The sequence below is a fragment of the Bos indicus x Bos taurus genome, chromosome 9 (genome assembly GCF_003369695.1).
Source record: "Bos indicus x Bos taurus breed Angus x Brahman F1 hybrid chromosome 9, Bos_hybrid_MaternalHap_v2.0, whole genome shotgun sequence".
NCBI classification, from domain to species: domain Eukaryota; kingdom Metazoa; phylum Chordata; class Mammalia; order Artiodactyla; family Bovidae; genus Bos; species Bos indicus x Bos taurus.
Window position 1 is genome coordinate 29,926,640 of NC_040084.1, and position 288,358 is coordinate 30,214,997.

The following is a 288,358-nucleotide window of genomic DNA, read 5'->3' on the forward strand; positions in this document are numbered from 1 at the left end:
TGGGCACCCTTGTCTTGTTCCTGACTTTAGAGGAAATGCTTTCAATTTTTCACCATTGAGGATAATGTTTGCTGTGGGTTTGTCATATATAGCTTTTATTATGTTGAGGTATGTTCCTAAAAATATGGAATGCTTCACGAATTTGCATGTCATCCTTGAACGGGGGCCATGCTAATCTTCTCTGTATCGTTCCAATTTTAGTATATGTGCTGCCAAAGCGAGCACACACCTGTGTTTTTTATAAGAGTTTTGTGGTTTCAGTTTTTATGTTTAAGTCCTGGACTTTTCAGTTAGTTTTTGTGAGTGGTGTAAGATAGACATCAGTGTTATCATTTTGCATGTATTTATATATTTCCCAACACTATTTATTGAAGAGATCTCTTGTTAAATATTAGTTGACTGTATTGTGAGGACTTATTTCTGGGCTCTTAGATTCTCTTCCATTGGTCTATACTGTTTATTTTTATGTCAGTACCATATTGTTTTGATTTCTATAGTTTTATAGTATGATTTTGAATCAGGAGTCTGATACCTCCAGCTTTGTTCCTCTTTCTCAGGACTGCTTTGGCTATTTGGGGTCTTTTATGGTTCCATATAATTTTTAGAACTGCTTTTTCTATTTCTGTGAAAATGTATTAGAATTTTGATAGATACTGTATTGAATCTATAGATGACTTTGGAGAGTATAAACATTTAACAATATTAATTCTTGACCCATAAACCATGGGATATCTTTCCATTTGGTTGTGTTTTTCAGTTTCTTTCTTTGAAGTCTTATTGTTTTAGTGTATAGATCTTTTACTTCCTTGGTTAAATTTATTCCTAAGTATTTTATTGTTTTTTGATGCTACTGTGAATAAGAATTTTTTAAAAATTTACTTTTTTGAAATATTGCAGTTAGAGTATAGAAAAACAACTATTATAATTTCTATATGTTGATTTTGTATCCTACAAGTTCACAATATTTGTTTATTAGTTCCAACAGTCTTTTGGTGGAGGCTTCAGGATTTTCTGTATTTAAGATTATATTACCTGCAAACAAAGACAATTTTACTTTGTTCATTTCCAAATAAGACACCTTTTATTTCTTTTTCTTGCCCGATTTCTCTGGTTAGGATTTCCAGTACTTTGTTGAATAGTAGTGGTGAGAGTAGGCCCTGGAGCACAATTTTGCAGACCAGTGACAGAAGAGAAAACCTGATCCAGGTCCCAAAGCAGCTGTGGGGCCCTGGCTATTGGCATGCTCTCCCATGTCTGCAGATATGTGCACTGCAGTGGATGTTAATGATAAATATCAGGTTGGCAGTGTGCAAGTGCACAGCTGGGGGAGGTAACCCCAGGTGTGCATATAGTGGTAGGAGTCAGCTGCAGGGATCCAGTCTGTCATCCTGAGTAGAGCATCACTGCTGGGAGGTTTGCCACAGCTGTGCTGTCTGGTTTTTTTTTGTTGTTGTTGTTGTTGTTGTTTTATTTTTTAAGTAGTAAAATCTTCATTTGTCTGCAACATGGGTCACTATATACCACAGTCTCTCTCACTGCATGACTGCAATTGGTAACCTGTGGTTTTCTTCCATGTCCCTAGCCATCTCTGTAGTCTCTATATATGTCTCAGCTTTGCTGAATCTAGGTGGGGTAAAATCAAAAAGGGAATTTCATGTGGTGCCCTAAAGGCTGGGGAAGCTTACTTTTCCTTTCCTGGTAAGAAGAACTCTTCTTATCTGGGAAGTTCCCTCTTGGTGCTGAGTAATGGATGATGCAGACAAAATGAAGCTGTCTTCCTTCTCTTGATGTGCAGTGATTCTCAGGTTTTCTTCTTTGTTTCACTGTGTTGCTAAAGTTGGACTCCAGAGCTCTTTTTGTGTGGGGATAGCTGGAGTCTCACTCCACTCTATCAGGTCTGCCATTCTGACATTTGTCTTTGCCATCATCCAGATCATTTCCTGACTTCTCTTCTATGTTCATTTATTCATCCATCCATTCAACAAATACTCTAGAAAGCTATATACCAGGCAGAATTATGGATACTAGAGTTGTTCAGATGCTAAGTCATGTCTGACTCTTGTGACCCCAAAGACTGCAGCATGACCAATTTCCCTGTCCTTCACTATCTCCCAGAGTTTGCTCAAACTCATGTCCATTGAGTCAGTGATGCCATCCAACCATCTCATCCTCTGTTGCCCCCTTCCCCTCCTGCCCTCAGTTTTTTCCAGCATCAGGGTCTTTTCAAATGAGTCAGTTCTTCACATCAGGCAGCCAAAATATTGGAGCTTCAGCTTCAGCATAAGTCCTTCCAAATTTGGAAGGGTTGATTTCCTTTCGGGTTGACTGGTTTGATTTCCTTTCTGTCCAAGGGATTGTCAAGAGTCTTCTCCAGCACCACAGTTTGAGAGCATAAATTCTTCAGTACTCAGCCTTATTTATGGGCCAACCCTCACATTTTTAAATGACTACTGAAAAAAACCTTAGCTTTGACTAGATGGATCTTTGTCAGCAAAGTGATGTCTCTGTTTTTTAATATGCTGTCTAGGTTGATCATAACTTTTCTTCCAAGGAGTAAGTGTCTTTTAATTTCATGACTGCAGTCACCATCCACAATGATTTTTGAGCCCAAGAAAATAAAATTTGCCACTGTTTCCACTTTTTCCCCTTCTATTTGCCATGAAGTGATGGGACCAGATGCCATGATCTTAGTTTTATGAATACTGAGTTTTAGGCCAGCTTTTTCACTCTCCTCTTTCATCCTCATCAAGAGGTTCTTTGGTTACTCTTTGCTTTCTGGCATTAGAGTGGTATCATCTGCATATCTGAGGTTGTTAATATTTCTCCTGGCAATCTTAATTTTAGCTTGTGCTTCATCCAGCCTTGCATTTCGCATGGTGTACTTTGTATAGAAGTTAAATAAGGAGGGTGACAATATAGAGCTATGTTGTACTCCTTTCCCAATTTTGAACCAGTCCACTGTTTCATATCCAGTTCTAACTGTTGTTTCTTGAACTGTATACAGGTTTCTTAGGAGGCAGGTAAGAATTCTGGTGTTCCCATGTCTTGAAGAATTTTCCACAGTTTGTTGTGATCCACACAGTCAAAGGCTTCAGCATAGACAATGAAGCAGATGTTTTTCTGGAATTCCCTTGCTTTCTCTATGATCTAACAGATGTTGGCAATTTGATCTCTGGTTCCTGTGCCTTTTCTAAATCTATCTTGTACATCTGGAGATACATGGAATGCTGAAGCCTAGCTTGAATGATTTGGAGCAATTACTTTTGCACCAACCTAATAGAAAAACAATAACTCAGATTTTATGGAAAACCTCAAGTTACCAAATTCTATTAAACTGATTACTTATTGCAATTCAATATTATTTTAGTTCCTTTCTATCTTTAAAATGCATTATCCTAATGAAAGGATATGCAACTACAAATGTTAACTATTATAGAACACAAAGGCTATTTTAAATCTCTATATGAAAGAAAACTGGCCTAGAAAATAATTTCAAAAATAATAAGGGGATAAACACAGGCAACTGAAGATTTTCAATTAAACTATTACAGCTTCACTTAGGTAATGCAAGTATTGCAAGCCAAGGTTAAGGAAAATCAATAAAACTACTACGGACAACTAATTGATAAACTGAACAGACTCTCCAAACACAGATGCTTAGAACTGGAGGGAATCATTCAAGATGATACACAGCATCTTGTCTAATTATTTGTAAATAAGTCTCCCTTACATGTAACATGTCTATCAGACTGTGAGCTATTGAGGACAGCAGACTTGTCTTACATATCTTATTCACTGATGCAAGCATAGCATATAGCAAAGTACCTAGCACATGGAAGATAAATGTGTTTGAGTAAGAGATAGGCTGTGAGTAATTTTATAGAGATGATCAGTGACTCTGGGAAAAGAAACAGAGTACGTCTGCTGAATTCTTTCTTTCTTTCTTTTTTTCTTAGTCTCAGGTTATGTGCAGAGATCAAATTGCCAATATCCACTGGATCATGGAAAAAGCAAGAGAGTTCCAGAAAAACATCTATTTCTGCTTTATTGACTATGCCAAAGCCTTTGACTGTGTGGATCACAATAAACTGTGGACAATTCTGAAAGAGATGGGAATACCAGACCACCTGACCTGCCTCTTGAGAAACCTATATGCAGGTCAGGAAGCAACAGAACTGGACATGGAACAACAGACTGGTTCCAAATAGGAAAAGGAGTACGTCAAGGCTGTATATGGTCAGCCCGCTATTTAACTTATATGCAGAGTACATCATGGGAAACGCTGGGCTGGAAGAAGCACAAGCTGGACTCAAGATTGTCGGGAGAATTATCAATAACCTCAGATATGCAGATGACACCACCCTTATGGCAGAAAGTGAAGAGGAACTAAAAAGCCTCTTGATGAAAATGAAAGAGGAGAGTGAAAAAGTTGGCTTAAAGCTGAACATTCAGAAAACGAAGATCATGGCATCTGGTCCCATCACTTCATGGGAAATAGATGGGGAAACTGGAAACAGTGTCAGACTTTTTTTTTGGACTCCAAAATCACTGCAGATGGTGACTGCAGCCATGAAATTAAAAGACGCTTACTCCTTGGAAGGAAAGTTATGACCAACCTAGATAGCATATTCAAAAGCAGAGACACACACACACACAAAAAGAAAAGCAGAGACACTACTTTGCCAACAAAGGTCTGTCTAGTCAAGGTTATGGTTTTTCCAGTGGTCATGTATGGATGTGAGAGTTGGGTTGTGAAGACAGCTAAGTGCCAAAGAATTGATGCTTTTGAACTGTGGTGTTGGAGAAGACTCTTGAGAGTCCCATGGACTGCAAGGAGATCCAACCAGTCCATTCTAAAGGAGATCAATCCTGAGTGTTCTTTGGAAAGAATGATGCTAAAGCTGAAACTCCAGTACTTTGGCCACCTCATGCGAAGATTTGACCCATTGGCAAAGACTCTGATGCTGGGAGGGATTGTGGGCAGGAGGAGAAGGGGACGACAGAGGATGAGATGGCTGGATGGCATCACCAACTCGATGGACATGAGTTTGAGTGAACTCCAGGAGATGGTGATGGACAGGGAGGCCTGGCGTGCTGCAATTTATAGGGTCGCAAAGAGTTGGACATGACTGAGCGACTGAACTGAACTGATGTGCAGGTTACAGGCAGTGTTTTCTGCTTTCCATCTGCCTCAGTAGGGGTGGCCTATTATTTTATAGTTATACATGTGGCTGGGTGGGTAAATGCTAATTTAGTGGTGAAACATCAGCAAGCCTGTTGTGCCACATACATCAGTCACATTTTTGAATTAAACTTGTAATGTTATTTTATCTCCAGCTGTTGGCGTCTTATGTTTGCCTATCAGTTCTTACCTTGGTTGGGAAAGAATAGTGCCATTTATCGTATCTCCATGTACTACCAACTCTAAAAGGGCATTCTGTTTTTAAAATGGAAGTAAAAATATGCATTAATAAAAGTCAGTGTAGCAGGACTTATAACAAAAAGCAAGTGCCTCTGCCTCATTGCTGCCCCAACTCCATTGCTGTTCCAACCTCTCAGAGGCAACCATACTCAAATGTTTGTTTTTATTAATACTTGTCTTGATAATTTTCTCATTAATTCAATAGAATTCAACTATGCCTTTATTTAGCAATTTACCGACTTTAGACTTAATCTATAAAGAAAGCTGAACACCAAAGAATTGATGCTTTTGAACTGTGGTGTTGGAGAAGATTCCTGAGAGTCCCTTGGACAGCAAGGAGATCCAACCAATCCATCCTAAAGGAGATCAGTCCTGAGTGTTCATTGGAAGGACTGATGCTGAAACTGAAACTCCAGTACTTTGGCGACCTGATGTGAAGAGCTGACTCATTTGAAAAGATCCTCATGCTGGGAAAGATTGAAGGTGGGAGGAGAAGAGGATGACAGAGAATGAGATGGCTGGATGGCATCACCGACTCAATGGACATGAGTTTCAGTAAACTCTGGGAGTTTATGATGGACAGGGAGGTCTGGCATGCTGTAGTCCATGGGGTCACAGAGTCAGACACGACTAAGTGACTGAACTGAACTGAACTGAATTGACTTTCTTCCACAGTGGAGGAGAATTTAGTGCATTTATTCTATCCTTGGACTAAGAATTTGTTAGGCATAGCATTATATATACTAATATCACAATTATGGCAAAGATGTTTTCATCCGAGATTGTAAGGTGTGTGTGTGTGTGTGTGTGTTCAAGTCTGACTCTTTGCGACCCTTTGGACTATAGCCTACCAGTCTCCTCTATCCATGGAATTTTCTAGGCCAGAATACTGGAGTGGTTGCCATGTCCTCCTCCAGGGGATCTTCCTGAAGCAGGGGTTGAATCGCAACTCTGTCTCCTGGGTCTCTTGCAATGGCAGGAGGATTCTTTACCACTGAGCCACCAGGAAGCCCAAGATATGTGTATTGCCTAGTATATAATCATGCATTGCACATTACAGACACTCAGTAAATAGAGGAATGTATACAATTTTAGGTTCAAACTTTTCCACTTAAAATGTGAATAATTCCTTCTTATTAAACATTCATAGGAAACGTTTTTTTAGAATGACTGATACTAACAGCATATGCCTATGCCATAATTTATTTAACCTTCAACATATTCTGAAATACTTAGGAGGTTTTCCAGTTTTTTTAAAGTTACAAATAACCTATTAGTAAACATTCTCATAATAAACTATATCTCTGATCCTTGGAGTAGATTCTTAGAAATAAAATTACTGAGTCAAAAGTTCTCAATATACATTTCCAGGTTCATTTCCAAGATTTCGCCTATGTATACTCATAATAACACAATAAAGGAGTAATTATTTCACTTCATACTGTTCAACCCTAAATGTATATATGCTCTAATACCGCTAATTTTGTAAATTTAAAATGGCTACCTTGCTTTAGCTTTTTAAAAACTTGTTTTGCAAACTTTTTATTTTGTATTAAGATATAGCCAATTAACAATATTGTGGTAGTTTCAGGTGAACAGCGTAGGACTCAGCCATACATATACATGTATCCATTCCCCCCAGACCAATCCCCTCTCCCATCCAGGTTGGCACATAACACTGAGCACAGTGCCATATGCTATACAATAGGTCATGTCGGACTCTTAGAAGAAAATCAATTCAGTTCAGTTCAGTTCAGTCACTCAGTCGAGTCTGACTCTTTGCGACCCCATGGACTGCAGTATGCCAGACCTCCCTGTCCATCACCAACTCCCGGAGCCTACTCAAACTCATGTCAATCGAGTTGGTGATGCCACCCAACCATCTTATCATCTGTTGTCCTCTTCCCCTCCCGCCTTCAATCTTTCCAAGGATCAGGCTCGTTCCCAATGAGTCAGTTCTTCTCATCAGGTGGCCCAACTATTGGAGCTTCAGCGTCAGCATCAGTCCTTCCTTTGTCTATTCAGGACTGATTTCCTTTAGGATGGACTCGTTGGATCTCCAATCCCTTGAATGTGCCAAATATGACCCTTTCTTATGTGGCCCTTTTACTTCTATAGACTTCTCACCTCCTCTTTCTAATTCTACAAATTCCAGTACTGGAATAGGCTACACTTCCTCAGGCCCCTACCCTCTGCACGTCCAGTTTATGTTCTCTTTAGTTCTTTCCTTAACTCTTCTTTGGGTTAATAGGTGATTTGGGTTTTTTTTCCGGCACCTACCTGGTGCATTTCTCTAGCGTAACACTTAATTACACTGTGTTGCAGTCGCTGACTCCTTATCTGTTAAGACTGTGAAGTGTCCTCTTCTCCATAGTTCCTAGCAAGATGATTGGTAAGGAGTCAACGGATGTTAGCTGTTTGAAGGAGAAAGCATTGCAACACTTCAATACCATTCACTCGATTAAAACTTTTCAAGCTGCTTTCAGTTTCACTTCAATTACTTTCTTTTATTGACCCCTTTCTCTTCGCACTCTCTTTTCCCGCCCACCTACAACCTTTTCAAGGAGCGCACCTAAAACTTCCTGTAGGTGCCGGGGCAGGTTGTCAAGCCTCACTCACTCCCGTAGGGATTCGTCACGGCAACGCGATGACGTCACGCGTAGCGCTGACGTGCCGCCGTCAGGTCCACCCGCAGAGATTTTGGAATCTCTTTTTTGCCGTTAATCGGGGCAGCTTGAATTCTGTTGGTAAAAAAAGCGACGAGTGCCAAAGGTGGGACGTCAAGGATTCTTGTTTCCCCAACGCAAGGTAATTTGCTTTCCTGAACGACGCTCCGGCAGCTGAGGGCCCGCCCCTGAGCGCCGGCCGCGGTCTCCCGGGGAACGGCGCTGTACGCCGGCTGCTGGGTGGGAACGCGCGTGCGCGGGGCGCGGCGTTCGCCGGGACCCTCGGTAACGGGCGTGGACGTTGATTTTGACAGAGAATGGCTCACTTCTCTGGTGAGGACGAAGCGATGCTGCAGGCGATGTTGAGGCAGTTGTTCCAGAGCGTGAAGGAGAAAATCACGGGTGCTCCCTCCCTGGAGTGCGCCGAGGAGATCCTCTTACATCTGGAGGAAACGGATGAAAATTTTCACAAGTAAAATTCCTTTTGATGTCTTAAGCAAACAAATCAGCTGATCCAAAATGCAGTTGGATAAAGACGGTTATATGATTGTTGTCAAAACAGCATCCAAGTTGGAGGTTTACGTTTTCTTTTATTTATTTAGATACCGAATTTATTTTTTATTTCTTATTTAACAAACTTTCTGCTTCCCCTGTGTTTTTAATGACGTGACCGACATATTCTAATTATATATTTTTTTCTCCTGGGCAACATAGTAAATTATTGTAAATTATTCTTGTTCGCTTAAGAATAGTTCTATTACAAGTGATTTCTGTCACTATACCTCTAAAGCTTTGAGTTCACAAGATCCTTGTTTCATTGCTGATCTGATATTTCAGTGGCTGCACCAATTTTGACTTCTGAGCACTGCAGGAATACAGGAGAGATTAATTTCTTGTGGAATAGCTTTGTTGTTGTTTGTTTACTCTTTGTGACCCCATACAGTGTAGCCCACAAGGCTCTCCTGTCCATGGTTTCCCAGGCAAGACTACTGGAGTTGGTTGCCATTTCCTTCTCCACGGGATCTTCCCAACCAGGGAAGTTCATGGGATATTGAAAGTGCCTACCAAGGGAGAAGGCGCCTACTCAGAAGTCTGTGATACATGTCAGGGATATGCGGGATTTAGATAAGGTACAGCGTGCTCTAGGTTGGAAGCAGTAGGTAGGAAGTTTAATGAGAGAGAGGTCATTTGAGATAAATCTTGACAGGTGTATTTCTTTAGAGATAAGTATTTTTTCTTTTGATTTGATTCATATGTATCATTTAAGCCTCTCCAATGAAAATTTACCTCCAGGTGCCTCAATTTATTATTAGTAGTGATATTTTTAATTCAATTTGCTCTCAAAGGATGGCGTTTAACATTTTTCTTGTTATGTTAGCTTTACTGACTTTTGGGTGCTCTGAAATTCTTATCTGGAATTCCTACCTGCTTTTATGTGGGCATCAGGGGATCCTTGAGCCCTTTTAATATTCTGTGCAAAAGTTTGTGTTTATTTGCAGTTTTTTGGAGGAGAACATTACAGTTTTCTCCCGATTCTCAGGAAAGTTTTAAGAAGTGTGGGAGGAGTTTTTTCTTAATTAGTATTTCTGGTTATACATATGGTTTCTTTTGTATTTCCATGATTTTTTATTTTTTCATTAAATCCACTACTGATAGTTGATATTGCATGATAATATTCTTTATTTTGGAGATACCAGCTACTGCTGCTACTAAGTTGCTTCAGTCATGTCCGACTCTGTGCGACCCCATAGACTGCAGCCCACTAGGCTGTGCCATCCCTGGGATTTTCCAGGCAAGAGTACTGGAGTGGGTTGCTATTGCCCTCTCCGGGAGATACCAGAGACCAGCTTTTATTGTTTAGCTATTGATTCATTACTTAAACAGACAAATATAAGAAAATTTCAACTTTCTCAAATTCAGATTTGAGAAATGTCTTTTATGTCATTAATGTCTTTTATAATCATGTAATACTAATTTGCCTCAAACAGAGCCACATCAAGCATTAAATTTGGGGTTAAATTCTGTTTTTTAGTTCACATGCAAATACTTCTTTAAAATATTTTGAAATTATTGAGTTTTTGTTAGGATCATATTCTGGGAATTTGTCTATTTAATCTATATTTTCAAACTTATCTGTATAAAAGTTTTTGTTACTATTCTAATGTTGTTGTTTAGTTGCTAAGTCATGTCTGACTCTTCTGCGACCCCATGTACTGTAGCCCACCAGACTCCTTTGTCTGTGGAATTTCCTAGGCAAGAATACTGGAGTGGATTGCCATTTCCTTTTCCAGGGGATCTTCCCAACCAGGGATGGAACCCATGTCTCCTGCATTGCAGGTGAATTCTTTACCATTGAGCCACCAGGGAAGCCCTTAATATCCTATTACTTTTTTGAAACATAGTTGTCCCATTTTTTATTCTTTTTTAAAAATTTGTGTCTTTCCTCCTTTGTTCTTCATCTATTCTGCTAGAGGTTTATCAACTTTATCAGTCTTTTCAAAGAACTGGCTGTTAGCTTTGATTTTCCTTTCTATTATGTATTTATTTTATAGTTCGTAAAATTTCTGCTCTGTTTTCCCTTCCTGGGAAACTTTAAAATTTGTGATGAATGCTTATTTATCTCTTTTATTTGCAGCTTTTCTTCTTCTTCTTTTTTTAATATAAGTATTTAAGGCTACACATTTGTCTGTAAGTATTGCTTTAGCTGTGTCAGTTTTTAAATGCTTTTCAAGTTAAAATTGAATCATTATGGTTCTTGTCAGCAGTGCAGTTACTATTGTAATAATGTCAAATCATCTTCAGCAGTTTATTAGATAGATTAAATGCCTGCTGATTAACTTGCATCATTGCTGCTAAGTCACTTCAGTCGTGTCTGACTCTATGCGACCCTGTAGACGGCAGGCTCCCCTGTCCCTGGGACTCTCCAGGCAAGAACACTGGAGTGGGTTGCCATTTCCTTCTCTGAACTTGCATCATTAAGGTTTACTATTTGATTGGAAAAACCCAGACACAATCAAATTATAATAAGTTCGTAGTCTTAAAAGTACAATTTATAATTCTAAAAGTAGTTTGAGTCATTTGTAGTCTTAAAAGTACAGATAACAAAATTCATGTGTTAGCTGCACTAGCCTAAGATCTTTGTCTTAGGAGGAAGGAAGTCCTTATGAAGAAGCAAAGAGGAGATGCTTGTGTTTGGTGTTTTCATAGCATCTTACAATCTTAGAGTTTGATGAGATCCTGTCAGTCCAGGTACTCATATCTTGATTTGTCTTTCTACTCACTAAAAAACTCTCCTCGAACTTTAAATGTCCTTGAGTCACTTAGGTATATGTTGCCACCCAAAGTGTTTCATATTATATATCAGAATTATGTCATCCCATCTCCACTATCAGAACAGTAGTTCCTTATATCTGCCTGATGTTGTCCTGATGTATTAGCAAGAAAAATGATTAACAGGGAAAAGCAGTATCTCTAGGCTATTGGCATTTTTGTAAGATGATGATTGTTTAGAGAATTGAGTCCATGGATGATGGAATTTCAGGTAGTATAATAAAGTGACAAGGGGAAAATGCAGTCATTTGAGAAGTCATTGTATAGGCAGAACAGCCTTACTGAGGATTTGTTCCACATGCAGCTGCCCTAATCTATGCTTTCCATAGCCTTTAAAAAACTTTTCTTTTACCCTAAACTGTACATGTCCTCTAAAAGACCCAGGCTTTCTTTCTTTTCTTTGAAACTGGCAGCTAGGATTTGAGCCTTGCAGGAGAGGAGAATGGTAGGGAAGAAGGCATTGCTTTCATTATGCGTGTATGTATTATATAAATTTTTACACTCAGATTGACCTCCTATTAAAAAAAAAATTCCCTGGTTTTCGGTCTTGACTATAGTAGGATTGATTGGAGTTCATTTAAAAAAGCACTGATGATGAACCTTAACCTTAAATGTATCAAAATTTCCGGGGAGTTTGGTAGAGGGGGAATGGCAGAGGCCTGGACTAGGTATTTTTGATAAAAGCTCTCTCAGTTCATTTCAGTTGCTCAGTCATGTCAGACTCTTTGTGACCCCATGGAGTGCAGCATGCCAGGCCTCCCTATCCATCATCAACTCCCAGAGTTCACTCAAACTCATGTCCATTGAGTCGGTGATGCCATCCAACCATCTCACCCTCTGTCATCCCCTTCTCTTCCCCACTTCAGTCTTTCCCAGCATCAGGGTCTTTTCAAATGAGTTCAGTTCAGTTCAGTCGCTTAGTCGTGTCCGACTCTTTGCAACTCCATGAACCGTAGCATGCCAGGCCTCCCTGTCCATCACCAACTCCCGGAGTTCACCCAGACCCACGTCCATTGAGTTGGTGATGCCATCCAACCATCTCGTCCTCTGTCGTCCCCTTCTCCTCCTGCCCTCAATCTTTCCCAGCATCAGGGTCTTTTCAAATGAGTCTGCTCTTTGCATCAGGTGGCCAAAGTATTGGAGTTTCAGCTTCAACATCAATCCCTCTAATGAACACCCAGGACTGATCTCCTTTAGGATGGACTGGTTGGATCGCCTTGCTGTCCAAGGGACTCTCAAGAGTCTTCTCCAACACCACAGTTCAAAAGCATCAATTCTTTGGTGCTCAGCTTTCTTTATAGTCCTTCTCACATCCATACATGACCACTGGAAAAACCATAGCCTTGACTAGACGGACCTTTGTTGGCAAAGTGATGTCTCTGCTTTTTAATATACTGTCTGCTGCTGCTGCTAAGTCACTTCAGTCGTGTCCGACTCTGTGCGACTCCATAGTCAGCAGCCCACCAGGCTCCTCCATCTCTGGGATTCTCCAGGCAAGGATACTGGAGTGGGTTGCCATTGCCTTCTCCGAATATGCTGTCTAGGTTGGTCATAACTTTCCTTCCAAGGAGTACGTGCTTTTAATTTCATGGCTGCAGTCACCATCTGCAGTGATTTTGGAGCCCAAAAAAATAAAGTCTGACACTGTTTCCACTGTTTCCCCATCTGTTTCCCATGAAGTGATGGGACTGGATGCCATGATCTTAGTTTTCTGAATGTTGAGCTTTAAGCCAACTTTTTCACTCTCCTCTTTCACTTTCATCAAGAGGTTCTTTAGTTCTTCTTCACCTTCTGCCGTAAGGGTGGTGTCATCTACATATCTGAGGTTATTGATATTTCTCCCAGCAGTCTTGATTCCAGCTTGTGCTTTATGAAACCCAGCATTTATCATGATGTACTCTGCATATATGTTAAATAAGCAGGGTGATAATATACAGCCTTGACGTACTCTTTACTGATGTGGAACCAGTCTGTTGTTCCATGTCCAGTTCTAACTGTTGTTTCCTGACCTGCATACAGATTTCTCAGGAGGCAGGTCATGTGGCCTAGTATTCCCATCTCTTTAAAAACTCTCTAGGTGATTCTAATATACAGCCAGGGTTGGGAACCTCAGAGTTAGAGCATGCATGTATATTGAGTTGCTTTGGCTGTGTCCAACTCTTTGCGACCCTCTGGGCTATAAGCCCATCAGGCTCCAATGTCCATGGGATTCTCCATGCAAGAATACTTGAGTGGGTTTCCATGCCCTCCTCCAGAGGATCTTCCCAACCCAGAGATCGAACCCACACCTCTTATGTCTCCTGCATTGGCAAGTGGATTATTTACTCCTAGTGCCACCTGGGAAGCCTGAGTTAGAGCTTACTTACTTGGATTTCAGTGAGAATTGCTCATTAGTTAGCTCTCTATAAAATACTTGGCAACCCTAATGATTGTAGCAGTCTCTAATGTAGGTGTTCATCTTTGTGGTCCTCTAATCCGGTATATTTTTAGTGTGATAGAGAAGGAACACAATATTTATTGAATTGACTTTATTTTTGGTTTTACAGAAGAATCTACCAATGACTTTCTAAATTAGTGAACTCTAGTGTGTTTAAGTGCTTACTTCAGGAAAACATCCATTGTGTAGAGTGTTATCCCTGCATAGAGAAATCATTAAGAATTATATGTGTGCTTCAGTAATTAATTATGCATTTAGTAACGTTCATCATGATTCAGGCAAAGCCCAGGTAGCCCAGTGTTAAAGAATCAGCTTGCTAATGAAGGAGATGCAGGAGTTTGATGCCTGGGTTGGGAAGATCCCCTGGAGGAGAAAATAGCAGCCCACTCCAGTATTCTTGCCTGAAAAATCCCACTGACAGAGGAGACTGGTGCGCTACAGTCCATGGTGTTGCAAAGAGTTGGACACGACTGAGTGAGCACTCACATCATGATTCAGAGGCTTATTCTTTGGCCTAAAAGGTTGTAGGTAGTGTAAAATATTCATTCTTTTTTTCAGCATATAATCTTTTATATACTAATATGTAAGGTTGTTTATCATATAATAAATCCTATAATTCTGGAATATAACCTGTTTTAAGAATTTCACATATCAGTATTATAATTCATAACTTATCTTTTTAAAATAAATCATTACTGATACTTTTTCTAATCTGATCAAAAAATTTCTTGTTTATAATAGCTAAGAGGATGATTTCCTGGAACAAACTTGGTACTACATGTTTTATGTATTTTTTTCCTTATAGTAATACAATTGTGTATATTTTGAAATAGAAATTTGAACATGTCAGAAATTCGCTTCACTGTACTAAAGGGGTGAGTTCCCAGGTGGCACTAGTGGTAAAGAACCCGCCTACCATTGCAGGAGAAACAAGAGACATGGGTTCGATCCCTGGGTGGGGAAGATCCCCTGGAGAAGGGCATGGCAACCCACTCCAGTATTCTTGCCTGGAGAATCCCATGGACAGAGGAACCTAGCAGGCTACAGTCCCTGGGGTCACAAAGAGTCGGACATAATTTAAGCGACTTAGCATGCAGCAGGTACACCAGAAACAACACAACATTGTAGGAATTTGCTGATAGAAGCTCCCAGAAATTTATGCTAGTTTAAAAGTCACCTGAGCACAGAATCTGTCTAGATCAGTGATTCTCAAATATCGGTCCTAGGACCAGCAGCTTTGGCATCTGCATCAGACTCACCTGGGAACTCGTTAGAAATGTGAAATCCTGTGCCCACATTGGACCTGAATTGAGGCTCTGAGAGTGGGCCCCAACAATTTGTAGTTTAATAAGCCCTTCAGGTGATTCTTATTCATGTTATACTTTAAGAACCACTGATTTATAGGATGACTTACTAGAGGGCCATTGCTAGAGGGTATTTGTTTAGCTACAGTTACAAAAATATGCACATTAATCTGGTGGCAGTGGGAAAGGAAAGTTATAGAGGAAGAATTTACATAATTATAGCATTTGCTAACTAGTTAGATCTGAGATGTAATGGAGAAGATTGTTTGAGGCTATACACAGGTATCCGATTGAAGAATGGTACCATTAACAAAGATATGTCAGAGGAGAACATGGCTTGCAGTCGGTGGATAGGATGAAAGATTTGGTATAGGTTGTGCTGATTGGTGGACAAGGCAATGGCACCCAACTCCAGTACTCTTGCCTGGAAAATCCCATGGATGGAGGAGCCTGGTGGGCTGAAGTCCATGGAGTCGCTGGGAGTCCGACACGACTGAGCGACTTCACTTTCACTTTCACTTTCATGCATTGGAGAAGGAAATGGCAACCCACTCCAGTGTTATTGCCTGGAGAATCCCAGGGACGGGGGAGCCTGGTGGGCTGCCATCCATGGGGTTGCACAGAGTTGGATACGACTAAAGCAACTAGGCAGCAGCAGCAGCAGCAGCAGCAGTGCTGATTCATATGGTGATAAAACAAAGTAGCCTTGTCCAATGGGCAGTTAATATATTGGTTTACCTTAAAGATACTGTATGTTTTGTTCCAGACCACTGAAATGAAGCAAGTATTATAGTAAAGCGAGTCATATGGTTTTTTGGGGTGTTTCCTTTTTTCACATAAAAGTTATGTTTACACCTCACTGTAGCCTATTAACTGTGCAGTAAAGTTGTGTAAAAAAAGTAGATCAGATCAGATCAGATCAGTCGATCAGTCGTGTCCGACTCTTTGCGACCTCATGAATCACAGCACGCCAGACCTCCCTGTTCATTGCCAACTCCCGGAGTTCACCCAGACTCACGTCCATCGAGTCAGTGATGCCATCCAGCCATCTCATCCTCTGTCGTCCCCTTCTCCTCCTGCCCCCAATCCCTCCCAGCATCAGAGTCTTTTCCAGTGAGTCAACTCTTTGCATGAGGTGGCCAAAGTACTGGAGTTTCAGCTTTAGCATCATTCCTTCCAAAGAAATCCCAGGGCTGATCTCCTTCAGAATGGACTGGTTGGATCTCCTTGCAGTCCAAGGGACTCTCAAGAGTCTTCTCCAACACCACAGTTCAAAAGCATCAATTCTTCGGCGCTCAGCTTTCTTCACAGTCCAACTCTAATATCCATACATGACCACAGGAAAAACCATAGCCTTGACTAGATGAACCTTTGTTGGCAAAGTAATGTCTCTGCTTTTGAATATGCTATCTAGGTTGGTCATAACTTTCCTTCCAAGGAGTAAGTGTCTTTTAATTTCATGGCTGCAGTCACCATCTGCAGTGATTTTGGAGCCCCAAAAAATAAAGTCTGACACTGTTTCCACTGTTTCCCCATCTATTTCCCATGAAGTGATGGGACCGGATGCTGTGATCTTCGTTTTCTGAATGTTGAGCTTTAGGCCAACTTTTTCACTCTCCACTTTCACTTTCATCAAGAGGATTTTTAGTTCCTCTTCACTTTCTGTCATAAGGGTGGTGTCATCTGCATATCTGAAGTTATTGATATTTCTCCCTGCAATCTTGATTCCAGCTGTGTTTCTTCCAGTCCAGCGTTTCTCATGATGTACTCTGCATATAAATACATACCTTAATTTAAAAATATGTTATTGCTAGAAGTACTGTCATCTGAGCCTTTAGCAAGTTGTAGTAGTAAAATCAAAGGTCACTGTTGAAAGATTGCCGTAACAAATATAATAATAATGAAAAAGTTTGAAATACTGTGAGAGTTACCAAAATGTGACAGACACACAAAGTGAATAAATGCTCTTGCTGCTGATAGACTTGCTCTGACACAGGGTTGCCACAGAACTTCAGTCTGTTGAAAACTCAAATATCTGTGAGGTGCAATAAGGTGCAATAAAATGGGGTGTACTTGTATAGTAACAAGTGTGCCTTTATTCTGGGAGACATTTTGGCTGAAGGAAGAGCTTAAGAAATCACTTGTTTGCGTTGAATCTGAAATTGAAGCTACGGGAGTGAAGAATATCCTTTTTATTTCTTGTCTAGGAATGAAGTAGACATTGTTTCCAAATTTCAGATGGGAAAACAGATTTCTTCCAGGCCACTCCAGCTAGAGTTTATTAGCTGGAGCTGGCATTCAGGCTGTTTTGACTCTGAGCTTGTACTTTTGCTGTAATACTACATGTTTCATAATAAATATCTCTACTTGGCTTTTGGGGCCTGAAATGTCTATGGCAGACTTGGAGATTCCAGGAAGCAGTAGTGTGTTCAGAGCTGAGGGAAAATGGGCAGGGCAGGAAATCTCAGTTAAAATTGAGAATGAGATCCCTTGGCTACCTGGGTAAGATGGCTGTTCCTTAGTGGACATACAATCCCTTTATAAATATTAAACTGAAGACTGTATGCTGGATAGTATGATGGACTTATGTTGAAGAAAATTATTCAGGCTCTCCTTGAGCTTCTGTGCTACATATTATATGCAAGGCTCTTAGTACAGGTATATATACAAGCTATAAGTCTTGAACATAGTGGCATTTACAAAGATGACCTGTCCTAAATTATCTTTGTCATTTAAAAGACCAAAAAAACTTATTAAATCATTTAAAATCATAATATTAATTAACAACTATTGCTCTTTACTTTTACTAAATGTGTTTCATAAAGAATTACCCACTTTTGGAACTCTTGCCCTCTCATGTTTGCTGTATTGTTGTGCGTTAGCAAATGGGTTTTAATTTTGGCATCAACCTAAGAGTATGAAGGAAAATGTCCAATGTGTTGGATTTTCTGAGATACTTCTTTTTGTGAACATAATCAGGCAAAAGCTGATTAGGTGAAATTTAGGGCAGTTCAAAATGTACACAGTTTCCAAATGTACAAAAAACTTCTGATGATTGGAGCTTAACCTTTTCCTATTTAATTCTTTTATAATTACTGTTGTTCTAATGTGGTTTTCTTCATCAACTTGAACAATTATAAAAGTCTTTAACAACTGCTTTCCCTATGCTTAAGCATCACATGCAAACCATAACAAAGTATAGAAAGGTCCTAACCCGTTAAAGTTTGTGTTGGTCCCGAAGTTTGCTATCCACTACTGTCATTTTTAAATGTGAATTTTGCCAATTTTCTCAGGAAAAAAAAAAAAAAAACAAACAACAAAATTTTAGATTAGCTGAATGATTTGGGATGAATAACTCATTTAATCCTAGAGTAAGGTAAGAAATCTAATTATGTTACAGGTCTTTTCTGTGCTAACATTTTTTTGGGTACAGTTGATAGATGAATTCATGATATTTACTGCATTTTTCAAATATTTGTTTCAGCTATGAATTTGTGAAGTACCTTAGACAGTATATATGCAACACTTTGGGGTCTATGATTGAAGAAGAAATGGAAAAATGGACATCTGAGCAGAATCAGGGTGAGGAATTTGGCTATGACACAGTTGTACAGCATGTTACTAAAAGAACTCAGGAATCTAAAGAGTGAGTATGCCCCCAATAATATTTTAAAGTAGTTTTTCTTTCAATAGGGTTCCTTGAAAGTACCCTTAACCCATGTCTCCTGCAGTCTCTTTTTCTCTTAAGAGCCAGAATGAGTCTTTAAACCAATGAGTCAGATCATGCCACTCTTCCACTCAGCTTTAAGTAAAATAAGGATGACTTGACCAGTCGATCTGATAGGCTAAATGGCTACTAAGTGGCTACCAGGCAGGGCTGGATAAAGGGATGGTTCACATGCTGGGCAGGACTGAGAGATTTCATCGCCTATTCAGAGTGCACACAATTTGAAACTCACTGTTTATTTCTGGCATGTTCCATTTAATAACTGAAACTGTGGAAAGTGAAACCACAGGTAAGGGAAACCCTCTTCATTATAATTCCTAATAGTCTATTTCTGGCAATATCATTAAATATTCTAAAAGGAGGACTAAAGGTCTTAGTCAGAAAATGAAAACTTTTTAATGCTAAAAGCAAAGTTTTACATGAGATATTTAGGCTATCTAAATATTACTAAAATGTATTTAGTGATTACTTTTTATCTCTGGTTAAGACATTTAATTTTCTTGCATTTTAGTTCACTCATGTGTAAAATTAATATAATAATAATTACCTCACAAAGATTTTAAATGTCTTAATGGATGTGTTCTTTGTGAACCATGGATGAAAGATTTTATGTTGAACAGAATATTTTTCTTTTTGTGTGTGTGTGTGTGTGTGTTTCTTCAGAAACTACTTAGGGCTAATGTAATAGTATAGTTATTAAAAACATTTTTACTGTAATAATTCAAATTGCTTTCTTAATTAAACATTTTGATGTCTATTTTTTAAATAGAGGTATTTGCACATGAAACAATTCATTTGTAAGATCTATCATGTTAATATAATCTTGTATATATAAGTGGAAGTACTCACAGTGTTTATTTTCATTGTTAATTGATTTGGTTTTTTCACTACCTCTTAGAGCATTTTCTTTTTTAACTTCTTGGACTATGAAGGAATCTTCTCAGTGGTGTCCATATTCTGTCCTAGGCTTTTTCAAACCTACAGTTGCTACTGAGTTCCAGTTTGTTTAGCTGTTGATATTGAGGGTCTTATTCTCTAGTTTTGTTTTTTGTTTTATTCTGTCTTCCTTTGGTTAGTTTGCTGATATGTCTTGTAGAAGAATTCATGTTTGTGTGTTTTCAAGAAATTTATATTTTCTGGAGAAAATATGTCTAAAATGAAACTCTATGGGTTTTAATTACCCTTACCCTGTAAGTTATTGAGATTTACTTTATTTTCCTTTATTAAATCAGTATGTTGTAGGCTTTTTAAAAAAACACTTTAATTTATTTTTGACTACATAGGATCTTTGCTGCACTCAAGCTTTCTAGTTGCAGGAAGCCAGGGCTGCTCTTTGTTGTGGTGCATGGACTTCTCCTTGCAGTGGCTTCTCTTGTTGCAAATAGACTTCGGTAGTTGCAGCACGTGGGCTCAGTCGTTGCTGCTCGTGGACTCTACAGCACAGGCTTAGTAATTGTGGCACACAGGCTTAGTTGCTCTGTGGCATCTTCCTGAACCAGGGATTGAACCCATGTTCCCTGCATTAGCAAGCAGACCTTATCAACTGTGCCACCAGGAAAGTCCCACTCTATTGTTAGTTTTAAGGAGACAGGAGTTTATGTTGGTCACATGGCTATACCTAACTGGAATGGAGTCTGGGGAGTGTAGTTCACTCCTACGCTCAGCTATACAGTCCAGTTACTGTGGAAAGGGAGCGCAGCTGTGGTGGATAGCTATTGATTGCTACCGGGACATTGTTATACTTCCCTGTTTCCTGGTGCTTGGAATGTGTTAAAGAGGAAGCTGGGGCCTCCTAACTCAGTTCCTATATGTACTTCACCAGTTAGTCTAAAGAGTGTCTTAGAATTCAATTTCTTCTTGCCTTTTTTTAAAAAAATAATTTTATATTGGATTATAGTTGATTAACGGTGTTGTGTTATCCTTCTTACTCTTTATAAACTTCTAAACTTGAATTTTCCCTGGGCTGCTTCTCACTTCTATAGTAGTTCTTTTCTGTATGTGTTTTCCCTCTGTATTGTTCCTAATCTGTTCTTATTTTCTTACAGTATTTTTGTATTTTCTCATAATTTATGAGACTGTAAAAATATACACATTTATAGCTATATGTATATTCTATTTATAGTTATATAATATGTAAATTATACATTATTAAATAACATGATTAAGTATATAATGTATAAGTTATATATAGAAATAATGTATTTGGTGCTGTATAATGTATATAATATATAATTTAAAATATATTTTAAAATTTCTTTAAACTTTAAAATCTCAGTCTACTATTTTTATCCAAATCCCCCCGCATGATTTTATTACTTTTATGGGAGAGTACCTTACCTATCCTTTCTTAGATTTATGTAGTTAAAATGATCCACTAACCAGGATATAAAAAAGGGAAGTTTCTGTGTTTATTTTCTAATGTATTTCCATTATTATAATGATAAGCAATGGACATATGTTTTATCATGCTTTATATTTACAAGGAACTTTCAGATATATACTCTTATTTATTTCTTGCTATGACCATGCGAACTAGATCAGCTTGATTGTGTGTTGTTTTTTTTTAATTTAAAGCTCTAAGTGCCTTTATTCAATGATTCATGAATTGGACAGCATCCCATCTAGTAAATAGAAGAGTGCTCCTAGATTGTATTTTTTATTTTTATTTTTTGCTTGCATCGAGTCTTTGTTGCTGCACCTGGGCTTTCTTTAGTTGCGGTGAGTGGGGGCTCCTCTTTGTTGCAGTGTGCAGGCTTCCCATTGAGGTTGCTTCTGTTGTTGTGGAGTACAGGCTGTAGGCTCCTGGGCTTCAGTAGTTGGTGGCTTGGGGCCTTAGAACGTGCAGCCTCCAGTAGTACATGGGTTCAGTAGTTGCAGCTTGCAGGCTCGAAGTTGTGGTGCATGGTCTTAGTTGCTCCGCAGCATTTGGAAGCCTCCGGGACCGGTGATTGAACCCGTGTCTCCTGCATTGGGAGGAGGATTCCTATCCACTCTGCCACTAGGGAAGTCCTAGATTGTTTTCTTTTTCTCATGTATAGTTAAGAAAAAAGAGACTTATTTATAATGATAGAGCTTGTAGGTAAAGTAGTGAGGACTCCAATCCAAGTTTTCTGATTTCAAATTTAGTATTTTATTTACTTTAACATCTGAGCCACCAGGGAAGCCCATTTTATTCATTATCTTTATTTAAATCTTTATACCTTGTTGCTTTTAATTTTTGCCTTTTTAAGTATAGAAATTTCAGTAGTACACATCTCATATTCCTCATTTGTAAAATAAAGGGTAGACTAGATTATTTTTATATTTCCATCTAGCTCTAAAATTCTACCTGTAGGGTTTTGGAGGATCTTAGTTTAATGTTAGTATGGGTGCTTGAGAGTTTGCACTTAATAAATGGATAAATTTATTACAAGTTTTTAAAAAATAGATAGATAGACCCAGAGAGCTAAAATGGACCTTAGAAATTATCCATTTCAAAATTTTACTAATTTCAGGAATCCTTTTCCTAACATCTCTGATAGTGGTTTCTCTATTTGAAAGGATCCACTGATATTTTAATTCCTATTTGGTTCTCAGTTGTAGTGATGGATGCCTATAGATACAAATTATAGGCAGGTGAGAAGGGAAGGAAAAAATAGAGGAAGGGAGAATAGAGAAAGAGAAATTTTAAAAAGGAGTGAAAGTGTCCTGTAATATAGGCTGGGTTTTGGTAGTTGTATATTAGCAGTTGACTTTGTTGCTAATTACTGGAGTCTGCCTTTGGAACATCTTGCCTTGAGTTCTGTTAATTTTACTGCCTTGGTTCATGTAACCAGATGCAAAAACTTGGGAAATAACATATTTTAGATTTCCTATTAATTATTTTCCTGTTGTGTGAATTCTGTTGTGTCATTTGGTGTTTCAGAAAAACTAACTTTTGTCTTTAGGATTATATTCTTAGAGGGACTTTACAGAAAAAAATAATAAGTTTAATTTAGTTGAATGTTTTAATTTGTGCTAATAGTCTTTCTCTTACAAAGCTTGCTTTGAATTTAAAGGTATAAAGAGATGATTCATTCTCTGAAGAACATCATGAAGATAGTGGTGGAATCTATGATTAACAAGTTTGAAGAAGATGAAATACGAAGTCAAGAGAGGCAGAAAAAAATCCAAAAGGAGAAAAGCAGTAGTTATTGCACAGACAATTGCTCTGATAGTGATTCGTCCTTCAATCAGGTGTGTTGTTTAATTCTGCCTTTATGTCTTGAAATGGTGTTTAATAATCATTAGCTTCAATTCAGTCTTTATTAGCCAGATTTTTTTGTCTACTTTCTAGTTTTAAGATTCAGAAGAATAAGCAATAACATAATCTGATATTAAACATTTAGTTCATGAAATAATATCTTCTAGAATTATATGTACAGCAAATTATATCTGAACAATTGTTAATGAGATTAGGAAATAAACTGGTAGATTTTGGATAAAGAAAAAATGAAGCAATCTGCTTAGTCTTTAGTTAAACAAAAGATCTTATTCCCAGTTAATCCTTATTAATCAAATATTAACTACACTGTAGATGAGACATGGAGATAAAATATTTCCTTTATCTTCTGGAGATGAAAGTTGCTATGAATTGTTAGTTTTAAAAGATAAGCTTTTTTTTAATGTTCAAAGATTTGAAGCTTTATATTTTATCCTTCCCATTTATTGGAATCCTTGTCATTTAGCTACAACAGAGCTAAGAGTCCAGTGTCTAGATTAGTCCTAACAGAAAACAAAGGAAACTAGTTGGAGTAGAGCCCATGAATGCACCATAAATTTCCATACAGAAACTTTCAGGCCATTTGGAGTCTGTTTGACCTTCATATGAATCCCACCTGATATTTTTAGTGAAACATTTTCACCTAATTAGTTCTAACATAGGGACATAACTGTAACATAGATCCTAAATGCATACCAAAAAGGAATATGGAAAGTTTGGGTGAGACATGAAATATATATGTATATTAATCGACTACACTTTTGAAGGGAAAATGGCTTTGGAATTAGTCAAGGCAGAATATAAAAGTTATCACTGCATTATTTACCAGGAGATAACTGTGCTGAGTTTTAATTTTTATAAGTCCAGTTAATTATCTGATGTGATGGAGGAAGTGACAAAGGTTGTGAATTTTCTTCATGTTGTGGCTATAAATCATCCCTTGTTGATGTACTCTTTGGAAGAAGAGTAGGCTATAGAGATTTTAGTTCAGTTTAATGTAATCAGATGGCTTATTCAATAGGTTTACTGAAATGCTACTTTTCAAGGACATTCTGGAAAGGAAAGGCACAGAAACACCTAACTTTAGAACTCTGAGGACTCATAAGATTATACTTTCTTAGTTATCCAGTTCAGTTCAGTCGCTCAGTCTTGTCCAACTCTGTGACCCCATGAACCGCAGCACACCCAGGGCTTCCTGTCCATCACCAACTCCTGGAGTTCACCCAAACTCATGTCCATTGAGTAGGTGATGCCATCCAACCATCTCACCCTCTGTCATCCCCTTCTCCTCCTGCCCTCAATCTTTCCCAGCATCAGGGTCTTTTCAAATGAGTCAGTTCTTTGCATCAGGGGGCAAAAGTATTGGAGTTTCAGCTTCAACATCAGTGCTTCCAATGAACACCCACGACTGATCTCCTTTAGGATGGACTGGTTGGATCTCCTTGCAGTCCAAGGGACTCGCAAGAGTCTTCTCCAACACCACAGTTCAAAAGCATCAATTCTTCAGTGCTCAGCTTTCTTTATAGTCCAACTCTCACATCCATGCATGACCACTGGAAAAACCATAGCCTTGGCTAGACGGACCTTTGTTGACAAAGTAATGTCTCTGCTTTTTAATATGCTGTCTAGGTTGGTCATAACATTCCTTCCAAGGAGTAAGCATCTTTTAATTTCATGGCTGCAACCACCATCTGCAGTGATTTTGGACCCCCCAAAAATAGTCAGCCTCTGTTTCCACTGTTTGCCCATCTATTTGCCATGAAGTGATGGGACCGGATGCCATGATCTTAGTTTTCTGAATGTTGAGCTTTAAGCCAACTTTTTCACTCTCCTCTTTTACTTTCATCAAGAGGCTCTTTAGTTCTTCTTCACTTTCTGCCAGAAGGGTGGTGTCATCTGCATATCTGAGGTTATTGATATTTCTCCCGGCAATCTTGATTCCAGCTTGTGCTTCTTCCAGCCCAGTGTTTCTCATGATGTACTCTGCATGAAAGTTATATAAACAGGGTGACAATATACAGCCTTGATGTACTCCTTTTCCTATTTGGGACCAGTCTGTTGTTCCATGTCCCCTTCGAACTGTTGCTTCCTGACTGCATACAGGTTTCTCAAGATGCAGGTCAGGTGGTCTTGTATTCCCATCTCTTGCAGAATTTTCCACAGTTTGTGGTGATCCACAGAGTCAAAGGCTTTGGCATAGTCAATAAAGCAGAAATAGATGTTTTTCTGGAACTCTCTTGCTTTTTCCATGATCCAGTGGATGTTGGCTATTTGATCTCTGGTTCCTCTGCCTTTTCTAAAACCAGCTTGAACATCTGGCAGTTCCCAGTTCACATACTGCTGAAGCCTGGCTTGGAGAGTTTTATGTATTACTTTACTAGAGTGTGAGATAAGTGCAATTGTGTGGTAGTTTGAGCATTTTGGCATTGCCTTTTTTTGGGATTGCAGTGAAAACTGACCTTTTCCAGTCCTGTGGCCACTTCTGAGTTTTCCAAATTTGCTGACATATTGAGTGCAGCACTTTCACAGCATAATCTTTTAGGATTTGAAATAGCTCAACTGGAATTCCATCACCTTTGCTAGCTTTGTTGGTAGTGATTTTTCCTAAGGCCCACTTGACTTCTCATTCCAGGATGTCTGGCTCTAGGTGAGTGATCACACCATCGTGATTATCTTGGTCATAAAGATTTTTTTGTACAGTTCTTCTGTGTATTCTTGCCACCTCTTCTTAATATCTTGTGCTTCTGTTAGGTCCATACCATTTCTGTCCTTAATTGTGTCCATCTTTGCATGAAATGTTCCTTTGGTATCTCTAATTTTCTTTTTTATTATTATTATTATATTTTAAATATAAATTTGTTTATTTTAATTGGAGGCTAATTACTTTACAATATTGTTTTGGTTTTGCCATACATCAACATGAATCCGCCACGAGTGTACACGTGCTCCCCATCCCAAAACCCCCTCTCTCCTCCCTCCCCATACCATCCCTTTGGGTCATCCCAGTGCACCAGCCCGAAGGATCCTATATCCTGCATCGAACCTGAACTGGCGACTCATTTCATATATGATATTATACATGTTTCAGTGCCATTCTCCCAAATCATCCCACCCTCTCCTTCTCGCACAGAGTCCAAAAGACTGTTCTATACATCTGTGTCTCTCTTGCTGTCTCGCGTACAGGGTTATCGTTACCATCTTTCTAAATTCCATATATATGTGTTAGTATACTGTATTGGTGTTTTTCTTTCTGGCTTACTTCACTCTGTATAATAGGCTCCAGTTTCATCTACCTCATTAGACTTGATTCAATTATGTATTCTTTTTAATGGCTGAGTAATACTCTATTGTGTATATGTACCACAGCTTTCTTATCCATTCATCTGCTGATGGACATCTAGGTTGCTTCCATGTCCTGGCTATTATAAACAGTGCTGCGATGAACTCTCTAATTTTCTTGAAGAGATCTCTAGTCTTTACCATTCTATTGTTTTCCTCTATTTCTTTACATTGATCTTTGCATTCTTAGTTATTAGATAAACCATATGTCTACACTGAAATTGTTTTCCAGGTTGGGCAGTGGTAAAGAATCCACCTGCAATGCAGGAGACGCATGAGTCCGTTTCGATCCCTGGGTTGGGAAGATCTCTTGAGGGAGGAAATGGCAATCCACTCCAGGATTCTTGCCTTGAAACTTGCATGGATAGAGGAGCCTGGTGGGCTATGGTCTATGGGGTCACAGAGTCAGTCGTGACTGAGCACATATACACTGAAATTAAACCAGAAGAGAGAAAAATGGAGCATGTTATTTTGTTGTAAGAAGTACAAATATTTAGATCTAAATAGGATTGATTAACTGGCAGTTAAGCGTGTTAATCTCAAATGCCAAGTTATTTCCCATCATAGAATCATAGATTTTTGAAGAAATTCAAAGCTTTGGTAGAAATGGAATCATACTTTCAGAAGATATTTTTGTTTTTTGTTTTGATTCTTGAGAAGGGTCTTGCTTTAAGTATATGGCTTCCTTTGGAATGTCCACAGAGTATATCTGCATGTTAAAGTGCCTGCCTTATGAATATGACTTTGTTTTAGAAGGGACTAATTGAATTGAATTTGAACTGGGCCCACCACCACCAAGGCCTTTGGATCCTTGGACCTTTGGGGAAAAAAATCACATAAATGCCAGAACTGTCCTGAAAGGTCTGTTAGTGTGGCTGAGATGTTTGGGTATGTTTTTGTTTAGTGAAAAAAAGATTCTTTTGCTTTAACTGACCAAAGAGAGGCTGAATTAATATGCTCAGAAGTGAAAGAGTCTCTGAAGATATATCAATCATTCATTCCATTAAATATTGATGTTATTATTGATGCCTTCAAAATTGATGTTACTTGCACTGGGCTTTAAAAAAACTGAATTATTCTGTGAATAATATTTAGTCAACAATTTTGATGCTGCTGTTTTGATATTAGTAGAACATTTGTATTTTATGAATAGAGTAGGCTTTATTTCCTTGTTATTTTAAATATTGAATCCTGATTGTATATTTATCCATTATTAAAAAACTTTGAACATGACTTCCTTGGAGACTATTTGTGTACGTTTGAGCATATTAAAGAATAAAGTTGGCTGATTTTTACTATAGTTGTGAGCAGAGAATTCTCAAAGGATTGATACTGTGATTAAACATGGAAGAGTCTGCAAAATAATGCTGAAAAGATAAATGTACACTTTGTATGGAGAAGGTGAGTTTAGTATAACAGTCCACTGCTGTTCTTTTGTAATGTGAACCTATATAAGGCATTTCTTTGCTTTCATGGCTACCTCTCCTTGAAGCCCATCCTTTGGTCTCTATGGCAGGCAGAATAATAGCCCTTTCAAAAACATCCATGTCTTAATTCCCAGAATTTGTAACCTGTTACCTTACATAGCCCAAGGGACTTGTAAATATGATTAAATTAAGATGGGGAGATTATTCTGGATTATTCAGGTAAGCCAAATGTAATCACAGGCGTCCATATGAGAGAGACTCAGGAAGGTCAGAGGCAGAGAAAGTGCTGGGCAGGCTGAAGTAGATGTCCGAGTGGTTGTTGGCTTTGAAGAGGGAAGGTGGCCCATGATCCCAGGATGCAGGCAGTCCCTAGAAGCTAGAAAAGGCAAGGAAATATATTCTCCCCAGAAGGCAGAAGGAACAGAGCTCTGTGGATGTATTCTGGACTCTAGAACTGTAAATTGGTGTTGAGAACTTCCCTGGTGGTCCAGTAGTTAAGAATCCGCCTGCCAAGGCAGGGGACACGGGTTCAGTCACTGGTCCAGGAAGATTCTACATACAGTAGGGCAGCTAAACTCTTGTGCTACAGCTGCTGAAGCTCACTAGCTCTAGGGTCTGTGCTCTGCAGCAAGAGAAGCCATTGCACCCCACCGAAACTAGAGTAAGCCCACGTGTAGGAGTGAAGACCCAGCATAGTCAAAATATAAATAAATAAAAATCTGTGGCTATAGAAGGGGAAAAATGGGTCACTGGGAACAACTAACAGTTAAAAAAATAAATAAATTGATGTTTTTTTATGTCATGAAGTTTATGGTAACTTGTTACAGTAGCAATGCTGAAACTAGTATCTTCCCATTGTTACTTGTTCACCTAAAGGCCAGGTTTGTTGTTTCTGCTTTTTACTTCCTGGAAAAGAAGCTATTCCTTGGACTTTGTGTTTGAACTGCCTCCTGGAAACAATTTCAACTCCATCTTGTTACTAGGTTTTGAATCTTTCAATAAGACTTTTCTTAAGTAGCTCTTTTCTTTTATTGGATGTGATGCCTTTGCCCTGAGTATGTGCTATGCTTTGCAACCCTGTGGACTGTAGCCTGCCAGGCTCCTCTGTCCATGGGATTTTCCAGGCAAAAACACAGGAGTGGGTTGCCATTTCCAGGATCCTTTCAGGGAATCTTCCTGACCTAAGGATCGAACCCGCATCTCTTATGTCTCCTGCATTGGCAGGCAGGTTCTTTACGGCTGAGCTACTGGGGAAGCCCTTGTGCTATGCACTGGATCACTCTAATTTGTGTTTTTCCCTAACTTCTCAAATCTTAGAGTATCTTGAGTTCAACCCCATTTTTGGCCTCTGTTAAAATCTCAGATATGCAGATGACACCACCCTTATGGCAGAAAGTGAAGAGGAACTCAAAAGCCTCTTGATGAAAGTGAAAGAGGAGAGTGAAAAAGTTTGCTTAAAGTTCAACATTCAGAAAACTAAGATCATGGCATCTGGTCCCATCAGTTCATGGCATCTGGTCCCATCAGTTCATGGGAAATAGATGGGGAAACAGTGGAAACAGTGTCAGACTTTATATTTTTGGGCTCCAAAATCACTGCAGATGGTGACTGCAGCCATGAAATTAAAAGACGTTTACTCCTTGAAAGAAAAGTTATGAGCAACCTAGATAGCATATTCAAAAGCAGAGACATTACTTTGCCAACAAAGGTCCATCTAGTCAAGGCTATGGTTTTTCCTGTGGTCATGTATGGATGTGAGAGTTGGACTGTGAAGAAAGCTGAGCGCCGAAGAATTGATGCTTTTGAACTGTGGTGTTGGAGAAGACTCTTGAGAGTCCCTTGGACTGCAAGGAGATCCAACCAGTCCATTCTGAAGGAGATCAGCTCTGGGATTTCTTTGGAAGGAATGATGCTAAAGCTGAAACTCTAGTACTTTGGCCACCTCATGCGAAGAGTTGACTCATTGGAAAAGACTGATGCTGGGAGGGATTGGGGGCAGGAGGAGAAGGGGACGACAGAGGATGAGATGGCTGGATGGCATCACTGACTCGATGGATGTGAGTCTGGGTGAACTCAGGGAGTTGGTGATGGACAGGGAGGCCTGGCGTGCTGCGATTCATGGGGTCACAAAGAGTCGGACACGATTGAGCAACTGAACTGAACTGAACTGAAAATCTTTAGAGTTTTACAGTGCTCTTTTTGGTGAGGAACTTTGCTTTTGAGGATGTCATAGAACTGCCGAAGAATCATAGGATTCTCTTGTTCAGTAGCATTGGCTAGAGCAATAGGATAACCGCAGCCCAAACTGTTGTTCAGAAGTTCCTCCATCTCTTTTAGTAGTAGTGTAGTCGCTCAGTCGTTTCCGATTCTTTGCGACCCGGTGAACTATAGCCCACCAGGCTCCTGTGTCCATGGGATTCTCTAGGCAAGAATACTTGAGTGGATTGCCATTTCCTTCTCCAGGGGATCTTCCCAACCCAGGGATTGAACCTGGGTCTCCCGCATCACAGGCAGATGCTTTACCCTCTGAGCCACCATTGATCAGACTTTTATTATTATTTTTTGCCTTATAAACAGAAAAAGATAAAAACCTAAAATCCTAAAAATGTAGAAAAAGAAAGTCATCTGAGACTAGAAAAAAAGAACATACTAGTATCAATAGTGCATCTGCCTAGAGTTAAGCTTGAGACAGGTGGATTGGGAGGAGAATTGGTTAGGTGCAGGTGTGAGCTTCCTTGCTTGCTTGTTTAATAGTAATGTCTTGAGACAATTTGATACCAGAAAAGCTAATTTCTTTAATTAACAGTGCTAATACCTTCATGAATATGTGTTCCTTTATACTTTTAAATATTAATAGGTTTTTGTTTTTATTTCTCAATGGTAGCACTTTTCACATAAGTATCTAGGAAATTAAGAACTTTATCATTTGAAAATATTTTAAAAATTTGTTTTTGTTTTGAATTAATAACTTTTTCTGTATTTAAGACTTAATGAACAGTGCATAGTTTTAAGAAGTTTTAGATGCACTACAGTTTTGAAAAGCTATTTTACATGAAGCTAATTCCTTCTGAATCTTGAAAACAAGTCAGACTCTGGCTCTGCCATTTATGAACTGTGGGCTTTGGCTTCTTACTCTCTTTCTGTGTTCAATTTTCTTAACTGTTATAGAAGAGACAGTAATAACATTTACCTTATAAGATTGCTTTGCAGGTTTAACGTACATAAAGCATTCTACACACATTAAAGATCCTCATATTAAGCTCTTATGTAAGTGTTTGCTGTTATTGTCCTCATCCCTGGTTGGTGCTTTTTTTTTTTCTTTTCCTTTTGTGAGAATACAGAAGAAGTCATTGTGCAGTTAGACATTTTAAGCCTGAGGAATAACTAGGTTTCAGTTCAGTTCAGTTCAATTCAGTCGCTCAGTCGTGTCTGACTCTTTGTGACCCCATGAATCGCCACACGCCAGGCCTCCCTGTCCATCACCAACTCCTGGAATTTACCTAAATTCATGTCCATCGAGTCCATGATGCCATCCAGCCATCTCATCCTCTGTCGTCCCCTTCTCCTCCTGCCCCTAATCCCTCCCAGCATCAGAGTCTTTTCCAATGAGTCAACTCTTCGCAGGAGGTGGCCAAAGTACTGGAGTTTCAGCTTCAGCATCAGTCCTTCCAATGAACTAGGTTTAATATTTATATATTTTATTTCCCATAGCCATTTATTTCAACAACAGAACAGTTGTCTTTCTTTCACTAGTTGTATTTCAATGGTTTATATAGTTTACAAACCAAAGATTTAAAAAGAGGTTTCTAGGGTAATTAATTTTAATGGTGGTATGAATTTTGAACTTAGTACAGTTATTGACTAATGTCAATAATCTTCAGTTTGTGTTGAATAAAGTGAGTACATCTCTGTAAAACAACAAAAGTTACAGAATGCATCTTGTGTTCACTATCTCTAGGTATACCTTGTTTGACAGAAATGTATACCAATCTTACTGTGGCATTTAAAGACCTTTAATTAGTATCTGCATGATCATGCTGCTGCTGCTGCTGCTAAGTTGCTTCAGTCATGTCCAACTCTATGCGACCCCATAGACAGCAGCCCACAAGGCTCCCCCGTCCCTGGGATTCTCCAGGCAAGAACACTGGAGTGGGTTGCCATTTCCTTCTCCAACGCATGAAAGGGAAAAGTGAAAGTGAAGTCGCTCAGTCGTGTCTGACTCTTAGCGACCCCATGGACTGCAGCCTACCAGGCTCCTCTGTCCATGGGATTTTCCAGGCAAGAGTACTGGAGTGAGGTGCCATTGCCTTCTGCATGATCATGCAGTAGGACCAAAATTCATCTTAGATTATCAACCTATTCTACTTCTTGCCCTTTTCCCTGTAGAGTTTGCTCAGAAATTGTTTGCTTGGATTACAATTTCATTCACATAAATATGTTTAAAAAATATTTTTCCTTTTGGAGTTATCTACCTATATTGATATCACCAACAGATCTATTTTGTGTTGCTTTAGCAATGAAGTTAGCAGATCCGCTCCCTCAGGAATTTATCTTTTTATTTATTTCTTGACTGTGCTGTATGGTATGTGGGATGTTAGTTTTTGGACCAGGAATCAAATCCTTGGTCCCTGCATTGGAAGCATGGAGTCTTAGCCACCGGATCACTCTTTTCTGGTGGGGGAGAGGAGCAGGAATTTTTAATATAACTCTTTCAGCTGTTCTAAATACTTCTAGCAAATCTGTATTCAATGGAACACATTACCTGCATGCTCTAGTTAAATCAGTTATTGCAGTTAGTTGCAATGGAAATTTGCCCATCTACTGATACACAACACCCCTAGAGGAAATGTTAAATACAGAAAACCTTTAAGGTAGGTATTCCCGCTTTCCACACTTTTAGACTTACTCTGATCTCTAGTGTAATAAGTTATTTCATTGCTTATGTAATGTTTTAGGAATAATTTATACTGTGTTTAAGATGACAAAGGAATCTTGTATAGTAATGCATGTGTGCTCAATTGTGTCCGACTTGTTGCAACCCCACGGATTGTAGCCCAGCAGGCCCCTCTGTCTGTGGGATTCCACAGTGGGTTGCCATTTCCTACTTCAGGGAATCTTCCCAACCCAGGGATCGAACCTGAGTCTCTTGCATCTCCTGCATTGGCAGGTGGATTCTTTACCACTGTACCGCCTGGGAACCCAATATCTTATATAGGTTAGTAAGTATATTAATGAGGCTACTCCATAATGATGGCAGCTTTTATTTTTAAGTGGTTATTTTAGGTATTATTTAAATTGCTTTGGCAAGAGAAAGTTTCTTTCCTTTTCCAAAACAGCTTATGGTCTACTATAAACTTTTTCTAGATGAAAGTTTTTACTTCAGAAATTCTTCACTTAAGAGGAGGCATTAAGAAAGGTTACAGAGAAGTACAGAAAAGAAAAGGAACAAAAAAGTTCAATCAGCATTATAGTTATGGTTTGGGTACCTTTAGTACCTTCATATTTATGTTGTTTTATCTTTGTTTCATAGATCTGAGATTCCTGGGTGTAAAATACTTTTTACTTTTACATGTCTTTTGAGTGTTACAATGTTCTGCATGTTGCAATTGCTCAGCAAATGATAACCTTCACATATAGGAAGGTACACTGTCCTAGTGCAACATTAAGTTCTCACTTAAATGCCTTGGGATACAAAAAAAAATCTAAGCTTGCTGCCAAACCAAACTAGTTCACTCCCTTCTCTTGTTCAGAATGCATTTTGTGCTTGGAATTATATTAAAATCATTTATAATAATACCTCTAAAAGTCTACTAAATGAGTGAAGGAATGAATGTCCTGTTAATTGTGTTACAGAGTTACAAATTTTGTCAAGGAAAATTACAATTGATTTTAGACCAGTTGGATCCTGGGCAACCTAAAGAGGTAAGTTTAAAGGACAGCTGTTAAGTTCACTCAGATATACTTATTATATATTATAATCAATAGCAGCTGGATTATTTCTCTTCAAGATAATCCTTTAATATCATGACAGTTCTAGGGTTACATCCCTGCTAGACCTTCTAGTCTTGAAATGAAGAGTCACAGAATAAGAGATGTTCTCTTTAGAAAATTGTCACAGTTTATAAGAGGAAATTTTTATTTCTAGTTTCAGTTTTCAAGGAGATGAAGTTATGAGCAGTTTCCCCCCAAACTGTTCCTTCACTGTCGCTTTGTATGTGATAATTTAGTGATTTCTTTGAAGGAAAAAAACTTCATTTAATGCTCTTTCTACTTTGGAAAGTATGAGCAACTTTGACACATATATTTGTTTACTTGAAAAGATTTTTTAAAAGCAGCTTTACTGAATGTATTTCTTTATATTGTAATAACTATATAAATTAATTTTTATGAAGTTTTCTTTCATTTGACAGTGTCTGTTTCTCTTGACATAGAAAATTATAGGGTTTTTGAAGTACCTGACATCTCGTACATCTTACCATTTGGTCTCAATTTTGAAATACGTTGTTTTTCTTCAACTTTTTATTTTAAACCAAATGAATAGCTATGATTTACTCTCACTGATCTTTTTTTTTTCTCTCAGCATTTCACATTTTGATTTATTTTCTAGATTTTTAGTAAATGTTTCAACAGATCAGCAATCGGACCTGACTTTATATGATAACAATATTATTGTTTTTAAGTGGATTGTTTGGAAATCTGTACATGATCAGAAACTTTTGTTCTGAACAAGTAGTAAATTGTTAATGGAGTTTTGTCCTAAAAATTAACTGAAAAGGAGAAATTTACTATGTTTTTAAATTTTTTCTCTAGTCCTGCTTAACCTTATCCCAAATAAAATTGTATTTAGAAGTCTTTCATATGAATATATAGACATTTAAAAACACATGTGTATTGTGTTTTTCACCTAAAACTTAACATCCTGATTTGGAGTGCCTGGTGTCCTAAGGTCTTAGCTTTTTGACTCATTTTTTTTTTTTTTTTTCCTCTCACTAGGCTTCAGTCAGCCGAAAAACAACCAAATTTTGAGGAACTCACTAGTTGGAGAGTGAGAGGCAGAGAAGCTTTATTCCACTTCTGATTGGAATAGAGCTTTTTGCCACTGCTGTCTCTTGGGCCATACTGTCCTAAGTGAATTCTGTTTGGATTTTGAGAATTCTGATTGGATTTCTTCTCAGAAAGATGTATATGAAAATTCAGAAATTCAGTTTTGCATCACATTGCTGAACGACCCCCACCCTCCGCAGTGGTTACTAGGTCAGAAAATATGATGTAGAAGCAAAAGCAAGTTAAAATCAATTGTTTTGTGAGAATTGTTCGTATGTCTTGGAGTGGGAATGCCTTACCAGGAACATATGCGCAGGGTTTTAGAATTTGAGTCATCAAACTGTAGGACTGAAATTGGGTGGCCTTGGCCTGCAATGGCTTAGAGTAGGGCTTGGTTCCCAACCAGAGATTGGGCTGGGTCATGGCGGTGAGAGCACCAGATCCTAGCCACTAGACCAGTGGTCAGTGACAAGGGCCCTGGCCCTTCCACTTTGCAGAAAAGAATTTGCACAAAGACATAAAATAGTGAAGCAAGTGAAGTATTTATTAGGAAAAAGAGTACAGTACATATGGATAGACATTTTGGCAGACTCAGAGGGAGAGTCCCTGAGTTGTGCCCACATGGCAATTTGAATCACTTATATGGAGCATTTCTTTCAGGTTTCCTTTGACCAATCATTATGATTTGCCTGGTTTGCAGTCCATATTTGGTATATCTCAGGATTCATGTGCATCTCTTAGCCAAGATGGATCCTACTGAAAAGGCTTCTGGGTAGAACATCCCTTGATTTGACTCCAGTTTGGTTTCCAAGGAGCCTTTTCTGCACATGTGTGGTCGGGGAGGTCTGACTGCGGGAATGAGAAATATGTGTTTTCTGCAGGGTCCAGCCTCCTCCCTTAATTGCCGTCTATTCTTATCTTGGAGTTTCCATCAATAGAGAATGAATCTCCAGTTGCTTTACCCTGGCGGGACCCATCTGCCTCCTGCCTCAGGACCATGTGTGGGGGATTGTTCTAGTGAGGAAAGTCTATGGGAGGAGACACTGGGACACTTTATTCTGGCTTTTCAGATTTGACCACCATACCTTCTCCTGTTCCCCTCAGACATGTGACCTAGAATCTCCCAGTACATTGGATGGGCCAAAAAATTTGTTTTTCTGCAACATCTTGTGGAAAAATCCTAATGAACTTTTAGTGTTTTTTTAGTTTTTGCATTATATGAAATAACCTATTTTGTTTCTCTGCTAAGTAGTCTAAAAAAATCAGTTATCAAGAATTGTTTCATGAAAGGGCATCTGAGTCTCAATTGGCTCTTTAAAGCAATTATCCAAACTCAGCCTTTCAATGTTTGTTAAATATTTTGAGAATTGCTGTTATTTTGGTGGCTGATTATTAATAAAAATTCTTCTAAAAATTATAGGTGAGATATGAAGCCTTGCAAACATTGTGTTCAGCTCCTCCATCTGATGTCCTGAACTGTGAAAATTGGACCACTCTCTGTGAGAAGCTGACAGTGTATCTTTCAGATCCTGATCCTGTATTTAGTGTAAGGAAATGCTTACAGAAGTATAAACATTTTCTGTTTTTTTTCCCCTACCATTCTAGAAGCAAATGGAATATAATTTTCTTTAATAGTAGCTCAAATATTTATGGAAATTCACCTCCAGCTTTTGAATTGTCAAGTTTTTTTTTTTTTTTTTTAGGGAATTAGCTTACTACATCATGATTAAATTCAGGGTCTGGTTAGAATCACACTTCATTGCCAAGACAGACTTTATTAGCATATGCGTTTTGTTTTTATCTTCTAAAGGGACATCCAAGTATCTGTGTCATTGTTTTTCAATTAAGAAAAATATTTTAGCCCTGGTGTGATTCCGTCCTGCGCGGCTGCTGGTTCCAATAGTAGTCGTTTAATTCCGTCTGGCTTCTCTCCCACATAAGTGCGTGCAGCCAACCCATGGAGGATTCAATGGACATGGACATGAGCCCCTTGAGGCCCCAGAACTATCTTTTCGGTTGTGAACTAAAGGCTGACAGAGATTATCACTTCAAGGTGGATAATGATGAAAATGAGCACCAGTTATCTTTAAGAACGGTCAGTTTAGGGGCTGGAGCAAAGGATGAGTTACATGTTGTTGAAGCAGAGGCGATGAATTATGAAGGCAGTCCAATTAAAGTAACACTGGCAACTTTGAAAATGTCTGTACAGCCAACGGTTTCTCTTGGGGGCTTTGAAATTACACCACCTGTGGTCTTACGGTTGAAGTGTGGTTCAGGGCCTGTGCATATCAGTGGACAGCACTTAGTAGCCGTGGAGGAAGATGCAGAGTCAGAAGAGGAGGAGGAGGAGGAGGTGAAACTCCTGAGTATATCTGGAAAGCGTTCTGCCCCTGGAAGTGGTAGCAAGGTTCCCCAGAAAAAAGTGAAGCTTGCTGCTGATGAAGATGAAGATGATGATGACGATGACGATGATGATGATGATGAAGATGATGATGATGACGATTTTGATGAGGAAGTTGAAGAAAAAGCTCCAGTAAAGAAATCTGTACGAGATACTCCAGCCAAAAATGCACAAAAATCGAACCAAAATGGAAAAGACTCAAAACCGTCAACACCAAGATCAAAAGGTCAAGAATCCTTCAAAAAACAGGAAAAAACACCGAAAACACCTAAAGGACCTAGCTCTGTAGAAGACATTAAAGCAAAAATGCAAGCAAGTATAGAAAAAGGTGGTTCCCTTCCCAAAGTGGAAGCCAAGTTTATCAATTATGTGAAGAATTGTTTCCGGATGACTGACCAGGAAGCTATTCAAGATCTCTGGCAGTGGAGGAAGTCTCTTTAAGAAAATAGTTTAAACAGTTTGTTAAAAATTTTCCGTCTTATTTCATTTCTGTAACAGTTGATATCTGGCTGTCCTTTTTATAATGCAGAGTGAGAACTTTCGCTACCGTGTCTGATAAATGTTGTCCACGTTCCATTGCCAAGAATGTGTTGTCCAAAATGCCTGTTTAGTTTTTAAAGATGGAACTCCACCCTTTGCTTGGTTTTAAGTATGTATGGAATGTTATGATAGGAATAGTAGTAGTGGTGGTCAGACAGATGGAAATGGTGGGGAGACAAAAATATACATGTGAAATAAACTCAGTATTTTAATAAAGTAAAAAAAAAAAAAAAAGAAAAATATTTTAAAAGAAAGAGTGTGTTTTTGAAAGAATTCATATGTGAAAACTTGAACTTGGAATGATTAAAATTTACTCTGAAAGATTTAAATAAGCATTTTCCTTGTGTATTTAAGTGTTAGAGACTACTTAAGTGCTTAGAAGGGTTTCCCTCCTAACTCAGTTGGTAAAGAATCTGCCTGCAATGCAAGCGACCCAGGTTCGGTTCCTGGGTCTCAAAGATCCCCTGGAAATGGAAATAACAGCCCACTCTAGTATTCTTGCCTGGAGAATCCCATGGACAGAGGAGCCTGGCAGGCTACAGTTCATGATCGCAAGAGTCGGACATGACTTAGCAACTAAACCACTAACACCAACTGCCTAGAAAGAGAAGTTAGAAAACTGTAAAGCTAAGACATTAGAAGATAATAGAGATGAATTATACAGCAAATATAGACAATTGCAAAAACTAAGGTTGCTTAGTAGTAGAGGTAGTTATGTAAAAAATGATTCACATATGACTTCTCAGAAACACCATGTGATGAAAAGCAAGGTTATGTTAAAAAGTGCAGTAATTATATGGGATTAAAAAAACTAGTCTGTATTCCAGCATCACATTTAACTACAAAAAAGTTTTTTAAATGCCTTTTTCTTCATAAATGATATATCAATGAAGGAAAAAAGTGTCCTTAAAATATATAAGGTTTTTCTTTATATATAATTTTTTAAGGTATAAGTAAAAGATAAATTTACCTGCAATACACATCATTCTAGATCAGATTCTGGGAACACACTGAGCAAGACAGAAGCCTTTGCCTGCGTAGAACTTACATTCTAGAAGATGAGACAGTAAACAGTTCATAAAAATAAATCTCAATACCTTTTTACTACTTAAAAATACCCTTTCATCATTGAAAGTATAATTGTACTGGTAAACAGAAGGGATTTGGAAACAAATGATTTGTTCATATTTTTGTAAGAGGGAAAATGGTGTTTACTCAGTCCTGGATGCAGTTCAACAATACTAACACCAGAGGGTGATGCAGACTTCTCAAAAATTCTGAAGGATTTAAGGGGGAAAGATATTTCACTGTTACCTTTTCACTTCAACGCATTCTAACTGGAAATACAATTGTTTAAGTTTCCCTCCTAAAGATAGAATAGTGCTCTAATAGGTTTTCTTTATTCCTTTTATAAACATTGTAAAGATCATGCTGGGTCAATTTAAGTGCTTTGGTTTGGCCATTATATGCAGCAAGAGTTTGTGTTAGTACTTAAGGCAATAGCATTGGAAGAAGCAGTCACCTGAGGAGCGATGACAACAGAACCAATCATTTGAGTAGGAAACAAGGCATGATATTCTTTTTGTCTAAAACTTATGCTTTATCCAAATTCTTGAGTTCAATTCTGTTTCTTCATTTTCTACTCTGAAGGATACTTACATGTAACTGAGTGAAGTATATAGTGTTTGAAAGTGTGACAAATATTAATGCTTACCAATTGCTGCAACTATGAAAACATGCTTCCCAAATTAATTAATACCCTATGTTCGGTAAGAATCTCTTGGGTTTTTTCAGTATATTTTTAGTCATTTGTGTGTGTGTGTGTGTTAGTCATTCAACTGTATGCGACTCTTTGCAACTCCATGGACTATATCCCACCAGGCTCCTCTGCCCATGGAATTCTCCAGGCAAGAATATTGGAGTGAGTTGCCATTCCCTTCTCCAGGGTGTCTTCCCAACCCAGGGATTGAACCCAGGTCTCCCGCATTGTGGGCAGATTCTTTACCATCTGACTTCTTCTTGGGTAACCATTTTCTTAAATGTATTAATCTAATATTTGATATGAAAAGTGAAAGTGAAGTTGCTCAGTCGTGTCCGACTCTCTGCAACCCGGTGGACTGTAGCCCACCAGGCTTCTCCATCCATGGAATTTTCCAGGCATGAGTACTGGAGTGGGTTGCCATTTCCTTCTCCAGGGGATCGTCCTGATCCAGGTCTCCTGCATTGTAGGCAGATGCTTTGCCATCTGAGCCACCGGGGAATCTCCCATATTTGATATAGGCAAGGTTATTAGTTTTTTCCTCAAAGTAGAACATTTGAGGGAATATTATTTTTTTAATGAAAAATTGAATTTCACTATTAAGATTAATCCCATCAAAGTTGGTATAATTAAAATGATAAGCTGTCATTTCTAAGTACCTGTTAGTGTCACGTACTGACTACTTCTATGATCTCATTTAATTTTTTTACATTGTGATAGTTCCTACTTTATGTTTTAATAATGTAAAATTTTATAATATAATATTTTTCTTGGGAGTAGGTAAAATTATTGAAGTCCTAAAAGTCTAAACTTTCCTGTAAGCGATTAAAACAAAAACAGATACTGGATTTGGAAAGGAGTGGATTGTTTTTTACATGTAGTACTCCTACTGTTTCCTTGTCTGACACCTTTACATTGTGTCAGATTATAACAAATTATATTATTTCCTTCCTTTAGTGAACCTCACTCTGCCTCCTCATGTCTGTATCCCCACTATCACCAAATTTTACAATGTTCTGCTGCATTAGATTGACTCTTAGTTTTGGTTGACTTTACTTTTTGCCAACCAACACAAGAATGTGCCATTTTAGTTACATTTCTATTGAAGTTTTTGAATGGTCGTGTGTTTATTAAGGTTTTCGCTCTGTGAAAAAATGATTCTTACAAAAATAGATGATGAAAGAATCTTGGATACAAATTTTGTTTCATTTCCATAGGACCGGATTTTAAAATTCTATGCACAGACGTTTACACTTTCACCATTACATATGACCAAGGAAATTTATACAAGCTTAGGTATGTTCATTATATCATTTTCAAAACTTTTGAAAATTTGTGCTTAAGAAAAATGGACAGGAAATAACTTTTTAGAAAGCACTATAACTGAATGGCATAATAACCTTATTTTTACTTTTCCTTTTAGCTAAATATTTGGAGTTATACTTTCTTTCTAGAGAAAATAATATTCCTACTCTTTCAACTGGCATAGACATAAGTAATCCTAATGTGACCCATTTACTTAAAAAGGTATTTACTTTCTGTAATATGCTTTTATTTCTCTTGATGTAATTCTGTATTTAAGAATTCTAAACTTTTGAGAATGGTTATATACTGTTTTATAGATTCGTCTTCTAAACGAATATCAGAAAGAGGCTCCATCTTTTTGGATTCGACACCCAGAAAAGTAAGCCCCCTAATTTATACCAGTAATGAGATTAGGAATCTTACTGGCCACATAAATTTCAAAAAGTAGATAGTCAACTGATTTTATGCGGTTTGTTTTTAGCTTTTCATGTTTTGTACTTAGCTATGTGAATGGCTCTAAACCAGTATATATAATACAGTTTAATTATCACAATGTGTTTCTCAAGTGGCTCAGCTGTGAAAAATCTACCTGCCAATGCAGGAGATTGTGGGTTTGATGCCTGGGTCTGAAAGATCCCCTGGAGAAGTACATGTAACCCACTTCGGTATTCTTGCCTGGTTAATCCCATGAAGAGAGGCACCTGGTAGGCTACAGTCCATGGGGTTGCAAAAAGAGTCAGGCACAACTTAGTGACTAAACAGCAGCAAAATTATCACAGCAAGGTAAAAAGAGGGTGCTGTAGCCTCAGGTTCTTTCATTACTGCTCTTTGAGTCTTTGATACTTGGGTGAAGTTCCTTCAATGTTCTTTAAACTTTTCCCTTTTTAATTCTAAGATTTTTAATGAGGTTGTAAGGGTAACTGTGGTCTAAAAAGGAAAGTTAAATTTGAACAGCCAGTGTTGAAGTAGAACATAAGTTTTTAGAGCAGAGGAAATTGGGGGTGAATCTCATCTCTGCCATTTACTGAAATATTAAAAATGATGTTTCTAAATAGTACCCATTACTTTGTCATTCCATAAATAAAAAATGTCACTGTTATATATATAACATTTTTTTTCTAAAAATCACTTATTTCCCAAACTATCAGGTATATGGAAGAAATTGTGGAGAGTACCTTGTCTTTGTTATCAGTTAAACATGATCAAAGCCATCTTGTCTCACAAAAAATTTTGGATCCGATATATTTTCTTGCATTGGTGGATACCAAAGCTGTGTGGTTCAAAAAGTGGATGGTAAGGAAATACGGAATGTTTTTCTACCTTTCTTTGCATTGCTATATTGTTTTAAAAAAATAGCTGCCGTTTGTTTACAGCGTCAAGAATTCTAATCACGTTTACATGTGTTAACTCAATTCTTATAACAGTTTATGATATAGGCAGTATTATTATCCTATTTTACAGATGCAGCACCTGAGGCATAGAGAAGTAACTTGCTCAGTATTCTTTACCTAGTAGGTGACAGATTCAGAATAGGATTTTAATGGTAATTCATTTGAATCTACTAAACTGAATGACCTATTCCAAATCATGTCTTATTTTATTTTATTTTTTAATTTTTAAAAGCTTTTGGCCTTGCCACTCCATGTATGAGATCTTAGTCCCCTGTCCAGGGATGAAACCTGTGCCCCCTGCATTGGAAGTGCAGAGTTAACTGTTGGACTGCCAGAGAAGTCTCATATCTTAGTTGTAAAGCTATGAATTTTTAAAGAAGATGTGGTAAACTATAAGGGTTCAGTTTCACTTTTCTCTGGCTTATAGATGTCTGGAAACATCTCTTCATTTGCCACTTCCTGAATCTGCAGTTTAGAAAATGTGTTTAATGCCTGAATGCTGGTGACTTCCTGTGGAACTGACCACTGCCTTTGAACTATACTAATATTAAAAGATTGTTAAACACTGTTAGCTCCCTCTTCTGCTGTTGAGTAAGAGTAGTCTGCGTCTGACAGTAGTCAGAGTTATATTGGATTGTGTTCTTATGTCTTTGTCCCTCTCAACATGTATTTGTTGCAGAGGAAAGGATGGGAATGGGCCATATCTTGCCATGCAAACCATGCAAAGCAGCAGCATGCTTCATTATTACTTAGCATGGTTTGGATGTTATCTAGCTGATGCTTTATTTTTTTTAAATTTTTATCTCAGCTGTATCAGTTCAGTTCAGTTGCTCAGTCATCTCCGACTCTTTGCGACCCCATGGATGGCAGCACGCGAGGCTTCCCTGTCCATCACCAACTCCCAGAGTTTACTCAAACTCATGTCCATTGAGTTGGTGATGCCATCCAACCATCTCATCCTCTGTCAGCCCCTTCTCTTCCCGCCTTTAATGTTTTCCAGAATCAGGGTCTTTTAAAATGCATCAGTGCTTGGCATCAGGTGGCCAAAGAATTGGAATTTCAGTTTCAGCATCAGTCCTTCCAATGAATATTCAGGACTGATTTCCTTTAAGATTGACTGGTTGGATCTCCTTGCAGTCCAAGGGACTCTCAAGTGTCTTCTCCAACACCACAGTTCAAAAGCATCAATTCTTCAGCACTCAGCTTTCTTTATAGTCCAACTCTCACATCCATACATGACTACTATAAAAACCATAGCTTTGACTAGACAGATCTTTGTCAGCAAACTAGTGTCTCTGCTTTTTAATATACTGTCTAGGTTGGTCATAACTTTTCTTCCAAGGAGCAAGTGTCTTTTACTTTCCTGGCTGCAGTCACCATCTGCAGTGATTTTGGAGGCGCCCCACATAAAGTCTGTTGCTGTTTCCATTGTCTCCCCATCTGTTTGCCATGAAGTGATGGAACCAAATGCCATGATCTTAGTTTTCTGAATGCTGAGTTTTAAACCAACTTTTTCACTCTCCTCTTTCACTTTCAGCAAGAGGCTCTTTAGTTCTTCTTCACTTTCTGCCATAAGGGTGGTGTCATTTGCATACCAGGTTATTGATATTTCTCCCGGCAATCTTCATTCCAGCTTGTGCTTCTTCCAGCCTGCCATTTCTCATGATGTACTCTGTATATAAGTTAAATAAGCAGAGTGACAATACACAGCCTTGATGTACTCCTTTCCGGATTTGGAACCAGTCTGTTGTTCCATGTCCAGTTCTAACTGTTGCTTGACCTGCATACAGATTTCTCAGGAAGCAGGTCAGGTGGTCTGGTATTCACATCTTTTTAAGAATTTTCCACAGCTTGTTGTGATCCACAAAGTCAAAGACTTTGGCGTAATCAATAAAGCAGAAGTAGATGTTTTTCTGGAACTCTCTTGCTTTTTTGATGATCCAGTGGATGTTGGCAATTTGATCTCTGCTTCCTCTGCCTTTTCTAAATCCAACTTGAACATCTGAAGTTCATGATTCATGTACTGTTGAAACCTGGCTTGGAGAATTTTGAGTATTACTTTGCTAGCCTGTGACATGAGTGCAGTTGTGTGGTAGTTTGAACATTCTTTGGCATTACCTTTCCTTGGAATTGGAATGAGAACTGACCTTTTCCAGTCCTGTGGCCACTGTTGAGTTTTCCATATTTGCTGGCATACTGAGTGCAGCACTTTAACAGCATCATCTTTTAGGATTTGAAAGAGCTCAACTGGAATTCCACAACTTACACTAGCTTTGTAGTGATGCTTTCTAAGGCCCACTTGACTTCACATTCCAGGAGGTCTGGCTCCAGATGAGTGATCACACCATTGTGATTATCTGGGTCATGAAGATCTTTTCTGTGTATTCTTGCCACCTCTTCTTAATATCTTTTGCTTCTGTTAGGTCCATAGCATTTCTGTCCTTAATTGTGCCCATCTTTGCATGAAATGTTCCCTTGGTATCTCTAATTTTCTTGAAGAGTTCTCTAGTCTTTCCCATTCTATTCTTTTCCTCTATTTCTTTGCACTGATCACTGAAGAAGGCTTTCTTATCTCTCTTTACTATTCTTTGGAACTCTGCATTCAAATGGACCTATCTTTCCTTTTCTCCTTTCCCTTTCACCTCTTTTCTTTTCTCAGTTACTTGCAAGGCCTCCTCAGACAACCATTTTTCCTTTTTTCATTTCTTTTTTTTGGGGATGGTCTTGATCAGTATCTCCTGTACAGTGTCACGAACCTCCATCCATAGTTCTTCAGCCACTCTATCATATCTAATTCCTTGAATGTCTTTGTCACTTCCAGTATATAATCTTAAGAAATTTGATTTATGTCCTACCTGAATGGTCAGTGGCTTTCCCTACTTTCTTCAGTTTAAGTCTGAATTTGGCAATAAGGAGTTCATGATCTGAGCCACAGTCAGCTCCTGGTCTTATTTTTGCTGACTGTATAGAGCTTCTCCATCTTTAGCTGCAAAGAATATAATCATTCTGATTTCAGTGTTGGCCATCTGATGTTGTCCATGTGTAGAGTCTTCTCCTGTGTTGTTGGAAGATGGCGTTTGCTATGACCAGTGTGTTCTCTTGGCAAAACTCTATTAGCCTTTGCCCTGCTTCATTCTGTACTCCAAGGCCAAATTTGCCTGTTACTCTAGGTATCTCTTAGCTTACTACTTTTGCATTCCAGTCCCCTATAATGAAAAGAACCTCATTTTTGGATGTTAGTTCTAGAAGGTTTTGTAGGTCTTCATAGAACCCTTCAATTTAAGCTTCTTCAGCATTACTGTTCGGGGCATAGACTTGGATTACTGTGAAATTGAATGGTTTGCATTATCATATCAACTGTATGATAATGCCCGGTTAACCAAAGCATCTGTTTGGTGCTTAACATTTACCTGACCTCTATATAGTATATGTTTGGTAAATTCTTGCTCAACTTAATTTAGTCTTAACTCTTTGTTCCTCATGGCAAAAAGATGGGGAGACAATGAAAACAGTGACAGTATTGTTTTGGCCTCCAAAAATCACTGCAGATTGTGACTGCAGCATGAAATTAAAAGGTGCTTGCTCCTTGGAAGAAAAGTTATGACCAACCTAGATAGCATATTAAAAAGCAGAGATATTACTTTGCTAACAAAGGTCCTTCTAGTGAAAGCTGTGGTTTTTCCAGTAGTCATGTATGAATGTGAGAGGTGGAGTTAAAGAAAGTTGAGCGCCATAGAATTGATGCTTTTGAGCTGTGGTGTTGAAGAAGACTTTTGAGAGTCCCTCAAATAGCAGGGAGATCCAAGCAGTCCATCCTAAAGGAAATCAGTCCTGAATATTCATTGGAAGGACTGATGCTGAAGCTGAAGCTCCAATATTTTGGCCACCTGATGTGAAGAATTGACTCATTAGAAAAAGACCCTGATGCTGGAAAAGATTGAAAGCAGGAGGAGAAGGGGACGACAAAGGATGAGATTGTTGGGTGGTATCACTGACTCGATGGACAGGAGTTTGAGTAGGCTCCAGGAGTTGGTGATGGATAGGGAAGCCTGGCCTGCTGCAGTCCATAGGGTTGCAAAGAGTTGGACATGACCGAGCAACTGAACTGAACTGAACCGAAACTGAAACTTTGTTCCTCAATATGATATTTGACCTTTTTCTTTTTTTGATTATCAAATTATACCACTATTATAGAACATATGCAAAATATGTAAAAACACAAATAAAATTAAATATCTCTAATTCTATACATGGGCCTAACAACTATTGAGATTATATTTTATGTAGTTGTATGCTTTAAAAAAGACCTAAACAGATTAATTTTAACACATCATATTCTAAGTGCTTATAATTAACTTTTTTCACTTAACATTTTTATTGTCAGCACTTAATTCTAAAGAGAATGAGACACATCACAGGAAAACCAACCAACAGAAAATTATTAAATAGCTCCCATTAGAAATAGTTCTAGTATTACTAAAATTTATCACATTCTTCACTCCTCTAAGGCAGAAGTTGTCATACTTTATGTTAAGAGCCAGGCAGTAAATATTTCTGGCTTTGTAGACTGGCCTGTCTCTGATGCAACTAATCAGTTCTCTGCCATAGCCCAGAAGCGTCTATAGATAAAACATTGTTCACCAAATATCAGGAGGCAGCTAACTTTGACCTGAGGGTTGTGGTATGTGAACTATGGTCTAAGGGATGTACTATGAGCCTTTCTTTTCAGAACATGGTCAATAGTTTAATGGTAAGGCAGCATATTTCTCTTACTAAACCTGAAAAATGGATTAATGATTTTTTTTAAACATTTTAAGCTACAAGGGTTAAAACACAGAAAGTGAGAGTGAAAGTCACTCAGTCGCGTACAACTCTTTGCGACCCCATGATCTATACAGTCCATGGAATTCTCCAGGCAGGAATACTGGAGTGGGTAGCCTTTCCCTTCTCCAGGGAATCTTCCCAATCCAGGGGCTGAATCCAGGTCTCCTTCATTGCAAGTGGATTCTTTACCAACTGAGCCACAAGGGAAGCCCCCAAAAAACCAAGGGTTTTGATTAGCTCTCAATTAATGCAAACCTCATTTGATTAAATTCTATTCCCCAGAAGTTCTGATAGCTTTTACAGAATATTATTTTTTAAAGTAAAATGAAAAACTACATTAAAGGCTAATGATATTGAACCTAAGTAGTATTTATGTAAAATTTCCCTTTTGTACAGTGCATAAAAAACATATTTTAATCTCATTTTTGTTTAGTTCTAAGGAGAGTTTTTTTTGGCACTTTGAATTGGTTTTAAAATATGGTTGGCAGGGAATGATTAAGATACTGTCCCTTGAGAGCATTTCAACCTAGGCATACTTCTGTGTATGTAAACATTACAGCTCCCTCCTTGTTGTGAGAGTTGCGAATTCTCCCCTCATTTCTTAATCTTCCCTTTAGGCTCTGTCATAAACTGGTAGTCGGGCATATTTTTTGGTTTTAAAATAACTTAGTATGGTAACTGGACACAACTGAAGAATAGAATCTGTGCCTGGATAGATCAGGGATACTGGTCTATTAGTAAATGCTCCAGTTTTTAATATGATTTGCATTCTTGTGATTGCTATGCTTATAAATCATTGTACTTAGAAAAACCTGTTTTGCTTTGATTACAATAATTTAAACTAAGTTATTCTGTAATTTATGTTATTAGAAAGAAATGGTGCAGGAAATATAGATTTTGAATGGTATAGCGTGAATATTAAATGTCATTTTCCTCCTGATTTTAGCATGCATATTATAGCAGAACTGCAGTACTAAGACTTCTCGAAAAGAAATATAAATCTCTGGTAAGTCTATGTTTTGTTCTTATCTTGAGAAATAATATCACAAGAAGATATATGATGTAATAACTTGAATGTGCAAAGTTGAGTGATAATTAATGTTGGATAATGAAGTAATCCCCATTTTATGTGACTTTTAAACTACCATTCTGTGAAACATAAAAGGATAAAAGTAGAGACTTAAAATGCAGTCAAGATAAGAGTTAGGAAGTATATAACTTCGTAGTATTAATAAATTGAGCTGCTAACAAGCTACTTTGGGATAAGCCATTAAGTATTATCATATGGTTTAATTCAGAGCAGGTGTTTGTAGCGTTCCCCCCCCAATTTCATTCTACGAAATTTACCCGTGCTTTTGACTGAAAGTTGCATTAAAAAACTCAGAATGGTAAGTGCTTTTGTATTCACACATATTGATTCAAGTTGTACTAAATACAAACTGCTGCTGCTGCTAAGTCGCTTCAGTCGTGTCCGACTCTATGCGACCCCAGAGACGGCAGCCCACCGGGCTCCCCCGTCCCTGGGATTCTCCAGGCAAGAACTCTGGAGTGGGTAAATTCAAACTAATACTGTAAAATATATTAGTAAAATTCTCAGCTTTTATTGCTATTGGTAGAACAACGTGTTAGAGCACTGAAAGGAATGAATTCAGCAAGTCTAGCAAATAATTGACAAATATGAAAATTATGAAATTAAGATTATATGACTTTCAGATAATAAATATGGTTTATGGACTTAAGTAAAATCTTGAGAAGAGAAGTGAAGAGAAAGATTCCTAGGATTGTGAATTTTAAGAATACTGTAATAGGACATAAATTGAAGAAAGGAGAACAATAATTGTTTTCTGTTTGAGAATTAAAAGAATTGGGATTCAGAAAGGAGAAGATGGAGATATTGACTATTAGAATGGGAATTTATTTGCAGAGGTAATAGGTATTTAAAAATCCTTAGAGAAACTGAAAGTCTTTCTGTATTTCTCTCTCATTCCCATTTTTAATGGAAATTTGTTGCTGCCACGTGAGCATAAAGTGATCTTGCTAGAATAGAGAAAGAAGAAAAAACAGGAATGAATTTTTTCCTTGCATGATTTGACATACAGATATCTCACTCTTGCTGTCAGAAAGGCCTTGGTGGAAGTATTTCAAATGTTTCTTTTAGGTTAACTCTTAAAATATGTTCCTTATTTGAAAAGTGAATTGTACTATAGTCAGTTCTTAGCCCACAAATATTACCAGCTTCAATATTCTACCAACATGTTCAGATATTTTATCTCACATACATAATGAGCCAAACTTGCATCTTGCATGAGATTTCATCCTAAATCTAATTTTCTCTTAAAGTTTTCCTAAATTTACCAAAATACTAAAAGATTTTTTTTTTATGGTTGTATTTATGGGTGTATGTACATGTGTGTACACACACACACACACACACACACACACACACACGTTTCCCAGGTGTCTCAGTGGTAAAGAATCCACCTGCCAATGAAGGAGACACAAGCTAGATCCCTGGGTTGGGAAGATCCCCTGGAGAAGGAAATGGCAACTCGCCCCAGCATTCTTGCCTGGGGAATACCATGGACAGAGGATCCTGGTGGACTACAGTCCATGGGGATGCAAAGAGCTGGACACAGCTTAAGAGACTAAACAGCAGTAGTAGTGGAGAAATTTGAATCACTCATGGATTTGTCTTTTGTTTTATAAGAGATCCTTGTGAAAGGACTTCAGGCATAGCAGCGTGATATGAGTATCTGCTAAAGCATGGCCTCTAGCTTCTTATAGGTGCTGTCTGATGATATTTTGTACAACAGTGAAACAGTGGCATTGTCCAGGGAGGCAGCTATTAGCTATATATATCCACTGAAAACTTAATGTGATTAGGGAAACTAAGAGACTAAATTTTTGATATTTTAATTAAATTTTAAACTAATATGTGTTAGTAGCTACTCTGTGCAGTTTGTTTGTGAAATGTGTGACATTTTCAATAGATAATGTGCCTGCATGCTCAGTCACTTCTGTAGTTTCTGACTCTTTGCGACACTATGGACTGTAGCCCGCCAGTCTCCTCTGTCCATGGGATTCTCCTGGCAAGAATACTGGAGTAGGTTGCTGTGCCCTCCTCCAGGGGATCTTCCCCACCAGGGGTTGAACATGCATCGCCTGTGTCTCCTGCATTGCAGGTGGATTCTCTATGGCTGAGCCATAGGGGAAGATTCAATAGGTAGCACTGGGCGACAAATCATTCATGCCATATCTGAGGAAGTTAAGAACTTTGTTTTTATGAACTAGCTGAAAAGCATTTTGGCTATCAGCACAGATATTTAATCTTTTAACAATTGGAATCTTTTGTCCAGTTTACCCTTAAGAGAATGGCTTCTGAGATGGCCTTATGTAGTACATTTCCTATTTTCCTTGCCCTCTTCAGGTTGCTAAAAAAAATATTGACAGCTAGGTTATTCAAAATTTTGTCTGGTTTTTTCTGCCTTCCTGTTTTCATACCACCACCACTCCACTCCTCCTCTGTGCCCCCACCCACCCTGCCCCAATCTTAGGGATTAATAGTTAAGTGAACTGGCTAGTACATATTTCCTACTGCAGGAGAATAAGTATGAAATAAAATCCTGAATTTTACAGCAAATATATCTTTCGTAAGGTTTAGAATTTCTGCTTTATCAACTACGCCAAAGCCTTTGACTGTGTGGATCACAATAAACTCTGGAAAATTCTGAAAGAGAGGGGAATACCAGACCGCCTGACCTGCCTCTTGAGAAACCTGTTTGCAGGTCAGGAAGCAACAGTTAGAACTCGACATGGAACAATGGACTGGTTCCAAATCGGGAAAGGAGTATGTCAAGGCTGTATATTGTCACCCTGCTCATTTAACTTATGCAGAATATATCATGAGACACGCTGAGGTGGGTGAAGCATAAGCTGGAATGAAGACTGCTGGGAGAAAGATCAATAACCTCAGATATGAGATGACACCACCCTTATGGCAAAAAGTGAAGAAGAACTAAAGGGCCTCTTGATGAAAGTGAAACAGGAAAGTGAAAAAGTTGGCTTAAAGCTCAACATTCAGAAAACTAAGATCATGGCATCTGGTCCCATCACTTCATGGGAAATAGATGGGGAAAAACAGTGGTAACAGTAGCAGACTTTATTTTTTGGGGCTCCAAGATCACTGTAGATGGTGACTGCAGCCATGAAATTAAAAGATGCTTGCTCCTTGGAAGAAAAGTTATGACCAACCTAGACAGCATATTAAAAAGCAGAGACATTACTTTGCCAACAAAGGTCCATCTAATCAAGGCTATGGTTTTTCCATTGGTCATGTATGGTTGTGAGAGTTGGACCGTGAAGAAGGCTGAGCGCCGAAGAATTGATGCTTTTGAACTGTGGTGTTAGAGAAGACTCTTGAGAGTCCCTTGCACTGCAAGGAGATCCAAGCAGTCCATCCTAAAGGAAATCAGTCCTGAATGTTCATTGGAAGAACTGATGCTGCGGCTGAAACTCCAGTACTTTGGCCACTTGATGTGAAGAACTGATTCATTAGAAAAGACACTGATGTTGGAAACATTGAAGGCAGGAGGAGAAAGGGACAACAGAGGATGAGATGGCTGGATGGCATCACCGACTCAATGGACATGAGTTTGAGTGAACTCTGGGAGTTGGTGACGGACAGGGAGACCTGGTGTGCTGCAATCCATGGGATTGCAAAGAGTGGGACATGACCGAGCGACTGAACTGAACTGAAAGTTTAGAATACTCATTTTTTAAACCCTCAACTTGACTCTTTAGTATTTAAATTTACCTACTATATATTTGGTTTCTGCTCCTGCAATTTAAAGGGCATATTATGTCTTGCAGTTGTTCGTCTTCTGAGATGTGCCTTTTTCAGTGATTGTTACTCTTCTCAAACCAAAGATAAAACATGTAAGAAGTGAGGGAAAGAGGTAGAAGGAACAGAAGTAAGTTTAAGTGGGTAGTGAAAATAAAGATGAGTAGAAATGAGTGCAAGGAAGAATGAGTTTTTGAAGATTTGAGTGGAAGTGAGCTAAAGAGTATCTGAGAGAGATTATTTGGAGATAGTGCTTTGAGTTCACAGAGAAGCTGTTTGTTCATTTGTCTTCTAATTCTTTAGAGCCTGTTTTAACTATGTTTGTCATATCAAAATTTCCCCGTAATGGCAGTTTTTGAAGAATTAGGATTTTAATATAATTTCCTCTCAGAAGTATTTCTATCAAGTGGAGGCTGCATCCTAGACAAATTCCTGATAAACATGAAACAAATCACTATACTTTTGGGCAAAAGTGTGTGCTTATGAATGGTGTTTCAGGTTCTGACTATGCAGAAGTGAGGGAGGGGCTGTGTGATTGGTGACAGAATAATCATTGATTCCCTTTTTTTCAAGAATTGACAAGTCAGGGAGTGTAGCCATGAAATTTTTGTAGACGTCCCAAGGCAATATGACCAGTTTCCTTTAAATGAGTTTATTGCTGGTAGCCACTCATCTCAGGGCTGGTTTGGATTGAATTGACTGGATTAGAGACTTCTTGGACTATGCCTTCTTCTGAGCATTCTTTTATATATTCAGTAGATGCAAGCTAACCCAAAACAAAACAGGAGTTCAGAGTCTGTGCAAATAACAACAAAAGCAAAATGAGCACAAAAGAATAGGCATGTTAATAATAGAACAATAATAGAACTAATGACCCAGTGGTGCTCCTCCAAAACAAAAGGCTTCTTTGTACAAAGAGCTGTTTCATAATAAATCCAAGGATAATAAAATCTAGCAATGAGAACTCAATAAAGCAAGATGAATCTTAGATCATCGTTGACACAGACCCGAGTGGTGGCAAATCTGAAGGATTATCAAAGCTTGGGATTTATGGCCCCAGTAGACGCTTTTCTTTGACGACCCCATGGAAATGATGCCAATTGAGAGTCCTCAAGGTAATCTCCATGGAAGCTCCAGAAATGTTGAAGTTTAAGAGCACTGTTCAGTATCTGAAACAATGCATCAAACTGTATTTGTTGCTTACTTAATTAGGCAAGGCAGATGTTAATACAGGATTTGGGGGAAAACTTGGAACTGGTCTGATGGGCTTTTAGAGGTGATAACTGAGTTCAAGCCAACAGTAAATTTCCCAGAGCGTGTCTGTTGTTGGCTGACTTTTAGAAGAAAGGGGCTACTGATTGGTTGGTTTTCAGAAGTTAAGTTCATTGAGATCTGTTGACATACAATGATTTACAAGATTTTAAATTTGTTCTAGATACCTGTTAACCATGGTTATATAAAAGTATGGTTGTTCTGGCTTTTATCCATAGAACAATCACTCATTTCCAAGGATTGTGGGGAATTTTTAAAATTAATGAATAGGTGTTATTCCGGAAAGGAGGGAAGATGGTTAGTGTAGTGGTGGGAAAATATTTCAGGGCCATGGAATAGCATGTTTTAAAGGTTTTAGGGATTGGAAAATACATAGTACACTTGGAAACTGCGCGTACTTAATATGGCTGAACATAGATTGCTAAGAGATGTGTGAGTTAGTATTAGAGAAATTTCCCGAAAACCAGTTCCCTTAAAACTAGTATTAAGTGGATGATGTTTTTTGAAAAAATTTTAGGTACTTTAGATTGGGTCTGTGTCAGTTGACCTTAGCTTGTTTCATCATGTATGAGGCAGGATAAGGTCTCATAATTTCATGAAGAATAAATAAGACCTACTTGAAGGGAATCTTCAGCCTTTTCCTTTTTGCAGATAAAAATGATTTTGTTGTACATTTCAGCTTTGAATGTGTTTCAGAATTAATTGATGTGTACTGATAGATGAGATTTTGGTGGATTTGCTTTTAATGAATTGGTTATTTGACTAGTCAGATAACTGTTGAATTGGCTTTTGGTGACTGACTTTTTACACAGGTAGATGTATTTCTCTGTGTATGTGTGTGTGTCTTGGGAGAGGGTCATCTGGAGGGTAATAGGAATAAAACTAATGTTAGGTCATTAGAAAGTTCTTATTGCCAAATTTAGGTGATTGACCTTTATTCTGGAGATTTAGTAATACACTGATAGATTTTCATGTACTGAAGTAACATTATATTAGGGCTTTGGAAAATTTGGAAAATGGGCTGAAGATGTAGGTGGAGATAGTTTTTACTTCAATACATCTCTCCTAAGAGGGAAAAGATGGTAGAAACATGAATTAAGGCTATGACAGTGAATTGGGATAAATGGATGGACTTAGGAGTACTATATTTTGAATATAAGTTTTAGAGGACTTGACTTTTTGAATGGGGTTTGGTAAGGACTTGAGTTTCCCTGGTGGCTCAGTGGTAAAGAATCCACCTGCAAGCAGGAGACTCAGGTTCGATCCATGGGTCAAGAAGTTCCCCTGGAGAAGGAAATGGCTACCCTCTCCAGTATTCTTGCCTGGAGAATTCTCTGGATAGAGGAGCCTGGTGAGCTACAGTCTATGGGGGTCACAAAGAGTCAGACATGACTTAGTGACTCATATTTTGGGTCAGGACTTACTCATTTGAATATTTGTCATTCACTGATACAAGTAACACAATAGGAAGAAAACAGGATTTTGGAAAAGATTATGACTTTAGATTTGGTAGATTTGGTCGTTTCAAGTTTGAGATCCAGATTTCCTGGTGGGAAGATTTCATTTGATTAATCTAGATCCTAAAGGTTGATTTAGACATAGATATGGAAGGGGGTTCCCAAAGCCTATCCCTAGATTTGATGATTTGCTGGGAGAAATTCTAGCACTCAGCATGTAGTTGTACTCCCAGCTATGGTTTCTTACCAAAAAAAAAGATGCAAAACAGAACTGGTTTAAGGATAAGGCACACTGGAGAAGATACCAGGCATGAACTTCTAAGAGTCTTTTTTCCCAGCAGAGTCACACAGGACTCATCTTAATTTCTCCAGTGTCAAATTATGACAGCTCATGTGACATGTTGTCTACCAGAGAAATTTATTAGAGATTTAGTGCCCATTTTCAAGTCAGGGATTAATCGTGTTCGCACCTTCTGCCTACTACATACCAGGGATTCCACACACCCAGAAGGAACACAGACGTTCAGCATAAAAACCACGTTGTTTGTTGAGGTACCGTTTTTAGAATGGTAGGAAAAGTCCTGAAATCCAAGTTTCCAGATGATGGTCAAGGTCCAGTCTTGTAGGCGGGCCATTCTTAATGATGGTAATTCTGCCATGCTAATTCTTCTACATGAAATAAGGCCATAAGAATGAATGAGACTAGGAAATCTATCAATTCCTTGATTCCATCATTATGAACTCATCTCTGTCCACACAGCTGCCTTCATTTTCCCATCTGAAGCTTAACCTTTCCTTTCCCTTAGGTCCTAGCTGCTCCTGCTCTTAGACACTATTCTATCAATTATCCTTTCTCTTCTATATACTCTTAACTTCCTTTCTACTTAAGCAAGACCATATCCTTTCAACCTGAAGAATTCATTCTTGACCTAAGACCTCACCCCTATGTTTGACCCTTTTTTTCTTTCATGGCCAACCTTCTTGAAAATGAAAATTATACTATCTGCCTTTAATTTTTCAGTTCCTATTCCCTTTCCTTATAGTTAGTTCTATTCCCCAAGCTCCCTTGAAATTGATCTTTTGAAGATCAACAAAACCCTCTTTATTACTACATCTAGCAATTATTGCTCCTTAACTCACTGGTGACCTCTGTTTGAGAGCAGAATGAGACGGTATCTACAGGAAGTATGTAGGTATAGAGGAAAGGAAAAAGATTTGAAATCTTTGCTTGAGGAGAGTGGGAAAAGGAGGTAGAATCAAGACTATCAGAGAATCGCTGGGTACAGAAATTGGAGATCATTTTTTTTATGACTGTTCTTTGTATTGAGAATTTTCTTTATCAGCTTTTAGCAATTCTGGTATCTAAGATGGAAATGAAAGCTAGATATAGGTCACGTTTTACTGGCTAAGTAGGAAGAAAAGACTCTTAAGGCAAGGAAATTGGGGATATTGACAAGAGAATTTTTAAAGTCATGACCAGAATTTTTTCATCTTTCACTATAAAATCTAAAATACATTTGTATTTTTGTCTTAATACTAACATTATAACAATAGTATATTTACTGGTCTACAAATATTTTCCATGTTTCCTGGAATGAAGCCGTAGTTAAAATGTAACTGCAGAGACTGAGCTTCAGTGGAAAGGTGCTATTCTAAATTTTCTGAATATTTTTCTTAGATATTTTCCCAACATATTTTACAGCCTTGACTAACTTCTTTAATACATGGACTTGTGTGCTTAAAATTTTAGGATTAATAAGCTGTTATTTTATTAGATAACTACAGCAGTTCAGCAGTGTGTTCAGTACTTTGAGTTGTGTGAAACCATGAAAGGTGATGAAGTTTTGGGACATTCAAAGTCTTGTGGTAAGTATTATATTTTGTTACATTTAAAAAAATGGTAAATTTTATTAATAAATAGCTTTGTAATTTATTTTTTAATATCATAATAAATTAGATTGCTTTTGCTAATACAAGATACTTTCCACAGATTTAAGATACAGCATAATATGACCTTTTGTAGCAGATCTACATTTGAAGTTATAGCGATTCATACAGTCTGCAGTTTTTCAGCTCATAACACGGTGTATGTCTTCGTGAGTTACACTGCAGTAGTACACTAGAGGAAGAAAGAATGAAAGTGTATCAGGTGCATTTTAGTGGGAGGAAAATTTCTATGGAATACTGTTTTATTATTGAACACTTTGCCCCATTTTATGATTCTTCTCTGCTTATCCTCAGTCTGAACTAAAATATTCTAAATGTTTCATAGTCTGGCCCTTATATATCTATCTAATCTCATATCTAGTTATTGATAGAAGTGAAACTTCTCTTAGAAGGCATACCAGTGCCTACACTTTGGTTATTCCTACTCCTGCTGCCACTATCCATAATCCCTACACTGATACAAATCTTATTGTGAAAGAGTAAACTTTGAGTTTTTCAAGAAGGCACCTTTGCCTTAGGTGAATTTTTATTATTCTTGCTGACTTCATACAGCTTTGTATGTGAATTTGATATCTTATCATTCTACGTCACTTCTTTAGGGAAATATTAAGTTCTTTGAGAATATGAAGATATCTTATAATTTTATTTATCCCTGAATAAATTCTTTACTCAAGAAAAATGACCAAAGACCAATTATTAACAGGTTTCAAAATATAAGTGTTTTGTAGTGAAGGAGAAAGTACAGAAAGAAGCCAGAACTTTGAGAGAAGACAAAGATAAATAAGTTTATATGCATATGAGAGTAAAAGTGTTAGTCACTAGGTCATGTCTGACTCTTTGCGACCGCATGGACTGTAGCCCACCAGGCTCCTGCTGCTGCTAAGTCACTTTAGTCGTGTCCGACTCTGTGCGACCCCAGAGATGGCAGCCCACCAGGCTCCCCCCCTGGGATTCTCCAGGCAAGAACACTGGAGTGGGTTGCCATTTCCTCCTCCAATGCATGAAAGTGAAAAGTGAAAGTGAAGCTGCTCAGTCGTGTGCAACTCCTAGCGACCCCATGGACTGCAGCCTACCAGGCTCCTCCGTCCATGGGATTTTCCAGGCAAGAGTACTGGAGTGGGGTGCCATTGCACCAGGCTCCTCTGTCCATGGAATTCTCCAGGCAAGAATACTGGAGTGGGTAGCCATTCCCTTCTCCAGGAGGTATTACCAACCCAGGGATCAAACCCAGGTCTCCTGGTATGAGACAGCAAAAGAGACACTGATGTATAGATCAGTCTTATGGACTCTGTTGGAGAGGGAGAGGGTGGGAAGATTTGGGATAATGGCATTGAAACATGTATAATATCATGTATGAAACGAGTTGCCAGTCCAGGTTTGATGCACAATACTGGATGCTTGGGGCTTGTGCACTGGGACGACCCAGAGGGATGGTATGGGGAGGGAGAAGGGTGGAGGGTGCAGGCATATTCTTTAATGTCTGAGCTGCCAGTGAAGCCTGTGTGTGTGTGTGTGTATATAATCTGTAAATTCATAAATTTTTCTAATTAATATTAAAATGTTGTATCTAGCTTTTTTTCCCTACCCATCTCCCAGCCCTTCACTACCTTGGTTTTTTCCCTGTCTAGTGAAGACTTCAGGGTGCTTCATTGCAGTCTTTCAACATTTCTTTCAAAATTTTTGCCTTCTTCTCTTTCAGAGTTTCCTGCCTACAGTTCTTCTACTCTAGGTCACCTCTGCATTTATGCATGCAGATGCATATTTATGTGCCCTTATCAATGTTCCTTTTCTCCCAGTTAGAATGAAGAGGTAATCCTTCTGTTCTAGATTGAACTACTTGTCTGCTCTTGATTCTGTTCCTATCTGGTGTTTTTTGTTTTTTTTTTTAAGAACCATTGCTTCATTTGTTGTCTTCCTTTCTGTTGGTACCTTTCCTTGCATTCTCTAAACCTGCTCATATTTTTCATATAAAAAACTGAGCAATTTCATATGTACCTTACTTCTCTTTGCTTTCCTTAAGAGTAAAGGCCTTCTAACTATTGAATATATACCCAGGCCCCATCTCTTTATCTCCTATTCACTTCTCAACCATGGAAATGATACTTTTATTTCTGCTGCTCCTTGGTCTTCCCATTAACTTTCTCTTCTTTCTTGCCCTCATTTCACAGCATTTGCCTCTCTTGACTCTTTCCTTCATCTTCCTGATACCATTCTTTCTTAGATTTCTTCATTCTCATCTAACATGTTTTTCTTAGTCACTTGAAAGGTTCTTTTTATGTCTGTACTTAAAAAAGTTTTGCTCTTTGCTTTTTTTTTTTTCAGCTTAGTCTATCTGTTGTCTCTTGAGGGAGCCTGTTCACTCTCATGGTTTCAAGTATTACATATTTTTATATATAAATGATCACCCTTAAATGTTTAAGTCTGTATTCCTTTCCTGAGTCCCAGACCAATGCACTCATACTTAGTATTCTATTTGGAAGATCCTTGGGAACGTCAATATTAAAATATCAAGGACTGAAATCATTATTATCTTTCTAAACATTTTTTCTTCAGAATTAAATAGAAGAAGAATTTACTATGTACTCAGAAACTTGAGAATTTTTTAAAATCTTTTCATGGTATGCATGTAATTCTAGCTAAGGCACATTGATTTTATTTCCTTCAACATTTATTTTTTGTCTCATCTTCTCCATTCTTTTTCTAATGGATGCTTTTGTTCGTGATTTTCCTAATGAGTGTTACTTTAAGCCTTGACCTTCTTCCATTCACCTTTCCATGTTGCCATCAGTCAGTTTTGCACAAGCATATTTGATTACTTTTCTGCTTGAAACCCTTTAGTATCATCACAGTTGCCTCTATAATAAAGCCCATACTCTTTCGCAGCTAAGTCCTGATATGTTGCTGCTATCCGCTAGCCATTTGTTTCTCCTACTTATCCTCCCCGTGCTCTGTTCAATCAGGCTGTTTGCCACTGGAAGCCTGGTTTCACTCTTCTTGGTTTTTGACACCAGCAAATAGTTCAAGGTGTTATATAAAACAGGTACTCAGTAGATCTCGAATGTATGGATGAATGAGTGAATAAATGATATATGTTAGAAGGTGCCTTTATTTTAGCAATTCTAATTTCATCTGCAAACATGGTTACAAATATGATTGTGCTACTGGCCTTTAATTGGTAGAATTATGCAGTAATAATGTTTTATATTGAGTTCCTTCCTTCCTTAATTCAGTCTCTTTATAATGACAGATAACTAACAATCTTATGGTATTTGTTTTAGAATGGTCACTGTATGCCTATTATACTTTTCTGAGGTTTGATAAATTTTATAATGAATGCTTTTCTTCAGATTTAAGTGTATTAAAGTATCTTGGGAAACAGTAAGGGATTTTTAAAGAAATTTATACCAAGTGTCTCCATTATAGACTGCAACCTTGTTTAATGTTCAGAGAGAAATAAAAACAGGTACTATGAAATATAATAGCATTAAAACAAATGTAATTGTTTTTCTTTTAAGGGATTAAGCAGAAAACTTTCTACTACTCAGGACAAGAATTACAATACATTTATTTCATTCACTCACTGAGCCTTTTGGGAAGATTACTGATCTATACACAAGGCCGAAAGCTATTTCCTGTAAAGTTAAAGACTAGAAAAGGTAAGTGCAATTAGGAGATATGAATATATTCAGGTATGATAAAATTTGTGCTATGATTTTTTAGTTTAGAGATTTGGCTTGGTCTCTCCTAGGATACTGAGCAAGATACCTTTCAGTCTGCTGACAGGCTTATGTAAAGTGTTGTTATTTTTTTTTTTCTCCCAGTATGTACTTCTTCCTACTTGTATAATTCTATTTCCCCTGTCTTTAATGTTTCCTTATTTTTTTTTCTCTGCCTTTTAAAATCCTAGATATATTGGATGATTCAAGTCTGGATTCAGAACTAGCAGTCCTTGTTCTGATTCGGCTAAAAATTAGCTGTGATCTTTAGGCAACTATGTCTAGTTTATTCTTCTGGATATAATCTTGTATTATAGACCCTTTTTTCCTAATTGTACCATAGTCTCTATGAAAACTCAGATTAGGAGGATGGATGATTAGTTTAAAATTTTCTAACTTGTAAACATATGCTAGAAAATGATGTTCTTTTTCTTCCTTTTTGAAGATTCGGTATCCCTTACAGATCTTCTGGTTCTGTTTACCCAACTTATCTATCATTCACCAACTTGTCCAAAGATGACATCACCTGGTCATTTAGGTAATCTGCTTCTATTATAAATAGAGAAATAGAAACCATGGAAAAATATTCTATTTTCTGGATGTTTTCACAGACCTCATTTGGTAAAGAGATTTCATTAAGAAAGCATTATTCATAATAAATTACATTGGTCCTGTCAAGTATTTGCTTAGTGAATTTATGGAGTATGGAATATTAGAGTATAAATTAAGAACTTTAGTGTTTTTATGTTGTATATTACCAGGAAAACCTTACATTACTAACTTTTGGTTCCCTAATTTCTTCATGTAAAACACTGTTTTGTTTAGTATATTAGGAGGCAAATGTCTGCAAATGTTAATTTATGAAACTAAAAATACCACATTAATTTTGGGACTGTTCTCTATATTATATTTATTTATATCTGTGTCTTGCTGAATATATATATATTTTTAAAAGTCTTAAAAATGTTCGTTTATTTCATTGGTTTTATGCTAACACAAGAAATATGCTAGTTTCCATTACAGTTTCTCCTCTGCTTTCTTTTTGGCTGTGTTTTATATTTTTTAATGATTCTAGTTTACTCCCAGGCTTGACACCTGAATATACTTTCTTCTTTTTTTAAGAAAAAGGAGAAAAGTGAATGCAATCAGAAAGGTGTTTGCCAGGAGGGGAGAAGTTGTGAATTTGCTTCAAACCACATCCTCACTATCAAGCAGAGCTTTAATGTCAAACAGCAAATGATCTAATGATGTCTTTTGGTGTTTATAATGTCATTTGCTTTCATTAACTTGAAGATACATTAAGCAAATATTCTCAAGTTTCAGGTCATAATTTGGTAATAAATCATCCTCTGAGCATTGAATTGTATGATTTTTAAACTCTTTAATTAACCTTGATGAGCTTTTTGAAACAAGCAATAGCTAGCACAGAAACAAAAGATGTAAGTAATGTCTTATTAAATTTTCAAAAAATACTTCTTCTTTATCAGAGGATTATTCTCCTGCAAGTATGGCAACTGAAGTTCTGTGTATACTCTGTGATCAGAAAGAATGTGCAATTGAATGCTTATATAACAACACTGTGATTGAGGCTCTTCTTCAGCCTATTCGTAACTTAATGAAAGGAACTAAGGTTGGTAATAAAGAGTCTCTTACTTGGGTATTAATGAATATTCAATGGGACTTCTAAATTTGATCATTTGAAGTATTATACCATTTTCCATATAAATGTATTTTAAATCTTACTTCATACAGTTAGTTGATTTTAGTTATGACAGTGTCAGGGAAAAGTCCATATAACATCTTAATCTTTTTTTCTGGTCAGGCAAGAACTGAAGTTATCTATTAAGATATTTGTTTTATAAATCTTTTAAGTCATATGAGTACTTTGTTGTTTGTTTTAATGACAACTGTGTAGCCTTTGGAAATATTTTCCTGGAGTCAGCTTTTTTTAAATATGAAGAACAAGTATTGTTTTAGATAAACTTATAAGCATCCCAGTTCTGAACATATGTATATCTCTGCAGTTTGTGCAGTATATTACCTTACATTATATACTGTATCCATCACACCCGAGGCTGAAAGAAACTGCTTAATGTCAGACATTTAGTAGGTGGAAGAGTTGATACCATTACCACTAGTGCAGTCTGTGTTATGTATCTCTCCACTCCTGTGACTAAATTTCTGGGAAATGACTAAAAGCCTTAGCAATAGACTAAAGGTTTTTGATTTTCCGTGTCTGTGTTTTGTAGTGTTTTCATTGATTTCTTCTCTCTTTGCCCACCTCTCAGTGGGATGGGCAACTGTTCACCCACTCACATATTCATCATTTATTGCTCATTCAGAAAGCATTAAACATTTATGTGACTGTGGTATACAGTGTGGAATTCTGGGAAAGTAAGTGGTCATAATGAAAATATTTTGATCTTCGTCAGCCTCAGGAAAACAGGATGACCAGAGAAGAAATAAATAGATCATAATATACAATTTAATATTACAGAATGCCATAACATAAATTTTGAAATCTAAACATAACCATAACATAAATTTCAAAATGTAAACCACATACCAGAGCTAAGAAATGTACTCCTGGATTTTGAACCATAGCTATTGCTTCTTCAGTTCAGTTCAGTTCAGTCGCTCAGTCATGTCCGACTCTTTGCGACCCCACGAATTGCAGCATGCCAGGCCTCCCTGTCCATCACCGACTCCCAGAGTTTACTCAAACTCACATGCATGGAGTCGGTGATGCCATCCAGCCATCTCATCCTCTGTCGTCCCCTCCTCCTCCTGCCCCCAATCCCTCCCAGCATCAGGGTCTTTTCCAGTGAGTCAGATCTTTGCATGAGGTGGCCAAAGTATTGGAGTTTCAGCTTTAGCATCAGTCCTTCCAATGAACACCCGGGACTTGATCTCCTTTAGGATGGACTGGTTGGACCTCCTTGCTGTCCAAGGGACTGTCAAAAGTCTCCAACACCACAGTTCAAAAGCATCAATTCTTTGGTGCTCAGCTTTCTTCACAGTCCAACTTTCACATCCATATATGACTACTGGAAAAACCATAGCCTTGAGTAGACAGATCTTTGTTGGCAAAGTAATGTCTCTGCTTTTCAATATGCTATCTAGGTTGATCATAACTTTCCTTCCAAGGAGTAAGCTTTTAATTTCATGGCTGCAGTCACCATCTGCAGTGATTTTGGAGCCCCCCAAAATAAAGTCTGACAGTGTTTCTACTGTTTCCCCATCTATTTCCCATATTGATTCTTAACTTTCATCTATCTATCTTTAACTTTCTGTTTTATTTTGGCATCTTTCTTTTACCTGTAAATGTGTTGGGATGGGGGAAACTCTTGATTACCCAGTGCACAATTTTAACTACCACCTTATATCTGATCTTTTTAACAATAAGCTTTTAATTATGGCAGGTTACCATTCTTGTCTTGGCTCCTTCTCTTCCCATTGTTTCTCACCTCATTGTATTATAATCTTGCCTTCATCATGTCACTGATGGAGCTTTGATTGCAGTTGCCTGTAATTTTAAAACGTAGCTTTTCAGATTTGATCGTTAACACAGTAGATCACTTCTGAAATTATGTTTCCTTAGCTTTCCTACAATCTTTCTGTTTTTTCTGTCCCTTTCTAAATATTCTTTGTTACCTCTGTGGTTTCCCTTCCAAGTCCCTGCTGTCTTCAGTGATTCAGGACCTGGTTCACTTTTCTTTCTCTTAGTATGCTTTTCCTGGATGATTAGATCACTTCAGCTCCAGACTTCTTTAGCTGCCTACTAACTTCAGGTGCCTACTGAACACCTTTTTTTGTTATTTATTCCATGAGCCAAACTCAGCATTTTCTTTTTTAAAAAATTTAATTTATTTATTTTAATTGGAGGTTAATTACTTTACAATATTGTATTGGTTTTGCCATACATCAACATGAATCCACCACGGGTATACACATGTTCCCCATCCTGAACCCCTCTCCCACCTCCCTCCCCATACCATCCCTCTGTGTCATCCCAGTGCACCAGCCCCAAGCGTCCTGTATCCTGCATTGAACCTGAACTGGTGATTCATTTCTTATATGATATTATACATGTTTCAATGCCATTCTCCCAAATCAACCCATCCTCTCCCTCTCCCACAGAGTCCAAAAGACTGTTCTATACATCTGTGTCTCTTTTGCTGTCTCACATACAGGGTTATCGTTACCATCTTTTAAATTCCATATATATGTGTTAGTATACTGTATTGGTGTTTTTCTTTCTGGCTTACTTCACTCTGTATAATAGGCTCCAGTTTCATCCACCTCATTAGAACTGATTCAAATGTATTCTTTTTAATGGCTGAGTAATACTCCATTGTGTATATGTACCACAGCTGTCTTATCCATTCATCTGCTGATGGACATCTAGGTTGCTTCCATGTCCTGGCTATTATAAACAGTGCTGCGATGAACATTGGGGTACACGTGTCTCTTTCAATTCTGGTTTCCTCGGTGTGTATGCAAAACAGTATTTTTTTTTCTGCCCTTTTCTGTAAATGGGAACTCCTTCATTCTCTACATTCAATTTATATTTAAGACCTAGAGATTTTTTCCCCCCTGCATATGTCTAAAATCCAGGTATTTCTCTTAATCCCCACTGTTTTTGCTTTTGTTTGTGTGTGTGCATGCATGCTCAGTCAGTTCTGACTCTTTTGTGACCCCAGGGACTGTTGCCCACTGGCTAGACTCCTCTGTCCATAGGATTTTCCCAGCGAGATTACAGGAGTGGGTTGCCATTTCCTCCTCCGTGGGATTTTCCCAACCCAGAGATCAAATGTGCATCTCCAGAATCTGTATTGCAGGTGGATTCTTTACTGCTGAGCCACAAGTGTAGGTATTATTTTTGTTTAAGCCCTGATAATTTCTTGCTTGGAATATACACATTTTTTCTTGTTCAGTTTTTCCTTTTTCCAGCCTATTCCTATTTTGCCACTAAGGCTACTTGTTGCTTGCTGGATAAACCAGACTTTTCAACTAGACATTATATCGAGTTTTCTGTTTTCTTATATTGTACCTGTTTCTTTCCTGTATATTCCAGTATAAGAGATCATTTGCATTTTCTAAGTCAGGTTATAGTGTTTCCCTATGTTCAAACACTTATTCCTTGCCATGGAAAGTCTCTAACTTGGTCTGTTTGTTCTTCAGACTGTAGTTTATTGTATCTTGAAATTTTCTCTCAATTCTCCCTGACAGATTTAGGTGTTTGTCTATATTCTCACATTATGTACTTCTGTAATTGTACCTAAGTTGCAGTGATTCTTGAGAATTAAAAAAAAAAACTGTCTGGCACATAATAGACATTCATTATTTCACTTAAGGCATTGAACACTACCCACTGAGTCAATGCTGCATCACTGGCTTTATGCTGGGTAGTTGAAATATAGAAGTGACTAACACGTAGTCATTGTTTTTTAAGGAACCCACTCTAATAGGAAAGACAGAATATCAAACAAATAAACTATTGAAAATGAGGAAAAAGAAAGTTTAAAAAATGTGTGTATGAATGAAGGAAAGTAGAGAATTTCTTTTAAGAAAGATTTAGTGTGAAAGTAACAAACATTAGATCATCTAGTTAAGAATTCTTCAGGTGAATATACCTGACCCCTCATTAGTTAAACTAACCCACTGAATTTATTAGAATGTATTGGTTGCAATGTGTTTTTTGTTCAGTCACTAAGTCATGTCCGACTCTTTGCAACCCCGTGGCTACAGCATGCCAGGCTCCTCTGTCCTCTTCTCTGTCCCAGAGTTTGCTCAAATTCATGTCCACTGAGTCAGTGATGCCATCCAACCATCTCATCCTCTGTCACCCCTTTCTCCTTTTGCCTTCAGTTTTTTTCCCAACATCAGTGTCTTTTCTAGTGAGTAGGCTCTTCACAATCAGGTGGCCAAATTATTGGAGCTTCAGCTTCAGATCAGTCCTTCAAATGAATATTCAGGGTTGATTTCCTTTAGGATTGACTGGTTTGATCTCCTTTGCTGTCCAAGGGACTCTCAAGAGTCTTCTCTAGGACTACAGTTCAAAAGCAGCAATTCTGTGGCACTCAGCCTGTGATCCAACTCTCTCATCTGTACATGACTACTGGAAAATCATACCTTTGACTATATGGACCTTTGTTGGCTAAGTGATAGCTCTGCTTATTAATACGCTGTCTAGGTTTGTCATAGCTTTCCTTTGAAGGAGCAAGCGTCTTTTAATTTCATGGCTGCAGTCACTGTATAGATATATTCAAAATTATCGAGGAGAATAGGTGCATTGCATCCATGTAGGTATAGGTGCATAAGTAGGTCCCAGAAAGAATGGAAACTTTAGTAGACTTAGACTTGTAGATAGTCTCTAGCATTGACACAACTCTCTAGTTTTTAGTATTTCCTATGTACTAATTTTCTATATACTGGTAAAACTAGTTTTACTACTTTTAACAATAAAAAATGGGGAAATATGATCAGTTCCACTTAGGTTTTCTCATTAGTTGACATCATTAGCTATTGGCCAACTCATGAATTGATAGTCCTTAGTCACACCTATGGAGAAGACAATGGCAACCCACTCCAGTACTCTTGCCTGGAGAATCCCATGGACTGAGGAGCCTGGTAGGCTGCAGTCCATGGGGTCGCTAAGAGTTGGGCACGACTGAGCGACTTCACTTTCACTTTTCACTTTCACACATTGGAGAAGGAAATGGCAACCCACTCCAGTGTTCTTGCCTGGAGAATCCCCGGGACGGGGGAGCCTGGTGGGCTGCCGTCTATGGGGTCGCACAGAGTCAGACACGACTGAAGTGACTTAGCAGCAGTAGCAGCAGCAGTCACACCTATAACTCATGACCCAGTCAGTTATAGGAAAAGATGATGTCCCTTAGAAAGTATGTTAGATAGCATGTACAATGAAATTAGATCAGATATAGCCCAGTGAGTGAAAAGTAAAGGGCAAAGAAGAAGAGCTACTGCATTTGTCATCTAGAATTATATGCATATAAAATTATAATAGCAACAATTGTTTCAGCTGTCTTAATAAACAGTAATAGCTTTGGGTAAAAAGTATGTATGTTTTTGCCTTATCAACTGTGCTAGTACGAGAATATAATCTAATGATGCATTTAATTCAGACATATTTCACAGCCTAACAATCATTAACTTTCTTTTTTTGTTGTGATAATATAACTTTATTAGATTACAGTACCATCCTTGAATGTTAGTCTGTGATATGTTAGCATGTCATAAAATTATATGATATCTTTAACATACAGGCTGCTCCAAATTGCTCTGAAACAGCTTTAATTCATATAGCTCATATTTTGGCAAGAATTGCATCTGTGGAAGAAGGACTTACCCTACTACTTTATGGAGAAAATATGAACTCTTCTGAAGAAAAAAGGTATGTTTCTGTTTTGAATAATTTGTGGAATTTTTTAGTGTGTTTTCACAAATCTGATTTAAAGTTTGCAAAAATCTTGTCATATATTAATGAAAATTGGGATAATTATTCTAGATAGTTATCTAGTTAGGTTTCTTGATCAACTACTAACATATTAGATCATCAGAAATTTGAAGGAATAACCAGGATTATGAATTCTACAGGCAGAGTAGGTCATGATGTCTGTAATACATAGGATCTTTTTTACTCCCTTGGACTGTACTCTTGGAACTTCTAAAGCCACAAATGACTGACTTTAAGTTAAACCGTAGAAAGGAAAGCTAACTACTTCCCCATCTTCCTTCTCTAACCCTTATTCAGTTCTATCACCTGGGTCAGCCAGTGATAACATTATGTTTATGCTTGTAGACTTTCTCTGCACCTGTAATGATGCATCAAATATATATGTTCATAGTCATAGAATTATTTCTTTTCAAAAATGGTATATACATTACTTGGTTTTTTGTGTGTAACCGTAACCTCTTCCTAGGTGAATATAGAACGAAACATTTTTTAATAGCTCTATGATACATTTTTGTATGACTTTACCATAATTTATTCAGATTTCTCTACATTATTGGATATTAGGTTGTGTCTATGATTTTGCCTCCACAAATAACACCACAATGAGTGTCCTTTTATTCTATTGCTGTTGTAGATTACATTAATTGATTTTTTTTAATATTGAACCACCTTGCATACCTAGAATATTTCTTTTTATACATTGTTAGATTTGATTTACTAATATTTAAGGATTTTTGTCTGTGTTTATGAGAGAGACTAGTCTGTGGTTTTCGTGATTCTTGTCTGGTCTTACTGTAACACTGATCTCATAATTTAGGAAATAGTCTACTTCTAGATTTTGAAAGAGATTTGGCATAATTTGTTGAATGTTTGATAGAGTTCACCAGTGTACCTATTTGGGCAAAGTGTTTTCTATTTAGGAAGTTTATTATTTATTCTATTTCTTTAATAGGTAGGTTTATTCAGATTGTTTGTGTTTTGGCAGGTTGTGTCTTTCAAGGAACTGGTCCACTTATATAAGTTTTCTAATGTGTGGGCATAGACTTTTTATTGATATATATATATATATTTTACAGTATTCCTTTATTACCTGTTTAAAATCAATGGAATTAGTAGAGATAGCCTCTCATATTATTAATTTGTGTCTTTTTTCCTCTCTAACCTCATTAAGTCTTTTCACTTTTACTGATCTTTTAAAAGACTAGCTTTCCACCCCCCACTCATTTCCTGTTTTAATTTCATTGATTTCTGTTCTAATCTTTATTTTCTGCTTTGTTTTGGATTTAATTTCATTTTCTATGGTGAAAATTTAGATTATTGAATTTTAGATCATCTTTCTATTGTATGCATTCAGTGCTGTAAACTTCCCCCTCTAAGCACTGCTTTTGCTGCATCCAACAAATGAGTTGTGTTTTCATTTTCATTAGTTCAAGATAGTTTTAGACTTCTCTGGAGACTTCTTTGACCTATGAGTTATTTATGGTTCTGATAGCATATTTTGTATGATTGATATTTTTAATTTGTTAAAATGTGTTTTATGGCCCAGAATGTGATCGCTCAGTGAATGTTTTATATGAGCTTGAGAAAAGTGTATATTCTGCTACTGGAAGTATTCTGTAGGTACCAATTGTATGCTGTTGGTAGTTTGTGGTGTTCAGTTCAGCTATGTCCTCATGCTGGATCTATCAATTACTGACAGAGAAGTGCTGAAATTTCAGGGTGCATCAGTGAATTCATCTTTTTCTTCTTGCAGTTCTGTCAATTTTTCCTTCATGCATTTTGACACTGTCAGGGACACATTAAGGATTGTTACATCTCTTTGCAAAATTGACCCCCTTTATTACATAATATGCCTTTTGGGTAATTTTCCTTGCTGTGATGTCTGAAATTAATATAGCTAGTATAGCTTTCTCTTGATCATCAGCATGATGTCTTTATCTGTTTACTTTTAATCTGTCTTTATCATTATATTTAATAGGCTTCTATAGATAGCACATAACTGGATCTTGTTTTTTTTTATCTACTCTGATAGTCTTTCTTTTAATTGATCCTTGTCATTTAGAGTATGATATGATTGGATTCATGTTTACTATCTTTGTTACTGTTTTCTATTTTGGCTTTGTTCTTCCTTTTTTGTGTGTGTGCCAAACTTTTCCTGCCATCTGTTGTTATTTTTTTCTATCATGTGTTTTAATATGTTTACATCTGGGAACATATTGTCTTGCTCATAGGATCAAAGTCTTTGGGTGAGGTTGGTGGGGGGTGGTAACCATTTAATCCTCACAGTGACTAAGGAAGAGGCCTCTATGGTTATCTCTGTTACATGGATGGAAACAGTGAGGCTTGGATTTCTATAACTTTGATTCAGTATTAATAAAAGTGTAATTCTTGTTTCTAATTGTTTTATTTTTGATTATTCAATTTTTCTGGATCCTAAATTACTCATTTTTTCCCACATTCCTAAACTTGTTACTTATCATACCCTTTTTTTTTTTGCTCCTTGTCCTTGATGGCTACAAGAGCATTCTGAAAATTTTGTTTACCATTGCATTTTAATATTTCAGAAGGGAGTAGATGTGAATGTAATGTGTTCAATCTGACATATTTAACCTGGAAGCCTTTTTCCAGCCATATATCTGGAAAGCCTTTTTCATATCCATATATCCATATATAATAAGCCTTTTTCTTATCCATATATCCACATATAGTAATTATCCATATATAATATGGAAATATTCTTATCCATTATCCATATATAATAATTCTTTTAAAATTAGGAAGACTAACTTCTTGCCATGAGTAAAGAAGTTCTTTTTATTGTTCATCACTTCCCTATTTTTTTTCTTTTATATAGACATCATTTAATTGTATGTAGTTAATTTTCTCCCATTATTATCATTATGATTTCTAGGTTTCTCTTTTTAGGTGTCTCCCTCACATTGAAATTGAACAGAAAAGACATAAAATGTTAGAATTTCTTCTGAATCCTCATTGTGCAGTGGTTTAGAGTTTCTAACTTTATTAGGGAAAGATTAGAAACATCCCAGGTGTTCAATCACAAGAGACTAATAGATTGAATTATATTTATACAAAGGAGTGCTTAGCAGTAGTGAAAAGGGGATGAGAAATTTTTTTTTATGTACGGCTATAGAGTTGTCATCAGGATATATAAAGTGAAAAAACAAAACAGAAGAAAGTTTATAGAATGTTACCCTTTGTATAGTAGAAGGGAATATGAATAAATAAAATTATACTTGTTTTATTTTTTATTTATTTTATTTTTTAATATAAATCTATTTTAATTGGAGGTTAATTACTTTACATTATTATATTAGTTTTGCCATACATCAACATGAATCTGCCACAGGTGTACACGTGTTCCCCATCCCTAACCCCCCTCCCTCCTCCCTCCCCGTACCATCCCTCTGGGTCATCCCAGTGCACCAGCCCCAAGCATCCAGTATCATGCATCGAACTTGGACTCGTGATTCGTTTCATATATGATATTATACATGTTTCATTGCCATTCTCCCAAATCATCCCACCTTATTTTCAAAAGGAAATGATACAAGAGTAGTAATAGCTTTAAAGGAGAGAAAAGCAATAGTTTAGAGGAAAGGAAAAAAAATATTTGGGTTAAGAGGCATAGATAAAAGATATCTGGGATTATTCCTTGATTGTACTTAGATTTGACTTTAGAATCATGAATATGTTTTATATACTAAATGTTAAAGTTAAAAAGTAGAATTTAAGAAGAAGTAAAACAAATGGAAATAAGTGAGCTTTACTACCAAACAGTCAAGTTAGTGACATACCTGTGCAGAGAAAGCAATTCAATCAAATTAGGTCACTTAAAGTACATTGTTTTGGTATCATCTTTTAGTCCTACAGGTGCTCATCTAATTGCCCAGTTTTCGAAAAAACTTCTTGATGAAGATATTTCTATTTTTTCTGGATCAGAAATGTTTCCTGTGGTTAAAGGAGCTTTTAGTTCTGTGTGTCGTCAAATATATGGTACATGTGAAGGCTTGCAGGTGTTAATTCCTTATAGTTTGCATGAATCTATAGCAAAGGCTTGGAAGAAGGTAAGTATTTTCAATCTTTTTTCTTCCCTGAAAATCTTTATTTCAGATATGTTTAGTGTTATAATATTATACTACAGTTAAAATATTTTACTGGACTTCTTTAGCATCACAGTACTCCAAAGCACATAATGATTTCTAACTTGTCAAAAGATGACTTCAGTACATCCTATCCCTGTAGGATAGAGCTCTACAACTTAACTGGGTGCTACAGTCTTTTCTTCTGGTTATTGTTGTTGTTGTTCAGTTGCTCAGTTGTGTCCGACTCTTTGAGACCTCATAGACTATAGCATGCCAGGCTTCCCTGACCTTCACCATCTCTGGAGTTTGTTCAAGTCATGTCCATTGAGTCGGTGATGTCATCCAACCATCTCATCCTCTGTCATCCCCTTCTCCTCCCGCCTTCAATCTTTCCCAGCATCAGTGTCTTTTCTAATGATTCATCTCTTCTCATTAGAAGTATCAAGTGGCCAAAGTATTGGAGCTTCAGCTTCAGCATCTGTCCTTCCAATGAATATTCAGGATTGATTTCCTTTCAGATTGGCTGGTTTGATCTCTTTGCTGTCCAAAGGACTTTCAAGAGTCTTCTCCAACACCATAGCTCAAAAGCATCGATTCTTTGGCGCTCAACTTTCTTTATGGTCCAGTCTCACATCCGTTCTTGCCTACTGGAAAAACCATAGCTTTGACTAGTCGGGCCTTTGTTGGTAAAGTAATGTCTCTGCTTTTTAATATGCTGTCTGGGTTTGTCATAGCTTTTCTTCCAAGGAATAAGCATCTTTTATTTCATAGCTGCAGTCACCATCTACACCTAATTTTGGAGGCCCCGCCCCCAAAATAAAAGTCTGTCACTGTTTCCGTTGTTTCCCATCTATTTGTTATGAAGTGATGGGATCGGATGCCGTTATCTTCATTTTTTGAATGTTGAGCTTTAAGCCAGCTGTTTTCACCCCCTCTTTCACTTTCATCAAGAGGCTTTTTAGTTCCTCTTCACTTTCTTCCATAAGAGTGGTGTTATCTGCATATTTGACATTATTGGTATTTCTCCCAGCAATTTTTATTCCAGCTTGTGCTTCATCCAGCCCGGCATTTCTCATGATGTATTTTGCATATAAGTTAAATAAACAGGGTGACAGGATACAGCCTTAACCTTTCTGAATTTGCAAACAGTCCATTGTTCCATGTCCAGTTCTAACTGTTGCTTCTTGACCTGCATACAGGTTTCGCAGGAGGCAGATAAGGTGGTTGGGTATTCCCATCTCTCGAGGAATTTTCCACAGTTTGTCCTGATTCACACAGTCAAAGGCTTTAGTATAGTCAATGAAGCAGAAGTAGATGTTATTCTGGAACTCTCATGCTTTTTCTTTGATCCAACAGACATTGACAATTTGATCTCTGGTTCCTCTGCCTTTTCTAAATCCAGCTTGAACATCTGGAAGTTCATGGTTCACGTATTGTTGAAGCCTCGCTTGGAGAATTTTGAGCATTACTTGCTAGAGTTGAGATGAGTGCACTGTGTGGTAGTTTGAGCATTCTTTGGCATTGCCTTTCTTTGGGATTGAAATGAAAACTGACCTTTTCCAGTCCTGTGGGCACTGCTGAGTTTTCCAAATTTGCTGGCATATTGAGTGCAGCACCTCACAGCATCATCTTTTAAGATTTGAAATAGCTCAGCTGAAATTCCATTACCTCCAGTAGCTTTGTTTGTAGTGATGCTTCCTAAGGCCCACTTGACTTTGGACACCAGGATGTCTGGCTGTAAATGAGTACTCACACCATTGTGGTTATGTGGGTCATAAAGATCTTTTTTTTATCGTTCTTCTGTGTATTCTTGCCACCTCTTAATATCTTCTGCTTCTGTCATGTCCATACCATTTCTGACCTTTATTGTGCCTATCTTTGCATGAAATGTTCCCTTGGTATCTCTAATTTTCTTGAAGAGATCTCTAGTCTTTCCCATTCTATTTTTCCCTCTTTCTTTGCATTGACCACTTGGGAAGGCTTTCTTATTTCTCCTTGCTCTTCTTTGTAACTCTGCATTCAGATGGATAAATCTTTCCTTTTCTCCTTTGCCTTTCACTCCTCTTCTTTTCTCAGTTGTTTGTAAGGCCTCCTCAGACAACCATTTGCCTTTTTTTTTTTTTTTGCACTTCTTTTTCTTGGATATGGTTTTGATCACTGCTTCCTGTAAAGTGTTAATGAACCTTATTCCATAGTTCTTTAGGCAGTCTGTCAGATCTAATCCCTTAAGTCAATTCTACTGTATAATCATAAGGGATTTGATTTAGGTCATACCTGAATGGTCTATGGTTTTCCCTTCTTTCTTCAACATAAGTCTGGGTTTGGCAATAAGGAGTTCATGGTCTAAGCCACAGTAAGCTCCCAGTCTTGTTTTTGCTGACTGTTTAGAGCTTTTCTGTCTTCAGCTGCAAAGAATATAATCAATCAATCTAATTTCGTATTGACTCTGATGATGTTCATGTGTAGAGTCCTCTCTTGTGTGGTTGGAAGCATCGTTTGCTATGACCAGTGCATTGTCTTGGTAAAACTCTGTTAGCCTTGGCCTTGCTTTCATTACTTCAGGTAAAAGGGACTTAAAATAGACTGTCTCTATATAGATTTACTCTTTGAAAGTTATTTCTGAGCAATTTTTACAGATAGCTGGGTTTTTGTATGGACACTGGCGATCATAATGGAGCAGTATTCAAATGTAGTATATATCAGTATCTTCTTCCTACATTATCTATGTGCCTTATTTATGAATTACTTTGCATGATATTTAAGAATCACATAATTTAAAATTTGCAAGTAATTTAATCTTTAATTACAGTAAGAGTCAAATATAAAGATGTAGCATGACAGCTTATGAGTAATGCTATAAGTAAGAAAAATGTATATTTCTTATATTTTAGACAAGTCTGCTATCAGAAAGAATTCCTACTCCAGTAGAGGGTTCTGATTCTGTTTCTTTGGTTAGCCAGGAATCCCAGAACATGTAAGTATGATTGACTTAAGCTCATCTCTTTTTTCACATTTGCTGAAATAGTTTTAAAATGAGAAATGTATAGATACTGTGGCAAAAAAGAAAGAAAAGTTCATCTAGGGGAAACTTTAGAGATCATATATACTTGTATTTTTTATAAGAGGAAAAAAATAGCAGTATTTATTATATTTCAGCCTGTATTTACATTTGGAGTTAGGAAATGTGACGTAATACTTTCAGAAAACTTGGAAAATTACCAAATACTAAAATTGGAAATTCAGTAGAACTTTTCAAATGGCCAATGAAGTCTGTTTACTATAACTTCAACATGTGTGGGAGTACCGTTTAATTAGATTTTGGTATTGGAGAATTCTTTAAATCATTATTTATGGACAGAGGAGCCTGGTAGGCTGCAGTCCATGGGGTTGCTAAGAGTCGGACACGACTGAGCGACTTCACTTTCACTTTACACTTTCATGCATTGGAGGAGGAAATGGCAACCCACTCCAGTGTTCTTGCCTGGAGAATCCCAGGGACGGCGGAGCCTGGTGGGCTGCCGTCTGTGGGGTCACACAGAGTCTGACACGACTGAAGCGACTTAGCTTAGCATACTTATTTTTTTTTAATTTTTATTTGTTTATTTTTGGCTGTGCTGGGTTTTTGTTGCCGTGCACAAAGGCTGGTTGCCGTGATCAGGAGCTGCTCTCTAGTTGCAGTGCACAGGCTTCCCTTTCTGGTGACTTCTCTTGTTGTGGAGCACTGGCTCTAGGGCACAGGGGCTCAGTAACTGTGGCCCACGTCCTTAGTTGCCCCGCTGCATGTGGGATCTTGCCAGAGCAGGGATAGAACCCTTGCATTGGCAGGTGGATTCTCAACCACAGGACCACCAGGGAAGTCTCTATACTAATTTTTTAATTTAGATGTTTTCATATGTTTTTCCACAGTTATCAATAGGATATGGAGTCAGATTAATGGGAACTATATATACATATATTTTTTTTTAAATTAAGATCATATATTCATGGAGTCTCTTTCTAATTGAGTATTGGCATAATCTGAAAAGATAATTAGAGTTTTAAGTGGTAGTCTAGAGAAATTGAAAAAAAAAATTGTCTTTAGATAGGTATTGTTTAACTAAAAAAAAGCCAGTCAAACAAACAAAATCTTTTTCATTGCTTTAATGGTATAATGCTTAACAAATAGTTAATTTTCTAAATGTCAGCTATAATTTTTTTTTATATAGTTGTGAAACCTAAATCAACTATTTTTTCTTGCATGAAGGGGTGAGTAAAAATGTCGCTGCAATTAATTTTTCTGGTAATTTTTATGTCTGTTTTCTTTGATTTATGATTTATTGTCTTCATTCATGCATTCATTTTCTACTCATGTATTTAGGTATTTATTGGACTGAGTGCTTTGCCGAGTTCTATGGATGCCTACATACCTTAGAGAACTTACTATATAGTATAAAATACAAATAAATAAATACAATATGGCAATATAGTATGCTAAATTTATGATACAAATCATAGAGGGTTCGTACAGGCTAACTTGGGGAAATATTTCCAGAAGAAGTTATAATTAAAGTAAGTTAAAGTGAATACATGGATATTAATTGTCTAGAAAGGGTAGAACATTATTTCTGGTGGAAGACACAGTGTGGTCAGTGGGCTGTAAGTAAAAGGGAGCATGAAAGTGTTGTGAGTCTCTCAGTCATGTCTGACTCTTTGTGGTCCATAGACTGTAGCCCACCATGCTTCTCTGTGCATAGAATTTTCCAGGCAAGGATCCTGGAGTGGGTAGCCATTCCTTACTCCAGGGGATCTTCCTGACCCTGGGAACAAACCAGGTCTCCTGCATGGCAAACAGATTCTTTACAGTCTGAGCCACCATAATCCATGCATTTACCAGAAGATATTAAGGAAAGGTGGCAAGAATACACAGAAGAACTATACAAAAAAGGTCTTCCTGACCCAGATAACCACAGTGGTGTGATCACTCACCTAGAGCCAGACATACTGGAATGCGAAATCAAGTGGGTCTTAGGAAGCATCACTCTAAGCAAAGCTAGTGGAGGTAATGGAATTCCAGATGAGCTATTTCAAATCCTAAAAGATGATGCTGTGAAAGTGCTGCACTCAATATGCCAGCAAATTTGGAAAACTCAGCAGTGGCCACAGGACTGGAAAAGGTCAGTTTTCATTCCAATCCCAAAGACGGGCAACGCCAAAGAATGTTCAAAATACTGCACAATTGCACTTATCTCACACAACAGCAAATGCTCAAAATTCTCCAAGCCTGGCTACAACAGTACATGAACAGAGAACTTCCATGTGTTCAAGCTGGATTTAGAAAAGGCAGAGGAGAGATCAAATTGCCAACATCTGTTGGAACATTGAAAAAAAGCAAGAAAGTTCCAGAAAAACATCTGCTTTATTGACTACTCCAAAGACTTTGACTGTGTGGATCACAGCAAACTGAAAACTTCTTCAAGAGGTAGGAATACTAGACCACCTTACATGCCTCCTAAGAAACCTGTATGCAGGTCAAGAAGCAACAGTTAGAACAGGACATGGAACAACAAGTTGTTTCCAAGTTGGGAAAGGAGTACATCAAGGCTGTATATTGTCACCGTGCTTATTTACCTTATATGCAGAGTATATCATGTGAACTTCCAAGCTGGTTGAATCACAAGCTGGAATGAAGATTGCCAGGAGAAATATCAATAACCTCAGATATGCAGATGACACCACCCTTATGGCAGAAAGTGAAGAGGAACTGAAAAGTCTCTTGATGAAAGTGAAAGAGGAGAGTGAAAAAGCTGATTTAAAACTCAGCATTCGAAAAATTGAAGATCATGGCATCCAGTCCCATCACTTCATGACATATAGATGGAGAAACAATGGAAACAGTGACAGACTTTATTTTCTTGGGCTCCAAAATCACTGCAGATGGTGACTGCAGCCATGAAATTAAAAGACACTTGCTCCATGGGAGAAGAGCCATGACCAACCTAGACAGCATCTTAAAAAGCAGAGACATTACTTTGCCAACAGAGGTCCATCTAGTCAAAGCTATGGTTTTTCCAGTAGTCATGTATGGATATAAGAGTTTGACTATAAAGGAAGCTGAGTGCCAAAGAATCGGTGCTTTTGAAATGTGGTGTTGGAGAAGACTGAGAGTCCCTTGGACTGCAAGGAGATCTAACCAGCCAAACCTGAAGGAAATCAATCCTGAATATTCATCGGAAGGACTGATGCTGAAGCTAAAACTCTTAAACTTTAGCCACCTGATGTGGAGAATGGACTCATTGGAAAAGACCCTGATGCTGGGAAAGATTGAAGGTGGGAGGAGAAGGTGATGACGGAGGATGAGATGGTTGGATGGCATCACCGACTCAATGGACATGAGTTTGAGTAAACTCTGGGAGTTAGTGATGGACAGGGAGGCCTGGAGTGCTGCAGTCCATGGGGTCACAAAGAGTTGGACACGACTGAGTGACTGAACTGAACGTTTCTGTCCCAATCAACTGTCAGACTTTCCTCACCCTCAGAAGCAGAGCTTACAAAGATCAACCATAACTGCATAGTAGAACAGAGCAGACTGTGTGCTTCCTACAGGTACCTGGGTTGCAAAGAAGTGCTGGATTTGGGGAGAGGCATCGCCTAGCTTAGCATTCTTAGTCCTCCTCCAAGTTTCCTGAGTCCCTTCTTCAAGGGGAAGAGTGAGTGATTAGGTGAAGTGCGGCAAGCAGTATTAAACTGGGGAATGTGCTCCACGTGTTAACTTGATGCTAGAGGAAAAGGAGTTTCCTTCAACATCTGATATTACTCTTAGAAACAAAGGTTTAATGGTTTTTGATATAATAGAACTGTTTTCATTTTTGTCATCAAAATACCTCATGGAGTTGAGTATCTTTTGTATTATTTGAAACATTGGTATGTGTGGGCATTATTTTTCCTTTGTAGTTTGGTAACACTTGCGTGTAGAACCATTTTGGTCGGTTAACTAGTCTAGCCTTTCTCTGACATGTAGCAGGTGCTTGATAGCTTGGTTGAATGGGTAAAGGAATGAATAACTCTTCTTCTGCCACCAGGCACTAGTTTCTAAATAATGACATGGACCATAACATTTACTCAGTCTTACTGAAAAAGGTAAAATGAAGAGCTGCTAAAATCTATATTTTTGAGCCTGTGACAGACTAATGTGCGGTAGTTTGACCTTATTTCCTCACAGTGTATGTTGGAGATTTCCTCTCCATCGTTTCATTTATTGGTGCTTACAGTACTATAGGGAAGGTAGAAGCTACTGTGTAGTCATCATAGGTGATGTCTCTAAATCTGGACGTTGAAATGCAGCCCCAAATAAGATTTCTCAAGGCTAGTTTGATATCAGTGATTGCAGTGACTTCAGACTATATGGGACTTACCTAGTGGCTCAGATGGTAAAGAATCTGCCTGCAGCGCAGAGTCACAGCTTCGATCCCTGGATTGGGAAGATCCCCTGGAGAAGGGAATGGCAACCCACTCCAGTATTCTTGCCTGGAAAATCTCATGAACAGAGAAGCTTGGCAGGCTACAGTCTTTGGGGTCTTGAAATATTGGACAGGCTGAGGGAGTAACACTTTCACTTTTCACTTTCACAGACTACTTAGGGGCCATCTGTAGGGTGACTGTAGACAAGAACATAGTCAGAGAAAAACCAAAGATGCTCACCCTGCCCCAACCAGTTAACACGGGGCCTTTGGTAAATCTCTACAGGGAAGTAACAGTTATCTTTGGACTGCAAAAACAGCCTATGAATAAACACCTAAAACTTAAGTGCCATGAGAGTGTCTAACCCTCTATTAATATCTGACCACTCAAAAACTGGAGTTCGCATAGGCTAAAGCAATGGAGTAAGCAAGGCAATGAGATTGTTACCTGTTGTCCTCCGGGAAGGGTTCTCTAAAGACAAGAGGCAAATTCTATAGCTTAGATTTTCCTTCTGTTTTGAAATATTGAGTCTTTTCATCATAATTTGAAGGAAGAGCTAAATGCTAAGTTATTAGAAACAGTAAATTAAAACATATTAACTCTTTCTTAGGATTGTGTGATACAACCTGCAAGTTTTTGCCTGTGTTTTACGTTTTGGAGAGTCAGAGTAGACTTTTTAAAAACACAATTTCTTTAATGGCTAAATGGTTCATTCTATATTTTTTATTTCTGCATGAGTAATTTTTAACTATATTTTTTAATCTGAATATTTACATATTGGTGTTAATTTGTTCAAAGTATTTTTGTGATATTAAAAAATTCTTTGGCTGTAATTATTTCTCATTTTTTTATTCTTAGTATTTTTTGCAGCCATGGCTTTTTATTTGCATTAGAACAGGTTTATGCAAAGACCAGGCTTTGATTTTGCTGATGTTCTCTTTCCTTCTCTATCTTCACTCCTCTCACTTTAGTAGGATAGGAGAGCAAGTGAAAAGACAATTGAGAATGGATATCAGTAGAAGAAATCTACATCAGACATTCTAACTTTAATGCATTTTAATATGTAACACTTTCATTATTAAGCTCTTAAAAATATTATCTTGATTTTTTCCCTTTAAATCCATGAAATATTTGGAATATATTTAGCTTTCAAAATATAGTTTTTTCTTTACCTACTGTATTATACTGTTGACTTGTAATTCATTTCTGTTCTTTTCAGAAAACATGGATTGTATGATATGTATACTTCCAGGTGGGTTGAGATTTTGTGTTGTAGTACAGGATCAGTTAAAAATCTGTCTTTATTTGAAAATACTATTTTATGTTCTTCATTGGAAGTAGATAGAGATAGTCCAAATTTCTTAATATCACCACCAATATTTTGTCTGCTTATGTATAATCATTCACTTTGAAAGTTGACATGTCCATTTTTCTCTGTACTTCTGGGGTTTTGTTTTACATACTTGCATTTTATGCTGTTAGGAACATAAAAATTCACTGTTTCTTGGGAACTTTTACTGTAGTATCTCATTTCTTCTTTCCATTAAGTTTTATATTATATAATACTACTATTGTATATATACTTTGCTTTCGTTAGTATTTGCAGAGTACATTAGTTAAGGATATATCTATTTGCAGATAGCTCAGTAAGGCTTTCTTTTTTTCATAAAGCAAAAAGTCTCATGAAATATTATCAGGCATTGACTTAGTGATGCAGTTTGAGATCCAGTCTTCTTTTCTTAGGAGAAAACATCACTAATGTTTTCTTTTTGCACTCAAGGTTGCACAATGGCTAACCTCTAGAGCTCACAGCCTTCAAAGAGGAAAAAGATTGTAGAGACAAATGGCTTCTTTTCATTCTTTATCTTTTATCTAGGAAAGAAATCTCTTCTTATTAACATTTTTGTGAACATCTTGCTGGATGTGCCCTATGGCCATTTCTTGCTGTATGGGAATGGATGAAAAGGAGCTTAGATGGAGATTGGGTCAGACTATTAAAGTATTTTTTTTTTCATCTCTTATTTTCTGTCACTCAGAGTAGTAAATTTTGAATTTTTTATCCAATCTGACAATTTCTGTTTTTTATTAGATGAGTTTTAAGTTTTTTACATTTTTGCAATGCTGATGTTTGGGTCTTATTTTTCTTTTTGTGTTTTCTATTTCTATTCTGTTTTACTTTTCTCCTTTACTCCTTATCTTAGATCAGTACATTTTATCCTATTTTCCCCTTGCTTTTGACTTTATAAATCACTGTTACGTTTAAGTGGTTGTTCCTAAATTCTCAATATATATTTAACCATATATTTTTCTAAGAAAGTATAAAGTAATTGGGTATTTATATCATGTTTTGAAAAGCAGTATGGAGTTTAACGTACTTTGACCAGTTACTGCTCCTCTAAATATGCTATAGTTCTGTCTTCTTATAGTTATCTAGAATTTTGGTTTAATATTTTTAATCACCTGGTTTATGTCTTCACACAGAAATTAAATTTGTATTTATTATTTTACACCATTTGTTGAAGCTTGTAGGCCATTCTTTCTGATAGGCTCCTTTTTTTCCCTTACTGAAAGATGTTTTTAAGTTTCTAATTATAGGTCTTAAGGTAATAGAAGTAAACTGTTCAATTGTTCTTAAGGCTTTGAGGAAAGCAAACTAATCTTTCTGTGTCTGAAAATAGTTATTCTCCTTCCAGGCCACACAAACCACCCCCACCTCCTGTTCAGAGCTTTTGAGGTCTCATATTTTCTCTCCTCTAAATGGTAGTTTGTCTGGGTATAAAAGTTTTGATAGACCATTCTTTCTTAGTACTATTTGAGGTTTTACTCCACTGTCTTCTGGAGTAAGTAGTAACTAATAAATCTGTTAGTATAACCACTTTTATAGGTCATATCTTTTCTCTCATAGCTTTTAATTTCTTTCTTTGGATATTTGCTACTTCTGTGTGATTTAAGTTTATCCTGCTTGGTACTTTAAAACATTTTTTTTTTAATTTTATAGTTTATTGAGATATAGTTAACTATATATATATATCCCAATTTATTGGGATATAGTTAACTCTTGCTTAGTACTTTGAATTTTTTTTTTTTAATCAATAAACTGGACTGATACCTTTTTTTTGATCTAGAACATTCTTAGTATTTTTCAAATATTTCTTCTGTTCTCTTGGACTCTTGATTAGATGTATTTGAAAGCTTTTAGTATGTTCTGTCGGAGAAGGCAATGGCACCCCACTCCAATACTCTTGCCTGGAAAATCCCATGGATGGAGGAGCCTGGTAGGCTGCAGTCCATGGGGTTGCTAAGAGTCGGACATGGCTGAGCGACTTCACTTTCACTTTTCACTTTCCTGCATTGGAGAAGGAAATGGCAACCCACTCCAGTGTTCTTGCCTGGAGAATCCCAGGGACAGGGGAGCGTGGTGGGCTGCCGTCTGTGGGGTCCCACAGAGTCAGACAGGACTGAAGCAGCTTAGCAGCAGCAGCAGCAGCATGTTCTGTCTCATCTGTTTCCTCAAACATTTATTTCTTATCTAGCTACCTTTCAGTTCAGTAATTCTTTGTGGCTGATATTTTTTCCATTTGCTTTTTAAGTGGTTTTTAAAAAATATTCACAAGATTTCTTATAGTTATTTTTTTTAATATTCACTTATTTTTATTTCATTTCTGCTTTTCTGTTTCAGTTCTAATGGAAGAGTAAAAAATTTTGAGAATCATAAAGGTAGTCATTATTTTTGAATTATTTCAGCTGGAATGGATTAATTTAATGAATGTTGATTCTGCTGGCACTTAGCTTTAGATGTCTTTTGACGTTTAATTACAAGTTCATTTTAAAATGAGTTTTTTTCCTTCTCTACTTTCTTTCTCCCCTATTTTTCCTAGTTTCTTTTCTATATTCATTCTTCTCTGTCAAGCAGTTTCCTGGTTTTTTTCCTTTTCCCCCATGTTTTAAATACTGTATTGGCATCTTGAGACTCCTGTCAGTGATGATGAGGGTATTGCTGCTGGTGCTACTGCTGCTAAGTTGCTTCAGTCATGTCTGACTCTGTGCGAACCCAGAGACGGCACCCCATCAGGCTCCCCGTCCCTGGGATTCTCCAGGCAAGAACACTGGAGTGGGTTGCCATTTCCTTCTCTGGAGGGTATTGCATATACCGTTAAAAGTTAGACAGTGAATTGATTATCTGTACATTTCTAGAAATGAGGCTTTTTCTGTATCCTCCTGTCTCCCTAGGGTTATGGCTTGTCAAAAGTCCCAATTTTTGTCAGTTATATTTAAGTATTTTGTTTATATATTTTAAGTATATAAATTTTATATTTTAATTTTAGCTACTGCTAAATCGCTTCAGTCGTTTCCGACTCTGTGCGACCCCATAGACGTCAGCCCATCAGGCTCCCCCGTCCCTGGGATTCTCCAGGCAAGAACACTGGAGTGGGTTGCCATTTCCTTCTCCAATGCATGAAAGTGAAAAATGAAAGTGAAGTCACTCAGTTGTGTCCAACTCTTAGCGACCCCGTGGACTGCAGCCTACCAGGCTCCTCCGTCCATGGGATTTTCCAGGCAAGAGTACTGCAGTGGGGTGCCATTGCCTTTAGCTAATCATATGCAATTTTTAGTAGTATTACTCCATCATGAATCTTAAGCAGTGAGCCTTCCATTGGTCATACATCTCATATGTAACCCTGAGTCTTTTATATCCTATTTGGGCCAAATTTAGTTTCCATTGCCTGTATTTACCTCAAAACTAGTCCTACTTCTTTGTCCTTCTTTATCCAAGAGATATTCATTTTGTGTTTGAACATGGTTGTATCTTTGACCATTGCTTTGTGATCACCACTGATGGATATCAGTCAACATGTACTGATTGTTTCTTATTTAATCAGAAAAGTTCTAGATTTCAAATCTCTTACCAGTTTCAAAACATACTTCTGAAACTTTCTTGGGCAACAAAAGGGCACACATTTCCACACTCTGTTTCATTGTACATATAGACATTTGATTTTGACCTATTTTAAAATCCAACTTTTTTGTTTTTACAAGCAAGTAGGAATAGGATGGGTAGAAAATTTTCTCTTACTTTGATACTTCAGATGAAATGCTGATATCCCTTCCTGTGTTTTCAGATTTCTAGCTCTGAGTCTCCTGTTTACTGTATGACTTCTCAAAGTTTTGAGTTGTTTTCCTTTTCTTTTTTGTTTTTCTCTGGAGAATGCTACTGGCCTTTTAGAAGTATTCTGAGGGAAAAAATGTCATTCTCCAAAAGTAAAACTAATAACCAGTGAAAATAGAGTACCTGGTATGCTTTAGAAAGTCAAAAGACAAATACTCCTTAATGAAAAGGATGTATAGAAATAATGGAGAGCTGGGGCTTGGGGAATTTAGGCACAACAGAATTTTAATAGGAGACGTGGAATGAGATTAAGACCTGGTTGAGAGAATTTTGGTATAATGAAAATGCTGATATGTGCAGTTAATATTTGATTCATTTAGTGAAGGAAAATTATTAGATAGTAGAAAAAAGAATAACAGCGCACTGTTTAGGAAGCCATGCTGTTTATCTTATTTTTAAACAGTTAAATACTTTGCAGCCACTGTGTTCTCTGTAAGTTTAATTGCTGGTAGAATTAAGCTGAGATGTGTTTTTTTTTTTTCCAGTTTTGAGAAAAATAAAGACATTTATACCTTTCTTTTTACCTCTTTCAGTATGGCTTGGGAAGAGAATTTGTTAGATGATTTACTAAATTTTGCTGCCACTCCCAAAGGACTACTGCTTCTTCAAAGAACAGGTGCCATCAACGAATGTGTGACATTCATGTTCAACCAATATGCAAAGAAATTACAGGTGCGAATTACCATCTGCCACAGGCAAAAGGAACTTTTGTTTCTGTAAAAGCCATTAAGAACATCATTCTGGTTTCTTTTTGTGAAGAGATTATTAAACTTCAATTAAAAACTCATATAGCATTGTAATATTTAACTTGATATTTTTTCAAGAAGACATTAGAGTTGATATTGGTATCTGTGACTATTTTACAGGATGACACAACTGAATGAAATTGAAAAACTCATTCATCCAGATGTTTTATAAATATATCAGACATCTGGATATATTAAAACTCAATGGAATTCCATTTTTGGGTCTAAATGTGTCAATGAGAGTTTAGGGTTCACATTTTGAAAGAAATATATATATTTGTAGAGGGCTTTTATTATTGCTACTGTTTAAATTTAAAATCTAGGCCTTTCTCACAGAGATCACTGAAGTATGTTCATTTTTTTGCTAGTACAGTGAATATCCCTAGACTTCAGAGCTTCTTAGGATCATAGGTATACTTTTTGTTGTTGTTGCTGTTGTTTTTGTTTGCTTTGTTGTGTTTTTTTTTTTTTTTAATTGGGGTATAGTTGCTTTACAATGTTGGGTCGATTTCCACTGTACAGGGAAGTGAATCAGCATAGGTATGCTTTTAAAAGTGTTTCCTTTTATCTCTGGAAGTTGCTGTTTCTTGATGTTCTTATTGTAGCCTAGAAGAAAGGGCTAGGGCCTCTTGGGGATCTTTTATGTATTTATTTTTATAGAAGAGCACTAATCCCTTTCATGATCACTCTCTACCTTCACAAATAGCCTCCCAAAGGCCCCACTTCCTACCATCACCTCTGGGGCTTAGGAGTTCAACATAGGAATTTTGGCAGAACACAGACATTCATAATATAGCAAATGTAGAAGTTTTCAGGCTTTTAATGTTTATATAAATTGTGTTTTGATCTGTTGGTAAGTTTTAATTTCTCCTTGTATACTAGTTAACCATTTGGGTTTTCATTTTTATTCCATTTCTGAAAATATTCGAGCAATTCAAAGACATTTTTCTTTCTCATTCAGATGCTTGAGACCATTCAGACACAACTTTTTACTATTGTAATAATATACCTAGGATTAGATGTCATTTTTTTTATATTCATAAAATTTAAAGCAATCTGACCTTCCTTTGTATTGTGCTGTTAGTTGTAATAGAAGACGTTCCCTGGACCTCAGTAAATTACGACCATATAATTTAGTATAATACTTTAATATCAATTTATACCATTCAAGACGTTTTTTGAAAATTTAGACTCTGAGTTATCTTGTAAGAAAGCAGCTAGAGTTTCTTTAATTTTGCTGAAGATAATGTTGAGATTCAAGCTGGTATAAATGACCTGCCTGTGTTCACACATGTAGTTATTGATGGCAGTAATTCTAGAACTGAGATTCTAGTCTTAGATTTTAACAGTGTCCATGAAATCTAAGTCTTGTTTAATGAAGCCCCTGTAACTTCTCTGAAGGTTTTCTTTGCCTCTTCTTTTTTAGTATTTAGTCTTGATTGGGAGACCCCTATGGCTACCAGTTTCTGAATCATAGGGTCATTTGGGATGATTGATGAGTAAGGTGTTTTTCTTCCTGTCATGGAAAAAGCCATGTGGGAAAAGATAAACACTTACTTTGTTGTACTTCTATGTTATCTAATTGCCGAATTAATGGATACTAAAGTAAGGAACATGGAGAATGAGATTTGGAAGGCAAATTTATAGAGATGTGAGCAGCAAAAAATTGAAGAAATAAGCCTAATGTTTTTCCCACAGTCTTTTAGTCCCTCCCCCTTTTTTGCCCTTAAAACAGAATGTATAGTTTATATTTTAAGTATTTGATGAAAACATATGCTTATCCTTTCAATAAAATGTTGAAAAATACAAATTCTAAATGGTTAGCTCTATTTAGAAGTCAAACACTTTGGCTAAGATCAGGCTAACCTATGAAGTCTGAGGAAGGAGGAACATTTTATAGTGCCTTTGTTATTTCCTTATTGTGATTTTTGCTAAGAGATACTTCTGAACTTTACCATGAATATATGTATAATATTCTCTGTGAAGTAGCAATTATTTCCGGTTTTCTACAGTGTATATTAAATGAGGATTATGTGTACGTGCATGTGTGTATAACTTCCTCCTTTGGGGGAAAAAAATCATATTGCCTCTAAAAGGATGATTTTTAAGACAATACCATTGTTCTTTTTAAAGCTGTTTATTTGAAAGCCCAGTGTAAAAACTGGCAGTCAATACAGATTAATCAATGATAATTTATTATTTAAGAACCAATTAAAGAATAAAATAGTAAGATAACACAAATAAGAGTTAGAAGGAATCTCTTTTCATTTAGTCCAATGTCCCTTATTTTATATATAAAGAGACTTAGAGACATAGTGACTTGTTTAAGGTCATGAAGCTTCTTAGTTTTAGGGCTGGTACCAGAGCCTAGTTCTGAAATAAGATTGTCAAAAATATTTGTTAGTATTAAGTCACTAATCGTTATAGTTTTTTTTTTTTCTGCTCTTGTTATCTTTACTTGAAAGACTGTCTAGCATTTTAATAAAGAAATCAGTAAGTCTGCATATAAAATGTAAATAAAATATTAACATGCTATGTTTTCCTGCTTCTCATGTTTTCTTGTTTACATTAGATCAGCAGGCATAAAAAGTTTGGTTATGGAGTTTTGGTTACACAAGTGGCATCAACAGCAGCAGGTGCGATAGCCCTACGAAATTCAGGTAAGTTCTTTAAAAGTGTAATTTAAATAAAATGAGCCAGTCCAGACAAAATTCAGCTGCCATGAACAAGTGTCAACTATTTCACTCTGAAGTTCTTCTTCACAAGTTAGGCCGTAGGTAAAAGAGTGTTAATGGTATTTCCTTCTTTTCTCTTCCATGAAATCCCACTGGGAATTTTTTTCTGTAAAATATATACAATTTTTTCTTTCCTCAGAACAGTGGTACATAATGAACCTAGACTAAGATATACCTAATGGCTTTAAGAACCCTTCACTTTATAAATCAAAAGTGTGTCATCTTTTCTTGATATAGTTCCATCTGATAGGCTTAATGCTCAGTTTCAGTGATTTATATATGAATCAAGATTTATAGTCATAATAGTTGTTGCATATACATATCATTTTCTTATTCCCTTTTCTCTTCCTTTCTTGAAAGATTCTCACCCACTTAATTTTCACCACTATTTCTGGAGTTTATAGTCAGCATGTATTATCTACTACAGATTGGATTTTTAAGATGTTCAAACGTTGAAGATTTAATGTATTGTAAAGTTAACTGAACCCTGCACCAGAGACCAAATGTAATCTCTGATAGAGATGCTGTGATTATATTTAAACCTTAGAAGTGAAGAATCATAACCTCAGTGGTCACTATTGAGTCTATCCTCAAATGAAAATATTTTTCTATGATATATCTAAATCTTAAGTATTTTTTGGCTGAACTTTGGACTGCTTATATTATGAAACATATTTCTTGGCAGAAGCTGTCCTAAGCGAACCACTTACTGCTTTACTTAGAATAAAATCCAATTTATTTATAGTACTCAGGGGCATGTTAATGGAAACATTTGAAGACTAGATTCAATCCCAGATTTCCCTGTTGGTCGAGTTATTAAGCTTTAAACCTTATAGTATCCAGCTTTCCTTGAAAGGATTAAATGCAATTTTTCATAGGACAAAGGAAGGAAGACTGACACTGCCTGAGTCCCTGTGATGTCTTAGGTACTGCATTAACTCTCTGTATATTGTTTCATTTATACTTTACGGCAACCTTCGAATGTAGCACTTTTTCAGTTTTCACATTGAGAACTGATGCTGTTAGAATTCAAAAGATTCAAAGATATATAACTTAATAAGCTGGCAGATTAGTAATTTGAACCCTGATGGTCTTGATTTCAGGGCCTATATATTTTGTTACACTAGAAACCCATTCTGCTCTAATGTGTTGTTGCTGCTGCTGCTGCTAAGTCGCTTCAGTCGTGTCCAACTCTGTGCGACCCCATAGACAGCAGCCCACCAGGTTTCCCTGTCCCTGGGATTCTCTAGGCAAGAACACTGGAGTGGGTTGCCATTTCCTTCTCCAATGCATGAAAGTGAAAAGTGAAAGTGAAGTCGCTCAGTCGTGTCCGACTCTAGCAATCCCATGGACTGCAGCCTACCAGGCTCCTCCGTCCATGGGATTTTCTAGGCAAAAGTACTGGAGTGGGGTGCCATTGCCTTCTCCTAAATTACTGATTTTATGATTAGGTGTTTTGTTTTACACTTTCCATATGCTTTGATTCCTCATAAAGGAATTTGATAATCAAACTCAATAGTCACTTTCATTTAGATATATAGTATCTGACTCTGGAAAATTTGAAGACGGTATAGAACCAAAAGTTGTATGAAATAGAGAACTGTTCTAAGCATATGGAAATACAAAAGGATAGTTCCATTAGAGAAAGAGAACACAAGTACACTCTTTGGTTGCTTATGGTGTCTCCTGATACCTCCTTCCAGGCTGCATTTCACTGTTAACTCATTTGCAGAGTAACGTGTAAACTTTTTTGCTTTTTTTCAGGAAAACATGATGACAGAGATTATTGACTAAAGGATTAAAAACTGGGACTCAAAATTCAGTCCCCTAGGGGAATGGTTTTGAGAGTTTAGTCATTACATGGTTTCATAATAATGAGAGTTTAGTCATTACATAATTTAGTCATTACATAGTTTTATCATAAGCATATATTAACAATATCAGCACTAATTTCTACCAAGGTTAGAGATTATTTCTTATACAGGATTCAAGTATGTCTTTTGTCATTGTGGAACGGTCTCGTCAGAAGGATAAGTATGTCTTTCCACCACAATTCAAAGAAGTAATATACTATAAATATGATGTAAAATTCTTCTTAGGGTTTATTAATGCACTTATAACTGAATTATGGGCCAATCTGGAATGTGGAAGAGATGATGTTAGAGTAACCCATCCCAGATCTACTCCAGTGGACCCTATTGACCAAAGCTGTCAAAAGGTAAGAAATGATTTATCTAATAATGTATAGATTTTAAGTATCTCTCAAATTGCTTCATCCAGACTTTAATCTATATTCAGTTACAACCAGCAGCCTTTCCTAAGTTTGTCCTAACCCTCCTTTCTTTCATTTCTAACTTTGTGTTTCTAAAATAAACTTATAAAAGACAGAAATACCAGTGTTCCTTGGGAATTGTCTTGCAAGAACATTCTTTTTTTATGAATTCCTACTATATTTTATACTGTAATTTTTCTCAGTTAATAAATATATAGACATCAGACAAAATAATAAACATGGACTTAAAGGAACTAGAAAAAGAACAAACAAATGCAAATTTAATAGAAGGAAAGAAATAATAAAAATCAAAATAGAAATAGAGAGTAAAAGTGAAAGTAGAAAAACAACAAGCAAACCCAGATGTAACAGAAGAAAAGAAATAATAAAAATTGAAACAGAAATACAGACTAAAAAACCAATAGAAAAGATCAGTAAAACTAACAGCTGATTTTTTGAAAAGATAAGCAAAATTAATAAACCTTTAGCTAGACTTCTCAAAAAAAGAGAGGACCCAAATAGGTTGGAAATGAAAAAGAACTTATAACCAGTATCACAGAAATCATGATATTACTATGGACAGTTATATGCCAATTAAATGGATAACCTAGAATAAATTGTATACTTCTTGGATTTTACCCATCTTTCAAGATTGAATCAGGAATACAAAATATAAACAGTCAGATGACCAGTAATGAAATTGAATCAGTAATTTTTAAAAGACTCCCAACAGACAAAAGGCCAGGATCAGATGGCTTCACAGGTGAATTATATCAGACATTTAAACAATTAATCCTTCTCCTTCTCAAACTATTCCATGTTTGAGATGAAGGAATATTTCAGAATTCAGTCTGTGAGGCCTACATCACCCTGATTCAGAAACAAGACTATGAAAAAAATATATAGGCCAGTATCACTGAAGGTAGTTGCAAAAATCCTCAATAAAATGCTGGCAAATCAAATTCAACCATATATTAAAAGGGTCATACACCATGATCATGTGGATTTATCCCAAGGTTAAAATGATGGTTCAGTATCTGCAAATTAGTTGGTGTGATAGACTACATTAATAATTGAAGGATAAAACTCATATCATCTCAGTAGGTACAGAAAGAGCTTTTGACAAAATTCAACATTCATTTATGAAACTCAACATTCACTGATGTATGAATGGATAAAGAAAATGTGGTGTAGGTATAGAATGAAATATTACTCAGCTATAGAATAAAATGAAATCTTGCCATTTGTGACATGAATGGACCCAGAAAGTATTATACTAAGTGAGAAAAGTCAGATGGAGAAAGACAAATACCATATGATTTCATGTCTATGTGGATTCTATTTTTGGGGGGGATTTAATTTTATTGTTATTTAAATTTTAGGAAACAATGATGTGGCTTCCATATACAAAGAGGTTCATTTAAAAGTTTTAGTCCAGTTTCTCCTTCCTTCTCTCTATAGCTTTGCTTTTGCTGTATGCTAGACAATAGCCCTTGGAGAAGGCACTGGTGACCCACTCCAGTACTCTTGCCTGGAAAATCCCATGGACGGAGGAGCCTGGTAGGCTGCAGTCCATGGGGTCGCTAAGAGTCGGACACGACTGAGCGACTTCACTTTCACTTTTCACGCATTGGAGAAGGAAATGGCAACCCACTCCAGTGTTCTTGCCTGGAGAATCCCAGGGATGGCGGAGCCTGGTGGGCTGCGGTCTATGGGGTTGCACAGAGTCAGACACAACTGACGTGACATAGCAGCAGACAATAGCCCTACATAGTTATGTAAATTTAAATTAAAACTAAAAGTAAAAATTCAGTCTCAATTACGTTAATCATATCTTAAGTGCTTATCTGTAGTCACATGTAGCTAGTGACTATCATACTGTACAGTTTAGAACATAAAATTTCCATTTTATGTTCAGAAATATTTATTTTAAATATTTAAATAAAATAGTTAATTTTATTTAAATATTTAATAAATAAATAAATAAATATTTTATTTATTTAAAATATTTTATGTTCAGAAATATTTTATTTATCACAGAAAATTTTATTGAACAGCCAGGACCATGGAGCTAGGGTAATACTGTTAAATAGTGTCTGAAGATGACTTATTTTGTAGTGAGTAATCTTAGCCTGTAAATAAGAAAATGCTATTCGTTCTGCTATCAATTTTTTGATTATATGTCTTTGACCAAGACACTTCACTTCTCTGGTCCTCAAGTTTTCTCATCTATTAAATGAGAAATTGAATTAAAATATTCTTTCCATTATCTCAGTGTTCTGATTTTTGTGAAAATTCTTTTTTTCCTTTCCTTTTTTAAAATTTATTGATTTTTAAATTGAAGGATAATTATTTTACAGAATTGTGCTGGTTTCTGCCAAACATCAAAATGAATCAGCCATAGGTATACATATGCCCCTTCCCTTTGAAACTTCCCCCCACTTCACTCCCCATCCCACCCCTTTAGGTTGTTACAGAGCCCTAGTTTGAGTTCCCTGAGTCATACAGCAAATTCCCATTGGCTGTCTATTTTACATATATTAATGTAAGTTTCCATGTTAACTCTCTCCATAGATCCCGCCCTCTCCTTACTCACTGCCCCCCACCCCTGTACCCATAAGTCTGTGTTCTATGTCTGGGACTCCATTGCTGCCCTACAAACAATTGCATCAGTACCATATTTCTATATTCTGTATATATATTAGTATATGATATTTGTTTTCTCTTTCTGACGTACTTCACTCTGTTTAAGAGGCTCTAGGTTCATCCACCTCATTTGAACTGACCCAGATAGATTCCTTTTTATGGCTGAGTAACATTCCATTGTATATATGTATCACAGCTTCTTCACTCACTGATTTGTCAATGGACATCTAGGTTGCTCCCATGTACTAACTATTGTAAATAGTGCCACAGTGAACCTTGGGATACATGTGTCTTTTTCAATTTTGGTTTCCTCAGAGTATATGCTTAGTAGTGGGATTGCTGGGTCCTGTAATAGCTTTATTCTTAGTTTTTTTAAGGAATCTCCATACTGAGTTCCTTAGTGACTGTATCAATTTACATTCCCACCAACAGTGCAAGACTGTTCCCTTTTCTCCACACCCTCTCCAGCATTTATTGTTTGTAAACTTTTTGACGATGGCCATTCTGACCAGTATCAGATGATATCTCCTCTTAGTTTGATTTGCATTGCTCTAATAATGAGCAATGTTGAGCATCTTTTCATGTGTTTGTTATCCATCTGTGTATTTTCTTTGGAGAAATGTCTATTTAGGTCTTTTTCCCGCTTTTTGATTGGGTGTTTTTCTGATAATGACTTGTATGAGTGGTTTCTATATTTTGGAAATTAATCCTTTGTCTATTGTGTCATTTGCCATTATTTTCCCCCATTCCGAGGGTTGTCTTTTCACCTTGCTTATAGTTTCCTTTGCTGTGCAAAAGCTTTTAAGTTTAGCTAGGTCCCACTGTTTATTTTTGCTTTTATTTCTATTACTCTAGGAAGTAGATCATAGAGGATCTTGGTGTGATTTATGTCTCAGAGTGTTCTGCCGATGTTTTCCTCTAAGAGTTTTATAGTTTGTGATCTTACATTTAGGTCTTTAATCCATTTTGAATTTATATTTGTGTATGGTGTTAGGAAGTGTTCTAATTTCATTCTTTTATACATAGCTGTCCAGTTTTCCCAGCAACACTTATTGAAGAGGCTATCTTTGCCCCATTGTATATTCTTGCCTCCTTTGTCAAAAATAAGGTAACCTTAGGTGTGTGGATTTATCTCTGGGGGTTCTGTCTCGTTGCATTGGTCTGTATTTCTGTTTTTGTGCCAGACCATACTGTCTTGATGACTGTAGCTTTGTAGTATAGTCTGAAGTCAGGAAGGTTGATTCCTCCAGCTCCATTCTACTTTTCAGGATTACCTTGGCTTGGGGTCTTTTGTGTTTCCATATGAACTGTGAAATTTTTTGTCCTATTTTTGTGAAAAATGCCATTGGATTGGTAATTTGATAGGGATCTCATTGAATCTGTAGATTGCATTTGGTAGTATAATCATTTTATATTTTAGTGAAAATTCTTTATGTGTATGATCTTCAAAATTTCTGAGACTAGTCAACTAGTGAACTGCCAAGAGGAAAACTTAATAGTTACAAATAAATGCAATTAATACAATAAAAACTAAATATACAAGTATTAACAGAATATAGGGCTTCTAGATGTGAATGGACTTAATAAGAAAGCCTTCTATAAAAATGTGGCAAACTTTTGAAAGCTTATAAAGTAACATAATAGGTCAATGGGAGGACTAAAGGGAGCTCCTTAGTAGGAAAAGAAAAGTTTGTATATGTGGCAGTCACTTGAAGGAGACTGCAGGCAGATTGATTGACTGCAGTGATGACTTCAGGCTGAGGAAACTTAATGGCAACTGAGGCTTTTGCAACTGAAGAGAAGAAAAGTGTCAATAAAGTGCCTTGAAAGTCATGCTAAGGACTTTAGATCTAATGTTTAGTACTGGACAACCACCGCATACTTTTGCACAGGGCATCCAAGGAATCAACTGTGCCTGAGAAAAATATTCGGATTCTTGTCAATGAGAGAAGAACAGGAGCTTAAAGTTTTCATGGAGAGATTAACTTGGTAAAATTGCATGAGAAAATGAGCTGATTTTGATAGGAAAAGCCACAGCTTTTTCTAATTAACTGTAATTATTAATAGATTACTTGAATTTCCAGTGAATGTATCATCAGGTAAAGGCTGAAGATAGCCTTGTGACCTGAGTGCTGTAATATATAGAATTCTTTATCTTGCTCCAGAGCCCTGAAGTATTATATTTTCTTACACATCAGATATAAAAATGCAAAGAATGAGAAAAATGTATCATTTCATTATTTTCAGAACCAAACTGTCAGAGATACATGATATTTTAAAACATTTTCCAACTCTCAGGTACATTTTCTTATAGTTTTTATTCATTGTCAGTACATAGATTATTGTTGATGTTAACTATTTTGTACTTATCATAGAAGCATATATTTCAGTTTTATGGGTTGATTAGACTTATTTTAAAAACTCCCATTTGCATTAATGACTCTTCAGTGGATGTGATTGAGAAAAAAAATGAACCATTTGAACAGTTTTTTTTCTTCCCACCTAGTCTTTTCTAGCACTGGTGAACCTGTTATCTTATCCTGCTGTTTTTGAGCTGGTTGGCAATCAAAGCCTTCCTAATAAAGCAGAATATTCTCTTCGTGAAGTCCCAACAAGTGTTATTGTAAGTTATTTTCTTTTAATCTTTCACTTTTATAGTGCTTCTTTTTAAGATGTGTAGTAAAAATGCAATGTAACAGAAAAAAATGGTACAATAAATCACATTTGAAAACCTATTTGATTTATTTACCTATAAGTGAAAGTGAAGTCTCTCAGTTGTGTCCAACTCTTTGCAACCCCATAGACTGTAGCCTACCAGGCTCCTCAGTCCATGGAATTTTCCAGGCAAGAGTACTGGAGCGAGTTGCCATTTCCTTCTCCAGTGTAGAATATTCGCTTCCAAATTATCTGTAAATGGAATCTTTGATCCTGGATGTCTAAAAATGGCAGCACCTATTGAAATAACAACGTTAACGTGAGTTTGAGTAAGCTCCAGGAGTTGGTGATGGGCAGGGAAGCCTGGCGTGCTGCAGTCCATGGGGTCTCAAAGAGTTGGACATGACTGAGCGATTGAACTAAAAGGTTTCCCAAATAAGGAAGAGATCCAGCATATATAAAAGTTAGTGTATTAATTATTTTTAGATGACTCATGTTATTAGTCACATGATTATTTCTCCTTCATTGACTAAGATAATTAGGGATAAATTGTATCTAAGGAGTCCAATATGTTTTCTGCTTATGTTTTAAATGATCTGTGTATTACTGCCCTATGAGGGCAGTATATTCATATTTATTTAATTTGAAACTTATTTTATATTCATATTTCAAAATGGGTAACTTATTTTAATCATTCAAGTGTATTTAGTTACTCATCTTTTGTTAAATTTATGAATTAAACCCCCATTTGTATTTAAATACAAATTAAATATGTGTATATATGCATTACTAAGGAATCATTTAATTCTGAAATCCCAATCATTGAATTTATCTTTTGGTCACTTTGTCCAGTGTGTTGTTTTTCTTATATCATTTTGACCTTTTGAATTCTTTTAATTCTTGTTTACCCTAAACATTTTATTTTCAAGAATTTGCTCTACTTTGGAAATTTTTTGATAATTTATATGAATGAAATACAAATAAAATATTTTTCTCTTTGAACTTTTATATTCTTGAGGTGTCCCAATTTTAGCTTATACTTACTTGTATCTTGGCACTTCTTAAGTAGTTTTATAATTAACCATTTATCTACCTGTCTTCCCTGCTACACTGTGAGGACCTGAAAGCGAGTAGAATATCTTGGTCATATTTACATCTAGTAATAACTGGATCCAGTGAATGGTTTTTGAAAGTATTTCTAATATTATTGCCTTTATTGAAATCTGTTATGGAACACAAGTATTATATTAATACAAATGTGCTGTTATTTAATCTAGAGCAATGGCTTGAGTGTTTGTTCTCAAGTTTTTGTGGATATGCTACAGTGCCTAGTCAAAAATACCTGTCCACTTAAGTAAAGGATTTGTCCTTAATATAATTTTAAAATGATTAACTGCATATAGTTTTGATAGTCCATCTTCTTAATGACACTACATTTTAACCCTGTAAATGAATCACTGCTTCCAATCATCATTTAAACAAGTATAAACACTTATTAAAAAAAAAATTCCCAATCTATGTTGTCTTTTAGCTATCACCCTATAGTTTTCTTTGTCAGAAAGTATCTTGAAAAAATTGCCTATATTTCAATTCTCAACTTCTTTCTCTTGTATCAACTCTAGAAGTCACTGTAATCTGGAGTCTTGTTCTGCCAAAAGTCACTGATAAATACGTAATTCCCTAATCTAATGGAACCTTCCCCTCAGTTCAGTTCAGTTCAGGCGCTCAGTTGTGTCCGACTCTTTGCAATCCCATGAATTGCAGCACGCCAGGCCTCCCTGTCCATCACCAACTCCCGGAGTTCACTCAAACTCACGTCCATCGAGTCGGTGATGCCATCCAGCCATCTCATCCTCTGTCGTCCCCTTCTCCTCTTGCCCCCAATCCCTCCCAGCATCAGGGTCTTTTCCAATGAGTCAACTCTTCGCATGAGGTGGCCAAAGTACTGGAGTTTCAGCTTTAGCATCAGTCCTTCCAAAGAATACCCAGGGCTGATCTTCTTCAGAATGGACTGGTTGGATCTCCTTGCAGTCCAAGGGACTCTCAAGAGTCTTCTCCAACACCACAGTTCAAAAGCACCAATTCTTTGGCACTCAGCTTTCTTCACAGTCCAACTCTCACTCCATACATGACCACTGGAAAAACCATAGCCTTGACTAGACGGACCTTTGTTGGCAAAGTAATGTCTCTGCTTTTGAATATGCTATCTAGGTTGGTCATAACTTTCCTTCCAAGGAGTAAGCGTCTTTTAGTTTCATGGCTGCAGTCACCATCTGCAGTGATTTTGGAGCCCAAAAAATAAAGTCTGATACTGTTTCCACTGTTTCTCCATCTATTTCCCATGAAGTGGTGGGACCGGATGCCATGATCTTAGTTTTCTGAATGTTGAGCTTTAAGCCAACTTTTTCACTCTCCTCTTTCACTTTCATCAAGAGGCTTTTTAGTTCCTGTTCACTTTCTGCCATAAGGGTGGTGTCATCTGTATATCTGAGGTTATTGATATTTCTCCTGGCAATCTTGATTCCAGCTTGTGCTTCTTCCAGCCCAGCATTTCTCATGATGTACTCTGCATATAAGTTAAATAACCTTCCCCTGTATTTAACTTAATTTACCACATTGTGGCATTTAATGGAGTTGATTCATTCCTCCTCATTGTCATTGTCTTCTGTGGCTATGGCACTAGTTCTAGTTCTCTTACAGCTTCTGTGGTCTCTTTTGTGGACTTCTCTTCTGCTGTCTTATGTCCTTTAGGTTCAATCAGTTCAGTCACTCAGTTGTGTCTGACTCTTTGTGACCCCATGTACTGCAGCACATCAGGCTTCCCTGTCCATCACCAACTCGTCAAGCTTGTTCAAAGTCTTGTCCATCATGCCATCTAACTATCTCATCCTCTGTTATCCCCTTCTCCTGACTTCAATTCTTCGCAGCATCAGGGTCTTTGCCAGTGAGTCACCTCTTCACATCAGGTGGCCAAAATATTGGGAGTTTCAGCTTCAGCATCGGTCCTTCTATTGAATATTCAGGACTGATTTCCTTTAGTATTGACTGGTTTGATCTCTTTACAGTCCAAGGGACTCTTAAGAGTCTTCTCCAACACCACAGTTCCACACCTTTAGGTTCATTTCATCCAATTCTGTGGCTTTGGTTGTACATTCACAACTCTCTGAACTGTATCACTTAGACTGCCAGGACTATACCCATAATCTACCAGATAATGGACATTAGGAAAACTCATAGAAATCTTAGATTTAACCATGTCCACAACTGAATATTATGTTTTTCTCTGTCTTAAGTCAATTCCATTTCTTATTTTTCTATCTCAACATATGGCACTATCATTCACATAGTTGAATGAGCTACAAACTGGAAAGTCATTTTTGACTCCTCTTTATGGTAGTTTTTACTATTTATAAATTTTTCTCTCCTTCATGACTTGATCTTATTTACTTTATTTATATTAAGACTACCTTAGTTTAGACCTTTGTTTCTTGTCTAGATTACTCCAGTGATATGTTAACTGTTTTTTCTTCCAGTCTTAGCTCATAAGTTATCCTCACAATAATCCTTTAAAAGTGAAAGCCAGATGCAGTCTTTCTGTTTATTTCCTTATTCCCTTTGTCTCTATACACAGTCCATGCTCCTTCGCATTATCTAATATCTAGTGTAGTCTGTATAGAAGTTTCCTCTGCTGTGTCAAAGATGTCTTTGTTTTTTTTCAGTTTCTCAAGTCATGATCCAAACAAGGTCCACATGTTGCATTCAGTCATTATATCCTTTTCAGTCATTTTCTAAAACATTTTCCCCTTTTTGTTTCCATGCAGTTAACTTATTGGAGAAACTAGGCTACTTTTGCTATGAGTTGTACTAATTGTTTCATTAAGAGATGTGAAATGGTGATTCTAGTCTGTCGTTCTTTTTTGTATTTAACTGAAATTATTTAATAAAGGGAATCCTGAAATACAGTTCTTTCAGAAATAGCAAAATAAATGCTTGATATTTTAATTTGCAGAGTAATAAATTTATGTTCTAGTAATCTGTAAAAGGGAAGTTTTATGATGGTTATTATCATAATGAACTTCTGGATTTTACACATATATTTCAACTCAGTGCAGTCATTATTGCTTTTGATGGTCAAAATATTCTTTCATTGTCTACTGACTCCTTTTGTTATTTGGTAGTTTTATTTATTGATTTATTTGATAGGATATTCCAGGCTCATTGTATACATTTTCTGGTTTAGGCTTTCTCCTCTTCTATTTTAAATATCCCTTTGTCTTTTTCTTACAAGAACACCGTCATTAGATTTAGGGCCTACTTGCTTAATCCAAGATGATCTTATCTGGATTCTTAGTTACCTTTGCAAAGACCCTTTTTCTCAATAGGGTAACAGTCATAGATTTTTGGGATTAGAACATAGACATGCTTTTTCAGGGATAGTTACCATTCAACTCACCACTCTGGCAGAATGGCATTTTCATCTACCTCTTGTCTATAGATTGAATGTTTGTATACCCCCAAATTAATTTATTGAAACTTCATTCCCAGTATGATGATATTTGGAGGTGGGGTTTTTAAGGGGTGAAGTGAAGTGAAGTAAAAGTCTCTCAGTCATGTCCACCTCTTTGTGACCCCATGGATTATACAGTCCATGGAATTCTCCAGGCCAGATTACTGGAGTGGGTAGCCATTCCCTTTTCCAGGGGATCTTCCCAACCCAGGGATTCAACCTAGGTCTCCCACATTGCAGGCAGATTCCTTACCAGCTGAGCCACAGGGGAAGCCCTTTGAGGGGTGAATAGTGCCTAAAAAAAAAAAAAAACCGTTGCCCCTTCTGCCATCTGAAGACACAGCAAAAAATAACTGTCTGTGAGCTAGAAAATAGATCCTCATCAGACACAAAATCTGGCAACTTGATCTTGTACTTCTCAGCCTCCAGAAATGTGAGAAATAAACTTCTGTTGTTTATAAACCACCCAGTCTATGGAATTTTATTATAGTGTCCAGAATGGACTAAGACATTCCCTTCTTTGAAAAAGTACAAGGAAGGACTTTTAATAGACTGAATTCTGCTTATAGATGTTCATGGGCTAACTAGTTGCAAGATACTCCTAATAATGCAAGTATGGGAATATTGGCATTATGGTTGATCTGTTCTTTACCCTTCACTTGGCCCTATCTTAAGTAAAAGGCATCAAATAGCACAAACACAAGCTTTGGGACAATTGTAAACACAATAGGCACTCAAACATATATTGATTTATAGAAAATGAATATTCTTCTTTGTTTTTCCAGTCTTGGTTTCATTCTGGCTTACTTGGTCATTTAATGTATTCTCAAGCTAGACAATATGCTTTAAAAAAAAAAAAAAAAAAAGTACAGAGTTCCTGACTCCTTTTTGCAAGTCCCAAACCTTACTTGCACTGATTTGTTACTGGAAAGCTACTGCTTATTTTAGGAAACATTGCCTTCTTGATACCCATTTTGCTTAGAAACTGAATTTCTCCATAAGGCAGACTTCTCAGGAGTTTCCTTTTCTTCCCTAAGTGGTGATCCATCAATATAATCCTCTTTGAAGAAGAATTCATTTATTGTAACATTTGTTCTCTGAAAAATGCATTATCATTGATAGATTGCTGCAGTTAGCTTATTGGAAATACATTCTATATCCTGTATTCTTACAGTATCTAGTACTTAGATTCAGAGCTAAAACTTTTGAACCATGAAGTGTCAAGAAGTGTTTTGAAACAAGGAATGTCTAGTGAGAAATGGAGTATTTCCTGCTGTATCAGTAAACAAGGATGTCACAGGCATCAGTGATTCTGGGCCTCCAAAGGTGAATTCCTGAACCCTGAGGGTACTCAGGAAGGAGAAAAATACCTTAGTGAGACCAGGCAGCCATTAGGCTCCAGCCACTCCCTGTGGTGAGCACTAAAGAATTCAGGATGTGAACTTAGGATACTGGCCCTAGGATAGGTGAGATGCTAATAAAAGGAATGATTTCTGTGAGTCCAGACTCTTGTATCTTTCCAAACATAGAAAAGTGCTAAATTCCTTAATTTGGGATATCTGGTTTTCTTTAATTCACAAAGATGTTCAGACTACCTGCCTTTTGTTGCAAACTTCTATATAACCTTACCTGCCTTTTGTTGCAAACTTCTGTATAACCTGACTCACACCCCGACCCACCCCCCTAGAGCAGTTTTCTCAGGGTTTCCTGAGATGTTGCCTCTTGAGCTTAAGTCCTAAAAATTTGCATTGAATAAAACATAACTCTCAACTTTAAGGTTGTGACTATTTTTAAGTCAACGCTTGCTAAGAAGCAGACAACAGTGACAGATTCTTAAAGTTAGCAATTCTTTCATTCTTCATTGTTAGGCAGTTTATTTAATATTTGCTGATTGTAAATTCTTGTGCTTACATTATTTACACATTTTTCTAGATATCTGTGGAATGGTAAATGCCTTCCTAAGTGTTCCATGTAAACATTTCAGTTTGTAAGTTTATTAAAAATCCTGTATTTACTGTGTCTTATTATTTTTCAGATGTGATTTTTAAGTCCATTATTTCCTCCTTCTTACAGACTTATTTTGTGGCCTCTTAAGTTATTTGATATGTTCGTACTATTATCTATATTGACCTCAGTAAATATTCTGTGACTTTATTCCCTAGTATAATCTTCCTCTTTTTGCCATATTGGTTACAGAAGTATCTTGAATTTAAACTCATGGAATGTAGCAAGTTTGTTGGTCAGGAAAATGAACAATGAGAGAGAAAGGTATTTGTCTATGAATAAATATCTTAGGCCTAAACAAAGATATGCACAAAAGTCAGGCATTATAGAAAGAAAGCCTTTTAGAGAATGCTCAGAATTTTGTGTTGGGCTTTTATTGTCATTGCTTGGGACAGCTGATGACACCTAGGCATCAAGTTCTCTCTGCATCAGTGATTTTTAAACCTGGTTACCCATTGCAACAACTTTGGGAAGCTTTTACAAGGATGTTAATGCCAGAATTCTACCCTCAGGAATAGTGAGGTAATTGCTCTGGGGTAGAGCCTGGGCAGCTGTTTACTTTTTTAAGTTCCATAGGGTTGTGTTCGGGGTTGGAAACCACTGATTTACATGAGGAGAAGATATCTATTAACAAAATCTCAAATAGTTCCAGATAAAACTAAATCCACTGTTTATGCTTGACATTTGTAGAATTCAAATTTGTTTTTGAAAGTAGTTTACATTTTTAAAAGTTTAAACAGTATTGAACTGGTTACAGTAAGCTGCTCACACAGTACCAAAGTGGGTTATAAATTAATGATTCTCCTTTTTGGCTAAACATTTGATTCATTTCAGGAATGTTTACAAGTCTTAATGTCCATATCACACCCAGACTAATTAATTTAGAATCTCTAGGGGTGAGACTCAGCTATTAATTTAAAAAAAAAATCCCTTTTTTAAATGGCTCTCTACATTCAAATGTAAAGCTCCGTACACTCACATGTAAAGCACAAATCTAAATATTTGTCAATTTGATTTTCTTTAAATGGTTTCAGCCAAGTACAGTCTAACTCTAAGACTGTTTTATAGGATATTATTGACAGACTTATAATTTTGAATTCTGAAGCCAAGATTCGTTCTTTATTCAACTACGAACAATCACACATCTTTGGTCTAAGGTAAGATGCTGAATTTCACTTGGTGTTTTCTATGTTGTAGAAATAGTTGAGCATATGTTCTATATTTATAATATTTAAAATAATTTTATAATATTTTTAAATTTTATAATATTTATGATATAATATTTAAAATTATTTTATTATGTAATATTATTTTTAAAGCATGTTTAAAGGTAATTTGTCTTCTGTAACATTACAGAGTAAATTGTAGTCGTTAGATTTTTACATTGTAGTCTTTGCTGCATTTAAGTTCTGTATTATCACTTTTGCTTGATTTATTAGAGGCATTTTTGTTTACTATTCAGTTTTCTCAGGAGTCAACTGGGGCTTCCCTGCATTGGTATCATTGTAGCCACACGTTCCGGGAAACAAACTGACTCAGAAGGACAATGCAGATAGTGAAGTGCAGTTTATTACACGTGCCCAAGGCAGGGTCTCCTCCTAGCTAAGGAAACCAACCGAGTTTTGTGAAAACCTTATGTATCTTAAGTGTACTGCTCAAGCCCACATCCCCAAATTCCTTAAACCTAGCCTGGAAAATGTTAAAGGGAGATCAATCAGGTTACAGCCATGATTCATAATCAGAAGGGTCAGCTGGTTATACACTGTAGCCTACACCAATGGGTGCCACCAAGATTACAAAGGTCATTGACTACATAGAGGATTATTACATTCTTTTTGGTGACGGGAATTCTTAATATGGAATCTGGTGTTTATCAGTCCGGGAGGCCAGTTTGGCTGTAGCTGTTATCCCCATGGCTCCCAGGCACATGGTCCAGAGCTCACTGAACGTGCATGATGGAGTTTCCTTCTTTTTCAAGATGGAGTCAGCTCAGCCTGTTGCTTTCCTCCCTCAGTATTGGGTAGAATTCCTGCCAAAATGTGGTCTTTTTTAAAAAAAAGGCCTAGAAATGGATGCTATCTTGCCCAGATTTTGCTCCTCAATATTTATCATACTCTTTAACCCAAGGTTTAAATATTTTCTGAATTTATACTCCTTAACATTTAAAAGCAGCTGAATTGAAGAAATGTTCACTTTCATAGGTTCATGGTTTCCTTTCAACTAGCAAAGTAACTTTTTCAAGTATGATGGAGGAGGTCAGTGAGAATGTTCTACCTAAGAAGTAAAGCAATTACTTTTCTAAAATTAGAATTCTCTAATGGTAGTATATAAGTCTTAAACCTTTTTTAAAATTACACTCATTAATAGATGAGCTTCATTTTTGGACTTTCTAGTTCAAAGAAGATAGAAAAAAAAGATATAGCTATTATACTTTTTTGGGTAGTGTGCTTTTTATCTCAAAATGTGTTTTCACATTCAATTTTAACTTTCTGTGAATAGCATCAGATAATCACATAGCAAACAGTGATGAGGATTTCTGGGGAATCCTCCTTTTGAATAGCAAGTATTTTTCTGAGTTTTCTAATTGTGGACCGTAGATTTTGGCCTCTTCTTATTAATGCATTGAATGAATTTTTTTTCTATATGTTTTCTTTCTTTTATAAAGTAATATTTTCCTCTGGTATTCTGGCTAAATTTTTAACAGTAGGATTTTAAGTCACGTAAAAAGCAATCCAAGAAGTAAAATACTCCTGAGGATAAAGTATACTGATGTGCGTGTGTGTGCCTTCTTATAATGTTTAAATGGAGTCATTCTCTCCTACATGAAAAAGATTTACCATTCTATTCTTGATACATGTAATAACCATCAATATAGTGGTTAGCAACATGGAGTCAGACTGCCTGCTGTTTACTAGTTGTATAAAGTGAGATCTCTTGGACTGCAAAAAAGATCCAGCCAGTCCATTCTAAAGGAAATCAGTCCTGAATATTCATTGGAAAGCTGATGTTGAAGCTGAAACTCCAATACTTTGGCCACCTGATGTGAAGAGCTGACTCATTTGAAAAGACCCTGATGCTGGGAAGGATTGAAGGCAGGAGGAAAAGGGGATGACAGAGAATGAGATAGTTGGATGGCATCACCGACTTGATGGACATGAGTTTGAGTAAACTCCGGGAGTTGGTGATGGGCAGGGAGGCCTCATGTGCTGCAGTCCATGGAGTCACAAAGAGTCAGACATGACTGAGTGACTAAACAGAACTGAAAGTGAGATGTCAGTTACTCATCTATAAAATGGAGGATAATTGTATATCTCCTCATAGAGTTACCCTGAGACTTACATATGAAAAATTAGAAGGGTATAGCAGTGCTTGACACATAGAAAGCACTATAAAAATGTTAGTAATAGATACAGAGAAGCAGTACTTGAAGTGTTTCTTTATATCTGTCTACTTGCTCTATACTATTTTTGATTTTTACTTAGGAAATAAATTTTAACTTCATTTTTTGAGTATCTCTGTAGTCTTCTAGATGCTGCCAGGTAATAGGCTATTTATAATGTCAGCATTCAAACAACTTTTTGAAGAAAAATTCGTATTTTAATTTTATGTTCCTTTTAACAGATTTTTCCTTGACAGGAAGTTTGTTTTATTGTATTTTAAAGTCCATCCTTATAATACTCAGTTATGTTTTTAAGTTATGCATCTCAAGTTAGTTTATTTTCATTTTTCTACTGATTCCATCTAGCATTGGTCACTGAGGTCCAATGGTGATAATTTAAATCATAGCTTCAGTTCAGTTCAGTTCAGTCGCTCAGTCGTGTCCGACTCTTTGCAACCCCATGAATCGCAGCACACCAGGCCTCCCTGTCCATCACCAACTCCCGGAGTTCACCCAGACTCACATCCATTGAGTCAGTGATGCCATCCAGCCATCTCATTCTCTGTCGTCCCCTTCTCCTCCTGCTCCCAATCCCTCCCAGCATCAGGGGCTTTTCCAATGAGTCAACTCTTCGCATGAGGTGGCCAAAGTACTGGAGTTTCAGCTTTAGCATATTCCTTCCAAAGAAATCCCAGGGCTGATCTCCTTCAGAATAGACTGGTTGGATCTCCTTGCAGTCCAAGGGACTCTCAAGAGTCTTCTCCAACACCACAGTTCAAAGGCATCAATTCTTTGGCACTCAGCCTTCTTTACAGTCCAACTCTCACATCCATACATGACCACAGGAAAAACCATAGCCTTGACTAGACGAACCTTTGTTGGCAAAGTAATGTCTCTGCTTTTCAATATGCTATCTAGGTTGGTCATAACTTTCCTTCCAAGGAGTAAGCGTCTTTTAATTTCATGGCTGCAATCACCATCTGCAGTGATTTTGGAGCCCCCAAAAATAAAGTCTGCCACTGTTTCCACTGTTTCCCATCTATTTCCCATGAAGTGATGGGACCGGATGCCGTGATCTGCATTTTCTGAATGTTGAGCTTTAAGTCAACTTTTTCACTCTCCACTTTCACTTTCATCAAGAGGCTTTTTAGTTCCTCTTCACTTTCTGCCATAAGGGTGGTGTCATCTGCATATCTGAGGTGATTGATATTTCTCCTGGCAATCTTGATTCCAGCTTGTGCTTCCTGCAGCCCAGCGTTTCTCATGATGTACTCTGCATATAAGTTAAATAAGCAGGGTGACAATATACAGCCTTGACGTACTCCTTTTCCTATTTGGAACCAGTCTGTTGTTCCATTTCCAGTTCTAATTGTTGCTTCCTGACCTGCATACAAATTTCTCAAGAGACAGGTCAGGTGGTCTGGTATTCCCATCTCTTTCAGAATTTTCCACAGTTGATTGTGATCCACACAGTCAAAGGCTTTGGCATAGTCAATAAAGCAAAATAGATGTTTTTCTGGAACTCTCTTGCTTTTTCCATGATCCAGGGGATGTTGGCAATTTGATCTCTGGTTCCTCTGCCTTTTCTAAAACCAGCTTGAACATCAGGAAGTTCACGGTTCACATATTGCTGAAGCCTGGCTTGGAGAATTTTGAGCATTACTTTACTAGCGTGTGAGGTGAGTGCAATTGTGTGGTAGTTTGAGCATTCTTTGGCTTTGCCTTTAAATCCCATTTCTTAGTATTTGGGATTTTTGCCTGTATCATTTTTTCTCAGTCCCACAATTTTTTGGTTTGTTTCTAATTGTACCATTCTCTTCAGTGGCTCATCTTGTTAATGTGTTTGATTTCTTCATTTAGCATTGCTTTCTTCCATTCACTTTATTTTTTTTCCCCTTGCTTCAAAAATCTAGACTAGCATAATGTTAAGTTTTATACAATATCTTTAGGTTTTCCACAGCACTTAGATAAGGCTAATTTGGGGCTTAGGGAAATGTGGATTTACACTTTCAGCAGCATCACATCCTATTTAAGTTTCTGAATTTTTATTTGCCAGGGTCTTATATTGTAAACGGCTAATACTCAAGAAGGTTGCTTCTTTGATTAGCTCTCCTAAACCTCTTTGTTTCCACATCAACAGTGTGCAGACTTGCCTTTACATGTCCCAATTTATATTGAAATGCAGCAAAACATATGCACAAGAAACTTCTCTTGATATCATGTCTCTCTGCAGTCACTTCCTATTTCTTTTCCTCTTGCAGCAAAACATATCTGCACAAACTGTCCCTGCTTGCTCACCTCTCTTTACTCCTCAGCCCACTTAAGATTTGATATTGACTTGTACAGCTCTGTCAGAGTTGCACATCCTATTCATCTCAAGGTCACTTGCAGCTTCTATGCTGATGAATCTAGTGGATTCTATATTCTCATCTTGCTGTAAGCAAGACATTGACATAATGGGAGATTTCTTTCTATATGAGAATTCTTTTACCTTCTGTGATAGCACATACTCCTATGGCTGCAGTTTCTGCTCTTTTTCATTTTCTAGGCAACCTCTGATTGATGGAATACTCAGGGCTTGGTTCTGAATCCACTTTTTCCTTTATGCTCTACCTGTAGTTCATTCACTTTTGCTTTTGCCTTTTAGTACATCTGTATGCCAGTGGATGTCCCAGTTTTTATCCCCAGTGTAAATCATTATTCTGAACTACCAGACGACTCATTGAGTCATCTTAATTTTCTTTGCATTTCAAAAAATAATTTGTTTTTATTATAAAGAAATTAACCAATGCAGGTAATTAAATATAATAAATGAAATTTCTAATAACTCTGAAAGTGACATTATCAACATTGAGGAAAATCATTCTAGATGTCTTTCTATGCATATACAGACAGAAGAATAGATATGTGGAAATAGTTTATAAAAATGGAATCATTGTTTCCATTTAAAATTCAAAATGAATTTCATAGAAAAGAAAAAGAAACCCTAGTGAGACAGAAAGAATTGCTGAATTTCAAATAGCTGTCTTTTCACTTGAGAGGTAATTATATCCCCAGCATTTCCTCTAAGGTTAAGAAAAAAGATTATATAAAATACTTCAAGTGGTCTGAGCATTATGTCTCACTTTTATAAAGTATTGATTGACTCTCTGCTATAAAAAAGCTGAGGACATTAATGTTCTCATTGATTTGGCCTCCCAGCTTCCTATGTTAGAAGGATGTGCTCCTGCCATTTCCTGACCTACCTTCATGAGTCAGAGACTCTATTTTCCTCTCTACCCAGGAAGGAAATGAAGCTAATCTGGGTTTCTTGTAGTGACCTAAGATGAGCAATACTTTTTATATTTGACTAGAGTAAAATTTAAAAAATTTTAGTTTTCTCTATTTACTTAGCCAGTTTTTTTTTTTTTTTAACTTGGAAGACATTCACATTTATATTTACTTTCCCAAATCGCCAGCTGTGCGTATGTTGTTGTTGTTCAGTTGCTCAGTTGTGTCTGACTCTTTGTGACCGCATGGACTGCAGAACACCAGGCTTCCCTGTCCTTCACCATATCCCAGAGTTTGCTCACACTCATGTCCATTGAGTCGGTGATGCCATCCAACCATCTCATCCTCTGTGAGTGGCTTGTATCTCCAAGAGGAAAGCATAGCACCCTCGAGTGACTGTAATATCCAATGAAGAATTCAGTCTTTGGTCAAAGCATTAAGGGTTCCTAGATTTGGTCCCATTAGCCCTGTTTGAAATGACCTAACAACCAGCACTTTTGAACTCTTTGAACACGTAGCTCCACTACATGTAGGAGATGTAATAATGTGTAAATATGATGTGATGCTCATTCTCTTTAACCTTGCTATCTAGTGAGAAATTGGATGTTGATAATGAAAAATGTGAGGTAATTAATGCAGAAAAGAATAGCATCTTTATAAAGCTCTCCATCATCCCATTTTAAATAATTTGACAGTTCCAGACTCTATGTGGCTTTCAAGGAGCTCCATAATATCTTCACCTCCTATGTATATTATTAATATTTTCTACCTTCCTCACCCTGAACTAATGTAGGTTAGACTTTGTTCCATCAAGCACAGTGTTTATTATTGCCTCTATACCTGTTTGTCTTGAATGTTATCTTCACTTTTGCCATCTTTGTTAAAATTTGGATCATCCTCTTTCAAGGCAAAGCTTTCTTTATGAATTACTTTCTCCTTGACTTATTATAGCATATAGTGAAAATCGTTCAGTCATGTCCGACTCTTTGTGACCCCATGGACTATACAGTCCGTGGAATTCTCCAGGCCAGGATACTGGAGTGGGTAGCCTTTTCCTTCTCCAGGGGATCTTCCCAACCCAGGGATCAAACCCAGTTCTCCCACATTGCAGGCAGATTCCTTACCAGCTGAGCCCCAAAGTAAGCCCTATTATAGCATACTCTGATCTTTTAATTTTCCTGGATGTCCATTGCCTTTTTGGTCATTCACAAGGACTTAATTTTATTTTTCTCTCTGACTAAGACTTAAATCTTCCTGAGGGAGTATCATTTTCTTTTACTTTCATGCCACCTCATTGCCTAGTACTTTTTGGTTATTGGGTTAATATTCATTTGCTAACTCTGTTGATTAAGACAGTTGCCTGGAAACTTTTTCAAAGAAGCTGTGCATTTATTATATGCTATGTGCAAATTATTTTCTTAAACATGTCTTTTAAGGACACTAATTAAGGCACAGTGAGGTTTTTATCCTCTATAATTTGAGGTGTAATTGTCTGTAATTTGAGATGTAATTGACATAATATAGTTCAGGTGATAGTTGTATATATTGTGAAATATACTTGTATATATTGTGTATAAATGTGTGAAGTAGACTTCAACACAGAAGTCTACTTAAGATCATCAGCATGCATGCATAGTTAATAGGAATCGTTTTTTTCTTGTAATGAGAACATTGAAGATTTACTGTCTTAACAACTTCCAAATGTAGTACACGTTCTCTTGACCCATCTTGCCCTTCCACTATCCTTTGGCAGTCAGTCTGTTCTCTATGCATGAACTGTTTTTTTTTTTTATTCCACATGTAAGTGATCATACAGTATTTGTCTTTCAGACTTATTTCACTTACTGTAATGCTCTCAAGGCCAATTCATGTTGCGAATGGAAAGATTTTGTTTTGTATGGCTGAATAATCTCATTATATATATATATTTTTTTTCTTTATCCATTTATACATCAATTGAAATTTAGTTTGTTTCATTTCTTTCCTTTTATAAACAATGCTGCTATGAACTTGGGGGTATATATATCTTTTTGAATTAGTGTTTTCATTTTCTTTGGGTAAAATATACGGAAGCAAAATTGCTGTATCATATGGTACTTATATTTTTAATTTTTTGAGAAACCTCTGTACTGTATTCTGTGGTGGCTGTACCAACTTGTGTTTCCACCAACAGTGCACAAGAGTTCCCTTTTCTCCATATCCTAACATTATTTCTTGGTATTTGGATAATAGCCATTCTAACAAGTGTGAGGTAGTTTTGATTTGCATTACCCTGGTGATTAGGGAATCTGAGCATCTTTTCATGTACCTGTTGGCCATTTGTTGTCTTTGGAAAAATGTATATTTAGACCCTCTTCCCATTTTTAAATTATATATATACATATATATATTTTGTTTTTGTTTTTGAGTTGGATGAGTTCTTTATACATTTTGGATTATTAGCCCCTTATCAGCTATATGGTGTGCAGCTTTTTCTCTCTCATTATTTAGGTTGTCTTTTCATTCTATTGATTTTCTTAGTGTCATCTGGTCCCACTTACTTATTTTTGTTTTTGTCTTTTCTTTTTGTTGTCAGATCCCATGAGCAACTTGATGTTGTTCAAGGTTTAGCAGTTTTAAGATTTTATTAACCATCTTTTTGGAGAACAGAATGGCAACCCACTCCAGTATTCTTGCCTGGAGAATCCCATGGACAGAGGAGCCTGGTAGGCTACGGTCCATGGGGTTGCAAAGAGTCAGACATGACTGAGTGACTAAGCAGCAACCATCTTTAGGCTGCTGCTGCTGCTGCTAAGTCGCTTCAGTCGTGTCCGACTCTGTGCGACTCCATAGATGGCAGCCCACCAGCCTCCCCCGTCCCTGGGATTCTCCAGGCAAGAATACTGGAGTGGGTTGCCATTGCCTTCTCCAATGCATGAAAGTGAAATGTGAAAGGGAAGTCTCTCAGTCATGTCTAACCCTTAGCAACCCCATGGACTGCAGCCTACCAGGCTCCTCCATCCATGGGATTCTCTAGGCAAGAGTACTGGAGTGGGGTGCCATTGCCTTCTCTGATCTTTAGGCTAGAAGAACATTATACTCTTCCCTAGACTATTTTATTTCAATATGAAAACTGTATTTTATAGAGAAAAAAGTTACATCATTATTAATATAAATAGTCTTTATCTCAAACTGTAAATTATGTTTTAGTTATTGATTTTAGAATTGCTTATTTTTAACATCTTAAATCTTAGGTAGTCATTCTTAATTATACACATTAAAATTTAATATGGTTAAAAATGTTAATATAGTTCTCCTAAAATCTATTATAATATGTCTTCATTTGAAACTCTAATGTGGCCTATTTGTTAATTTTCCTCAAAATAAAACTCAGGAATCCAAATTTAAAGAACAGCCTTTAAAATTAATCATTTTCTATTTTATTTTATATCAATGAATAGTAAATTTTATACACATTATAATGAATATTTTTTTGCATAACTAACTTCTTTATAGAAAGTTTGACCTGGAAGATGACTTGAAGAGGAAAAATAAAAAAATACATATTTGTTTTTCAGTTTAGAAACAGTCTGGTTATCTTGAATATAGAAAAGTGTTAATATTCCATCACAACAAAACATCAAACTATTTATTTCCAGTGACCCAGATGCCAGGTAAACTTAAATCTTATTAACACTGGTAATAAATAATTTTAAAAATCTTTTGTAATCTTTCTTTAACATCAAAAATTAGAATATAACCACAAAACTGTCCACATTTTGGGTTCTGGATATACACACATGCATATATAAAAAACATGATTTTATTCTATTAAGTTAATTTAAAGAAGGTAATCTTTAAACAGCTCAGGTCAAACAGAAGATTGCAAGAGTGAACATAGATATTTTAAGAATCAGTGAACTAAAATGGATCGGAATGGGCAAATTTAATTCAGATGACCCCTGTATCTATTACTGTGGGCAAGAATCCCTAAGAAGAAATGAAGTAGCTCTCATAGTCAACAAAAGAGTCCAGAATGCAGTAATTGGGTGCCATCTCAAAAATGACAGAATGATCTCTGTTCGTTTCCTAGGCAAACCATTCAATATCACAGTAATCCAAGTCTATGCCCCAGCCACTAATGCCGAAGAAACTGAAGTTGAATGGTTCTGTGAAGACCTACAAGACCTGCTAGAACTAACACCCAAAAAAGATGTCCTTTTCATCAAAGGGGACTGGAATGCAAAAGTAGGAAGTCAAGAGATCCTTGTAGTAACAGTCAAGTTTGGCCTTGGAGTACAAATTGAAGCAGGTCAAAGGCTAACAGAGTTTTGCCAAGAGAACACACTGGTCATAGCAAACACTAACTTCAGCCGTACAAGAGATGACTACACATGACATCACCAGATGGTCAATACCGAAATAAGAATGATTATATTCTTTGCAGCCAAAGATGGAGAAGCTCTATACAGTCAGCAAAAACAAGACCACGAGCTGACTGTGCTTCAGATCATGAACTCTTTATTGCCAAATTTAGACTTAAATTGAAGAAAGTAGGGAAAACCACTAGACCATTCAGTTCTGACCTAAATCAAATCCCTTATGATTATACAGTAGAAGTGACAAGGAGAGTCAAAAGATTAGATCTGATAGACCGAGTACCTGAAGAACTGTGGACAGAGGTTCTAAACATTGTACAGGAGGCGGTGCTCAAAACCACCCACAAGAAAAAGAAATGCAAAAAGACAGAATGATTGTCTGAGGAGCCCTTGCAACTAGCTAAGAAAAGAAGAGAAGTGAAAGACAAAGGAGAAAAGGAAAGATGTATCCATATGAATGGAGAATTCCAAAGAATAGCAAGGAGAGAGATAAGAAAGCCTTCCTAAGTGATCAGTGCAAAGAAATAGAGGAAAACAATAGAATGGGAAAGACTAGCGGTCTCTTCAAGAAAATTAGAGATAACCAAGGGAAGATTTCATGTAAAGATGGGCACAATAAAGGACAGAAACAGTATGGACCTAACAGAAGCAGACAATATTTAGAAGAGGTGACAAGAGTACACAGAAGTAGGTCCTCATGACTCTAGGTAACTGTGATGGTGTGATGACTCACCTAGAGCCAGATATCCTGGAGTGTGAAGTCAAGTGGGCCTTAGGGAAGCATTGCTATGAACAAAGCTAGTCAAGGTGATGGAATTCCAGCTGAGCTATTTCAAATCCTAAAAGGTGATGCTGTGAAATGCTGTGCTCAATATGCCAGCAAATTTGGAAAACTCAGCAGTGGCCACAACTGGAAAATGTCAGTTTTCATTCTAATCCCAAGGAAAGGTAATGCCAGAGAATGTTCAAACTCATGTGCACTCATCTCACGTGCTAGCAAGTAATGCTCAAAATTCTCTAAGCAAGGCTTCAACAGTACATGAACTGAGAACTTGCAGAATGTCAAGCTGGATTTATAAAAGGCAGAGGAACCAGAGAGCAAATTGCCAACATCCATTGAATCATAGAAAAAGCAACAGAATTCCAGAAAAACATGTACTTCTGCTTCATTGACTATGCTAAAGCTGTGTGGATCACAACAAACTGAAAGAGATGGGAATACCAGACCTCCTTACGTACCTCCTGAGATGTCTTTATGAAAGTCAAGAAGCAATAATTAGAACCGGACATGGAACAACAGACTGGTTCCAAATTGGGAAAGGAGTACATCAAGGCTGTATATTCTCAGCCTGCTTATGTAACTTCTATGCAGAGTACATCATGCAAAATGCCAGACTGGATGAAGCACAAGCTGGCATCAAGATTGCTGGGACAAATATCAATAGCCTCAGATATGTAGATGACACCACCTTTATGACAGAAAGCAAAGAGGAACTAAAGAGCCTCTTGATGAAAGTGAAAGAGGAGTGTGAAAAAGCTGACTTAAAAGTTAGCATTTAAAAATTGAAGATCCTGACATCTGGTCCCATCACTTCATGGCAAATAGATGGGGAAACAATGAAAACAATGAGAGACTTTATTTTCTTGGGCTCCAAAATCACTGCAGATTGTGAATGCAGCCATGAAATTAAAAGGTGATTGCTCCTTGGAAGAAAAGCTATGACCACCCTTGACAGCATTTTAAAAAACGGAGAGATTACTTTACCAAGGATGATCCATATAGTCAAAGCGATGGTTCTTCCAGTAGTCATGTATGGATGTGAGAGTTGGACCATAAAGAAGGCTGAGTGCTGAAGAATTGATGCCTTTAACTCTGGTGTTGCAGAAGAGTCTTGATAGTCCCTTGGACAATAAAGAGTTCAGTTCAGTTCAGTTGCTCAGTCGTGTCTGACTCTTTGCGACCCCATGAATTGCAGCACGCCAGGCCTCCCTGTCCATCACCAACTCCCGGAGTTCACCCAGACTCACGTCCATCGAGTCGTGATGCCATCCAGCCATCTCATTCTCAGTCATCCCCTTCTCCTCCTTCCCCTAATCCCTCCCAGCATCAGAGTCTTTTCCAGTGAGTCAACTCTTCGCATGAGGTGGCCAAAGTACTGGAGTTTGAGCTTTAGCATCATTCCTTCTAAAGAAATCCCAGGGCTGATCTCCTTCAGAATGGACTGGGTGGATCTCCTTGCAGTCCAAGGGACTTGCAAGAGTCTTTTCCAGCACCACAGTTCAAAGGCATCAATTCTTCGGCGCTCAGCCTTCTTCACAGTCCAACTCTCACATCCGTACATGACCACAGGAAAAACCATAGCCTTGACTAGACGAACCTTTGTTGGCAAAGTAATGTCTCTGCTTTTCAATATGCTATCTAGGTTGGTTATAACCTTCCTTCCAAGGAGTAAGCGTCTTTTAATTTCATAGCTGCAGTCACCATCTGCAGTGATTTTGGAGCCCCCAAAAATAAAGTCTGCCACTGTTTCCACTGTTTCCCCATCTATTTCCCATGAAGTGATGGGACCGGATGCCGTGATCTTTGTTTTCTGTAGGTTGAGCTTTAAGCCAACTTTTTCACTCTCCACTTTCACTTTCATCAAGAGGCTTTTTAGTTCCTCTTCACTTTCTGCCATAAGGGTGGTGTCATCTGCATGTCTGAGGTTATTGATATTTCTCCTGGCAATCTTGATTCCAGCTTGTGCTTCTTCCAGCCCAGCGTTTCTCATGATGTACTCTGCATAGAAGTTAAATAAGCAGGGTGACAATATACAGCCTTGACGTACTCCTTTTCCTATTTGGAACCAGTCTGTTGTTCCATGTCCAGTTCTAACTGTTGCTTCCTGACCTGCATACAAATTTCTCAAGAGGCAGGCCAGGTGGTCTGGTGTTCCCATCCCTTCCAGAATTTTCCACAGTTGATTGTTATCCACACAGTCAAAGGCTTTGGCCTAGTCAATAAAGCAGAAATAGATGTTTTTCTGGAACTCTCTTGCTTTTTCCATTATCCAGCGGATGTTGGCAATTTGCTCTCTGGTTCCTCTGCTTTTTCTAAAACCAGCTTGAACATCAGAAAGTTCACGGTTCACATATTGCTGAAGCCTGGCCTGGAGAATTTTGAGCATTACTTTACTAGTGTGTGAGATGACTGCAATTGTGTGGTAGTTTGAGCATTCTTTGGCATTGCTTTTCTTTGGGATTTGAATGAAAATTGACCTTTTGCAGTCTTGTGGCCACTGCTGAGTTTTCCAAATTTGTTGGCATATTGAGCGCAGCACTTTCACAGCATCATCTTTCAGGATTTGAAAGAGCTCAACTGGAATTCCATCACCTCAACTAGCTTTGTTTGTAGTGATACTTTGTAAGACCCACTTGACTTCACATTCCAGGATGTCTGGCTCTAGGTGAGTGATCACACCATCGTGATTATCTGGGTCGTGAAGATCTTTTTTGTACAGTTCTTCTGTGTATTCTTGCCACCTCTTCTTAATATCTTCTGCTTCTGTTAGGTCCATACCATTTCTGTCCTTTATCAAGCCCATCTTTGCATGAAATGTTCCCTTCGTATCTCTAATTTTCTTGAAGAGATCTCTAGTCTTTCCCATTTTGTTGTTTTCCTCTGTTTTTTTGCATTGACCCGTGAGGAAATCTTTCTTATCTCTTCTTGCTATTCTTTGGAACTCTGCATTCAGATGCTTATATCTTTCCTTTGCTCCTATGCTTTTCACTTCTCTTCTTTTCACAGCTATTTGTAAGGCCTTCCCAGACAGCCATTTTGCTTTTTTTTGCATTTCTTTTCCATGGGGATGGTGTTGATCCCTGTCTCCTGTACAATGTCATGAACCTCATTCCATAGTTCATCAGGCACTCTATCTATCAGATCTAGGCCCTTAAATATATTTCTCACTTCCACTGTATAATCATAAGGGATTTGTTTAGGCCATACCTGTATGGTCTAGTGGTTTTCCCTACTTTCTTCAATTTAAGTCTGAATTTGGCAATAAGGAGTTCATGGTCTGAGCCACAGTCGGCTCCTGGTCTTGTTTTTGCTGACTGTATAGAGCTTCTCCATCTTTGGCTGCAAAGAATATAATCAATCTGATTTCGGTGTTGACCATCTGGTGATGTCCACGTGTAGAGTCTTCTCTTGTGTTGTTGGAAGAGGGTGTTTATTATGATCAGTGCATTTTCTTGGCAAAACTCTATTAGTCTTTGCCCTGCTTCATTCCGTATTCCAAGGCCAAATTTGCCTGTTACTCCAGGTGTTTCTTGACTTCCTACTTTTGCATTCCAGTCCCCTATAATGAAAAGGACATCTTTTTTGGGTGTTAGTTCTAAAAGGTCTTGTAGGTCTTCATAGAACCATTCAACTTCAGCTTCTTCACCGTTACTGGTTGGGGCATAGTCTTGGATTAATATAATATTGAATGATTTGCCTTGGAAATGAACAGAGATCATTCTGTCGTTTTTGAGATTGCATCCAAGTACTGCATTTCGGACTCTTTTGTTGACCATGATGGCTATTCCATTTCTTCTGAGGGATTCCTGCCCGCAGTAGTAGATATAATGGTCATCTGAGTTAAATTCACCCATTCCAGTCCATTTTAGTTCACTGATTCCTAGAATGTCGACATTCACTCTTGCCATCTCTTGTTGACCACTTCCAATTTGCCTTGATTCATGGACCTGACATTCCAGGTTCCTATGCAGTATTGCTCTTTACAGCATCGGACCTTGCTTCTATCACCAGTCACATCCACAGCTGGGTATTGTTTTTGCTTCGGCTCCATCCCTTCATTCTTTCTGGAGTTATTTCTCCACTGATCTCCAGTAGCATATTGGGCACCTACTGACCTGGGGAGTTCCTCTTTCAGTATCTTATCATTTTGCCTTTTCATACTGTTCATGGGGTTCTCAAGGCAAGAATACTCAAGTGGTTTGCCATTCCCTTCTCCAGTGGACCACATTCTGTCAGATCTCTCCACCATGACCTGCTCATCTTGGGTTGCCCCACGGGCATGGCTTAGTTTCATTGAGTTAGACAAGGCTGTGGTCCTAGAGTGATTAGATTGACTAGTTTTCTGTGAGTATGGTTTCAGTGTGTCTGCCCTCTGATGCCCTCTTGCAACACCTACCGTCTTACTTGGGTTTCTCTTACCTTGGGCATGGGGTATCTCTTCATGGCTACTCCAGCAAAGCGCAGCCGCTGCTCCTTACCTTGGACAAGGGGTATCTCCTCACCACCGCCCTTCCTGACCTTCAGTGTGGGATAGCTCCTCTAGGCCCTCCTCCTCCCGCGCAGCCACTGCTCCTTGGACGTGGGGTTGGTCCTCCCAGCCGCCGCCCCTGGCCTCAGGTGTTGGGGCGTGGGGTACCGCCTCCCAGCTGCTGCCCCTGGCCTCAGGCGTGGGGTTGGTCCTCCAAGCCGCAGCCCCTGGCCTCTGGCATGGGGGCATAGGGTAGCTCCTCCCGGCCGCTGCCCCTGGCCTCAGGTGTTGGGGCGTGGGGTAGCGCCTCCCAGCTGCTGCCCCTGGCCTCAGGTGTGGGGTTGGTCCTCCCAGCCGCCGCCCCTGGCCTCAGGTGTTGGGGCGTGGGGTAGCGCCTCCCAGCTGCCGCCCCTGGCCTCGGGCGTGGGGTTGCACCTCCTGGTCGCAGCCCCTGGCCTCAGGCGTGGGGGCGCTCCTTCTGGCCGCCCCTCATCTTGGACGCGGGGTAACTCCTCTCGTTCCCCATCCCTCTCCCCTGACCTTGGATGCGGGGTAGCTCCTCTCAGCCGCCCCGCCCCGACCTCGGACGTGGGGTAGCTCCTCTCAGCCGTTCCTGTGCCATCGCAGCCTGGCACTCTCAGCCACTGCCCCTGACCTCGGACGTGGGGTAACTCCTCTTGGCCGCCGCCCCTGGGGCATGGGGTCCTCCTGGCTTCTGCCCCTGACTTCAGACGTGGGGTAGCTCCTCTCGGCCGCGCTTAGTGCACCGGTCGTTGCAGCCAAGAGCCAGTTGTCACAGCCACCTGCGCTTTGTGCCCTGGTCGTCGCAGCACAAACAGTCAATCCTAAGGGAAATTAATCCTGAATATTCATTGGCAAGGCTGATGCTGAAGATGAAGCTCCAATACTTTGATCAGCCGATGGGAAGAACTGAATCATTTGAAAAGACCCTGACGCTGGGAAAGATTGAAGGCAGGAGGAGAAGGGGATGACAGAGGATGAGATTGTTGGATGGCATCACCAACTCAATGGACACACATTTGAGTAAGCTCTGGGAGTTGGTGACAGATAGGGAAGCCTGGCGTGCTGCTGTCCATGGAGTCAGAGTCGGACATGACTGAGAGACTGAACTGAACAGAAAGAAGACAATCAAGTGATGTCAAACTGATTAAAATAACCAATTTAGAATTATCTATCAAAGAGTTTTTGTTTATATAGAATAATTAGAATATAATGAAAACAGTATTCATTATCCTCTTAAGGGAAAACTCGTACCTGTTGAAGATAACCAGCACTAGTCTCTTCATGCCTACAGCTCCTTTGACTGAAAATTCTTTTTGAACAATGGGCTTATTGTTTTTAATCTGCCTTTTAAACTTATTTTAAATTATTCTCTCATATCTATAAATATTCATCTATACCATAATTTTAAAAGGATGAATAATATTCCAGTGCATATCCCAGCTTTCTCTTTATAAATGTAGCTTATTTAATTTTTTTTTTATTTTGCATCATTATCAATATCTTGTTCCATATTTATTTCTTAAAACTATTCTTTAGAAATGGGCTTGCTTAGTTTAAGTTTATTGTCTATGCAAAAGCTTTTGACTGTGTGGATCAATAAACTGTGGATCATTCTGAAAGAGATGGGAATACCAGACCACCTGACCTGCCTCTTGAGAAACCTGTATACAGGTCAGGAAGCAACAGTTAGAACTGGACATGGAACAACAGACTGGTCCAAATAGGAAAAGGAGTACGTCAAGGCCATGTGTTTTCACTCTGCTTATTTAACTTATATGCAGAGTACATCATGAGAAACACAAGCTGGAATCGAGATTGCCAGGAGAAATATCAATCACCTCAGATATGCAGATGACACCACCCTTATGGCAGAAAGTGAACAGGAACTAAAGAGCCTGTTGATGAAAGTGAAAGAGGAGAGTGAAAAAGTTGGCTTAAAGCTAAACATTCAGAAAACGAAGATCATGGCATCTGGTGTCATCACTTCATGGCAAATAGGTTGGGAAACAGTGTCAGACTTTATTTTTCTGGGTTCCAAAATCACTGCAGATGGTGATTGCAGCCATGAAATTAAAAGACGCTTACTCCTTGGAAGGAAAGTTATGACCAACCTAGATAGCATATTAAAAAGCAGAGACATTACTTTGTCAACAAAGGTCCATCTAGTCAAGGCTATGGTTTTTCCAGTATTCATGTATGGATGTGAGAGTTGGACTATAAAGAAAGCTGAGCACCAAAGAATTGATGCTTTTGAACTGTAATGTTGGAGAAGACTCTTGAAAGTCCCTTGGACTGCAAGGAGATCCAACCAGTCCATCCTAAAGGAGATCAGTCCTGGGTGTTCACTGAAAGGACTGATGTTGAAGCTCAAACTCCAATACTTTGGCCACCTGATGCAAAGAGCTGACTCATTTGAAAAGACCCTGACGCTGGGAAAGATGGAGGGCAGGAGGAGAAGGGAACAACAGAGGATGAGATGGTTGGATGGCATCACTGACTCAATGGACATGAGTTTGGGTAAACTCCGGGAGTTGGTGATGGACACGGAGGCCTGGCGTGCTATGGTTCATGGGTTCACAAAGAGTTGGACACCACTAAGTGACTGAACTAAACTGAGTTCAATTTTAGGCATATTTCCTACCTTATGTATTTCTTTACGCCCTCTTCCTATGACTCATTTTACTTGACCTCTCTGTACCATATTATATTCTACCAAGTTTTGACACTTTCCTTTCATTTGGTTAATACATTGAGAAAATAGTTGCTGAATTCCTACTAAGTGCTGCACTGCTATATATGGTCTGTTTGGGCGAATCGTATGACGTTTGTCTCTATTTCTGGAGTTCTTTTTATGAGTCATTTTGGTGACTTTTCCTCTTTTACTACCTACCTTTCTAACTGAATTCTAGAGTATGTCTTTAGTCCTTTACCCATTTTTTAAAATTATTATTATTTTTTTTATTTTCTACAGTGGTTTCAATGTTCACTTCTTTACTAGCTAACTTTGTATCTTTCTATCTGTCCTCTGTGCTATCTCTTGACCACACGTCCAGATTTTATTGACCATTTGGATATGCACACACAAGTTTGGGCTTCCCTGGTGACTCAGCTGGTAAAGAATCTGCCTGCATTGCAGTAGACCCTAGTTCAATTCTTGGGTCAGGAAGTTCCCTAGGAGAAGGGATAGGCTACTCAATCCATTTTTCTTGGGCTTCCCTGGTGACTCAGATGGTTAAGAATCTGCCTGCAGTGTGACCCCTGGGTTGGGAAGATCCCCTGCTGGAGGACATGGCAACCCACTCCAGTATTCTTGCCTGGAGAATCCCCATAGACAAAGAAGCCTGCTGGTCTATAGTGCATAGGGTCTCAAAGAGTCAGACATGACTGAGCAACTAAGCACAACACAGCACACCACACAAGTTCAGCAAACTTGTTATATTCAAAAGCTGTACTCTGTGTGCACTTAGGGAAATCCGAACAGTTGCCAGCTTCAGGAGATCCCAGAGCACTTTCTGAAACTATGATGTGAATTTGGTACGTAGCTCAAATGAGGAGACTTTCCACAGCCCCTGCTCACTCTTTTTGCTGCTCACTAGTTTTATGGGCAAACTGACCTTGCCCCCTTTTTTATTCTTCATAAACGGTTATAGTTGTATCAGAATCTTTAAGCTCCAGATTTGTAGGTGTGGTTAGTGTGCTTGTAATTCATGTCTCATTGTTGGGTTTGATCAAATGGCATGGAACTGGGTATTGCATTTTTACTAGCTAATTTGTGTGTACTAATCAGAAGGAAATCTTCTGTATTGGATTTTTGTATTGTTTGGTTAAGTAAAATATACACCATGCATTTGATTAAAGTTGATAAAAGTATAACATGTAATTTATGGTGATGCATTTTTGAAAATAGTTAAAATGTTATTAGAAATCTGTTGTTTCAGTGTATTCAAGAAAGAAATACTAGGGAAAAAATGTCAGGGTGAAGAGAAGAGGCGTGTGACTGCTAGCATGAGGAAAGCATTGAACATTTTTGGACTTCATTCAAGTAGAGATGATAGCTAAGAGTATACTGCCCAGAACCATTCTGGTAGCCTGGACAAGTGCCCATTTGCTCACATTAATGATATGATGGTGATGATTAAAAAGTGAGGTACAAAGAATGTGATAATTAAGAACAGGGAATTATTCTGGTGTTGAGATTTGATTTGGGTCATTAGCAAATTCATGGGGGAATAAACTATGTTCAAAATACATCCCAAACCTAGTGAAAAGTTTAGGCCCAAATTTGAGGCCATTTTATTCCTTGCTGCTGCTGCTAAGTCACTTCAGTCATGTCCGACTCTGTGCGACCCCAGAGATGGCAACCCACCAGGCTCCCCCGTCCCTGGGATTCTCCAGGCAAGAACACTGGAGTAGGTTGCCATTTCCTTCTCCAGTGCATGAAAGGGAAAAGTGAAAGTGAAGTCGCTCAGTCGTGTCCGACTCTTCGGGATCCCATGGACTGCAGCCCACCAGGCTCCTCTGTTCATGGGATTTTCCAGGCAAGAGTACTGGAGTGGGCTGCCATCGCCTTCTCCAATTTTATTCCTTGAAACAGTTCAAATAAACATTCGTATTAAGTAAACATTGATTTTTACTTCCAGAAATGAATTGAAACTCAGAATGTTTGGTTGGATTTTAAAAATAAATTTGTCTATCAGATCAGATCAGTCGCTCAGTCGTGTCCAACCCTTTGCGACCCCATGAATCGCAGCACGCCAGGCCTATAGACACACATTCTTTTAAACTTACAAATATTATAATGGGTATTAACTTGGCATTATCCAGGCTCAAGTGCCACAGTTTCTGATTTGAAATTCTAAAATTCTAAGAATTCATTTGCTATGTGCATCTAATCTTAACCTCAAGTGATGAGATTCTTTGTAGTCTTTATTTAGCCTGCCTAATTTGAATATCAATATATTTTGCCAAAAAATATTAATATGCTTGATATGAGGTATTGCTCCAGACTCCATGTATACTGTTTTGTTGCTAAGTGCATAAAAATTTAAATTCTTGGTCCTGAGGTTTATGGATAAGGAATTATAGACCTTTACATCGTAACTTTGCAATTTTTAAGCCACTGAAATTTTTAAGGGGAGGGAGACTTTTGGGAAAGAAAAATTATGTAATGTGTAGTATGTGAAAATCCAACTTTTCAGTGGTGTAAGATCCATTTCCACACTAGGTTGGGAGGCTGTCTTTGCATCTGAGGCAAAACAGTGTATCTTCCTTGTTCAGAGCAGGGCTTATGGCTCAGCTGCATTACTCTCATTATCCCAACTCATTTAGGGCAAATGGGCTCTCCTTGAGTCAGCCCTCACGGGGAACCTCACAGAGGCTCACAGCATGACTAGCGTGAGCTGGTTCACCTCACAGCTTGATCACATTGTTAGTGAAAACAATCTGGCCTAGTTATCTTTGGTTATAACTAGATTATGCTAGTTATGCTTATTGATACAGAGTCAAGGATATATTGATATCTCCTGACAATATGATTTGACAACCTTGAATCTGCTGGATTAAAGCTCAAGTGACAGAATGTCTACCTCAAGTTTTAGACCTTATTCTAGCCTTTAGGTCACCTAAAATTGAGAGTTAGGGATTACTTGATATGAATCAGAGAAGCATACCCAAATATTGTCGGGGTTGTTGCTAAAATTCACAGAGTCATGCATTATGTCACTTCTTTGGTGGTAAATAGTGTAAGATTTAATAATACATCATGTATCTTGCATGTGATATCTTGACATTTTAGGCCACTAGAACTCAGAAACTTCACTGAGATGGCCATGAGTTTTTTGGATATCTCTCTCTGGCACACCTACTCTAAAACATGTAGAAGACAAGCTATGTCCTTTTCACAATGTATCATCAGTAGAGTAGTTTTTCATGATAATTTGAGGGATGATAGGACTAAATTTTGATAAAAGAAAGGATGTGTTACTGTCCATGTTGAATGAAAGCAAGCTGCTCTTGCTTTTCACATTAGCCAAATTAGCAGTATCTTACCACTGAGAGGGCTTCCCTTGTGGCTCAGCTGGTAAAGAATCTGCCTGCGATGCGGGAGACCTGGGTTGGGAAGATCCCCTGGAAAAGGGAAAGGCTACCACTCCAGTATTCTAGCCTGGAGAATTCCATGGGCTGTATAGTCCATGGGATCACAAAGAGTCGGACACAACCAAGTGACTTTTACTTACCAGTGAAAGATTTTGATAATACACTGGTGTAAAGAGGCTTCATCTTGATTATGTCTTTTGTTACATATAATGAACAGATACCCGAAGGCAGGAAACATGCACACTGAGCAATGCTGTATAAAATGTCTGATAGAGATAGGGGCTTAGTCTTCAGTGCCTGAGGTAAGATGAGAAAGATGTTATTAGATATCATCAATAAACCTGACTCAAATAAGGCAATAGATTTGATTATCCCCACAGCTGTACAAATGCTTTCATGGAATTACTGAAGGGTTGAATCCTTCCCCACTTTAAATAATTGTGTTACACCTCCAAAAGCTTCGCTATAGGCAAACAAACTCTTATGTCTCACTGCCTTCAACCAGCAACACCATATCCCTGGGATACTAGACTGTTTGGGTTCCTGGGAACCGTAAGACTATAATAATGTGGGTAATATTTGCACATTGTTTAGAATTGTAGGAAATAGAGAATGAGGGAACAGCTAAGGTCTGTGATTACTGTCTGTCTTTTGGTGTACAGAAACTTCTCTTATTTTGATAAAAGTAACCTATAATGCCTAAATAACAACCTAAGGGAGTTTGTGTCTGGAGTAGGTAGAATCAGTCTACTTCTAACTGTGTTCTGAGAGAGACACATACATATACACGGACACTTCTGAAATTTCTTCTGTGAAACTGTTGATATCTTTATATTAACTTTGTTATTGCTACTTAATCTGTTTATAAAAAACTGAAAATATGCCATTAAAACATTTATCTAGTTTACTCTTGAATTTGGATTCATCTTGGATAATTGTTGATTATCTTTGAACTACTTCTTGATATAACCAACTTTATACATGAAATAAGCAGAATTTTTTTTCTTAACTTTGGGAAATATGGGTCGGAGTCAACAAAACATTGAGCTTAATGATTTGTTATTTGCAAGCCTAATAAAATGTAAGTTTTGAGACATGTTTTTCTGATCACTTTTTAAAAATTAATGGATATGAAATTTGCCCACTCCAATTCACTTCGTAAACCTAGCTTTAATGTCATGGTTAGGCTAAAAAGATGTCCTTACTCAAGTGACTCTTCCATATTTACTGTAGCTGCTAGCTTATACAGATATGCTGATGTAATTAATGAACCCATTAAGATCTGTTTATTAGATGATTACATGATTGAGTAGTAAATGGCATTTATTGTCAGGGCTTTATACATGATTATTAAAGTATGCATTCTTTCACTGATGTTTTTAATTTGCTCATATTGCATATATATTTATACTTCATATGAATAAAATGCTATACTTTTTCACATTACCCACCCTAGCATAACATAAGTTTTAAATGAAATATTAAAAATGCAAATACTACATAAAACATGAGCTTAACAAGGTGTTGTAAATTAAATGTCTATATAAAATCCCAGTCAAGTAAACAGAAAACTTACTAGTACTACACATTTGTTGGTCATGACTGCCTCCCTTCTTGCTAATGGGTAAACACTATTCTGACTTATGCTATTTACTACTTTGATTTATTTCTATTTTTTACTACTTATTTTTGTATTTCCAAAAAACACATTTTAATTTTTTTGCTTTTTGTTCTTTATTTTAGTTTTAGCATAGACTATATCCTGTCACATCTGACCTCTTAAATGTAGCATTATGTTTCTAAGGTCAATGCTCATTGCCATATAATATGCCATTAGCAGGCATAGACTGTGTTTTGTTTATATATTATGCTACTACCAGACTTTGGGGTATTTACAGTTCTTCAGTTTTAGCTGTCATAAACAACTTGCTCCACGTGGAACATAGAGCAACATATCTCTGTGTACATACATATACATAAATTTTTTGTGTTACAGAAAAGATACCTAAATATTCAAAGAGGTTTCTGAACTTCTGTTCTATTCAGTTAGATTTTTGTTCATCTTTGTGCAAATATTGCATTGTTTTAATTACTATAGCTTTATCATATGTTACAGTAATTATAGGGTGATTCCTTCTACTTCGTTGTTTTTCAAGCATCTTGGCTACTTTTAGTACTTTTCTTTCCATGTAAAGTTTAATATCACCTTGTCACACAAATCAACCCATTGGGATTTTAATTATCATTGGATTGAATCTTTAGATCAATAATGAGTGAACTGGCATCTTTATAATGAGTTTCCAATCTGTAAACATGGCATATATCTCTATTTAAGTATTCTTTAATTACTCTCATTAGAACATTGGGTTTTGTTCCATAGGTCTTATATGTATTTTGTTAATATCTGTAGCCTTATGTTCCTTAATATATACTACAGTGCATGGCAGTATCTCCCAGTCCTTTAAGAGCATGAACTCTGGAACAACATTGCCAGAATGATTTTAGACAAATTCATAACTCTCGATGCTTCCATTTCCTCATATGTGAAATGGAGACATTAACTATACCTTCCTCGGAATTACTGTGAGACTAAATATGTCACATAAATCTAGAACTGGTAGTGAAAGTCGCTCAGTAGTATCTGATTCTTTGAAACCCCATGGACTATACTGTCCATGGAATTCTCCAGGCCAGAATACTGGAGTGGGTAACCTTTCCCTTCTCCAGGAGATCTTCCCAACCCAGGGATCAAACCCACATCTCCCTCATAGCAGGCAGAATTCTTTACCAGCTGAATGACCAGGGAAGCCCAAGCATCTGTTAAATGTCTGAGATTGTATAGATGTACAAATTATCAATTCATTTAATTATTCTGTTTTAAATACTTTTAGTTTGTTAGTGGAGGCATTTTGTTGAACTCTAACCAGAAGCCTTGTATCTTAAAATAACACACATTTATCTCAGTTTCTGTCAAGGTACACCCTTTTGCATAGTCTCACAAGGCTGCAATCAAGGTGTCAGATGGGGCTATGATCTCATTTGAAGCTCAAGTAGGAACGATCTGTTTCTAAACTCATGGATTGTTGACAGAATGTAAAATCCTCATGATTTTAGCACAGAGGGTCTTGTTTTCTTGCTGCTTAGAGCCCAGAAGCCCTTGCCAGTGTAAGTGTGCCATCAGTTCTTCCTTGTCACTTGGTTTTCCCCAACATAGCTGCTTGCTTCTTCAAAGCCAACAGAAGAAAGAGACACTCCACCAAGAATGGCATAGTCTTATGTAATCACATTCAGGTAATTCCATCTGTCCAATCACCTTTAACTACTCTGACTAGAAGCAAGACACAGATCCTGCGTACATTCTAGAGAAGAGAATCACACAAAGACATAAGTACCAGGAGGGTGGGATCATGAGGACCACCCTAAGTGTCTACCTGCCACAGAGCCATTTTTTCTAATAAATAGATCCTCTACTGACAATACCGTTTTAAGCTACTGCCTTATCTAAATTATCACTATATCTTTTTCTACACTGGTACCTCTGCTTCTGTCCCTGCCTAATTTTGGCCTGTTCTGTACGCAGCAGTCAGAGTGATCCCAGTAAAATGCAAATCAAGTAATCTCAATTCTATACTTACCAAGTTCCTCATATTATCAGGATGAGTGGCTTAAAGCTCAACATTCAGAAAACGAAGCTCAGGGCATCCGGTCCCATCACTTCATGGGAAATAGATGGGGAAACAGTGGAAATAGTGTCAGACTATTTTTTGGGGCTTCAAAATCACTGCAGATGGTGATTGCAGCCATGAAATTAAAAGACGCTTACTCCTTGGAAGGAAAATTATGACCAACCTAGATAGCATATTCAAAAGCAGAGACGTTACTTTGCTAACAAAGGTTCGTCTAGTCAAGGCTATGGTTTTTCCTGTGGTCATGTATGGATGTGAGAGTTGGACTGTGAAGAAGGCTGAGCAATGAAGAATTTATGCTTTTGAACTGTGGTGTTGGAGAAGACTCTTGAGAAGTCCCTTGGACTGCAAGGAGATCCAACCAGTCCATTCTGAAGGAGATCAGCTCTGGGATTTCTTTGGAAGGAATGATGCTAAAACTGAAACTCCAGTACTTTGGCCACCTCATGTGAAGAGTTGACTCGTTGGAAAAGACTCTGATGCTGGGAGGGATTGGGGGCAGGAGGAGAAGGGGACGACAGAAGATGAGATGGCTGGATGGCATCACTGACTCAATGGACATGAGTCTGGGTGAATTCCGGGAGTTGATGATGGACAGGGAGGCCTGGCGTGCTGCGATTCATGGAGTCGCAAAGAGTCGGACACGACTGAATGACTGAACTGAACTGACTGACTGATAGTAAGGTGCAGACTTCCTACAGTGACCTTAGAGTCCTGTATGATCTTGACCCCTAATTTTACTCTAACCTCATCTCCAAATACTTCTCCTTTGCTTATTCCACTTCAGCTACATTGGCTTCCTTGTGCTCAGTTGCTTAGTCATTTCCGACTATAGCCGGCCAGGCTCCTCTGCCCATGAAATTTTCCAGGAAAGAACCCCTGGAGTGGGGAGCCACTTCCTATTCCAGGGGATCTTCCCAACCTAGGGGTTGAACTCGTGTCTCTTGCATCTCCTGCTTTGGCGGTAGATTCTTTACCTCTAGCACCACATTGACTCCTTTCCTGTTCTTCAAACAGGCACGTGTGCTCTCAGCTTTAGTCACTAGCTCAAGCTGTCTGCTGTCTTAGCGCATTTTTTCCTCAGATAGTCCCATGGGTTGTTTCTTTGTTTCTTTTAGGCCTTTACCCAGTGTCACCTTCTTGATGAGGTCTTTCCTAACTGCCTTATTTTAAATTGGGTACAGTGATCCATCCCCATTGCTCTCTTGTTACAACTCCTTACTCATTTCCCTGCTTTAGTTGTATCAGTGCTGTGTTTTAAGTTTGTGTTTTGTTTCTTTCTCCCCTCTTCTAGTACTTTGGCATTCTGTAAGGACTGGGATTTTTGTCGATTTGTGTTCAGTGCGGTATCTTCAGCACTTAAAGCAGTAGTAGGCACTTAGTAGGTATTCAGCCAGTATTTCTTAAAATTAAGTAAATTGAATTTTGTGTCATGGGGATGAGTAGTTTCCAAATCAACGGTTTTATCATCTTCTGATAATGAACAGCATTATTTCTTTTCAGGTAACATTCTTTTTCTCATCTTTTTTGCATTGGCTTAAACTTGTAAAACAATGCTAAATAATGGACAATTTTGCTTTTCTCATTACCTCAGTGGGAATGCTTTTCCCCTTTATACTTTTGTATACTTTCAATACTCTTGCATTGAAATGAATTTGTCTCCTTAAAGAAATAACCTTTTTTTAAATTTACTCAACATTTTTTGGAAAATATGGAGTAGACTGTGAAATGTTGAATCTTAAATCAAGGCGCTTTTAGGCATCTGGTCAGATGATTATATGATTATTTTCTATTACATATGGATGTCATGAATTACCTCAGGAGATATTTTAACATTAAGCTAGCCTTTTCTTCCTGGAATGAACTGTATTTGATCATAGTATGCTGTTCTTTTAATTTACTGCTGGATCAAATTTGTGAAACTCTCCATTATTCCTAGTATTTGATTTTAAAAGTAAGATTTTAAAAGTCTTCCCTCATTTGTTAAAGTTTCTATTTGCTGTTGCTGCTGCTGCTGCTAAGTCGCTTCAGTCGTGTCCGACTCTGTGCAACCCCATAGACGGCAGCCCACCAGGCTCCCCCATCCCTGGGATTCTCCTGGCAAGAACACTGGAGTGGGTTGCCATTTCCTTCTCTGAAAGTTTCTATTTACTCATTCTCTAATGAGAATTCAGTCCAGGCATGCATGTGCTTTCACAGATGCTCTAACTCACCTTGGATCTTCTCATTGTTCATCTAGATTCTATGGACTCCTCCTTTCAAATCATAAACTAGAGGATGCTGAGGTTATTTTCACTACCCGTTCACTGATTTAATAGCCTGAAGAAAGTAGAAAGGTTACTAGATGCACCCTAAATCTTTATAGCTTAAAGCCTTATTACTTAGTTTCCCACAACTTGATTCTTATTTTTCTAACAAAACATCTAGAGTTATCCTTAGTGTTTTTCTTATTTTTGCTCCAAATATTCAGTCTATCAGGAAATTCTATCTGCTCCTGACATATTTAAAATTCCTTTATATATTTGCATCTGTTTGTATTTTCTTTTGTTTATTCATGTCATTGCTGCTGCTGCTGCTAAGTCGCTTCAGTTGTGTCCAACTGTGCAGCCCCATAGACGGCAGCCCACCAGGCTCCCCCGTCCCTGGGATTCTCCAGGCAAGAACACTGGAGTGGGTTGCCATTTCCTTCTCCAATGCATGAAAGTGAAAAGTGAAAGTGAAGTCTCTCAGGCATGTCCGACTCTTAGTGACCCCATGGACTGCAGCCCACCAGGCTCCTCCGTCCATGGGATTTTCCAGGCAAGAGTACTGGAGTGGGGTTGCCATTGCCTTCTCCCATTCATGTCATTACTACAGGTTAAAAATTATCACAGTTTTGTAATGTGTGTTAATATCTGATTTTAGACTTCCTCCCAGTGTGGTTTCATTGTCCTGCTGGTGTTGAATGTTGCTATGGATATGTCTGAGAGCAGCTTGATTCCCTGCCCCCAGCCCCACCTCTCTTAGTGACTCTTCCTGGATACCCCAGTGGTCTTTCTTTCTCTAAGTGTAGTAGCTTTACTAAGCTCTGTCTCAGTGTTGACTCTTCTGATTTCAGTTGACTTATGGACATGCTGTCACTTTATATACTTAGATTTGTGGTGATTTTTTCTTGGAAAGAATTTTACTAGTATCTCTAAAGGTGTGTCCTGTTAGGTTATTTCTGTGTCCTGTTAGGTTGAAGAGAAATCTTCAAACGATAATTTGAACTCTTTGTTTTCATTATATTTTTCATACTTTTCTGTTCCCTATAACATTTATTCTGCTTTTAGCAGCATCTGTCCTTTTTTGCTATTTGTAGTTGTGCTTTAATTCCTACGACACTTTCATTTCTTCTGCTTCTTTCCTTAGCTCTGCCAGTTCATGTTTTATTTTTTCTGGTTGTTTTGCTGCTTCTTCCCTGTGCTTATACAGCTCTACTTTGTGCAAAGAACTTGTTGGACACTATTGCTTTACATTAAACGTTTTAAATAAAGAGATAATTGATGTATAATATTCTGTAAGTTATACAGCCTGTTGCTCTAATACATTTTATTTAACTTAAAAATTACAGACAATTGTTTGGTCGTAGTTTTCAAGTTATAATGACAGCTCTCCGTGTGTATGTGTGTGTGTGTGTTTGCCATCTGCTCATCCTCTTATTTCATCCTTTTTCTTGGAGCACCTTTGGATGCATCCTGTGATATTTCTTTTTGGAGGGATGTGAGTTTTTTCATCAGCTATTATTGGTATGGTCATATTCCCAATTAGTTGAACTCTTTCTGTGGGCCTAAGTTTTGGGATTTGTGTATGTTTTTGTGTTGTCCCTGCCAATCTCAATATGGAGGGTAGTCAGTTTTAACTATTAATAATTGTCTCTATAACCTATAACCAGTAACTAGTAATTGATTTGTCTGTGACTCCACCTTCTACCTGTTTGTTTTATTATAGGAACCATAATAGGACCAGGGATTTTCCTGCTTCTGTCTCATGTATTCTGTTTCCATTGTTGCAAACAGAGGATTAGGTTTTTCATCTGAGTATACTCATTTTTAAAAATTTTTTTATGAATTTGGGGGGGAAATTAATCTTTTTATTTTTCATTGGCAGCCATGATGTCCTTTCTTAGTTTCTTTCCTCCCATAGTCATCTTTGCCCAAGTTTGACTGCTCTTGACTGTCCTTCAGCTCATTTTGTAGCTAAATATTTTTATAATCTTTTCTTTCCTTCTCAATTCTTGGGGTTATTTTTAGACTTAGAGAAGGGAAATACCAATTTATACTACCATTTTAAACCAGAAGTCTAAGTAGTTTTTTTTGTTTATCTAGCACAAATATTTTTACTTTTATAAACTAAATATGAAACATTATCTAAATTGATGATAGTAGATTTTCTCTTAGTTTTGTATGCATTTGGTCATTTTCAATAGGTTCTGGGGAGTGATATTGAATTGCTCTTAAATGCGTCCATCAGATATTTTTCTGAAGATGCTATCGAATAGGTAAAGCATGTGATTGCACCAAAATTGAAAAACTATAAAAGATGTACTGTGAGAAATATATTCCCTTAGTCTGTCAGATTACACCCCCACCCCATCTAACAGTTCTTGCCAGTTTCATTCTGTTCTTGGAGAGAAATTCTATCTAAAAACAAATATGTATTTACATGTATATTTAAATGTTTCTCAGTTTTTGTTCAAATGCTATCACTGTACACATTTTGTTCCTCTGCTTTTTTACTTAACATACCTTGGAGATAATTTCTGTATTACTCAAAAATACGCTTTTACAGTTTTTGGTTGTATCATGTCAAGACAGAATCTTCACATTTGTTTTTCTTTTTAATTTATAACTTCCTTTACCCCCTCTTTTTAAAGTGAACCTTCTTTTTCTTTTCTTTTTTTCCTGAAGAAATACATAATGTGCAGAAGTCTCCAAATTCTAGCTTTGGGGTTGACTCTTTCTCCCTTGGATGTCTTTTTACATATTTCTCTGAGCCTTATATTTCCTATACATTGATAATGAGATATCTTGGATTGGTTAGTTTCAGGTTCAGTTTTCTTGGCAAGAATATTTCATAGATGGTACACTGTACATCCTCTTGCATCACAGTAGGAGCCACCTGATTTCTATGTTTAGTGATGTTAAGATAGATCAGTATGTTTAGGTGTTTTCAGCTCTTTCTGACCGTTATAAAGTTAGCCATTGACATTTCACCTGGTGAACATTTCCTGGATTGATAGCGAAAAAATTCTGTCATTCCTTCTATATTTTATTTGGTGTAAAGTGATGGCAATCTGTAGTTTTTATAGATTTGCTAATGTTCCCTATTTTTTAAAGAGCACTGTCTTTTTTAATAGTTGTATTTATTTATTTATGGCTGTGCTGGGTCCTCGTTGCTGCTTGGGCTTTTCTCTAGTTGCAGCAAACGAGGGCTGCTCTCTAGTTGCTGTGCATGGGCTTCTTGTGGTGGCTTCTCTTATAGAACAAGAGTGAGTGGCTTCAGTTGTTGTAGCCCACAGGCTCAGTAGTTGTGGTGTATGGGCTTAGTTGCTCCACGGCATGTGGAATCTTCCCAGGTGAGGGATTGATTCATGTCTTTTGCATTGGCAGGGTGGATTCTTTACTGCTGAGCCACCAGGGCAGACCCCTTAATTTTTAAATTATTAGTTGAGAAGGTTCCTAGATTTAAATCAATTTTTAACATAGATTAGAAATTACCCATGGTCTTTAAATAGTATTTCAATAAGAAAATCTTTTGAAGTCAGTTATTTAAAATATATGTGAAATAACTGCATAATTTTACTTACAAAACTTGTGGTTCCATGTATAGGTGTTTGAGACACCAAGAGACTCTCTAAACTTTTAGGATGTATTTTAGAATATCTATTTTTATTGTTCCTTTTTATATAGGTTGTTAAGTGTGGTATGCTGTGATCTAGACACTCTTCTTCTGTTGGAGGCTCAGTATCAAGTATCTGAATTGTTACTAAATGCTCAAGAAGAAAATACCTTAGAAACCTCTGAAAGTCACAGGTAAAAAAAAAAAAATACTAAGACAGAATAATAGTTTTCTTTACAAATATTCTGTTAAGACAGTAATTTCGGTACAGTTTATTTCATGTTTTCCATTATTTTAATTCAGTAGATTTAAATAAGAGTAAAAAGCAATTAAAGCATAAATATCAGTTAAAAAGATTGTGAATGACGTTTTTGGAAATGGCTTGCAGAGTACTGCTTTCTAAGTTTCTGTTTAGTTTTTTATGTTTTAGTTAAGTACTGACTTTATTAAGTTGTGTCACCTTTAAATTCAGACTACATGAGAAAGATGACCCATTAAACAAAATGTCTGATTTTTGTGTCTCTTGTAGAGGCAATTTTTACTTCATTTTCTTAATTATGTTAGTTCACAGTCATAAATTCTGATTATTATGAAACGATGTTATGGTAATATCTTGAAAACTTTTTTCTACTAAAATGTCATACTTGACATTACCTTGAATTGGTTGACATATGCTGGATACACATTCAATAGCTGGCATTATTTTTGTGTCCGTAATCTTTAAAAAAAGTGTTCCTCCACCCTAGCTAGGCCTTGGAAAAGTAGTATAGATCAGGCTATATTGCTGAATGCTCTAGTTTTGATATAGAGGATAGTATTAACAGCTGCAGGAAGTGTGGAGGATGCAAAGTTTAGAATTTGAAATAGGATACTTGTCCTAGAACTTACAGCAGAAAGCAAAAAGAAACTAAAGAGCCTCTTGATGATGGTGAAAGAGGAGAATGAAAAAGCTGGTGTGAAACTCAGCATTCAAAAAACTAAGATCATGGCATACTGTCCCATCACTTCATCGCAAAAAGAAGGGGGAAAAGTGAAAACAATGATGGGTTTTATTTTCTTGGACTCCAAAATCACTGTGAATAATGACTGCAGCCATGAAATTCAAAGATGCTTGCTCCTTGGAAGGAAAGCTGTGACAATCCTAGGTGGTGTATTAGAAAGCAAAGACATCACTTTGCCAGCAAAGGTCTGTACAGTCAAAGCTATAGTTTTTTCTGCAGTCATGTACAGATGTGAGAGTTGGACCATAAAGAAGTTTGAATGCCAAAGAATTGATGCTTTTGAACCGTGGTGCTAGAGAAGACTCTTGAGAGTCCCTCGGACTGCAGGGAGATCAAACCAGTCAATCCTAAAGGAAATCAACCTGAAAATTCATTGAAAAGACTGATGCTGAAGTTGAAGCTCCAATACTTTGGCCACCTGATGCAAAGAGCTGATTCACTGGAAAGGACCCTGATGCTGGGAAAGATGGAAGGCAAAACGAGAAGGGAACAGCAGAGAATGAGATGGTTAGATATCATCACTGACTTGATGGACATGAATTTAAGTAAACTCTGGAACTTAGTGGAGGACAGAGGAGCCTGGGGTGCTACAGTCCATGGAGACACAAAAAGTCAAACACGACTTAGCAACTGAGTAACAACAACTAGAACTGAAGGGAACATTGACTAAAAATGTGGTAAAGTTGTTGTGGAAGTACTGCCTGTCTTCATGTCATTTCTTTTTGACATATAGCATTTGTTAAGAAAATATTCTTCATATCATTCATTTCATTATATCAATTATATCTCCAATTCTTTGCTCCTTAGGTCGGAAAGCTCTAGGATAAAGTGAATGTATCTCTCCCTTTTCTATAGAAACTATATTGCTTTTTTCCTTATGCATTGCACTGACATGATCTTAAAATTAAATCATATTTAATTAAGGCAGTAACAATTGGTATGTTTATTTTTCAGGGAGTTTATAATTGATAGCTTATCAGTAGAGAGAAATCATGTTCTTGTTAGAATAAATCTTATTGGTGGGCCAATGGAACGAATTTTGCCTCCAAGGTTACTGGAGAAGGTAAGTGGAGTAAAGGGAGGGGAGAATGTTTTTCGAATGCATTTTGAAGCAAGGTAGCCAACTCAAATGACAGTTAGGATACAAGTAAACAGTTCCTAATGAAAATAGTATTTTTCATGACAAGATGTCACAAGTGGTAGTTTCTGTTGCAGAGTAGGATATTATTTTATTAAAAACTTGTCATTTTCCTTGTGTGTCTTTGAATTTTTTTCACTTTTAAAAACTTTCTCCTTCATGATACTTAATTTTTATTAAAGTGAAGTGAAGTGAAGTCTCTCAGTTGTGTCCAACTCTTTGCGACCCCATGGACTGTAGCCTACCAGGCTCCGCTGTCCATGGGATTTTCCAGGCAATAGTACTGGAGTGGGTTGCCATTTCATTCTCCAGGGGATCCTCCTGACCCAGGGATCAAACCTGGGTCTCCCCCATTGTAGACAGACGCTTTACTGTTTGAGCCACATGGCTAATTTTGTTGAATTGCATTGACAATATTGAGTACCTCTTTTTTCATCAGTATCCATACAGTTTGGTTTTCTCTGGAAGGGTTTTTTGTTATTGTACTAAGGGCACTTGTTTTGACTCTTCACACCAAGAATGGTGAGGTCGAAATGATTACAGCGCAAGAGAAATAGCTTTGTGAGCAATCTGTTTATAGAATTATCAAATTGGTCTTCAGTATTTAATGTTTCTATATTTTATTTTAGTTAGTATCCATTAGAATGTTGAATTATAAGATAGCTTTTGGTTATATTACAACTCTAGAATTTATGAAACAAAAGCTAATTTAAATGTCACTTCAAAAAGTCTTAAAATTTGATATTAAACTACTTCCTAAAGTCATCTGTCTTGCTTCTTTTTTAGGGTGATGAACCATATCCTTGGCCAATGTTTTCATCATACCCTTTACCAAACTGCTATTTGTCAGACTCTGTTACAAGAAGTACTGATCTAAAACAAGGTAAAGTATTTATTTTCAAGTGCCATGTTTTAGTGCTTTTTTTATACTTTGAAAAAAAGACAAAGTAATTTGAAGACATTAATACTATTTTTCTTTCAGTTTGTACATGTGGATAGATTTATGTCTATTCCTTTGTAAGTTTTCCTTATTTCACATATTCTTTACTAAACTAATATTTATATGATGCTGAATAATTCTTATCAGAACCTTTTTTTGCTTTTTTTAAAAGGGGAATTAGTGATTTTCAATGAATTAATTCTAGATATGTAGAAGTAGCCCACCAGGCTTCTCTGTTTCTGCGCATTCTCCAAGCAAGAGTACTAGAGTGGGTTGCCATGCCCTCCTCAGAACTTTATTCAACACATTAATTTTTTTTTATACTTGTGCCACATGTAACTCCTGTATGCTCAAGAATTGAAATAGAAATGTTATATAAATATAGTAAATAAAAAAATTTTAAATGTCAGCTATTCATGACCTTTTAGAGAACAGTCAAGTAATTAGACAATTGTATAGTATTACAGTGTGATAGGAACTAAGTAGAAAATGTGTAGCCTGCTAGGATAGTTCATAAAGCAGATGCTCTTCCAAAGAACATTAAGTTTAATGTAAGACATGAGGTAGGTGTTTTCTGGGTATTAAAAGAGCATTTTTGACAGGGACCAACAGTGAGACTAAAAGGAGAAAATTGAATTAAGAAGTATAAGTAGTTCAAGGATGTGTGAAATATGATATGTGAGGACAAGCGTGACCAGAGATAAGACTTAGGTAAGCCAAGTTTAATCATAAGGCCTAGATACCTCGAGTTCAGGTGTTTAGACCTTATCATAAGAGCAATAAAAAAATCAAGCAGTTTTTAGACTTGAGAATTCTAAGATGAAATATGAAGATATTAAACCATTAATTTGAAAAGTTAACTTTTGATATTAACATGATCTTTGCATTACCGTCACACTTGCATTGGAAAAAAAATAACGTATATAATTGATTTCACTGGGTTAGGTTCCACAGTTATTATTGACAAGTAAGACATTTTTCTTCTTTCATAAAGCCATTTACCTTTCCCTATGTTTACTTACCTTAAATCAATTAATAGAGGCCATCAACTGTTAAACATTTTAATTTCTTTCCAGTGTTTAATATATAGACTATGTGTCTCACAGTTGCACAGAGGCAAACATTCTATTTTTTTTTTTTTCTCTCTCTAGAGGATAGGGAAAGAGAACTCGAGGGAATTTTAAAAGCTTTTAATATTGTCTTTTACAATTTTGCCTCTGTGTTTTTCTGTTTGACCTAATTCACAGATGTGGGGTTAAGGTTAAGCATTTTTTAAGAAAAGACCCTTGAAAGAATATCGTTTTGGACTCTTCACACTGACTTGCATCTCTCAGTGAACCCAATCTTTTACTCTTATGTTTTTCTATGCTACTTTCAGTCTTTTAGCCAGTCTTAAATATTCTGACATTCTTTCTTTAGGTTTCATTATTTACTCATCTACTCATTCCTTTATTCAACATGGTTTGTGAGTGCTGATTATCAGTTACTTCACTAAGCCCTGGAGATAAGATGAGGTGTTAACACATGGTCTGTTCTCCCTGCTCCAACCCTTCAACCCTTTTCCTTGTCTGGAAATAACATTGGTATCTTTGCTAAGTTTCACTTGGAAACAAATATATCTTTTCTTTTGAACAGCAAATTGACTCATTATCCATCTTATTTTGTGACTGCCATATTAGGTAATTTGTTTCTTCAAAGTAGTTTGATAAAAAATATGCTTTATTTGAAACTGACCAAGGCAGACAAATCAGAAAATAAGATTAAATTGATAGTTCCCTGAGAAGCTCAGAGGACTATAACTTTATTCCCTGTTCTACTCTTATAAGTGATTTAGAAAGGGGAGTAATAATAGCTTCTCTCTCTAGCCCAGAAGATCACTTGCAGAACGGTTATTAACCTCTAGTGAGCCCACAGTGCTTCCAGGCAGCCACACGGTGTGTCCCCAGTTCAGGGCACTCTCCTAGTCTCCTAGATGACTTAGTTTCAAATCTTCTCATTCATCGACCCTTCCTCACCTCTTCCCAATCTTTCTGTCAGATAACTGTTTTCCTTTTTTTCCCCCCAAACTGAGGAAATAGAAGCTATCAGCTTCCATATACTCTTGATACATATTGGCTGACTCAGCTACATCTGTACCAATTTAGGTTTTGCATTACTATGAATGAAACTGCAAATATTGCTTAAAAAGGCCAGGTTCTTCAGTTGTGCAATACATTCCATCCTCTTTATCAGCAAAGATATTGCTTCTAACAGTTCTTCCGTTTTCCTTATTGTTTCTTCATGGGATTATGGGGTTAGGGGATGGGAGCTTGGTAGAGCTTTCCACTGTAGCTTTTCCATAAGCCAACCAGCATGCTATTAATTTTTCTATATTTAAAATATCTTCTTTTGAACTTACTTTCCCTCTCTACAATTCCATTTCTGTCCTCCCACTGCAAAATTCCTTCAAGGAATTGTCTAATTTTAGTATTGTAGTTATTCTCTTTCTGTGTTCTCTTGAATCCATCCACTTGAAAGCTAATCAGGCTTTCACCCCTGCCATTCTACCAGGGTTAAATCAGTGGGTCAGATCTCAGTACTCATCCTGTTACATTTAGCATTATCACTTAACATGTTTGATGCCTCTGCTTTTTGAAACATTTTCTTATTTGGCTTTCAGAAAGTACATTATCTGATTATTCCCCCCACCCCCTTGAATTTCTAGCAAATACTTCATCTTTGTCAGATCTTTCAGGTCTCTCCAAACTCTAAACTTTGGAGTGCCCCTCAGTTCTCAGTTGTCTTTTTGTGTGTGTGTGTGCATATTCTTTTGGGGATTTCATTTAGTCTTATGACTAAAATACTGTCCAATATACACAGATTTATATCTTTAACCTGTGTCTCTAGTTGACTCTGTACTCATATCTGTTCTTTGCTAGGGTGGTTAGTAAATATATCAAATATATCAAATTTAACAACTCTGAGATAAACTTCTGATACTCTTTCAAAATCTATTCCTTTGGTACATTTCCTCATTTTAGAAATGACAACTTTGTGCTTCCGTTTCTTTAGGCAATAAAGGTGAAAACTTTTTTTGACTCTTTTTCTCTTCAGAACCCACATTTGTGAGTGAGTGAAATCGCTGTCATGTCTGACTCTTTGCAACCTCATGGACTGTAGCCCTCCAGGATCCTCCATCCATGGGATTTTCCAGAATATCCATGGGATATTTCCATCCATGGGAATATCCAAAATCCTCCATCCATGGGAATTTCCAAAATATCCATGGGATATTTCCAAGAATACTGGAATGGGTTGCCATTTCCTTCTGCAGGGGATCTTCCTGACCCAGGGATCAAACTCAGGTCTCCCACATTGCAGGCTGACTCTTTACTGGCTGAGCCATTTCTGTCGCAAATGCTCTTGATTCTCCATATCTCAAACAAAACCACTTTTCATTCATCCACTACTCACTCTCATCTCTCACTGTACTGTTTTAGTAACCTGTTCAGTTTGTTAACACAGAAGCAAGAGTAATGCTGTTGAAATGTGGTTGGATTATTTTTACTCCTCTAACTAAAACCCTCTAATGACTTCCCTATAATCTGCAAGGCCCAATTCCTGTCACATGTCCTATTTTAGTTTAATACAATTTCAAGTCTCTTTATTTAATTTCATATTTTCCCACCGTACTGGGCAGCAACTTCTAGTTACCTTTCTGTTAGTGCTTAGAACCCAAGTGTTTGAATAAGACATTATTCTCAATTTTACAGCAATACTTAATACTTCCTACTAATGGTGGTCCTGACATTACTGTGATTCTGTTAAGCAGGACAGAATGATCTAGCCAGTCAGTGGATAGCCCAAGAGATACCACAGGAAGGGATTTTACATAGATACATTTTGAGTCAAATATGAATCATACTTATGTCATTCTGATATTGCAGATGTTTCACTGACCTTATACTTACAGAAGAACAGCAGAAAATGGGAGAGGATATCAGAAGCATGTCCAAATTTCGAAAGTACCTAAGGGAGTATACTGATAATGTCCCGGTAACCTCTGTGAGAATAATGGAGCCAGACATATTTCTAGCAGATTAGAACTAAGTTGAAAGTAATGTTCCTCGTCAAACACTATTCAATAAGTTGAACATAAATTATGCATTTAAGCTAGTAATTATGCATTTAAGCTGTTTAAGCTAGTAATACTTTAAGATACAAAGAGCTGTTTTAAAGGCAAGAGTTCATATACTTGCCATTTTGCTTTTTCAATTTGGAGGTAATGATTCACTGATTCTGATAGGTGTTGTTTTAGTCATTTGCACTGCAGTACTTTGAGATATCATATCATTGTTGTGGAAAAAAATCACTTTAGCTGTGTGCACATGCTGACATTCACCTAATTTGTCTCCCAACTTTTAGATTTATCCTCCTTGCTACAGTTAGCATTTCCTCATCTGTTAAATTGCCTCTTGTTAGTTGCTTGGCATCAGTGTTAGTTATTAGATGATTTATTTTCATCTGTAAATAAGAATCTTGAGGCACCATTTGGTTCAGTTATTTTTCTTTATACACATTTTTAGGGTCACCATATTAAAATGTAAAAGCCTTTAAAAAACTGATAAGTATTATTTATGTACATATGTCACATATGTGGTAATCATAAATCAACTTAAATGGAAATTTTTCTTCCAAAATATCATCTCTCTGTTATCTGAGAGTTGAGAAAAGTAGGAAGAAATGTGTTAGTATAGTAACTTATCGTTCCTGTGTAGAAGATAAGAAAGAGGGAAGGGAAGTTGGAGAAAGAATTGAGCAGTGGTTAAAACCAAATGCCAGTTAGCATGTCAGTGAACTCCTAGAGATTAACTCATGATTCCTTTCCTATATGAAACAGAAAGACTGAGACACCTAAGGAAAAGACACCTAAGGAAAATTCCAATCCCACAGAAAGGCAATGCTAAAGAATGCTCAAACTACTGCACAATTGCACTCATCTCGCGCGCTAGTAAAGTAATGCTCAAATTTCTCCAAGTCAGGCTTCAGCAATACGTGAACTGTGAACTTCCAGATGTTCAAGCTGGTTTTAGAAAAGGCAGAGGAACCAGAGATCAAATTGCCAACATCTGCTGGATCATCAAAAAAGCAAGAGTTCCAGAAAAACATCTATTTCTGCTTTACTAACTAAGCCAAAGCCTTTGACTGTGTGGATCACAATAAACTGTGGAAAATTCTGAAAGAGATGGGAATACCAGACCACCTGACCTGCCTCTTGAGACACCTATATGTAGGTCAGGAGGCAACAGTTAGAACTGGACATGGAACAACAGACTGGTCCAAATAGGAAAAGGAGTACGTCAAGGCTGTATATTGTCACCCTGCTTATTTAACTTCTATGCAGAGTACATCATGAGAAATGCTGGGATGGAAAAAGCACAAGCTGGAATCAAGATTGCCGGGAGAAATGTCAATCACCTCAGATATGCAGATGACACCACCCTTATGGCAGAAAGTGAAGAGGAACTAAAAAGCCTCTTGATGAAAGTGAAAGAGGAGAGTGAAAAAGTTGGCTTAAAGCTCAACATTCAGAAAACGAAGATCATGGCATCTGGCCCCATCACTTCATGGGAAATAGATGGGGAAACAGTGGGAAGTGTCAGACTTTATTTTTTGGGCTCCAAAATCACTGCAGATGGTGATTGCAACCATGAAATTAAAAGACGCTTACTCCTTCGGAGGAAAGTTATGACCAACCTAGGTAGCATATTCAAAAGCAGAGACATTACTTTGTCAACAAAGGTCTGTCTAGACAAGGCTATGGTTTTTCCTGTGGTCATGTATGGATGTGAGAGTTGGACTGTGAAGAAGGCTGAGTGCCGAAAAATTGATGCTTTTGAACTGTGGTGCTGGAGAAGACTCTTGCAAGTCCCTTGGACTGCAAGGAGATCCAACCAGTCCATCCTAAAGGAGATCAGTCCTGGGTGTTCATTGGAAGGACTGATGCTGAAGCTGAAACTCTAACACTTTGGCTACCTGATGTGAAGAGTTGACTCATTGGAAAAGACCCTGATGCTTGGAGGGGTTGGGGGCAGGAAGAGAAGGGGACGACAGAGGATGAGATGGCTGGATGGCATCACCGACTCGATGCACATGAATTTGGGTGAACTCTGGGAGTTGGTGGACAGGGAGGCCTGGCATGCTGCGATTCATGGGATCACAAAGAGTCGGACATGACTGAGTGAGTGAACTGAACTGAAGCTAAAATTAGGTTTCCCAGGAGTTATTAATTACATCACTAATCAGAGAGTGTGCTCTTCAGTGTTCTATTTTGGTGTGTTCAGGATGGGGACTTCTTTCTTTTAGGAGGAAGGGAAATTCAGTACTTCCATACTGAGAAATAAAAATGCCTTGAGTTGGGTAGCACACTCTGGTCATTGGAAAGACATAACTTAATAAAATGAGAAACAAGCTCTCTTACTTCCCTTTCTAGCATCTTCCATTCACTTTATTTTTTATTTTATAAAGTTTATTCAGGCTGAATTATAAAAAACAGCAATCTAATTCATGCCTATATCCTATCTACCTTATTACTGTAGAATTTCCATCTTTATCAAGAAATCACTCAGAAATACATTTACTTTGTTGGGGCGGATATCTTCAAAGTAGAAAATATGTTGTTTTGTCATGGGCTTTATGTTTCTCATATCCCTAACAGGGCCAGCAGAAGCATAGCATCGATTCACAAGGTCATTGATGGCCAGGCTGTTGGGAGTGATTGCTTTTATTTGATCTTAGAAATTCAAATAGCTAGTCATTGAAAGCCTCAAGCATATTAGTAACTCCTGATGCAAGTAAACTTATGAATGTTCTGAAGTAAAAATGAGCTTAAGAGAAAAAGAAGAATAGGATGACTTATAATAGCAACTACATTTTAATAAAAGAATGAAAATTGCCAAATTAACAAATGAGTAGGTTGGATTGCTTTTATTTCTAGTCTGATAAGTTATGTAAGATTTAGGATTACTGCTCTTCCTCCAATCAACCAAAAATAGAATCCCATGAGAAAAACAAAGTGCTTTGAAAAATAATATGTACTACATAAAATATAATGCAGCATGATGACAGGTATTGTTTGTTCTGATTTTGAAAGTCTTTGTATTATGTCTTACACATATAGGTAGACTATAAATATTTTTTGGTGATGAATTCTCCTTTTTATCAAATATTTATCTAGGCTTTTATGTCAAGTTAGGCACTTTCTCATTTTTTTTTCTTTCTGTATTGTTTCTACCCTTGGAATTAAAATTTATTTTCTGCAGATAAAAGGTAAATGGCTTTTGTTTGGCATCATCCTGTTAACTGAGAGAATAGGAAAATATGATTATGGATCCTTTCCAATGTCATAAATCTTGAGCTGTAGTTGTTGAGATACTTAGCTTAAAAATCAGAGTAAGTGTTTTCTTTTGAATTGTAAAACTCTTCATGTACTTCTTGATGTTTGAAACAAACATCAGTAGCAACTAGCAGAAATAAATCACCTGCTAGTTTAGGTGCAAGTGATAAGGGAGAACTAATTGCTCTTTTTTAAAAAATGCTTCACTGATACCTCCTATAGTACATGGTTAATTATCACATATTAAAATGAAAAGTGATATGATAATTCTAAAGTGAAGTATAATCTGTATAAAATATAGATGTCATATGTTTAAGAACTCACAGTTCAAACCAAATAGTGTAAGAATTTAGATACTCTCACGTTTAGAAATGTAGGGAGAACTAATATAGAGAATTTAAGCATCTTTTCAGTTACTTGGAGACTACTCCGGAGTCTTTCCTTAAATATTGTAAATATTAAGAATAAAGTGGCATAGCTATATTAATCTACATGGAAGAAGAAAAGATAAGCAAAAACACAAATTGGAAGCAAATATTTCACAGATAAGCTTCAGTCTAATAGATGGGTGACTTTCCAAATTAAGCCTAGGAATCTGTTGCAAGTTAATTTATTAAATCTTCCATTTATTTTGTTTCTTTTATAGCAGCTGTTTGTGATACTCTGTATGAAATGGGCATTCATAAAGAAGTATTAAAAGTTTTTTGCATAGATTTTCTTTGCATTTATATTGGGCTTACATTTTTCTTGTCCTTGAAATGGAGGTTCTTTCTTTTTACATTATCTGTGATGATAAGTATAATCTTTCCTTCTATATAGTAATCTTTTGAGAAACCAATTATACAATATCATCAAGTATGAAAAGATTATAGTACTTACCGTAGCAAGGAATTTCAGGGTTTAGATATGAACTATTATCAGTTGTAATTGAATTTTGTAAACATGAAACTTGATGTTTCCTATTTTCCTCAGTGGTAGTAAGTGGGTTGGGTAAAAAGTGCTTATTGCCAGAGAGAACTGTCCTGTGCACTGAACAATTTTTTTTAGCAGCTTTCATGGTCTCTGCTCACTAGATTCGCATAGAAGTCTCTATTTGCACCCACCCCTCCCAGCCAGGAATGTCTGTAGACATTACTGAAAGACAGGGAGCAAAACTTAGCCCATTTGAGAACTATAGCTGTAGATTTGCTTTTGCATTCTAGCACTTCATACAGATAGACTCACGTAAGATACTTTATTTGTGCTTGATTTCTTTAAGCATAATGAGTTGAAGATTCATCTAGTTTGTTACATGTACCATTTGTGTGTACCATTTTACTCAGGAGGATTCCAGTATAGATTAACTACAGTTTGAATTAATATCACTTTTTGTTTATATTTTCTTAGAATTCTTAAAAACAACTGCATTAAAATTTTTACCTGGTAATTGTATCACCAAGGTCCTTTCTGTGTCTTTATATTTATTGATTCAACTACAGGTTAGTAATTTTTAATTGAATATTCAGCATTACTAATTTTACATAGTTAAGTGCTAGATTTTGTTTTCTTTAAAGATTAGTGGACATTTTGGGCCATGCAGTCAAGTTATTTGTGAAATCAGTTTGATCATTCAGGGCTTTCATTTTTTTTGTTAGGGTGAGTGTAAAGTTGTCTTTGTGTGTATGTGTGTGCTTAGTCGCTCAGTTGTATCTGACTATGTATGACCCCATGGACTGTTGTCCACCAGGCTTCTCTGCTCATGGAATTCTCCAGGCAAGAATACTGGAATGGGTTGCCATTTCCTACTCTGGGGGATATTCCCAACCCAAGGATCAAACCCACGTCTCCTGCATTGGCAAACAGAGTCTTTACCAGTGCACCACCTGGGCAGCCCCATGTCTTTACTTTAAGGCTAATTTAACTCTTTTACAAAAGTTTGGCTCTTTTGGTCTGTAGAACTCTGTAGTTGAGGAGGACTCTTCATAATCTTTCTGTAACTTGGACATCTCCTCACCATATGTATACTCTGAGAATTGTTCATGTTCTCTGCCCAGTCTTGTGGAGCTTCTCTTCATCTGCACAGCCAATTCTTTGCAACTACCTTGACAAAAACTTACACAGATTTCTGGAGTTCTTTCTTTCTTCTTCCTCTTCCACAAATTTTAGTCTCCTCAGTCTCTCTGCAGTGTGACTTCTGTCTCTTTAACTCAATGCCCCACTTCCTGCATATGATGTTGAAAGTAATTCTAGAAAAAACCAGGGCCCAGTTGTAAAGGTACCTTGTTAGTTTCCCTTTTCTCAGACATAATAGTCCTATACTGCCTATTGTTGACCAGTGTCTGAAAACAGTGTTGTGATGTATTTTAACCATTTCTTGAGTTATTTATGGCAGGAAGGCAAGTATATTTCCAGTTTCTCCATCATGACCAGAAACAAAACTATGGTTTTTAAATTTTTTATGTGACTATAAACAAAGAAATTTTGGTAAACATTAAAATTTTATGTATCGTTCAGGTTTGTTCTACTCCCAAAATCACTGATTTAGAATTGTTGTGTTCCTATGATACCATTCCTGTAATTCCATTTCTCCTTGCCTCATTAGGGCTTTTGCTAGAGTAAAGTTACTGGCCTCTCTTTGGACTTCCTCACTAATTAAGCACTAAGGTAGGAAGGAAAAATGTTTGATAGGTGAATTTTGCAGAAGGAATGAAAAATCTTGAATTAGACTACTTAAAGGCTGTATTTCCAAGTTAGCCTATCTTTTTATTAATTTTTATTTAAACCAGTTTTTTTTTTTTTTTTTTTTTCAGTTAGCGTTATACTCAGCTTTCCTAACAAGAGCAATCAGGAGAGACCTTTGGTTGTCTCATTACTGTCTGTGATTGAATATATTTTTTCAGTGCAGGGGAGAGATTTGTTAAGTCCATGTGGTAGGAGATCCAAGTTAAGGTGCTTAATTTAGCTGTTATGGTACTAGCACTGATACTTTGAACTCCATTTATCTCCTGCTGTCTGCTTTTCATTTGGTTCCAGATTTGGAGGGAGGAAATAAAGGAATTGTTTTCCTCAAGCTTGTTAACATTACAGATACAAATTTTCAGTAAACATATCAAATCACTAAATATTATTAGCTGTGATATATTCACATTGAAGAGCTCACATTCCCACTGAGAGCTGGGGGAAACCATAACTAGAAGTTATGAGGATACAAAGTTATCTCTCTAGGAGTCTTCTAGGCAGTCTATCTCCAGCTCAGCATTTGTTAATTGCCTCAAATCAAATTTCCAGGTACTAAATTGGGACTTTCAGCCTTTCTCCCAGTTGGTAGGTGCAGATGCATAACACATTTACTGCTTCAGGACTGTTTACAGTCTAGTGGCTGTGCTCTTTTCCTTGGATGGAGATGCGAGAGCAAAATAGAATAGCAAATGTGAAAGGAAAGTGACAGGAGAGCAAGAAGAGGGTGTGAGCAGGAGGGAAGAAGAAAAGACAACAGGATTTTTAAATAGCAAGTAATTTACAAAAGAGCTTTATGGACATTTACGCCTTGAGGGATGGTGGTGGTTATGAAAGACAGGGTCTTTCATGGATAGAAAGAACTGACACAGAAAGAAACAAAGATGAAAAACTGCTTTTGTCTTTTCAGTCATGTACCACTAGTGATTTTTTATAGAAGTATAACTGACTCTTACATGTTATATTAGTTTCAGGTTTACAACATAGTGCTTCAGTATTTTTATAGATAACCCAAGTAAGACGGTAGGTGTTGCGAGAGGGCATAAGAGGGCAGACGCACTGAAAACATAATCACAGAAAAATATCCAGTCTGATCACACAGACCACAGCCTTGTCTAACTCAATGTTACCCATGCCGTGTGGGGCCACCTAAGATGGGAGGATCATGGTGGAGAGATCTGACAGAATGTGGTCCACTGGAGAAGGGAATGACAAACCACTTCAGTATTCTTGCCTTGAGAAACCCATGAACAGTCTGAAAAGGCAAAATGATAGGATACTGAAAGATGAACTCCCCAGGTCGGTAGGTGCCCAATATGCTACTGGAGATCAGTAGAGAAATAACTCCAGAAAGAATGAAGGGATGGAGCCAAAACAAAAACAATACCCAGTTGTGAATGTGACTGGTGATAGAAGCAAAGTCCAATGCTGTAAAGAGCACTATTGCATAGGAACCTGGAATGTCAGGTCCATGAATCAAGGCAAATTGGAAGTGGTCAAACAGGAGATGGCAAGAGTGAACATCGACATTCCTAGGAATCAGCGAACTAAAATGGACTGGAATGGGTGAATCTAACTCAGATGACCGTTATATCTACTACTGCTGGCAGGAATCCCTTAGAAGAACTGGAGTAGCCATCATGGTCAACAAAAGAGTCCGAAATGCAGTACTTGGATGCAATTTCAAAAACAACAGAATGATCTCTGTTCGTTTCCAAGGCAAACCATTCAATATCACGGTGATCCAAGCCTATGCCCTAACCAGTAATGCTGAGGAAGCTGAAGTTGAATGGTTCTATGAAGACCTACAAGACCTTTTAGAACTAACACCCAAAAAAGATGTCCTTTTCATTATAGGGAACTGGAATGCAAAAGTAGGAAGTCAAGAAACACCTGGAGTAACAGGCAAATTTGGCCTTGGAATACAGAATGAAGCAGGGCAAAGGCTAATAGAGTTTTGCCAAGAGAACGCACTGGTCATAGCAAACACCCTCTTCCAACAACACAAGAGAAGACTCTACACATGGACATCACCAGATGGTCAACACTGAAATCAGATTGATTATATTCTTAGCAGCCAACGATGGAGAAGCTCTATACAGTCAGCAAAAACAAGACCGGGAGCTGACTGTGGCTCAGATCATGAACTCCTTATTGCCAAATTTAGACTTAAATTGAAGAAAGTAGGGAAAACCACTAGACCATTCAGGTCTGACCTAAATCAAATCCCTTATATTTATACAGTGGAAGTGAGAAGTAGATTTAAGGGACTAGATCTAATAGAGTGCCTGATGAACTATGGATGGAGATTTATGACACTGTACAGGAGACAGGAATCAAGACCATCTCCAAGAAAAAGAAATGCAAAAAAGCAAAATGGCTGTATGAGGAGGCCTTACAAATACCCGTGAAAAGAAGAGAAACGAAAAGCAAAGGAGAAAAAGATATAAGCATCTGAATGCAGAGTTCCAAAGAATAGCAAAGAGAGATAAGAAAGCCTTCCTCAGCAATCAATGCAAAGAAATAGAGGAAAACAACAGAACAGGAAAGACTAGAGATCTCTCCAAGAAAATTAGAGATACCAAGGGAACATTTCATGCAAAGATGGGCTCGATAAAGGACAGAAATGGTATGGACCTAACAGAAGCAGAAGATATTAAGAAGAGGAGGCAAGAATACACAGAACTGTACAAAAAAGATCTTCACAACCCAGATAATCACGATGGTGTGATCACTGACCTAGAGCCAGACATCCTGGAATGTGAAGTCAAGTGGGCCTTAGAAAGCATCACTACAAACAAAGCTAGTGGAGGTGATGGAATTCTAGTTGAGCTATTTCAAATCCTGAAAGATGATGCTGTGAAAGTGCTGCACTCAATATGCCAGAAAATTTGGAAAACTCAGCAGTGGCCACAGGACTGGAAAAGGTCAGTTTTCATTTCAATCCCAAAGAAAGGCAATACCAAAGAATGCTCAAACTACAACACAATTGCACTCATCTCACACGCTAGTAAAGTAATGCTCAAAATTCTCCAAGCCAGTCTTCAGCAGTACATGAACCGTGAACTTCCAGATGTGCAAGCTGGTTTTAGAAAAGGCAGAGGAACCAGAGATCAAATTGCCAACATCTGCTGGATCATGGAAAAAGCAAGAGAGTTCCAAAAAAACATCTATTTCTGCTTTATTGACTATGCCAAAGCCTTTGACTGTGTGGGTCACAATAAAGTGTGTAAAATTCTGAAAGAGATGGGAATACCAGACCACCTGATCTGCCTCTTGAGAAATTTGTATGCAGGTCAGGAAGCAACGGTCAGAACTGGACATGGAACAGACTGGTTCCAAATAGGAAAAGGAGTTCTTCAAGGCTGTATATTGTCACCCTCCTTATTTAACTTATATGCAGAGTACATCATGAAAAATGCTGGGCTGGAAGAAGCACAAGCTGCAATCAAGATTGCTGGGAGAAATATCAATAACCTCAGACATGCAGATGACACCACCCTTATGGCAGAAAGTGAAGAGGAACTAAAAAGCCTCTTGATGAAAGTGAAAGAGGAGAGTGAAAAAGTTCGCCTAAAGCTCAACATTTTGAAAACTAAGGTCATGGCATCTGGTCCCATCACTTCATGGGAAATAGATGGGGAAACAGTGGAAACAGTGTCAGACTTTGTTCCAAAATCACTGTAGATGGTGATTGCAGCCATGAAATTAAAAGATGCTTACTCCTTGGAAGGAAAGTTATGACCAACCTAGGTAGCATATTAAAAAGCAGAGACATTACTTTGCCAACAAAGGTTTGTCTAGTCAAGGCTGTTGTTTTTCTATTGGTCATGTATGGATGTGAGAGTTGGACTGTGAAGACAGCTAAGTGCCGAAGAATTGATGCTTTTCAATTGTGATGTTGGAGAAGACTCTTGCGAGTCCCTTGGACTGCAAGGACATCCAACCAGTCCATTCTAAAGGAGATGATCTTGGGTGTTCATTGGAAGGACTGATGCTAAAGCTGAAATTCCAATACTTTGGCCACCTCATGTAAAGAGTTGACTCATTGGAAAAGACTCTGATGCTGGGAGGGATTGGGAGCAGGAGGAGAAGGGGACGACAGAGGATGAGATGGCTGGATGGCGTCACCGACTCGATGGACATGAGTTCGAGTGAACTCCGGGAGCTGGTGATGGACAGGGAGGCCTGGCGTCCTGCAATTCATGGGTTCGCAAAGAGTTGGACACGATTGAGCGACTGAACTAACTGAACTGAACTGATACTCCATATAGGACCTCCTTGGTGGCTCAGATGGTAAAGCGTCTGTCTACAGTGCTTGAAACCCAGGTTCGATCCCTGGGTAGGGAAGATCCCTGGAGACATATAAAGTTTTTTTTATAAGATCAAGACTGCATTCTGTGTGCTATAATTATATCCTTGTATCTTACTTTATACTTATGGAGTGGGGCTAGATAGGTAAAGGGGATTAAGAGGTACAAATAATTAGTGAATCTTAGTAGATTCTGGATAGTTTGTTCTTGGGGAATAAATAATGTAGATATTCTAAATGGAAAGTATAAAAATTCCATTTAATGCTGTTCAGTTGTCTTTTACCTAACATATCAAGATGCATTTAACATTAATACTCTGCTGTTAAAATAATTTCCAACAAAATTATCAGCTATGATATTTCTTGTTTAAAGGTTTTGAGTTTTTATTAAAAATAATAATTTTCTCCTTTGACTAAATCAGTTTCATTTTTCTCTAGATATCGCCTCTGATTGAGGCCACTTATGGAATATTATAGGATCATTTTGTTCTTGATATTTAAAGAGAATATGTTAGATTACTACTAAGTATCAGAATTATACATTCTTCCAACAGAACAGTTCTTTCTGGTTTATATGTATATTTATGAGTGTGCATATATTTGATACATTTGTATACTCATGTGCATGCATGCTAAATCACTTCATTCATGTCCAACTCTTTGCAACCCCATGTGCTATAGCCCACCAAGCTCCTCTGTCCATGGGATTCTCCATGAAAGAACACTGGAGTGGGTTGCCATTTCCTTCTCCAGGAGGTCTTCTCAACCGAGGGATTGAACCCACATCTGTTATGTCTCCTGCATTTGCAGGTGGATTCTTTACCACCAGTGCCCCCTGGGAAGCCCCTTGTATATTCATAATGTTTGTACAAAAGAATATTTCTGTAGTTTTGATATGAGAAGGCTTTTCTGGTGACCTAAGTGTCAAATGTGAAAATACTTACGTGAATTATGATTTGTACAATCAATCATATAATTTTGTATATGATAACCATGAGGATTGAGTGAGGATATGTAGCTGCTTTTTTAGGGCTAAATAAAACCAGCTTAGATCATTGGAATGATATGTATTAATATATATTGATTATACTCAGTTATACTCCTGTCTGTTTATGCACAAATACACACACATGTAAGTTTTATGAGGGCCAGTGACCTTGTCTGTCTAGATTGTTATAGCCATATAGGAATTCCATGCATGTTTATTGAATGTGTTTTTACAAAAATTAGATGGAAAAATAAAATAGCTTAGTATGGTAAAAAGTTTAATTTTTTAAAAATTCTTAAGAATAAGGACTTACTTTCTTTATTATAATTGTATTCATTTCAAAGGACCAGGAGTTGGTTGAAATCCTCTTTAATATTAAGTTGAATACTGATATTTTCTTGGTGGAGTTCATTAGCCCTTTGCTGCTGCTGCTAAGTTGCTTCAGTCGTGTCCGACTCTGTGCGACCCCAGAGATGGCAGCCCACCAGGCTCTGCCATCCCTGGGATTCTCCAGGCAAGAACACTGGAGTGGGTTGCCATTTCCTTCTCCAGTGCATGAAAGTGAAAAGTGAAAGTGAAGTCACTCAGTCGTGTCCAACTCTAGCGATCCCATGGACTGCAGCCCACCAGGCTCCTCCGTCCATGGGATTTTCCATTAGCCCCTTAGGTGGCTATATTTTGTAGTGTTCCAAACCATGTCTTTGGGCAGAAGCAATCAGGACTTTGACTTTATATGTGGAAAATGTTCTTGTTCCTCTTTCCTCAAAATCTCCTTCAAGGAAAGTGGTAAAGTGTATGAGTTCATGTGACTGTCTATCCCCCAACCCTCTGCTCTTCTACAAAGAAATTATTTTTTTCCTCCCCTTTGAATTTTTACATATATGTGTGAGTAAATAGTATATATGCTTATATGTATACATACTTATATATCCTTTTTAAATGACACCTAAATCTTCAATATATTTATAGATGTTTTCTAATGAAAAATCTGATGGGAATACAATTAAAATGGAAGATGGAAAAATCTCATGAGAATAAAAGGAAAAGAAAATTAATATTGCCATATTCATAAAATTGCTAAGAAAGAAGAAAAGTTATATTTTAGCAATAGGTGCTCTTTTACCGAGACTTACCAGGTAACTCAGTGGTAAAAGAATCCACCTGCCAGTGCAAGAGACATAGGAGACATTGGTTCCATGCCTGGGTCAGGAAAACCCTGGAGGAGGCAGTGGCAACTTGTCCCAGTATTCTTGCGTGGAGAATCCCATGGACAGAGGAGCCTGGTGGGCCGCAGTCCAAAGGGTTGCAAAGAGTTGAACTAAGCACGTGCATGCATGCTTTTTCAGCATGATTCATTTTCAGCATAGTTTTTTTTCTTTTACCAAAAAGAGGAAATAAATAACTGAGTAAAGATTGTCTACATTTATGCTTTCTTTTTGCTTTAAAGAAATGAATAAAACTGCACCTGAATGTACATGAAGAATTAGTATAATGTTTATATCAGTCTCTGTAGTGAAATCTTTCAAGCTTTGCACTGTGTATTAAATCAAATACTCAGTAATGAATAATATTTGTGTAAGAAAGAGTAATAGTTATAAATCAGTCCATTTTATGAGTTTTTGATAAACATGGTGATAGTAGTTTGATGGTGTAAGATATAATTACAGAAAAATGTCTGTTTCCTTTTGAAACCCATATAAAATACTTTTTCTGGAACTTATAACTGTTTACATTATTAGCATTAATACTTGTTTTTAAGTGTATCTAACATGTTTTGTTAAAATAATATAACATCTTTCTTATTAGACAATGATCTTGGCAAACTTTTATTGCGCTTCAAAATGTCTGATAAACAAACTGCATGGATAGAAAACTGCCGAAGACAATTCTGCAAAATAATGAAGGCCAAACCCGATATAATCAGTGGAGGTGGTGAGTATTTTTTAATTTTTGTGGGCTTTTTTTGGCTTGAAAAGTTTATTAACAGAAACTGTGGTTTCCTGAAGACTAATACTGGCATATCTAGAATACATAACATTAGTTCCAGAAGTCCATTGGCTTCTGGGAAATCTGTGATCCTAGAGAACAGAAATTAAAATTTGAGAAACTATGTGATTTTTTAAAAAATACTATCTCAGAGGTCTTGTTAAGCTAAATCTACCTTGCCTAGATAATAGTTTGCTTGATTTCAGCAGCTTTCACCTGACTATACTATACTGTTTTGGAACTTTATTGAATGTTTTGACATATTTTGAAACTCTGCCACATCTATCCAAATAAATTTAGTGACTCCTAAGGAGATTTGGTGGATGGTGTAGGGTTGAGGGGCATGGGGTGAGGGGATAGGTATGTTTTCTAGACGACTAAGCAACTTGTTTTATACTCAGATTTTATATGTGTGCTTGGTTTTGTAAACTCACCTTGTTTTAATTAACATTATCTTGAATAAAGATACTGCAACAAATAAGTTTTAATGTCAATATAAGCTAGATTTCTTGAAAGCTGTAATTTAAAAATAATTGTCCTATTTATCAGTCATGCTTTATGGTTCTTATGTTTGTATTAGATGCTATAAAATTAAAAATGGGAAATAAAAATAAGTTTATATTTTGTTGGAGAAATTATATTTTTAGGGCAAGAAAATCAAACATTATTCTCCAAAATTGTAGTGTAAAATGAGCAGTTCAACTGTTTTAGACCCTCCCAAATACCTTAAAAATTGCTATTAGAAATGTGTGTGTGTATATATATATATGTTTATATCTGGTTGCATAACAGAAAATACTTAAAATAGGTTTTGCAAATGCCAAAAGGTACAGAACAAAATGAGAAAACAGCAGCTTGGTATATTATTTAAACACAGTAACTAAAGCTACTGTTTTCTCATTTTGTTCTGTACCTTTTGGCATTTGCAAAACCTATTTTAAGTATTTTCTGTTATGCAACCAGAGATAAACATATATATATATATATATATATCTAATAGCCATTTTTAAGGTCTTTGGGAGGGTCTAAAACAGTTGAACTGCTCATTTTACAGTAAAATTCTGGAGAATAATTGCACTCATCTCACACGCTAGTAAAGTAATGCTCAAAATTCTCCAAGCCAGGCTTCAGCAATACGTGAACCGTGAACTTCCAGATGTTCAAGCTGGTTTTAGAAAAGGCAGAGGAACCAGAGATCAAATTGCCAACATCCGCTGGATCATCGAAAAAGCAAGAGTTCCAGAAAAACATCTATTTCTGCTTTATTGACTGTGCCAAAGCCTTTGACTGTGTGGATCACAATAAACTGTGGAAAATTCTGAAAGAGATGGGAATACCACACCACCTGACCTGCCTCTTGAGAAACCTATACGCAGGTTAGGAAGCAACAGTTAGAACTGGACATGGAACAACAGACTGGTTCCAAATAGGAAAAGGAGTACGTCAAGGCTGTGTATTGTCACCCTGCTTATTTAACTTATATGCAGAGTACATCATGAGAAATGCTGGGTTGGAAGAAGCACAAGCTGTAATCAAGATTGCCAGGAGATGCAGATGACACCATCCTTATGGCAGAAAGTGAAAGAGCCTCTTGATGAAAGTGAAAGTGGAGAGTGAAAAAGTTGGCTTAAAGCTCAACATTCAGAAAACCAAGGTCATGGCATCTGGTCCCATCACTTCATGGCAAATAGATGGGGAAACAGTGGAAACGGTGACCGACTTTATTTTTGGGGGCTCCCAAATCACTGCAGATGGTGACTACAGCCATGAAGTTAAAAGATGCTTGCTCCTTGGAAGGAAACCTAGACCAACCTAGACAGCATATTAAAAAGCAGAGATATCACTTTGCCAACAAAGGTCCATCTAGTCAAGGCTATGGTTTTTCCAGTAGTCATGTATGAATTTGAGAGTTGGACTATAAAGAAAGCTGACCGCCAAAAATTGATGCTTTTGAACTGTGGTGTTAGAGAAGACTCTTGAGAGTCCCTTGGACTGCAAGGGGTTCCAACCAGTCCATCCTAAAGGAGATCAGTCCTGGGTGTTCATTGGAAGGAATGATGCTGAAGCTGAAACTCCAGTACTTTGGCCACCTCATGCGAAGGGTTGACTCACTGGAAAAGACTCTGATGCTTGGAGGGATTGGGGGCAGGAGGAGAAGGGGACGACAGAGGATGAGATGGCTGGATGGCATCACCGATTCGATGGACATGGGTTTGGGTGGACTCCGGAAGTTGGTGATGGACAGGGAGGCATGGCATGCTGCGCTCCATGGGGTTACAGAGTCAGGTATGACTGAGCGACTGAACTGAACTGAACTGAAAGGTATAGTTTTCTAAATTCCTTTCTTACAGGGATAGTGACAAGACAAAAGAGAAATCACCTCTTCAGTTCTATTCACAACTCTGAAGAAACAGGATAAAGGAGCAGAACATTATCATTAAAACTGTGTTCTGTTTGGAATCTTGGGGCACCTCCCACAAGTCTTGGTCTTAATTATACATTACTCTGATACTGTGTCCATCATTAGATTTTGAGCTACTTTTAAAAATAGATCTTAACCTCTCTGCCCAGCAAGGTCTAGTTCGTTACATAAAATTCAGTTACGCTTCACAGCAACTTTATAAGATAGTCTGCATTTTATGGATAAGGAAACAAAGGCCTGGAAATTTTAGGTAATGAGCTCAGTCCACATCTTAGATGAAGAAGTTAACCCAACAATCTGACACTGAAACCACGCTCAGTATCAGTGTACAGTAGTCCACTGCACGTTCTCTTTAACACCTAATGTTTTGCACATGGGAGGCAAACGTTTATTAAATAAACCCAGGTGAGCATAATACTAATGAGATGGAAGATGAAAAATATTTTTAATATCTCCAATCTCATAGCATAGTTTTCTTTTTATAAGCTAAAACTTGGACTAGTTGGGAGGGTAAGCTCAAGGGAGAAACACTAAATAAATACATGCTTTTGTAAGGCAAGCATGCTTATTTATTTGTCTGTGTTCATGCACGTGTACAGACTGACTCTATAATGTGATTCAATTTGGGTTTTAAATATAAGCAATCTACAGTTATCAAGAACCAAAGATTTTTGAATTATCATTACTTATGCTGCAGTTTCTCCCCAAAATCTCTATATAAAACCCTGCAGTACTCAATGAATACCATGTACCTCCATTAATATTTTTCATAATTATGATAATGAGTGAATGAATGTCTTAAATTCTATACTCCAAATCCAAAAGGAGATAGACAAAAGAAATTCAGTTAACAAGAACTTAGTGAGAACCTACTTGTTGACTCCCTGTCCTGCTCCCTGCTATGGGCAGCTACTCTCCTTTTGTTGGTAAAAATAAGGAAGGAGAGAGCAAACTATCAGTAGTCTTTCCAAACTGATTTAAACCCAGGCCATCTAGACAGCTATCAGAAGAGAGATATTCCAGCTTTCTCCAGCTTGGGCTCCTGCTGTTTCCAGAGTTTTCTTTCCAGGTTTTCAGCTTATAAGAATAAATGAGACCATGTGGATGTGCAATTGCATGATATTCCTGCACTTGTAATGAGTCATTGGGAGAAGCAATACATTATAAAACCTAAGACCCATAGGCTGAAGTTAATTTTTTAAAACATAAGTCACATTTTTTCTTTTTCATAACCTTATTTTTGTTCTGTGTGTACCTTCTACCCCACCCCTAGCTATATCAGAGACCTTTTTCCTAACATAGAACTAATTACAACATGTTCCCTGAACTTCTTTAAATTTCATTCATTTTCATGTGTTTATTTCATTCAACTTCAGGAGAGAACATAGGTAGACACTCTATTCCATTAGGCTGAATTTCAAATGTATTCATGGACTGCCTCTTTTTCTTTCTTAAAATATAAATCATTCCACAGTTCTTTTTTCTTCTTCTTCTTGTCAGGAAGGTTCCTGTAGATCTGATTGACTTCTAGGTTCTGCTGAGTATACTACACCAGCTGCTTGTTGTCTGTTCACTCTAAACATTAGATTCCATCATCAATTGCTTGTTTAATTTTTTTCTACTCTTATATCTTCCTAGAGTAATTTCCCTATAAAAATAAGTTTCTGTTTTTCACCTTATCTTCTAATCCTTATTTCCCACTAGTCTTTTGAGACCTAATAATTATACAGTTAAGTATGTTCCAGGTATATTCTTCCTGATTTTGTTCTCCAGTGTTGATAATATGGATTCCCAGATGGCGCTAGTGGTAAAGAACCTGCCTGCCATTGTAAGAAACCTAAGAGTCATGAGTTCAATCCCTAGGCTGGGGAGATTGCCTGGAGAAGAGCATGGCAACCCACTCCAGTATTCTTGCCCAGAGAATCCCAGGACAGAGGAGCCTGGCCAGCTGCAGTCCATTGGGTTGCACAGAGTCAAAGATGACTGAAGCACGCACACGCATACAGTGTAGAATTCATTTAATTTGAGTTGGCCACTAAGTAACATATATAACATGTCTTATAGACAATATTGGAAACTGATATGCTTTGTAACTATACTATATTTTTTCTAACTCTATACTTCAAATGCCTAAATTATTATTACTTGGACTTTTAAGAGTTTTTGTTTTAGATGCCTTCTTTGTCCTTTAAATTTTGTTTTATTTGTTTCTGTTTTTCTCTGAAAGAATCCTGGTATAACAGCAATGAGGTCCTCTGGACTCATGTTTCTGGCTCCTAAATATAGTTCAAGGAATTCTGGTTCCTTTTAGTGGGGAGAATAGCACTGGGGGCAGAATTTGAGCAAAAATGTGCCTTAGATTAACACTAACATGTTAATGTTAACTTGTTAACCTGGAATGCCTTAACATTCCAGGTTCCTGTGCAATATTGCTCTTTACAGCATCAGACTTTACTTCTATCACCAGTCATCCACAGCTGGGTGTTGTTGTTGCTCTGACTCTGTCTCTTCATTCTTTCTGGAGTTAGTTCTCCACTGATCTCCAGTAGCATATTGGGCATCTACGGACCTGGGGACACTTTCAGTGTCCTATCTTTTTGCCTTTTCATGCTGTTCATGGGCTTCTCAAGGCAAGAATACTGAAGTGGTTTGCCATTCCCTTCTCCAATGGGGTATGTTTTGTCAAAACGCTCCACCATGACCTGCCCATCTTGGATGGCCCTATATGGCATGTCTCATAGTTTGATTGAGTTAGACAGAGCCGTGGTCCATATCATTAGATTGGTTACTTTTCTGTGATTGTGGTTTTCAGTTTGTTAGCCCTCAGATGGAGAAGGATAAGAGGCTATGGAAGCTTCCTGATGGGAGAGACTGACTGAGAGGGAAGCTGAGAAATCGGTATGCAGGTCAGAAAGCAACAGTTAGAACTGGACATGGAACAATAGACTGGTTCCAAAACAGGAAAGGAGTACGTCAAGGCTGTATATTGTCACTCTGCTTGTTTAACTTACATGCAGAGTACATCATAAGAAACGATGGGCTGGAAGAAGTACAAGCTGGAATCAAGATTGCCAGGAGAAATATCAGTCACCTCAGATATGCAGATGACACCATCCTTATGGCAGAAAGTGAAGAAGAACAAAAGAGCCTCTTGATGAAAGTGAAAGAGAAGAGTGAAAAATCTGGCTTAAAACTCAACATTCAGAAAACTAAGGTCATGGCATCTGGTCCCATCACTTCATGGCAAATAGATGGGGAAACAATGGAAACAGTGACCAACTTTATTTCTGGGGGCTCCAAAATCACTGCAGATGGTGACTGCAGCCATGAAATTAAAAGACGTTTGCTCCTTGGAAGAAAAGCTATGACCAACCTAGACAGTATATTAAAAAGCAGAGACATTACTTTGCCAACAAAGATCCATCTAAGCAAAGCTATGGTTTTTCCAGTAGTCATGTATGGATGTGAGAGTTGGACTATAAAGAAAGCTGAGTGCTGAAGAATTGACCCTTTTGAACCATGGTGTTGGAGAAGACTCTTGAGAGTCCCTTGGACTGTAAGGAGATCCAACCAGTCCATCCTAAAGGAAATCAGTCCCGAATATTCATTGGAAGGACTGATGCTGAAGCTGAAACTCCAATACTTTGGCCACCTGATGCAAAGAACTGACTCATTGGAAAAGACCCTGATGCTGGGAAAGATTGAAGGCGGGAGGAGAAAGGGACGAAAGAGAAGAGGATGAGATGGTTGGATGGCATCACTCAATGGACATGAATTTGAGTAAACTGTGGGAATTGGTGATAGACAGGGAGGCCTGGCATGCCGCAGTCCATGGGGTCGCAAAGAGTCAGACATGACTGAGCGACTGAACTGAACTGAACTGTGCCTTAGATCTGCCACATAATCACTTATGATAATAAGGTGACACGAAACAAGAGTCCTCTTAAAAAAGGGGCAGAATGTATTTTTGTTGTTTCAAATTTACTTCTGGCTACATTGGCCTTACAAATAGCTGTGAAAAGAAGAGAAGCGAAAAGCAAAGGAGAAAAAGAAAGATATAAGCATCTGAATGCAGAGTTCCAAAGAATAGCACAGAGAGATAAGAAAGCCTTCCTCAGCGATCAATGCAAAGACATAGAGGAAAACAACAGAACGGGAAAGACTAGAGATCACTTCAAGAAAATTAGAGATACCAAGGGAACATTTCATGCAAAGATGGGCTCGATAAAGGACAGAAATGGTATGGACCTAACAGAATAGAAGATATTAAGAAGAGGTGACAATACACAGAAGAACTGTACAAAGAAGATCTTGTACAACCAAGATAATCACGATGGTGTGATCACTCACCTAAAGCCAGACATCCTGGAATGTGAAGTCAAGTGGGCCTTAGAAAGCATCACTATGAACAAAGCTAGTGGAGGTGATGGAATTCCAGTTGAGCTCTTTCAAATCCTGAAAGATGATGCTGTGAAAGTGCTGCACTCAATATGCCAGCAAATTTGGAAAACTCAGCAGTGGCCACAGGACTGGAAAAGGTCAGTTTTCATTTCAATCCCAAAGAAAGGCAATGCCAAAGAAAGCTCAAACTATGCAAAATTGCCCTCATCTCACACGCTAGTACAGAGAAGGCAATGGCAACCCACTCCAGTACTCTTGCCTGGAAAATCCCATGGACGGCGGAGCCTGATAGGCTGCAGTCCACAGGGTCATGAAGAGTCAGACACTTACTGAGCAACTTCACTTTCACTTTTCACTTTCATGCATTGGAGAAGGAAATGGCAACCCATTCCAATGTTCTTGCCTAGAGAATCCCAGGGATGGCGGAGCCTGGTGGGCTGCCGTCAGTGGGGTCACACAGAGTCGGACACGACTGAAGCGACTTAGCAGCAGCATGTGCTAGTAAAGTAATGCTCAAAATTCTCCAAGCCAGGCTTCAGCAATACGTGAACCGTGAACTTCCAGATGTTCAAGCTGGTTTTAGAAAAGGCAGAGGAACCAGAGATCAAATTGCCAACATCCGCTGGATCATGGAAAAAGCAAGAGAGTTCCAGAAAAACATCTATTTCTGCTTTATTGACTATGCCAAAGCCTTTGACTGTGTGGATCACAATAAACTATGGAAAATTCTGCAAGAGATAGGAATACCAGACCGCCTGACCTGCCTTTTTGGAAACCTGTATGCAGGTCAGGAAGCAACAGTTAGAACTGGACATCTAACAACAGACTGGTCCAAATAGGAAAAGGAGTACGTCAAGGCTGTATATTGTCACCCTGCTTATTTAACTTCTATGCATAATACATCATGAGAAACACTGGGCTGGAAGAAGCACAAGCTGGAATCAAGATTGCCGGGAGAAATATCAATCACCTCAGATATGCAGATGACACCACCCTGATTGCAGAAAGTGAAGAGGAACTAAAAAGCCTCTTGATGAAAGTGAAAGAGGAGAGTGAAAAAGTTGGCTTAAAGCTCAACGTTCAGAAAACTAAGATCATAGCATCTGGTCCTATCAGTTCATGGAAAATAGATGGGGAAACAGTGGAAACAGTGTCAGACTTTATTTTTGGGGGCTCCAAAATCACTGCAGATGGTGATTGCAGCCATGAAATTAAAAGACACTTACTTCTTGGAAGGAAAGTTATGACCAACCTAGATGGCATATTCAAAAGCAGAGACATTACTTTGCCAACAAAGGTCCATCTAGTCAAGGCTATGGTTTTTCCAGTAGTCATGTATGGATGTGAGAGTTGGACTGTGAAAAAATCTGAGCACCAAAGAATTGATGCTTTTGAACTGTGGTGTTGGGGAAGACTCTTGAGAATCCCTTGGACTGCAAGGAGATCCAACCAGTGCATTCTAAAGTAGGTCAGCCCTGGGTGTTCTTTGGAAGGAACGTTGCTAAAGCTGAAACTCCAATACTTTGGCCACCTCATGCGAAGAGTTGACTCATTGGAAAAGACTTTGATTCTTGGAGGGTTTGAGGGCAGGAGGAGAAGGGGACTACAGAGGATGAGACGGCTGGATGGCATCACCAACTCGAAGGACATGAGTCTGAGTGAACTCCGGGAGTTGGTGATGGACAGGGAGGCCTGGCATGCTGCGATTCATGGGGTCACAAAGAGTCGTACACAACTAAGCAACTGATCTGAACTGAAATGATATACTTTTAAAAAATTTTCCTCTGAGCATTTAATCTAGTATTCTCATTTTGTCCTGCCACTTAGATTTTATCTGTATGAGATGCCATGGGAAGTGTTAAAATATGTTCTTCTTCTTGCATTTTTTCTGTGTGTAGTCACTAGCCTGTATGTAGTACAATAACTGAAGGTAACAACCTAGTTCTTCTTGACTTATCTCTTTCTTTCATCTTCTGACTTTCATATATTTGTTTACCATGTCTTATAGAGTTTATTCTTAAATTTTTAAAATCTGTTCTTTCTCATTCATTTCTTCTGTTACTACTTTGATTCTAGTATTAACCTTTTGGCAACTAAATTATTGTCTGAAATATATGATCATTCTAGAAAGATTAGAAATTATAAACAAAATGAAGAGACTGAAATTTGCCTTATAATCTCTGCAGAATAAAATTATCACTAAATTATTCTTAGCCCAAAGAGTTAATACCTAGCACGCTATATTATTTTGTCAGTTCACTGAATACCATATTGTATAGAATTTTCCATGTTAATAAATGTACTTACACAAAGTAATCTTAAAGTTTGCTCATCTATCTCTGGATCTGATTCCTATAACACTTTCCTTTATCCCAGCCAGTTATGATTTCAAATATACATTAAGGAGACACAAATCTTTAATAATTTAGGTTATCTGATAATATCAAAGTGCTAGTAAATCAGCTTAAAAAAATGAGAAACACACAGGTTAAGTAAAGACTGCTCTAAGTAGAAAGAGAGATATTAAGGCACCAAAGAAAACATAAGAGGTTATATGAGACCTGAAAGGAGGATCACTAATGGCCCCTAAAGGGACAAAAGCATCAATTCTTTTTTTTTTCCACTCACTTTACACTGTGAGTACCATCATATATCGTTATTGGGCTATCCTTAGTGGTATGCTTCTAGTGGTATCTACCCATCATGTGATTCTGTTACCAACGCTCCTTTTTTTCTTAGACCCTCTTCTTGGCATAATTAATCAAAGGGAAGAGGAATTGAGCACAATTTCTAATCTATCACCTTCTGAATCCTGAACTTCAGCTGTACTGGTATACTCAAAGAATACTCATAATTGCTATGTACCTATGGATTTTAGGGCTCCCTTGTGGCTCAGATGGTAAAATGTCTGCTTGCAATGTGGGAGACCTGGGTTCAATCCCTGGGTTAGGAAGATCCCCTGGAGAAGGAAATGGCAACCCACTCTAGTACTCTTGCCTGGAAAATTCCACGGATGGAGGAGCCTGGTAGGCTACAGTACATGGGGTTGCAAAGAATTAAACACGACTGAGTGACTTCACTTACTTACTTACTTACATGGACTTCAAATTGACCTGTCTTATATCTATTTATGGCTATAAACCAGCTGTACTTGATACATCAGATAATTCTCTAAGATTCAGTATTAATGGTGAATAACATAAGAATAAAGAATGATTTGAAATAAGCTGAGGATTTTTAAAAAATTGTGTGTGGTCATCTAATTTATATGGCAGAACTTATATCTAGTCTGTACGGGGTCTAAATATTCATAATGAAAAAGAAAAGAGATGATATCTACTGTTGAGAGATGGAGTAGATGATCTTTCCCTTTTCTCTCCTACTATGTACATCTGAGATTTGTAGACATGATCTTATGTTTTATATGTGACCCTTGATTGAAAAGACAAACTGACTAGGAACCTTGGGATCCAAGGAACAAAGATGACATTTCTTGGGTTTTGTTTTTGCCTCATATATCCTAGGCTGAGTGATGAAGAATATCAATGGATGCAAGGGAAAAAATGAGGGCTGGGCAATAAGAGCCTGCTCCCTCTAACCAAAGGACCAGGATAATGGCAGTCTACCAAGACAAAACTTGTAGAAAGTGAGCACTTTAATCCAGCCAAACTGTAGAAGTCTTGCAAACAAGACTTGGGCTGCAGCCTGGACTTCTGTTCTCACCTGACAGTGAGACACCCTGCCTCTCCCTGATAGGGTGGTGTCAGGGAGGCCTAAGTAGGGAGTCAGGACTTTCACCATCAGCCAGTGGTAAGGAGGCCACAAACTCTACTTTCCCTCCATTCATGTGTCTGTTCCACACGTGAAAGGTGTGGTATATTCTGAATAAGCAAGTGTTCAAGGAGCAAACATCTGGTGCTTGTATGCAGGATAACGATCAGGAAAAAACTGAGCACATAGTGTGAGTTCCTTGTGATCTGAGGATGTGCCAGCAGTGATAAAAGGTTAAAGAATTAAAGAGTGAATCCTGGAGAAACCATGCATATTTACAAACACTGAATTTTTTGGAACCGGCTGCTGTTGTGATGGCAATGCCAAGGGAAAAAACACTTATCCCTGAACAATCTACCTTTGGTTTTTCCTCAGCAGTAAAACCCAGGTCCTCTTTTATCATATAAATATCATAAACTTTGGTTTTATAGTCTACTGATGTCATAGTCCAACCCTAGGGACTGAGTATAATTAAAAGGAGACGGTTTCTAATTTAAAATCCTTTATAGAGATTCTAAGTCTGCCATTCAAAATAAAAATCCACCTAAAACAATATTCAACAGTTTACTTTCTAGATAGCAATATCCTGGAGTTAATTTACTCTTAAAGTTAAGAAATGTTTTATGTGAATTAATTTCCTGGAGTCGCAGATAATGGAATTTTTAGTGAACTGACAGTGAGTTGTACTGAGATAGCCATGTTAGTAATTATGCAGTTTTGTTGTCATTGTTGTTAGAGAGATGGTACCAATAAATTGTAACTGTGGGTTCAACTACCACATGTGAATTAGTTTTTAACATTGTTCCATGACTGTAGTTTATCTCTCAAAATATTTGGAAGTACATAGTGCTGTTTGGGTTGCTGGGCAAAGCAAATATATTGGAATCCATAGAAATCATGAACTTTCTCTGGTTGATTCAGTGATGTCACCTTTATATAGGATGCATAAATTACTTTATAAGCCTCTAATATATTATGATCTAATAGCATAATTTCATATTTCAGGATCACTACTTGCTGGAAAGTAGTATGCGTTGTAAAGTCTGAAGTTAGTCTGGTGACTCAAGTTTCGAATATTTTAGTGTTTTAGCACCTTCACAGATGTGTGTTTTGTCTTCTGACATGTTTCTAACTGTCTGTCTAATGGCTGAACCTGATCCTGTTCATTGCTTTCCTCATGCTAGCAGTCACACACTTCTTTTCTTCACCTGATTTCTGAAAAATTATAATCTCAAGAGACAGCATTTTGTAACTTGTGAACAAACATAGAAGTTGAAAGGTTTCACTGAAGGGCTATTATTTACTTAGAGATTCATAGAAAAGAAACCACTTGAAAGATTTCTCCAAAAGTGGGAGTATTTGTGCTTATGTGTGTGAAGATAGAACCAATCTATAAATAATCTACAATCACTTTTCACTTTCATGCATTGGAGAAGGAAATGGCAACCCACTCCAGTGTTCTTGCCTAGAGAATCCCAGGGACGGCGGAGCCTGGTGGGCTGCCGTCTATGGGGTCGCACAGAGTTGGACACGACTGAAGCGACTTAGCAGCAGCAGCAGTGTTCTTTCTGATCCTTAACTATTGCATTTCTTATGTTTAAATATTTAAATATTTCAACTTGAAATCAATATGAATAGAGTTCCACAAATAAAAAAAATTTGTTTTTATCTAGAGATGTTGCTTAAGCTGTATCATGAGATGTAGCTTGTTAGACCTGTAGTTGTTGGAAAGCATATGTTATCCCTCTTTGACTTTACATTTCTGGCATGTTGAAGACTAACTTTTCCTCAGTGCTCTTGGATGTGAAAAAGGGTGCATTCAGTTAATATGTGTCACAGTCAATATCCTGAATATAATAACCAGGGCACAAATTTCAAAAGTGACTAAAACTTACTTGCCTTAATTACAAGCATATCAGTTACTCTTCAGATACATTTATTTCCAGCAAAAATAATTCTAAATTGCATAGTGATTATAATTCACTTGGTTGTATCCACTTTGGTGGTAATATATGCAAATATTTCTGTACTGTTACATTGACAGGCATCTTTTTTTCAACTTTTCTTTGAATTAATAAACTTTTAGAGCAGTTTTAGATTCACAGCAAAATCAAGCAGGAAATACAGAAAGTTCTCACATATTCTCTCCTTGAAACCTCCCTAACTAACAACATCTCATACCAGAGTGGTATGCTTGTTACAACTGATGAGACTACATTGACATGTCATTATCATCAAGAGTCCATAGTTTACATTAGGGTTCACTCTTGATGTTTCACATTCTATGAATTTTGACAAATGTCATAATGATGACATGTATCCACCAATGTAGTGCCTTACAAAAGAGTTTCACTGCCCTAGAAATTCTCTGCTCTGCCTATTCATCCCTCCCTCTTTCCAACCCCTGCCTGTCTTACCTTTGATCTGTTTACCCTGAACAGATAACATCTGTTGTCAAGTATATAAAACATATAAAATGTGCTTTTGAAAGGGATGTGAGCTATGCATTGATTCTGGTCTTGAAGTTCATGTGATGTTTTTTCTGCATGTGTGAATAATCATGGTAAGATATTATAGCCTAATTTGTGATAATTTTTTTTCTGAATTGAAATCATTTAGAAAATTCTGAAGTAATCCTTAGAGGATCTAAGGATAACAGATGGTTCTTTTCCAGTTTCACATTGAATAGGTTTGCAGTGAAGCTATTTAAAATTTAATTTACATTGGAAAGATTGTTGTGAATATTAAAACGATATGTTTTGAATTGGCCCCCCTCAAGAGCATAACTATGAAGAAGTTCTAATGACTTTTACCTACTGGTCTGTGATTTAGAGATACAGTATCATGTATGATTCTTGACCTTTAATATCCTAATTATTCTCTTGTTTATTACAGCTTTAGTAGAATTACTTGAAAAATTTGTACTTCATCTTTCTGAAAGCCCATCTGAATGCTACTTCCCTTCAGTGGAATATACAGGTACAATTTAAACATTTTGAATTTTGGAAAGTGCTTGGTATGCAAATAGATAATGTTTCATCAGTTCAGTTCAGTTCAGTTCAGTCGCTCAGTCCTGTCCAACTCTTTGTGACCCCATGAATCGCAGCATGCCAGGCCTCCCTGTCCATCACCAACTCCCGGAGTTCACTCAAACTCACATCCATCGAGTCGGTGATGCCATCCAGCCATCTCATCCTCTGTCGTCCCCTTCTCCTCCTGCCCCCAATCCCTCCCAGCATCAGAGTCTTTTCCAATGAGTCAGCTCATAGAAAAGTGTAATTAGATGCAAATATACACAAGGTTTTCCATCCTTAAAATCTCTCACTTTGTGTTATATACATTCCAGATATCTTCTGGTCTCTTCTGTGCAAATGTCTGGGTTTCCTTGTTACTTTCTAGCTTTTTTGTTGTTGTTGTTGTTAACTCTTTTTTTTTTTTTCTGTCTACCCATTGAAATTTATTTTTCCTTATGGTGGTATCTTCCATTCTTCAGTTTTATCCACTATCTCGTAGTGATCTCATCTGTTTGTACTGTTTTATTTTGCATACATTGATGACTTCTAAGTTTATCTCTTCTACTCAAATATCTATAAGCTTCATTCTCGTATTTCCAGATGCTTGATAGGTAAACATCACCTGAATGTGCTAAAGAACCCTCAGGCTCAAAATGTCCAACAAGAGCGTTACTTTATCATACCTCATTGAGAGACTTCCTCCATCTATACTATTTTGGTGGGCAGTGCAATCATCTGTCCATCTAAACCAGGTTCCCGCCTAGTCAGCAAACCATATTCTGTGTTCCTAATATATTTCAAACTTAAGCCCTTACTTCCGTCCCTCCTCCTCTTTATGTTAGTTTAAGCCACCGTTACTTTTTGCCTAGGTTATTGCAACAGGTTATTGTCTAGGTTATTGTCTTTACCTCATTTTTCTAATTGGAGTCTCATTTTTTTTCCAGAAGTATTCTTTATGTTGCTTTCAGAGTGACGTATGAAGTGTAAATCTGACCTGTTCATTCCTCTACCTTTTAGAAGTTTACCATTGACCACTGCGTACAGTTTAAGATTCTTATCATGACGCCCAAGGCCTTAGGTTACTCTTCTTTCTTCTCTAGCATCATCCCCTTTTCTCCATGCCTCATTTGTTTTTCAGAAACACTAAACTATTAGCAGCATTGCCAGCCTCACCTTCTCTTCTCCAGATACACATTCATTTATTCAGCAAATTGATATTTTCCTCTACAATATAATAAAATTGCTCAAAGCACTTGGGCACATCAGTGAACAAAAGAGAGAAAAAAGTCTTCCCTTGATAGAGTTTACCTTTCTGTTGGAAGATAGACAGTAGATAAGTAAAACATCCAGTATGTCAAGTGGTATGGTGGTAAGTGAGAAATACACAGCAGGGAAGGGAGGTTCAATGTTAAATAGTGTTTGGACCAGCAGAAGTTGGCAGCAAGATATATGAATGTTTTCAGGGGAAGAAAATTCCAGCAACTGACTAGGAAGGAGACTGGTATAGCTCAAAAAGAGTAAGGGGGAGAATTTTTGGTGTTGAAGTTAGAGAGGATGATATGTGGATGGGGGGCAGATGGGGGCACACTGCATACCTTGTGGGATCTTAGTCCTGACCAGGCACTGAATCTGTGCCTTCAGCAATGAAAGCACAGTCCTGACCACTGGACTTCTGGGGAAATCCCTGATAGAGGGATTTTAAAGTTATTGCAGAATCTTGAACATAGGAGTGACATCCTCAGATTTACATTTTTAAAATATTACTGTGGCTGCTGTATTGGGAAAAGACTGAAGAACAAGGAAGATGAGTTAGGAGGCTATTGAAAAGATAATGATGAAAATTGGCAATGGCTTGGATGAGGATGTCAGTGGAGCTGGTCAAAAGTACTTGGATTCTAGCTCAGACAGTAAAGCGTACACCTGCAATGCAGGAGACCCAGGTTCAATCCCTGAATCAGGAAGATCCCTTGGAGAAGGAAATGGCAACCCACTCCAGTATTCTTGCCTGGAGAATCCCGTGGACAGAGGAGCCTAGTGGGCTACAGTCCATGGGGTCGCAAAAAGTCAGACACGACTGAGTGACTAACATACACACACACACACACACACACATATTCTAGGTATATTTTAAAAATAGGACCAACAGAATAGGCTAACAGACTGAAGATGGAGTGAGAAAGAGGGGAGTCAAAGACCTAAGTTATTGATCTGAGCCACTGGAAGGGTGGATTATCAAACACAGATAGAGAAGAATGCGTGAAGAATAAGGTTCAGAGAGGAGATTAGGAGTTTGCTTTTATGTTATATTTTGAATACTTGTTACACATTTAAGTAGACATACTCTGTACATGTTGGCTGTTTGAATCTGGAATTTAAGGGGAAGGTATGGGTTGAAAATACCAATTACTAAATCTTCAGCTTACTGTATAAAGCTAATACACATCTCTTTGTCCTGTTTTTCTCATATTCTGACTTAATGTCTAATCCTTCATGTGGCAGCACACTCCTGTAGGGTAGTTTCTGTGTCTTACTGGTCTTGTCCTCTGCACCTAGAGTAACAGTGTCAGTAATTGTTTGACAAATAAAGGAAAGAATGGAATGAAGGATAAGAGCTTTATATACTGTGTCAATGCATTTGATTTACTCTGTTGCTTATTAAAAATGAAAACGTTTAAGATTTCAGACCAGAAGCTTTACTTGATTCATCTGTAGTTTAGAATGATTAATTTAGTAACTATGTAAAGGATGAGGTAGAGAGAAGAACTGAAATTTCCCAAAGGTGAATATCCAGTAAGTGAAGACACTGTGAAGAAAGCAGAGAGATAGCCTAGATTCACAGTAATAGATCATCAGGGGATATTGCGCCTCTTCCTCATAAGAGTAACATGACTTTTCTGTTTGCTGAAGAAACCATCCTTCAAATATGCATTTATTCAAGTTAGACATAATGTTTCAAATCTCCATAGAAAGAAAGAAAATTTTAAAGATATATTCTCAGTCTGGGTTACTTATTTTTTTTTAATTGTGTTATTCATCACTGCCCAAACACACCCTGTGCATTCGTATCATTGAACCTGTTGTGCTGCTAGTGTTCATTCTGGATAAACTTCTTTCTTCCTCATGACATCCATGTGGTAATGGCCAACTACTGTAAAGTCACAGCTAGAATGTCACCTTCCCTCTTACTCTCAATCATAAGTCCCTCCTCTGTGCTCCTATTGCATTCATCTTAAACTACCAATTTGATATTTATCACATTGTGCTTCCCTGGTGGCTCAGTTGGTAAAGAAGCCACCTGCAATGCAGGAGACCCGGATTTGCTCCCTGAGTTGGAGAGATCCCCTGGAGAAAGGAATGGCAACCCACTCCAGTATTCTCGCCTGGAGAATCCCATGGACAGAGGAGCCTGGTGGGCTACAGTCCATGGAGTAGCAAAAAGTCGGACACGACTAAACAACTGAACACATATGGCTAATTTAAATTATTTCATTAGTCTCAAATGCCTCTTTCTCTTTAATATAGCTTTTGAGATATTTTGTTAGATTAATTATTCATACCATTAAATAACATCAATGTTCACACAGTACATCTGTATAACAATTCTAAATCTGTTGGGATTTACAAGTACACATATATGTAATTAAATCATAGTGACATCTAATGCAGATTTGGGAAAGGGATAAAAGTGATCATAAGAAAATGAAAGCAAAGAAATGAGAGGAAAACACAAGGTAGAATAAAACAGAAATTAAGGTAGATGAAGAGAATTGATAACTTGAGTTCTGCTTGTGAGTAGAATAATGCACTGAGGCATCTGATGTGCATTATATTGTTCAACCCTGTAACTACCCTTGAACAACATGATTTTGAACTGTGGAGGTTCAGCATGCAGATTTTTTTTCCCCAATAAATACCTACTACAGTACCACCAAATCCATGGTTTGCTGAATCCATGGATGTAGAGCTGAGGATATGGAAGGCCAGTTGTAAAGTTATACTTGAATTTTTTACCTGCTGCATGGGGTTGGCTCCCTAACCCTTGCATTGTTCAAGGGTCAGCTGTACTCTCTGAGAGCAGGTGTATAATCATCACATTTAAAAATCGGGAAACGGAGATTCAGAGGGAAGAAATTAGGGCTAATGAAGAAAATTTTGAAGAAAAGCATCTGTGAAGAAATTATAACTTTATGAACAAACCTGAAAAAGTATGTGAAAAAACATACAGAGATTAATGATCAAGTTTGTAAGAGAGGAAATAAGTAAGAAGTGGTAATCATGGAAATTTGAATGCCAGAGGGGCTATCTTCAGTAATATAATCTTCAAATTCTACAGCTCTCTTTGGTACATTGTTCTGTTGGGTTATATGTTCTGTAGATAATCTAAAATTAACATTATGTCGTGTGTGTTATCTAAATATTCAACAAGGCTGATTGCTCAGTGTGCGTGCATTTACTACCCTGTGTTACATTTCTGAATTATGATGAGGAGATCTCAGATGTTAGCTTTACTGAATGTATTATCTAGGCCGTTGTTGTTTAGTCACTAAGTTATGTCCAACTCTCTGTGACCCCATGGACTGTAGCCCACCAGGCTCCTCTGTCCATGAGATTTCCCAGGCAAGAATACTGGAGTGAGTTGCCATTTCCTGCTCCAGGGGATCTTCCTGACCCAGGGATGGAACCTGTGTCTCCTGCATTGCAGGCAGATTCTTTACCACTGAGCTACTGGGGAAGCCTATCATCTAGGCAGATAAACCCTGAATGTGAATTTAAATTCTTAAAAGGCTCCAGGTAAACAACTATCCAATAGTGTTTTAGAGAATGAATGAAAATAAAGTGGCTTCCTGTTGATTGATTACTGTTTATTATTATGATATGGGCTAAGTTTGTTGCTAGTATTGTTTTCTTCTCATGGCTTTAGATATCCTCGTCCTTTATCATTAATTTTTTGGCTAGTGAAACAATGGTTTGCAATTACAAAATTTTATTCTATTTACTTTAAGTAAACAAAAACCATGTTTTGATATAAAAGATGTTTCAAAGCAGACGCTGGATAGATCTATTTAGTGTTTTTTCATGTTTCTTGAAATGAGAAATTGATTGGCTTTTTAAAAATGACAGCTTGCTAAACCCTAAGGTAGCTGAAATTAGAATAACACAGTCATCCATCTGTTGTTAGCTCCCTCAGGATTTCAATCCATTATAAAATTTGCAAATCTGGAAAAACCAGATTAGTTTGGCTGTTTATCCCCTTAAAGAAAGAGGAGAGAACAAACAGATAAAGTTCTGCACACTCGCAGTTTGTTACTCCACGCAGGTGCCTCTCCGAGTCCTAACAGACGTTAACTGTTTGTCAGCTCATTTTCTAGAACGTGTTGGAGATTTTTCCTCTATAATTGCTTCTTTAAAATGATAAATTAAGTAATCCTTTCAGGGTGGTAAATATTTCAATTTTATCCTTTTTCTCTTTATGTTAAACAAAATTTTGGAAAAATATCAGGGAACTTTGCATTGTTTCACCTTTCCATTATTAAAATATTTTTACATTTATTATATACAGTTAAATGTCCATTATACTTTCTTTTGATATTCAGCAAATATGCTCTTTTCTGTCTTACTTTTATGGAGGATATTTGTGAGTATGCTAGATAGTCGCAAGGAGGTATATAATATGAATGACCCTGTCCACAAGGAGGGGGGAAATAGAGCATGTATCTAAAATGATGAATTAAATTAATTTGCAGCACATGGTAAATAGAAAGTAAAGAAATGGAAAACTGACATTTCTCAGCTGGCTACTTTGTTTCAGGCAATGTGCTAGAACGGTTAAGTTAGCTTTTTGAATTGAGATATTTTCAAATGAGGGATTGTGTGGTAATGCCATAGGTATTCAGTGGAGAGTGATCAGTGTTGACTAATATCATAGTGGAAGATTAAAGGAAAAAACAATGATAGAACTGCCTCCTGGGCTATGACAGCTGAAAGAAATAGGAAAGGGGAAGAATCTTGCAGGCAAGGGCAATTGTGTAATCAATGGCATGGAAAAAAATAATACTTTTTTCCAAATAATGCTGACTATATAAGTTGGGCTTTCCTGGTAGCTCAGTAGTAAAGAATCCGCCTGCAGTGCAGGAGCCACAGGAGACACGGGTTCAGTCCCTGGATGGGGAAGATCCCCTGGACAAGGGCATGGCAATCCACTCCAGTATCTCGCCTGGAGAATCACCATGGACAGGGCCTGGTCATCTACAGTCCATGGGGTTGCAAGAGTCGGACATGACTGAAGTGATCACACATAAGTTAGGAGACTTAGATACTTACACTAGCTTACTGGTCATAAGAAATTAAATTTTATGGCAGTAAAAACTGAATAAAATGGATAGATAGCAACCCCATATTTAAAAAGAAGGTACAGAACCTTCAGGCTTATTTTGGGTAAGGAAGAAGGCAGGAGGAAATGGACTGGTTGGTTTCTTTAGAAGTAAAAGTTTTCTGGCTCTGCTACTGATATAACAGGACTTTCAGGAGAGTCAGTAAACAGTCACACTGTAACAGCTCTTCTAATACTGTATTTGTCATCCAGTGGAGATATGCTTTACTCTGCTGAAAATTCATTTGCTGCTGTTGCTGCTAAGTCGCTTCAGTCATGTCCAACTCTGTGTGACCCCATAGACGGGAGCCCACCAGGCTCCTCTGTCCTTGGGATTCTCCAGGCAAGAATACTGGAGTGGGTTGCCATTTCCTTCTCCAGCGCATGCATGCATGTTAAGTTGCTTCTCTTGTATCCAACTCTGTGCGACCCTATGGACAGCAGCCCATCAGGCTCCTATGTCCACGGGATTCTCTAGGCAAGAATATTGCAGTGGGTTGCCATTTCCTTCTCCAGAAAATTTGTTTAGTTTCTCACTATTAGCCAAGTGCCAGCAAAATAGATTTAATTTCTTCTACTCCTGCTCTGTGCTAGCTTTCTATATTAAAAGTAGAACAGTATGTATTACCACAGTGAGTAATTTCAGTCAACATTAAGTTAATTTTTTCAACTCATTTTGTTCTGAGATTATTATATTTATAATTAAAATGATTGGTTATTGTAAATAGTTAATGCTGAGAATGAATTAGGCATTGATGAGTAAGTAGGGCAAATCTGATGCTATAGGTGTCATTGGTTGATTGACCTTTATTCAATAACTTTGTTATGCTTCGCAGTGACTCTGGGAATGGGAGTTATATTATCCTTTTGTTTCTTGATTTCAATATACAGAAAAAAATATGTTAAATTCTATTTGCATCTCCACCTTGCGTCTTGTTTGATATGTAAAGCACAGTTTTTGTTGTACATTGGATGTTTGTTTATTCATTCAACTCCTCATTCATCCTCTTGGTGTTTATTAAGCAGCATATCACTTATTGCTATGTATCGCACACTTTTATCCACATTTCAGTAAAGCACTGGTTGCCAGCAGTGTTTCAGGGTCCCCTGAATACATGTATTTTATCATTGACTTTCAGTTAATCATTTTGCTCCATTTTATTTCTGAAGATTTTAATTCCTGCTTCATAAATCGCATTTAGTCCAAGTTAAGTGTAACAAAAGATTATTTCACTCAACTTTTGTGGCCCAAGATCCATTTCTGCTTGTCAGGTTGTCATACTGTATGTCAAATACAAATTAAAATTGAAGCTTCTTTTTAGATATATACCCATAAACCATTTTCTGACTGACATCCTACTAAAGGAAACATTCAGTGGAATTTTATTCACTCTGAAGTCACCTAAATCTTTATCATCCTAGTAATTTTTTGAGTGGATATGTGATTTTTGTTTTGGTATACTTAATAACTCATATATTCTCCTTTAAAAATCTTTTTGGAGATTTAACCAGTACCTTCCTTAAAATAAAATTTGTGTAGCAACCTATGACTGTCCAATTGAAACTATCTCTAAAGTTCTGTTTTACTTCTTTAAGTGTGTATTTCAACTCAGTGCATAGAAGTAAGCTGTAGAGGTCCATCTACCAGCACCATGATGGTTATAAGTAGCAAGGGATTCTTAGCTATATAAACTGTAGCTTAATTGCTATCATTATGAAATTTAGCAATATTGCTAAGACTGTATTGTGATCAAAATAAGTATAAGTCAGATGTAGCTTATCAAGAAATTGGCACTTATTTTTAAAAATTGTTATTTTTGTCCAAGGGTCTCTCAAGAGTCTTCTCCAACGCCACAGTTCAAAAGCATCAATTCTTCACGCTCAGCTTTCTTCACAGTCCAACTCTTACATCCATACATGACCGTTGGTAAAACCATAGCCTTGACTAGATGGACCTTTGTTGGCAAAGTAATGTCTCTGCTTTTCTGAATATGCTATCTAGGTTGGTCATAACTTTCCTTCCAAGGAGAAAGCATCTTTTAATTTCATGGCTGCAATCACCATCTGCAGTGATTTTGGAGCCCAAAAAATAAAGTCTGACACTGTTTCCACTGTTTCCCCATCTATTTGCCATGAAGTGATGGGACCAGATGCCATGATCTTATTTTTCTGAATGTTGAGCTTTAAGCCAACTTTTTCACTCTCCTCTTTCACTTTCATCAAGAAGCTTTTTAGTTCCTCTTCACTTTCTGCCATAAGGGTGGTGTCATCTGCATATCTGAGGTGATTGATATTTCTTCTGGCAATCTTGATTCCAGCTTGTGCTTCCTGCAGCCCAGCATTTCTCATGATGTACTCTGCATATAAGTTAAATAAGCAGGGTGACAATATACAGCCTTAACGTACTCCCTTTCCTATTTGGAACCAGTCTGTTGTTCCATGTCCAGTTCTAACTGTTGCTTCCTGACCTGCATGTAGGTTTCTCAAGAGGCAGATCAGGTGGTCTGGTATTCTCATCTCTTGCAGAATTTTCCACAGTTTATTGTGATCCACACAGTCAAAGACTTTCGCATAGTCAATAAAGCAGAAATAGACGTTTTTCTGAAACTCTTGCTTTTTCGATGATTCAGCAGATGTTGGCAATTTGATCTCTGGTTCCTCTGCTTTTTCTAAAACCAACTTGAACATCTGTAAGTTCACGGTTCACATATTGCTGAAGCCTGGCTTGGGGCATAGCCCTGTAATTAATGCAGAGCATTGTCGGTGAATACGATCTTCACTCTTGTTTCAAAAACCTGTAGAAAACATTGAGTAGTCTTCCTTGCTCAGCCTCTTGCTAGAAGAAGTGCAGAAGTGGTATCCTTCTTCCCTAGATGCAGAGGTTCATCTTCCAGCACCATAACGGTTATAAGTAGCAAGGGATTCTTAGCTATATAAACTGTAGCTTAATTGCTATCATTATGAAATTTAGCAATATTGCTAAGACTGTATTCTGATCAAAATAAGTGTAAGTCAGATGTAGCTTATCAAGAAATTAACAGACACTTATTTTTTAAAATTGTTATTTATTTTCGTTTAAGAAATTACCCCTCTAGACTAGGTAGTTGACCAACCAGTCTGGTTTGCCCAGGAGTGTGAGAGGTTCCTTGGAGAAGGCAATGGCACCCCACTCCAGTACTCTTGCCTGGAAAATCCCATGGACAGAGGTGCCTGGTAGGCTGCAGTCCATGGGGTCGCGAAGAGTCGGACACGACTGAGCGACTTCAATTTCACTTTTCCCTTTCATGCATTGGAGAAGGAAATGGCAACCCAATCCAGTGTTCTGGCCTGGAGAATCCCAGGGATGGGAGAGCCTGGTGGGCTGCCATCTATGGGCTCGCACAGAGTCGGACACGACTAAAGCGACTTAGCAGCAGCAGTGGGAAGTTCCTAAGGGCTTGAGACTTTAAGTACTAAATCCATGCAAGTCCTTGGCAAACTAGAAGTAGGTTACCCTTACCAGGAGTGCAGAAAGATGAATTATTATTGCTTTAAAGAGTAGATATTCAATAACAGTGATATTTAATTTATTCGTACCTATCTCTCTACCTCTTGTCTACCCATATTTGAAAATTCAGTTTGAATGCCACTTCTACCTAATCTCTTCCTCTTATGAATTCACATAATTCTTCACCTGTATCATTTTTGCTCCACTTTGCACTTTAAAACATCTTTATCTGAATTTTCTATATACAAATTTTATCTCTGACACTACATGGAAAGTTCTGTTAGGTCATGATGTATGATTTATCTTTTATCCCTTATAGATTCTAGCATGGTGCTCCACACCTACTTTATAAGAAGAGATTTATTAAACGTAAAGAATGAATTCATGAGTGAAATAGGTGTATTGTTAATATGAGATATACCAGTGTGTAATAGGAAAAAAAAAAACTGCCAATACAGAATTCAGAAAACCTAGATCTGTCACTAGGTAAATTGGTGATTCTTAGCAGTTCCCTTATTTATATGTGTGTGTGTGTGTGTGTGTGTGTGCGTGTGCATGTGCGCACACCCATGTGTGTACACACTACAGTTTTGTCAGCCCAAAACTGAAAGTTTCAGCTAGACCCTCCTTGCTGTCTAGTGATGCTATTGACTCTTCAGTCATCCAGTGTTGTCAAAGACCAGTCCAAACCTTCAGCCTGTCCTGTGGTCAGTCCTCTCTACTGTACACCCCCTTTTTCACTTTTGGAAGATGACCACAATTTGTACTCTGTCACGATATCTACATGCAGGAATAAACTTGTTCAGTCCACCTTTGTAAACTGCTGTACATTTTAAGTAGAATAATACCAATTATTCCTTTCTGACACTGACCATTTAAATATTTCAGATGTAAACAGCCATACTTACCTATGTTTGTAATTCAGAATCTTATATATGCATTGCTTGATGAAAATACAATATTCTAGACCATTTTTGTGTTATGACTTTTGTATTTGGAGAACCAAGTAAAAGTAGATTGCTTGAAAATTATGATTATTTGTTTTGTATTTAATATATTTTTAAATGCTTTTTTGTAGGAGAAAAAAACTGTTTCATAAAAGGTTTCCTGTTAATTTTTTTGAAAAATGTAACTGACAGCTCTTACAAGAACAGGATTTATCAGTGTGTTTTGAAGATTCACATTAAAATATGTAAAAATATTGCTTTCATCAATTTTCAATTAAAATGTGATTATTATGCAGACTTTTATACGTTTTTACAACCCAGTATTCTATTGTTTTTAGCTACTGATGCAAATGTGAAGAATGAAAATCTTTCATCTGTGCAACAGCTTGGCATTAAAATGACTGTCAGGTATATTATAGGGAAATATCTTCCTGTGCATTTCTAGAATTTGTTTTTGTCTAGCTAATATGTGCTTAATATTATTTAAGTTAACAATCAACTATTTTGTGTAGTTTAAATACAGAGTTTATCATTCAGAAAATGATAACTTTGTTTTGAGAATATTGGCACTTTGTTATTATTTCAGAGGCTAATTACAGCATATTTAAGTCTCTATGATGATCAGATTTTTTTCCAAAAAAACATTTTAAGTATCAGCACATTGGTAGCACAGTCATACCATTTGCTAAAATATGATTAATTTTTATTTTCAGGCTATAACTATAGTTAATGAGTATAAAAGTATCTTAATGATAGATGCATAAGTGAAAGCAGAATAAATAAATTATAGTAGTTTGAATTTTTCATACTCAAATTATAATTTTCAAAAGAAATGGACAAGCTAAACAGACTGGGTGTTAAGGTATGAGCCCTTCATTATTAAATGGGGATCTTGACAGGCCCATTCTATCTGTTCTGTTGGATCATCTTCAGAATTAAGTATAAAGAAGATGCATGTGAAAGTTTTTTAAAAAGACTGTAAATCCATAGCATTATAATAAAATCTATGATAGTGATTCTAGCACATCCACCTATATCACATAGGGTATATAACCCACTGATTATGTTTTGTGACCCTATACCTGCCTTTTATACTGTAATGACCTATTTCCATTCTAAAATGGAATCCATAGATAATATGAGCAAGCTAGTCACATATTTTTTTTAATTCAGCTTGATGTCTTATTGTTAAGACATAAATGGAAAGTGACTTATAATAAGTTGTTTGTATACAGCTACAGTATGAGACGTAGCTGGCACCTATGAATCATTGTAGCTGTGGGGCAGCTACAAATGGAGATGGATTTTATTTTGGTGTTTCAAATATTACAAGAGGGTTGCCACTAGCAAAGTGACTTTGCAAAATGATGAACAGTCTTAGGAAGGCTTCAGGCAAAGCATAGGAACTATCTTTCCCTAACTTACACTTGGTTTAGTTCAGTGTATAATAAATAAGACTAATATATTATGATTTTATATGAAGCTCAATTAATTTCAGATAATTATAGATAAAATTTTCATCTATACAAATAATAGGTAGGGCATTTATAAGTTGTTACTGTGCAGGGCTGACTGTCCCATGTCTAACCTCCTGATGCTCACTCATCAAGTATCAGTGGTCCTCCAGTCACTGTGGCAAATGAAAACACTCCCATAAACTTCCAAAACAGTGCCATGCTCATGTAGAATCACTGGACTAAATGAACCCTCAAATTGCTTCTAGACTTAGCATTCTGTCAAGCTAGCCTGTCAGCATTCCATGTTGTAGATTAAATTCAAGGAAAAGTGCTTATATTCTACTACTCATCTATAGTATCTGTGTTTTATTCTTTCATTACTACTTCCTTTTCCTTTAAAGTTATTGTATTTACCAGATGAATACTGCAAATTCTGATATATCATGATTATCAGGTACGTATATGGGTGTTATTCTTTCATGAGTGCTCTGTATAATAGTTATGCCAAAGGTAGAAATTTGAAAACTTAAAACTATGAGATCTCAAGAGAACTACAGTTTGATGAATTTTAAAAAATGAATTTACTGTGCAAGGCTTGACATTTTTCATTTTGTATGTTTTCTGGACATTTAATTTAGGTATGGCAAGTTCCTCAACCTGTTAAAAGATGGTGCAGAAAATGATCTTACCTTGGTTTTAAAGCATTGTGAGAGATTCCTGAAACAGCAGCAAGCTTCTATAAAATCTTCTCTTCATATCCTTTGTAAATGACTGACAGTACTTTAACTCTCTTCATATGCTTTTCAGAATTCTTGGACGGAATACTTTAAAACTTTTGTAGGAAAATAATACTTAAACCTATATTAGTGATTTGCTATATCTTTATAGTATTTGATTCTATTATTTTAAATAGGTACTTTATTAGATTGAGTAGTAATTATTAAATTCAACCGTATTAGTTAAATCTTGAGTAATTAGTTATTAGAACATATTTTCGGGTATATATAGAGAAACTTTAAAATAGGTTTAGTAAATCAAAATAATTGACTCAGAGGATAAAGCGTCTGCCTGCAATGCAGGGGACCCTGGTTCGATCCCTGGGTTGGGAAGATCCCCTGGAGAAGGAAATGGCAACCCACTCCAGTATTCTTGCCTGGAGAATCCCATGGACAGAGGAGCCTGGCGGGCTACAGTCCACAGGGTCGCAAAGAATCGGACACGACTGAGCAACTTCACACAGACACAGAATGAGAATAAAATATCCATTTATTTTATTTGTATTGGTTATCTTTCAGAAATAGAGTTTGACTTCAAGAAAAAAGTTTATACAAGTCATTTGCATTACTGAATTCTAAAAATATGTGGGCTTTTTAAATACTTGATTATGCTAATAATTTGACAGATAACCTAATCTAGAGAAAGGATGGTACTGTTGTGTTAATGACTTGAACAGTGTGTTTCCACAAAGCGTATAGTTTCTTCCTCTTGTTGCTGGTGATTTTGGCCTCCCCTGGACATGTCAACAAATAGTATATTAAAATAGTTACTGTGCAAGTAGTTTTTTTATTAATAAAGTTTAATTTTAGAATCTGCCTACCAATATAGGAGGCACAAGAGATGCAGGTTTGATCCCTGGGTTGGGAAGATCTACTGGAAAAGGAAATGGCAAAAGAGGAGCCTGGCATTCTACAGTCCATCGGACTGGCAAAGAGTCAAACACAACTGAGCATGCACACAGGCGTTTACATCAATAGCTTATAAGCTGGTTGAAGACAAAATGAGGGCTAACTATCGTTAATATCTTTCTTGATAGAGATTCTGGAAATGAGTATTTATGGAGTTCTAGTATTTCACCATGTAAGATAAAATATTATAGAAGTTCCTTAACTGTGCTTTTCAGTCTGCTTGCAGAGGAATTACACTAGCCATGACTGGTTTGTATCTTCTTTGTTCATAATAATGTTGGGTGACAAAGACAAAACATTCCAATTTCTTCAGCAATTCTCCAGGCTTCTGACTTCAGCTTTCCTTTGGTTGCCAAGACTACATATTTCTGTAAGACCTTTCAGTCTGTTTTATAGGAATGTTTTAAATTTTAAGGAAAATCCTCTTTAGATTCAATAGGATCTTATTATTTTATTTGTAGAGTGTGTTATATACTCTATTCATTTTCTGTCTGAATGCAGTTTTGAGTGATTCATTTTGAAGATACACATTTGGTATTTTCTCAAATACTTGCTGTGTTACCTAATGATAACTGAATGAAGGATTAATAATAATAGGTGCATTATTAAATTTTAAACTTGTCATTTAATTGGAAAATTCCATATATAAATAGAAAACCTTTGAATGACTATTTTTATTGTTGCTTTGTTATAATCTCTGGTTAAATTATAGTATAAGAAAATAATATGTTAGTTGAAATTGTATCCATATTGTATAGAGGAAAAGCATACTAATTTTATATACATTTTGGCAATCTATGATGAGTTTTGATTAAGATATTATAGTGTATTTTTTTATTTAAAGATTTTACTAGTTCTCTGGGATCCAAGTTTAGTTTAGAGGTAAGTATATCCCTAATTTATTCATGATTCTGCATTTTGTTTTACTTACTTACTGCATTTAAGACCTCCAACTTGGGGAAAGTGTCCATTATAAGCCATGCTAGTGCTTTTCATGACAGACTGAACTTGGACAGCGGAGTCACACAGTACCCAAGAATAAGGGTACTAGAGAGTTAAGGGGACTAGAGAGTATCTATGTCAAGTTAAATGAAAGCATTTATTACATGTTCTTAAAATAAGTATTTGTGATAAAGAAAATAAACACAAAGCACCAAGGAATACATTAAATGTTAAAATTTTATAATTTATGTCTGAAATAGCTATATGCAATTCCTGAATAAGACATTCTCCTGCTTGTACTTAACTGTGTCTAGAAATTTGCTCACATAAAAGGAGGAACCAAAGACAAAAGAGTATGTACTAGCTTTTCTTCAATCAGTGGAACAATTTTCCTTCTGTTAACCAGAATTTGGACAATTCTTTAAATTGTACATGAAGATTTAGAATATCTGCTTTGATAAGAATTTGATAAGAATGCTTATCAAAAGAGTTTTTACCTTACATTTGTAAATGAGAGAAAAATTTTTAAGTCCATCACACACTTTCATGTCAAGTCTTTTGAAAAGATACTGACATGCCACTAGTTTTAAGTATTCTACTTTAGGGTTCAGATTGTGACCCTGCCAGACATCACCAGTGAACTGCTGTTAACTATAATTTTATAAAGTTGCATTTCTGCTTTGACTCTTTAAACCTTTTTTCTGACATATTATTTTACTTTTAACACGAGTGATGTTGTCTAATAGCATTTCTTCCCCTAAAACTGAAATCAGGCAGTACTCTAATTGCTTTGAGTTTATTAGATTAACCATTTTGATAGCATCATTTGATAATGGAATGGAGTGACATTACTCAGGGGTTTTAGAATGAACTCAATGTAAAGCTTTATACTTTTCTGTTAGTGCAGCTATATCGTCAGTGAAGACTCATGTAATGCCTTCTTTAGTATCATTTTTTTCTTTTCAACTATAGATATACCAAGTTGAATATTTTATTACCAGTAGTTTGTTTTCCTGTCTTTGTAAAGCAAATAACATTCTGCTAACATTGCTCTTCCAGGATTCTGTCTAGAACTCTTAGCTAAGTGCAGTTACTAATGTCTGTATAATCACCACTCCATAGTTTAAATGTTTTTTTATTTAAACTTTTCATTTAATCTTTTGTTTTTTTTTGTTTTTTTTTTTTGCTGTGTCACTTTACTTGTTAGTGCCTACGGTAGAAGATTTAATATATTACTTTAAAAGTGGCCCTTTTCTACTATATTTGTTCCATTGGTTCTAAGCATTACACTGACACTTTCTATGCAGGTTGACAAAATATGCAAATCTGCATTTGCCAAAAGACATGTTAAAGACACTAGCTTTAGCCATTAATAGCACAGACTTTTCCACCATCTTTAGCACAATACCATGTTAATGTAATTAACCTCAAAAAGCTTCAGCCTGTTTGCCCTGAACCCCATTCCCATGTTCTATTTTTTCTTTTCCTTTTGTTCCATGGTCTATATTGATTCCAAATATGCTCCTTAATTTATGTATTTATTTATTACTTACACACTTAAATGTAATCTCTCTGGGGCAAGGTTTTATCCACTGACATGCCCCACCATAATTATTCAGTAAATATGGTGAATGTATGAATTAATATTTAGATAGATATGTGTAAAATTCATACTTTAATTGAAGAAAGTAGGGAAAACTACTAGGTCATTCAAGTCCCTTATGATTATACAGTTGAAGTGACAAATAGATTCAAGGGATTATATATAATAGAGTGCCTGAAGAACTATGGACAGAGATTCATAATATTGTACAGGAAATGGTGGCCAAACCATCCCCAAGAAAAAGAAATGCAATAAGGCAAAATGGTTGTCTGAAGAAGCCTTAAAAATCACTAAGAAAAGAAGTAAAAGGCGAAGGAGAAAAGGAAAGATATACCCATCTGAATGCAGAGCTCCAAAGAATAGCAAGGAGAGATAAGAAAGCCTTCCTCAGCGATCAGTGCAAAGAAATAGAGGAAAACAATAGAATGGGAAAGACTAGAGATCTCGTTAAGAAAATGAGAGATACCAAGGGAACATTTCATGCCAAGATGAGCCCAGTAAATGGCACAAATGGTGTGGACCTAACAGAAGCAGAAGATATTAAGAGGTGGCAAGAATACACAGAAGAACTGTACAAAAAAGATCTTATTGACCTGGATAAACATGGTGTGATCACTCACCTAGAGCCAGACATTTGGAGTGTGAAGTCAAGTGAGCCTTTAGAAGCATTACTGCATACAAAGCTAGTAGAGGTGATGGAATTCCATCTGAGCTATTTTAAACCCTAAAAGATGATGCTGTTAAAGCGCTGCATTCAATATGCCGGCAAATTTAAAAAAATCAGCAATGGCCACAGGACTGGAAAAGGTCAGTTTTCATTCCAATCCCAAAGGAGGGCAATGCCAAAGAATGTTCAAACGGCCGTACAGTTATGCTCATTTCACATGCTAGCAGGGTAATGCTCAAAATCCTTCAAGCTAGGCTTCATCAATATGTGAACTGATAAATTGCAGATGTAAAGCTGGATTTAGAAAAGGCAGAGGAACCAGAGATCAAATTGTCAACATCCGTTGGATTATAGAAAAAATAAGGGAATTCCAGAAAAACATCTCCTCTGCTTCATTGATGACGCTAAAGCCTTTGACTTTGTGAATCACAACAAACTGTGGAAAATTCTTAAAGAGATGGGAATACCAGACCACTTTACCTGTCTTGAGAAACCTGTATGCAAGTCAAAAAGCAATGGAATAATGAACTGGTTCAAAATTGGAAAAGGGATATGTCAAGGCTGTATATTGTCACCCTGCTTATTTAACCTATATGCAGAGTACATCATGCGAAATTCCGGGCTGAATGAAGCACAAGCTGGAATCAAGATTGCTGGGAGAAATATCAATAACCTCAGGTATACCACACTAATTGCAGAAAGCAAAGAGGAACTAAAGAGCCTCTAGATGAAAGTGAAAGAGGAGAGTGAAAAAGCTGGCTTAAAACTCAGCATTCAAAAAACTAAGATCATGGCATCCAGTCCCATCACTTCATAGCAAATATATGGGTAAAATGTGGAAATAGTGACAGACTTTATTTCCTTGTGCTCGAAAATCACTGCAGATGGTGACTGCAGCCATGAAATTAAAAGACTCTTGCTCCTTGGAAAAAAAGCTATAATCAACCTATACAGCATATTATAAAGCAGAGACATCATTTTGCCAACAAAGGTCTGCCTAGTCAAAACTGGTTTTTCCAGTAGTCTTGTACGAATGTGAGGGTTGACCCATAAAGAAGGCTGAGTGCTGAAAATTGATGTTTTTGAACTGGTGCTAGAGGACTTTTGAGAGTCCCTTGGACTGAAAGAAGATCAAATCAGTCCTGAAGGAAATCAACCCTGAATATTCATTGGAAGGACTGATGCTGAAGCTTCGATACTTTGGCCACCTGATGAGCTGACTGATTGGAAAAGGCCCTCATACTGGGAAAGACTGAGGGCAAGAGGAGAAGGGGACAGGAGAGGATGAGATGGTTGGATGGATGGCATCACTGACTCAATGGACATGAATTTGAGCATGCTCTGGGAGTTGGTGATGGACAGGAAAGCCTGGTGTGCTGCAGTCCATGTGTGTGCATGTGCAGTAGGTCACAAAGAGTTGTGTCCAACTCTTTGCAGTCCATGGGGTTGCAAAGAATAAGGCAGGACTGAGTGACTGAACAATAGCAACAAATGTAAAAGACAGTAGGCTTTCATTACCTTAGAAAATGTATTTAAGAGAGCTCCCCTACATTCTTAAAAGTCTTATAAACAAATTGCATCAAAAAGATTTTAAAATTTGGCTTAGGAGAAACAATATAGGAAATAATGAAATATTAAAGTTTTCAAAAATTTATAAACTCTATTACTGTGAGATAAAAATCATTTGAAAAAAATGTGTCCTTAAGCCATTTAGACAAGAAGAACCCTTTAATGTACTGATATAGTTAAATTATCTTCCAATTTTGTCTTTAAGAAAATTCTTCATGAGTGATTAAATAATCATTCTTTATGGAATTTCATCAAGAATCAGTTTGACTAATTGTTAACATCAAAGCTGTTAATAAATATAGATTAAGACAGATCAAGAAATCAGTTATTTCCATGGAGGAATACCTAATCTCAAATAATAGTTATAGTAAAAATAACAATCATGTATGCCGTCTCTGTTAGTTGAAAGATGAGAAAGGATAACAAATTAAATTGAAATAAAAACTGAAGTATTTTAATTCACTTAGAAACAAAACTTCCTTGATGATAAATCAGGATAAAGTTGCATTCTGATTAACTAGTGTAGTTCTACAAGGAAGTGTCATGGAATAGGATAGTCACTTTATATTCATTTAATTATTTTATATAGTTAAATGTGTGAATATCTGTATCATCCTTTTCATAAAATAAATTAATAATAATCCAACACAGGAGGTTTAAAGTTAAAAATTCTAATAGCATTGAAATGTTCATTTAGATTTAAATGTTATAATTATCAGCATGTCATGGCACACTTTGTAACCTATCTGCAAGGGATTAACAGTAGTAAGTCATGTAACCAATCACTTACTGGGAAGAGGATAAGCGGTAAAGTCCTTTCCCCTTCATATATGTGACTTCGAATCTTAGAAGATTCCTTTTTCCTATGTGTGGTTCTTTTTTTTCTGAGAGGAGAAATACTGTTTTTTAGAATTAATTGAATCAAAAAGGTATCTCCGAGTTTTCTCTTCAGGCCTCTGCATGGTGTGCATGATGCACATGCTTCACAGAGTAACTGCAGCAATGCCAATAAAATACAGCCTGTTCTCTGCCTACAGATCCCTAGCGTGGAGGACAGGATTGGACTGGATTGAATTGGATCAGTTTGGATGGGTTTGGAAAGTTTCTTTCTACTAGCGTCTTTCTATTTAATATCCATAAGTTTTCCTTAGTGTTAGGAATAAAATGAGTCATCAAAACCGCCTGTAGTGAAAGAAAAAAAACTAAGACTGCATACTGTGTTTTTCTTTAAGCACATATCTTTCATTTTTAATCATTAAAGCCAAATACTCTAAGAAACGGCATAACATGAACATATGGATTCGTATCATGCCAGTTTTAGTATACCCCAAACCAAAAGTTTTACTGATAACTTTTTCCATGATATCAGGCTAGTTTATATGTTACTTAGGTGATCTGTTAATTGATGTGATCCTGTATGTGTTCTGCTTAATTCTATGTTCCGAATTTTCTTTAGAGTTACCTTTTATTGAGTTACCATCCTTTCCAAGAGTTGTGACTAACCAAAATATATCAGAACACTAGAAGTATAACAAATATAATTTATAATTTGATGATTCATAAGATTCTCTGTTATATTCATGTCGCTCAGAGCGGTCATTGATCTGGTTTATGAATATCATTAGCTGTAAATTAGAGTTTTATACAGGAGACAGGGATCAAGACCATCCCCATGGAAAAGAAATGCAAAAAAGCAATATGGCTGTCTGGGGAGGCCTTACAAATAACTGTGAAAAGAAGAGAAGCGAAAAGCAAAGGAGAAAAGGAAAGATATAAGCATCTGAATGCAGAGTTCCAAAGAATAGCAAGAAGAGATAAGAAAGCCTTCCTCAGCAATCAATGCAAAGAAATAGAGGAAAACAACAGAATGGGAAAGACTCAAGATCTCTTCCAGAAAATTAGAGATACCAAGGGAACATTTCATGCAAAGATAGGCTCAATAAAGGACAGAAATGATATGGACCTAACAGAAGCAGAAGATATTAAGAAGAGGTGGCAAGGATACACAGAACTATACAAAAAGATCTTCACGACCCAGATAATCACGATGGTGTGATCACTGACCTAGAGCCAGACATCCTGGAATGTGAAGTCAAGTGGGCCTTAGAAAGCATCACTACAAACGAAGCTAGTGGAGGTGATGGATTTCCACTTGAGCTATTCCAAATCCTGAAAGATGATGCTGTGAAAGTGCTGCACTCAATATGCCAGCAAATTTGGAAAACGCAGCAGTGGCCACAGGACTGGAAAAAGTCAGTTTTCATTGCAATTTCAAAGAAAGGCAATGCCAAAGAATGCTCAAACTACCATACAGTTACACTTATCTCACACGCTAGTAAAATAATGCTCAAAATTCTCCAAGCCAGGCTTCAGCAATATGTGAACCGTGAACTTCCAGATGTTCAAGCTGGTTTTAGAAAAGTCAGAGGAACCAGAGATCAAATTGCCAACATCGGCTGAATTATCGAAAAAGCAAGAGAGTTCCAGAAAAACACCTATTTCTGCTTTATTGACTATGCCAAAGGTTTTGACTATGTGGATCACAGTAAACTGTGGAAAATTCTGCAAGAGATAGGAATACCAGACCACCTGACCTGCCTCTTGAGAAACCTGTACGCAGGTCAGGAAGCAACAGTTAGAACTGGACATGGAAAAACAGACTGGTTCCAAATAGGAAAAGGAGTACATCATACTGTACATTGTCACCCTGTATATTGTCTGTATATTGTCTGCTGTATATTGTCACCCTGCTTATTTAACTTCTGTGCAGAGTACATCATGAGAAATGCTGGGCTCGAAGAAGCACAAGCTGGAATCAAGTTGCCGGGAGAAATATCAATCACCTCAGATATGCAGATGACACTACCCTTATGACAGAAAGTGAAGAGGAACTAAAAAGCCTCTTGATGAAAGTGAAAGAGGAGAGTGAAAAAGTTGGCTTAAAGCTCAACATTCAGAAAAATAAGATCATGGCATCTGGTCCCATCACTTCATGGGAAATAGATGGGGAAACAGTGAAAACAGTGGCAGACTTTATCTTTTTGGGCTCCAAAATCACTGCAGATGGTGACTGCAGCCATGAAATTAAAAGACGCTTACTCCTTGGAAGGAAAGTTATGACCAACCTAGATAGCATATTGAAAAGCAGAGACATTACTTTGCCAACAAAGGTCCATCTAGTCAAGGCTATGATTTTTCCAGTGGTCATGTATGTATGCAAGAGTTGGACTGTGACGAAAGCTGAGCACCGAAGAACTGATGCTTTTGAACTGTGGTGTTGGAGAAGACTGTTGAGAGTTCCTTAGACTACAAGGAGATCCAACCAGTCCATTCTAAAGGAGATCAGCCCTGGGTGTTCATTGGAAGGAATGATGCTAAAGCTGAAACTGCAGTACTTTGGCCACCTCATGCGAAGAGTCGACTCATTGGAAAAGCCTTTGATGCTGGGAGGAATTGGGGGCAGAAGGAGAAGGGGACGATAGAGGATGAGATGGCTGGATGGCATCACCAACTCGATGGACATGAGTCTGAGTGAACTCCGGGAGATGGTGATGGACGGGGAGGCCTGATGTGCTGCGATTCATGGGGTGGCAAAGAGTCGGACACGACTGAGCGACTGAACTGAACTAAACTGAACTGAGAATTATGAAATGATAATAGACCAGTTAACAAAACTTCTGTTGTTATAAGAGAGTTTACTGTAATTACAGGGTATAATCATTAGTATCTTATTGTCTTTCAGTCAGTTTGTTGAGTAGCTATTCTGTGTAAGTCTTGGTGCTAGGAGTTTTGTTGGTTACCAAAATTTGTGGCATAATTTCTTCCAACAGAGTATAATTCATAAGAGTAGAAGAATTCTTGCCTTATCTTTGGGAATCCATTACATAATAATGTTTTTTTTCTTTGAGATAATTAATTAATCTATTGTCCCCATGTCTATACAAACCTAAATATTTTGTATTAAGCAACTTAGAGACCAGTGTAAGAATATTTCTAAAATATATTATTTTTACACTCTTATTATATGTATATTCAGAAAATTGTTATCTAATTTGCATTGAAAATTAAAGTATTGTATATGTATGAGTTGATTTTTTTGCTCTTATGTGTATTTATTAGACTCATTAATTCTACTCTGCAACTAGTAATCAGTGAAAACACATTGTGTACTCAACAAAAGAAGATAAATCAAAGGATGCTAATTCTCATTCAGTTCATATATTTATTCTTAGCTATTTAATAAAAAACTAATTTTCTTTGTCTGAACATCCATCTGAAGTTGACTACAAGATGTTCATTTAATATAATGCATATATCTTCAGTCATTAATATGTAATATTAATTTTTGTGTGTGCTGTGAGATAAATCCCTAAGAACCTATTATAAAACATAAATTTATAGCTCTATGTTTCCACAAATACATATTTCTCCAATATGAAATGGTAAATCATTATTTATCATAATGAATGATAAAACATGAAAACTACTGGTAAATCACTGAATTTCTTATATAACTCAAACATAAATTCTTAAAAACAGTTTAGCAATGAAATTTGAAAAAATTCTCATTTTAACTCATGTAATTGTTATATGTGTGTTTGATTTGTTTTGATTTTCAAGTATTAACTTTCCTTTATTAAAAAAGTTTGAGCTGCCCAATAAAGATGAAAAGGTAAATTTAAATTTGAGTTATATATGAAAATTTCTGAAATCAGTGATCTATCAATAGTTTTCATGTTTTATTATGATAGCAGATCCAATTTGAGTATCCAATTTTTTATCAGTCTGTAGGATATAATTGCTAGTCTAATAATTTTTCTTAACTCAAAATTACATCTTCAAGTTTGTTCTTTGTTTAAAAAATGTATTGTGGTTAGATGTTGAGTTTACTAGATGTTGAGTTTACAGTAACATTAAAGCATACAGCATTCATGATGATAAATTGTACTCAAGAACTAAATTGAAATAACCTACTTTATGAAGAAATTGCTGAAAAATGCATTTGTAAGTATATGTATATATGTATCTATACATATATGATATATATACATAGAAATATAAATAAATACAAAATATATGAAATAAATTATAGATAGATAGATAGATAGCCTGAATTCATTAATGAGGATGCACCACAATTTTAGAGATGAATTTCTTATGGATTTCTCAGTTCAATTATTAGTAACTCAGGTTTAGATTTGGGTTATTTAACATTAGCTTAGAAAAAGCCGATTAGGCAAATATCTTAAGAGCTGACAAACTGTATAAACTCTTTTGATATTTTAGAGTCATTAACTAAAGTCAAGGATAATATAAAAATATTGAAATATGCTTAGAATTAAAATGTAAAGCACTTATTACTAATGTACTTATTTATATATTTATTCTTTCATGTAATACCCATCTCCATTATTCCATAGAGATTGAATTTGTCAAAATTACAAAGTGTTAATTGTATTCATTATCTCAGAAGGAAAGTATCATACTGCCTTTATTGAGGTTTAATCTTTCTTTGGTGTTTAACGTTCTAACATTTTAATTTACATAAAATTTGCAGTAGGTTGTTATGCCACCATGTTAATTTTGAAGTACTAATTTAAAGCATAGGATTTAGATAAGTTTGTTTTTAAATTCATTAATTCTCGATTTTTCTCTTTCATGCAGAGGTACCTGCCTATTGACACTATAGAATCTGGCATTCATCCAGTGTATTTTTGCAGCACTCACTATATTGAAATGCTACTGAAAGCGGAGGTGCCACTTGTATTTTCAGCTTTTCACATGTCTGGTTTTGCACCATCACAGGTAATTCATGGAAAATAGTATTTCTTCAACTCCCAGAGCTCAGTGTCTTTGCAAAGAAAATTATATTCTCATCAAATACAGGAAACACATTAAAATTAATCAATCATTTTGTAAATAGTTATATGTCTGCTGCTGCTGCTGCTGCTAAGTCGCTTCAGTCGTGTCCAACTCTGTATGACCCCATAGACGGAAGCCCACCAGGCTCCCCCGTCCCTGGGATTCTCCAGGCAAGAACACTGGAGAGGGTTGCCATTTCCTTCTCCAATGCATGAAAGTGAAAAGTGAAAGGGAAGTCACTTAGTCGTGTCTGACTCTTAGCGACCCCACAGACTGCAGCCTATCAGGTTCTATATGTGTTTAAATCTTTAAGCTGGCTTCCCCTAGGTCTTGCACATTACCATTACATTAGATCTCTGGCATTCACAGATTTTGAGTTCTGTTTCAGCTACTCAAGACATAGACATTCTGGAAATCTATGACATGTAGACTTTTTAATGGAGTATCTCCTTCATAAGGCTTCTGCAAGGATAGTATCTCCTACTGCAAATAGGATGATAGTATCTCATTCTGCAAATGATAGTATCTCCTTCATAAGGCTTCTGCAAGGATTAGGTAGACTAACTGAGGGCAAGAATTCTTATCACCACTGAGTATCTGGTATGTGAGATATTGTATCTTATCTAACAGTAAGCTCTCTTTTGGAGTCTGGGAAGGTTTAATGATGTCTTGAGGGCCTGGTATTGGGCGTGTGGTTATTTGCAGTAGCCAAAGATGTCTGCCTCCTGTGCTTAGTCAGTCTTTCAGTGGTAGAGTGTGGATTGCTTCTTTACTATGTTATCAGGCTAAAATTTAATATTTTAAAACTTAAATCTTTCTTCTGTTTTTAGAATTGAATCTCTAGGTCAGAGTCCCAGAAGGTAGATACTTAATCAAAAGATACGAACACTTTTAAGGTTCTTGATGCATACCAAGTTGCTTTGATTTTGTATTCTTCTAATAGAAATGAAGAGTGTCTGTTCTCCAGGACTGGGTACTTGGGTTTTTCAAAACTAATTGCTAAATTTTTAAAATTTGCAGGGTTTGAGGCTTTTTTGAACATTAATAAGGTTGATTATAATTCCACAGTTTTGTTAACTAGTTGTATCTTTTTATTCATTGCCCATCTGTCTTAGTGGACTTCTTATTGACTTGTAAATATCCTTTAAAAGTAACCTCCACTATCCAAATCCCTTCAGTTCTTGAGTAATAATTTTTTACTTATTTTATAATTTGACCTATTTACTTATTTATTATTATATTTGTATTTATTATTCTGTTTTGCTTATTGAACTTTATTATTGCATCTTAACATGGGGTGAGAGTAAATAAACCTATTATTTACTTCCTAATGCTCTCCTAAAAAAGTCAATTTACTATTTATACCTATTGGTTCCTCTTATGTGCACTTTAAGGAGATTTTTCTCAGGTCAAAGTGGACATTTGAATTTGAAATTTAGATTTTTATTCTGTTAAAATATAGATACTTTGAAAAAAATTATGTTCACATCACATTATTCTTCACATTATGATATATGCTTTTATATACTTACTTTGAAGAGACCTTATATCACTTATTACATTTACTTGTATCAGGTTACTCTGCCTGTTGAATTTTAAATTTCCTGAAATTTAATAAGAAGTTCAAATATAACAAAGGAATTGCATGTAGTGGAAATGCCAATTCTTTCTTAGCCAATTCTGACTCTTACTATGTTTTTACCTAAACTCTTCTGAGAATTTTGAATCACAAAATGTTTAATTCTGCTTGGAATTAGTTACAATAAGTTCAACAATCCTTTCTATTCATATATATATATATATATATAAAATAATTCAAGCCAAGGAGAGTTCCTTTTGTCATTCTAGATTATGTGCTGTACTCAGTCAGTCAGTTGTGTCTGACTCTTTGGACCCCATGGACTGTAGCCTGCCAGGCTCCTCTGTCCATGGGATTTTCCAGATGAGAATACTGGAGTGGGTTGCCTTTCCCCTCTACAGGGGATCTTCCCAACCCAGGGATTGAACCTGGGTCTCCTGCATTGCAGACAGATTCTTTACCATCTACACCAAACATTTAAGAATGGATGACCAAAAACTGTGGGGAAAACTTTCAGTACCCAAGGCCCTACGATATCAATTTGGTGTACCTCTTTATCGTTTTGGCTTCTCTTTAACAATTTGATATGTTATTATCAATTTGAAGCTACATATATGTAGATTTACCTAATAAAAAACTACTGCATTATTTCTGAGTAGTAATGTTATTATATTTCTTAAATTATCTAATGTAAAAATGCCTGTCTGTGGCTCCTTATGTGAGCTAATCATTTTGTGTCTTAAGAAGTATGTATCATTGCTTTGTTATTATTAACCATTTTATTGCTAATTATGAAATATGAAAACAACATTTAAATAACTTGGTGTATGTAGTTAAGTAATTATTTATATACAAATTTTGTATTTCAAAGTTTACTCGTTCTGATCTAATTAGGAGCCATGCTTTTTAAAGTTGCATACTTATAGACATTAAGGGATTGGTTGATTAATGAAAGAATTTGTGAGCAGATTGCTAAATAAAATATACAGATCTCTAGACTAAAAATAATAAGCTCAACTAGAATACAAGCTCAATTAGCTAGAAATACATATTTGTTGATTAGCATTTGAGATGGGAAGGAAAATCAAAATGAAAATATACTTTTAAAATAAACAGAAAATCACATATTCTAATGAAAATGTAGAATTTTATTCTTTAAAAGAAAAAACTTTATTGTATTTTAGTAATTTTCCTATCCTAAGAAGTACCCCATATCTTTAATGACTTAACTTTTGTAATTCCTTGGGGTCATCATTTTGCATATCATTGATTATTGTACTATATTGTGTCAGCAAGTGAGCTAACATGTATAATCCTCCAAATACACTCAAGAAAAATCTCTTGATTTTTCTCATTGCTGCTTTTCCCCCCTCCATGAAAGCAGGATTAAAGAAAACTATTTTATTGTTTCATATTTTGTGACAGTGCATTTTGAAAATGCACAGTATACAAATGTAAAGCAAGGTTTCAAGACTGGGAATGCCCCTTGTATGTGCATGTCCCCAAGCTTTCCCTTTCTTTATGTTGTTGATGTTGCTATTTGAAATGGTACCTTCTCCCTCCTTGTGCCCCATCTTTACTTGTCATACTTATCTTTGATATCTGTCCAAATGGAAACTTTTAGGATCACTTACAAGTAGATGATTCTGCTTTGAATTGTATGCAGTTTCTGTGTTACTCTTCTAGTAACACAGTACTCTTTGCTTTGTGGAATCATTATTTGTGTGTTTACCTCTTTCTTACTAGTTGAAGTTTGTTAAAGATATGTATGCCTGATATATCTTCAAGTCTTTTAAGTATCTTGACACAGTGTCTTGTCTAGAAGTGCAATAAATATACTTTTTTATTTATATCAGTGCTTCACAGTATAAAAGTGTGTTTTCAGATCTTATTTCATTTAAAATTTTAACTTCATTTGACAGATGGAGAAATTCAGGGACATTCAGGATCAGTGAAATGAGTGAATTGACTTATTGATATAACCCTGATAGCAAGGACTTCACTTGAAACCACATCTTACTTTACTAACATTCTTTCTATGATGAATAAATAAAATAATGTCAGAAGAGTTTTTAAAAATAGGGTCTTTGTATCATAAAACTTAATCATTTAGGGCATACCTCTTTTGACTTAATCAGGTATTCTTAAGTAATTGTTCTAACTAATGTTTTTACTAAAGAATTAAGTACATTTTTTGAAGATTGTTTTATATCTAGATACAACTGAGAATAATTTACCTTAGATATAATAATGATGTTTTTATCAGTATTTCATCATAAAATGTCCTTTGTCATGAAAGTGAAAGTCACTCAGTTGTTTCCAGCTCTTTGCAACCCCATGGACTATACAGTCCATGGAGTTCTCTAGGCCAGAATACTGGAGTGGGTAGCCTTTCCCTTCTCCAGGGGATCTTCTCAACCCAGGGATCAAACCCAAGTCTCCCTCAGGTGGATTCTTTACCAGCTGAGCCACAAGGGAAGCCCAAGAATGCTGAAGTGGGTAGCCTATCCCTTCTCCAGCGGATCTTCCCAACCCAGGAATCAAACTGGGGTCTCCTGCATTGCAGGTGGGTTCTTTACCAACTGAGCTATCAGGGAAGCCTGTGGTGTTTGGCATAAGCTTAAGTATAAGGAGCAAACTTTTCTAGGAAGGCTATGGTACATTTTGATACATATTGTGTAAGGGATTTTCCTCCCTTTTTATCCTAAAGTGAATGTGTTAGTGGCTCAAAAAGTCACTTAAATGTTTCAAATATAATTAAATGTAAGGAATATTGGTTTACCATAAAAACATAATTAGTTTATTTTACTTTCTTTGTCATCTATTCCATTAATTGCTAATAGCAATTTTATTAATAGTATATTTTTGAGATTTATGTGAGGGAATTTTGCAGTTTCTAGCAAAAGCACACATGCATTTACCCTTTCATCCAGCCATCTCATTTATAGAAATCTATCCCAGAAATACACTGACAAAAATTTTGAAAATGCCTGTGTATAGATATGTTTTATAGCATATAAGACCATATAGTATAAAGACTGGGGCTTCCCTGGTGGCTCAGTGGTAAAGAATCCGCCTGTCAATGCAGGAGACACGTGTTCAGTACCTGGATCAGGAGGATTCCCTGGAGGAAGAAATGGCAATCCACTCCAGTGTTCTTACCTGGGAAATCCCATGGACAGAGGAGCTTGGCGGGCTACAGTGTATGGAGTTGCAAAAGAGTTGGCCATGACTTAACAGCTAAACAACAACAGTAACTATCAAAAGACTAGGAATAATACACGTGTCTATAAATAGGGACTTGTTGAGTTAGTTATGGTTTATCTACAGGGTAGTACTGCTCCTGCTGCTGCTGCTGCTAAGTCGCTTCAGTCGTGTCCGACTCTGTGCGACCCCATAGACAGCAGCCCACCAGGCTCCCCCGTCCCTGGGATTCTCCAGGCAAGAACCCTGGAGTGGGTTGCCATTTCCTTCTCCAAGACATGCAAGTGAAAAGTGAAAGTGAAGTCGCTCAGTCGTGTCCGACCCTCAGCCATCCCATGGACTGCAGCCTTCCAGGCTCCTCCGTCCATGGGATTTTCCAGGCAAGAGTATTGGAGTGGGGTGCCATTGCCTTCTCCACAGGGTAGTACTATGCAGTTATAAAACTGAATAAGAGATACCTCTGTATATTGCCATGGAGTGATAGTCAGGATCTTTTGTTAAGAGAGATAAAGGTGGAGAACAAAAACAAAAAAATGTTTAGTATTTTACTATTTATATGGGAAAGCGTGGGAATATAAATACAAGTTCAAATGTGTTTGTATTAAAAAATGAAAGAATGTATCATATTTTGTTAAGTGATTGCTTATAGGGATAAGTAAGGAATGAGCTCAAGAGTCAGGAAATATACCTTACTTTGGAGTCATTTAAATAGTTCATATCATACTATAAATACATATAATTAAGTGAACCTAACAGTACCTACTTGACAGTATAACCTTGTAAGAAGCACTTTGACTTTTTAACCATTTTTAAAGTATAGTAAATTTTCAATGTATTAATTTCATATGTATGTCAAAGTGATTCAGTTATACATATATATGTACATATATATGTTATTTTCGGAATCTTTTCCATTATAGGTTATTACAAGGTATTGAATATAGTTCCCTGTGCTCTCTAGTAGGTCCTTGTTATTTATCTATTTTATATATAGTGGTGTTTATATGCTAATCCCACACTCCTAATTTATCTCCCACACACCCTTATTGTGTCCTCTGGTAACCAGAGAAAGTTTGTTTTCTATGTCTGATTCTCTGTTATGTAAATAATTTCATTTATATCATTATTTTAGATTCCACATATAAGTGATATCATATGATGGTTGTCTTTCTCTGACTTCCCTTAGTATGATAATCTCTAGGTCCAACCATGTGCTGCAAATAGCATTATTTCATTCTTTTTTTATGACTGATATTCCATTGTGTATATATATACCACATCTTCTTTATCCAGTCATCTCTAGATAGACACTTAGGATGCTTCCATGTCTTGGCTATTGTAAATACTGCTGCAGTGACCATTGAGGTGCATGTGTCTTTTTGAATTAGAGTTTTCTCACATAAATGCACAAGAGTAGGATTGCTGGATCATATGGTAACTCTGTTTTTAGTTTTTACAGAACTTCCATACCGTTCTCCAGAGTGTCTGCACCAATTTACATTCCCACCAACATTTTGGAGGGTTTCTTTTTCTCCACACCCTGAAAGGCACTTAATTTTTTTTAAGGCACTTTAAAACATAGGCATTTGACTGTACATCCCAAGTGATATGTTGTCTAAATGACAAAGAAAACAACAGAAATATTACTGTTTTAAGTATTCATGTTGCTTATGGTAGTGCTGGTATTATTATTATGGATTCTTATTTTTGTCTTGTTCAGTAAATGAAACAAAAAATTGATACCATTGATAACTCAGATTTTCAGTTTGTTTTAATGCAAGCACAGATATAATATATAGCAATTTATGATGTGTTTTATCTTAAAAGCTTTAAGAAGGGAAACCTGTAGAGGAAAATGGACTTCAGAGACATGTCAATCAATCCAAATTTTGAAACTGTGATGGCTCTGGTATATATAATGCTTTCTTCCTATTATGTGTATTTGGAATAATTACATAATAAAAATGTTAAAGAAAAGAGTTCATCATGTCTGTTTGGATACATATTATTTCTTTTGTCCTGTTAGAGCCCTAGACTATCAGCTAATATATAGATCACTTCATCTTATAAAAATAGAGAAGCTATTTGCTTAAGGTTTAAAAGACATAACTCATAGTTTAGCATTCTTCCAGGGATATAGTGTTCTGAATTCTATCACAATTGAATAATTCTGGGATATTTTGCTCATGTAATAGCAGTAGCTGGTATAGTTTCTGCCAAATGAAGAAGCTCATATATTTAAAAGGTGTATGTCTCCTCTTTAAGTGCAAGTTCTGTGAGGACAGGGACTGAATGTATTTTGTTCACTTAAGAATTATAATAATGCTTGTTGTATATTAGGTACATAAGTGTTTGTTAAATGAATGATAAACATCTGTACCTCTGTTATAGAATAACATTTATATAGCACTTGATATATTTTCAAAATGCTTTCAATTATAATGATTCATTTTTCCTCTCTGAAATTTCCCACATGTTGAAAAGGCTGGTATTATTCTCCATCTGGGGCTTTCCAAATGGCGCACGTAAAGAAACTGCCTACCAGTGCAGGAGATGTAAGAGCTGCTTGTTCAATCCCTGGGTCAGGAAGATCCCCCTGAGGAGAGCATGGCAACCCACTTCAGTATTCTTGCCTGAAAAACCCCATGGACAGAGGACCCTGATGTGTTATATTGTCCATAGGGTTGCAAAGAGTTGGCTGTGACTGAAGTGACTCAGCACACACACACATTCTACATTTAATGAAAAAGCAAAACATAGAAAATAGTGCTTGAATGTTCTGTAAATCCCAGAAAATTGCAGTTGCTTTAGAAACCATGTATAATAAATAAGTAATTACAGATCTGAGGACAACTTTCTTTTAACCAGTACGGATAAAGCTTTAGGAATAAGTAAATATTTTGACTTCAGATGTCTTTGTTTGAATCATAAAAGTGGTCGGTTTAAAGGTCAAAATGAGTCAGTGGTCAACAGTTTCACACCTTTCAACCTGTAGAATAGTCAGACCAACTAAAAAGAAGATGGGAACTGTGATCCCTTCATCATTATCCACTTGCTAGTCACCCATGAAGCTGACAGCTGAATGGGAACTGATTTCTCTGGCTGCCCAGATCATTTGCATTAATTTTCATTCTTCAATTGTTTCTATTTATTCATTCATCTAGAATCTTTCATTTTCATTAACGAAGCATGGCCCTTGCTTGACTAGTATTTATAGCTGTGACAAAGCATGGTCAGAACCCTGGCAGCAGTGCATTAGGGAATTAAGAGCCACTGACTGCTTCAACCCATCTAGTCAAGTAGGAACAAGAATTGCTTCCTCCCCAATGCAGCAGAGCTGTAGATACTTGATTGGGCAGTGGAAGTTTGGTAATTAACTTTGCATGACAACCTGCCCTTCAGGTCGAGATCTAGAAGAATCCTATTGCTGCCAAATGAAATTTAAAGTTAGGACCAAAATAAATTAAATATATCCTTTCCATTGACAAATACTGAATGTTCATGTGTATATTCAAATTCAATATTGAGTTAACCTATGGCTCTATAAAAATATTTTGGAACATAACAGAAGGGAACATATTTGTAAAGAAAAATCTGATCCTGAGAACAGAATTACAGTTAAAAAAATACTTGGTTATATATAGTTGGCATTATCAATAATAAGAAATATGACCAGAAGATGAGGGGAAAAAAGATATGCCTATAATAGCTAAAATTAAAATGTTAATGGTTGACTTGAGTAATGATGTATGGAAAACAAAAATGTAATATCATCTGATATGGGCCGATTTGTTGTTCAGTCACTAAGCCATGTCTGACTCTTCATGACCCCATGGACTGCAGCATGCCAGGCTCCTCTGTCCTCCACTGTCTCCCACGGTCTGTCCATAACCATCTCATCCTCTGTTGCCCTTTCTCCTTTTGCCTTCAGACTTCCTCAGCATCAGGGTCTTTTCCAGTGAATCAGCTTTTTGCATCAGGTGGCCAAAGTATTGGAGCTTCTGCTTCAGCATCAATCCTTCCAGTGAATATTCAGGATTGATTTCCTGACAGGTTAGATCTCCTTGTAGTCCAAAGGACTTGCAAGTGTCTTCTCCAAACCACAATTCAAAAGCATCAGTTCTGAGGTACTTGGCTTTCCTTATGGTCCAACTCTCACACTTGTACATGACTACTGAAAAAAGCATAGTATCCTCCCTGCAAAAAAAAAAAAATCATATGTTGAAATTCTAAGCCTCAGTATCTCAGAATGAGGCTATATTTGGATATAGAGTCTTTAAAGCAGTGTGTGTGTGCTAAGTCACTTCAGTCGTGTCCAACTCTTTGTGATCCCAAGAGCTGTAGACTGCCAGGCACTTCTATCCATGGGATTCTCCAGGCAAAAATACTGGAGTGGGTTGCCATGCCCTTCTCCAGTGGATCTTCCCAACCCAGGGATTGAACCCATGTCTCTTATGTCTCCTGCATTGGCAGGTGTAACTTTACCACTAATGCCACCTGGGAAGCTTTAAAGGGGTTATTAAGTTACAATGAGGTCATTAAACTTAATTATGAGGTCATTAAAATGGGCTTCCCTGGTTGCTCAGACAGTAAAGATTGAGGGAGGCCTGGTTCAGTCCCTGGGTTAGGAAGATCCCCTGAACAAGGGCATGGCAACCCACTCCAGTATTTTTGCCTGGAGAATCCCCATGGACGGAGGATCCTGGCAGGCTACATCCATGGGGTTACAGAGTCAGACACTACTGAGTGACTAAGCACAGCACAGAGGTCATTAGGGTGGGTCTGAATCCAATATTACCATTACCTTACAGGAAGTAATTTGGATACCAGACATGTACAGAAGGAAGACCTCTGTGAAATGAAATGTGAAAATGTAGGGAGAAGATGGCCATTTACAAGCCAAGAAGAGAGGCCTCAGAAGAAACCAACCCTGCCAGTACCTTGATCCTGGACTTTTCCAGAATTATGAGATCAATTTCTGTTAAGTCACCCAGTGTGTTACCTTGTTACGACAATCTTATCAAACTAATACCCATGTTAAAGGCAGTTAAAAGCAGAATCAACATTCCCCCCAAATTGAGTCAAGGATATAAAAGCAAAGTTTAGAAACTACTGGAGAATGTATTTTTTTAAAGGTCAACACAATAGAACAAAAAAGAAAAATTTGTGTGTGTCTTTATCTTTGTATGACAGATTGAGATATGCTTTATCTTTATATCTGTTCCCATTCCTTCTTCCTCACCCCTAAAAATCAAAACTATAGTGAAGAGAGGTTAAATAAAAGAAAATTCTCCTCAGTGGTAATTTTTAAGTCATAAATGAAAATTAAAATATTTGAAAGTAATTGTCTCAGTTTCCTAGGAATGTCATATCAAAGTACCACGAACTCAGTAGCTTAAAACAACAGCAATTTATCATCTCACAGTTTGAGAGGATAAAAGTGTTGGCAGGGCTGTGTTCACTTAGACAGCACTGAGAAAGAACTGTTTGTTGCCTCTTTCCTCTCTTCTGGTAGCCATTGGTATGTCTCAGCTTATAGATACATCACTCCAATCTTCTGTCTTCACGAGACAGTCTCCACGTGTGTCTTTTCAGGGCCTTCCCACTGTGTGTTCACATTTTCAGTTTATTTGATATAAGTCATGTTGGAATAAGGCTCAGCCTAACCTCATTTTCACTTGATTACCTCTGTAAAGACACTGTTTTCAAATAATGTCACATTCATAGGTCCTGGGAGTTAGGACTTTGACTTATTTTGGGGGGGAGAGGCACAATTCCACCCATAACATTGCTGTACCAAAACATTACCAATGTTAATCACTGTATTATTATTTTTTAGTAGGCATGTATTGCTTTTATAATCTGAAAAATGTTTTTCAGAAAGTAAATGATTTTTGTAAAAAGTCTCATTTTTGAGTTCTGTACATTAGCTCTCAGTTTCTATGTTATATAATTCTGGTTGATTTAAATTGTTTTATTATTCAGCAAGAGTCCATTTGCATTAATGTAACATTTAGCAATCTGTCATCTGCATAATTATACATCTGTGATTCTAGGTAGGATAGAAGATGCTCCCATTTCTGAATTAAAATAGTCTCAGCATTTGTTATCTGAAGAGAGCAGACTAGTGTTATAGGTAAGAGAAGGACAATATGAATCAAGAAGGCATTTAGCAATAGCATAGGAACAGTATGAACACCATCAGTTAACCCCTAAGTCCTGAGTTGGGACTTGAGTAATGGCCTTGGGAGGCCATTAGAGTTTTCTCACACATTAGGCAAGTAGGTGAGGCATCCTTATATCCTTATTAGGCTTCTTGTAGTCAGACTGTCTATTTTGATTGAATGGTTTTATGTGAGTTATTATATTGAGTACTGCTTTTAAAAAGTCAAAATGGCTATATCAGCTTTCTAATGACCTAACTTTTATTTTTTTTTCCTAGATTTGTATGCAATGGATAACTCAGTGTTTTTGGAATTATTTAGATTGGATAGAAATCTGCCATTACATTGCTACCTGTGTTTTCCTTGGTCCAGATTATCAAGTGTATATCTGTATAGCTATATTCAAACATCTTCAACAAGACATTCTACAGCACACTCAGACTCAAGATCTGCAGGTTTTCCTAAAAGTGAGTAACTTTATTTCTAGAGGAAAAATTTTGGTTGAAAGTTGTCAACTTTGATGGGGTACCTAGTGCCGGGTATTTTTCTATATGCTCATGCAATCCTAAAAACAACCTTGAGAGGTAGGTATTATAATCTTTATTTTAGAGATGAGGAAACAGGTATTAAGTACATTGCCCAAGATTTTACAGCTGGTGAATGCTGCTAAACTGTGATGGGGCTGGGATATGAAGGTAAGCTGTCTGGCTACAAATTTTGCTTTTAACCAGTATGCTGTGCCTAAAGGACTTTTTTTTTTTTTTTTTTATACTCCTGTATCTTATTTAGCTAATAAAAGTTCAAGTTACTATGTGTTAATACACAGCTTTGAAACTTTTTTAAAAATGTAATTTATTATACCTTCATACTCTATTTTTCTAAATTTTGAAATATTTTTTGAAAGGTTTCCATGAAAGAATCTATCTTAACACTGTTTTTAAAAGTCATTATTATATAGAAGTACAGAAGTTAATATTTTAAAGCAAGATCAAATAGCTTTCTTTTTCACAATAATGTGACTTTTGAAACTCTGGACTTTAGAAAATATAAGATATATAAATACCTCCCTATATGTGATTCTTGCTGAAAATGCAGATTTGTTTTAAGTTTAAATATTTCCTTGAATTTAAGTATATTTCCCTCCCCCTGCTACCCTCAGATACATACGCATGCATAGACACACTTACCCTAGAACCAACATTCGTCATATGTAGCTTTTTTCTAGGTGGACAAATAATTTCCATGTGAATTAATTTTATTTTTATTATTTATTGTTAGATATTTTTCAGTTATTTTTCTTTTTTTGTTTCTCATTTATTTTTTATTAAAGCATAATTGCTTTACAGATTTTTGTTGTTTTCTGTCAAACCTCAACATGAATCAGCCATAGAAATATATATATCCCCTCGCTTTTGAGCCTCACTCCCATCTCCCCCCATCCCACCCCTCCAGGCTGACACAGAGCCCTGTTTCAGTTTCCTGAGACATACAGCAAATTCCTATTGGCTATCTATTTTACGTATCGTAGTGCAAGTTTCCTTGTTACTCTTTCCGTACATCTCACCCTCTCCTCCCCTCTCCCCATATCCATAAGTCTATTCTCTTTGCCTGTTTCTCCATTGTTGCCCTGTAAATAAATCTTCAGTACCATTTTTCTAGATTCTATATATATACGTTAGAATATGGTATTTATCTTTCTCTTTCTGATTCACTTGTCATTTGATGATGTCTTTTGTAAGTAAATGTCATTGATCATTTAAGATTGATAAACTGTCAAGCATTTTTATTTCATAAATACTAAATCCAAAAGGTCTCATACTTCCTACATGTATCATAGAATTATGATCTTAGAAACATTCGTAATGAAATAAGGTATAACACAACAATGGTCATACAAGCAGAAGGAAAATTTAGGTAGAAAAAGAAAAAAATTATCTGTAAAAGGTGATTTGGAGAACAGGGATGGTTAAGTAAGTGAGAATTATATTGAGGACAAAATGTGGGTTCCTTTTCAGTAAGGGGCATTTTCATTAGTTGCAGTGGTCAGTTAAAGGGATTTCAGGGCCTAAAATTTCCCCAAATACTTACATTTGAATGCCTTCTTACCTATAATTATCTATTCTCTTATCCTACTTTAGTTTCTTTTATAGTGTGTGTCACTGACTGAAATTATCTTAGATATACTTTTGTCAGTCTTCCCCAGTATACTGTATAAGCTCCACAAGGATTGTGATTTTGTCTATCTCAGTTACTAGTGTATTTTTCAGTGCTTTGAACAGCACCTGGTACATGGTAGGTGCTCAATAAACACTTGCTAGAGTAAACAATGAATGTAAATAAATATAAAGGGAGAGATTAATGGACTTAATTGTATTCACATTGAATAACAAAAATTACTAACACCTTCCTTTCCACCAGAGGGGTGTCCATATATTTCATCATGTTTAACCTGATAGATGCTGGTGATTATTGCAATCTCACCTCTTCCTGATTGCTGCCAGGAAAAATAATAGAGTTTACAAATGGTGACCTCTTTAAATATTTCCCAAACTCTGTTATGCTCTAGGCATAATGCTATCAGTTTAAAACTAAAGAATTTTAAAATGAGGGTTTTTTAAAGATAAAAGATTATCTTTACTAAGTCCTACTTAAATTACTAAAATTTTAATTGAATTGGCTTAAATCCAAAGTAAGGGCATGTTGGCAAAGAATTAATTTTAGCAGTTGTCCTGGAGCTAACCTTACTTCTTACTCCTGCTGTTTGCATTCATCTGAGGTATTAGGAAAAATGCCTTTCTAATACCATGACTTCATGTTATTTTTTGTTTCCAGCAAGTAGATCTGGGGTCACTGATCTCTTTTGATGAGCAGTTATTTTTCTTGTGAGATAAATTCCAGTATACTCTATTAAGTATGCATTTACATACCCCTTTAACTACTCCATTAAGCCCAGTTAAAATGTCTTCTTTGAAAAGTATGTAAACATATGTACACTATTTTTCACTTATTCATATATTAACCAATAATGAAATTTCAATTAAGGAAGTGATTTTATTCTTCCTTTCCTCAGGAAAGGAAAATCCACCAAGTCAGAGAGACATAGGATTTTTAAAGTCCTCATTAAACTGTTGTTATGTGGATTAAACCTTTGAAATTAGGTTTTATACTTTCTGATCCAAAATCTCAGACTTGTACAAAGGGAGAAAAAACTTGTCAATAATTTTCCATATAACTACATACCACAGCCATAATGATATTCTTACGTAGGTTACGTTATGCCCTGACTCTACATATTTAGTAATGACTGTTTCTGATAGGAACAGGACGTAGAGTAGTTCAGGGGACTTTTACTGTTTATTGTATGCATTTATGAGGGCTCTTTTTTTTTTAAATTTTTGAAGAATGAGCCCCTACTTTTGTAATAAAGCTATTTTTAAAAAGGGTATTAATCATTATATAAAAATAGATAGAACAAGCATCAACTGTGCTAAATGAGTTCAAATAATTAGACCCAGTTGAAATAGTTTGCAAAATATTGAAAAACCACAAACATGTTTTCAATTACAGTATTATCAGTTATCCTGAGAAACTTGAGAAAATGAGATGATTCCAGAAAATTGAAAATATAAAATTCTTTTCCCTGTTTAATTTCATGTATTTACAGAAAGAGATAAGATAGAAGCATTGCTTTAGGAATAAAAATCTCTCTGAAGCATATAGTATAGAGAAAATACCAACTCATTCTGTATTCGCTTTGGTTTGGGCTCAAGATTTGAAATTAAGTAATTGAGTCTAGACTCAGTGCTTGAATTTATGGTAACCCCCTGAATAATTCTTCATGATCCGTATATTAAAAAAAGATGACTTGGGATTTCTTAACTAAGTTTCACCTAATTAAAAAAAAAAACAAGCAGAATAACTTGTTTATATTTCCTCATTTGATTAAACCACTAAAAGATTAGATGAATGCCATGGGTGTAAGTTTATCAGCAAGGTATCGTCTGAGTTTTTTGCAGCATCTTTTTAAACACAACAAATATGTGGGTTGGATAATAGAGCAGCTAAGTGCATTATTCCCACACTATGGCATTGGATAAATTACGGCTGAGCTAGAAGACAACTTCTAAAGATGTGCTGAAAATCTTAGTCTTGAAACTAAAATTTTTCTGTGACAGATGATAGTTCAGAAAATCTGTAGGCATCAAACTTTCAGAAACGAAAACATCATCTGACAAAATTAATTTTTTCAATATCTCAGACTTGAAAATCTAAAGTTGGGTTGGTTTGTTTTTTAATGAATCTCTTTTTTTCTCTCTCTCACATGCATTCCCCTACCGCCACCACCCCCCCGCCCCCGCCACACACACACACATACAGACACACACAAAAGCAAGTTTAGGTTGATTTACTTTGATGGTATTTTAAGAAGACCCACTGTTTTAGCAGACTAGCTGTATTTCATTGCTTTCTGCATGTTAATAGGCTGGCAGTGATCTTGGTTTTAGTTTATGAATTCAACCTGGGGAAAAACATCACTGAAATGCCAGGCTGGGAAAAGATTGCCTTCCAGTGAAATTAGGCTGTGAAGACTCAAAATACTTAATTAAAATGCTTCAAGTAAATCCTGCATATTATGGAGAAATCAATTTATAATTATGTAAAAATCAGATTAATTTCATCCCATCAGTAAATTGTCAAGTGGGTTTTTTTGTTGTTTCTACTTGCAGCTGTGGTTACTCGAACATGTTGGCATAAGAAATAGAGATCAGACTGAAGAAAAAAAAAAAACAAACTAATTGTATAGTAAGCTCTTAAAAGGCAGAAGTGTTTATAGTATTAAAAATAATTCACCATCTGAAGGAACAGATGCAACATGTTCAGTGTGTTATTCAACTGTGGTTATGTTTTTTGCCTTCACCTTACATCATTTGAGCCCACCTCAAGTTAAATTCTGCCACTCTGTGTAAGTTTGGGCATGTTGCTTACCTCCATATGCCTAATTTTTCTCATATGTTAATTGAGCATGAAATAATACCTATCACTTAGAGTTGTGGAGGAAAGAAATGAGATGATATCTGTGAAATACTTCTACAACATTATCTGATACATAGCAAGTGCTTTAAAAAAAGTTAGTAGTGACTTGTTTCTCCATCTCTGTTCATCCTCCTTTTAGCGAGCCCATCCATGCTTAACATTATAAATTTGTAGTGCGATCAAGAAAATCTAACTCAATCATTTCAGAGAATGTAGCTTAACAAAAATATCATGACCACCATTGATACTGTGAATGCTTATTGAATGACAGGCACTGGGCAAAAGGATTGCTCATTCACTCAATGACCCTTGCCCAGCTTCTGTGTTCCAAGCATTGTGGTGGTTACAAGATAGGCAATGGCCTACCACATTGACTTTAATGTTTTACTTATTACTGTTGTTCAGTCATGAAGTCATGTCTGAGTCTTTGTGACCACATGGACTGCAGCACATCAGGCTTCCCTCTCCTTCACTCTCCCAAAGTTTGCTCAAACTCCTGTCCATTGAGTCAGTGATGTCATCCAACCATCTCATCCTCTGTCATTCCCTTCCCTTCCTGCCTTCAATCTTTCCCAGCATCAGGGTCTTTTCCAGTGAGTCAGCTCTTCACATCAGGTGTTCAAAGTATTGGAGCTTCAGCTTCAGCATCAGTCCTTCCAATGAATATTCAGGGTTGATTTCCTTTAGGATGGACTGGTTTGATCTCCTTGCTGTCCAAGGAACTCTCGAGTCTTCTCCAACACTACAGTTCAGGAGCATCAGTTCTTTGGCACTCAGCCTTCTTTATGGTCCAACTCTCACATCCATACAGGACTACTGGAAAAACTATACCTTTGACTATATGGACCTTTGTTGGCAAAGTGATGCCTCTGCTTTTTAATATGCTGTCCAGGTTTGTAATAGCTTTTCTTCCTAGGATCAAGCATCTTTTAATCATGGCTGCAGTCACTGTCTGCAGTAATTTTGGAGACTAAGAAAATAAAATCTGCCACTGTTGCCATTTTTCCCCCATCTAGTTCTACTAATAGATAAACAATATGTGAATGAATATATAATATCTCAGGTACTGATAGATCTTAAATATAAAGAAATCAAACATGGTAAGGGAGTCAGACAGATTCATAAGTGCTATTTAGATAGAGTCTAGTAAAGACTGCTGTGAGTGGGTAATCAGAGACTGAATGAAGCAAAGGAAAAAGAAAAGCAATGCAAGGACTTCTGTGCAAAATCCTTCTAAATGAGACGGCAAATGTAAGGGCTCAGAGGTAAGAATGGGCTTGGCCCACTTATAAAGTGTTGAGATGACCACTGTGGCCAAAACAAGGTGAGGGACTAAGAACGGTCAGGGATGAGGCAGGAATCAAATCACATAAGGCTTTCTAGTTCACGGTAAAGAGTTCAGAAAACACAGTTTATGTTGTTATTGTCTATATTTACACACAAAAAAATGAGGCTTAGAGAATCTGTAAACTTTCCCAGGTTAATTTGTCTAGTAACTAACACAGGTGAGTTTGAACCCATTTTGGTCTGAATCCAAATCCTATGCCCTTTCTAGTGTATCCCTGACTAGTCTGTTTACTTAAAAAAAAAAAAAAAATCCTGAATTCAGTGGACTTTCTAACTAAATGCTCTCACTAGTAAAAGGAAACCAGTGGATACATACTTGAAACTAGATTCTGTGTACAAAGGAGAGAGGGAAGCTGTGTATATGCCATATTGTATAACATTGAATACACACACAACATTGTGGTTTAGGATGGTAATTTTTACTACTTTTTTCATGATTCAATGTTTGAAACTCAACATTAATGAAAAGAGCAATTCATTTAAGGTACTTTGGTTGAAAATCCACTGCATAGAAAAAGAGAACGTAATATGCTCAAAATAAACTCCCCAACCAAGATATAAACTGTTCCAGATGTAATTTATTAAAAAGAAAAAACTTGAATAGAGTACTATCTGTATAAAATGTGATAATGTTACCTTATATAATTATATATGTCTGCCTATTTAAAGAATAAGGTAATTCTTATTTTTATCCACAGTCCAATATACTTAGGTCTATAAATAAAGTGATAATAAAACAGTATTCTGAGGGAATGGCCCCTTTATAACTTGAATGATTAGCTGGCAGTCTAAGTGGTCATAATTACAAAGAAAAGTAATTCACTAAAAGGCAATGAGAGAATATTTAGGATAAAATCGGAGAAGACAATAACACCCCACTCCAGTACTCTTGCCTGGAAAATCCCATGGATGGAGGAGCCTGGTGGGCTGCAGTCGATGGGGTCGTGAAGAGTTGAATACGACTGAGCGACTTCACTTTCACTTTTCACTTTAATGTCATGCATTGGAGAAGGAAATGGAAACCCACTCCAGTGTTCTTGCTTGGAGAATCCCAGGGACGAGGGAGCCTGGTGGGCTGCCGTCTATGGCGTTGCACAGAGTCAGACGTGACTGAAGCAACTTAGCAGCAGCAGCAGCAGCAGTAGGATAAAATGGAAAATATTCCACTTTGAAGACAAAATGGAATTCAGAAGTTCTGAAATTTTATTCAGAGTTAAAATTGCCTGTGAATTTTAAATCTATATAATTTAAAAACATTTCTTTTAAAATGAATATTTTATATTTCTCTTATGAAATAAGGCCTTAATAACCTTATTTGCCATTTTTATGGGTGTCTCTTCAGTATAGTTATCAGAGTATTTTCTCTTTATTTTAATATTAATGTCTAAAATGGGAACCACAATTCAAAAAACATGTTTTAAGAAAAAGGTATTTTTAAACCAAGTAATAGCTATGGTTCTCCACAGGTAGTTTTTATTTTTAAACTAAAGTGGAGCAATAATCAAAAGATGTTAAAGTAGGTTTTGCTTACTTTTGCCCAGGAAGAATTATTAGCGCTATTTTTCAAATGCAGTCATTCCCTATTGTAATTCACATATAATGAACAATAAGCATTCTTTTAAAAATCATGAATATGCACAAAGACAATTTTTCTGGCATTAAGTTTTTTTTTCTTCTGGTTAGAATAACACATTACTGTAATTCTTTTCCAACTTAGGTATAGTTTTAGTGAAGGGGTGATTAATGTTAAATCACACGTAATTTAAATAGTTCAATGACTACAACAGTTAAAGTGAATTCTTGAATAGCAAGAGTAGTCTTACTTCAGTCCTACTTTTACGCCAAAGAAAAAAGTGAACTATGTTTGATAGAGAAATTTACAAAGATGTAGTATTTCTGCTCTTCTTAAGATGAACATCTTCCTTTTGATTCAGTTGCTTATACATAAAACTGGAGATATGATATATACCTTAGCTGTTAATGTTTTAGAACAGAGACCTGTCTCATTCATCTTTGGGTCTTCATTGTATAACCAAGAACCTTACATACCATAAGGGAATGAATGAGGTTAATGAATGAAGAAATGGATAATGTCACAAATATTTTAAAATTAAAAGTAGTTCAAATTTTTACGTTTGGAGGTATTAACTCTTAGTCTTAAAGGTATAATCTTATTCATCTAACTTAACATCATTTAATTTTCTTAGTTATGATATCAATTTTATAGATCACTAAGAATACTTGTTTTTAAGGTACCAATGAACTCTTCTCTCAGATTACCCAGATTTTCGGTGATATATGACAAGTAATATACTCTTCTCCCAAGTTATCTGTGAACTATTACTAATCTAGTCATCACTAGTGACATCTGAGGCCTTTAAAAACGTGCATTCTTTTTTTGGCTATATCATGTGGCTTTTGGGATCATAGTTCCCCAACCAGGGATCAAACCCTTAACCCTTGCATTGGAAGCATGGAGTCTTAATAACTGGACCACCAGGGAAGTCCCAAAAAACGTCCATTCTTACTGAGAATTTGTGATGTTTTCCTAGTACCCTACATTTATGTCTCTCATCTACAAACTGATTTGTCTCTAAACACTGTATTTGGTATATGATAATATATTATCTTTGATTCTTTTGAATTTTTTTGAATTTTGTATTTATTAGTAGATTTTACCTTTAAGCTGTTATCTCCAGAAAGGCATGAATTGTCAAAATTTTTTATAACATCCAAAATTTCTAACATGTTACAGTGAATCAAGGATCAAGTTTCTTTTGCAGAATGTTGTTGTTACTTTGAAAGGTTGGCATTCCACAGCTAGTATTTGGAGATACTAAAATAAATAGTCCTAAAATTTCCTAAAAGTGTATACGATTCTAAATGGATGCTTTGTTATTTTTCATTCTTGAGTGCCACATTTGGGACACTAGCCATTAAATTACAAATTAGTATAGATATGCATAATACCAACATTATGAATTGCAGACTGCTGGAAGTTTTATGAATGTAGCTGTAGAATAGATATTCCTTGTAATATTGTAAGTGTTCTTTGATAAGCTTTAAAGTCTTTACTGATTACAGATGTAAGCAATCATTCTATAATTGGAAGTATTATATCTAAAACATTAGGAAGGTTTCATTATCTAAGTGTTTGTTTTTTGTTGTTGTTGTTGTTAGCTATAAAGCAGTTTTGGTTGTGAAAACAGACAACCTAGTTATCACAGGGACATGATTTTTTGCTATTTTATATATATATATATAGCTTACTAAATAAAAAGCATTTACTATCAACATAAAACCCCCATCTATAGCTGAGAAAAATGATATATCAACTGTTTTAAACCCATTAACTTAGAACTGTGTGTCTTTACCCAAGCAAATGAACATCTCTATATATCTTTTGACAGGAAGAAGCACTGCATGGGTTTCGAGTGAGTGATTACTTTGAATACATGGAAGTTTTGGAACAAAACTACCGACCAGTGTTGCTGAGAGACATGCGGAACATGAGAGTGCAAAGCACATAGATCATGGAAAACACAATTGATTTTTATGTTTATTTTTAAAGGAAACAAGGATTTGATTATTTTCTGTGTCCAGAACAACATATGCTTTGTGAAAACACACTATTATAGATCAGTACTGAGAGTTTTTGAATATAATAATATATTCAAGTAGGTATTAGCTCAATTGAAGTGAATTCATTTTTGTAAGTTTGTTGTTGTGTAAGGTTGTTTTGGCTTTCCCTGGTGGCTCAAACAGTAAAAAATCTGGCTGCAATGCAGAAGACCTAGGTTTGGTCCCTGGGTTGGGAAGATCCCCTAGAGACGGGAATGGCAACCCATTACAGTACTCTTGCCTGGAGAATTCCATGGGCAGACGAGCCTGGCAGGCTACAGTCCTTCAGATTGCAAAGAGTTGGACATGACTGAGCAACTAACACAAGGTTGTTTTATAATCAAATCCAGCTTACTTATAGTTCTTTATGTTTAAGAGTTAACCTTAACCTACATTTCCTTCTTCCCAGGATGATTAATATATTTTTTTCAATGAGCTTGGAAATAGCAGCATTACTGTAAATAGCTACCATCCAAAGAGAGTCCATGGAGACAAGACAGTTGCTTTCTTCGTTTTTGTCTGTACATATAAAAGAAAATAGGCAAAACCATAACTGCTTATTTTACATATAGAGGAACAAATCATATTTATCATGGCAAGTGGTAGGAAAATTATTTTCGTCAGGCATAATTGTTTTTCTAGGAATTGCTTTTGACACCTGTATCAATTTATAATTTTTCATGTGAAATGTAGTCTCAACATGGTTCATTTAAAAGATAGATTGATTATTTCATACTGATATGCATTTAACACTCATTTTTTATGTGGTTTCCTTAGTGATAGATTTGATTTGATTTGTAATGAACTTAAGAACATTAAAGAGAATATATTTGTAAATTATTTTAAATGACCAACATAGTGTTTTGTTTTATTTAAATAGAAGGCTTTGCTCCATTGAGATTAATACAATATGCTAGGGTCTCTTTTCTTATAACCATCACATCTAATAGGTGAAAGATAAGACACAAAAATACTAATTTTTCAGTTGGCAATTTCAACAGGTTTTTAAAATTATAAGTAAAGGTCATTTTGTATTCCTTGCTTATATTTAAATGTAAATCAACCATTAAAACCATTCTAAAGCCTTTTTTCTTTTCAACCAAAAATGGTTTATCTCCAGACTATTTTTCATTTTAGTATAGTGAAATAACTGGTACCATACAATTTTCCCCAGTTTTGTGATATTTAAGCTATTGCAGTATCAACCTTCTAGAATCAGGTTTTGTGCAGTAAATGCCAACAATAGCTTCTCAGTAATGATGTTCCTAAAGGGCATTGAAAAAGTTGAAAAAAGAAAACTGAGCAAGTTAATTTGACATATTGCTCACTTTAGCTCTGGCCGAAATGAATTAAGGAAGAAAGCCCCAGGTTACTCAAAACACCAAGTTTTGTCTACTTTTAAACTTAATTTTGAAAAGCTGTTCCACAGAACCTGTAATACATGATTATGTTTATGTTTCTTCCCATTCTGTTCCTGAGATACTGTTACTGGTCTTGAGAAACTTGCAGCTTTATTTCTTTTTAAAAACTCTAACATGGTAATTGGAAATACAAATGGAGAAGGAACTATAACTTAATTTTATAATATTCATTGGTGATTTTGATCAGAAACTTAAGATCTAGATTATAATTATATTTTGCACAGGCGACTTCAGCTAGAGCCAGAAGGCTTTTGTTTTTATCTGATAAATATCTTATGAACAATGACTCAGCAGGTTGGTGACATAACATATAAAATAACAGTGTTTTTTGTAACTACCATTGTGAATTATCTTTGTACCTATTTTACTTTAAAATTACTCTTTAAAGTAGAAATAAATATAGCCCTGTATTGCCTCTCAATTTTATTTTTAATTAAAGTAAGTTCCTAGAACTTATTTGTGAAGGAGGACCTTATATATTTTACAGGATTTATTATAATTATATTTTGTTACAATGTAAACAAATTTGTGAAAAATTCAAATGTTCTTATATCCATCTTCAAATATCTGTTCCAAAGACTAGCAAGGAGAGATAAGAAAGCCTTCCTTAGTGCAAAGAAATAGGGGAAAAGAATAGAATGGGAAAGACTAGAGATCTTTTCCAGAAAGTTACATATACCAAGGGAATATTTCACACAAAGATGGGCACAGTAAAGGACAGAAATGGTATGGACATAACAGAAGCAGAAGATATTAAGAAGTGGAAAGAATCCACAGAAGAACTATCCAAAAAATATCTTCATGACCCAGATAACCATGATGGTGTGATCACTCACCTAGAGCCAGACATACTGGAATGTGAAATCAAGTGGGCCTTAGGAAGCATCACTACGAACAAAGCTAGTGGAGGTGATGGAATTTCAGTTGAGCTATTTCAAATCCTGAAAGACAATGCTGTGAAAGTGCTGCACTCAATATACCAGCAAATTTGGAAAACTCAGCAGTGGCCAAGGGACTGCCTATCTTTGTCAGTCCCAAAGAAGGGCAATGCCAAAGAATGCTCAAACTACCACACAACTGCATTCATCTCAAAAACTGGAAAAGTAATGCTCAAAATTCCAGATGATCAAGCTGGACTTAGAAAAGGCAGAGGAACCAGAGATCAAATTGCCAACATCTGTTGGATCTTTGAAAAAGCAAGAGAGTTCCAGAAAAATACCTACTTCTGCTTTATTGACTACTCCAAAGCCTTTGACTGTGTGTATCACAACAAACTGGAAAATTCTTCAAGAGATGGGAATACCTCTCAACCTTACCTGCCTCTTGAGAAATCTGTATGCAGGCCAAGAAATGACAGTTAGAACTGGACATGCAACAACAGACTGGTTCCAAATCAGGAAAAGAGTATGTCAAGGCTGTATATTGTCACCCTGCTTATTTAAGTTATATGCAAAATGCATCATGTGAAATGCTGGGCTGGATGAAACACAAGCTGGAATCAAGATTGCCAGGAGAAATAACAACAACCTCAGATATGCAGATGACACCACCCTTATGGCAGAAAGCAAAGAAAAACTAAAGAGCCTCTTGATGAAAGTGAAAGAGAAGAGTGAAAAAGTTGGCTTAAAACTCAACATTCAGAAAACTAAGATCATGGCATCCAGTCCCATGACTTCATGGCAAATAGATGGGGAAACAATGGAAACAGTAAGAGACTGTATTTTCTTGGGCTCCAAAATCACTGTGGGTGTTGACTGAAGCCATGAAATTAAAAGACGCTTGCTCCTTGGAAGAAAAGCTATGACCAACCTAGACAGCATATTAAAAAGGAGAGACATTACTCTGCCAACATGGTCCATATGGCCAAAGCTATGCTTTTTCCAGTAGTCATGTAGGGTTATGCGAGTTGGACTGTAAAGAAAGCTGAGTGCAGAAGAATTGATGCTTTTGAACTGTGGTATTGGAGAGGACTCTTGAGAGTCCCTTGGACTGCAAGGAGGTCCAACCAGTCAATCCTAAAGGAAATCAGTCCTAAATATTCATTGGAAGGACTGATGCTGAAGCTGAAACTTTGGCCAGCTAATGTGAAGAACTGACTCACTGGAAAAGACCCTGATACTGGGGAAAAATTAAGGCAGGAGGAGACGGGGATGACAGGATGAGATGTTGGATGGTATCACTGATTCAATTCGATATGAGTTTGAGCACGCTCTCAGAGTTGGTAATGGACAGGGAAGCCTGGCGTGCTGCAGTCCATGGGGTCACAAAGAGTTGGACATGACTGAACGACTGAACTGAACTGATTACTTGCTACTATGTGGCTAGCTAGTGATAGCATAGTCTGAGCCTTGTCCTTCAGAGTTCAATCCTCTTTCAGCTCTATTGTTTAATCATTCATTTAGTCATTCAGTTCAGTTCAGTCGTTCAGTCGTGTCCGACTCTTTGCAATCCCATGAATCGCAGCACGCCAGGCCTCCCTGTCCATCACCAATTCCCGGAGTTCACTCAGACTCAAGGCTATCCAGCCATCTCATCCTCTGTCCTCCCCTTCTCTTCCTGCCCACAATCCCTCCCAGCATCAGAGTCTTTTCCAATGAGTCAACTCTTCCATGAGGTGGCCAAAGTACTGGATCTTCAGCTTTAGCATCATTCCTTCCAAAGAAATCGCAGGGCTGATCTCCTTCAGAATGGACTGGTTGGATCTCCTTGCAGTCCAAGGGACTCATAAGAGTCTTCTCCAATACCACAGTTCAAAAGAATAAATTTTTCCGTGCTCAGCCTTCTTCACAGTCCAACTCTCACATCCATACATGACCAGAGGAAAAACCATAGCCTTGACTAGACGAACCTGTGTAGGCAAAGTAATATCTCTGCTTTTGAATATGTTATCTAGGTTGGTGATAACTTTCCTTACAAGGAGTAAACGTCTTTTAATTTCATGGCTGCAGTCACTATCTGCAGTGATTTTGGAGCCCTAAAAAAAATAAAGTCTGACACTGTTTCCACTCTTTCCCCATCTGTTTCCCATGAAGTGATGGGACCAGATGCCATGGTCTTCGTTTTCTGAATGTTGAGCTTTAAGCCAACTTTTCACTCTCCACTTTCACTTTCATCAAGAGGCTTTTTATTTCCTCTTCACTTTCTGCCATAAGGGTGGTGTCATCTACATATCTGAGGTGATATTTCTCCCAGCAATCTTGATTCCAGCTTGTGTTTCTTCCAGTCCAGCGTTTCTCATGATGTACTCTGCATAGAAGTTAAATAAGCAGGGTGACAATATACAGCCTTCACATACTCCTTTTCCTATTTGGAACCAGTCTGTTGTTCCATGTCCAGTTCTAACTGTTGCTTTCTGACCTGCATACAGATTTCTCAAGAGGCAGGTTAGGTGGTCTGGTATTCCCATCTCTTTCAGAATATTCCACAGTCATTCAGTGTACCTTTATTAACTTCCTCCTGTTGATCAGGCACTGTTAGGTACAGTTCTAACGTTTTCCCTCATTCAGACTTTCCATGGAGTACTTTTATATTTTCTTATTTATGTTCTCCTTACTAGTTTAAAAATGGCAGAAAAAAAAAATAGTTCTGTGCAGTCCAAGGCAAGACATTTATTGTAGTTTATTCAATTTTCCCATGTTCCTTTCCTATTTTTAAAGGTAACTTTTTATACTGTAGATTATTAGTGCAGACCAGATCAATGTATATGGAATTATTGATATATTTTCTGAATTGTTTTAGAGTCTCCAATGATAGATAAATGTTTCCTTTTTTGTGACATAAACTTTTATTCACATGTTCTTTGTAGAAAAATTAACCTACCTACATTTTTTTCCAGCAGAATATTAAGAGAAAGTTATTAAAGTAGGTGTTGATATATTTACTTATCTGATGAGTTTAAATCAGGGTCAGGGCAGTTAGCCTCACATAAACCATGCATTTTCAGTGCTAGCAATATTTTAGCTTTTAAAATCAGTTACCATCACTGGAACATTTCCCACCCCATATTCTACCACTGGCAATGGGCCACCATGAAACACTAAGCACCATAGAAATAATTGGACTGTCATGTTTGCTAATAGAGGGCTTTTGAGACACACTGGGGGAGACAGTTATTAAAATGTTGGCTGTTTGATCATCTAATCCTGGATTTAAGCATTTATCTGCTACCATAATACGCGTCAGCTATTCTCTGTTGAATAGCACATTTAATATTTAGCCTTTTCTTAAAAATGTTAAAGTTGGTCTTTCTTAGGCATTTCTAAAATATAGTCATTCCTCTTACAACATCAAATGTAATTAACTGCAGTTTCACTGGAAATCATAAAAAAATGGAAACCTAAATGCTCCAAACCAAAATGATATCCATAACTATGTTTTTCTTACGTTTTTCAAAGAAAAGTTTTCAAATTAGTATTTTACTATCAAATTACTTAGATTTGAAAAGTATTCATTAGAATGGATGATGGATATAGCAGAAACTAGTTCACCAATCAGTTACTTCTTCCTGGGTTAAGTATATTCAGTTCAGTTCAGTCGCTCAGTATTGTCCAACTCTTTGAAACCCTATGAATCGCAGCACACCAGGCCTCCGTGTCCATCACCAACTCCCGGAGTTCACTCAGACTCACAGCCATCCAGTCAGTGATGCCATTCAGCCATCTCATCCTCTGTCGTCCCCTTCTCCTGCCCGCAATCCCTCCCAGCATCAGAGTCTTTTCCAATGAGTCAACTCTTCGCATGAGGTGGCCAAAGTACTGGATCTTCAGCTTCAGCATCATTCCTTCCAAAGAAATCCCAGGGCTGATCTCCTTCAGAATGGACTGGTTGGATCTCCTTGCAGTCCAAGGGTCTCGCAAGAGTCTTCTCCAACACCACAGTTCAAAAGCATCAATTCTTGGGCACTCAGCTTTCTTCACAGTCCAACTCTCACATCCATACATGACCACTGGAAAAACCACAGCCTTGACTAGATGGACCTTTGTTGGCAAAGTAATGTCTCTGCTTTTCAATATGCTATCTAGGTCGGTCATAACTTTTCTTCCAAGGAGTAAGCATCTTTTAATTTCATGGCTGCAGTTACTACCTGCAGTGATTTTGGAGCCCCCCAAAATAAACTCTCACACTGTTTCCACTGTTTCCACATCTATCTTCCTTGAAGTGATGGGACCAGATGCCATGATCTTCGTTTTCTGAATGTTGAGCTTTAAGCCAACTTTTTCACTCTCCTCTTTCACTTTCATCAAGAGGCTTTTTAGTTCCTCTTCACTTTCTGCCATAAGGGTGGTGTCATCTGCATATCTGAAGTTATTGATATTTCTCCCGGCAATCTTGATTCCAGCTTGTGCTTCTTCCAGCCCAGCGCTTCTCATGATGTACTCTGCATAGAAGTTAAATAAGCAGGGTGACAATATACAGCCTTGACGTACTCCTTTTCCTATTTGGAACCAGTCTGTTGTTCCATGTCCACTTCTAACTGTTGCTTCCTGACCTGCATATAGGTTTCTCAAGAGGACAGTCAGGTGGTCTGGTATTCCCATTTCTTTCAGAATTTTCCACAGTTTATTGTGATCCATACAGTCAAAGGCTTTGGCATAGTCAATAAAGCAGAAATAGATGTTTTTCTGGAACTTTCTTACTTTTTCCATGATCCAGCGGATGTTGGCAATTTGATCTCTCATTCCTCTGCCTTTTCTAAAACCAGCTTGCACATCTGGAAGTTGACAGTTCACGTATTGCTGAAGTCTGGTTTGGAGAATTTTGAGCATTACTTTACTAGCGTGTGAGATGAGTGCAATTGTGTGGTAGTTTGAGCATTCTTTGGCATTGCCATTCTTTGGGATTGGAATGAAAACTTCCCTTTTCCAGTCCTGTGGCCACTGCTGAGTTTTCCAAATTTGCTGGCATATTGAGTGCAGCACTTGGACAGCATCATCTTTCAGGATTTGAAATAGCTCAACTGGAATTCCATCACCTCCACTAGCTTTGTTCACAGTGATGCTTTCTAAGGCCCACTTGACTTCACATTCCAGGATGTCTGGCTCTAGGTCAGTGATCACACCATCGTGATTATCTGGGACGTGAAGATCTTTTTGTACAATTCTTCTGTGTATTCTTGCCACCTCTTCTTAATGTCTTCTGATTCCGTTAGGTCCATACCATTTCTGTCCTTTATCAAGCCCATCTTTGCATGAAATGTTCCCTTGGTATCTCTAATTTTCTTGAAGAGATCTCTAGTCTTTCCCATTCTGTTGTTTTCCTCTATTTCTTTGCACTGATCGCTGAGGAAGGCTTTCTTATCTCTTCTTGCTATTGTTTGGAACTCTACATTCAGATGTTCATATCTTTCCTTTTCTCCTTTGCTTTTCGCTTCTCTTCTTTTCACAGCTATTTGTAAGGCCTCCTCAGACAGCCATTTTGCTTTGTTGCATTTCTTTTCCATGGGGATGGTCTTGATCCATCTCCTGTACAATGTCACAAACCTCTGTCCATAGTTCATCAGGCACTCTATCAGATCTAGTCCCTTAAATCTATTTCTCACTTCCACTGTATAATCATAAGGAGTTTGATTTGGATCTTACCTGAATGGTCTAGTGGTTTTCCCTACTTTCTTCCATTTAAGTCTAAATTTGGCAATAATGAGTCAGCTAACTAGTGTTAAGTGAGCAGACCAAAGCCTAAGGAGCAGGTGTGCTTTCTTTTCTCTTTTCTGGTGCCCCTGAAGCCTAAATGCTTAAATTTTTGAAGAGCAAAATCCTCCCTATCAGCCCACATTGGACAGTGACCTGAGGAAGAAATGAACCTTGTGTTAAGTGACTGAAATCATATATATATATATATATATCTAGCGTTATATATCCTGTCAGCTTCTTTGAGTTTCCCCATTTCTGCTCTTTCAGAATAATTTTTGATGTCCCTAGATAGGCAAAATCTTAGTTTCATAGTTTTTATAAGATTTCATATTGAAAATCTGAATGTATTGTCTAGCACAAATACAATTAAGAATGTTCCATCATACCCTTCATTGATATTTTAGCAATTAGCAAACAATTTTCTAGATATAATAGTTACCATCTGACTAGCAGGTAAGTGTACTATCAAGGAAGTCTTGTTTCTATAGATGAAGGCTGGGACATCTAAAGATACAGACATTTAGGGTATCAATCTCATCCTTGAACTCAAATTTGACCAGAGTTAGGTATTTTGAATATTACTCTTTTGATATTTTTTAAAGCGTTTATTACCTATTTCTCCTTTCTTGGCCCCTAAGTCAATAACAAGGGAAGCTTATCTGCCATCGAATCAGCAAAATGTGTTCTAAGATTCCAAAAAACTCAATTTCTTTTATTACCATTATTTTATTCTTGGAGCTCATATCATTATTCAGGAAGAGCTTGCTCGAACTATTCATGTTCTTCTGCTTAAAGAAATATTTACAGCATTTGGTTTTGCTGGTTCTTGACCCAAACTCCATGTCCATCCTAGGGAAAAAAGCTGAAACAGGTCTCAGGCATACTTGAACATCATCACATCCTTAGGCTCACTGGGATTTCAGAAAGCCTGATTTTACCCAAAGAGTTAAATGCAAAAAAAAAAAAAGAGAGAGAGAGAGAGAAAACAGGAAATAGAAGTGACAGATCTAGAAGAATAAGCAAAATACATCTAATAACATCACTGAAAAGACAGAATAAATGCAAGAAGTGTCAAAACTAGTTTTGTATAGTAATTGATTGTTTTCAATGTACCTGTACTCATATTTCATCTTTACAACTCTACCACCCAAATATAATCTCTTTTAACATTATATTCATATGTGTGTGTGTATATATATATCTCCAATATTTGTCATGAAGTGAAATACAATTTTTACGTATGGACAAAATTGTGGTCATATTGTGTCATCATTTGAAAATTCTTGTTTATGTTTATTAATATAAGCAGTGATGAATATTTAAACTCAGACTTCCATATTATAGGATTGATAACGAAATACATTTCAAACTGATGAGTACTTGAAAGTCTACAACATCAAATATAAGACAATTAATCTCTACCTTCAAGATGCTTATATGACTGAGAGGGATAAAACTCATACAACAGAAAAGACAAATGTACACGTTCCTATTTTTAAAATCTTGAGCAATATCCGGAGCAATTGGTGATAGGAAAATTCAGAGGGAGGAGTAAATACCTTCAGCTGATTGTGGGAGGGGCAGGATTTTCATCTGAAGGGACTGGAGTAAAGCACAGCACCCGGGAGCACAGGGGATGGAGCTGCAGAGGGAACAGCCTGGACAGAGTGAGACTGCAGGAGCAGTGGAACTCCAGTAGAGAGCTCTGGTTAGAATGAAGGTTTTGCTTAAGGGAAAAAGTACTGGAAGATAAGCTCGATTGGCCAAATAATTCAGACTTTCTCCTGTATTTTATAACACTGAAAGTTTTTCAGCAGTAGAGTAACATACTGTATTTTGTTTATTCAACAAATTTTATTGATCCATTATGAATGAAATGCTATGCTTAAAACCATTTATTTAAGACCATTTTTTTCTTTTTTCTTTTACCATATAGCATATACCTTAAAGTAGTTACCAATAGTTCACATCTCTAGAAATTTTAAGCCGTGATTTATGCTAATAGGGCTTCCCACCTGGCCCAATAGTTAAGAATCTGCCTGCCAACACAGGAGAGGTAAGAGAGGGGAATTCAATCCCTGGGTCAGGAAGATTCCCCTGAAGGAGCAAATGATAACTCTCTCCAGTATTCTTGCCTGGAGAGTTCCATGGAGAGAGGAGCATGGTGGGCTACAGTCCATGGGATTGCAAAGCAGCTGAGCACACACACACACACAGTTATGCTAATAAGGAACATCCTTCAAAGTGACCTCATGTAGGTTTTTAAAAAATTTCTCCTTAAGTGGTTTTTGAAATGCAATTCTACAAGCCATGTGAAGGTTAAGAGGTTTACATTCAGAACAAAAGGATAAATAAAACCTTTAGCAGTTCTAGAACAAGAATCTGTTCAAGAGAGTCCGAATGAGCACTGCTAAATTTTTCTAAGAAGTAATTATTTCAAGCTGTGTTTCTTAAAGAATATTAAGTAATTACGTTTATGAGTCTTTAATGAGAGCAAAAACTAAAATAAAGCCTATAGAGAATCCTCTTGACTATTGTAAAACAGCCCTGGAGAGTAGATGAAAGGATGTAACCTTGAAAGCAACTATCCATACTACTTTTACTTTGTGAGAGGGTCTTGACAATAGGTTTGCTGCTAAGTCACTTCAGTCGTGTCCGACTCTGTGCGATCCCATAGATGGCAGTCCACCAGGCTCCCCCGTTCCTGGGATTCTCCAGGCAAGAACACTGGAGTGGGTTGCCATTTCCTTCTCCAATGCATGAAAGTGAAAAATGAAAGTGAGGTCGTGTCCGACCCTCAGCAACCCCATGGACTGCAGCCTTCCAGGCTTCTCCGTCCATGGGATTTTGCAGGCAAGAGTACTGGAGTGGGGTGCCATTGCCTTCTCCGAACAATAGGTTTACTACTGATTTAAAATGCTGTATGTCTACAGCATAGGCCCTGGACAAAGTTGTCACTTAGGAAACCTGATATCAATATCTCTTCTCCATCACCCTTCCACCTCTTTATTTGCCATCAGTTTTCCTAAGGGAACCAACTAATTTAATCCTATCAGTTCTCCTCCTGAGTCACCTCTGTTCTGTATTTCACAGTCTAGAACTTTACCTAACTTTAATTTCTTCACGTATAATCATGTTACATTGTGCAGTGAAGAACACTAGGATAGAATGTCAATAACCATGTACTCTGGCCTTGGTACCATAAACAACTAACCAGGTCCTCTCAGCACCTGAATGTTTGTAGACCTCATTTCTTCTGGTGTAGTCAAGGGTACATGACTTCTTGGGGTCATCCTAGTCTGACTTTTCCTATAATACTATGTGCCATTTTACTGCAGCTTAATTCATAGTGAGGCACAGATTGCCGACCAAAAGTTTCAAGTGATCATTCCCAGATTCCTCTGGCATTTTCAAAGTAAACTTGTTAAATGAGATTACAAAACAATGAGGGTTATGGACATACCAAGTACTAAAATGCAAATGTCCTTGTTATTTCTCATTTAAAAAAATACTCAGGAGTTATAAATAATGTAGAATAGTGACAGAGATGATACCTTTGTTGTGCAGTCAGTCATGGAAACTTGACCTATTTTATGAATATACATATTTTTAGTTTAAATAAAACATTATTTTAAGATTAGTTGTGAGAATATTATAATCCTGAGCTACTCTTTTATAGATGTATCAGTGAAATAAGTGAATACTTTTTGAATCTGGTCTATAATTAACCAGTACTTGATGGGCATCTGACACCTCAGAAATGATACCCAGGTATTAAGCAAGAAAGATTGTCTTAAAACAGTAGAAACAACAGCAGAAAAACTTCTGCTTATTAGAATCCCTTATTGAGAATTCAGTATGACTGAGATGTTATTATGTGGCCTCATCTTATTCCCATCCTCCTTAATTTCAGTTTAAACAAAATCCCTAGCCAACAGGAAAACCGTGTTAAGCACAGAGGTGGGAAGGGGAGCGAATTCTTTATTTGAATCCTGCAAGGCAAGATTTTAAAGCATTAAAGTAAATTTGGCAGTAAATTGCATTTTAAGGATATTGAGTACCCAGGAAAATAGTAGGAAAAAACATCTGTTTAGTCTCCTTTGTTTTCTAAATCTGATGGTTAAATTGCTAGTGCAGATAAGGTTGGAAAATTAAGAGAAACTATAGTGCTTGGGTTCATAAAATTTATATTGAGCCATGTTTAATGAAAAGCAATATTGTTGGTAACAATTCATCCTTTAAAATATTGAGCATTTGAAGTTTAGTGAGATAGACCTTTAAAATTTTGTAGTTGGTAAGAAGGAAAACCTCTAGAGAAATACTTTTTGTGTATAGTTGGCAGAGAAGAAAAGTCCTGGAAAGGAATTCAGCCACACCTAGTAAAATTAGAAATACATATACCTACAGACCCAGCAATTCCTCTCCTAGGAGCTGATTCTCACAGGAATAAAGGTACCCATATGAAAGACATTAGTACAAGGGTATTTATGGCAGCATTGTTTCTAATGATGAAAAACTGGAAACAGTGGATGTCCATCAACAGAAGGACTAACTAAAAAGTGCATCCACACACTGTACCACTGAAATGAGTGACTTAGAGATCCATCAGCTAACCCGAAAGATTCTCAAGAAGTATTCTTGAATGCAAAAAAAAAAAAAAAACACACAAAATAAGTCTATGAACCTATTCCATTGTTAAACAAAGTATGTATGTGTACACGTGTGTGTGTGTGTGAATTGTTATATGAACACAAAAATACAGAAAAATACAAATTAGGTTGTTAGCATCAATGTGGTGGAGGGTGCAAGGGTTCTCATAGGAATGGAAGGGGGATAAAAGAGATGAAGAAAAAGTCTGTCGTGGTGGAACAAAAGATCAAGAAACAAAATACACAGCATCAAGTTAATTTTTTTGGCTCAAATTTCTCACACAGGTATTCTTTCAACTTTTTAAGTTGTAAAAGTTCCTGTTTTGACTGCCCAGTGTTAAACCACTGAGAATTAGCCACAATCAGTATGGCTAGACCAATCTTAACCTTTGGGACATGGTGAAAAAAAACTTAGATAAGTGAGGAAAAGGCAATGAGGGATCTGAGGTCAAAATAACATGGTATGACTAGGTAAACCAAGTGAACTGAAAAAAAAAAAAACCAAAAACCAAGTGAACTGATACCTTCAAGTGAATAAATTCATAATATATAATTGCTTTTCAAGAGTAAAAAATAATTGATATGTTAAAATAATCAGCAAACCAATCTGTAATAGGAATAGAAAAAAATAGAAAAGGAATAGAAAAGAATAGAATTTGAACCACTGAGGACTGTAGCCTGGAAGAGAGATTCAAGAAGCACTTGAATTGTGTTCCACCAGACTACAAAATCTTGTAGATAGAGTGCCTGAAGAATGACGGACAGAGGTTCATAACATTGTACAGGCAACAGTGACCAAAACCATCCCAAAGACAGAGAGATGAAACAGGGCAAAGCGGTTGTCTGAGAGATCTTACAAAGAGCTGAGAAAAGAGACGTGAAAGGCACAGGAGAAAGGGAAAGAAATACACAATTGAATGCAGAGTTTCAGAGACTAGCGAGGAGAGAGATGAAAGTCTTCTTATGTGAACAATGCAGAGAAATAGAGGAAAATAGTAGAATGGCAAAACGAGATCTCTTTAAGAAAATTGGAGATACCAAAGAAATATTTCATACAAAGATGGGCACAATAAAGGACAGTAATAGCAAGGACCTGACAGAAGCTGAAGAGGTAAGAAGAGGTGGCAAGAATATACAGAAGAACTATACAAAAAGAGTCTTAATGCCCCAGATAACCACAATGGTGTGGTCACTCACCTAGAGCCAGACATCCTACAGTGTGATGTCAAGGGGCTTTAGGAAGTATTACTACAAACAAAGCTAGTGGAGGTGATGGAATTCCAGCTGAGCTCTTTCAAAACCTATAAGATGATGCTGTGAAAGTGCTGCACTCAATATGCCCGCAAATTTGGAAAACCCAGCAGTGGTCACAGGACTAGAAAATGTCAAGTTTTCATTCCAATCCCTAAGGGCAATGCCAAAGAATGTTCAAAGTTCAATGGCACTCTTCATATGTCAGCAAGGTAATGCTCAAAATCCTTCAAGCTAGGCTTCATCAGTACATGAACCAAGAACTTCCAGATGTACAAGTTGGATTTAGTAAAGGCAGAGGAACCAGAGATCAAATTGCCAACATCCACTGGATTATAGAGCAAGAGAATTCTAGAAAAACATCTACTTCTGTTTCACTGACTTGGCTAAAGCCTTTGTGTGGATCACAACAAACTGTGGAAAATTCTTAAAGACATGGGGATACCAGACCATCTTACCTGCCTCCCGAGAAACCTGTATGCAGGTCAAGAAGCAAAAGTTAGAACTAGATGTGGAACAACTGACTGGTTCCAAATTGGGAAAGGAGTACATCAAGGCTTTATGTTGTCACCCTGCTTATTTAACTTCTATGAAGAGTGTTGTTGTTCAGTCACTCAGTCATGTCCAACTGTTTGCTACCCCATGAACTGCAGCACTCTAGGCCACCCTGTCACTCACCATCTCCTGAAGTTTGCCCAAGTTCAGGTCCATTGAATTGTTGATGCCATCAAGCCATCTCATTCTCTGACATTCTCTCCTCTTTCTGCCCTCAATGTATCCCAGCAATCTATAAGTCAGCTGTTCACATCATATGACCAAAATACTTGAACTTCAGCATCAGTCCTTTCAATGAGTATTCAGGGTTTATTTTTCTTAAGATTTACTGGTTTTGATCTGGCTGTCCAAGGGACTTTCAGGAGTCTTCTCCAGTACCACAGTTCAAAGGCATCAACTATTTGGCCTCTGCCTTCTTTATAGTCCAGCTCTCACAACCATACGTGACCACTGGGAAGACCATAGCCTTGAATATGTGGAGCTTTGTCAACAGAGTAATGTCTCTGCTTTTCAACAAACTGTCTAGGTTTGTCATAGCTTTCCTGCCAAGAAGCAATCATCTTCTGATTTTACAGCTGCAGTCACCATCCTCAGTGATGTACTATGCCGAGTACATCATGCAAAATGCCAGGCTGGATGGAGCTCAAGCTGGCATAGATCGCTGTGAGAAATATCAACAATCTCAGATATGCAGATGATAGCACCCTTATGGCAGAAAGCAAAGAGGAACTAAGGAGCCTCTTGATGAGGGTGAAACAGGAGAGTGAAAAAGCTTACAACTCAACATTTAAAAAACTAAGATCATGACATCCTGTCCCATCACTTCATGGAAAATAGATAGGGAAAAAGTAGTACCAGTGACAAATTTTATTTTGGGGTCCTCCAAAATCACTACAGATGGTGACTGCAGCCATGAAATTAAAAGACACTTGCTCCTTGGAAGAAAAGCAAAGACAACCTATGCAGTATATAAAGAAGTAGAGACATCACTCTGCCAACAAAGGTCCATCTCATGAAAGCTGTGGTTTTTCTGGTAGTCATGTACCAACGTGATAGTTGGACCATAATGTAGGCTGAGAACCGAAGAACTGATGCTTTTGAATTGTGCTGGAGAAGACTCTTGAGAGTCCCTTGGACAGAAGTAAATCGAACCAGTCAATCCTAAAGGAAATCAACCCCGAATATTCACTAGAAGGACTAATGCTGAAGCTGAGCCTCAGTACTTTGGCCACCTGATGAGAAGAGCCAACTCATTAACCTTGATGCTAGGAAAGATTGAGAGCAAGAGGAGAAGGGTGCAACAGAGGATGCAATGATTGGATGGAATCATTGACTCAATGGACATGAGTTTGAGCAACTCCAGAAGATGGTGAAGAACAGGAAAGCCTGGCATGCTGCAGTCCATGGGGTCACAAAAAGTCAGACATGACTTAGTGACTAAACAACAACAACAGACTACAAAATGGGAACCTTATAAAGGCAAGACCCACAATATTACATAAATTGTCAGTAAGATTTGATCTGGCAAGAACTAAGGGTGCACATTAAGCAAGGATTGGTTGGGGTCTGAAATAGTTGTGTAGTTACAAGGGGAGACCTTGAGATCATAAGATTGCATCTGGCAGCTACTGCTGCTGCTGCTAAGTTGCTTCAGTCGTGTTCGACTCTGTGCAACCTCATAGACGGCAGCCCACCAGGCTCCCTCCATCCCTGGGATTCTCCAGGCAAGAACACGGGAGTGGGTTGCCATTTCTTTCTCCAATGCATGAAAGTGAAAAGTGAAAATGAAGACGCTCAGTCGTGTCTGACTCTTAGCGACCCCATGGACTGAAGCCTACCAGGCTCCTCCATCCATGGGATTATCCAGGCAAGAGTACTGGAGCTGGCAGCTACTAGCAGATACTATTTTAAGAATGGCTGGTAATGTCCTTGAGTCTGATAGGGTTCAGAAAATTAAAATCTCAGTGATGCAGGAATGTGTCTAAAACCATATCCACAATGGCCACTCACATCCATTTTGAATGTCTGAACCACAGTTAATCCATTTTGATTTTTAAATATATTGTTTTATTTAATGGTTAAAGCAGATGTACCATGCATGTTTAATAGGTCACAAACAGAGTCTTCCAATAAAAATAAAGTTCAAGTTAAATCATATATAAGCCAGAATAATTTCCCTATACCTCTATATGTGAAAATTTCTTCTATCAGACACTAAAATACTTCATCATTAACAAATAATATATTCAATAGTTAGTGTGCTACTCAAATAGAAAACATCCAAACACCTTAAGTAGACAATGATGACTATTCACTTTAGAGGGTCCATTCATTTCAGGAAATCTGAATCATCTTAGTAGGCCACTAGAATTCTCTGCGCATGAGATGCACTAGGCAGTTCAAAGAGATAGATGATCATGTTTGCGAATATCAGGATGAAGTGTCTTGAGTAAAAAAAATTTGGCCAAGACCAGAACAGAGTTCAAGCCTAGTTCTTGAGGCAGGTGACATAACTTCCTAAAAGAATATAGCTATTTAGGGTGGAACAAGAGTTTCATCATTTAGAAATCCAATGGTCTAAGGTGACTGAAATGAATGTCACAGAGAAATTTCTCTGTTGCAGTGGAAGGAGCTAAAGCTCCCATGGAATGATCTGGAGAAGGATGGTAGGCACTTACAACACTGCACAATTACGAACAACTGGAGAGGAGATAAAACCTACTATTGCAATAATGGTTGAGGCTGGAGAGTAGAAAGAAGCTCAGGAGCAATCATGAATTGATATTGGGGGCTGAGAAAGTGTGAACTTTTGAAAAGGGTTGTTGATGAGGATTTTCTCCTGATTTTTCCAGTCTCATCTGAGGAATGAGTGGAGTTGAAATTTCTATAACTGTGGGTCTGGAACTTAGGGCTTTCAGGAATGCAGTTCAGTCAATGATTTTCCTTATGGTTACTTCTGATTATAACAGAAGTAATCATTCCACATTTGTTTATTAATCTGTCTAACAAATATGTGTTAATATTGTCCACTGGTAGATTTTACTTTGTGCAAGTATGAACTAAGCAGGTAGATTGACTATGTATTAACCCCTGGAACTCCAGTCTGAGCCCTAGCTCTTCCTGAGTATAATGTTCCATGTTCTCAGAAAGTACCCAACTTTGACTTCTGCCCCCATTGCCTAAGCTGCCCTCCATACATGATAACTATACCAGGAATAGCTATTTTTGATGGGCCCCTTTCTCTGTATCTATTCAAGATTTACTTCCAACCCTGGCTTATCTCTCAATAGTCCCTTCTTTCCATCTTGCAGAAATCATCTTGATCCTTTGGTTTTCTGATATTCCCAAATCCAATGCACAAAGCTGTTACAGGCTAATTTTTTCCACCCATTTGCTATAATATTTTGATAGGACTTTGGAAGGAAGGATGATAAATGTGACAGGAAGATATTTTGGTAACAGAATAAATGGTGGTCAAGTGTAGAGCAGAGGCAGAAGTGGAGGTGAAGAGATTAAATAGGCTACATCAGCAGTCCAAGCCAAAAGAGTTTGCTTTTCTGTTTCTTTTGTTTTGTTGCTTTTCTTTTTTATTTGAACTGAGAAGTTTTTATTTTAATGAATCAATGGAAAATTGGAATTGGAAAAAAGTTAAACAGTAAAAAAACAAAGTTGCAAAGAGTAATTTAGTACCTTACTCAAACCTTAACAGTGAGGCATTATTTCAGAATTTTTATCACTGGATTTATTTGTAAAAATGGCACCTGTCTTCCTCAGTTAAAAATGTTGCTGTTGATGCTATGACTTATTAATATATTAAATATTTTAAATATATACTTGATATCTGAGTTTATACAATTATCTCAAACATCAGTTTTGACAAGCTTGTCTTTGGCAGTTACATAAGGGCTGCAATCATGCCAAATAGACGCATATTTATGCAATTAACAAAACAAAATACATTTTTTTTTCATTAAAGATGTACCAATCAATAAAATGTAAGAGGAAAGAAAAAAGTAAGCTGAAAATTTCAGAAGCTGAGCCTAGAAAAATGGAAGTTCAGTTAGGGCCCAGCTGGAAAAAGAGGCAAAGGCTTCACATTTAATCAAAACCTGTACTCTATCTGTAAGTGCCACTACAAGTGCGTGCCTATTTCTTTTAGCCGTTTAGTCCAGTCTCACTATACTCACCATAGGTGTTTGAACAAAGAAAAGAAAAGCCCAAGTAATGAGTGTGTATAGACTTGTAAATCTGTATAATGCCCCAAAGCTATTGCTAAGTTGTTTTCTGTGGTGGCTCAGACCACTTTTCCTCTGGGCAGTCACTGCTTGAAATAATTACTGGCATTAATGATGCTAGCTCCTGAATTTAATAGATCTACGTTCATGTTGTCATCCATCACTGTGCACACATCTTCTATCTTCTCGAATATCATGGAAAGTTTCTTGAAGTTTGAAGATATTTTACTGACCCAGTGATGCATTTTAACTATGAGAAACCACCAAGCAAAAAATTCCACCTCTCGAAGTTTTATGTATGTTGTGGTAGTTATATTAATATAGCTTTTTTTTTTTTTTTGCCAAAACTTGAGAACAACTAATGCAAATAAGCCCCACAGAAAACATCATCTTTCTCTCATCTACCATATGATCTTATAACACAATCAATTGTTACCACTTAATAAAGGACTTGGTTCAATAATTTTCTAGTCTTCTTAAAAAGGAGGCTTTTCCATAACTTTGTTACATAACTCTGTTCAGGATTAGACATCTTTTTCTGTTGCTCAAGTATAAAGCAAGATGATTTCCCTGAACTCAGCAGGGAAGTGTGGGCAAGGAGACATACCTAGCTTCACGACTCCCCCTTTCTCCCCTGTAGTTATTCTGAGCTGTTCAAAAGTCTGACCTTGTTGAGATGTGTCTCCTCCTTTCCTTCCCCAATTTTATCTGTAACATCCCTTTTCTTAACCATTTCATCCTTCTCTTTCTCGATTTAATTCTCCAAGTAAACTCTCCTCTTTGTCAGGCTCTGTCCTGGAAGAGAGCTTCACCTGGCTAACTTCAAAAATGCCTACTACCTACATCAACCCACCACCACCTGAATTTAATTTGGTGTTCCCTTCTCACTTACGAGCTCTGCTGTAGATCTGTCTGCTCATATCAGCTGAGCATTCTATGAGGAGTAGGAACTCTGCTTTAGAAGTGAATACATGCTGACAATTCCATTTCTGGGATTCTTAGAAGTATTTTTGCCTTACCTTTGTTTTTTTGGGGGGGGGATTTCACTAATACCACACTTGTCTTCTTCCTGCAGCCATTTGGCTGCACCTGCTTGTATTCTGATGCACCTACTGTATTTGATGAAAAAAAGTCATTTTGTTTGTTTTAGCTTTTCTCTATGGGTTTTATAATTGCACTCATCTCACACGCTAGTCTTAGAAAGCAATGGCAACCCACTCCAGTACTCTTGCCTGGCAAATCCCATGGACGGAGGATCCTGGTAGGCTGCAGTCCATGGGGTCGCACAGAGTCCGACACGACTGAAGCAACTTAGCAGCAGCAGCAGCAGCAGCACACGCTAGTAAAGTAATGCTCAAAATTCTCCAAGCCAGACTTCAGCAATACATGAACCGTGAACTTTCAGATGTTCAAGCTGGTTTTAGAAAAGGCAGAATAACCAGAGATCAAATTGCCAACATCCACTGGATCATGGAAAAAGCAAGAGAGTTCCAGAGAAACATCTATTTTGCTTTATTGACTATGCCAAAGCCTTTGACTGTGTGGATCACAATAAACTGTGGAAAATTCTGAAAGGGATGAGAATACCAGACCACCTGACCTGCCTCTTGAGAAACCTATATGCAGGTCAGGAAGCAACAGTTAGAAGTGGACATGAAACAACAGACTGGTTCCAAACAGGAAAAGGAGTACGTCAAGGCTGTATATTGTCACCCTGCTTATTTAACTTATATGCAGAGTACATCATGAGAAACGCTGGGATGGAAGAAGCACAAGTTGGACTCAAGATTTCCGGGAGAAATATCAATCGCCTCAAACAGGCAGATGACACCACCCTTATGGCAGAAAGTGAAGAGGAACTAAAAAGCCTCTTGATGAAAGTGAAAGAGGAGAGTGAAAAAGTTGGCTTATAGTCAAGATTCAGAAAACGAAGATCATGGCATCTGGTCCCATCACTTCATGGGAAATAGATGGGGAAACAGTATAAGACTTTATTTTTTGGGGCTCCAAAGTCACTGCAGATGGTGACCGCAGCCATGAAATTAAAAGACGCTTACTCCTTGGAAGGAAAGTTATGACCAACCTAGCTGGCATATTGAAAAGCAGAGACATTACTTTGCCAACAAAGGTCTGTCTAGTCAAGGCTATGGTTTTGTATGGTTTTGTGGTCATGTATGGATGTGAGAGTTGGACTGTGAAGAAAGCTGAGCACCGAAGAGTTGATGCTTTTGAACTGTGGTGTTGGAGAAGACTCTTGAGAGTCCCTTGGACTGCAAGGAGATCCAACCAGTCCATCCTAAAGCAGACCAGTCCTGGGTGTTCATTGGGAGGACTTATGCTGAGGCTGAAACTCCAATACTTTGGCCACCTCATGCGAAGAGTTGACTCATTGGAAAAGCCCCTGATGCTGGGAGGGATTGGGGGCAGGAAGAGAAGGGGACGACAGAGGATGAGATGGCTGGATGGCATTATCGACTCGATGCACATGAGTTTTGGTGAACTCTGGGAGTTGGTGATGGACTGGGAGGCCTGGCATGCTGTGATTCATGTGGTCACAAAGAGTCGGACATGACTGAGAGACTGAACTGAACTGATGGGTTTTTTGTGGGCTATCTTACTTACTTGGATTGTGTGGGGTTTTGGTATTTACCCAACTAGGCTGCCCACTACTCCTTGCAGTCTTGCCTTACTTCCCTGTTTATTTCTTCTTGATTTTGTTTTGCTAAATTATATTTTTCTAGGAATTCGTCCATTTTTGTTTCATTTTGTTGAGAATATAACATATATACAGAAAAGTGCACAAAACCAAATGTACACCTTATGAGTTTTCACAAAGTGAAACCTTACGTAACCACAACTCAGCTCAAGATACAGAATTAGTATTCTCTAATTTCCATATCTTCCTCTCTGACCCCTGAGGTAATTAGAACTCTGCTACTGGCGTGCTGCGATTCATGGGGTCGCAAAGAGTTGGACACGACTGAGCGACTGATCTGATCTGATTTAATTTCCAAATATTTGAGGATTTTCCAGATATTTTACAGTTATTAGTTTCTAACTTAATTCCATTATGATCAGAGAACATGTTTTATATTAATCATTTAAAATCTGTTAAGCCTTTTTAAAGGCCTAGTGTATGGACTATTTGGTGATTGGTTCATGACAGTTTTTAAGACTGTGTACTCTGATGTTATTGATGAAGTATGCTATAAATATTAATTAGGTCAAGTTGGTTCATAGTCTTATTTAGGACTTTATATTCTAACTGATTTTCTGTCTACCTGTTTTATGAATTACTGAGCTAGAATGAGAAAATCTATGACTATACTTGCACATTGCCTATTTCTACTTTTAATTCTATCAGTTTCTGCTTCATGTGTTTTGAAGCTCTGTTGTTAAATGCATACACATTTAGGATTTTTAAGATTTTTTGGATTTAGGATTTTTTGATGAACTAGCCCCATTATGAAATAACCCACTTTATTCTTGATAATAATTCTTTGTTCTCAGTCTACCTTGCCTTTTATTAATCAAGAAATACCAGTTCCCTTTTAATTAGTTTTGTAAGGTATTATCTTATTCTCTGTTTTTACTTAAAACCTGTATCTTTGTATTTAATGTGAGTTTTTTTTAGACAGCATGCAGATGAGTCTTGCATTTGATCCAGTCTTTCAGTTGCTGGTCAGATATTTTATGTACGTGTGTGCTAAGTCACTTCAGTTGTGTCTGACTCTTTGCAATCCCATGGACTGTAGCCTTCCAGGCTGCTCTGTCCATGGTATTCTCCAGGCAAGAATACTGGAGTGGGTTTCCATGTCCTACTTCAGGGGATCTTCTCAGCCCAGGGATTGAACCCATGACTCATTATATCCCCTGCATTGGCAGGTGGATTCTTTATCACTAACACCACCTGGGAAGCCCCAGATCTTTTACATGTAATGTAATGATTGATATAATTAGATAGAAACCTACTATCTTGCTATTTTTTCTATTTCTTCTATTCTTTAACTTACCTCTTTTTCTGCCTATTTATGGTTAATTGAATATTTTTCATGTTTCATTTTATCTCCATTATCATCACATTATTAGTTACATACATAGCATTGGATCTTCCCCGGTGGCTCAGCAGTAAAGACTCCACCTGCAATGCAGGAGATGCAGGTTGGACCCCTGGGCTGGAAAGATGCCCTGCAGAAGGGCATGGCAACCCACTCCAGTATTCTTGCCTGGAAAATCCCATGGACAGGGGAGCCTGGTGGGCTACAGTCCATAGCGTCTCAAAGAGTTGGACAAGACTGAGGCCACAGCACACACACACACATACATAGTTATAGATACATATATAAATATTGTCATATTATTAGATATATATCACAGCTGTGAAATTACACAGTAGAGGGGGATTGTTAGTTAAACCCCACACTTCTAACCAGAAGGTCAAAAACAGTATTTGACTACCAATAGCAAAGTGAGTAGCAATATAGTAAAATGTGTGGCAACATTGCAAGGATAGGAAGAATTAGGAATTAGAAGGTCATAAAATTCTTATACTATAGTGAAGCAGTATATTATTGGAATGTAGGTAGTGATAAAAGATAAAATACTTTAGTGATAACAGATAAAGCTGTCATAACTGTATATAATATGTACGTATATAGTATATATACAATATTTATACAGTATGCATAGTATATATACTATATATCTATTATAACTTACATGACAGTTATAGGTACCTTTTATCTTTAATCACCACCTACTTCCCAATAATATACTGCTTTCACATATAAGAATTTTGTGAGCATGTATTCCCAGCTCCTCCCATCCTTCCTGCAATGTTACCACACATTTTACTCTATTGCTACTACTTTCGCTATGGTAGTCGAATACTGTTTTTGATCTTCTGATTAGAAGTCTGGGGTTTAACTAACAATCCCCCTCTACTACACTGTATAACTTCACAACTGTATTCACACCTAGAGTCAAGTGATAGATGGGAGGGAGGGCAGAGAGAGGGAGAAAAAAAAATGTAGGTTGGCTCCATCTTCTTGGAACCCCAGTTTTAGCAACTGGACAGGAAGCTACCTATTACCAAATTTTGTTTTCTGTGGATTCTCTTTACCAGTCATTGCTACCAACAGCATCACCAGGGAAGTGCTTGGGGGCTGGAATACCAGACAATAGTTGAGATAAAACAGAAAGAAAATAGAATGCTGTGCTCTCTCTCTGAGCATTAGGTGTTTCCTTTCCAGCTCCTTGAGCCAGAACCAGATGGATTCTGTGGCAGGTGCCCATTTTGGGGGTGGTTGGCGATTTGAGTTCAAGTCAGAGAGGCTCAGCTGGTAAAGAATCTACCTGCAGTGTGGGAGACCGGGTTCGATCCCTGGGTTGGAAAGATCCCCTGGAGAAGGGAATGGTTACCCACTCCAGTATTCTGGCCTGGAGAATTCCATGGACTTTACAGTCCATGGGGTCGCATGGACAGGACTGAACGACTTTCACCTTTACTTTCAGAGAATACTGAAAGAAAATGTCAAAGTCACTGACAATTTAGTAGCACTTTTAATTTGGTCTTCTGCAATCTTCCTCTGATATTTAATTTTATGTGTCTTGCTGTTTCACACAGTCTTTCAACATTTTATGGTTGTATTCATTGAACAATACAGAATGGAGTATGGTTCTTTTCTTTCAAACTGGAATTGTATATTATGGTTTTAGTTTGTATTTCTATGTTTACTATTCAGGTTAGAAACTTTTCATATATTCACTGGCTGTCTGAAAATTGTGTGTCAAAGCCTGTTGCCTTTTCTGTTGTTGTTGTTTATAATTGGGTTGCCTATCTTATTATTGATTTATAGAAATTATTTTGCTTTAAAGTGACATTTTTGTAAATTATCAAGGGCTCTGTATGTTTAAGTTCTGTTCCTGGGCTCCCTTTTTGCTTTTTATTGTGTATTTGCCCATTTTTGCAGCAATATCACAGTGCCTTAGTTATTATATTTTAATATAAACTTGATACGGAGTAGAGCAAGTAATTTTATCTGACTTTCTACTTCAAGAGTTTCTTGGATATTTTTAGTTCTCTGTATTACAAACAAATGTCAGGATCAGCTTATCAGTTTTATCCCAGTTCCAACATGGAAATCTTGATAAGGTTGTGTTTGGCATTGAACAGAATGGATAGATCAGTTTAGGGAGAATAATATTGAATCTTCTAATCCCTTCATTTCTTTAGTTTATTTTTTTTTCTTCTTTTAATCTCAATAGCTTTTTATAAAAATCTGTATCAAGGTTTCACATAACTTTTGGTCTATTTATTTCTAGGTATTTAATATTATCATGCTAACTAAACTCTTTTTAAAGTTTTATTTTTTAAAGTTTTAAAGTCTGACACTGTTTCCACTGTTTCCCCATCTATATCCCATGGGACCAGATGGGACCAGATGCCATGATCTTCGTTTTCTGAATCTTGAGCTTTAAGCCAACTTTTTCAGTCTCCTCTTTCACTTTCATCAAGAGGCTCCTTAGTTCCTCTTCACTTTCTGCAGTAAGGGTGGTGATATCTGCATATTTGAGGTTATTGATATTTCTCCCGGCAATCTTGATTCCAGCTTGTGCTTCTTCCAGCCCAGCATTTCTCATGATGTACTCTGCATAGAAGTTAAATAAGCAGGGTGACTATATACAGCCTTGACATACTCCTTTTCCTGTTTGGAACAAGTCTGTTGTTCCATGTCCAGTTCTAAGTGTTGCTTCCTGACCTGCATACAAATTTCTCAAAAGGCAGGTCAGGTGGTCTGGTATTCCCATCTCTTTCAGAATTTTCCACAGTTTATTGTTATCCACACAGTCAAAGGCTTTGGCATAGTCAATAAAGTAGAAATAGATGTTTTTCTGGAACTCTCTTGCGTTTTCCATGATCCAGTGGATGTTGGCAATTTGATCTCTGGTTATTCTGCCTTTTCTAAAACCAGCTTGAACATCTGGGACTTCACGGCTCACATATTCTTGAAGCCTGGCTTGGAGAATTTTGAACATTACTTTACTAGCATGTGAGATGAGTGCAATTGTGCAGTAGTTTGAGCATTCTTTGGCATTGCCTTTCTTTGGGATTGGAATGAAAACTGATCTTTTCCAGTCCTGTGGCCACTGCTGAGTTTTCCAAATTTGCTGGCATACTGAGTACACCACTTTCACAGCATCATCTTTTAGGATTTGAAAGAGCTCAACTGGAATTCCATCACCTCCACTAGCTTTGTTCGTAGTGATGCTTTCTAAGGCCCACTTGACTTCACATTCCAGGATGTCTGGCTCTAGGTCAGTGATCACACCATCGTGATTATCTGGATCATGAAGATCTTTTTTTGTATAGTTCTTCTGGGTATTCTTGCCACCTCTTCCTAATATCTGTTAGGTCCATACCATTTCTATCCTTTATCGAGCCCATCTTTGCATGAAATGTTCCCTTGTTATCTCTAATTTTCTTGAAGAGATCTCTAGTCTTTCCCATTCTATTGTTTTCCTCTATTTCTTTGCACTGACCTCTGAGGAAGGCTTTCTTATCTCTTCTTGCTATTCTTTGGAACTCTGCATTCAGATGCTTTTATCTTTCCTTTTCTCCTTTGCTTTTTTGCTTCTTTTCACAGCTATTTGTAAGGCCTCCCCAGACAGCCATTTTCCTTTTTGCATTTCTTTTCCATGGGAATGGTCTTGATCCTGTCTCCTGTACACTGTCGCAAACCTCCATCCATAGTTCATCAGGCACTCTATCTATCAGATCTAGTCCCTTAAATCTATTTCTCACTTCCACTGTATAATCATAAGGTGCCAGAGTCCAGCTCCAGCAGCCAGGGAATCAGCCTGAAGGGATGGGCAGTGTCGGCGAGTGACGATGCAGCCTCTCATTTAGTTTTCTTGGACTGCATGTTTATTTCAAGCTTTAGGTTTTCTTTTATACTTTGACAAAAGCATTGGGTAAAAGAATGAAACTAGAACACTTTCTAACACCATACACAAAAATAAACTCAAAATGGATTAAAGATCTAAACATAAGACCAGAAACTATAAAACTCCTAGAGGAGAACATAGGCAAAACACTCTCTGACATACATCACAGCAGGATCCTCTATGACCCACCTCCCAGAATATCGGAAATAAAAGCAAAAATAAACAAATGGGACCTAATTAACCTTAAAAGCTTCTGCACATCAAAGGAAACTATCAGCAAGGTGAAAAGACAGCCTTCAGGATGGGAGAAAATAATAGCAAATGAAGCAACTGACAAACAACTAATCTCAAAAATATACAAGCAACTCCTCCAGCTCAACTCCAGAAAAATAAATGACCCAATCAAAAAATGGGCCAAAGAACTAAATAGACATTTCTCCAAAGAAGACATACAGATGGCTAACAAACACATGAAAAGATGCTCAACATCACTCATTATCAGAGAAATGCAAATCAAGACCACTATGAGGTACCATTTCACACCGGTCAGAATGGCTGCGATCCAAAAGTCTACAAATAATAAATGTTGGAGAGGGTGTGGAGAAAAGGGAACCCTCTTACACTGTTGGTGGGAATGCAAACTAGTACAGCCACTATGGAGAACAGTGTGGAGATTCCTTAAAAAACTGGAAATAGAACTGCCTTATGATCCAGCAATCCCACTGTTGGGCATACACACTGAGGAAACCAGAAGGGAAAGAGACATGTGTACCCCAATGTTCATTGCAGCACTGTTTATAATAGCCAGGACATGGAAGCAACCTAGATGTCCATCAGCAGATGAATGGATAAGAAAGCTTTGGTACATATACACAATGGAGTATTACTCATCCATTAAAAAGAATTCATTTGAATCAGTTCTAATGAGGTGGATGAAACTGGAGCCTATTATACAGAGTGAAGTAAGCCAGAAGGAAAAGCACCAATACAGTATACTAATGCATATATATGGAATTTATAAAGATGATAACAATAACCCTGTGTTCGAGACAGCAAAAGAGACACTGATGTATGGAACAGTCTTATGGACTCTGTGGGAGAGGGAGAGGGTGGGAAGATTTGGGAGGATGGCATTGAAACATGTAAAATATCATGTATGAAATGAGATGCCAGTCCAGGTTCAATGCACGATACTGGATGCTTGGGGCTAGTGCACTGGGACGACCCAGAGGGATGGTATGGGGAGGGAGGAGGGAGGAGGGTTCAGGATGGGGAGCACATGTATACCTGTGGTGGATTCATTTTGATATTTGGCAAAACTAATACAATTATGTAAAGTTTAAAAATAAAATAAAATTAAAAAAATTAAAAAAAATTAACTGGAAAGAAAAAAAGAAAAAAAAAAAAGCATTGGGTCAGAGGTTTGACATTTTTAACTTCCCCTCACCCAGATTTATTGTCTCCATAAATCATTGTTGTCCTTCAAGCAGAGTTTCTGCTTCAACGGTTCTCTCAGAATTGTGTTTACTTTAACTCGTGATTACACTGTAACTCGTGCTTATATCTGGGCTGCATACCACAAACCTCAGTTTATTTATCTTTCTAAATCCTGTTTGCCCCTAGTATCCTGATCTCACTATCTCTTAAAAAGGGTTCTAGCCATTAATATCTCTAAAATTCCTAATCTCTATAAGCTATAGTAAAATATGCTAACATTACAACATTCCTTAAATCTTTAGCTTCTAACTAATTTTAATTATTCCTAAGCCCTAAATTCAGCAAACTCCTTTGCCATAAACATTTCCCTCACAAATAAGTTTCAGATAACAATCTTTCCCATGGCCTCAAGCTGTGGCCTACGTGCTCATCCTGGAACACTCTTTGCAAATATCCTTGAACAAATGTCAATGATTAACTTTATGAATTATTCTCTGAGCACAACTGCAGAAGGCTTTGTGCCTTCTCGTGCTCCTTTCAAGAACAATAAGCACCTTAATATTCTTTTCAGTCAACTCAGCTGAGGAAAGGAAAACACAAGTCAGAATCACAAGGCCTAACTCCTTCATCCTGGGTCCGTGCCTGCAGGACAAAGAGAAGGAGTTGGGGCCATGCCTCCATTTTGTCAGTAATGCCTAACGCGGCTCCCGACAATAAGGGATTTGATTTAGGTCATACCTGAATGGTCTAGTGGTTTTCCCCACTTTCTTCAATTTAAGTCTGAATTTGGCAATATGGAGTTCATGATCTGAGCCACAGTCAGCTCCCAGTCTTGTTTTTGCTGACTGTATAGAGCTTCTCCATCTTTGGCTGCAAAGAATATAATCAATCTGATTTTGGTGTTGACCATCTGGTGATGTCCATGTGTTGAGTCTTCTCTTGTGTTGTTGGAAGAGGGTGTTTGTTATGACCAGCGATTGCTTGTATTAAACAATTAACACTGTATTTTGGAAGTGCACAAAATTGAAATGCTCTTTCCCTGAAAATTTGGTGAAATCTGCCTCTGAAATTGTTAGGTGGTTTTTTTTTTTTTTTTGGGAGAATTTGTAATGATTGCTTTCTATTATTTCTTTTGTAAGTTATTAAGTTACATTTTAAACAGATATATCCATTTTGTTAAGCACTAACTATATTGACACAGTCAGGAGCTTTTTCTTATTAAGAAAAGACTCTTTTGTTTCTATAGTTATGTTCCCATTTGCATTAAAATTCTTTTTATCTGTGCCTTGTCTCTTCTTTTTTTTTTCATGTTTTTAACTAGATGTTTGTCTAGTATATTATTCTTTTCAAAGACCCAACTTTTGACTTTGTTGATTATCTGCAATGTGTTTTGTGTTTAATTTTTTTAAAAATTCTGCTCTAAACTGCATTATTTCCTTCTCTTTTTATCCAGACTTATTCTATTTTTAAGTTATATGTGAAACACTTAATTTGTTAATTTTCAATATTTCTTGTGTATAATATACATTTAAGGTTAAAATTTCCCCCTGTAGGTCTGCAATTGCTGCACCTTTAAAGATTTGGTATGTTAGTATTTCATTATCATTCACTTCTATGGATTTAAAAATTATAATAGCTTGATTAGAGTTTTAAAGTCTTTATAATTTTAAATATGCATAAGATTTTAAAAAATTAATCTTATTATCAACTTCTACTTTAATTGTTGTCATTAAAGAATGTGATTTGTACTTGTTGAATGTGTGTATATAAAATTATGCTTGTTAGCAGTTTATAAATGAATTTTTAATTTCCTTATATATCTTCTATGACACAGCAGTGATTTAGGGCTATGCTGAAATCATCTACTTGCCATGATGGTGGATTTGTTAATTTCTTCCTAGAATTCAAGTTTTGCTTTCCATATTTTGAGGGTATTTCACTTTATGCCTGCATATTTAGAATAGTTTATATCTTCTTGGTGAATTAAATATTTTAGTATTATTTCGAGATTCAACTTATTTGATCCAAAATTGCCTTCTCTCATGTTAGTTGGGCAATATAATTTGTTCATTTGTTCCTGTTACATAATTTTCCATTGTTTAACTTTCAACCTTTGCATAATCTATGTTTTAGATATATCTTTTATAAAGAGCATGTAGCCATATTTTTAAAAGTTACAATCTGAGAGCACGTGTTTTTAACTAAATCAATGTAAGTTGACAATGATTATGTATTTCCTTATTTGTAATCTTATATTTTTATTTTAATTTATCCCTTTCTTCCTTTGTTTTTTCTACTTTCTTGCCTATTTGAAAATTAATATTTATATTTCTTTTAACAAAAAAAGCAGTTTAACATTTTCTAAATATGTCTATTCTTCCTTATCTTCTTCCAAATGCTCATGAATTTATATTAAGTTGGATTTTCTTTGGGATTCTATCTCAGCCTTGATAGTAGTAATTATTCCTTATTTGGGGCATTCCTATATTATTTAGCATTCTCTTTGCTTTCACTAGCCAATCCTTTGTTATCTCAATCCCCTATTATAATGAATAATTCTTTATCTCACCCAACTTGAATTACTGTGTGGTTGAATCCTGGACAGTTCATGCAACCCCCCCCCCCCCAAAAAAAAAAAACCAATCAAAAAATGGGCAGAAGACCCAAATAGATATTTCTCCAAAGAAGATGAACAGATGGCCAAGAGGCACATGAAAAGATGCTCAACATAGCTAATTATTAGAGAAATGCACATCACAACTACAATGAGATATCACCTCACACCAGTCAGAATGGCCATCATCAAAATATCTACAAAAAATAAAAGCTGGAGTGGTGTGCAGATAACAGAACCCTCTTACACTGTTGATGGGAATGTAAATTGGTACAGCCACTACAGAGAACAGTATGGAGGTTCCTTAAAACACTAAAAACAGAGTTACTGTATCATCCAGCAATCCCACTCCTGGGTATATATCCAGAGAAAATCATGGTTCGAAAGAAAACATGCACCCCAATGATTATTGCAAGTGCTCTTTACAATGGCTAAAGTATAGCAGTAAATGTCTATTGACAGATGAATGGATAAAGAAGATGTGGTACATATACACAATAGACTATTACACGGCCATGAAAAAGAATGGAACAATGCCATTTGTAGCAACAATGAGGGAGCTGGAGATTATCAAACTAAGTGAAGTAAGTCAGACAGAGAAAGACAAATATCATATGATATTGCTTACATTCAAAATCTTTAAAAATGATACAAGTAACTTATTTACAAAACAGAAACTCGCAGACTTAGGAAACAAACTTATGGTTACCAAGGGAAAAGGTTGGAGGGAAGGAATAGCTTGGGAGTTTGGGATTGACATATACATACTATGATATTTAAAATAGATAACCATCAAGGACCTACTGTATAAAACAGGGAACTCTGCTCAATATTCTATAACAATCTAAATGAGAAAAGGATTTGAAAAAGAATAGATACATATATATGTATAACTGAATCCCTTTGCTATACTCATGAAACTAACAAAACATTATTAATCAAGTATACTTCAATATAAGGTAAAAATTAAATAATTCAGTTCATAACAGGATGGAGTAAACATAGCATGAATGGTATTCAAGACAAGAGGAGGATTAAGTAGATGATGTTAGAGCTCCACTTAGATCCTCTAGTATTTGGCCAGTCTTCTTTTCTAACAGGCAGCACCCACAGTTCTTTTTCAGAGAACTGTCATTAGATACCAGAGTCCATTGCCTATGGAGATCCAGAAAAGGTGCAATTGCTTTTTGCCTCTCCTTTCTTCCCCATAAACCATGTGACTATTAAAGGTCCTATCTTGCCTTGAGCCAGGAGGACTCTGAAGAGTGGTGACTTTCAAAGGATCAGACTGAACCTACAGTTTAGAGTGTTTTGCCTGATGTTGTTCAGTTGCTCAGTCATGTCTGACTCTGTGTTACCCCGTGGACTGCAGCACACCAGGCTTCTCTGTCCTGCTTTGCCTGATTGGCTTATTGGCTTCCCAGGTGACCCAGTGGTAAAGAATCTGCCTGCCAGTGCAGGACACGCAAGAGACTCGGGCTGGATCCCTGGGTGGGGATGATCCCCTGGCATAGAAAATGGCAACCCACTCCAGTATTCTTGCCTGGGAAATCTCGGACAGAGGAGCCTGGCAGGCTACAGTCCATGGGGTTGCAATGAGTCAGACATGACTGAGCACTCACATATTACTACATTCTTATTATGTTCCTAACACTTTCATCAGTCTTTTTTTTTTTTCCTGAGAGTCATTTGCACAAGATTTTTTATGTCATGTTCTGCTTCTGAAGAAGTTAACTTAAGACACTTAGTCCATGTGTTCTATTAGTTCTATTTCAGATAGTATATGTTTTTCAGGTTGTAATATTTGGGATGATTGTGTTCCCTACAGTTTGGGGCCTGTGTGTTTGTACCACCTGGAGACACTGCATGTCTGTATATGGTGAAATGTGTTAGGGAAGCACAAATGTGCTTCCTAATGTAGACCCTAATGTGCTTCCCCTTCAGTTAAACTGGAGAATAAAGGAGGCCACAAGCCTTAAGACAGAAGCACACTTGGCTCCCCTGTGTGTATGTGTGTGTGTGTATGCATGCTCAGTTGTGTCCAATGCTTTGTGACCTCATAGACTATAGCCTGCTGGGCTCCTCCATCCATGGGATTTTCCAGGTACTAGAGTGGGTTGCTATTTTCTACTCCATGAGATATTCCTGACCCAAGGATTGAACCCACGGCTCCTGCATTGGCAGGCAGATTCTTTTACCACTGCACCATGTGGGAAGCCCAGGTTCCCCTAGACAATGGGTAATGTTTGCCATTTAACTTTTCAAAAAGTCTCTCCTAGATGAATGCTTTTTTGTTTTAAATAAATGATTTTGGAAGGAGGTAGACCCTGCAGTTTGTAATCTGAGAGTCTAGTACTTTACAGAGGGAGGGAAAGAAGAGAGTATCCAGATTGTCAATTCTAATAGTAATTTTAATGGACAGCTCCCCTTCATATTATTCTGATGGACAACTTCATCAATATGATCAATTTCTCTTATTTCTGTAGTGAAAATGTAGGCATGATTCCAAACTAATAGCAGGGAATGGTCCAAATAAAGCTTAAAATACATTAATTTATTTTGTCATGTCACAAACCAAACTCAACCTGAGGTTATTTTGACACTTGGTAGTTAAATCCACCTTCGATCTCTCTAAAGATTTTTCATGGATTCCCTGTCCTCATTTCTACATACCTTTTTTTCCCTTTGGGTTTCCCTGGTGGCTCAGACAGTGAAGAATCTGCCTGTGATGCAGGAGGCCCAGGTTCCATCCCCGGGTGGGGAAGATCCCCTGGACAAGGGAATGGCAACCCCTCCAGTATTCTTCCCTGGAAAATTCCCATGGACAGAGGAGTGTGGTGGGCTGGAGTCTGGAGTCCATGGTGTCGAAAAGAGTAGGACATGACTGAGCGACTAACACTTTTTCCCTTTATGGTTTCTCTGTATTTGACTTTACAGAAGGCTCCAGCACCTGGTGCTCCTTTTCTAAATTTTGGCAAGAACTAAAAGCCCTGCATCATGTTTGGCACACATTCCATAATTTAAAGGGAGCATAATATTAATTCATAAGTTAAAATATTATTGCTATGGAGAAATGAAAATATTAGATCCTCTATATAAACGGATCATATGTCAGATTCACCTATTCATAAGGTTTGGGGAGAGTTTGCTATCTTTTTCTCCCAAACCTCAATTCTGGAAGAAGCGGGCTGGAAGGCAGAAGAGTGCAGGCATGAATCGTAGAGCAGAGGAAGAGGCAGTGGGTGTTCCACGAGGGCTTTCTCTGCCTCCCTCACTCGTGTAAGTTTCAGCAGAAATGGAAACGACAGCAAGACTGGAACAGACTCCTGAAAGCCAAGCTGGGTGGTGTCCCCATGGGAGCCCTCCAGTGTACAGTCCTCTGAGGGCCACAGTCCCGGGCACAGGAAATGTGGGACTACCAGTTATGACAGGACGTGTGCAGCCGCGACTGCCCATGTACTGGGCATCGTCCTAGAGACCCTCACAGCAGAGGCATGTGTGCAGACCACAAAGCAGTAAAAAACTGTACGTCGAGATGCTATCCCCTCCTCACTTGCACCTGGCAGTTCGTGGTGAGGAAGAATTGGGTTATCATCTAGGCAACAGTTGCTATTGCTGGTATATGTCCAACACTATGGAACTAAGCAGAAAGGGCAGGTAGAAGACTGTGGGACGATGGGTGTGTTCCTTGTTAATGCAAGACTAAATATTAACAACTGTCCAATGCTGATTTCTGTGGACTCTTCATGTTTTTTGAAATTCTGTTTGAGCAAGTTGGAAGTAATTTGCTTTCCAGCCAACCAAAAATGGGCATTTAGTTCATGCTACTTACTGTGGCTTCAAAGAAGCTATTGATTCTGAAGCAGTGTGTTTTGAATGATTTCTTTTTAAAATGCAGTTTGAATGTTAGTCATGGTGCAGAAGTTTTAGTAACAAACATTTGGTTTTGTAGAGACTTCATTTCCCCTGAAGGTCATATTCTGACAACCTCCCTTCTCAAAACCAGCCAAACAGCCAACCAACCAGGGACTGAGCAGTCAACCACAATTCTCAACATGTTGAACACCTGGGGAGAGTCAGTGACTCTTATAAACAAAACATGTGCTTTCTGGACCTCTCTTCAGCTCTTGGAATAATTTCTATCTTGAGTCTGACCGGGATGGACCATATGCCTATCAGATACTGAACCAGCTGTTTGAAAGTTGAGGTCCACTCTCTTCCTTGTCGGTAGCTGGGCACTCACTTCCTCAGGTTGGCAAGTTGGCTGTAGTACAACCTCTAGTAAAGGGCAAATGTTGAGGAGACTGGGATCGGCAATACTTTGAGATGGCTGGTAGATGTGTAACTGATGTCAAAGGGGGCATGAAGAATTCCTTCTTAAGAAGAAATCATTTTTATCTTTCTCTTCTGTTTAAAGGAACTCTATCCAGCAGCTAGTAATCCTTGATTTTTTTGTCTTCCTTTTTAAGATCGGGGTGATGCAAATCTAAATAATCCAAAAGTAACTGAGTAGTAATATGTGGTAGACATATTACTACCACATATGGTAGAGATGGTTGGATGGCATCACCGACTTGAAGGACATGGGTTTGAACAAGCTCCAGGAGTTGGTGATGGACATGGAAGCCTGGCATGCTGCAGTCTAGGGGGTCTCAAAGAGCCAGACATGACTGAGTAACTGAACTGAACTGATGTGGTAGACAGTAGTTTCAAAAGTAGTAGGGATAAAAAAAATAGTAGCCACATCAAAACAGTTGGTCAGCCGCATGTTATTTTATGAGCATGGGGGCTGGTCTTTCTGGCACACTAATTGGCTTGAGATCTTACAGGGAATGCTGCTGCTGCTAAGTCGCATCAGTCGTGTCCTACTCTGTGCGACCCCATAGATGGCAGCCCACCAGGCTCCCCCGGCCCTGGGATTCTCCAGGCAAGAACACTGGAGTGGGTTGCCATTTTCTTCTCCAATGCATGAAAGTGAAAAGTGAAAGTGAAGTCGCTCAGTTGTGTCCGACTCTTAGCAACCCCATGGACTGCAGCCCACCAGGCTCCTCCATCCATGGGATTTTCCAGGCAGGAGTACTGGAGTGGGGTGTCACTTATAAGGAATAGATACCTCAAAATACAGTACTTCTGTTGCACATATTTGCTCTAGATATGTCATGAGTATTTAAACACACTCAGATTTTAATTGAAGCAACAAGAAAAATCTGATGCAATTTTGCACTGAGAATGGTGTATATTCTTTGTTTGATTTTATATTCAGAATGAATGTAGAGTCCTTTCATCTGGTGTTCTACCCATTAGGAACAACAGTAGCAAAAAAAGGTTAATCAATTCCTACTGAGAATGGAAATTATATGTGAGAAAAAGACTGATAGTAATTATTAATAGTAATCATTTTAAAGAGCAAGACCAAATTAGTTCTTTAATTTACTAATTCTTTTGCTCAGTTATCACTTACATTTTTCATATTTTTACTTGAACATCTTTGGGGTATTTTTTTAAGATAAAGTATTTGGTATCTCAAGTAATATACATTGTCTTTCACTGTATTCAGTGTCTCCATATATCAGAGTTTTAATAAATGTTAAATAAGAGAATGTTTATGCTATGTTCCATATAATACTTAGAATAAAAAGGGGTTTATGAAGATAAAAACCCTTATATGGCTTAATATACTTTGTCTAATAATAATAATAAAATTTTATTTTCAAAGTATGAAACTTACCTTTGAATTCTTAAAAGTATCACAGAGTTTTAGCAAGTAAATATGTGGTCTTGATTGAATCTTACTTTGAACAAAACAGCTGCTGAAAGTACTTATTATAATTGGATAAATTTGATTAAGGAGTAGGTGTTCGTTATTATTAGGAACTTACTGTTAATTATTTTGCTTGAGATGAAACTTTTTTACTTCATGTAAGAGGATATCCTTATATTGTAAAAATTCATAATGAAATATATAGGGCTGAAAATGTTATGATGTATACAATTTACTTTTAAGTTTTTAGCAAAAAAATACATGAATTAAATATGGCAGAGGGTAAACAATTGTTCTATCTAACAATGGCATATGGCTGTTTTTTATACTCCTCTCTAGTTTTTTGCATGTTTGAAATTTTTCATAATGAAAATTACAGTGACAAGAAAAGACAGAAAGGGAAGACAGAAGTAAAAACACTAGAACTGTGTAACAGAAAAAAGCAATGACTATAGAACCAGGAAACGAATATTAAGATCATAGCTTCTATTATATGTGCAGTTATGGATAAGCCATGTAATTGCTCTGAATTTAGTATCCTCATTTTTAAAACAGGCATAATCTACAATGAAATTTTACTACATGTCCACCTGATAATTAAAAATGGCTGGCAGTGTGAAGTATTGGCAAGCATGTGGAGCAAATGGAACATAGATTACTGGTAGGAATATAAAATTGTATAAAACCTTTGGAAAACTGTTAGCATCTTCTGCACATGCATGTAATCTGAGGGCAAGCAATTCCACTCCTAGTTACATACAAAAGATGTATGAGTGCATATGTCAGCAAAAAAATATATATATAATATTTAGTTTTATTAATAATGACAACAACCTCAATAGGAGAGTAGTTAAATGAATATTGTATACTCATGCAAAAAATGCTATACAGCAATAAAAATGAATGAATTCTGCTACATGCTACAATAGATGTTATGTTGACAGAAAATAGTTAAGCACAGAGACATATTTATTCTGTGGTTATCTGTATGAAGCAAAACAACAGGCAAAACTAGTCAATGACAATAGATGAAGAACAGTGAAAAGCATATAGGATTCTGAAAATGTTTTCTATCTTGATGTTGGTATAGTTAATCAGTTCTCTTGTTTTTGCTCTTGCTCAGTCACTCAGCCATGTCCAACTCTTTTCAACCTGGAGCCTGCCAGGCTCCTCTGTCCATGGAATTATCCCAGCCAGAATACTGGAGTGGGTTGTCATTTCTTCCTCCAGAGGATCTTCCTGACCCAGGGATTGAACTCATGTCTTCTGTGGCTCCTGCATTGGCAGGCATTCTTTTACTACTGAGCCAGCCACCTGGGAAGCTTAGTTAATCAGATCTGCTGCTGCTGCTAAGTCACTTCAGTCGTGTCTGACTCTGTGTGACCCCACAGACCGCAGCCCACCAGGCTCCCCCGTCCCTGGGATTCTCCAGGCAAGAACACTGGAGTGGGTTGCCATTTCCTTCTCCAATGCATGAAAGTGAAAAGCGAAAGTGAAGTCGCTCAGTCTTGTCCAACCCTCAGCGCCTCCATGGACTGCAGCCTTCCAGGCTCCTCCGTCCATGGGATTTTCCAGGCAGGAGTACTGGAGTGGGGTGCCATTGCCTTCTCCATAATCAGATCTATAAATACCTTAAAAATATCATGCTATATACTTATGATGAGAGTTCTTTATGCATTTTCTTGTATCTTATCCTTCAATTAAATAAAATAAATAAGGTATTAACATCCAAATCTCAGGAGGGATGAGCAAATAAACTAATGTGAAATTCTTCACTTAATTATAAAATTATACAAACTTCAAATATTATCATTTTCTAAGTTAAATTCTAAAAATTTTTCTAAAAGCAAGAGTATATTTTAAGTTTGATCATTATTATTTACACAGTTTGACGTACATTTTCCATAAATCCTGTCCATTTTGGACTAGCCTTACTACAATCATAAAGTATCTTAAAATATCAATAGCAATGTTCCATTGGTAGTGGAAAAAATTGTATGTTTCTATTGATTTGCTATTGTCAAACATTCATGAAATAGTTAGTTACATGCCTAATATATGCCAAACACTTTCCTAAGCATTGGTGATACAAATTTAAATAAAGATGTTATCTCTTCCCTTATATTGATATTTTAGTCAGTAACTCAATTATGATACAATTACTTTAGTGTCCTACTTTTCTTTAAATAAAAGAAGCTAAAATGATTATTATACAACAAAAACAAACACATTTACCAAATATAATTCACATGTACATATTAATTAAAGAATTAAATACATTTTGTTCCTACTCATCTTCTAAAATTAATAATATTTAAGTTGAATATGTTTTTTAATAAGGTAAAATTCTGAATTTCTAATTTTTTAAAATATATTAAACATGATAAACACTTTAAAAGTACTTTTGAAACTACAAATTACTATGCAGATTTTTTGTACAATATTAATTCTTCCTTAGAGATGTATAAATTGTATCTTATTTTATAAGATAATTAAAGTTTCTTTACTGTGTATTCTATTTAATTTTTCATTTCCTAAGGAGTAATCACAGCAAATAAAATATGCTTTTATGCCTTTAATACTCTCAAACTGATACATTAGCTTCTTTGTTAAGCTTTAAGCTAGGTTTTTAAATAGAAGATTTTAGTGTTCAGACCTTCAGATGTTACTCAACAAGAATACTTGAATATAAGTACCTAGTTCCCATGATTCCCCCTTTCCAAAGCATTAAGTACAAGCTGATCTTTCAAGAAGTGTGTAAATGATGCACAGTATGCTGAACATCATGAACAAAAGATCTGAAAACTGCAAAATCACTCTGAATCCTTTGGAGACCTTATAATTCAGGTACAAAGAGCCCCCATTCTGAAAGGTAATATATCTTTTTAAACACCCAGTTTTCCTGTTCTCATCTCCCAAGGTTTCATCTCATAAAAAATGTTGGTTGACATTATAAACAGATGCTGGAAAGCACTCATCCAATTCATGAAAAATTCAGCGTTAAGTTTTAAGCAAACATAGCAAAATCACTTATTAGAAAAAAATGCATAGTCTGATAGATGACCATGATTATCAGGTAAATTATTCATTTCTCTTCACAAAGCAATCACCCAGTAAAGACTCACTCATTATTCAGAGATTGTCAAGGAACAGCGGATAAGGAGTGAGGACGTGGAATGAGTGAGCCCCATGCCCAGAAACCAAGTGCAGTAAGAATTCTAGTTGAAGCAGGGTTAACAGGAAGTCTGGGGCTACAAACTTGCAAAGAAGTCACTGTCAAATTAGCATATATCAGTGCTACAGAGATTAAATCCATGAGAAGTTGTCAGAGCCCAGAAACTCTTTTGTTTTCCAGAAGTTAAAATCTACTTACATTAAGGATGTAAATAAAAATTCATGCCAACTTATTTGCAAAATTCTCAAGGATGAAAATAATTATAAACCTGAAGCAGTGCTAAGTGGCATGTTAAAATATTTCTGTCAGAGACAAACTTTGAAATGATCATAATTCCATCTATGATATTATACTATGGATTATTCTGTACTTTGTAAACATTAGAAAATCTTAAATGTTACATATGAATTATATGATGCAACATTTCACTTGCTAAGTAATATATTGATTTCAGTGTGTAGTTTGTGGAAATTTAAGAAAATAAAGTTATATCTATTACATAAATCTATTAAAATTGTGCAAGAAAAGTTTTTTCCCTCTTGAACCAATTGCATATCTTTAATTCAGACCAGTCAATATTTATGGCCAAGGTGGTCCAGTTTTATCTGAAGCTGTTTTTGAAGATGGGCTGTAATCAGAATGGTTCTGCAAGTTGCTGTATATAAGATAGATGTCACCTATTTTTACTGAAACACAGAGGTTTTGCCTTCTAGCTAGAAAGTAATGCTTGTCATCCATGATTCAATCCTATTTTCTCTCAGGGTTTGTCTGTACCATAGAGTTGTTTGTGTGGCTTATAGTTAAGGAATAATAAAATAAAAATAAATGCATAATAAAGGCATAATAAAATGAATAATAATATGCTAGCTTATTTTGCAGTGCAGTGCTCAACTCTTATCACACATTTACTGTTGGGTCATTTTCAGAAATATGTATCTTTTGTACGTAATCCACATCCCAATAGGTTCCACTGCTGCAGAAACCTACCCAATAAGAGATCCAGTAGGATATATGCATCTAAATAAAAAGTAAATTTGGACATCTAGTCCCATCTCAATAAAAAGTAGCTCCCTTGAGGGAAACTGGAGTATAACTGGTCAATTTACACCTAGGATTAGGCAGCAAAGCATTATAAATTAATATTCAGTCTAACAGAAATTGAAGTTCCAGTTCAAAAAATTTCCCCCATACATTATCAAACAGGTAAATCCAAGTCTGCCCTAGAGTTATGGAATCAAAAAGCAGAACTCACAGGCATTAAGCGTTGGCCTGATCTATCTTCCTATATTCATATTTGATTACAGTAAAAAGGCTAGGTGAAAATTGAGTCTAGAATAAGTTCACTAAAAATTCCACTTATTATAAATGAGTGCTCACAATCACAAAGACAAAGAGAAATGCTGTACTAAGAGATCTTGGACTTGAATTTCCCTTTCTGCATATCTTTCACTTTCTGCTTACACTCCCTCTTGAATTCTTAAGTATGCAATTAATGGTCTTTTCCTTCCTGATGATTATTTCGCATGCATTCAGCCTTTAAAACATTTTAAATTCTTGTAAAATGACTTGCATTTATTTACACTCTTTGTATTTAAAAGTGTTCCAATCTAGATGCATATTAACAGTTAGGATTTGACCAGTGAGTGCAAGGAGGCCTATGGAGTAACACTGGAGTCAGCCGAGAAAGAGCTGTTGGAGACTGGAAAGCAAGACATAGACTAGCAGGAGGCCATGTACCCTAGTTTGGTCACAACAAATTATTCTACCAGCACTGAATAATTATTAGGGAATAATAAGTAGGAATAAAGTTTTAAGAATGTGTGGCCTAAAGTACAGGCAAAAAAATCAAATCAGCCTTCTGCATACTGCCAACACTGGTAAACCCAGTGATTCATAGAGGTTTTCTCCATTTTGGCAGGTCCCACTCCATTAAGTGATCTGTTCCACTTTTTATCTCTGGAAGGTTACTTTCTCTCAGTTATCTTAGAGATTCCACCAGATGGTATTAGGTTTTCTATCATTGAAAGATTTCAGGTTTTCTGCTTCCGGTGCTGTGAGGGCTTGGGGCTGACGTGGGGAAGTTCCTTTCCTGCAGTTACTTTTTTTTTTTTTTTCCTTTTTTTCTTTTTTTTTAATTTTATTTTATTTTTAAACTTGACGTAATTGTATTAGTTTTGCCAAATATCAAAATGAATCCGCCACAGGTTACTTTTGGATGAGAATATACTCTTTTCCAAATAGAAGATGGTAGATTGACCATGAAGAAGGAGATGGGTTCTGGAGAAGGGCTGCCTTCCAGATATTCTCAGGTTTTGGCTGTTAAAATAATAGCTGACGAGTTGGAAGCAAAGGAGTCCCATAAAGAGAAGCCAGGGGGCTTTGTCTTGTTGCATGCGGGTGCAGGTTATCATTCTGAATACAAAGCTCAGAGTATAAACGGGTATGCAAATGGACTTGTCAAAAGACAACTGAAAAGCTACAGGCTGGTGCTCTTGGGACAAATGCAGTGACTGCAGCCCTGGTGGAACTGTTGCAGGAAGCGGGACCCTCTCCAGGGCCCAAGAGTGGGCTCTTGTCTAACACTTGGAAATGACTTGTCCAAGGAGACACGTGTTCTGACAAAGTAAGAGATTTTTTGGGGAAGGGGTGTCCAGACAGAGATGAGCAGATTAGTGGAATTTAGGAGGACTTCTCAGCCACGGGGTTCAAAGCCCCTGGTTTTACAGTGATGGAATTAGTTTCTGGGTTGTCTCTGGCCAATCATTCTTACTCAGGGTCCTTCCTGCTGGCTCGTGCATCGCTCAACCAAGATTGATTTCAACGAGAAGAATTCTGGGAGGTGGTAGGACATGTGGCATCTCCTTTTGACCTTTCCCGAACTTTCCTGGTTGTTAGGGGAAACACACTCACTGAAACTGCCCACCCTGGCCAGGCACAATAGTAACCATTTGCCTGAGGTATTTTATGACTGGAGGTCTTAGTGGGAAACACGGAACTCATAAGTCACCACCAGCTAGAAAGAGTTTGCTGGAATCCATCTTGATTGAGCATTGCATGAACCGCCAGGAAGGTCCCCGATTGGCCAGAAACAACCCGGAAACTGCTCCCATCACCATTAAAGCTGGGACTGTGAGCCCCGTTGCAGAGCACTTCTCCTGGGTTGCCTTACCTTGCTACTCTCTGCCTGGGTGCCCCTTCTCCATAACGTTCTCTTACTTTATTAGCACATGTGTCTCCCTGGGCAGTTCATTGCTGAGTGATAGACAAGAGCCTACTGTCAGGCCCTGGAAAGGGTCCCCCTTCCTGCAACAGAACTTGAGAGGTGCACAGAGTTACACTTCATGGAGTTGCATCCAGCCAAGTGTTCTTCTTGTGAAGAGGCAGAGAAAATCACTTCTGCCAAGAATTTCCACCTTCTGACCAAGGGAAATGTATCCTGAAGAGTTTTACACAGATAGGAGGCAATGTATTTGCTTGTTCTGCATTGGTTTAATTGGAAGACTCACTGTGGGTGGCCAAGTGCAGACCAAGAAGCACCGGACACAGCCCTGTTAGCCTGAGGTAAAAGTAAATTAACGCTCTTTTTTTTAGCATTTCATTTCCTGAGCTTTTAAAAGTTTATTTATTTCTGACTGTGCTGGGTCTTTGTTGCTGTGTGAGCTTTTCTGTAGTGGTGAGCAGGGGCTACTTGCTAGCTGTGGAGCTCAGGCATCTGGTTGCGGTGGGCTTCTTCTTGTAGAGCACAGTCTCTAGGGTTTGAAGGCTTCAGTAGTTGTGGCTCTAGAGCACAGACTCAATGTCATGGTGCATAGGCTTACTTACTCTGAGACATGTGGGATCTTTTCAGATCAGGGCTCAAACCTGAATCTCCTGGATTGTGAGATAGATTCTTTACCACTGAGCCACCAGGGAAGCCCTCAGTTCAGTTCAGTCGCTCAGTCGTGTCCGACTCTTTGTGACCCCATGAACTGCAGCACGCCAGGCCTCCCAGCCCATCACCAACTCCTGGAGTTCACTCAGACTCACGTCCATTGAGTCAGTGATGCCATCCAGCCATCTCATCCTCTGTCGTCCCCTTCTCCTCCTGCCCACAATCCCTCCCAGCATCAGAGTCTTTTCCAATGAGTCAACTCTTCGCATGAGGTAGCCAAAGTACTGGAGTTTCAGCTTTAGCATCATTCCTTTCAAAGAGATCCCAGGGCTGATCTCCTTCAGAATGGACTGGTTGGATCTCCTTGCAGTCCAAGGGACTCTCAAGAGTCTTCTCCAACACCACAGTTCAAAAGCATCAATTCTTTGGCACTCAGCTTTCTTCACAGTCCAACTCTCACATCCATACATGACCACTGGAAAAACCATAGCCTTGACTAGATAGACCTTTGTTGGCAAAGTAATGTCTCTGCTTTTGAATATACTATCTAGGTTGGTCATAACTTTCCTTCTAAGGAGTAAGCGTCTTTTAATTTCATGGTTGCAGTCACCATCTGCAGTGATTTTGGAGCCCCCCAAAATAAAGTCTGCCACTGTTTCCACTGTTTCCCCATCTATTTCCCATGAAGTGATGGGACCGGATGCCATGATCTTCGTTTTCTGAATGTTGAGCTTTAAGCCAACTTTTTCACTCTCCTCTTTCACTTTCATCAAGAGGCTTTTTAGTTCCTCTTCACTTTCTGCCCTAAGGGTGGTGTCATCTGCATATCTGAGGTTATTGATATTTCTCCCTGCAATCTTGATTCCGGCTTGTGCCTCTTCCAGCCCAGCGTTTCTCATGATGTACTCTGCATAGAAGTTAAATAAGCAGGGTGACAACATATAGCCTTGACGTACTCCTTTTCCTATTTGGAACCAGTCTGTTGTTCCATGTCCAGTTCTAAGTGTTGCTTCCTGACCTGCATACAGATTTCTCAAGAGGCAGGTCAGGTGGTCTGGTATTCCCATCTCTTTCAGAATTTCCCACAGTTTATTGTGATCCACACAGTCAAAGGCTTTGGCATAGTCAATAAAGCAGAAATAGATGTTTTTCTGGAACTCTCTTGCTTTTTCCATGATCCAGTGGATGTTGACAATTTGATCTCTGGTTCCTCTGCCTTTTCTAAAACCAGCTTGAACATCAGGAAGTTCACGGTTCACCTACTGTCCTGATGCTGTTTCTTGCATTTAGTTCTAAGGGGCAATGTGTAACTTTTTGTGTTTACACATTAGGCGTATCTGTTTTTTCCCTTGGGCCTTAGTAGTTAAGCATGCTCGTTAGCATGTTGGACTCTCTTTCAACCACATGGACTATAGCCCACCAGGCTTCTCTGTCCATGAAATTTCCCAGGCAGAAATACTGGAGTGGGTTTTAATTTTTCTCCAGGTGATCTTCCCCACCCAGGGGTCGAACCAGGGTTCCCTACTCTTGTGTCTCCTGCATCGTGAGGTGAATTCTTTATCACTCCCGCCACCTGGGAAGACTCATTAGCTCAAAGTGCCTGCTTAATAAGGGGCTTCCAGGTGGCACTAGTGGTATAGAGCCCACCTGCCAAAGTACGAGATGGACAGGACTGAAGCAAATCAGCACGCACCTGCTTAATAAAGTAAAAGTAGTCATTTTTTCTTTTAATTTTTCTTAGAATAAAAAGAATTGGATCAATTATTCCATTCCAAATTAATTTTACACTTCGTCAAAATTGTGTATTAGTCTGTGACCAAGTCAAAACACTTGAGTAAAGAATACAGAGCTTATTATGTTACAGAACTTTCTGGTGATGGGAAGATGAAAACAGTTTCACCTTTTTCTAGCCATTTCTTGATGAGCTGTGTGGACCTTATGAGATGAATTCATCTTGACTGAATCTGATAGAAGATACGGTCCAAGGCCAGACTTAGCAGTTCCTGAGGAGCTTGTTGCTTTAGGTATGAGCTCTTGTTTTTCTTTGGGAGTTATTACTCTCCAGGAATATACTACATTTTAGAATTCAGTTTTGAGCTACTTAAAGCTACATTCGGTAGTGTGGTGAAGTTGGTGTAATTATTGAATCACAGCACTATATTGTATATGAATGTGGGGTGTATGGTGTGTGTGTGTGTATGTGTGTTTGGATCTATATCAGTTGGGGCATTAGTTTTATAATCTAGCATCTATTGCTTTTTGTAATGAAAGGCTAAGTTAAGATTTTTCTGTGTTTAGAAAATCACAGGTTGATATCATGGAAGTCAAAGATTGCCTTTGAATTTAAGTTTTTGTCTCTTAAATGTAGGACTTTATTCAGAACCTGGAAAGGAATGAGGAAGAAATTTATATGGTTTTTAGGAATCTCACCAATATCATATCCTAAATCCTGCTTCAAAGCAGAACAAAACATTGCTTTCATTTTGTTTTCCCGTTCATTCTCTCCATCTACCTGTCATCTAGTTTTTATGTGTACAGCCGACTTTAGCTCAGTGTTAGAATAATTAAGGGACTCCAGTACTCTTGCCTGGCAAACCCGGTGGACAGAGGAGCCTGGTGGGCTGCAGTCCGTGGGGTCGCTAGGAGTCGGACACAACTGAGCGACTTCACTTTCACTTTTCACTTTCATGCATTGGAGAAGGAAATGGCAACCCACTCCAGTGTTCTTGCCTGGAGAATCCCAGGGACAAGGGAGTCCGGTGGGCTGCCGTCTCTGGGGTCACACATTGCCGGACACAACTGAAGTGACTTAGCAGCAGCAGCACCTCACTGTAGCAGAGCAAATAGCTTCAAACTGAAACCTAGGCAACCCAGTTGAGAGCCGTGCTGTGGTCATTCCCACAACCAGGGGGCTTTTACTGGCAGTCATTGCCACTCAGGGTCCAGCATCCTGCACACTATACATACTTCCTGACAGTTCATGACATATGTATAACATAGGATATTGACACTATAACACTTACTTGGCTTCTCAGAAAATTCTGAGTGAGGAACTTGTTTCCCTCCTTTAGAGTATGTGAAAATATTAACATTTTTCTAGTGGGTTAGAAGTCTTTTGAATAAAAATCATAGTTGTAAGTTACTACTTATAAGTTAATGATACCCCCTCATGCTTCCAATCTACCATGTCCTTGCTTCACATTTGATAGAAGGAGGGTTTATGTTATTATAATTCCATGGTCTGTTAAGTTCTTTTTGAGTGATAATACCATATTATTGTCAATGTGATTAAAAGGTGTAATTATTTAGATTGAAGGGAAGTATACGTAGATTGCCAAACTTGGCTTTGCTGGAGGAACAGCCACATTTGTCTTTCCTATTGTAGCTCATGTGGAAATGACAATTTCAGGTACTGTGTGTGCTAATTCTTCCTGGACATCATAAAGGATCCAACTAAAACAAAGTTGAAAACTACTTCAGATGTGCCAGGCTACAGAAGCCAATATTTTAGAGATTTGTGTCATGTTTGACAAGTAACTCTTTGTACTGCAGTTCTATGGCTTTCAAATAAAAAAAACCTTCAGCTTTCTAAATCCTCCTTTGTCCCCTTTATCTCCTTTCCTTTAGCAATTGGTGCGGCTCAGATACAGGCCATCATCATGATCTGGGTGCTGGCGATACTTCAGGGAACACAACTCCTACTTTGAAGTTGTTCATAGACTAATGTGTGGATCAGATAAATGATACACATGCTTTTATTTTTCTCCACATATACAAAGGGCTTGATGCCTAATCTAATTAAGTCCTGAAAAACATATAAAGTACCTGTACTAGTAAGCTAAGTTGCCATAACAAAATTCCATAGACTGGTTGGCTTAAACCAAAGAAATTTGTTTTCTCATGGTTCTGGAAGCTGGAAGCCTAAGATCAGGGTGCCAGAATGATCAGGTTCTCATGAGCTCCCTTTTCTTGGCTTGGAGAGCTTAGGTGGCTTCCTCTTCTTATAAGGGTACTAGTTCTACTGGATCAGGACTCCGTGCTCATGGTCTCACTTAACCTTAATCACCTCCTTAACAATCCCTATCTGTAATACATGTCATGGGGGTTAAAGCTTCAACATATGAAATTTGGAGGACATAATTCAGTTCATAGTATATCTGAGTGATATCTCCTTCAGCAAAACCTACTATCTTCTAGTTCAAACTTGTTTAAGCTTTTATCATCCTAAGTGTACCTCTGATTAATGATGTACTATTTAAAAACTTCCAGCTCAAAAATATCTTCTGCTCTCCCTTTGCTTACTTCCTAGCTCTTAGAATTTCATATATAACCGGTATTACATTTTGATGTATAATTAGTTATGTTTTATCTCCCTGAGTGCCTCAAGGACAGCGTCCCAATTATCTGTAACTGCATAACAAATCATACCAAAGCTTAGTGACTTAAAATAAGGATCGTCATTTTATTGCCTTGCATGGTTTTTGTGGGTCAGGAATTTGGGGAGGGCTTGACTGTATGGTTCTGGCCCAAAGTTTCTGATGGACTCTGCTCAGGCTGCTATAACAAGTTTAAGATCAGGGTGCTTGCAGAGTTGGTTTCTTGTCAGGCCTCTTTTCCTGGCTTACATAAGATTGGCTTCTCACTGTGTCCTCACATGGTCTGTATACACATGGAGAGAGAGATCTCTGGTGCCTTTTCCTCCTCTTCTAAGGGCACTGGTTCTGTTGGATTATAGCTCCACCCTTGTGACTTCATTTGGCCTTAATTACCTTCTTAAGGGCCCTTTCTCCTTAAAAGTCACTTTGGGGTTTAGGGCATCAACATATGAAGGTTGGGTAAGGGTTACACAATTCAGTTCATAATAATCTGTCATGGAGATTAGTCAGTCAGTGGGTGGAGCTGAAACACAGGGGGGCTGCAGCAGATGGGAACTGTTTGAGTTTCTCTATCTCCTCATATTTTCTTAGGATGTTTCTCTGTGGTCTCTCTATAAGAACTATTTTGGCCTCAGCAAAGAAATGTGAGAGTTGTTGGACTACTAACATGGCATCTGGCTTTCCCCAGAGCACAGGTCTTGAGAGCAAGGCAGAAGAACATGATGGCATTGTTACGGCCCTACCTTGAAACTTATATCACTTCTGACATATTATATTTGTTGAAGCAAAAGCTGACACAGGTTCAGGGGAAGGAGACACAGACTCTGCCTCCCAATGGGAGAAATATCAAAATCACAGTAAAAAGAGAATGAAAGTTAGAAGGTGCTGGTACTGCTATTTTTGGAAAACATGACTTTCCATAGGCAGGAACTGTGTTTCCTTTGCGTTTTATATTCCTTATGCCTAACAGTGATCAAAATGAACAGATGTCTAATAAGCAACTTTCAAATAGAGTGATTACTATCAAGTTTGTGTGTGTGTATGTATTTCCCCATTTGCACCTGTTAGGGGCAGGCTTTTTAAAATTTTAACTTCTTTTTTTAACTTGTAATTGAAAAGATGAGATACTCTTGTGGTACAAAAAGCACTAGCAAGACTCATGAAGAATGTCTAAACATATTTCTGTGACAAGTATATTAATTCCAAAATGAAAGATGCCATTTGATTGACATTGGCTAATTAACACACACATAGGGATGAGGAAGGCAGAAAGAAGAGTTTTAAGGAACTGGTTTCTGTGATTGTAGGTGCTGGAAAGTTCAAAATTTGTAAGGTTGGCCAGCAGGCTAGAGACCCAGGGAAAAGTTGATGCAAACTGAACTGAAAGGCAGTCTGATAGCAGAACTCCCTTTTCTTCAGGGTAGGCTGTTCTTTTTCTTAAGGCCTTCAACTGATTTGACTTTCCACATTATGGATGGTAATTTACTTTGCTCATTCTACTGATTTAAATGTTAATCTCATCTAAAAATATGCCTTCACAGAAATGTGCTGATATGTATTTGACCAAATATCTGAGTACTATGGCATAGCAAAGATAACATAAAATTAACCATCACAGATATTAATGATGGAGGTATCATTGTTCTCGCTAGGACTGCTAAAAACCTATGAACCAATTTTACTTGTGAAATTATCTCAGACAGCTACTGTCTGTATTTCACAATTTCCTCGTCATTGGACTATTTTGTGCATTTTTTAATTCTCAACATCCTCTCTGCTGCTGCTGCTAAGTTGCTTCAGTTGTGTCCAACTCTGTGCGATCCAATAGACGGCAGCCCACTAGGCTTCTCTGTCCCTGGGATTCTCCAGGCAAGAATACTGGAGTGGGTTGCCATTTCCTTCTCCAATGCATGAAAGTGAAAAGTGAAAGTGAAGTCCCTCAGTCGTGCCTGACTCTTAGCAACCCCATGGACTGCAGCCTACCAGGCTCCTCCATCCATAGGATTTTCCAGGCAAGAGTACTGGAGTGGGGTGCCATTGCCTTCTCCAAGTACATGGGGAAAGGAGAGAGTGAAGATAAACCCTGCCTGGGTGGGAAGGAGCTAAGAAATGCCATCTAGTGCTGTCACAAGGAATCAAGGTAATTCTAGATCTTGGTGAGCAATTTTAAGTTCAGACACAGGCCATCACCTCAGAGCATGGGAGCTCTGGAGACTGCCCTCTATCCAGCGATGACAAATGAACCCAGGAGTAGGAACAGATCAGGGACCCCAACTGGAAGTATCCACATTCTCTTGAGAACATCCTGTCTCTTGATTGGGATGTGGTGCCAGATTTTTTTACTTTCTATTCTGTAAATATACCTAAAGTATACTGCCTCTATTTTAACTATGTATTTTAGTTTAAGTCTTTAAGAAGAGAGAAGATTCTGTAAAATTTCTCTTTGCTGGGAAACAAGAGATTAAAAGTAAGACTCCAGGCTTTAGATCAGTCACTGGTTCCATCTGGTGAATGTTCTCTTTGATGGTCTCATTTAGAACTTCAAGAGATTTTGCTCAGATTTAAAATTCTCATTAGAGTCCTTGCCAAAGCATCTTAAATGCAAAGCAATCTTAACTTTAAAAATTTAGAAATTGCTGAAGGAGACATACCATTTAGAGGCAGTAAATGAAAACTATGACACAAAATGGGTCAGAAAAAGATTCTAGCACATTCTTTAACACTGCTGCTGTCTGAAAATAAGACTTTCATTATTGTTTTTAAAGATGTTTTTCATATAGAGCTATGCTTATTTATTGTAGCTCCCTCACCAATTTATGGGAGAAGGCAATGGCACCCCACTTTAGTACTGTTGCCCGGAAAATCCCATGGATGGAGGAGCCTGGTAGGCTGCAGTCCATGGGGTTGCTAAGAGTCAGACACGACTGAGCGACTTCACTTTCACTTTCCACTTTCATGCATTGGAGAAGGAAATGGCAATCCACTCGTGTTCTTGCCTGGAGAATCCCATGGACGGAGAAGCCTGGTAGGCTGCAGTCCATGGGGTTGCACAGAGTCGGACACGACTGAAGCGACTTAGCAGCAGCAGCAGCACTACCAGTTTATAAGGAGACATGAAATATAGCTAACAAAGATTTTTCCTAATATTTGCTATTTATTCACCTTTAGGATGAACCCCAAATGGACTTGATTTTATAATTTTACATATTTCCTCTGCTCTTCAAGCATTATTGATCTCCTTCAAATCCATTTCTTTATCTTCTAGAAAAATAGACATCTCCATTTCTTCAGTGTATCCTATATAGTCATTTTTAGTGGACAAGGAGAAAAGTACATTTTTTTTTTTCCCCAAGAAGCACTATACATTATCATTAAATTAACCTTGGCCTACCTTAAAGTCTCAGTGGCTACCAAGATTTTAAGCCTTCTCCATAAGATCTTATTCTTACTGCATGTTAGAGACATTAACTTTACTATGTGAAGTTGCTCAGTCGTGTCTGACTTTTTGCGACCCCATGGACTGTAGGCCACCAGGCTCCTCCGTCCATGGAACTTCCCAGGCAAGAATACTGGAGTGGGTTGCCATTTCCTTCTCCAGGTGATCTTCCCAACTCAGGGATTGAACCTGGGTCTCCTGGGTTGCAGGCAGATGCTTTCCCATCTAGGGACTCCAACATTTTTTTTTCAAATTTTAATGTCCTTTGAATTCTCATTCACATAATTTCCCTTGCATATTTTCCTACTTGGATTTCTAATTTTCACTACCTTCTTATAGTAAAAAGAACCATATAATATTTCTTTAAATAGAATGGAAAGGAGAGAATAAGCAACAGGAAAGTATGCAGAGCCATCAAGGTGATAGATGGGCAATATCTTTATAATTATTTCTATCATAACTCTTACAGTGATAGCACACAGTGACTTCAGCAGAAGATATATGTATTTAAGTCTTCTTGGGAATGCCAAACACAGTATGTTAGAGGTGCAGAGTGTATTGCTGCACATTCATAATACCAACAAACGGAAAACTTGATGACGAATTTTTTTCAAAACTAATGCCTTATTCACTATAAATGAAGCATAAAACAGGCAAAAAAAGATAGTCCTGGTTTGTGATGAAAATGGAAGAAGCAGAAGGGGGCCTCTTCTTGGAATACTCTCTTTAGGTCAAGATCTTTCACACAAATTATCTCACTGATTCTTACAACAATCTCTTCTAATTATTTTATGTGTATATCACTATCTTTACCATATATATGAACAAACAAAGACTCAAGTATTAAGCAGAAGGTTGCATTGCTAATAAAAGGTCATGGAAGGCATTGAACTAACCCTGTGTGACACCAACGCTGGATGGTAATAACGCAGTGGCTGTGGGGTCTGGAGGAGGGGGGCAATGGAATCCATAGAGTGACTTTGAGCATATTAATAAGTCGTTTATGAAAAGAACATTCAGCATCTTCAAATTTATCCATTCCAGCATTTGATAAAAGCAGAGACAGTTTTACTTAATTAGTCATGATGTGGATCATGTACAAAGTGATGGTAAAGTCTATGAATTTGAATTTAACCAGACATTTTTTTTCATGAATTCATGGATGACTGAATTTAAATAGCTGAAGGATCATTAAGCACACAGGATTGATTACTAAAGCAGCTTGCTGACTTGTTTTCTTTGGCTCTCTTTGAGGATGTGGGAAAATGAATGATCATCTTTTCCAAGTTAAGTACATGAGAGAGAGAAGTCATTTTCCTCAGCTTCAACACATAGCTCCTCTGAGAAATCTACCTTAATGAATTACCTTAACAATTGAATCTTCTATCCTGTGCTTCTTCAAACACTTAATGTACCATAATGCTTTGTACAATAATTTATATCTGGTCACTACAAGTTCTGTAAATGTATTTGGAGTATTATGTATAGTATGGCTCAGTGAACTGGCTAATGAGCTTCTTCAGGATAGTGCTCAGCTCTTTAAATTGTTTGTATTGGGTGCATTCAGGGGAGGGATAATGGGGAAGAAGGGCAAGGAGGCCAATATTTTAGCAAAAAAAAAGGAGCAATAAATAATACTGAGAATTAGAGGACTTTGCAAGTAAGAAGAAAGCCAAAGAGAATGATATCATGAGTTAAGAAAAGAAGACTGTAGAATGAGATGAATGAGAGATGAATCAAATACACAGAGAGGTTGAAAAGGATTGGATTGACAGGAGACTACTGGTTTTCAAGGAAATGACTGATCACAGTTTTATTAGTGATAAGAGAATAAGGCAGACTGTAGAGGATAAATGAATGGATTGGAAAGGAGAAACTAGAGATAAACTATGTTATTTTGTTAAGGAGCCTGATCAGAATACTGGAGTGGGTAGCCTTTCCCTTCTACCAGGGGATCTTCCCAAGCCAGAGGTTGAACTCAGGTCTCCTGCATTGTGGGTGGATTCTTTACTAGCTGAGCCACAAGGAAAACCCAACAATACTGGAGTGGGTAGCCTATCCCTTCTCCAGTGGATCATCCTGACCCAGGAATTGAACCAGGGTTTCCTGCATTGCAGGTGGATTCTTGACCAACTGAGCTATCAGGGAAACCCAATTTAGGATTATGGTGAAGATTAAATTTTACAGTTAAAGTGTTTATTCTAATGCCTGGCACTTCATTAATATTCAGTAGGTAATAGCTATTAATGTTATTGTTGGGAAGCTCCTAAATAAAAATCATAGATGGAGGTGGTGGTGTGCAGAAGAACAGAAACATTTTTCCTCACTTAGGAAGATGGGACTGATGTTATAGATTACACCTAGGAGGCAAGCTGAAACTGAAGGAGAAAATATCACATGACTCAGATTTTTGCCTTTTTTTTTTAAACAAAGAAGGAAGTTTAATTATATATTGAGAATGAAGGCTTAATCATGTTGGATTTGGCTTGAAGCAACTTTATTCTATTGACAATGAGAAATTGATGAGTACAATGGTAGATAGAAAACCCTGAGGATTATGGAAGATGAAAACCACAATTTTATTGTAGCTGATCTCTACTGTTATGTGAATATTCTCCAACATGTGCAATAGTCTGGAGGGGAAAAAACAAAAACAAAAACAAACATTGTGGTTCTCCAGGACTGATTAGAAATGTTGGTGTGCTTCAATATGGGAAAGACCTGGGATTTGTGAATGTTTGTAAGAGAAGAAGTGGAATTTAGACTGGATAGGGAAGGAAATGAAATCAGGAAGGGATAGTAGTCTCAGCATTAAATTATGTTGAGTTTAGAGCAGATTAGTAGGTCCAACTGTAGGAGTAGGAAGTTGAATCAGAAAAGGGAATTTCAATATTTCAAAAAGTGAGGGGTATATATGTTAAGGGTAATAATGATTCTCAGGTTTATCATTCACTGTTGAGTGAAGGTAAATGGTAAACTCTATAGGAGTAGATCAGAGAAGGCGATGGCACCCCACTCCAGTACTCTTGCCTAGAAAATCCCATGGACGGAGGAGCCTGGTAGGCTGCAGTCCATGGGGTCGCTAAGAGTCAGACACGACTGAGCGACTTCACTTTCACTTTTCACTTTCATGCACTGGAGAAGGAAATGGCAACCCACTCCAGTGTTCTTGCCTGGAGAATCCCAGGGATGGGGGAGCCTGGTGGGCTGCCGTCTATGGAGTCACACAGAGTCGGACACGACTGAAATGACTTAGCATAAGAGTAGATACATTTTCTGCAGATGGAGCACAGAATACACTGAGAATCAGGCCTAGGACTTGACTATAAGGGAAACAGATCTTCAGAGACTGCTTTCTTTTCAACCCTGCAAGTCTTCCATACCAAGGTCAAGTCTTTTTTGGAAAGATGTGGAATCTTAATATTTCTGATGGGGATATCTGGGTCCACACAATTGGAAACTTTGAAACTTCTCATTCCCTGAACACGCTGAAGCTTTGGATGTGACCCCTCTTCCTTTTTGAAACCTAGCACCCCACCTCTTCTTGAAGATAGCATTCTCCTCCACTTCTCTGCTTATCAGGTATCAACATAACCGAAGCAGGGTGACAGAGGACTTACTCTGTAAGAGGAAGGACTTAGCCAACATGTAGGAGTCTAGAGAATATGTGTGCACTTGGATTCTGGGGATAACTGAGTCAAGAAAGAATAGAACATTAAGTTTAAATAAGTAGTTTATTGATACGGAAGTACTCTCTGTTGATATAAGATTTAGCACTGTCAAGGACCCTGAAAAATGCTACTAAAGTGCAGCTAAGCTGACTTAGAAGCTTTAAGAAGGCAATTTGTTAAGTGGGTAGGTAAATGAGAATTTTAGTAGAATATTCTAATTCTCATACTGTCATTAATGTCCAAGTTAGGTGTGGTATTTAGAACAACATGGACAGGGAGGCCTGGCATGCTGCGATTCATGTGGTCACAAAGAGTCGGACATGACTGAGTGAATGATCTGATCTGATCTGATAGTTGTGTGACTAGGGAATGTTATTTAACTTCCTTGAAACTTTGTCAGTACAATGCCTGCCTTCATGTAGATTGTAATTTAACTCAGCCTTGAAGGTATATTATAATTTTTCCATTTCTATTCTTTATGTGATATGATGAAAAATGTAATAATCAACTGAGAGAATACTGTTATTTACTTAACAAGTACTTTCTCTTTTAGTAAAATTTTTTTCATCCAAAGTTTATTATTTTTTATTATTTTATCGAGGTATAGTTGATGTACTATATTATAAAAGTTTCAGGTGTACAAAATAGTGATTCACAATTTTAAAATGCTATTGTTTTAATTTTTGCTTTCTTACAGTGCAGCTTATGTTAAGTATATTTCTATTCAAATTATGAACTTATGGATTCTTGCAAAATTCATTTTTGTACTAAATCATTCATTGGAAATAACATCAAACATGTATTAAATTAGAAAATAATTAAGTTGTCAACCATGAGTTTTGGCATGTTTTCAGCTTTGCTTTAGCTATTTCGAAGTTACGTTTGTAGTTAATTTTTAAATATGGCTATAGTCAGCAAAAACAACTGGCTTAATCAGTTGTGATCATAGATCAAAACATGCATACCCAAAACCTTTTATATATATAGCTGAATGGGGAAAAGGTATATTTTTATTCACTGGAAATAGAGTTCCTTTTAGGAAAGGAACTTTCTTTGCCTACGAAAATAAATACAGATAAATGATTTTGATAAACTGAGATTGGAAAGAAAGATACCAGGGAAACAGGACTGAAGGAGTTTTGTTGTTTTAATGCTAGAGCAAAATTATTCTGTGTAAAACAATATATATGCCAGCGTTTTGAATTTTGAGAGTACCAATGAGAGGAGCAGGAGAGAGATGGAATCAAACAACATGGAAGAATTTTCCAAAGGAGCATAACAAAAAATGATACCGAATGTGAAGCTGTTCTCTTTCCTGAACTTCTTGCTCTCCACTTGGCTGAATTTTCTCTAAAGTGTGGGCTTTCAACACATGAAATGGAATTCCTTTTTTGTGAAAGCTAGAGAGGAGGGATTGAATTCCTCCTTTTTAGCTAGTACCTCGGAGAAGGCAATGGCACCCCACTCCAGTACTCTTGCCTGGAAAATCCCATGGGCAGAGGAGCCTGGTAGGCTGCGGTCCATGGGGTCGCTAAGAGTCGGACACGACTGAGGGACTTCACTTTCACTTTTCACTTTCATGCACTGGAGAAGGAAATGGCAACCCACTCCAGTGTTCTTGCCTGGAGAATCCCAGGGATGGGGGAGCCTGGTGGGCTGCCATCTCTGGGGTCGCACAGAGTCGGACACGACTGAAGTGACTTAGCAGCAGCAGCAGCAGCTAGTACCTAGAGGACAGAAGGGCTTCCCAGGTGGCACTGAGTGGTAAAGAACCCACCTGCCAATGCAGGTAGATGTAAGAGACATGGGTTCGATCCCCGGGTTGGGAAGGTCCCCTGGAGAAGGGCCCAGAAACCCTCTCCAGTATTCGTGCCTGAAGAATCCCATGGACAGAGGAGCCTGGCGGGCTGCAGTCCATAGGGTCACACAGAGTCAGACACTACTGAAGTGACTTAGCACAGCACACACAGTGGACAGGAAAGAACAACTTCATGACATAGAATCAAGACTAAAAATTCAGTAGACTTTATAGATTTCAGCCAGAGATGGCTCTGGTAAAATCCCTGGGCCTTCAGTCCAATCTTTAGATTCTGGGAAGCAAGGTGAACCAAGCTGACTCTGTGTTACACATGGTTTGATCTCAGGGTATTCAGCAATCATTTCTATAATACTGTCAGTGTAACTTTCAACAAATAACTTCATTACACTCTTCAGTTTGTTCATCTACAAAAGTGGAAGAATTGGCCTACCTAAATGAGTTGCCCTAATGAGAATTAAATGTTAAATATTTTTGTTGTTTTTATTATTGCTATCATTGATACTGTTTCTCTATGTTCTTCATTTTTTTCATTGCTAGGAGATAGTATTATTTCAATAATCCAGTTAAAGATGAGTAGGACTTATGGTCATGGATATTTAATGGCAAGATGATGAAGGAGGCATGTGTAGAATTAATCTTTCTCTTCCCCTGCTCATCCAAAATGCCCTGAAAAGGTCTATATTTACTCTCTCCCTTTTGTTACTCCCAGTCACTTCTCGGCCAACTAGTTTTCTTTCTGCTACCAATTACTGTCCTTTCATTGCTGCTCTCATAAAGGATGTAAATATACCAGTTGCAAAAAGCCCATTGATACCTCTTATTTTCATTGGCCTTTTCCTGCTTTGAGTACACTGATCAGATACTCCTTAAAGTATTCTACACTTTCCATTTGTGTATCCATCTCTTCTAGTTCTCTTCATGGGTCTCTATTTCTGTTTTGTTTCCACCTTGAGCATCTTCTCTTTCGTGCACCACTTATCACCAACAATACTGCCACCTCTGCAACCAGACACTGTTATGAACCCCACCCAATGTTCTTCCACTTACCTTATAGTTTCCAAATCTACATACTGTTTCTGAACTTTAAGTCTATTAATTCAACTATCAGGAATGCTGTACTAAGGTGTCCTTCAGATAACTCCATGTACATTCAAAATTAAATCTATTTTGTGTGTGTGTGTGTGTTAGTCACTCAATTGTATCTGACTCTCTGTGACCCCATAGACTGTAGTCTGCCAAGGATTCTCCAGGCAAGAATACTGGAGTGGGTTGCCATTTCCTTCTCCAGAAATCTATTCTCCCTAAAACTGGCTTCTGATCTGTTGTCTTCAGTCACATTTGGTAACAACAACAGCGCAAAGGCATCTCATCACTTAAGTAGAAACCATAGTCCTTCATATTCCTTTCCCCTCCTGCTTCCTACTTATACCTAGTGAATTAATGTGTTTAAACTCTCGGTCTTCTTACTTAGTAAAATATACTAATCAAGTACTCCCAAATTAGTTAAGTTAGATATTATTTCTGTGTATTACTCATGTTTTAAATATAAGGAAAGCCTATTTTTTATGTTTTAAGATAAAAATTAAAAGTTCTAATATTTATTGCCCACAACCAACATATTGTAATGTTAAATCCTGCTAATTAGACTCTGAAGTATTTGTTTAATTGGTTTCCTCTTATTTCTTACCTCTTTCCATGCTCTGGTTCAGACCCCCTTGCCTGAACTGCTGCAAATTACTCAATTTGTGGTTTCTTGACTCTGCATGTGTCTGCCTCAAATCTTTACATGTGTGGTATTTTATTTTAATATTTTATTCAAACTCTACAATTAAACTTTTTTACTTTCACGCTTCAGTTCAGTTCAGTTCAGTCACTCAGTCGTGTCTGACTCTTTGCAACCCCATGTGTCGCAGCACGCCAGGCCTCCCTGTCCATCACCAACTCCCAGAGTTCACTCAAACTCACGTCCATCGAGTCAGTGATGCCATCCAGCCATCTCATCCTTTGTTGTCCCCTTCTCCTCCTGCCCCCAATCCCTCCCAGCATCAGAGTCTTTTCCAATGAGTTAACTCTTCGCATGAGGTGGCCAAAGTACTGGAGTTTCAGCTTCAACATCATTCCTTCCAAAGAAATCCCAGGGCTGATCTCCTTCAGAATGGACTGGTTGGATCTCCTTGCAGTCCAAGGGATTCTCAACAGTCTTCTCCAACACCACAGTACAAAAGCATCAATTCTTTGGCACTCAGCCTTCACAGTCCAACTCTCACTTCCATACATGACCACAGGAAAAACCATAGCCTTGACTAGACGGACCTTTGTTGGCAAAGTAATGTCCCTGCTTTTCAATATGCTATCTAGGTTGGTCATAACTTTCCTTCCAAGGAGTAAGTGTCTTTTAATTTCATGGCTGCAGTCACCATCTGCAGTGATTTTGGAGCCCCCCCAAAATAAAGTGTGCCACTGTTTCCACTGTTTCCCCATCTATTTCCCATGAAGTGATGGGACCAGATGCCATGATCTTCGTTTTCTGAATGTTGAGCTTTAAGACAACTTTTTTCACTCTCCACTTCACCTTCATCAAGAGGCCTTTTAGTTCCTCTTCATTTTCTGCCATAAGGGTGGTGTCATCTGCTTAAGACCATTCATTACCCTTTCATTACCTACAGAATAAAACTAAGCTCTGTTTAAAGCTTTCCATGATCTATATCCCTCTATAGCCAGATGTGTTACCCTTCCACTTTTTAACATTTTAATCTTCAGCACAAACTGCTGTACTTTATTAACTCACTTCTCACCTCTGTTCCTTTGTGTATTTTTAGTGCCACCTGGTGGCTCAGATGGTAAAGAATCCACCTGCAATGTGGGAGACCAGGATTTGATCCCTGAGTTGGGAAGATCCCCCTGGAGAAGGGAATGGCAACCCACTATTCTTGCCTGGAGAATCCCCATGGACAGAGGAGCCTGGCAAGCTACAATCCATGGGGTCGCAGGGTCAGACATGACTGAGTGACTAATGCTTTGAGTTTGACCCTTCCTGTTACTGCTTTTATTTTTCTGATTAGTGTTAGTCGCTCAGTGGTGCCCAACTCTTTGCGACCCCATGGACTGCAGCCCACCAGGCTCCTCTGTCAATGACATTTTCCAGGCAAGGATACTGGAGTGGGTTGCCATTTCCTTCTCCAGGGGATCTTCCCAACCCAGGGATCGAACCCGGGTCTCCTGCACTGCAGGCAGATTCTTTACTGACTGAGCTATATCTCTACTCATTCTTTAGACTCAGATTTCATGTTGCATTATTCAAAATGCATTTTATCTGACTATTGGGATTAGAGATCCACGTAAATCTGTAATATTCTTGGATAGCCCCACCATTATGGAGCTGAATGTGGTAAAGGAAAACGCCCAATTAAGTTGATTAGTCTCATCCTAAGTATACGTCTACAGCTCTCAAGTGTGCTCTTAAAATCATAGTGGTTGCTCCTTGTTATTCACTTTCTTAATTTCTTGGATGCTATTTGACAGTTTTATCTTGGTCATTCCCCAGCACCATCCAGTCCATTCTGCAATGACTCAAATCTTATTCACTAAAAATAGATGCAAATGGAAGACACATTTCACTCACTCTTACTACACTATTTGTCAAGGTACCCATCATCTCTAATCACAACAAATATCATGCCTTCTTATTTATTACCATAGGTGAACTATCCATGTTCTTATCTAAAGCTCATTCCTCTACTTGTTCACTGGATCCCATGTCTCTATTGACTGCTCCAGCATGTTGCTCCAACAATATTATTTTGTCTGTCTTACATCATCATTGTTTTCTCTACTAGATTATTTTCATTATCACAGAAACCCTCTATCATTTCCTCCAAATCAAGAAACAAAGCAAAACTTACTAGCTATTGGATGATATTAAGGACTTGGCATAGATTTTGTTTGAGGTGACAATGATATGTGGCTATGCTAAGAAGTCCTTATCACTTGAAATACCTACTGAAATATTTTTAGGGAAATGATATGGTGCTTAAGACTGCATGAAGAATGTGGGAAGAGAGATGAAATAGGATTAGCAAAACACTGATAATTTTCAAATCTGGACGATGGATACTAGACTCTTCTCTGTACTTTAGATTACTGAGTTATAAGAGGCTTTTTGTTGTTTTTGACATGTTTTGGATACAGACTATTTATCACATGAATTTTGCAAATTTTTTCCCATGCCTATGGTTTGTTTCTTTTTCCTTAATGAGTTTTCGAAGAAGAAAGTTGTTAAATTTGATGAAGTCAAAGTTATCATAGTCTTCTATGGCTTGTGATTTGTTTATCTTACTTAAAAATATTTGACTAACTGGAGGTAAAAACAAAGGTTTTCTTCTATGTCGTCTCCCAGAAATTTTATAGTTAGAGCTCGCACAATTGGGTCTGTGATACATTTAGGGTTAATTTTTCTGTTAGGAAGTATGAATTGAAGTTCATGTTTGCATATTCATGTCCAATTGTTCCAACACCATTTGTTGAAAAGACTATCCTTTTTCCACTGAGTTACTTGAGCACCTGTATTTAAAATCAGTTGGTCATGTATGTTAATGTTTTTAATGAACCCTCTTTTTTTCATTGATCTCTATGTCTATCCTTAGTTACTGTAACTTTTTATGACATCTTGAAACAGGTATTTTAGCCCTCCAACTTATTTTTCAAAATTGTTCTGGATATTCTAGGTGTAGGTCCTCTGCATTTTGATGTAAATTTTAGAATTAGCTTGTTAATTTCTAAAACAAAATATTTACTGATGTTTTGGGATTACATTTAATTGAGAGATCAGTCTATCAACTGACAAACCACCTTAGCAGAGTAAGTGTTGTAATTTATGGACACAGTGTATCTCTCCATTTATTCGTGTCTTTAAATTCTCGCAGCATGGTTTTAGTTTTCAGAGTACAGGCATTGCATATATTTTGTGAAATTTATATTTTTCATATTGCTTTGGTATTCTGTTATATTGTGTGTTAAATTTTAATTTTTGTTTGTTGCTAGTATATGGAAAAACAGTTGATTTTAAATATCTACCTTGCATCCTGAGACCTTGCTAAATCAGTTATCAGTTCTGCTAACTTTTTTGTATATCCTCTAGAATTTATAATGTAAATAATCATATTGTCTGGGAAGAGAAACAGTTTAACTTCCTTTTAATCTATATGTTTTTTTTTTTTTTTTAAATCTTACTCCAGTTAATGTTTACTAACTAATGCTTACTGAGAGCAGATAACCTTGCTTGTTTCTGATTTTAGGAGGAAAGTATTTCTTTTTTTACATTATGCCTATGTTAGGTATAAGGAAGAAAACTACCCCAAACTTTTTCCTTATTAGTTATCTGAGTCACTGTTTTCTTCAAAAAGAACCGAGGGTCTCTCTCTTGGAAACTGCTTTGTTCTATTTTAAGATAAGTTAACAATTTTGGCCTGGTAATATTAAAACAACAACACAAAAACCTCAACTGACAGGTCCTTGACTCCTTATGAGTCAAGGAATGCTAGGGACTTTCCTGGTGGTCCAGCAGTTAAGACTTGGGTTTCCGATGAAGGATGTGCAGATTTCATCCCTGGTCGGGGAGCTGAGATCCCATGTGCCTTGTGGCCAGCCCCTCGCCCCAAAAGAAAAACCTAAAAAAAGAGTAATTTTTCCTCCATATTTCAATTCTCCCCCTGTGATGTCTGATTTGGATGCTTAATGACAGATGGCCTGAGGACACTATGATCTCTATATCTACAGTGGAAATGGATATAGGAAGCCCTGCCTCTCACACACTCTACATTCTTGGTATAATCATTCAGTTGCTGTTTGCAAGATACAACATGCACTCTTCTTCTTGAGTGTTTCTGCTCACAATTTTCTCCTCCTCTAGCTTTCCCTACCTACCTCTACCTTTAAAAACTCATCTTTTTTTTTTTGTGAAGCTACCTCCATACCTTACCACCTCGATTAAGCCTTTCCAAATCTGCTTAACTAAGTAAGCTTTCTCATCTCTGAGTTTCTATAGCACTGTGTTTAAATTCTGCTCTGTCACCTATTAGCTCTGCCTAGGACTATAATATTGGAGAAGGAAATGGCAACCCACTCCAGTGTTCTTGCCTGGAGAATCCTAGGGATGAGGGGAGCCTGGTGGGCTGCTGTCTGTGGGGTCGCACAGAGTCGGACACGACTGAAGTGACTTAGTATTAGTAGTAGTAGGACTATAATATTGTGTGTATACATTTGTTTTCCTGTCTTGTTTATCTTTGCTTTCTCTGTAGCAAATGTTTATACATATTATGTTTTCAATAGGTGGATATTGACTTGAATTAGAATATTTCAAACATAGTGAATGAATTTTTTTTAAGCAAGATAAATCAGTGGCTTTGTAGTGAATGATTAGGGACTGGGAGATCATGGAGTTAGACAAATATGTGAGATTCATGCCTAAGACAATTATGTGAGATTCATGCCTAAGGCAATGAGTGTCTAGAAGCATGGTGATTATATACCGGAGAGAAAATAGTGATTCACAGGGAAATTTTGGAGGAAAAAATGACACATTGTTAAGGTTGATGGTGATAGCAATGCAGATGCTAACATATTTGTATAGCATTTTCTAGTTTCTGTAGATTATTCCAGAGTTATGTATGCAAATTTCACTCTTGATAATCAAGTGAAGTGATATGATAATCATGTTAAAGCGGTAAAATGTATAGGATTCTTGTGTTTTTTATGGGAAAGGTTTGTTAGCTTCAAAGTTGAAAAAGAGATATGGCACAAAACATGTTGTCAACTTAAAAGTCAGGTTAATCATGCCAAGGTAAGAGTTGTTCCATTTCTCCTGCTCATCAGGGGGTAGTGAGAATGTTTATCCAAGGAACAGTCTGAGAAATCCATTAGAACAAATTCCTAATAATGAATTCCAAATACCAGTGTTATTTTTAGCAAATATTTAACTCCCATGGATTTTGTGGGAGCTGCATGATTCCTCCTGAAGGATAGAGACAAAGCAATAGTTCATTCCACCTGGGGAGGCATTGACTCTCAGCTTGTGATCTTCTGGAGCAAGGGCTAAAGTGAATGACTTTGCTTTCTTAGGGCAAAGGCCACGGGCAATTTTTAGCAGGTTGCCAGTAAACTATTTGCATTTGTACTGTTGGAACCTGGAACTGTAAAGGAAGCTGACTGCTGAAAACTTAAGGACCAGAATACTAACTTGACTACTGTAGAGTTATGTATATTGAGAAGTATTGAATGTTTTGCTATCCTTTTAAGGAAATGTATTGGAGTAGAAAGTAACATGTGCTGAACTAGTGTCTGTTTAAGTCGTTCCTATCACTAGGTAAAAGATACAGATTTAATGTGTGCACACATTAGACTGAATTAGTCTTATTTTCGTTTGTCTCCCTTAATTTGCACTTGTAGGACGGGCTTGAGTTTTGTCCTATTGTTGCACAGGGAAGAATTCTGTTATTTTAAGATGTAATTTAGTGCAACCTCCTTGGTTTCCCTTTCCTCTTTATAGCTAGCAGGGATAAGGGAGTAAAAGAAGTTTTATATATACATATATATATATATATATATATAGTTTAAGCATACTCAAGTATCCATTGATGGAGTGAAATTATGGCATTATACTGAGGTATCTGTGGAACGCACAAAGAAAATGTGATTTTATATTTTTGTACACACACACACAGAGTCACTTCAGTCGTTCAGTCATGTCTGACTCTTTGAGACCCCATGGTCTGCAGCACGCCAGGCCTCCCTGTCCATCACGAACTCCTGGAGTTTACTCAAACTCATGTCCATTGAGTCGGTGTTGCCATTCAACCATCTCATCCTCTGTCGTCCCCTTCTCCTCCTGCCTTCAATCTTCCCCAGTATCAGGGTCTTTTCAAATGAGTCAGTTCTTCATATCAGGTGGCTGAAATATTAGAGTTTCAGCTTCAGCATCAGTCCTTCCAATGAGTATTCAGGACTGATCTCCTTTAGGATGGACTGGTTGGATCTCCTTGCAGTAGAAGGGACTCTAAGAGTCTTCTCCAACAGCACAGTTCAAAAGTGTCAATTCTTCGGTGCTCAGCTTTCTTTATAGTCCAACTCTCACATTCATGCATAACTACTGGAAAAACCATAGCCTTAACTAGACAGACCTTTGTTGGCAAAGTAATGTCTCTGCTTTTTATATGCTGTCTAAGTTGGTCATAACTTTTCTTCCAAGGAGTAAGTGTATTAATTTCATGGCTGCAGTCACCATCTGCAGTGATTTTGGAGTCCCCAAAAATAAAGTCTGTCACTGTTTCCCCATCTATTTCCCATGAAGTGATGGGACCAGATACCATGATCTTAGTTTTCTCAACATTGAGCTTTAAGCCAACTTTTTCACTCTCCTCTTTCACTTTCATCAAGAGGCTCTTTAGTTCCTCTTCACTTTCTGCCATAAGGGTGTTGTCATCTGTATACCTGAGGTTATTGTTATTTCTCCTGGCAATCTTGATTCCAGCTTGTGCTTCATTTAGTCCAGCATTTCTCATGATGTACTCTGCACATAAGATAAATAAACAAGGTGACAATATACAGCCTTGATGTACTCCTTTCCCAATTTCAATACAGTCCATTGTTCCATGTTCAGTTCTAGCTGTTGCTTCTTGACCTTCATACAAATTTCTTAGGAGGCAGATAAGGTGGTTTAGTATTCCCATCTCTTTACGAATTTTCCACAGTTTGTTGTGATCCACACAGTTAAAGTCTTTGTTGTAGTCAATAAAGCAGAATAAATAAATAAAGTAGAAGTAGATATTTTTCTGGAACTCTCTTGCTTTGGCTATGATCTGTTGCTATTTATTCACTGCTATGATCCAACAGATGTTGGCAATTTGATCTCTGCTTCCTCTGCCTTTTCTAAATCCAGCTTGAACCTCTGCAAGTTCTCAGTTCATGTACTGTTGTAGCCTTGCTTGGAGAAATTTGAGCATTACTTTGCTAGCGTGTGAGATCAATGCAGTTTATGTGGTAGTTTGAGCATTCTTTCGCATTGCCTTTCTTTGGGATTGGAATGAAAACTGACCCTTTCCAGTCCTGTGGCCACTGCTGAGTTTTCCAAATTTGCACACATATTGAGTGCAGCACTTTCACAGCATCATCTTTTAGGATTTGAAATAGCTCAACTGGAATTCCACCAACTCCACTAGCTTTGTTCTTAGTGATGCTTCCTAAGGCCCACTTGACTTCACATTCCAGGATACCTGGCTCTAGGTGAGTGATCACACCATTCTGGTCATCTGGGTCATTAAGATCTTTTTGTACAGTTCTTCTGTGCATTCTTGTCATCTCTTAATATCTTCAGTTTTTGTTAGCCATACAGCCATATAAATGAAGAAAAGCCTGCCATTTGTAAGAGCATGGATGGATCTTCACGGCATTATGCAAAGTGAGATAAGTCAGACAGAGAAGGACAAATACATATGATATCATTTATATGTGGAATCTAAATAAAGCCAAGCTCATAGATCCAGGGTAAAGTGGCCGTTACCAGGGGTTGGGTCATGGGGGAAATGGGGAGCTGTTTTTCTAAGAGTACAAACTTCAAGCAATTAGATGAATAAGTTCTGGGAATCTAACATACAGCATGTAACTATAATTAGCAATATTGTGCCATATATTTGAAAGTTGTTCAGAGTAGAGCTTAAATTTATCACCAAACACAGGAAATGGTGGTCATATGATGAGGTGGAGGTGTTAGCTAACTTTATTGTGGTAATCATTTTACAATAAGCACTTCTGGCAAAGTATCACATTGTACAGCAACAGCAAATATGTTACTTGTCAATATCTCAATACCGTTGGAAATAAATAAAATTTACTATCTTACACATTAAAAAACAGAAGCTAAAATCGCTAAAAGTAAAAGAAATACATGCCCCTGGGACCATTTCAGCAGATGCCTTCCTAAGATATCCTATTAAAAGAAACATAAGAGGGGCTCCTTCTCACACAGACATTCTGATATGTTACCTCAAAGGACAACCTCCTTTCAACCAGATTATCAGTGTCTTATCAATTCCACGCTGAAATTTTCTTGATTCATTCTTCATCAATGGATGCTTAGGTGGTTTCCACATTTTGGCTCTTGTGAATAATGCTGCAGGGAACATGAGGTTGCAGATAGCCTTTTCAATGTAGTGATTTCATTTTCTTTGGAAATATACTCAGAAGTGAGATTGCTGGATCATGCAAAGGTTTTATTATTTTTGAGGAACATTCATACTCTTTTCCATAATGGTTGAACCAACTTACATTCATACCAACAGTGCAAAAAAGTTACTTTTTCTCCACAGTTTTGGACTTTTGTGTCTTTTTGATAATAGCCAGTTTAACAGATGTCATATGATATCTTACGGTTTTAATTTGCATTTCCCTGATTAGTGATTGAGCTTCTTTTTAGATATCTGTTGGCCATTTGTATATCTTCTTCAAAAAAATACCTATTTAAGTACTTTGCCCATTTAAAAATTATATATATATATATATAGCTATTGTATGAGTTTATATATTTTGGATCAGTTCAGTTCAGTTGCTCAGTCATGTCAGACTCTTTGCGACCCCATGAATCGCAGCACACCAGGTTCCCTGTCCATCACCAACTCCCGGAGTTCACCCAAACTCATGTCCATCAAGTTGGTGATGCCATCCAGCCATCTCATCCTCTGTCGTCCCCTTCTTCTCCTGCCCCCAATCCCTCCCAACATCAGGGTCTTTTCCAATGAGTCAACTCTTCCCATGAGGTGGCTGAGGTATTGGAGTTTCATCCTCAGCATCAGTCCTTCCAATGAACACCCAGGACTGGTCTCCTTTAGGATAGACTGGTTGGATCTCCTTGCAGTCCAAGGAACTTGCAAGAGTCTTCTCCAACACCACAGTTCAAAAGCATCAATTCTTCAGCGCTCAGCTTTCTTCACAGTCCAACTCTCACATCCATACATGACCACAGGAAAAACCATAGCCTTGACTAGATGAACCTTTGTTGGCAAAGTAATGTCTCTGCTTTTGAATATGCTATCTAGGTTGGTCATAAGTTTCCTACCAAGGAGTAAGCGTCTTTTAATTTCATGGCTGTGGTCACCATCTGCAGTGATTTTGGAGCCCAGAAAAATAAAGTCTGCCACTGTTTCCACTGTTTCCCCATCTATTTCCCATGAAGTGATGGGACCAGATGCCATGATCTTCGTTTTCTGAATGTTGAGCTTTAAGCCAACTTTTTCACTCTCCACTTTCACCTTCATCAAGAGGCTTTTTAGTTCCTCTTCACTTTCTGCCATAAGGGTGGTGTCATCTGCATATCTGAGGTTATTGATATTTCTCCTGGCAATCTTGATTCCAGCTTGTGTTTCTTCCAGCCCAGCATTTCTCATGATGTACTCTGCATATAAGTTAAATAAGCAGGGTGACAATATACAGCCTTGACGTACTCCTTTTCCTATTTGGAACCAGTCTGTTGTTCCATGTCCAGTTCTAACTGTTGTTTCCTGACCTGCATATCGGTTTCTCAAGAGGCAGATCAGGTGGTCCTGTATTCCCATGTCTTTCAGAATTTTCCACAGTTTATTGTGATCCACACAGTCAAAGGCTTTGGCATAGTCAATAAAGAAGAAATAGAGGTTTTTCTGGAACTCTCTTGCTTTTTCCATGATCCAGCAGATGTTGGCAATTTGATGTGTGGTTCCTCTGCCTTTTCAAAACCAGATTGAACATCTGGAAGTTCACGGTTCACATATTGCTGAAGCCTGGCTTGGAGAATTTTGAGCATTACTTTACTAGCGTGTGAGATGAGTGCAATTGTGCGGTAGTTTGAGCATTCTTTGGCATTGCCTGTCTTTGGGATTGGAATGAAAACTGCCCTTTTCCAGTCCTGTGGCCACTGCTGAGTTTTCCAAACTTGCTGGTATATTGAGTGTAGCACTTTCACAGCGTCATCTTTCAGGATTTGAAACAGCGCAACTGGAATTCCATCACCTCCACCTGCCTTGTTTGTAGTGATGCTTTCTAAGGCCCACTTGACTTCACATTCCAGGATGTCTGGCCCTAGGTGAGTGATCACAACATTGTGATTATCTTGGTCATGAATATCTTTTTTGTATAGTTCTTCTGTGTTTTCTTGCCACCTGTTCTTAATATCTTCTCCTTCTGTTAGGTCCATACCATTTCTGTCCTTTATCAAGTCCATGTTTGCATGAAATGTTCCCTTGGTATCTCTCATTTTCTTGAAGAGATCTCTAGTCTTTTCCATTCTGTGTTTTCCTCTATTTCTTTGCATTGATCTGTTGTTTTCCTCTATTTCTTTGCATTGATCGCTCAGGAAGACTTTCTTATCTCTCCTTGCTATTTGGAACTCTGCATTCAGATGCTATATCTTTCCTTTTCTCCTTTGCTTTTTGCTTCTCTTCTTTTCACAGCTATTTGTAAGGCCTCCTCAGGCAGCCAATACGATTTATTGCATTTCTTTTCCATGGGGATGGTCTTGCTCCCTGTCTCCTGTACAATGTCACGAACCTCCGTCAGTAGTTCATCAGGCACTCTATCAGATCTAGTCCCTTAAATCTATTTCTCACTTCCACTGTATAATCATAAGGGATTTGATTTAGGTCATACCTGAATGGTCTAGTGGTTTTCCCTACTTTCTTCAATTTAAGTCTGAATTTGGTAATAAGGAGTTCATGATCTAAGCCACAGTCAGCTCCCGGTCTTGTTTTTGCTGACTGTATAGAGCTTCTCCTGGAGAAGGCAATGGCACCCCACTCCAGTACTCTTGCCTGGAAAATTCCATGGATGGAGGAGCCTGGTAGGCTGCAGTCCAGGGGGTCGCTAAGAGTCGGACATGACTGAGCAACTTCACTTTCACTTTTCCCTTTCATGCATTGGAGAAGGAAATGGCAACCCACTCCAGTGTTCTTGCCTGGAGAATCCCAGGGACGGGGGAGCCTGGTGGGCTGCCGTCTATGGGGTCGCACAGAGTTGGACACGACTGGAGCGACTTAGCAGCAGCAGCAGCAGCAGCATAGAGCTTCTCCATCTTTGGCTGCAAAGAATATAATCAATCTGATTTCGGTGTTGACCACCTTGGATATTAACCCCTTATTAGCTAAATAACGTAAATATTTTCTCCTATTCTAAAAGTTGGCTTTTTTATTTTGCTGATTGCTTTTTTATTTTTTTTTGCTGTTCAGGGGCTTTTTAGTTTAGTATTCCCACTTTTTTATTTCTCCTTTTGTTGCTTATGCTTTAAGTGTCATACCAAAAAACTCTTGCCAAGTCTTATGTCAAGGAATTTTTCCCTATGTTTTCTTCTAGTAGTTTTACAATTTTGGGTCTTAAACTTAAGGTTTTAATCCCATTTCAAGTTGATTTTTGTAACTAGTGTAAAAGAGTGGTCCAGTTTCATTCTTTTACATATGGTTATCTGGTTTCCCAGTACTATTTACTGAAGACACTTACTCTTTCCCCTTTGAGTATTCCTTGGCTCCTTTGTCAAATAGTTGACTTTATATGTGAGAGTTTACTTCTGGGTTCTCAATACTCTCTAGTTAGTCTCTGTGTCTGTGTTTGTATACTGATATGATACTGTTTTGATTACTATAGCTTTATAGTAAAATTTGAAATCAGAAAGTGTGATGTCTCCAGCTTTGTTCTTCTTTTTCAGGATTGCTTTGGCTATTTGGATCTTTTGTGATTCTACAAGTATATTCTATCTGTAGACTTTGCCTTCCTTGGTTAAATTTATTCCTAAGTATTTCATTATTTTTGATGCTATTGTGAATAGGATTTTTTTCTTTATTTCTTTTAAAATAGTTCATTGTTGTTGTTCAGTTGCTAAGTGTATCTGACTCTTTGCATGGACTGCAGCACAGCAGGCTTCCCTGGTCTTCACTATTTCCCAGAGTTGACTCAAACTTATGTCCATAGAGTTGGTGATTGCATCCAACCATCTCATACTCTGTTGCCCCCTTCTCTTTCTGCTTTCAATCTTTTCCAGCATCAGGGTCTTTTCCAATGAGTCAGTTCTTCACATCAGGTGGCCAAAGTATTGGAGCTTCAGCTTCAGCATCAGTACTTCCAGTGAATATGCGTCTTTGATTTCGGTTAAGATTGACTGCTTTGATCTCCTTACTGTCCAAAGGATTAAGAGTCTTCATATTAGTGTGTAGAGGCACAACTGATTTTTGTATGTTGATCTTGGATCCTACAACTTTATAGAGCATTTGAGGGAGTGGACACCTCTTTTGGTTTTTACAGACTGGCTTCAGCAGACAAAACCTTCACCATCAGCCAGTCCAGAGATTGTAGGTGGGCAGTCTAGTGGTGTTTGAGGGAGGGCTTGCTGCTGGAGCCCTTTGGTGGGCAGGTGTGGTGAGTGAGTATGTAGGTGAGTAGACTTGTTGCTTGACTCTGGGGCAGGTAGACCTAGATTTTGGATCCAGAGGGGCCAACCAGATGCAGGGAGTCCCATCTGGGACCAGAGCAAGCCAGGAGCACAGTGCCCGTGATGTCTAAGGGGACCGGCTGTCACTGGAGTGAGTCAGGAGCCTGGATCTGAGGGGCCTGATCTGCAGTCTACATTGTGGGGGCCAGTCTGATGCTCAGATGAGCCTAAGGCCATGGGAGCCTTCCTGATGTGGGGCAGACCAGGGTCTGTGGTGAAGTGCAGTGCCCACTTCGCTCTCCTTTTCCCAGACAGTGTGTGTTTTTCCGTGAGCTGGGCTGCCAGGGCTTGAGGGAGGGATGATGGGGGTAATATGAATCTATCTTTCCTACCCTCCTTAATGAATCTTTTCTTATTTCTGTGCTTCATTCGGGTACTGTAATCCCTCACATCGGATCCTTGGTTCTTGTGAGGATATTTTCATGTGAAGATATTGTTCAGATTTATGTTTAGTTGGGGGGGGGGGCAGCGTGGCAGGGGAACCAGCACTAGACATTCCTATGCCACCATTTTGCTGATGTCACTCCCCAAAATACTTTTTTACTAGAAAGAGAACACATTGCATTCATTCTGTTCCCAACAGGTATCATTATTAAGATAAGGGACACATAGGTGGGGGAGAAACCTATTTTCCTCAGGCTTGTCATGACTCATATTTACAAACCCAGAGAAGAGTGAAGGTTCAAAGATGTGTGCAGTGTTGACTGGTGTGTGTGGTATGTTAGCATAGAGCTCAAGGCAAATTGAAAGGGGACTCAGAAGTCTTTGACACCTATAATGGTTCTGGGACCTTTAAAACATTTGTTCCCTTTACGGCCCTTTATTACATTGTTGAAGTTTGCTGACCAATATGGTGTGTGAGACCAATATTTTACACATATTTCTTTCAGTCTTTTTATTTCTGATAACCAGGACTCTGAAGGGCCACAAATGAAGTTTTATCCTTGGAAAAATAAATAACAGAAAGTATTGAGACTGGGAATAATATATAGCAAGGCAAGTGTTACTGAGTCTTTTTTTAGAAAGGCTGACAGAAATTAAAAAAAAAATATCTAAAGTTAAAACATAAAATGTACTTCCAAGACGTTTGTATTGATGCTTCTAATAATACCTACATTATAGAATGGTGGAAACCCCATGTCTACTAATCAGAAAGACACAGATCAGGAAAAGTTGAAGTTGTCTCAGTAAAATGGTCATATCAACAATGTGCTTAATGTAGGGTATAAAACTGCATGATTTGTAGAATTACTTTTACCTAGAAATCATTTTATTAGAATATTATCATTTATTAGAGTGTTTGCTGCTACTGCTGCTGCTAAGATGCTTCAGTCGTGTCTGACTCTGTTCGACACCGTAGACGGAAGCCCACCAGGCTCCCCCGTCCCTGGGATTCTCTAGGCAAGAACATTGGAGTGGGTTGGCATTTCCTTCTCCAATGCATGAAAGTGAAAAGTGAAAGTGAAGTCGCTCCGTCGTGTCCAACTCTTAGCGACCCCATGGACTGCAGCCTACCAGGCTCCTCCGTCCATGGGATTTTCCAGGCAAGAGTACTGGAGTGGGGTGCCATTGCCTTCTCTGATTAGAGTGTTTATTATGCATTGAATGTGGCAGGGATTTTAAAGTAAATAAATAAGAAATTATCTGGACAGAATAAATCAGGGTACTAACATTTACTGCATGCTACTTTATACTAGACATTATGTTAATTTACTTACACTGTCTTGTTTCAGTTTTACAGAAACTATAAGAAATACAATTCTTTATCATTCTGGAGATGAGGAAGCTAAAGCATAGATACGTTGATCTCTTGATCAAATAAAAGGTCTCAGTTTTTTAAGTTTTGAGAATGATAAGAGCAAAATGACAAAAATAATAAGAATTCAGGCAAGAATTAGTAGATTCTGCAGATGGGACATTTTAATGAGGAACATATTTACATAGTCCCAAAGTATCTCTCAATACACTATTTACTAATGAATAAAGATGCATTGGAAAACAAAAGACAAACAAGAAATGATCAAAATTAACATCCCCAGTAAGAAGCAGCTAGTATCATGTTCCTCTGGATGTTATATTCAGAGAAGACCATGGCTTCACTTATGTGTTATTCCAGTCAAGTTGCATAATATAAAATTGTGAAGAAAAGTAAAAAAAAGAACACATTAAGAAATTTGTAAAGTAATTGTCATTTTCTTCACAAGTGTCAATGCCATGAAAGATAAAGAATAAAGAAGACAAAGGGGGCATTCTAAGTGTAACACCTATTACTTGACTGGACTCTGCACCAAAATAAAAATGTGCTATAAAGGTTTGGGGCAGTTGAAATAGTAAGACTATAGATCAGATTAAAATAGTGTGTCAGTGTTAAATATTCTGAAATTGCTCACTCTTTTCGGGTGACATAAGCGAATGTTCTTGTTCTTATGAAATATATGCTAAAGCATTAAAGGGGTAAAGTACTTGATGTATGTAATCTGTCCTCAAAGATCCATAAAAAATGACCGAGAAAGGTAAGGCAAATTCTGCAAAACATTGAAATTTGAATCTGGTTTATGTGTTATTTGGGTGTTTTTTGTACAATTCTTGCAAATTTTCTGTGTCTAAAAATATTTCAAAATAAAAAAAAAATCCAAATCATTGAAGAAATATAAAAGCTCACAGAAACATTACTCAAAGAAAAACACTGGATAAAATAGTTATACAGTCACTTTTTATTCAAAGTCAAGTAACAGCTCTAATGGTATATAAAATGTTTCAGAACATACACAAAGGTAGAGCAGATGCCAAACTTTTAAGGAAGCTAATGTGACTTGATGCCAGGGTTACCAGGTAGGTTCCTGCAGATGTTCCCTGCCCAGGAGCACCTGGTCAAGCAGGTGAGTTGAGAGGGTGTTGACTATAACTCTTACCCTATTTGGAAAGCCCTACACAGAACTATGCCAGCTAGCAAGAACTCATTTGAAGATGCTGCAGGGCCCACTTGTTTCAAACCCAAACTGGAGAAAGAACAAAAAGCAAACCAAAGACCAATGTCTCTCATGATTATAGGTATAAAAATGCTAATAGAATAATGCAGTTGAAAACATGGCTCATATTAAGACTGTACCACACTCTGACCACTCCAGTATTCTGGCCTGGAGAATTCCATGGACTGTATAGTGCTTCCATTTTTCTCTTGAGCAATTCTGAAGTGTAGCGTTATTAAATCCACTGTCAAACGGAAGAACTCTAACTTTTGAAGGTAACGCTTTGAGCCCTTAATCTTTGAGTATGATTTGACATTTTTATGTTATAAAATATATTTCTGATTTATAGAAATGCTTCAATTAGAATTTCATGTTAAATTTTA

General features: G+C 37.4%; 2 protein-coding genes and 1 non-coding gene across 5 annotated transcripts; 2 read left to right on the forward strand and 1 right to left on the reverse strand.

Moving 5' to 3' along the window:
* Positions 1-118: 118 nt before the first annotated feature.
* Positions 119-225, reverse strand: LOC113898931. The gene has a single exon (XR_003512787.1). It is a non-coding gene; the product is annotated as a U6 spliceosomal RNA (small nuclear RNA).
* Positions 226-8,076: 7,851 nt separating this feature from the next.
* Positions 8,077-213,591, forward strand: TBC1D32 (TBC1 domain family member 32). Of its 3 annotated transcripts, XM_027551099.1 has the most exons (35): positions 8,077-8,230; positions 8,403-8,560; positions 18,644-18,805; positions 22,924-23,101; positions 33,746-33,814; positions 36,357-36,482; positions 40,854-40,932; positions 41,060-41,163; positions 41,259-41,320; positions 42,090-42,234; positions 48,103-48,162; positions 56,501-56,591; positions 60,188-60,328; positions 60,834-60,926; positions 61,876-62,018; positions 67,678-67,805; positions 71,752-71,953; positions 74,863-74,945; positions 80,628-80,660; positions 85,109-85,247; positions 87,894-87,981; positions 90,156-90,274; positions 95,481-95,597; positions 103,209-103,297; positions 134,133-134,255; positions 136,017-136,125; positions 136,987-137,083; positions 154,337-154,462; positions 168,006-168,089; positions 179,267-179,336; positions 181,024-181,139; positions 182,286-182,440; positions 192,516-192,656; positions 203,939-204,127; positions 213,452-213,591. In XM_027551099.1, exons 2-35 carry the CDS (start codon positions 8,406-8,408, stop codon positions 213,569-213,571), a joined length of 3,936 nt encoding a protein of 1,311 aa, XP_027406900.1. In that variant the 5' UTR covers positions 8,077-8,230; positions 8,403-8,405; the 3' UTR covers positions 213,572-213,591. The 3 variants fall into 3 exon arrangements, with proteins under 3 accessions (XP_027406900.1, XP_027406902.1, XP_027406901.1); XM_027551101.1 differs by lacking the exon at positions 168,006-168,089; XM_027551100.1 differs by lacking the exon at positions 80,628-80,660.
* On the forward strand, positions 36,797-38,093 carry LOC113898181 (nucleophosmin). The gene has a single exon (XM_027551102.1). The coding sequence runs from the start codon at positions 36,894-36,896 to the stop codon at positions 37,776-37,778; it is 885 nt and encodes a 294-aa protein (XP_027406903.1). The 5' UTR covers positions 36,797-36,893; the 3' UTR covers positions 37,779-38,093.
* Positions 213,592-288,358: the final 74,767 nt, after the last annotated feature.

Bases quoted from the DNA above. Each gene is read 5' to 3' on its own strand.
- TBC1D32 (XM_027551099.1), top strand. From the start codon at position 8,406: ATGGCTCACTTCTCTGGTGAGGACGAAGCGATGCTGCAGGCGATGTTG. The intron at 23,102-33,745 runs GTGTGTTGTTTA...ATTGTGTTACAG, and splicing joins GTGATTCGTCCTTCAATCAG to AGTTACAAATTTTGTCAAGG. The intron at 204,128-213,451 runs GTGAGTAACTTT...ATCTTTTGACAG, and splicing joins ATCTGCAGGTTTTCCTAAAA to GAAGAAGCACTGCATGGGTT.
- LOC113898181 (XM_027551102.1), top strand. From the start codon at position 36,894: ATGGAGGATTCAATGGACATGGACATGAGCCCCTTGAGGCCCCAGAAC.